The 238689-nt window shown below is 38.0% G+C and overlaps 2 protein-coding genes across 2 annotated transcripts; one reads left to right on the forward strand and one right to left on the reverse strand.

Moving 5' to 3' along the window:
* Positions 1-396: 396 nt before the first annotated feature.
* On the reverse strand, positions 397-125731 carry dachb (dachshund b). Its single transcript, XM_038299031.1, has 12 exons — positions 124915-125731; positions 49086-49201; positions 31927-32037; positions 22107-22325; positions 19109-19278; positions 18508-18613; positions 16022-16096; positions 12376-12476; positions 10996-11143; positions 10720-10890; positions 8118-8183; positions 397-1028 (listed from the first exon to the last, which is right to left on the reverse strand). The coding sequence occupies exons 1-12, from the start codon at positions 125517-125519 to the stop codon at positions 991-993; spliced, it is 1926 nt and encodes a 641-aa protein (XP_038154959.1). The 5' UTR covers positions 125520-125731; the 3' UTR covers positions 397-990.
* Positions 125732-199762: 74031 nt separating this feature from the next.
* Positions 199763-238364, forward strand: LOC119792414 (FERM domain-containing protein 7). The gene is made up of 12 exons (XM_038299032.1): positions 199763-200068; positions 228772-228876; positions 228950-228992; positions 231384-231462; positions 231709-231806; positions 231981-232095; positions 232296-232443; positions 233194-233289; positions 234668-234831; positions 235180-235248; positions 236500-236575; positions 236824-238364. The coding sequence occupies exons 1-12, from the start codon at positions 199940-199942 to the stop codon at positions 238039-238041; spliced, it is 2340 nt and encodes a 779-aa protein (XP_038154960.1). The 5' UTR covers positions 199763-199939; the 3' UTR covers positions 238042-238364.
* The last annotated feature ends 325 nt before the right edge of the window (positions 238365-238689 follow it).

The raw sequence follows: 238689 nt of genomic DNA on the forward strand, positions 1-238689 counted from the left end.
TTTCTGAAAGTTTTGCATCATGTCAGAAACTGATTCAACATTTTTTATGGCGAATAGAAAATAGTTTTTACATTGAAAAGGTGCACCCAACATTTTCAGAGTATTTCCTCCTTTGGAGAGGAATTTAGAAAATGATTGGATAAAAAAAAAAAAGAGATATTTCATAGAAGGAGAAAACAAATGAGGAGAGGAGTCATGCAGAAAAACAAATACGGTGTTGAAAGAGTAGTTTAATGTGAAGACAAAAGAAAAGGGTCGCAAGTATTTCTATTAGAGGATGAAGAGTTCAAAGTTTAAAATTAGCCAAAGGGCATCAGAAGTTGCCCCATGAGTTCTTCAATGAAATCAAACGATGGAGACACAGATGGTCACAGGATTGTTTTCCTTCACTTCTTCTTCAGTGTTTTTTAGTCATGGTTTTATATACTTTAATCCTTTTTCATTTCCCATTTGGACCTCCTCTGATTGGCCGATCCAACATTCAGCGAATGAGGTTGTGTCTTTTTTTCCTTAGTATAAAACCGCATCCATGTGGTCAGGACCAATCAGAAAGAGTCTAGTCCTGAAGATCAAAGCACATAATTGGACTGTTTCTCTCAGTCTGTCCAATTAAAGGTATGTCTCATCTTTTCCTTTCCAAAAATGGTAGGAGAGGCTGTGGTTGGTCCATTTTCTTCATGGATCTGTGTTCTCAGGAATGATGATGGATCAATCAGTTTTCCAAACAAATGGGAGACAAAAGTTTGGGGATAAGTTCAGAAAACCTGGAATGAAGGGAGTAAGGTTTGTCTAAAAAGAGGAATTAAGAGAACCCCCAAAATAAGTCCAGTGTGTCTCATATAGTAGTCTCATCATTTTGTAGCCAAGTGAAAAAAAGTCCCATCCGGGGGGATGCTGTCGCAGTGATATAATCCAGTGGATGCTGTATTTCTGTTGGAGTTTGTACAGGAAGGGGAGGTGAGTAGGTTCACGAGACGTGCCGTTATGGTTCTAGAACATCATGGGGGTTTTCAGGAACGGCCGCGACTCTGCAGAAAAACACAAAGAGACGTCAACCCAAGGAGATTTAATAATGTTTATTTTAGCTTAAACAATAATCCTCTTTAAGGCAAACTGAGTCTGAAGGTGCTTTATTAACTTTTATCACAAAACTAAATCCTGACATTCACACATTCAGCTTGACAGAAACCTGATGCTAAGAGGTTTGATAAAGTAAATGCTGCACAAGAAATGTTGCTGCAGATTTTCAGGAACTTTCTTAAGTAAAAAAAAAAAAGTTTGTACAATGGTCAAAAAGTCACCTAATGTTCTTATTTCATTTGTTTTCAGAAAAAAAAATAAAATAAAATAAAACTTCTAGTAGCATTGATTTTTTTCCCTAATGATTCTGATTTTTAAAGCAGTAGAAAAATGATCTACAGATAGATTTGTGCTCATCTTGAGGGTATGCTCTTAAAACAGAGAATTATTTTCGATGAATTTCCCTGTCTTTATCTCTTTCCCTGTATCCCCCTCTTTCTTTCTCATCTCCCTTTCAATCTCTGTTGTATTTGATTTTATTCCCTAAATCGTTTTCAATAAAATTTCACATGTAAGTATCAAGCGGAACCTTATGGCAACAACCATCATGGTCTCCATGTAAAAGCAAAGCTGTTGGGCTATACCATCTCTAGGACCTCTATTCCCAGAGCTATGTTAGCAAAACAGGACACAAAAAAGAAAAAAAAGAACAAAAAATTATTAATATTTATATTTATACTATTATATGCTGATCTGACATTAAAATACAGTAAGGCAATATTTAAAAAAATCCCTTGCCTTTTTTTAATCAGGGGGTTAACCTTTTAGATTTTATAAAAGCCATTGGGACTAAAAGGGGACCAGAAACAGAATCAATAGACATTAAGTGGATGATAAAACCTACAGAATATAATGTATTAGGGGTGTAACAATACATCAATCCACATCAATCCATCACTTAAGTCATTAATGATTGAATTACATTGATGCAAAATGAAAACATCAATTTATATCATCATCTTCAATGGACAACTTTATTTTGAAATTCATAAGGCACAACGCTATAGCAAATAGGTGATTTCTTATAATTTTCTTTTTATTACTAAAAGAAAGCTGGTGCTTGTAGGAGCTTTGAAAAAAAAAATAAAATCATATCTATGTTTTTTAAATATGAGTTGATATTAAATTTAAGTTATATGGTTAGATGGGCAGATGACATATCGATCGCAGACTGAATTCATATACAGTATTGACCCTTTGTGATATGAGGAATCATTTTAGGCTACCATCAACCAAACTAATTTCTAACATTATATGCTACAACATTGGTAATATATATCACCCTTATTTTGTACGAGTCCACAAAGTAATTGGGATTTTTGCATTTTTATCTCCTCATTAAATCGAAAACGACAAATAAACTGACGTATATGGGTTTTAGTGCGCTGGTATAAATTTCCTGGTAGAGAATCAAATGAGACAAGGTTGACAAAGCCTTGTCTGGGGATTAAATGTCAAATACGTATCATGAAGCAAAACATTTAGATTGAGATACAGTATAAAGCTAGAAACACTTCTTACTGCTGCTGAAAATCTCTGCTATGAAGAGTTAGCACAAAAAGCTAGCTAATGCTAGCTCTCAGCTTTTCTCTTTGATAATTTGGTTTGTGTAATTCTGCGTAATATCACATGAGTAGCCTATTTAAGTGCTCTTTCCGAGTGAACAAAACCTCCATTCCTCTGGTTAGACTCATTGATTCAATTTTACATTTTTCTGTAATGAGGAAACGAAACAGATCTATTACGCAAGTATTCTGAAGCTTGGTAAAAAAAATATATATCATGTTATGCTGCTAACAGCATTTAATGACTGCTTTTATGTTTTCCCGCTGTAATTAAATCGGGTTTCTCTTCTTCAGCAGCTATAGGTTTCCTCCATGAACCTGTTTAGCACCTCTATCATGAGTTGAAGGCAAATTAAACTGAGAGCGAAAGGACTTGTTTAAAGATATAGTGGAGGATGTTCTTTTTCCAGGTGGATCATCTAAATAAGTGGTCCTCTTAATTGTCAATCATTCTGGTGATATGTTTACGTAAGGCCATCTTATGTGTTTGCCCCGTTAGATATATTTTCTGCTTATGCGCACTTTCAGACAGTCATTGAAGCTCACCTTTCTCACTGCGGTTCTTTTAAAAAGTGTCTAAGAAGTGCATGAGAAGAAACGAAAGAATACTTTGCATGGGAAGCTGTCCTCGTAAAGTATTATGCGATGTGCTGTCACAGCCGGCTGCTGTCGCCATAGGCTGCCGCTACCCAACAGCGGCGACTAATGTCAAAGATTGCGCAGGCACCGTGTGGTGGACGAGTTATGTGACCAATGGGAAGCAAAAAGTAGTGATCATCTGTCCAAACAGTCAGTTAACTGAGTTCACTAGAAATTCCACTACATAGTGCCCACTCATAGTCCGCCCTAACCCCTCAATCCCTCAATGGGATTAAGGGGTTAGGGCGGACACCCGGACACAGTAAGCTTGTATGAGCTATGAGAACAGCAACTTTTAAAGTGAGCGTGCATGAGGAGAAATGGGCTCCTGGTTTAATAAGTGTTCCCTCTCGAGAGCAGGTAGAGGGTTTATGCATGTGCATTTTTTTTTTTAAAGTAGAGAGGGCGGGTCTGTTAAAAAAATTGAGAAAATACCTTTAAGTGCCTTACTTTTATCATTTTAGTGAGTGAAACCCTCCTTACAGCTGCTGTTACAGGAGGTTTAACCATGAATGAATTGTTCATTGTAAACTAAATGAGCTTCCATCTGCATAGGAACACTCATCATAATTATTTAAAAAGGAAGTAGTGTTTTTGTTCCCCTTTATGCAGTATCCGTTTATGATAAGAATCTCATATCTCTAGTTTTGCCATGGTGGACTCCTCCCCTCCCTCCTCTCTTTCTCTCATTTCACCTCCGTCGCGCTCCTTCCGCTCCCTGTAGTGCTGTTGCTGCACCCACCCACACATTAAACACACTTGTACATACAGCAGAGACGCTCGCACACCTTCCTCTCCCCGCGGTGTCATTGTTTTCTGCGAACGTTGCAAACTGTTTACATTTCTGCATAACAGCAACCATAAACCTGCCCTCCCTCCTCTTTCCATCTTTTTTTCCTGCCCTCTGCTACTTTAACACTCATCTTCCCATGCTCTTTGTCATCTTTTTACCTCCTTACTTTGCTTTTTTTCATCCTAAAGACATGAATGAGACTGTACACATTGGAATATAAAACTTTCTTAAATTTTTCTCTTTCATCTTACGCTCACTTCCTCCTTCATATTCCCTGCCTACCCTCCTTTTCATCCTCACATCTCCTGCCCTTCCCTATTTTTATCACTCCACAATCCTCTCAAACCCCCTCCTCTCCTCTTTCATCCCTCACTTCTACATGCATCCTATCCTCTTCTTCACCTCCTCTTTGCTCCCTCCTGTCCTCCTCCTCTTATTTTTAACCCACCCCATTCTTCTCTCCGTCCTCTCCTGCCCTCTTTTACATTTTCCTCCCCTTCAGGCTTCTTCTTTTTTTTTTTTTTTTTACTGTTCTGAAAACGTAAAGAGGTGCGTGTGTCGATCCCCTCAGTATTGACCTTAAAATTCAATCTATAACTTTCCTCTAGTTAAAAATACCAGAACATCAGCCCGGCTTCATCACGACTTTACAGCAGGACACTTAGGGATTCGGCTAATGATGCTTTTTATTTTTGGAAACCAGCGAAAGCTAGGTCCATAAAACCCCAGCAAACACCAACATGACATCCAACATGTGTTACAGTAGTTCAACACTAGCCTAAAACTAACAGACAAAATTATTTCTGTATCTTTTTAACCTGAAGAGATGCTAATTTTGAGGAAGATGAATTTCAACAAATTCCTACAAGAGACTGAAGTTTAAATATTACCTCTTAAGGCTGCTTTAACTGTGCAAGTATCTCTATCTTTATGGAAAACCTTAGGTATGAAGAGGAAAGCTGCCAGAGAGTCTTCTAGTTACAACAGCTGTCCTCTGGGACATTATCAATTGATTTATGTGAGTAAGGATTGCTTTTTTTGTTTTTGTTTTTCAAATAAATGCTGAAGTGGATTTTTCAGTTGGAAATGTGCAGCAATGTCCCAAACAGCCAGTTATTAAAATAAATAAATAAATAATCCTGCATTTTATTTGCTAATCATATACTAAGAAATCCAATTCTTCTCCTTCACATTGGATAGATGGCTACTAACTCTTTATGATTTCTGTAAATAAAACAGTTGTTTTTCAGTTAATTTAACAGGACAAGCTTCCAAGCTTTGATATATAATCTCATAATCCGTAGATTAAACTCCAAACTCTAAGACAATCTGGAGCAAAGTGTCAAACTCCCGTCCTCAGTGAGATGTTTCCTCAGTTAGGTCATGAACAGGACTTTGAGAAATGGGACCAAATGATGAGGACACAAATTAGACAATTGATTCAGGTGTGTTGGACTAGGAATAAATCTCAACGTAGCAGTAAGGACTAGAATATGACACATTAGAGCATGGATCAGAGGGTGTTCCCATATTACATAGGCGTTACCTTTACCTATAAACCCAGAACATATAAAATTAGGTGTTTTTATTTTGCAAAATGATGTCTTTTATATGATCATTTTCCAGCGTGTTTGTGTAAATAACTTTGTTGATGAAGATTCTCAGTCATCCAGGTCATAGTCATTCCGTAAAAGTTTAAAAACAATCCACTGGACTTGGTTTCCAAGATTTTAAGACGTTTTGCCACCTCTCCAGGAAGCTTTCTCAATTCAAATGTCTGGATCCGCAGTGAGTTTGAGTCATTATATAATAAATACAAGGCCTTGTCTATATAAAGACTCAAACTCACTGCGGATCCAGACATTTGAATTGAGAAAGCTTCCTGGAGGGGAAGTGAAACGTCTTCAAATCTTGAAAACCAAATCCAGTGGATTGTTTTTTAAACTTTTACGGAATGTAAATAACTTTATTCACATCTAATCAGATAGTTGATTCGAGGCCAGTCTACCTATAATCTGTTATCAGAAATATAAAATGATGAAGATGTAATATAATAAAATCACAGCTAGAAAAAATAAATCAAATATTTATAAATTTTTCTGTCAGTTTTTTCCTCCCCCTCCTCACCTTCTCTCTGTGTTGCTTTTAAACATGTTGTTTTGTCTGTAGGATTCACCTGCTATTGGTTCTGTGTGCGCAGGTTCCTGTATGTGTTTCTTTCTCCTCCTCTCTTTTTGATTGTAATGCGATGTCTTTCTTTGTATTCAGCAGTTTTCTCTTCACTCGTTAATTAAGAGTGTAGAAGGTGAGAGGCAGGGGAGGTGTGTATGTGTGCGAAGCTAAACCACCGTAGGTGCAAAATGCTTTTACGGCAGGAGGGATGAGTGTGTGTTTCGCTGTGTGTGTGTTACGGAGAGAGAGAGTAAGAGGGGTCCTACCGGGCCAATCAACATTAATGAAATCAGGTGTGTGTGTGTGTGTCGGTGTGCTTGGCTTGCAGAAGAGAGGGGGATCTAAAAGGGGTCTAAAGAGGAGTGAGAGCTAATTAGAGCTCCCTGTCTCACAAGTATGTGGATCAAACACACACCTACAGCGTGTGAGCGTGTGTATAGATGTTATACGCTCGCAGAGTTTCAGGTGAAGGTTTTCAATGTCAGGGAGGACTGAGCACAGCTGGTGGAAAGACAACGACACATGCATACTAACACACGCATCAGTACTGTACCTGTGAGGACTCTTGATGGCATAATATGTTTTTCTAACGCTAAGCTGAAGAAACCTACGAAATTATTCTTCCTTCTGATAAAGACTGGTAAAAAACTTCAAAATAAACTAAAGCATCATTTTTTTTTTTATTCAAGCTAATTTTCAATTAACTCTGGTTTAAAATCAGTGATTTTTCTTTTTGTGCTAAGATGGCCCATTAGGCTGTACATTAAGGCACAGAAATAAGTCTATGAGTGTATCTGAAACCAGTTGGACACTTTTTTTTTAGATGTTACTAAGTCTGCAAGGGTATCCTTAAAAAGAACCAAGTGGATCTAGGGTAAAATAAATAAATACATAAGAAAGTGCTTCATCCTAAGCATGGTGGAGGATCTGTGATGTTGTGGGTTTGACAACCTTGCATGTAACATCAAGAAATTCTGTAATGCGAGGGCACTCTACTGAAAATCTGCCATCTCCTGATAGTAAACTATAAATAAATGACCTTTCAAAAAGATAATGACCTAAAAGAGTTGGGGAAATGATCAGACACAAAATCAATTTTGGTCCATGTCCATCTAAGTTCTCTGATCTAAATAATGAAAATAACCTGTAAGACGAGCTGAAGGGAGAAGATCATAAACAAAAACTCAGGATGATCTTGAAAGATTTTGCCAAAAGAAGTGATCAAAGCTATGTTTCTTTCTATTTGCTTCAGGCCTGTTTGATGTAATAAATGGGGACTAAGTGCTCTCCTCTAGACAAAAGGTGGTCAGATGAATCATAAAACGATCAACTGCCAATCAGCTTCAGTGATCCAGTTGAAAAAAAATATTTTATACCTCATTCAACTAAAGTTTTCAATTTTCTCATAAGAGATAAAGCTACTGTTGTAGAAAATTACTTTATATTTTCATCTTTTTAAACATCTTTACATGAGTTGCTGTTAAAAACTTTATTTAAACACTCCCTTTTTTTGTTTTTTGTTTTTTTTTACAACCTCTAGATAACTTGAAAGCACTAACTGGACCATGCCTTCTTGTTTCTGGCCCTAAAGGTTTGAAAACTGCATAATCACTCCTATAAATACACTCGTACGCTAAAAAAAATATTTTAAGACACGTCACATGTGTGTCTCCTTAGGTACACATCAAAGAGAAGCCATGATGTCTGCCTAATGTCTCCACTAATCTAAATGGGGCCCCGACACAGACATGTGCCCACCATGTGTTTGTGTGTCTTTAAAACACTGCCTTTGAACGTGCTTGTGTACAGTATGGTGTTAATACAGGAAGTGTGTGTGTGTGTGTGTGTGTGTGTTGTGTTATTTGTACCTTGTACAGCACCGTTGTCTTGCTGGTTTCCATTAAGTTCAGGTTTGTCCTCGGCTACAGCAGCGTCTGGTATGAAACACAGAGACAAGACAGAGTCTCAGTGGGTCGGCCAATAAAAAACAAAAAGCACCTTGTTACGGTGAGCTGGGTCTGCAGGGAAACCGGAGCCACAAAGGAACTAATCATTTCAAACAAACACCAAAAAAAGAGCCAGTTAGCAGGTTTGTATTGGAATATTTACATGGTCTTACACTACGATTAATAAGAACAAATTAAACACAATCATTAAAGATGTAAATTATGCTTTTTAATGATCATTTTTTATAGGAAGAAATAACTGGAATAATTCAAGAGTATCAGTTATTTTCTTGATATTATTCGATGTCTAAATTAACAAGCAAAAAAATGGGAAAAAAGAAAAGTCACTTGCTTTTAATTTGAAAATTGCATTATCTATAAACATCATCTCCTTAGAAATGTATATGAGCATTTATGTAAATATAATTTTAGGAAGTTAGCTTCCTAAAAATGATAAGATCAAGGAGACTAAAGGCATTTTTAAAAATGACATTGTTGGGTTTTATTTAAAACGCTGGGATTTATTTTGATTGGAGGAACGGGCAGAGTCTTTTTTGAAGACATATTTGAGACCTGTTTCCAACTATTCAGTGCCATGGATACGATGGATACTCCTTACCAAACCATAATTCATCCAATCCATCATTCATTAGACAGTCACAGTGCGTTGACCGAGGTGCTTCCAAAAATCAGTTTACACAGCAGAATACCAAACACAAGATAGAAGGACACAACTTAAGTTCATAAACATAATATTTAAATAGAAGTGTCACCAAATATTGAAGCGGTAGAAGTCTGTTGAACTAAAAAGACTTAAGCTTTAAATTAATTGTTTTTCTAATGGAAGCTGATTTCAGAGTTGAGGTACAACCGTAGAAAAGGCACCAGAATTATACTTCGGAAAAGTTGGAAGGAGCTAATTATCTTACTTCAGAGACATAGAACAGGTACTGCAGAGGAATTCAACAGCTCTGATAAATAAGGGAAAGCAAGGCTATTCAGCGTTCTTAAGACCAATAATAAAACATTAAAATTTATTCTAAAATGGATAGGAAACCAGTGTAAATGGGATCAAATGGGGAAATATGAACCCATCTCGCAGCATTACATGGTTAAAAGGTCCAGCAAGTTGGAGGTGGCTCAGTGAAGAATTGGTAAACATGTACAAAGAGCATTACAATAGTAAATTCTGGATCAGATAACAGCAAGAACAGCCTTCTTCATGGATCCAGTTGTGTGTCTGCCTTGAAATCTGCAACCCAGGGGGGCATCACTCCAAGGTGGAGACCACTAAATGCCCAGGGACCCATGCTGGTGCAAAGAGGCACCCGGCCCAACACAGAATGAACCATTGACGCACCAGCAGACAGAGATACTGGTTACCTGCAAGGAGCATCAGGAGGGGAAGGACCCCCCTTATACTAATGTTTGGGGTTCAGGATGGCCCAGTGGATAGGGGCAGCCAAACATTCAGGCAGACAAGAAGGCAAAAAGGTTTTCACAGACATCAAGTCGCATTCAAACAATCCCGCCCTTATAACCTCACACACCCCTCACATTCCTGTAAGAATGGGTGTTGGGTTCTAGGGGGTTTTGCCACCCCGCTGTGGACCCAATATCCAACGTGGCTAGACGTCCCAAACCACCACATCCACAAAAATATTTTGTACCCATGGCTGCAATGCACCCACAACCCAACGCCCAAGGCCAATCACAGCATCCCAGCAATCCGAACACAGGTGCCAGAAAGACCCCTGTGTCCCACCCACTTGAGTGAAGTTCCACATGCTGGACCAAAACATTGAAGGTCAGGCACCTAGATAGAAGCCAACACAAACTGAGAGGCATCTGACCATGCTGGTAAGCCAACCCCCCACAAACAACGGGCAAAAGCATAAAGCCATATCTCCCATCGCCAACGAACACCTTCCAGCCAAACCCCTCATATCAGAAACCGATGACCCCCCCACAGCATGTGAAGAAGATACCAAAGCTAAGATCCTAATGCTAGAAAGCACCAGCAGAACAAAAACACCAGCCGAGCCACGATCAACCATTGAGATAAATCAATTTCCTATATCTGATGGGTAAATCCCTTCAGAAAGCACATGAGAACCAACAGTCACTGTCCCTCCATTGCAGCCAAAGTCATAACATGTGGAGGAAGGAAGACTCTAGCATTAGTACTGTAAACTGTCCTTTCTGAAGCACAGCAGAGATAGATGAACAGCCGCTTTACTACTAAATGTGATTACTCTGTTTTTTATGGAAGTAAGAAATACAAACAGCAGCATCTTGTAGCTCTGCTTTAAGAGCTGCTTCAGTCAGCAGCAGCAACCAATGTCGGTCTAGGCAGATAAAAAAAAAAGAGATAACTAGCAGGCACAAACAATAGCCAATGATGACAAAAGAATAAAACAATACCATGTGTATATAGTAAAAAAACAGACTAGAAGTATCAGAGACATAAAGAATTCAAATAATATAAAGGATCAGTAAAATAACGTAAAGGGGGAGGTCCTACCGTTCTTGGAGTTGTTGTTGGTGGCATGAAGAGGCTCAGGAGATGGAGAGGAAGAGGACGAGTGTTTGAGAGCATCCTCGACTCTCTCCCTCCTCTTGGATTCAAACTCCAGCGCTTCCTGTAGCTTTCTCTTTGCTTTCTTCTCCTTCTTCAGTCGTTTTTGGATCGAAGCTGGAGAAAGACATAGATTTAATTTGACATTTCTGGTAAAGAAGAAACATCTGCAGTAATTTCTTATGACTGTAATCCTTTTTTTTATGACAGATCATAAACAACCTCTGCTTTGTAGCTCGGAGTTGAGCTGTCGTTCCAGACTCTCACGCATCTCTCGTTCTCTGTAGAGCTCCATCTTCAGCTCCCTCTTCTCAGCCTGGATCTGTTTGTCCTGCGCTCGGGCGTTCTCCACGGCCACCTTCAGCAGGCCCTGAACAAAGATGTTTGGTTAGTAAATGACAAGCATATTCTGGTTGGAAAATCATTCTTATTTTAGTAAAACATTTCCACAATTTAACATCAAAGACACGAGTCAATGAGTCAATGCAATCAACTGGTTCTCCTTAGATAGAAAACTTTGAATCATTTTGACTGGATGATCTGGTGAACTTTAAAGTGCCTTGAGATGACATGTGTTGTAAAATGGCGCTATATTAATAAACTGAATTAAATTGAATTAAACTCCTTCTGGGTGATTATGAATCACCATGGGAGAGAGCCACATCCAAAAATGTGAGCTTTCATCCATGAAGCTGACGATGCGGAAACATACCAGGTAAAAGCAATAAACTCTCTACACAGTGGCGGCTTTCAGTTTGTTCTGTGGGAATCTGAATCCTTCAAAGATCAGTACCAAAGAGGCATCCTAATTAGATGCCTGATATTCCAATAGAAACAAATCTCCAGTCTATCCAGCCATCATCTTTGAACACCCCCAGGAACTGGAATCCTTCCTCTTAAGGCAGAAACCAGTTCAAGACCAGGAACAATCCCTATTACGCCATAACTTTGCTTGCTCTTTGGTATGTGCACCTTTCTTGTAACCTGACTCCGCCAGATGGATTTGCTCCGCATATCCACCTGGAAACCTTCCGTTGCAGTAATTTTGGGAAGGGGCGAAAGTACTGGTTAGCTGATTGGCCTATGTTGGTGATAGACGGGCCAAATAAACCATTCAGATCAACGAAGCATATGACGTACTAACAGACCGACGACGGAAACACAACCACAAGCAAGGCTACTCTTGCCGAAACCAGTTGTGAGAAGAGCAAAAACATCTTTTCCTCTGAGAAAAGCCTCCAGAGCAGTGATTTGCTCTTCTTTCAGTGAAGAAATACTCTGTAATTCCGATAAAACTTGCTCGATAGCCACGCTAACGCTAGTATCATCGGCTGAAGCCGCCATGTTCTTCAGAGTGAACTGTGGCACTTCTCGTTGCGTCACACCTCAACCCGCCTCAAAGCCAACGCTGATTGGACTTTCGTTTGGTGAACGGCTCCAAATTTTCTTCAACGGAGAGTCTCCAGACTGATTAGGGAGTGAAATCTTGAAAGCTTGCGAGATCAGGATGGTCTCACGAGGCTACCTTTCTTGGTGATTGAAAAAAGATGGCCAGAAGACATTTCCGACCTTGACTATGTAATGGCATTAAAATGATTTTACCTGTATGTTGGTGAGCAGAGTCTCCACTGACGACAGGCCGTCAGCAAACAGGAACGGAGCAGGAAAACCAGGAGGCAGGGTCTGACCCAGCGGAGACTCTTCTGTTTGTAGAATTGAAAGGAATATATGTTAACCCAAAAGTTTGGTAGTTATTCTCACTTGAATGAAGTAAAACACAAAAGATTCTGTATTAATGTGGACATTATGTTTGAAATGAGAATGATTTGACAAAATTCCAGCTATAGGAGCAGTGAAGTTCTTCCAATTTGATTCATGTTAAAAATATCTTCTGAATTTAGAAACTCAAACTAACAGGATTTCTGGCATTTTTTGTCACAAATGCCTGATCTTATAACGTCCAACAAGTAAAAAATGTTATTTCCAGCAAATTCCAGCTTTTAAATGTCAGAATAATGCACCCATATAGAAATTGATCCCTTTTTGTTTGCAAATACACAACTTTTAAACATCAGAGAGTAAAAAAATTTACAGTTTCGACTTTTTTATTTTTGCCTTTACTGTACGAAGGCCTCAAAACTCTGTAATAGAGAAGCATTTCTACTTTTTTTTTAAAATAAGCTGAGAGACTTTCAGAAACTGGATTATTTTTCATGAAGTGTAGTAGTCATCAGTAAACTTTATGAAATGTTTGTGTTTTCTAACGTTACAAGACAGCGAAGCGGCAACACAGAAATCAATTACACACACACTCAGAGGTTGTTAGTATTCTGACAATCATGTGGGGTGCTAATTGGCAAGGATTAAAGACATCCTTCATGTGTATGCGTGTGTTCATCGTGAGTGCGTCACAGTGTCTGCTCAGCCCTTAATGCCTAACACTCCGACAACTGGGTTAACTCTGCTGTGAAATTAACGCTGATTAAGATGCACTCTAACACACACACTCCCTATCTGCCACTTCATCCATACATCCCTCGACTCCACCATTACACACTCACTCATTTTCTAAATCACTTTTTTCCCCTGCAAGTCTTCTCTGCATCTTCATCTGTCTTCTCCCATGTTTCCCCATGCTCTCAAGTTAGCTTTAATGCTTTTTTTCCAAATAGTTTCTAACTTTCCCAACAGTTGCCCTAAAATTCCTTCATTGACATCAAGCTTTATTTTTTTTTTGCCATTTTAACCTTTTACTTAAAATTATTTGGATATCTGAAAGATCAAATTAGTTTTATTTCCCCTGAAGACCTCTCCCTTCTCTTTTATGTCTTCTTTCAACTTTTCCTCCCATTGATTGGCTTCAAAAAGGCGCCTAAATAAATACCACATGGGAAAAAAAGAACAACTTCAATGAAGAAAAACAAAGGACGTATTTTTTTTAGCCGCTTTTGTCAGCTTTTACTTTGAAGAGTCGCTAAGTAGAGTATTAAAACTTTGACAGCTATACAATGCTAAATTAAAAACTTAGGAAGCTTGTTCTAAAACAGACTACAAGCTAACTTTCATTTGCATTAAATTTTACCTTTTGTTGTTTTTCATGATCTCTTAACAGTTACTGTAGATGAAAAAAGGTGATGGGCTTTTCTCTGTTTCTCTACTTAATTGATTGGTAAAGTAGTAGCCACTCAAAACTTCCCCACTTTCCTTGATGGGCCCTTGGCTGGTCCTCTGCAATTCCTTTTCAAACATACATTTTTGTACTAAAATACTCTCTTTCTTCCTTTCTTTCATGATTTGTGGACATTAAGATCTAAAAAGAAGCACCTTCTACTGGCCAGACCCTGTAATTCAATGAAAGGGTGGAGTCAGTAAAAAAAAAAAAAATAGGCAAGAGGGGATCGGCTGGAAGTTGGAGGGGATTCTGCTGGGAGTTGCCGGCCAATTGGCTGCAGCTTGACTGTGAAGGGCCATTTGAATGGCCGCAATGGTAATTTCTAGGTATTTAATAGTATTTGAAAGCCTTGACAATATAGTTTGTAAACCAGGGAGCAAAGCTGGAGTCTAGGCACACCACCCTGCAGTTTCTTTACTGCTTTTGGCTCCCATTAGTCTTAGATTCAATGAATTTGACTGCACTGCATTTTAACTAGACCAGAATCTGACTATAAAGGTCCCTGACCTTCATATTGTAGTTGGACTAAGTTGGATTCTGTGATTGGATACATTTGTCTTGTAAAAAGCCTGGAGAAGACATTTGTTTATATTCGTTGTCTTTGGCTTATCCTGGATGGGTCGCCAGGACTTCCCTCTCCCCTGATACCTCCTCCAGCTCCTCTGGGGGAAGCCTGATTCCTTCCCAGGCCATCCGAGAGACACTGTCCCACCAGCGTGTCCTGAGAACACTCCTGATGGGACATGCATGGAACACCTCCCTCAGGAGTAATGGCATTGTAATATTGTTAAACTGAAATTTATGATCCCGAACCAATTTAATAAATTTAAAAAAAAGCCTTACTCCATTTACCATAAAGATGTAGCTACAAAGAAATAAATACTGGAATAATGTTATCTGATACATTTTCATAAAGTGTTCCAAGTCAACATTTTCGAAAGATTTTCTTCATTCATAGACTAAACCATCTATTTCTGGATGTGGAGTACAATTTATTAAGATACAAAAGCAACAAAAACAGTTTGAGGGTTTAAAATCAGGGGATCATGGCTTTTAAATATAACAAAGACAGAAAAAGAAAAGTAAAGCTGATAATTTTCTCTATGGTGGTTAAAAAGCTTTCAGATACTAATGAGATTTGCTGTTTAAAAATATAAATAATTGATGTTTTATTGAAATAAAGGGTTCTAATTTATATATTTTTTCCATTGCAGTTTTTCTAATATTTCTCCTTTAATTTAGGCTTAAATATAACTTTACTGCAAGTTAGGACAAGTCAACATTTTAGCCATTTTTTAAATGTAGATTTTCGATAAACTGTTTGAAAAAAAAAGTTAAAAAAAAAAAGTTCAAAATATTTTTTGAACTGGGCTTGAAGCACAGGTTATGAATTTAAGTTGGAAAAAGAAGAAAATGTTGCAGATTAAAACAAAACAAAACTTTTCTCAATTCCACTCTACAGGAATTGATCCAGTTTCAGAAAAAAAAAATGTTTCTTAAGTTTTAAACACATATTTAAAAATCTGGCAAGACAAAAAAGAAAAAAAAATATAACAAAGAAGTCTCGGTTGAGCACAGATGGCTCTTTTATACTATTTTGCCTGTATTGATCTTAAGGGACATATTCCCTCCCCTGATGTCTGTAGAGACACATCCAGACCATGAATGATCAAATGTGGAGCGCGAGTGAAAAATTAGATGAACAGAACGTGTTAGAAGAATGGAAAAGTCAGAGGGGTTTAAAGGGGAGGGGGCCGCATGCTTTTAGTGCATGACCTTGCGACCCCTTTTAGCCATGCCTTCTATGCTCCATCTCCCCACCTCCATATCTCCCCTCCTATCTATCCATCTCTCCTGTGATTGATGGCTCAGAGACAGCTGATCAATGCCTGATGCTTCTGTTTCTCTGTTTGTGTTGATCTGTTTGTTTGTTGGGCTACAGTGGATGAGAAAAGGGCCTCCTAAGTGAGAACAATTTGTCAAATGTCCAAAGAAAATGCTTGATGGTTTAGATTAGTGCGGATAATGGAATATCCTCTATTCTGTAAGTGTGTGGGGGTGTATGTGTGGTCCAACCTTTGTCCTTTGTTATTTTCTTGATGGGTGCAGCAGAGTTGGTCAGTGCAACATCAGCATCACCTGACACCAATCCTGTTTGAGAGAAGACATTGGCAGTCATCATCTGAGAGTGAGTGTGTGTGTAAATATGAGCGTAAACACTGTGTTTGCAAATATGCACCATATGTGTGAGGAAAAGGCTGCAGGTCGAGTTCCCTCCTTCACTCGTTTCTATCTATCCAGCACTCACATATCACCACCTCACTTCAACCATATACCTCAGCCTTTGTGGGTTTAATTTGAAAATATATGGAGCAAAACTGAACAGAAAATGAACAATTTCTTTTAATGAAGACTGTCAGTTTGCTAAAATGGACGCCTGTGTTAAATGGGTGGGTTTTACAAACCAGATCAAAAAGGCGACTGGCTCAATTTCCTTGTTCTGATTGACGCCCTGTTTCTGATGCTTACTAACCTGACTCCGCCAGATGGATTTGCTCCGCATATCCATCTGGAAACCTTCCGTTGAAGTAATTTTGGGAAGGGGCGAAAATACTGGTTAGCTGATTGGCCTATGTTGGTGATAGACGGGCCAAATAAACCAATCAGATCAACGAAGCATATGACGTACTAACAGAGCGACGACGAAAACACAACCACAAGCCAGGCTACTCTTGCCGGAACCAGTTGTGAGAAGAGCAAAAAAATATTTTCCTCTGAAAAAAGCCTCCAGAACAGTGTTTTGCTCTTCTTTCAGTGAAGAAATACTCTGTAATTCCGATAAAACTTGCTCGATAGCCACGCTAACGCTAGTATCATCGGCTGAAGCCGCCATGTTATTTAGACTGAACTGTCGCGCTTCTTGTTGCGTCACACCTCAACCCGCCTCAAAGCCAACGCTGATTAGACGTTCGTTTGGTGAACGGCTCCAAATTTTCTTTAACAGAGAGTCTCCAGACTGATTTGCGAGTGAAACCTTGAAAGCTTGCGACATCAGGATGGTCTCACGAGGCTAGATGCTTACTAAACTTCGTGCAAAAGAGTAACAGAGAACCTACTGAAGCATCAAGACAAGGACCACCAGACTAAGATGCAGCCTGTAGGTGCGATGGTGCGTCACATCAAGCGTGTTTTGGGCGTCAAAAATGCTTAAATGCCAAAATTTTGATGCTGGATCAAACTCTGGTCAAGTTTTTTTTGATGCTTTAATGTTCTGGTTCCTTGGAGCTCTGGTTGTTTATCTGCTCTGTTCTGTAGCTTGAAGCTACAGAACAAAGCAACTTGATAAGTTGGAAAAAGTTTTAACACGATATTAAGCGAGAAAGTCCACCTCCACACATCATATGTGGAGTAAATTCATCAGGATTATAATTCCACTATAATATGCAGTTCTTGTTCGGAGAACCAGACTTCCAACATACTGTTGGGAGGCAGAGCTGGAAATCCCCACTGGGAGCTCTCTGCTGCGGCCAGCCCGTGGGGGATTTCTGCTGCTGTTTAAAGCGGCTGGAAGGGAATATCAAGAGTTTTTAAGGTTTGTGGTAAAAACTTCCATTACCAGAATATACAATTGAATATTTTTCATCCGCAGACATTTTTAGTTAATTTGGGTATTTATAAACTGATTCGCCATAGTTCATAAAAAAATTTTTTAGTGAGGCAATAGCGATCAGAGCATGCTCTCTCTTCCTTCTAGCCTACATAACAAATCCATTCTCCCGACTTTTTTTTATTTTACTTTTGGAGTTTAACCCTTAGATGTTTATTTATTCTTCATATCCAGACAGCTCTGCAGAAACGAGGGCAGCATGCATGTAGTGTCTGTCCCCCCCAAAAACTCCTGGATCAGCTTTTCTGATTTGTTGATGCTCCAACGTCCAGCAGGAAAAGTTCAATTCTCTGAACTCCAGCATCAAAGAGTCTGATGCTCGCACCCCAAAACACTCGGATGCACCACTCCTGAAGCTCGAACGTGCTGCTGGACCTCACAACATCATCCCTCATAGACTTTCAGCCAAACTATAGTAAAAAAACAGTATTCAACCTGCTGCCCTTGAAATATAATTACTCTGGATTCTTTTTGATGCCACTATTATTCATGTCATTGTGCAGCAATTAAGTTATCTTATCTTATCTTTAAATATTCTATTTTCATCCTCTTTTCTTTAATCAGATTTAATTCATCTTCTTTATCTTGTTCCAAACTGGGACCCAAGTAACCCAATTTATGTAAATGTGATAGGATGATGATAAAGCACTCTTGAATGTTTAATGTCGACAAGCAGAAACAGGAGGAGCTTTTCTGTAATGTGATTGGTGCATCACTCACATTTAAATCTAAGAATTGTCTAAAAATCTTAAGAAAGCTGGATTTAACCCCTAAGCCATCTGAGTGACAGATTATAATTTTTCTGTCTGACCCAACAGTTCAGTAAAAAAGCTTAAAACAAAAATAAAGGCATGCTGTGGATGATGTCATGTTCAGTGTGGGTTTCTGTGGGTACCGAGTCTTTCAGGCGAGCTGGAGGCTGAGCTGCTGGGCTGCGACTGCAGAGGAGTGTTGGTTTCATCCACAGATGGAGATAGAGAGGGGCTGTCACACACTCTTTCCTAAGAACAGAGGGAGGGGAGCGTCACACACAGACGAGGTGCAGCTTTATTAAAAAAAAAAAGAAATACTCAATAATTAGGTTGATTTGGCCAAATTATGTCAAGAAATCATATCTATTTTTAATGACTTAATTTAGACTTCAGGGTAGCATCAATAACAAGGACAGCATGCTTTAAAGTTGGATGCTGCCGTAGCTCCTGGACATAATGTTCTGACTAATTGGTGTAATATTCACAAAATATAAATATGTAAATAAATCCACTCATTGATCAATCAAATAAATAAGATCCCTTCCTTATCAGTTTAACTTGGTTTTATCTTAACACTCCTAAAGTTTTGTAGAAATGAATTAAATTAGTATCTTTTAGTGCTCTATCAACTGTTACTTAACTTACGTTTAATTTGACATAATAAAAGCCTCAGATATGTGCTTAACAAGCCATATGTTGATGGATATTAATGGTATCTTCCGCAACCGGTTCTCTTGCTTTTACCTTGATGACAGGTGCCCGGTGAACATGGGTGTGTATCTGCTGGGCGGCTGCGGCCATATTTGCGATGGTGTTGAGATGGTTCATCTGAGACATGGCCATGGCCACAGAGGCAGGAGGCAAACCCATGGGCAGCAGAGGGTGGGGCATCATCATGAAAGGCAGGTCCAACCCTGAGTCACGGAGAGAGGGGGAGAAATTTAGGAGAAAGGGGAACTTCTTGTGAGTTACAAGAAATAACCTGTAAAACCATTGCGATTGTAACTACATGCAAAATAAAAGACAAAACAGAACTTCTCTTAAACAGTTAACCTTTAAACTCACTTGATGGAAAACCGCCTGTGTTTGCAAGTGTTCTTTAGAGTCTAATGGGATTCATACAACTCTGTTTTATGTTTATTTACCTGCATTCTCATTCACAGATATGTGATCTTGATAATAAATCAATAAATATTTTTTTAATAAAGCATCTCATTAAAGGTATAGTGGAGGATGTTCAATTCAATTCAGTTTATTTATATAGCGCCAATTCACAACACATGTCATCTCAAGGCATTTTACAGTTCACTGATCTTTTCCCTGGGTGGATCATCAAAATAAGTGGTCCTCCAATTGTCAATCATTCTGGTGATATGTTTATGTAACAGTAGTCCTACGTGCTGGACCCTATTTTAACTTACCGGTGGTGAGCCTGACATAATTGAAAAAATGCAAATCTTTTTTTTTGAAAGTAAGCTTGTATGAGGGATGTGAACAGCAACTTTTAAACAGAGCGTGCACAAGGAGAAATAGCCCTGTGCACGCTTTTACATGCATTTAATTGGCGTTCCCTCTCGGGAGCAGGTACAGGGTTGTGCATGTGCATTTTTTTTCAAAGTGGAGAGGGCGAGTCTTATCAAAAATTTGGGAAAATCCTTCAAAACAATTTTTTTTCCCAATACCTTGATATAAAAAATGAAACAGACTGTAAATCCCCATTGTTTATTTCTATTATTCAATTATGCCCTATAAAATACCAGAAAGACTGATGGCTGGACAGCTGTACAGCATAGTACATAGTCACTTATGACCTTCTAGGAGAGGGTAGGCCACAAATATTTTCTAAAGAAAGTTTAGTATACAAGAAATTTAAGGAAAATAGAATGGAAGGAAAAGTTGCAAAAATAGGAAATGAGAAGATTGTCAATAATGTTTTAAGACAATTTGAAGGAGGTTTGGAGGGGGATTGTAAGCAAAGGTGTAGCTCATTAAATAATTGTTAACATCAGACACAGATAATCTGAGAGAATACAACATTTTTAAAAGCAAATTTTACTTCTTAAAAAGACATGGTCCCTTTTAGAAAGATTTCCTCCCCAATTGTCACCAATTTACTTATTAACAGTAATGATTCATATTTGCTTGTCAAAATCCAAGCAGATTTCTGCCTGACCCTTAGAATAAAAAAAAGAAATAATAAAAAAAAAAAAAAAATACTTTAAAAGGACCAGTTTGACGACATAAAGAAGGAGGATAAATCTCAAAAACATAACATCTAAAGATAAGAAAAGTCCTTGGTATTTATCTGTCTGGAAACTATTACATTTCTGAGTTTTTTCATTACAATGAATAAGAAAAAGAACCATTATCTAAAAATGGACAAAGTAGAGATAAAAAGGTAAGCTATCTAGGAATGGCCAACTGACCCAAATCCTTCCTAGTACTAGTTATCGTTTTATCCAGAGAGTAAAAAAGGATCAACAAACACAAACCCTATGGGCCCTATGCTCATCTGCACATGTCAATGTTTATAATAAAATAAATGAAATAAAGAGGAAAAAAATTGACATGCATCAACGAGCTTTAAGAAGAAACCACTGGTCATCAAAATGAAAGCAAAAAGCCAGTCTTATATTTGCTTAAAGTATCTGAAGATCATTGAAAACATGTGCTGTGGGCTAATGAGGTGGATCTACTGTTAAAAAAAACCAACAACAACAACAAAACAAAACCAGCATTTTAAAACAAAATATACTAATAAAATCATGACAGTGTAGTTTCATAGAATGGAACTAACAAGTCTGCTCTTTTGTACAAACGCCTGAAGGAGAAGGCCTGATCACCAATTTCTTCTGATTTTTAATCAAACATTCATTTAACTAATAAGGTCACCATTGAGATCAACTCAAGAACTGGCAAGAAATCAAAAATTACAATAACAAAATAAACAAAAATAACAAATAAAAAAAATGTTACAAAACAAAGATTAATTAAAAAATAAAAATAAAACAATTTTTAGAAAAACTGACAATTTAAAGAAATAATCTCTAGGACCATAAAGTCCCTTCAAAGTTAAACAGGACTGGGTTTCTCTTCAGGACCGTGATCCAAAAAGACTCCCCTACATTGATCACCAGTCATCAATAAATGATGGAAGTTGGTTTCAAAATGTATCAAGAGTTCAGCTATTCGTCCTTCAGTGAATGAAATCAACGGTTGAGAATTCCCTTTTGGTATTAAAAATGTTTGCTTTAAGTGTGTCCAAATAAGTTACCTTTGACCTCCATGACCCCGCTGCCCTAAAAACTGCAGAGCTCCCACTCCACGGACACATTAGAGACGAGACACACACTTACAGGGCTGCTTTCATTGCAATGAAACAATAACACTGATTGCTGTGGTCGTGATGACTGAAGTGATAGAATAATCAATGTGAGTGTTTGTCGCTTCCTGCTGCCCGGTGTGAGAGTACAAATACATTACTTCTGCAGAAAGAAAGGGCCGAGTGTCAGTCTGTTTGCCTGCCTACATATGTGTGTGACCTGTGTGTGCGTATGTGTGGTGTTGATGAATTTAGTCATTTAGTAGAGTGTGTGCTGATTAATCCAGGCAGAGTGGTAATACAGGAGATGGGGACAGATTAAATGCCGTACATTAACAAATATTGCCATCCTTTAAACTCACAGTGTGAAATTGTGTGTGTGTGTGTTTTCCATGTAGTGTTGTCGATGTGAATACCCACTGTTGGCCAGTAGCTGCTGCTGTTGCTGCTGCTGGAGCTGCTGCTGACTGACGGCTCCTAAGGTGGACCCCCTCCCAGGACCTCCCGCTGCACCACCTCCTCCTCCTCCAGCTCCTCCTCCCACAGCCGGGGCTCCACCACCACCTCCTCCTCCTCCGCTGTGGGCTCCAGCAGGGGGGCTGGTCAGACGCTCTTTATCCCAGGAACACTCACTCCCTCCTGGGTAGAGGTGCACACATTGATATTCAATCAGCAATGAACCTTTTTAGAGCCAGAATGTCACAGAGGATCTTCAGGACCGGGATCTACCTTCTTAGTATATAATTTCAGTTAAGTGTTAGCAGAGCACACAGTCTACAATCATGTTGGAAATTAACCAGTCACCACACTTGTATACACCTCGATCAGAGGTGGGCAACCGTTCCTTTCCAGGTGCCATTTAATCCAAGTTATAGCATCCAAAGAACTGGAAAAATATTCCTCCAGGCTGCTTTGTTTGGAAAGACTTTAAGGACTCCCTTGTCTGTTTTTAAACTCATTGACAAAAGTACATCAATCAGAATGTTATATTGGTACCGATATAAAAAATGTCTATTTTGGGAAAATTCAATCGTTCAATCAAATATATTCTTTTGAAAGATTAAAGCTGATATTTAAACATACTTTTCCACATTTATGCTCAACAATTTTGTTGGTTTCATGTAATATTTTAATCTTAAATTTTCATTAACTTCAAGCAGAAAATAATCATACAGTAAGTACCAGAACTAAAACCTTAAAAGCATCAGCCTGCTTGTAATTAATCTATATAATGTGTTTCACTTAGTGAATTGAGTTACTGAAATAAGTGAACCTTTCACTAATGTTTTGATTAATTGAATAGGACTGTACAACACAGCCTGTAGGTTCTGGGGAGATGGAGGTTACTTTCTACAACTACATGGTCCTTTCTATGACTTGCATGACTAATGTTCTGAAAGGTCATTTTTTGAATAAACAGAAAACTCTAAGAGTTGATGGTTTTGTAAAGGGACCCTTTCAATTGCTTCTTTCTAGAACTTGGAGGAAATGTATTGGAACTAGACTAATGCAACCTTTACTGTAGATGGTTTCTATCCTAGAACTTAAAGGAACTTACTTTTGAAGACTTGTACGGGTTACTTCATTGTTATTTCAGAACTTGCAAAGTAATGTTAATGATCAGATTATAAAGAATTTACTAGAACATTTTGAAGACCTTCATTGTTGCTGGGAGTTTTCTGGAACCTACAGGGATTTATGTTGGTTACTTTCTGGAAGGCTGTACTCATCATGTGGAGGAGTTCAAGTATCTTTAGGTTCTGTTCACTACTGAGGGGAGAATGGAGTGAGAGACTGATAGAGGGATTAATGAGGTTGTTTTGATGAAGATGTTATTATGGGGTAGCGAAACCAGAAGGCAAACATTTTGATTTACCCATTGGTCTATGAAATCTGGATCAGTACCGAAAGAACAAGATCTTGGATGCATTCGGCTGAAATGAACTTTCACCACAGGGTGCCTGGGCTCGCCCTTAGAGATAGGGAGAGGAGCCTGGTCATCAGGGAGAGGTTCGGAGTAGAGCCGCTTCTCCTCCACATCGAGAGAAGACAGCTGAGGTGGCTCAGATATCTGTTGCCCCCTGGACGCCTCCTTCAGGAGGTGTTTAAACATGTTCCACCAGGAGAAGGACCAAGGGATGGCTTACAGGATATCCAAGGACATACTGAAAGGACTATGGTGGAATTCCGACCTGCTCCCTAAACCCTAACACTTAACCATCAAGTCTAACTCGCAATAGTGTCACACTCATAGCCTTGAAAGGCAACTTTTTTAAAGGCGGGGGGGTATAAATGAGAATAGGACGTCTTCTTCCCTCCAACAGGAAAAGAAAGCTGTCGTTGCTAAGGCAACACAGTGATGCCCCTTGTGCGTGGCTGTAGCTCTTTGGCACAGATGGCATAAAAATATAACATTTGCCCCTTTCTTATAACAAATGTATATGGTCAAATAAAACTATTTCAAAGAGGACCTTTTTTTGTAACTAACTTGTATTTTTTGTCAGTGTGATGAAGATGCAGCAAGCTGGTGGAACTTAGATTTAAATTAATGCTTTTCCTCCACAACCAGGCCGCTGTTACACCTGCTGCCAAATTCCAGCGAGCCTGCACTTATACAGACTTGCTATTTAAGGGCTGAGTGATCCACTAGCCCTACTCACTAAGGGCTTTAGAATGACACGTAATCTGGCGGACCCACCGCACAAACATGCAAACATAGGGTTAGTGCTCAGGGTTTGTAGGGGCCGGTTTGGGATTGGGCCTCTGTCGCTGCTGGCCTGGGAGCACCTTGGGCTTTTCCCAGCGGAGTTGGAGGATGTGTCCAAGGAGAGGGAAGTCTGGGAGTCTTTGCTGAGACTGCTGCCTCTGCGCCCCAGTCCTGGATATGTACAAGATGATGAGTATGATGATGTTCTGCACATGCCTCGGTGCTATGACTATAACTTTCTGGAACTTGCAGTGCACCTTCTATATCTGAGGGTTTTACAACTCTGCTTGTTACTGCTTTTGAGAGTATAAAGAGTACTTTTATACATTTATTGGTTTATTATTTACTTTCTGGAAAGTAAAAAAAAAATGTTTTGTCATATGATAAAGATATTTATTACCAGTTATCTTGCTGAATTTAGGGTGTATTTTCTGTTTATAAGTTTTGCAAAGGAGGACTTAGAGGGCAATATACTGACAATACTGGTAACAGCAACGGTTTATATATTTAAAGAATTCTGTTTTAATCCTCTTCGATAGTCCTATGAAAAGTATCCGTAAACCTTTTCTAAAACAACCTTAAATGAAGTCTGACGTCTGAGATCTTAGGTAAAAATGTTTTAACAAGGATGTGAAGAAGTAAGTTATGAAGTGCACTATTTTAGTCCGATATGTAGCATCTATCTTAAAATATCAATACTTTCAGAAGTGTGGGATGGGCAGCAAACAGACTGAGGGTAAATCTGTCAGTAACATTAAGCTTGCTCCCACTTTTTCCTCTACTTTAACGTTGGTCTCTGCACTTTTCGATTTTATTACTCATAATTGTGTTAGTCTCTTCCTGGACCATTTTTCAGATGTTCTCTCCAGAGAGAAAGAAGATGGTATTTCCTGTTATCCATCACATGGGCTGAACAAGACAAGGTATCAGCAACCCTAAAGCTCCTGTTCTGTATGTCGAGTCGCTTCTGTAACAGGTTGAAGTTTCAGAGGTTCCTGGATTTCAATCTTGACTTGATTGATGACTGATTTTTAAATTATTTTCATATATATATATATATATATATATATATATATATATATATATACATATACACACACACCACCACATTGTGTATTGTGTATATTGCACCACAGCTTGGAACTCTGCGGTGGAAAATGACATATTTTAACAAAGAGACCAATAATTCCCACTTTTATGCTTCCACGGAGGACAAAAAGTTAGAAAACTTAATTTTGATAGCTAAAAGTTTAACTCCTCCTAGCCAGTAAGGTGCAACCTCATAGTCTCCTACTATTTAGTTGCCAGCCAGTTGCCAGGTCCACTCATGCTATTGGTAGCCAGATAAAACATCTCCCTTACCAGTTCTAAAGACAAGCGGCAACCCCTGACTGTCTTGTTAGCCCCTTTGCTTCCTTAAGTTAGCATTAACACTAAAAATCTTTACCAATGCTCACCCTCATTTTGCTTCTGACTGAGGAAACATTTCAGTTCTATCAGGGAGCGACTTGGATCTGGCTACGCCTGCACTCTGTCTCATATGACTTCAACTGTTGATGCTAAATCCTTTTGAATTGCTGTTGACATCACAACCAGAAGTAAATATTCATATGTTGGACTTTCAAAATGTTCTGTGGATGTATCATTTTTGAAAAATGCACCTTTTCCATAAAATAAGTTCTAAATAAAACCTTAAAGTCATAGGGAAACGGCTGTTTCAACAGCTGCAAATTCTCCCGAGTGATGCCCGACTTTACACGAGTTAATTAAAGAGAATGTGATTGGTCGATTATCAAGGGGGCAGGATTGTTGTGGCGGAAGGATTGCAAGCATGTTTGGTTGTGGCCGGTTTGTTGAAAGCATCTTGCTAACCAGTTAGCAACTTGGTGCTAGTAGGTTCCCAATGGGAAATTACATTGGGACCAAGCAGCACTTAGCAATGACACTGTCAAGGAATGCGTGACAGTGTCAAGCTTTCCTTGCATGTACAGCGGCAACATGCAAGAGGAGGAGAGTTTTGTGTCAGAGGTCGTGGATGAGTCTCCTCTGTCATACATTTTTTTTATTTAGAGGAGGAAAGTGGGGACGAAGATGTTCTGGAAGAGGACACCAGGGCGGCAGAAGCTTGGTTTGGTGTAGAAGGCTTACAGCCGGACATGTTTGAGCCCTTGCCTCGCAACGCTGCCAGTTCTGTTAGCTCTATGCCTGCCAAAGACACAGACGTCCTTCCCTGTGAACACTGGGACGGAACTCAGTGGTAAAGTAAATGATTCTTATTTCTTATTTCAACTGTTGCTTTTATTAGCTGCAACATATGAATCAAGATGCTATGACCCAAAAAAATTGATTGACAGATGACCAGTGATATATGATTGGCCGAATTTAGCTGTACAAGCTGACGTATAACTAACTGGCCTGCATAAGATAACCAAAAAAACCCAACAGATTTTATGACAGGATTTTAAAAAAAATTGAAATTCTAACTTTTAAAGATTACATTTATATACATGTTTAAGCCAGAATGATTTGACATTTAAATATGACTTCCCTACATCTTTAATTCCATATATTTACCCTTGGGTTTTGATTTGGTTGTAGTTTTTAGTTTAAGCCACTAGATGTCTCTATACACTGGAGTTAGATGCAAAGATGGAAAATTCTGCCATTGTGTTGCTAAACATCTGTAAATTAGTGTTTTTTTAAAGGTTGGTCCGAGTTTTAAATGTGATCATCATTAACCTGCAGAGACAACAGATGTTTTAAACTGAGTCCGATACATTTCTGGCAGCGCTGAATTATTAAAAGCCCCCCCACTGTGACACTAACCCAGCCTGATTATTAACAATGACAATGTTCTGTTTGACTGGAAAATGTATTTAATGGCTGTCTCTCTTCACGCCGCCACTCGTTCTCTCTCTTTCTCTTTGTAATCCTGCGTCTCTCGCCCTCCACACCTCTGCTTCTGCTTCACCGTTTTCCCTCTCATCCATCTTCATCTCCCTCCATTAGTTTGAATTAGCGACCGTCTCTCTCTATTATTGCCTACTGAATTCCCTGTGCTCAGTGTGTGTGGACGACAGCTGGGCCTCATCTCTGCTGCCATTTACACCGGGGAAGAGAAGAAGAATAAACAGATGGGCAGATGTTCTCTCTCTTTCTCTGCCTCTCCTCTCATTTTCTTCTTTTGGCCTTTGACACTTTCGTCTTTTCCAGATTTTTTTTCACACCTTTTTTTTTTTCTTTAAGTCAGGTACAAGTTAATCTACTTGGAATTTGTTGCTCAGACCTTTATCTTTTCAATTCTAATGTGAGAATAATCTGCTTAAGTTCTACTGTGACTTCAGGTTTACATGTTTAAGAAATTAATGGGGCCTCTACATTTTGCAAAGTCAAACTCTAAATAAACCACAGAGAAAGCTTCCAGCTGGCAGAAAGGAGCAGCATTCACCTGGTTTAGAGCTCCTAACTTTGTTTCCACAACACTCTGTCAACTCTTTTAAATATACTTTCTTAGACATTAACTCAAAAAGCATCTTTCATACCAAAGCATTCAAGCACCATTTGCTAAAAATGAAAGAAATATGTAAAAATTCAACTTTAAAGCTAAGACTTCAAACTTCTAAAACAAAATAGTTTCCATGTCAGATCACCTTTCTTAGGTGGAGAAGTTGCAGAATCCTTAAGATATTAGCCTATTATGTTAATATTTATGGTCAGCTTAGTGAAAAATGTTGTCTTTAAGAAAAGCCTTTATTAATATTCCTGCAATATTGAAGAGATTTCAAGCCAATTACACTGCTTTAGTGCAGTAATGATGTAGTTTCAAGCTGGTTCTCTGGCTGCAGAAAACCAAACTATTTCTTAGGTGGGATTCTTCACTTTAGATGAACAGTTGAAAACTGTATTTGTTAAAAAAGCATAAACCCTTTAGTGGCCACTGTAGCTTTTCTAAGACATGGATGTCTTAATAGTTTTGTTTTAAAAGACGTAGCAGCAGTTTCTGTGGTGTGACACAGATACTTTTTAAAACAATATTTCAACTTACAGAATATCTTCAATAACTGATATTCAGACTTTCTGTAAAGTCTGTTTTTTTTCTTATACAAGCAGTATTTTTCCCATCCTTCCCCTTATATTCACCCCATTTATCTTTTCTTTATCACAGTTATTTGGCTTTTATTTCCCAGCTCCGCCTCGTCTCACTCTCTTCCTCTTATAACAGAGATATGGTGTCTATTGACACATAAAACCTCTTTTTCTCCATCTCTGCTGTCATTCTTTCTCCCCTCCAATCTGTATTTTTCTCATTTTTATTCTGTCACCGCGATCCGAACAGGCCTGAGCGATCGACTTCCACCCACCCAACACCAGAGCATCTCTTTTTTTTTTCTCCCCCTTTTTTTCTCTCGCCCTAAATATCCCTTTCTCTAAACTCGCCCCCCCCTCCCTCGTTTTATTTTCTTTTTTCATTTCATACGCTGGTTCCTCTGTTCTATTGTCCGCCACAGTTTCCCAGGCCGGTGTGAGTGTCTCTCACAAAGAAAACAAGGTCAGACAAAGAAAAGAAGGCTCTCTGCGAGCGCACAAAAATCACTCCAATCCAAAGAAAAGAAGACAGAAGGAGGCGAGGGAAAAGAGAGCAGGAGGGGATAAATAAAAAACGACTTGGGGAAAGAATGAAATGACAGTAGAGAGGAAGAGTAACTCTATCAACCCATTTGCCAGGTCAGCTGAAGAAAGGGAGAAAACAGAGAAGAATCAGGGTGGAAACAAATGAAAGGTTTGCTCCTTCCTTTATTTTTCTGCTGCTTTTTGTCTTTTACATCTTTAATAATTCAGAGAAACAAACAGCAGAGTTTGAGTGCCTGAGTTTTATAGGTAATATATATAAAAAAAGAAAACAATATTCAAACTAAACAAAACATTCAGACCTGAACAGAGTTTCTTTTTAAAGTTATCTAACTGTTTTGGCTCCAGGTTATTTCACAGGGATCAGGTAAAGGCCCCACCTTCTTAAAAAAAAAGCTTTACCATTATGAGGGATTGTATGAAAGCATCAGTGACTCATTTAATAAACAGAAAAAAAAGTTTTGAAGGGATTATGAAAATGCACTGCTAAAAAAAACAAAACTCTATCCTAAATGTCAAAGGGTGCAGTATGGTTCTAAAATTACAGTAATGGTAAAGAGACTAAAAAAAGAGACAAAAAAAGTAAAAAAAGTAATCCAAACTATGGTGAATCTTCAAGAAAAAGTGACTCTACAAACACAGCAGATGGTTATCTTTAAAAAAAAGTGCGGAAAAAAGAATAAATTACTAAAAACCTTTGAAAATGAACTCAAAACCAGGATGAGGAAAGTTCAACATTTCTATTTTACAACATAATTGTGAAAAATAGATTTAAAAGGTGTAATCCACAGGCAGTGCTAAAGGACCAACACCCTGCATGGATTTAATGTTTCCCTGGTTGAGCACATCAAAATCAAATGAATCCTAAATGACAAGTTGAGGAGATTATGCTGCCATTTCATTCAGCTGTGTTGGACCTAAAGCACCGAGGATACCACAGGGATTGGCGATGGCCATGCCTAAACCATCCTGACTGTCCTATAAGCGAGTGCCATTATTACAAATGTCATTTTTCTGTGTTATAAATTAAAAATGAGAGGTGGACCCTCATGCCTCATGATAAAAATTACACGTATACCTTTTGAGGTGGAGACAAAATATTAACCAAACAGACAAAACTACATCCACTAAAGTTCACGATTTCATTGAAAAGACAAGAAGATTTACTTCCAAATGACATCTACATTCGGTTAAAAAGTGAAATGTGAAAAGCTGTTATTTTCAGATCATTGATAAGACATTGATAATCCAGTGATATTTTCAGCATCTATTTTTGGACCAAAGTGGGACCAAATCAGACCGACCACACACAGCCCAATTTTCATCAACTATTTCTCTACTAAATCAAGAGTGTGATGGATCGACCACATTATCCTGAAAACCAAGCCTGGTGTTTTGGGGGCTGGTGCTTAACCTTCCTGCTGGAATTGGGCTTTCTCAGGCTGAATATGTGTAAATGTGGCTCAGAGAACGGCCAATTGATCCATTACAAATTGCTTTGATATTAGTTTTGGCATCAAAGAGCTGCCCGAGGTCCGGGACCAAACTCCATCCCTGTGAAGCTCCATATACAGAGTTGTCATTGAACTCCTAAACAATTGAAAGAAAGTCTAGGAGAAGAGTTGACTAAGACCAAGCAGTAGCATGCAGAGGTTCAATTTTCATATTTTCTAAGCCATAACAAGGCTCTGTTGTGTTACTCTATAAAGCTTGGTACTCAACGCTAATCCAGACATTTTGAATTGAAAAAGCTTCCTGGATGGGAAGTAAAACGCATTTAAACTTGGAAAACAAAGTTTGTTTTTCAACTTTTTGGAATGACTATGACCTGGATGACTGAGAATCTTCACCAGCATTTTCTGAATCACTCAGGTTTATGTTTTATTTGATATAAGCTAAAATAATCAAAATAACAAAACATGCTTGAAATATTTTAGCTTACCCTGTTAAAAAATAAAAAAAAACATAAAATTTACCCTTTTACTTAATATTCAAATATTGCTCCATTAATCCACAGAGCTCTATTTTTTGTTCACTTTTTGTTTTGTTTTTTTGGTTATTTTTTATTTTCTCAAGGTTTAATAGTTTATTAAAAAACAAGTAACAATGACATGGCAGAAATGTCCATAAAAAGCAATATAGGATGGAAAAAAAAGTAAATGATGAGTTTCCATAATGTGTTGGACATGTTGGGAATGTTTTTGGTGTTGAACCTAAAAAGCCCAGTGGGTTGGGAATCCTTGCTCTCAAGCGTTTTATGAGTTAGTTTGAACTGATGGAACAAGCAAAAAAAGAAGAAAATATTGGATTAAACAAATTAGGTAAAAAAATGACTTAACTTATGAGCATAGAGAAGAAGGACTTAAGAATATAGCCGAATACTTTAAAGATTCAAACTCCCTTCTGTATCCCTTTAGATATTTTTCCAAGAATGTACAATGAATCATCTTTAGAAAGATATCTATTTATAAAAGGAAAAGCTGACCAGGTTTAAAGAAATCCTGTAACTTTTGCTAATAATTTCATTGTTATCCTGAGAAGAACACATTTCTCTGACTGGTTTGGGGGTTATTAGAAGCTCCTTTCTTCTACTATTCCTTTAGTTTCTCAAGTTGCTGATACCGTTAGTTTTGTTCATTTTGCTGATGCAAACAACAAAATAACAGTCTAAAGGCCTGATAGCAGATAAGGTGGGTGTAGGGTTCATTACAGCGCACAGAAAGAACAAACGGCCTTAAAAAGTTTAACTCATCTCCAGGGGTTTCTGTAGATTATTGCTAATGTTCACACAAAACTTCCACACAGTGTCCCCGTATCTGGACTCTTCCTGTGCCTTAATGTGCGAGAAGCAACTCTCTCCCCTGTTAGTCGGCATGTTTTATTCTTTGTGCAAGGGTCGTGCACCTGTGTTGGAGTGCAGGTCATCGTTGTCGGACTCATTGCCATTCTGGAGACTCATCATCATCTTCATCTTCTGCAGCTTCTGCAGCTCGGCCATGGCTGCTGCGGTCAGGCCTAAAACACACACACACACAACTCTGTTAGTCATTTCCTTGTCCTTACAGCCAGTCAGCTGATCTGAAACCCATCAATTCTAATGTTTCTCGCAGAGAACCAATCACAAACAGGCAGTATAGGCGCAGCCTGCTGTTACCCAGGGTGCATTTCTGCACACATTGTGACAGTTAAGACAGGTCGATGTCAAGCTCTCTTTTCAGCACCAGTGTTTAGAGCAGTTTTAGACACCTCGGGCCTAGTGTATATTAACTGATACACACACGCACAGTGTTTTGTAAGGACTAAGATCCCTAGCTCTGTGCACTGACCTGGAACTGACTTCTATACAGAGCAACCAGCAGAGTGAGAGAGATGACCCCCCTGTGTTTGTGTGTGTGTGTATGTGTGTGTCGGTACAACTACCCTTATGTGAGTAAGCGTGCATGTTAGTTTTCCAATTGTGCTGCATGCTTTTATGTTTAAGAGTATGTGTGTCTGAGTGAGGGAGAGAGTATGCATTCATGCTTATCTCCGCATACTTTGGTGTGCGTGTGTGTTTAGGTCAGTTGGTTTTGCCCCGGTCACGCTTGACGGCCCTGCAGGAATGTCCATTACACACTGTACAGTTGTCTGTAAGCTATAAAGAAAACAAGGTAGAGGGATGTGGCTGGGGGTGGCGGGATGGTTGGAGGGGAGGAGGAGTTTGAAATTTAATTTAAAGCAGAATGGATGGATTGATGGAAGGTCGGCTGGATGGATGGCTGAGCAAGGTATGAAGGACAGAGCTGCATGCAGGTTATTCTAACCTAGACAAATTAATACATATAGTCACATTATCCACTGACTGATGCAGAGTAGAAGTTAGTCATTTCTAAATTGTCATATTTACTCTGAAATGTTAAAGAATGTGTCTTCTAAAATATCTTTACATTTTTGAGTTGTAAAAGTAGCTCTTTTGAGCAGTGATTGGTTAACACGACATGCAGTAGACTTTTTCTGAAATTATTCAGCCTAAGAACTTCCAAATGCAGGAAAACTTCTCCAAATAGGACAATATGAAACGATCAAACAATGCTGCCAAAATGCAATACTGTTTTAACTCCAGGCAGGATTACCACCAGCACATCTCTGCATTCATACACAAACTATAGTGCAAGCAGATAGTAAGAAAAAAACTTTCTTATTCTAAAGAGACATAACCGTCTGCTGATCACATCCAGGTAGTAAGTAAGTAAGTAAGTAAGTAAGTAAACTTTATTTCTATAGCACTTTTCACAGACCAGGGTCACAAAGTGCTGCACAAATTTATAAAAAGGTTTCTATAAATTAAAACAACATCCAAAAACAGTAAACGCAGTATTAAACTAAAAAACGAGTTTAAAAAAGTGGGTCTTTAGTTGTTTCTTAAAAGTGTCTATACAAACAAGAGAACGAATGGTAAATGGTAGCTCATTCCAGAGGCGAGTGCCACAGCTTTAAAAGATCTGTCTCCTCGGGTCTTAAAATGGGACAGAGGAACCGTCAGCAAGTTCAAATTGGACGACCGAAGGTCCCTAATGGAAACATAAGGCTGGATGAGGTTTTTAATGTAGTCTGGTGCCTGTCCATGAAGAGCTCTAAAAGTCAGTAGTAAGCTGGACCTGGAGGCGAACGAACATGCTGACCAAGAAAACCATATCTGGTCTTGATGGGAATGTCTGGCTGAGAACTACCAAATCAAACCTAAAGGTTCGAATGCTATCATCTTCAAGGGGAGATAGGAGACTTAGGGTCCAAATGGACAAGGGCCTTCATTGCAAATGCCATTTCTGGTAGCTCTGGCCTGATGATCATCAGTTTCTGCCAAGACAGGAACCACTAGCTCCATGAGTGGGCATCAGCAGGGATTATCATTGTCAAGCTTAAGAGGGAGGCCTTGCATGGCTATAGCAGACATGTAATGGAAGGACAGTGGCCTCTATGGCTGTGAACACCTATCATACTTGGATGGAATTTGACATTTTTTGGACCTTTAGTTGGCACAAAGAAACCTCTGGACAACTGTCTCAAGACAACATCTGAGCAGTGGCACACCAGGCTGGTGGTCCCACTATTTAAAGGGTAAAGGAGATTATTTAAAGTGGCAATGTTCACCTTCCTCAACTGTCCTGGGCAAGTTTAATTCAAGTATTCACAAGGAGCAGCATCGGATGTATTCCCAGTTTTTAAACAGCGGACCAGATCTTCAACCGGACATTTTTATCCCAATTCTTTGCAAGATATTAACTTTCAGATAAAATATTAACAAGAACTTGTACTACTTATAAGTGATAAGTTGTTACAGATCAAATGACACAAGATAAAAAAAAACATTTCACCAGGTTTTCAAGATCAAGCGTAGATCTTCAGCTACGTTTAGGAGAGTGCACAAAGGAACAGAAAAAATAAAGGTGAATAAAATGAAGTCCCTGTGTGGGGTCAACACTGTATTTGCTGATTGATTACTCCTCTCAAGAACACCTTGATCGTCTAACACACTTTATGTTGCATGTCTAGAAACATAGGAAAGCACACACACACACATGCTCAATCAAGTACACACAGATTCGGACACAGAGTCAGAATGCCCGCTTCGCCTCAGTGCAACCAGGAGTCGATCAATATTGAGGGCAGAGCCACAATGCTGTTCTCCATCATGACTATCAAACACACACACACACACACGGCTCTGCTTCTCTTTCTGTCTCAGATCGATGGCTGTCCGCTGTGTCCACGGTTACCGAGCATCGACCCCTGTCGTAAATGGCGACCACGGAACCTCGGGAATTAGTGTGTGATTGATTGACAGACTGCTTCAAAGACACCAGTACCATATAGACATGTGTGTGTGGGTCTGTGCGTGTGTTTGAGAGAGAGAATATATATTTTCCTGAATACCTGGGAGTGTGTTTGTGCATGCATGTGTGTCAGTGTTCCCCTGTGGCCTGTCTGCACCTCATTTACCCATCTGTTTTTCTGTTCCTGTGCATCATAATGCTTTTCGAAGGGCAAATCGAGGAAAGTAAAAGTTGCGAAATGGAGTTGATAAGAAGATGTATTACACAAACAAACAAACAAAAAAAAAAACAGGGAGTCATCATTATTAAATGAGAATGTATTAGTCAAAAATAAAGAAAATATTAGTGATAAGATGATTGTAAACTTTACTGTGACTGCCAAAAGATATAATTTACCCCTTTTGTTTGAAAGCACAGTTTCCCAAATGTTTTATGGCTTTCAGTTGAAGTTGTTTTGTTTGTTTTATTTTTTGTAGTGTAGCTACTGTGAGTGTGATCTACAGATTTTTGGCATTGACCTGTTTTAAAGTTCTATTAATTCCTATGGCTGTCCTTATTTAGAGATCATATACTACAAACTTTTAAAACCAAAATGTTTATTGTCTAAAATAAAATACAATGGGTTATTGCAGTTGTTTATAGGCCATAGCTAATAAATTGGCAAGTTAGACTGATTAGGTAAGCAATTAGATTAGTGTAGATACCTCTACACAATATTGATCTGGGACTGCTCCCAATTAATATGTTTAGGGAGTGGGAGACCTTCTGAAGAACATTACCACCTGATTGGGCAAAGCAACAACTAGTACAAACCTACCAAATTTTGGCTTTAGCCAATTACGGTAAAAAATGAAATAGCAGCAGACACCATGAGAAGTCACAACAACTTATGGCATTGCTGTTCCTCTTTCTGACAATGTCTATTCTGGTTTGACTATGCGTTCAGCAGCTGTTTTTATCACAGCTTTAGTCCCACCTTTAACCATAATACCTCAATATGATTGGTGAACAATTTAATGTGGGGTGGTTAAAATATTATGATGATGGTGTGGAATGTTTGAGAACTCATGATTAGCATCAGAATTCAGCTTAAAGCCAAGGATTGATAGCTACAAAATTTTAATCAAAAAGTATATAAAGATTGTTCTTCAAAAAAGTAAAAAAAAAAAAAAAAGAAAAACATGAAGACGTTTCGCTTCCCATCCAGGAAGCTTTTTCAATTCAAAATTAATTTAATTCACCTTCTAGATGGGAAGCCAAACGCTTTTAAACTTGGAAAACAAAGTCCAGTGGATTGTTTTTTTTACCTGGATGACTGAGAATCTTCACCAGCGTAATGATTGTACTATAAATGGTATGATAGGTCCAAAATATATGAATATTTTATTCTGGTTATGACATAAATGTCATCATAATTGGATTCTCCACCAATAGGAATAGTAAATTGAAGTAACTTTGAAACCCAACAAATCCTTGTAGTACTGTGTCCCAGCTAAGAAATGGCTTCTTCTCAGCAAAATAAAAATTAACAGGTTCTCAAAATGATGGTAAACATTGGTGAATCTTGAGCGTTGGTGAAGACTTTAGGAAGCAAGGGGGCTCAGAAAGCCCAAGGGAGGTTGCTGGTTTTGTTTTGAAGAGGTAAGTTAAATATTTGCTTATAATTACCAAAGGTTAGCATTATAGGACCTGGCAACCATCTGGAAAACAGTACAGAACAAGACTGAGCAAGTGTGAGTGGTCCACTAACTAGGTGGGAGAAGTTAATCATGTAGCTATCAACTTTAAAATGTATAATGTTGGTCCACAAAAAGGTGCATGAAAGCATATTTTGTCACTATAACGATTTTTAAGTTAGTTAATACCTGAATATATAAAGATGATAAAGGTCATGGAACCTATAATTAAGAAACTCTGTTTTATATATTATCAATTAATACACACTACAGGCTATTTTCTTGCTCCAAAGCTTACAAGCTAAACCAGATGGTAAGATAAAAACTAAATAAGGTTTCCTTTGTCTACAGTAGCTTTGGATGCTCTTTCATTGCTAAATATTTGCTGCTGTAGGCTTGAGGGAGATCTTTCAGACATATGAACCCCCTTCTGAGCTCCTGTGAAACCCACCCCATTTGCCAGGAGTTGTAAATATTTAATTGACTGCACCTACGTCTCTAAAGAAGTGCTCTAAAAGACGGAGTGACACTTTGAATAAAACAAAACAGGAAAACAGAGAAATTGCTCTTTGTGTTCTGAATTTAGAAACACACTTCTGGATTTTCTTGTTTTGCTGCCTTTTTATTCCTGTGTGCACTCAGGAGTGCCAATTTACAAATGCAGTAGATTGCTCTTGTGCTGAGTCAAAGAGATTTCAACTCAGCACTCTGCCACTTAGATCGCCCATCTTCAGCTTTCACCGACTGTCCAAGACACCCATTTGCAGCCATTTTGCACCAGCCATTTGGGGTATTTCTAATAAACTCTGTGGGTTACTTAAAAGACTTGCAGATGTTTTTGCGTAAGTAAACTATTTTACTGGAAGTCCTGAGGCATTAGAACTAGTCATTAAAGATCAATCACAAAAGCTCAGTAAAAGGTTTAAGTATAGCTTTGTTACAAGAAACCATAACAAAATCATATTAGATGGGCAAATGTTAATGAATAACATCTTTAGAACCACACTTGCTTTCAGAAAATACCAGGTTGCACCTTTAGTGCCTTTCTAATAACACAAGCCACATTTCTACAGTATGGGTCAAAATGGACCCAAAATGGTTAATTGCCAAAATCTTCTGTAGCCTTGAGGTACAATTATGGGCTCCACTACTTGTCAGGTATAAATAGTTGTTTTAATTTTAGGGCCTGATTTGGTGAAGCCTCTTTTATAAACCCTATATTTTGCATTAAGCTGCTTACATGCATTTTTAAAAAGCAATACAACACCAAGTTAAGCACCTAGAAGGAATAAGTACTCGGTGCACTTGCAGACAAGCCCTGAGTATGAGAACATTGCAATTAGGAAACAATTGACAAATCTGAAGGCACCATCAGGCATGCGTGGTGGCAGTGAACAAAGCATCCTACAGTGTGTAAAAACAGTCAGAAAAATCTAATAGACGCAGCAGACAGACCTTTATAAAGCCCCTGTTGTGGGTTTGTACTGTATATGGCATGCTGTGTCCAATTGTTTCAATGTTTTTAAGAAGTGGGTACCTGAACAAATACCAACAAATCCAGAGCAATTTGGATAAAAGAATTTGACTCTTTAAAACTCTCCCAACAATGACTAGATGGATTGTTTAAGGTATTTGATCGTGACCTACTATCACAGATGTTGCTCCTGAAGTAGATCCCCCAGAATCCTTTCTTATTAATTGGAACCACAATGTTATTAAACAGTTTATCAAAACTTTCAAAGGTCCATCCAAATAAAAGTTTTCTCTAAAGCCTTTTCTGAATTTCTAGCCATCCTGATTTTCTTTTTTCTTCTGAAACCTCAAACATCCGGTCTTTTCCTTGGGTTCCACTGAAAGAGTAAGTGCCGCAGAGCGTCCGTGCTGCAGATTCTGCAGACACCCTATTCAACCGGGAGCATTTTAGAGTAGAGCACCTCGGAGCAATCGCACTCAAATCACACGAAGACTTTATCATCACGCAGTAGGAGTATACATGTCACCTTAAATAGAACAAAGTGGTTGTTTGGCCCGTACAAGCCATGTCTCAAATGCCCGCTCTTTATCTGGTCACCTTAGCTTTCAGCCTGGGCCTTTCCCTTTCTGATGTTATCTTTATAAAACGGATGAGTCTTGTCCTATGAAATGGTCTGTTTTTCCACCTCCAAAGGTGGATCTGTCAGTGAGCCCCAGGCCAGCTATGGCTACAATATAGCTTTCCACAATCAGTGTGTGCATGAAAGGGTGAAAGACTGAGTGCAGAGTAAAGCACTTTCTTTAAGTCTCCTTACTTGAAATTAACTCTATATTAGCACAGGCCAATTGCCATTTAATGGCAATAAGCATATAAAACAATTGTAAAATTGATTGATTATCATTGGAACATGGTGACCAAGTACCTTATTCTCATACTATACATGAACTTCATTTTGAGCATCTTATTTCTGACAATGACACAGCTCTCCTTAGATCCAGGATGTAGCCATTTTTCTCCCAATCACTCCATGAAGACCCTAAGGGGCAAAAAAAAAAAAAAAAAAAAAACTGATGGCACCCAATCCTGGATAGTACTCAGAGTCCCATCCAGTTCATATAACCTGTTCTTTGATTTAAAACCATTATTGCCATTTTCTAAAGAGAGGTTTACTCACATGTATGGCCCATTGTTGAAGAGACTGATCTTGGGTCATGGAAAGTCAAAATGTTTTGAAATTTCCCAGGGTGTGGGTCTAGGGAACTTCATTAACATAGAACTGCAGTTTGAAACTGAAACTTATGGAATTTGAATATTAGACTAAAATCCTTCTCCATCATCTCCCTCTAACCCAAACGAATAGGCCGTGGCTTAAAGATACTGTATTTCAGATTGTAAGCAGGTAGACATTCATTTATTCATATTTCTCTCCAATAAAATTTCTAAACTATTTTTGTATGTGTTTGGAAATTCCAAAAATATATATAATATATCTTTATGGTTTAGTTTTAAAGACAAGCCTATACTAACTGGAAGCATTTACAGGTTATTAAGCCCACCGACAAACAGGTGACATGCTTAAGTCCTGTTTTCTCTGCCTGTCAATTTTCTGATTATAATTTGCTATTCTGTTTATTAAAAAAGTGGAAATTACTAGTTCAATACATTTCAAAGAAAATATTTGCAGACTAGACCAGTGGGGGGCGCCTAGTGCTAAATGTCACCAGTTCAGTGTTTGTTCAGAAAGGCAGTTCAAAGTGTTGCAGAAGTAGGAGGAGGAGGAAGATGAAGAAGACTTGATGCGACTTCAGAGCTTCGGCCATCCTCTCCTCCCTCGTCTTCATCTCTCGTTCTCTGCAGGTGCACATGAGAGCGCTCACACAAGTGTTTTCTTTTCAGGATGTGGCAGAAAGCTCTTCATCTGTAGGGATGGTGTGTGTTTCTGTGTGTGCAGGCTCACCCCAGATGTGCAAGTCTTCAAAATGTGTGTCTGTGCGAGTTAGAGCCCATGAATGGAAAATAAATATATGTTTATTTTGCAGGGGTGTAGAGACTCTGTGTGTGTGTGTTGGTGTAAGTGCGTGTGTTAGAGGACAAGGCAAAGCATTGAGTTGTTTCTGAAGTGAATTAACAAGTCAAATGAGTGCCGCAGCACCCTGCATAGGTTACCACACACACACGCGCAGTAACACACTCCCACGCTTATCATCACAGCGTCTTTGTTGAAGAAGATGAGGCCAATTAAACTGATATCACTCTCCTGTTGTCGTTTAAAGCCTCTCTCTCCGTTTTTTCTCATCGTTGTTGCTTTATCCTCCTTTTCCTTCACTTGTCTACTTGTTTCTCTACTTTTCAGCCTTCTTCCATGTTGTTTTGTTCTTTTAAATGTCTGCTCCACCTTTTTTTTATTTGTTAAATATTTTTACCATTTCAAACTTATACCACGTCTTCTTCATCCTCATCTTCCTCTGATCCAGTTTTCTTGTCCCTCCAGTTTGAAGTTCGCCTCCCTGTTTTTCTAATGGTGTGATAAATGTCCATCTGCGATCAGCCGATGCCCCCCATCGGTGTGGCGCCCGCGAGGTCGTAAACAACAGCCCGTCTCCCCCGGCAACGTGGTGTCTCCATGGACGCGGGGCCGCTAAGACGGCCGACTCTGCGTGTGTGCGGCCGAGGCGGAATGCGACATCCGACGACTGCCAAGTGTGTGTTTGCCATATATGTAGTGTGTGTGTGTGCGGGAGCTAATGACCGATCATAAGTGAGCAAATGTTTTCTCTGGGTTCCACTAATGCTCAACAAACACACATACACACACTTATAGATCAGGTAGGGGCGTGTGTGTGTGTGTGTGTGATTAGTATGCCACAGTGAGCTGTGTCCATATGTCACCAAACACAAGCATGTTTTATTTATCCCGGAGAGGAAGAGGGGGAGAAGGAGGCCAACAGTCACTGTCAAGGGGATGGAAGGAAGGAGGGAGGGATGGAGAGGGAAAAAAAACTGGCAAGACGGCAGGAAAAAAAGATTATAGAGGTGAGAAGATGGAGATGGAATATGGAGGAAGGAAGGACGGCTGCAGGTCTGGATGACGGGAAGTTTGGAGAGGGCCACATTTAAAGGGGAAGGCAAGAATCAAAAGAATTAACACAGAAGAAGAGATCTGGGTGTACGGTATGGCCAAAGATGGACAGAAGAGGAAAAGATTTTTAAAAATGTACTGGTAAAATAAGACAAGAAAGAAAGGGATGACGAAAAAAGGAGGCATGCTGTTACTGTGGAAATGATTTAACAACAAAAATTTTACTCAAGGAAGCGAAATGTAAAAATATTTTTACTCAAGTTAAAGTAGAAAAGATGTCATCCAAGAATTAATTCAACATCAAAAAAGTACTTATTAAAAAACACACAACAAGGACAGAGTTACTGATCATAACACCTGTTTTAATGCTACTTCTTCTAATGTTATCAGATAAAAACATATTGTTGCATTTCAAAGCAAATATAAATATATAACCTTAGTGCAAAATAAACTTTTTTGGGGAAATGCCATTTTTCTTTCTTAAAGAAATGTTTTTTTACCTAAACCTTATGAACGAAGTACTTGCAGTAGTTATTGTATCCAAGCTAGAGCAGAGTAACTTCTAACTGTGTGGAAAGAGGTTCAACCTCTTCCTGATTTCTTTTTGTTTCCTGCATGTTGGTCACCTTCAGTGTTTCAGAACATTAAAACCAGAAATATTGGTTTAAGACAACATACATAAACATAAAATGCAGATTTATGATAGAATATGTTATTATTAAGAGAGGAATCAAATAAAACCTACATGGCCCTGAGTGAACAAATGATTGCCTTCTGAACCTAATGCCATGGCCCTTTAGCTGAAACAACTGTAATCAAGCATTAGAAAGTTTTGGTCCAATTATCTTTGCAGAATTGCTGTAAATCTGTGGGAGGTTTAGAGTAAAAATAAAAAAATAAAATCAGAATATTGTGCTGTAAAACCAATCCTTCAGTTACATTTTTCCCCCCCAATTTAATCAATTGGTAACTGGTTAAGAGTAAATTAATACTACCCACCTCTGGTCAATAACACAAGTAGAGAACGACAGTGAAATGAGGAAAAAGATGCTGAGATAAAAGATCAGAGAAGGAACACAAGGGAAGGACTGGAATATTTGGATGTGAGTTTTAAAGAATAAATAACAAACAGACCAGATTTCATGTTAGACACAGAAAACATTGAGAATAAAAAAGAAGGGTAAAGGTTAGGGACAAAGCATCAGTACCAAAGAGCTTAGAGTTCCTAAACAAATAGAAACAGTAGAATGAATTAAAACAAGACAAACGATAAAGTAAAAATAGAGAGAAGCAAAAGATTTGGCAGCACGTGAAGGGAATACACTAAAAACTAAGGCAAGAAATTTGTCATAGAGGTGAGAAGATAAAGAACAGATTTAAAATACAAGGAAAAGAAGGTTAAAAAAGGAAGATAAGCGGTCTAAAGACTGTGATGCTACAATATGCTGTCATAAGCAATCAATGACATCAATGTTAATGTCCATTAATACACCTATTTTCATTTTTAAATTGATCAATCTATTAATTTCTTTAACCTGCTGTGAATAAACAGCAGCTTTTCAGTTGCCACCCTGTATGTCAAAATGAGTTCAGTTGACATCAGTTTCACCCAAACATCACATTTAGCATCTGAATCTCTGTCATGTGAGTTTAAAACTTCATGTTTTACAACAAGGAGTTTTGGTGACAATAAACAGGAGTTTGAATCCTCTAAAGTTTTCTATCCACAGCAGTAAAAGCACAAGCAGTCAGACAGACAACAAAAAATGAGCTAATAGTAAGCTGCTGGGAAAAGCAACGCCAGGCTATATTGCTTTAAAAAGCTGCTGAATCAAGAAGTTCAACACATTTTCTCTCTGCTATATTTTTCTGAATAAATGTTTAGACTGAAGTTTTCTGACTAAAGCTGCCTGTGGGTCAAAATGTGCAGAATTTGTCTCTTTTAATCTAAAAAAAACTCATATTTTTTATCTTTATGGCTAATTATTTTATCAATTAGATCAATCATGGCCCAATCGATCCCGACTTTTTAGATTTTAAATTTATTCAAATAATTTTTGCTTATTCTGAATAATCAGTCATTTTCACTCCTAATCATACAGATGATTTGAATTTTTCAACAAATTAAGTAAAAGGGTGAAAGGAAAATGATCTAAATTGGAGGAGAGATGAGTAAAATGAGACAAAAAGAGCATAATAAAAATGATCCAGTGTAAAAATAGGAAAAAAAGAAATGTATGCGATTAATAAATTAAGTCAAGATCAATAAAAGGTTTAAGCTGGATAAAGGCAAGATGATGGAAATAGGCATACATGGCTGCAGGAAACACACACATAAAATAAAGAACTGAGAAAATGAGAAGGATATGTAAAATTATTTAGTTTCATACTCTAAAGAAGTGACGAGAGGATATTAGGGAAAACATTTAAAAAGGAAAATGAAAAGAGATGGAGGGAAGATGTGTCGGGCTGCAGTGGGGACGTCCGAGGAGTCAGGAGGACCAGAAATGGAATAAGTTAAAAGGAAAAAAAGATGGATAACAGGTGCGACAGATGGAGAGGAAAAACCTGGCAAGAAAAAGTAAAGATTAGACAGGTGACAAGATGGGGACAACATGGAGAACATGAGGGAAATCTGAGAGGAGATTTAGAGATGATCTTGGTTAGAGCGAGGAAGTGGGCGGGGGAGAGGGGGATTAAAATGAAAGGATAAAGGATTGAAGGAGGGGAGGAGGAATATTAACATCCATGTACCAATAAATGTGTTCTGAGTTTGTCACAACAGAAATATCTGGTTTTAATCACTCAGCCAGATTTGAATGATTTCAAACAGCATAAAAAAATTAGGATAGAGTAACGTTTCCACCTCTGTGTTCTATAACGTTTCTTCCTCTAGAACCTGGAAAATACCTCGATAGTACACGGCTAATTAGGGTTGACAAAATCAATCAGATTAATTATGGTTAATCAGTTACTGATTCAACTATTTCAGTAATCGGTTATCTATTCGAGTAAAGTGACTCTAAAATATACCATATAAGAGTAACTCACATAGAGCAGTTATTATACTAAATAAATAAAATGTATAAATAGAAACATTTTGCACTCTTGATAAAAACATTTTTTCCTGTCAATAAGATTTATCCATAACTCCTGCCTTCATTTTATCATCACATAGTTTGAATTCTCTTTGAAATGTTCTCTAAGAAACCTTTTTCTATCCAATTATTAATAGAGAAAAATAATCGACAGATTAACGGATTAGAGAAATAATCGTTAATTTCAGACCTATTCATAATACCTGCTTGCTGCCAACACTGGAAAAAATCCAAATCTAGATTTTTCTAAAAATAAGATTGAGGAAGTAAAAGGGACATTTTGCCAATGGAACAAGCCGATCGACATTTAAAAGAAGAAAACACAACTGCATTGCCTTATTTCAAGTGCATATTATCTATTTATCTTATTTTAAGAATAAAAATACTAATTCTATTCCAGTGTAATTACCCTACTCAATTTAAGGATAAATACACTTGATTTAAGAAGTTTGGACTTATTTCTAGATTGTTTTTCCAGTGAAAGGACTACATGGTCCCTTTTTCTCCAGAAGAACCTCCTCCTTCTCTCTCCACATCACCTCCTGTTCTCTGTTCTGGGTTGTTCCTAAACTTTGAGTGTTTGTGGTTCTACCCACTTGTAAAATTACACATGGCTGCTGTTTGAGGAGCTGAGAAATTTCCACACTCGACAACAACGCCACAGATTTACGGAGCAAACGTGCAGCAACACTACTCTGTTCTATATTTCAAACATGAAGGCAGCAGGTGGAAGAAGCAGCAGCTCCTGCTTATCATGAAACTTTCCGTGTTCATGTTTATGATATTTATTTCTGTGAGGATTGGATTCAGTGTGAACATCAGATCTAGATTCTGATGCGGGTTCTTTTACTGCTGGAGAAATGGGGGCGGGGCTACACTGAAAGGCAGCAGGGTGAACATCCTTTCATACATACCCACAAAGTCCTAAAACACAGAAATCAATCTGAATCCTAAATCAACAAATACATTTTAAACATTTGGGAGGTTTTTTGCATACTTAATACAATGTATTTATGTCATTTTTTTTTTTTTTGTGTGTTTAGGAGAAAATAGCAGAATTCCCTTCTCATGATCTTTACAATCGGATTTATCAAATAAAAAAATAAGATAATAAAAGCTGAGATTGAAGAGGAGGAAAAAAAGAACTCCAAGACTTGGAAATGAAGGAAGGAAAAAGAAGAAGCAAAGAAACATTGATAGTAAAGACAAATGAGGCAGGAAAGAGGCAGGTGAAGTGTACGGTAGGAAAGATTGGATTATTGAAAGAATGGAGAGAAAAAGAAACGTTGACTGGTTGTAAAAACAGGCGGAAAGAGCGCAAAAAGAAAAGAGGGCGGGGAGGATAAACAGCGAGAAGGAAGAAAGGGAATAAAAAAGGTGGAGCAGGACGAAATCTGACGAGGGAGGATAAAAAAAAAAAAATCAGAGCCAGAAGAAATGAGCAGACTACGGAGGAATGAAAGGAGGATAAAAAGGAGAAGATTGAGTACAAGATTAAGACGATATGAAATAAGAGGAAAGGAGAACATTAAAAAGGAGCACAAAACAAAAAGATGGAGGATGAGAAAATGTTTGGACAATAAACCAGGATAAAGTAGAAGAACAAAAACAGAAAGAAGGTGAAGTTTAAGAGGAAGAACAGAAAAGCAGAGTAGAAGGAGAATATCTATGGGATTAAGAACTCAGGAAATGAGGAACAAAAATTAAAATATAGGAAGAGCGAGATGAACGAAGCATGAAAAGATGACAAATAAAGACGGCAAGAGGGGGTAACCAACATCAGGCAGGAGAGAGAAAGGTGAGTAAAAACCTGAGGAAGGGAGCAGAGGAGGGGCGTGCAGAGTAAAGAAGGTGGGAGGGATGGACAGATGGAGGAGTGGGACCCCAGAGACGTGTCATTCATCACACCAGCCTGCAATCTGCACTCCTTCACCCTCCTTCTCTTCCCCTGCTTCCTCTCATCCATCCATCCGTTTGTTTCTTCATTCCTTCTGTTACTGTCACAGTTCTGCTGTCTTCTTTCCTTTCCTCCATCTTTGGCTCTGGACTTTGGCAGTCATTTTTAGGTTTCATTATCTCCTCCGGCGACATCCCTCCATCCTTCTCTCCATTCACCCCACCAGTCTCTCCCCGATCTTGGCTCCCACTTATTTCCCTTTCTGCGTCACTGAGACTCAAACGACAGAAAGGGGATCTTTCTTGATAGAGATGAGAAACATGTGACTAAAGGAACGAACACAAGAAAAATGAACAAATACTGAAAGTAGGAATGAAGATGGAAAAAAAAGAGAAAAAAAAAGAGAAAACCATGAAGAACAGATGAGCTAGAGAGGTGACAGAAACAGAAGGGAAGTAAAATATGAATGAAGACAAAACAGGGAAATAAACGACAGCAGGTGAGACTATGTGGGAAATAAGCGGAGTGAAAAAAAGACGCGTTTTTGAAAGTTAGAATAACTTGCAGCTGTAAATCAAACTTATTAGATTCACAAAGAACAGCTTCTGACTTTTTCCGCCTCCTGCACCTTTACCTTCTATATGTGGGCTGAGTCATAAACCTTCAGGGGAAAATAACTGATAAACTAATAAATAAATGAAACATAGTATTTACAACTTTCTGAATTTAAAATAATTTATTATATTTATATCTCCAAGCTGCACACTGGAGCAGTTTGTAGGAAGGTTCTGGGTTTGATTCTGGGATGGAGTTTGCATGTTCTCCCCATGCATCTGTAAGTTCTCTCTGGGTAATCATTCACAAAACATGACTATGAGGTTAATTTGCTTCTCTAAATTGTCCTATGAGTGTACGAGTGCATGACTGTGTGTCTCTGTGTTGCCCTGCAACGGACTGGCGACCTGTCCAGAGTGTACCCTGTCTGTAACCTGTGAACTGCCAGAGACAGGCACCGCCCCTATGTGACCATGATAAAATAAGCATGGATGGACGGACGGTCGGTCGGTCGGATGGATGGACGGACAGACGGACGAACGGACGGTTGATCGGATGGTTGGATGGATGAACGGACGGACAGTCAGATGGTTGGTTGGATGGATGGATGGATCTTATTATGTCTTATGCTCCCCTCCACAAACACACACACTATGTTGAAAAATAACTCACATCAGCACCAAACTGGTCCAAGGCAGCTGGCAGAAACTGAGGACATCTCGATTCTTAAGTATTACTGATTTCATTCAAAGAAGAGGAAACACTCTTGTTTGTTTAGATGATAAACAACAACTCACATGAAGTGTGTTCTTCATATGACAAGGCCATTTTCAAGCAAGTCTTTACTATAGATTGGTTGTAGCTGCAGGTGCACTGGCTTGCTGCCATTGTATAGCAAGCTCTGCACTGGTGGCCACAATATTTTGTAACCGAAGCCACAGGAAAAGGTCCCAACTCTTGATGAATTATCTCAGCTTCCCCAAAGCTCTTTTGCTGAAATGTATCCTTAGCCACGAAGTTGTAAAAATTTCTGTGCAGGATTGAGGTGTGTTACCACAGACGCATTTTGTTGTTTATGCTGCATATCCAAAAGGTTTTAGGAGAGCTTTAACAATCATTTTTCAAATCTGTTCCCAGCTTGGAAAAATCTGATAACCACGGTTACATGTTTAACAAACAATGAGGCTCTTTACCGCCATGTTGCTGTGTTTACCTTGGAGAAGCTGTCTGCCCATTGCTCCATGTTTTTTGTTAGCAGGTTGGGTTGATTCTGAGGCGGGTACATATAAGTACTACAGCGTCTTTACTAGCTGTGGAAGCAACTTTTTTTAAACCACCAATGAGAATTTACCATGTTTGTCTTCTTGTTGATCAGTCTTGAGTGTAAATTAGCATAAAAAACATATATCAATGCTTCTTAACATTTATCCATGATATAATGCTTAACGGGTAAAGATCATGTCTGCTCACTGCTTTTATATAACCACATTTCAATTTCAGACACACAGTATAAGATGCCAAAAAACATGATCAAAATGAGATATGGGGGAATGTTTTACATTAACCTCAACATAGGGCTGAGCAACATGGCTAAATAACAAAATCTCCAAATCCTTTTTACAGTTAAATGCTATTTTTTTTCTCCCTTTCTTCCTGTTAAAAGGGAGTTTTTCCTCTCAACTGTCGCTACAAGCATGTTTGGTGTGAGGGATTGACTTCGAGTCAATGATTCGATGCAATCAACTGGTTTACATTAGATAGAAAACTTTGAATGTGTTGTTAATTGGCACTTTATAAATAAACAGAATTAAACTGACTTAAGTTTAATAAAAAGCAATTTCTATTTTTCTTTTAAATGTAAATCTTAAATAAAAATATGCTTTTCTGTTAATCAGCCTTTCCCAGAATGGAAATGAATCCAAAGTAAAACTAAATACAAGCTGTTAAAACATGCTTGTAAAACAAGATGGCAGCCCCTGCCACTTTATACTATAAAAATATATACTAAAGAACACACTAAATGTTCGCAGCTCGCTGTATTATAACGCTGAGCTTATTCATTAGTTATGAGAGGTCATATAAAAATAAAAAAAGATGCAGGGTGATCTCACTCTGAACTACAGGAAACCAAAGGAGGTCATTGATAAAAAATAAAATCCTTATAAAGAACAGATTTGATCAATCCATAAAACTAATTTATTTCCCAGCCCTGCTTCAACCTTTGTTACCAAAGGAATATGTTTGCATGTTAACTTAAGCTGTACTGTTAAACACTGAAGTTTGCTTAGGGAAAAATGGTAGTTTGGATTTAAAATTAAAGACTTATATCATTAATGTAAAATATGAGCTTAACTAACGGGTAAGGACAACTTAAATTGACTCTCTTTATCAATTGTCAACAAGCTCACTAGCTTTAAGAGGGGCTAAGAAAGATGGCGAGCAGGAAATGAGAACATTGACTCATCTCTCACCAGTGTGGGACAGCAGGTTGGGGGACAACAAGCCGGGGAGCCCCGGGTGCAACAGCCGGGGGCTTTCCTGCATCCCTGCACCAGAGCATCGTTTGGGAGGACGGCCGGGACGGGAGCTGAAGGGAGAGAGAGACGGATTAATTACCATGACAGCAAATAAGAGCAAAGAATTACAGATAGGATTCGGTTGGATACTGATCTAAACCCATTAAAGAAATCACAGCTGAAAGGATGAAGGTTAGTGTAGGTTTTTGAATTAGGAATGAGTTATAATTATAAATTTGCTCCGTTTAAATGATCAAACTTTCATAAGACTTATATTATTGTAATGGATGTCCTCATCCAAACCACAGTGTTTTTGGGAAACCAGCACAGAAAGTTACTAGGATGTTTCTTATTTGATAAACATTAAATAAAATTTGGATTCACTGCTTTAATCATGCCACAAAGTTCTTAAATAGTTCCTTTAAAATGATAATTTCTAGTTTTTCTTCTATTTTACAGATTGTTTCCAAATGTGTGGACATCTTGTCTCCGAGACAAAAGGCTCTGATCTGAATGTCACCAGTAAATGATAACAGCTGGATTCTCCAGCAGACACCGCAGGCCACACGGACATAATCAAATCACAGACTGTTGGTGAACAGCAGCTTCTAGGTAGTTTTTGCTGAAGCTTGCATGATTTGTCACATAAAAGCCCACCAGAAGACATTTAGGGAGTTAGTTGACAAAATTGCTGTCCTAAGTTTAACAGAGAGCACATTCCCTAAAGGTGCTAATGGCACTAGAGGGAGACCATGGGCTACAATGTTTGTCATCTAAATTCTCAACTATTCAACATGGAGGAAATAAAAAACATGATGTGAGAGGTTTTCATTTTCTAAGCTAAAATAGCAAAGTCTCCATTTAACAAAGTTTGAAAAATGAACTCAATTAAGATTTTTTTTCTATTTCATTTGTAAATTGCATGCAACATAAATAACAGCTCAGCTATCTGACCATTCATTTTATGATATTAATACTGTTATCTGCTATTAAGTTTTATGACAAACTGAAGAGCTGATCTGCAAAATGGATAACATCCATTGAAGACAGTTTAATGGCTGCAAAGCTGGTGCAAAACAGGAAACTATGACATAAAAAATGTTAAATACCTTAATTATTTGCTAAATATATTTAGATCCCAACTTTAAAAGAGTACATAAGAATTAAATATGTAAGCGTGCTCACAGATTCAGCAATTCATGTTCTACATGTACAAATGAGGCTGAATAAACATTAACACCATCTTTCATCCAACATCCCAGCCTCTCTCACACACACACAATAGCCCACTCTATTATGCATGTGCACGTAGGCATAAATAACCACAGTCAAACACTGTATTACAGTAACTGCACACATACAATTTAACATAAAGGGAGGTGCGCGCATACACACACAGGAGGTGCGCATGCAGGCCAACTCTCGGCAGGGTGGCTAAGTAACAGATGGCCATCCAAAGTCATTTACACCTAGAGAGAGAGAGAAAAAAATAAAACCTGTATATGGCAAAAACCCACAGTGTCACTGCATGAGAAAAGAAATAAGGAGAGGAAGTAATGGACGTGCTGCAAGTTAGATTGGGGCATAAAATAATAATGGCACTTAAACCTTGAGAGGACTTCTGTTGAACTGATTTCCAGCTCTTTTTGAACCATTACCTCTGCTAGTGGTTGTCTCTGGTTACATATCCAAAATGATCAAAATCACTTTACTTTTACCTTATAATTATATATTATATACGTGGCAGACAGTCATATTATGCATTTGATACTCCATATTTCAGCAGCTGGATGGAGTGCTCCTCTCACTTCAAGTGAGGTGTAAAAACTAAGAGACTTATGGAGACAACGTGGAATGTAAAAAAAATTGAATTGGGGGTGATTGCTATTCTTAGAAAAAAATATCAAAACGAAATGTTATCCTGATGATGTGCTTCCCTACTCTGAAATAGATCCTTTTTGCCTGTTTCTGTAAATCCCATAGATTTTACTTCCAACTCAGACCTTATCAGTAGAGATAGACCAATATATTGGCAGGCCAATATTTTTTGCTGATTTTATTCTGTTTCTTTCTTGTGTTGGTATTAGCCTATTCAATACGGTATACTGTATGTGTCAAAGTCAACGCCCATGGGCTTGATCCGGTCCCCAGAGACAATTTAAATGGTAAATGGCCTGTACTTATATAGCGCTTATTCACATCAGGAGACTTGGCCAAAGCGCTTTACACTACATTCAGTCATTCACCCATTCACTCACACACTCATGATGGCAAACTACATTGTAGCCACAGCTGCCCTGGGGCTCACTGACGGAAGCGAGGCTGCCGTGCACTGGCACCACCGGGCCCTCTGACCACCATCAGTAGACAATGCAGGTGAAGTGTCTTGCACAAGAACACAACGGCACTGAAAGCCGGAGCTGGGGCTGGAACCATCAACCCTTCTATTTTAGGGCAAATTCCTACATCCGACACCACTGTCGCCCCAATTTATCTGGCCCTCAAGAGCCAAAATAGACATGTAATTGCATAAAATAGAAGTATATATTATTTCAGTTAGCACAACCTGGCTGCAACTGCTAAATAAATGAAAGTAAAACTGCAATACCACAGCAGTGACATAAAATTATAAGTTGAGATGCCTCGAGACCAATTAAAGCCCATCATTGCCGCTTCCACCATCTGATAGTCTCTGTTAATATTTGTTAATATTTGGTTTAATTTGTTACTCTTTTTTTTATTAACTTGTGTAACATTTGTTACCATTGTGTCATTTTTGTCATGTAAATGGAGGAAGGAAAAGTAATACTGGCTCCAAGTACCTGCCCAAACATATCAACATCACGTTTTTTTATGTCAAAATAACCGATATCTGCACTTGCCTTAAAAAACCTGTACAGGCTGATTGATACTTATTAGTTTAGTGGTGTTTCTCTCCAAAATCAAGCCACTAAAGGAACATCTGGTACAATAAACTCAAATTTTCCTTCTAGTTAGGACCCTTACTTCACCGGTCCATCAGTTGCAGCAGATGGCCGCACACAACGAGTAATTTTCTGCTGAAAGATTGTTCCTGTTAAAACAGTCTTTCTACTCCACTGTCACCACATGCTTGCATAGTATGAGGGATTGCTGCAAACTCAGAAACATGGATTTACTTGCTTTTATTGGTTTTCTGTACAGCTCTTTGACATTGTTGTATATTTTGTTGTGAAAGATGCTTAAGAAATATACTTTACTTACCTCATAAGAAAAATGTAATTAATTGTTGATCTTTCTGAATGATTTGACTGAATTAACTGTATATTCCTGTAGAATAAAAGGTTGAGTTTGTTTTGTAAGACGCCTCAAAAGGTATTAATTTTTTTAGCAGTGTAACATCTATAAACTTCACAGTAATAAAATTAGATGGTAAATCTACGGATGTCGGACTTGGTTTAGCAGCAATACCTCAGGAGGTTGAGGCTAGATAGTAAGGCACCAGTACAGAGCAGAGAGGATGTTAGTCTTTTGAGGAACATGTTGAGTAGATCGGTCAGATCCCACTGGGAGTCGCAGAGTGTGTGTGTGTGTGTGTGTCTGCGCTAAAAGTTGTGAAGAGAAAACGACTGCAAATGTTTTTGGGTGTGATCTGTATGTGTCAAAAAAAGAAAGGAAGGATCCAGATGAGCATGAAGAAATGAAGGCATGAACCTTCACTTTTACGATGAACTCTACTTCACCTCCCTCTCCCTCCATCACACACACAAACACGCACAAAATCGCTTTACAATAAACAGGCTGTTCACAGAGGGTCGTGGACACTAACACACACACTCACAGGTGTTTGCGTTCAAACTTACAGCCCCTCTGTCAGCAGTCCGCTGCTACCTTCATGCTGCCGACGACAAACAACAGATACATGTTACAGTAGCTGTACAGGTGTGTTCAACTGCATCCATCCATGTGTAAGCAACTCTAAGGTGTGTATCCACGTGAATCCAAGCCTTGTGCGTCTGCAAGGGACACATGATATCGGCTTCTCATTAGCCTTACAGTTCTTTGTTCAGAGTAATGACTGCAGTGTCTGTGTGTGCGTGTGTCCCGTAGGGTTGCCATATGTTGGGCATTAATCCTCGTCAACGGTCCACTCTCCTTACAGCACCGAGCTCAGGAACAAAGAACAGGTCATTCATACACACACATGCTACACACAGAGAATGTAAAAAGTGTGTCCACACACTACACATACGGTCAATCGACCTACATTCATTTAGTAACCCTTTACCTTGATCAGGATCAGACTTTTCAAGAGGAACAAATCCATTTCTCCTACGCCGGATCCCCTTTCGTTCTAGAAATTCTCCATGAGATTAAAAAACGGAAAAGGTACACCACTGACTGAACTCTGACCTTTCCACTTTCTAACATTCCCACAGTAAGTTTCAGGAGCATATATTTGTGTTTTTAAATGTTCTTGCTGGCAAAGGATAAGCAAGAACATGCCAGAGGAAGGTACCAAGGTCAATACAGAAATTAGGACAGATAAGAGATTCAACTATTTATTGTGATTGTAAGAACTGACTACAGCTGCTTCCTTCTTAGTATCAACTCTCTGCTGAATCAGAGAAAACAAACCCAACAACTAGTTCAAATCTAGCAAACACAATGCAAAGAATATCAAAACTAGTTTCATTTTACATGGCTGGAAGCATTGGTGACACAGTGTAGAATCAGAGATCGAAGTATAGGGGCCTCAGTCCTCAACATGGCCATCCGATAATAGAATTATGGCTGATTGACCCTTTATCTTCCCTCCATCTCCCCCTAAAACCTATTTTCTGCCACTATACTATTAAATAAAGGCCACTAATGCCAAACAAATCTTAAAAAGACGAGCCAGAATCAATAGATACTCCAAGGTGCTGAACTGATTTCAGAAGAACACAGCAAAAGTCTGGTTGTTGTTGATTAAAGCCTGTTTTGTGGTTGCCATGACATAGATGACTGAGAATCTGCAGTGGCAAATCATAAAGGTGAGTATTTGTTAAAAAAAAAGTCATATATAAGGCTTTCAAAAATCTTTACCTATACTACTTCTTGTCAATAAATCTATCTAAACTAAACGCATCCAGTCTGGAAAAGCAATCGGCATATTTGATCAATAATGAAGTGACATATTTTCAGTTTTACTGGCCACAACGAGCCCCTACCAGGTTGACATCATGAAGGCGGCCATAAGACCCAAAAACCAACACAACATTCCTCAATCTAATTAAAATGCACGTCAGATGAGAAACAAAGTCAATATAACATCTGGAAAGGTGTAACAGTGTCACTTCAAAGTAACGCTGCAACTAATGATTATTTTGCTAATTGATAAATCTGTTAATTATTTTTTAGATCAATAATCAGCCAGCCAAAGTTTCCTTAAAGAAATATTGTTGCAAAACCAGGTTAACTTAAGCCTTCCTCTTTATGAGTTCTGGATAGAGAATAGTGACAGGTAAAAACCTTTATTTTTTATCTTAAATGCAAAATGTTTATATATTTTTTGGTATAAGTACTACGCTAAGTGGGTCACTCTGTCAGCTTAATGCAATGTTTTATAGACTCTATAATGTAGTTAACAATTAATTGATTAGTAAATTAGTTGACGATTATTTCAATTATCAATAAATCATGATTAATACAATTAATTATTTCAGCCCTACTTCTAAGGCTTTAAGACTTCTGAGGACCACAGTGAGAGCCATCAGTCACAATGAGGAAAAGATGAATCAAGTTTTCAACCAAATAAATAAAAGCTATGTAGGCCTCAACTTTAAGAAAGAGACAATGCAAAATCTATATCCAGGCTGAGGGTGAAGACTGATGATTTCCAAAACTTTAATGAAAATATGCAGTGAACAAATGAGACAAAGTGTGTAACTTTCTAGGAATATGACTTACTGTATGAAGACTTATGAAGAGTGTAATAACTTCCCACACTAGTTTCCGGTTTTCTTTAAGGTCTAAACTGCTCAAAAACTGCCTAAAAATATTCTGAATTAGATAAAATAACTTGTTCTAATACATTTATTCCTTTTATATTGGATATCTTATATGATGTTCTTAAAAGAAGACATGTTCCGTAGTGGGGTAAAGTTTCAGGAATGTGAAGCAGTAAGGAGAGGGAGGCTTCTAAGTTGTGTAGCTGCATTCCCAAATATCATTGGTCATGTTCAGTGACATTAAAATTGATCAAACTGATCAGGACATAGAGAAAAAAAATTGGACTTGAAGGAAATTAGTCGTTAAGTTTTCCCCCCTTTTATTAAACATGACTGAAGTTTGAAAAGGAATAAACAAGAAAGACAAGCTGCTGGTTTGTTTACAGTAATTATGCTTCAATCACTGAATAGGTAATAAATTAGTGACGGTAATTAAAAACCAGACACATTGTTACTTTGAAATGTTTTTCTGCTGATGTATTTATGTGTTTTAATGACCTTTTTTAATTGGACAAGAAAAGCAGAGCATGGCACCGAATGGAAAACACAAAGCTGACATTTCACACACCACACACACACGCTGACGATGTGATGAGCCACCTTGAAGTAAGTCTTCCCACTTTGACACTTGCACCCCCTCGCCTGTCCTCCCAAATGGCCGTCTCTATGGTGACGGAGCCTTGATCAATACTCCGTCATTGGCTCTGATGGCCGGTCAGGGTCGCTCATACACACACACGCACACACACAGACTCGTATGTACAAACAGGCATGGCGGTGAATAAGCACGGACTCACTAACGCGTTTGACAGATTGATTTAGCTCAGAACGTCCAGAGGTCACACACTCCAAACACACACACTCGCACACCGAGCGTAGTTTATCAAAGCACAGTGCGGTCAATAAGATGGGCAGAGCGTCGGGTCAGCCCTCTTTAGCTAAAATCTTTCATCTTCTTTCCTTTCTTTCATCTCTCCATCAGCGTGCTCAACTGTTTATCCGCTTTTGTTTTCTTTCTTTTCTTGTTTCACTTCTTTGTTTTTCGGTTTCAGATCTCCCTCCGTGTTTGTTTTTGTCTGAAATCTGGTTTCTTGTTTCTCTTTTTCCGTCATTAGTTTCATATTAACTAAATCCTGCTCGTTTTTTTTTTATGGGACAATCGGGTGCATAATAATTTTAGTCAAATTAAATTAGTCTAAAATAACTTATAACTTTTAATGCCTAACTTTGGTTAAACAGAGTTTGTGCTGTAAATGGTAATTATATTTTTATTAGTTTTCCTTAATAATGAAACACTTTTCTTCCCTTTAAGGAAGAAAATTATCTTTTTTAATTAAAGATTTTTGTTATTTCAATATTATTGTTGAAAAGTGAAACATTTTCTAATTAAATTAAGTTTGTAATTGAAGCCTTCAGTTGTCAGTCATGCTTACTGTTAACCAACTTTTCCAAAACAAAAATAGTCTTTCAAAACTTTTCATTACTTAAATTACTGTGTCTCCTAGCAATGGTTCAACTACTTCTTGACATTTGCCTCAATCTGAAGTCAGAATTTGATTCAGAGAAGAAAAAGCAGTCCTATAAGTCGGCTGGTGCTTTTAATGGTTAATCAAGGTCTGCGTTTTGTCTTGAAGAAGTTAATCATCATTTAATTGCAGCTTCAAGGACTTTAAAAGCAAACCCATATCTCAAGTTAATATTTTACAGATGCTGCAAGTTGTTGACAACTTTTCCCCCCTCATAAGCTGATCCTGTTTTTAATCTTAGATATCTGCAGGCTGACTAATGGTTTTACATGTGTACAGGATATATGTTCCTATAATTAATACTTTACTTCAGTTTTTACCCAAATTAGCTTAATAACCAAACAGTATGTTTAGTAATTAGGCTGATTTGGGTAAGGCACCATGTTTACACTGTCCTTTCAGTGTCAAACATTGGTAGCAATATTATGGCTCCACTCAGTATTTATTGATAAAGAAACAGGTGGGTTAGGGATAAAGAAGAAGTAAAGGTAACCAGGGGAAACAGTTTAAACTGTGATCGGGTGCCATTAATCTTCAGCAGACATCTAATCTATCTTAGCAAGCTCCTGACAGCCATCTTCCTTCTTCATGAGAGTGCCCAAAACACATCATCCTTTCTTTCAAAAATACTTAATAAATCAGTCAGAAGCATGTGACTGTAGGCCTGCAGGTGTCAAAAGCATATAAACCCAACAACAGTTGATAATATTGTTTGTTCATGACAAACCGTCACCAGCAAAAACTCCATGCCAAAAACATCTTTTGTCCTTATTGGGCAGACAGTTCCTTCAAGTCCCATTATACAATTACTGCCCCAACAACACTGTAAAAACTTGTATAGATAGTTTAACAGGGAGGCTAAAGTTCCAGCATTCTGCCTGAAAAGTAAAAACTTAGTAACTTTCACTCCGAGACTGGGGGAGGAGTCCCTCCCTTCCCTCCAGGTTCCAGTATGGTTTCAAAGTGATGCAGCAGGCTAATTGGATACAACTTCAACTAAATTCCTAACTTCATATCACATCAGCCTATGCTGAAATCTCTTACAAGTAATGACTTTAAAACATTGAAAATGTATCATTAAAGCATTTCTTCATTTTAGCTACTATAAAAAAAAAAAAACTGCCAGGGTTTTCTATAGACAAACTATGAAAGAGAACTTTCCTCCACTGAGTGTCCTAAATAGGCAGTCAAAGTTAAGATGGGAAAATGTATCTCTTGACACACACACTGAACTACTGTAAATTGATGACAATTATAAAGTTGTTTGTCATCAATGTAAACCATCTTAGAGATCAAGTAGTACTCCACCGCAAAACAGCTAATTATTTTAATGTTGATATCAACCAAAAGTGACTCGAGATTATAGCCTTGAGGAACCCCTGATGTGTTTAAAATGAGCTCAGCTTATAATACCCTTAAACATTCGAGGTCCATCTATAATATCCAATCTATAATACTTTGTTTGTGTGTAAAGATACTTTAAATATTTTGAAAATTCTTTGTTTTATTTTAAAATTTAGTCTAATTTTTGGCTATATTTTATATCTACAGCTCTAATTATTTTAACTTTCAATGGTATTTGTCTTGTCTTGGAAGCTCTTACATTTAATGCAGGGACCTTTGCACATTTATTTTCATCTTTGTCTCTTTTAGAAGTGCTGGTTGGTGGACATTACTACATTTCCTTTTTTCCATCCATCCTTTCTACTTCCCCCACCTCTCTGTTTTCTGTCTCCCCTCATCTCACAGACGTCATAAATCGTGTCAGCGACTTGCATCCTCTCTCTCTGTGTCTTTACTCTTTGTTTGCCGCAGAAGAACAATCTATTCTTTTTAAAGAGACACCAGAGAAATGGGATATATGTCAGTCCACACACACAATCACGGAGAGAGGCATCATAATCATGGATGCTCACGGACTCATGAGAAAGAAGGAAAGAAGAGAGGGAGAGAGAGATGGATGTTTACTTTCCTCTGAGCTTCCGCCTCTTTGATTGGACAGATGAATGACTTCATTGTGTCTGTGTTTCCTTCTCCCTCTCTCTCTCTGTTCCTCTTTTCAACACGGAGAGAGGAGAGGTGGAAAATAAAGAAGGACAGAGAGACAGAGGAAGGGTGAGGTAAGCAATAATAAGTATTGATTGATAAGGGAAGTAGAGCGGGAATAATAAAGGAGAGGGAAAAATCACCTTAAAACACAGAATGGAGGGAAACAGAGAAACTATTGATTACCTGGTGACACCTTCTTTTTATCCCTCACTTCTTTTCCCCCCATTATCTTCAACAATTCATCTTCTGTTTCCAGCTCTTGTTTCCCCACTTTGACTAAACTATAACTAGATTTTATTTTTCCCTCTTTAATCAACTAATATTTAAGATCGAGCAGCTTTTAATAAATCTGTTTCATCTGTGTCAATAAAATCTTAATCTTAATACAACTGTCTTGGCAATTTTTTTTTTTTTTTAATTGGTGTCTCTAACCCTTTGATTCATTCATTCTTCCTTTGATCAGTTTCCCAGTTTGTGCTGACATCAAATGTCTTTGTCTCTCTGTATCAATCCTCTAATCAACACAGTCATTTACACCATTATCACCATTTACTCCAAGTCCAGGGTTGCCAGAATGTTATTTATCTATATATCAAATGTGTTTTCATAACCTGTATATATTGCTAGATAAAGATTTCTGGTCACGATAGCCTTATTAATATCGAATATTAACATTGGCCCAAGCATAATTACACTTTATTTTTTTTTATTAAGCACCAATTCACAAAACATGTCTTCTTTTAACGGATTTTACATTTTCCCATCGGTACATCATCAAATACCTCTGAACAACAACTAGCTTCAGACATAAACTCTTGGAAACAAGGGCAGTGAAGTATTCACACCCTTTGCTTTCACACTCATTACTGTGTTTACGTTGATCTGATTCCCACAAACCGTTCTTTAGATTCTTCTACAACCTGATGGGAATAAATTCACTTAATGGGACAAGTTTTGGAATAGAAAACATTTTTTTTACAGCTGACACTGCATTTTACTCTTTAAACTGCCAAGTGAAGTTAAAGAAGTGCCTGCTAAACTCTAAGAGCAGTGTGACAAAGCGTCAATCTAGAGCCTGACACAAAAAAGGGCTTTCACTGAATGTCCAACAAAGCACTGAGGTCTCTATTATTCAGAGATAGAAAAATGCAATCATCATATGTCCCAGGATCTGTTCGCTCTCCCAAATTGAATAATTAGATAAGGCAGGCCTTAGTAACTTCCAGGATAGTAACTAAAGTGAAGTGGAGAACCATCGAAGACATCGACCACTGCTAATGCATTCCACCAATCAGAAACAAGCCTCTCAAAACTTTGCTGTGCGGATGCTTTTCTGCCACAGGAATTGGGTGACCAGTTGGGTTGGCAAGACCGCAGCAAGATATTAATGAACCAAAGCACACAGCCAAGATCACAAAGGAAGGTTACCAAACTGACTAAAATTTAGAACTACTAAAATGGTCTGCGTAATGTTAGATTGTAGACAGACTGACTTTATGGAGGTTGACTATGAAGGGAAAGTGAAAAAAATTAATCCAAGGTTCTTATGTCCAGATTATGTTGAGCACACAGCATCACCCATTTTCAACTTTATAAATCTGGTTGTAAGTTGTTGTCACCTATATTATTTGCAAGTTTCATTAACAATCTTGCTTGCAAGTTAAGATCTGGTGGTGAAAAAGGCATTTTTTGGCTGCGTTTTAACTTATGTTGACGCTTGAAATAACTTTTCTCATCGTTTTTGTTCCATAGATCCATTATCCATCCATCCATTATCTGACACGCTTGTCGCAAGTGGGGTCGCTAGGGGTGCTGGTGCCTATCTCCAGCAGTCAATGGGCGAGAGGCGGGGTACACCCTGGACAGGTCGCCAGTCCATTGCAGGGCAACACAGAGACACACAGGACAAACAACCATTCATACACACACTCACACCTAAGGACAATTTAGAGAAGCCAATTAACCTTCATGTTTTTGGACTGTGGGAGGAAGCCGGAGTACCCGGAGAGAACCCACGCATGCTCAGGAAGAACATGCAAACTCCATGTAGAAAGACTCCGGGCCGGGAATTGAACCCAAAACCTTCTTGCTGCCCTGTTCCATAGATGTGCATGAATATGTATTTTCAAATAAAATAATCAAAATTGTGCTCAGAAACACACCACCTGTTGCCACCAACAGTCTTGTCTTGAAGTACCCTTGTGTTTAGGATTAGCAGGACCATGACACAACCAGGCTTTATGAAGATAATCTCACCAAACAAAAACTGGTTGAAAAGATACCGAGTTACATACAAACAATGTCCACATTTGGTTGGAAAGGAGTAATTTTCAGAGTTTATTATTGGACTAAAGCGGGATTAAATAAGACCGACCAAACCGAGGCGTAATTTTCAACAACTATTTCTGGACTAAATCAAGACTATGACGGATTTACCCTAAAATCCTTCTAAATGGCATCTCCAACAAACCTCTTGAAACTGGCTTTCAAATAAGGACGTGGAGGAAGGATATCATCGAGCCCGTGTCAATTATGGCATTTTTTTTATTATTTATAGAAAAGGAAAGCCTTTGAAGAAAAAAAAAATCGGACTTATAAGAATCTCATCTCAGGTTGAGAAGTAAGACTGAAATTATTCTTCATTAAAAATGGCACTTTTAAACATGAAAACTGGTTGACCTAAAGCAGACTGACTACAGTCAATAATATCTAATTCCAAATGTCATTTATTCCCAAGAATACTTGGGGCTGGAAAAGACCTTTAAAATTTCTGCTAGATGAAAGGTCCTAGAACTCAAGTACATTTCATAATTTCCAGTAGGCAGGAAATAGCTGCACTCAATTTTAGCGGCATTGTGATGTACAATTCTTGGAAAAACTCAAACGGGTTTAAACATTTTCTAGATGTAAATAAACCACTCTGAATTGAGAAGCCCCTAAATGTTCCCCATTGTCTGTCTTTCCCCATCCATCCGTCCATCAGATCCCCGCCTCTCTAAGCTGAGGAACAGGTGTGCTACGGGACGAGAGACAAAAACACTCCTGCATTTTTAACCAGCGGCCATTAAATATTAAACACTGCACACACGCACACACACACGAGGCGGCACACATTCGCTGATGAGACAAGTTATACAGGTCGATGGGCTAACGTGTGTCTACATGTCTGTGTGTGTGTGCGCGAGTGTGTTATCGCTTGAAGCGTCATTACCTTACTTCCTTGGCATGTGGGCGACACGCACGCACACATATACACACAGAGAAACAGGGATAATTCATACAAGCATTCACAGTGCTCTCACATGTTAGCATTTAAGAGGTAAAACTATAACAGACTGCATGTTTTCTCCCCCTTTCTCTCTGTCCGCCTCCTCCCTCCCTCCCTCCTCCCTCTTGGCTCTTTGAAGTGCTCCATAACAAACCATAACAACAGGAAGTTTTCAATGCGCCACATTGAGAAGGAATGTCACATATGGTAGGAGCAAGGGAGGGAGGAACTGAGGAAATCAGGGAGGATTAAAAAGGGAGATAAAGGGATTGTATTGACAGCGTCGAGTCAAACGTTTTCCATCGCTAAGATGAAAGTACAATTTGTAAGAAGAACTTGAAGAAAAGCATTTTGGCCATCGTGTCATTTTGAGTGACGTGATTAGCCTTCATTGTCCAAACAGCAAATAAACCCAAAACATGTCAATAAGTAAGCTCACAGTGTGTGCTTTTACTTTGTGTGATAAGTCAGTGTTTGCTCACTCTGGTAATGCAACACTGAAATATCCTGTTTTCCCTAAAGTGGTATTGAATAGGTCAGAAATGAGTGTGTGCTTACCTCCAACAGACAGCAGTTAGACTCACTATTGTTCTAAGAATCAGGATAATACTGTCATGGAGGGGTCACGCTAAAACAGGCCGCGTAAATATCATCAAATAAAACCAAGTCTCAACCATCTAAGATCTGAATGTCAATTTCCATCCCACAAGATAATGACCCTTTATTTTAAGATGAGAAATTAATATCTAATACTGTTTCCAAGAACTAGAAATTGAATAAGATGAGCATTTCTTCTCTCAGCCAGGCATAAACCAGGTTGATAGGTGTAGTGAATTCTACACAGCATCCATCTGGAAAGCCTCTTTTTGAAAGCTGTTGCAAAAGTGAGGGACATTCAGAACAATTCTTCAAGCTGATTGGGTAAATCACAAAGTCGCACCTCCCTCCCATATCAAGCTTAAGCCAATCACAGCAGCAGTAGCTGTCACGTACGACAATCTTGTATATGACGATTCGCGAAAATGTATCTTGCTTGAAAGGTAAATTCTATGTTGCCATTAACTGTGACAAACTGTTAGTCAATAAACTGTTTGTTTCATATCTGTGCCAAAGAAATAGCTCTCACTGATGGCTTTTCTTTAATGGTGAAGATGCTAAAGCCAATGGAAAATATTCGGAACATTGAGTAAATTTAAAAGAAGAAAAATGTCAGCAAAAATAAAATCAAATGTGATCAACAACAGCATCATAAATGAATGTTGATATTGTGCCCCAGTTGAAACACATTAAAAACAATCTTGAAACTATTTGCAAGTTCTGGTCTAATTCAGTGTAAAAGTTATATTTGTAATTCTAGTGCTAGCAGCAACAGGTTACCTTCCCATCTGCAAAAACTGTTTAATTAGAAAAATACATATATTCCCACTCTATTAACAGGCTGTAAGATAGTGGCTACTGGTAAAAGAATTGAAATTACAAAATATCACTTTACAAAAATAAAAAATAAATGCATCCTTTTGTGTCATTTCAAACAGAATAATCATGATTAATCGATTATTGAACTAATCGTTAACTAACTTAGTAATTGAATAATTGTTAAATAGAGTGTAGAGAGTGTAAAACATGCCTTTAGCTGACAGAGCAACCCAATTAATATTTGAGCAGCAATTATACCAAAATTGTAAAAAAAAAAAACACACATAAACATTTTGCATTTAAGATAAAAAAAAAAAAAAACTTTTTCGTCTGTCAATATGCTCTATCCAGAACTCCCCTAGTGGAAAAGTTTAACTTTCACCTGTATTAATTTTATGAAAATCTTCTTTAAGGAACCTTTGGCTATCTGATTATTATTCAATAATAAAAAAAATAATAATTGACAGATTAATTGATTTGCAAAATAATTGTTAGTTTCAGCCCTAATTTCTACAGAACATAAATTAAGTCTTAAACACACAGGATTAAAGCTTAAGTGACTTTTTAAGTAAAAGGCTGGCTGTCTTTTTTAACACGAAGCGTGACCAAATCCCACAACACATTAAACGGGACAGAAAGTGCAGAAATCACAAAGAGGGGGAACATTTAAACATGAAGGGATGGATGCTGGTGATAAAAGAAGTGAAAGGACAGGGGACAAACAGACTTGCTCAAACTATCAGATCAACAGATTCTTTGTTCCCACCATTCCTTCATCTTTCCTCAACTGGAGTTAATTTTCTCCTCCTCCTCCTGACTCCTGAGCCCTCAACCAATCCATCCCTCACTCTCAACTTCTTTTATCTGTCCTCTCATTCCTCCTCCTCCCCCTCTATCAATCTCTTTCTTCTGCTTCCCTCCATCTCCATCCCTCCATCCCTCTCTGCAGTTAAGTCAGTGTAATGTAAATGATGTGCCATCGATCGCCTCTGACAGTGCAAGGACGCTCACCTCTCCTCCTCCTCCTCTTCATCGTCTTGTCATCTCTCTCTTTTTCACACCCCTCCTTCACTCCCTCTCTCCTCTGCTGCTCTTTCCTCCACCTCTCATCTTTTCTCCCTCTCTCTCGCTGTCTTCCCATGCCTGTCATCTTTCATCTGTCCCTCTCCCTTCATTTTCCTCCGCCTTTCACCAACCATCATTTATATCCCTCTATTCCTCCATTGTTCTTTCAGAGCATCTGCTCTCTCTTCCTGCCTCGGCCATCTTTTATCGGGGCCTCTCTTCATTTCTACTCCTGTCGTTCTCTCTGCTGTCTCCACAGTCCATCTTTAACCTGCTAGCCTCGCTTAAAGGAACATGGAGCGACACCTATAGGTTCACGTCACCTTTAGATTTAGCCTTACACCCATTAAAGACCCTAAAACCGTGTCAAAAATGACAACACTAAAGGGTATGTTAAATGTAGTGTGGGTTAAATATCAGTCCAAGTTTTTTATTTAGTTCTGACTATGCGGTTTGGGAATTTGAGAGTTTATCCAAAATTTTTTCCTTTAAGTAGGCCTATTAAAAATAGAAAAAAATCTTGTTTAAAGTTAAGGCTATAGTTCTAATCAAAAATTTGAAGAAATTGCAGATGCACATTGGCTTTCTCAAAACAGGAATAAAAAAAAAATTCAACAGAAACACTGACACACATGTTTTGATGCAGCTTTTCATAAACAGTTCTTCTAGCCTACAAACTCAGTTGGTTTTCAAAACACTACCAAGAAGTCAGTTTGCATGTGGATGATGGGTAAATCTGCAAAGGAAGAACTGTATTCTTCAGGTAAATATACGTCTCCTGTCACTGCAGAAAACGGATTGGTTTGATGTTGACCAGAAGTTGAAAACTCATCCATCCATGCTCTATACCTGCTTCTCCATGCCTGGTTGGCAAAGGGGGGGCTGTCTATCTGCCCTTGGTGGAGAGGGTGGGTAAACCTTTAACAGGTTACCGATCCATCACAGGGTAACAGAAATAAACAGCCAAGAACATACTCATGCCTTAGGGGTAAGACCTTGGGTATGAGTATGTGCATGGCAATTAAGCTGTCAACTAACAAACATATTACAGTATTTGCACTCTAAATGTCAATAGTATTTAAAGATCTTGATAAATGATTCACGTTTATTGCTCTCACTATCAAAGATGTGTAAGAGGTCCCTTAATAAATTTATTCAGAGGTAAATTTTAAGGAAAATGTAATTCCTTAAATTTTCAAAAGATTTATTTAGTGAAGAGATAGAAATTCCCAGCATAACACGTTTTATACAGAGTGGAAATGTTTGTTGGACAAAATCTTTGATAAGAGATCTCCATCCTGAGGGTTAAAGAGCTGCCAACGGGAAACAGCAAGTTCGGGGAGGTTTTTTTTTTTTGTGTGTGTGTCTTAACAAAAAATTGAACCAGGCAAAGCTTAAAATTTGCCACTTGAGTAGTCCTGCATAGATAACCTACATAGACCAAAAAGGATCAAAATGGCCCCTTCCAGTCAGACACCAGCCGAATGGCAGCCCACTTCCCTCCAACTTTCAGCCAGTGTTGCCAACTCCTCAGTAAGGAAAGTAGCTATTGGCTGTGCTACAAGTCGCTAGAAGTCGCTTAATGACGTCATTGCCTAATTTGCATATATATTTTTTTCCAACTGTTTTTTAACTTTTCCTTTTTTCCCTTGTGGTCCACAAAGGAGCTTAAAAAGCATGGTAAAACATGAACATTTTCAACCATACATTTTTTTTTTTACATTACATTAACGTTAAAAATCTAAATGGAACAAAAAAAGACTACAAAGAATCAATGAAAATTTGAGCAAATAATGGTAATTATAGTTTTTTTTTTTTTTTTACTAACAAGATTTCCCTGCACACACACAGTCTGTGCTTGCCTGCTCACAGAAAGATATGGCAGGTTCAGCAACTGAGGGAGCCAACTCAAGCCTGATCAACCTGCGCCGTCAACCCGGCGCATACGCGCGTGTCATCTGCAGTCAGGTAGCTGAGGGAAAACATGCTGTGGCTCTGAATCCAGCGTTGAGAGGTACCCCTGTGGAAGCGGGAGAACAGGGTTGGGAAGGGAGAGGCGCTCCACGGCAGACACCAGAAAAGTCGCTAGATTAGTCGCTAGTCGCTTTTTTGAAAAAGAATCGCTGGAGGGGTCTGAAAAGTGGCTAATTATAGCGAAAAGTCGCGGTGTTAGCAACACTGCTTCCACTGGAGTGACCCCCTCTTGCATATTTTTTTTACTCTGACTCCACCCTTTCACTGATTTACAGGGTCTGACCATGAGATGAAGCTTCCCTTTAGATCTTAATGTCCAAAAATCATGACAGAAAGAATATTCCAGTATGAATATTTATATTTAAAAAGGAAATTAAGGGGACCAGCCAAGGGCAGATCAAGGAAAGTGGGGAAATTTTGAAAGGCTACTACTGTAGATTTTCCTGTTTTTGCTTTAAATACAGCTCTGTATGATTCTTTCTTTAAGTAGAGTCCATGAACTGTAGCGTTAACTCATTTTATAAATCAGGTAATGTGAGTGCAACAAACTCCGAAAGTGGATTAACGACAACTATTCAAAGAATCTGTGTCAACCCTGTAAACCCGACACTGGGGATGAGGAGCTCTTTCACATAAATATCCTAACGTTACAGATCTACAACATTGTTTTTGTTTTTCACTGTTTTCAAGTTAAGCCTTATAGTTTGTGATGGTAGGATAGAAAAAGTTTTACTTCCCGATATCCTTGTCCAACTATCGCGTTAAAACATGTAGCTACCATCAGATGCTTGTTCAAGACACTCCAAGTTTTTAGGATTTTCTTGTACTTGAAAGTATTTAAAGCTCCTTCATCCAGCATAGTGGCCAATGGCTGAAAGCAGTGGCCCACTGTGTAACACCAAATTCTTCCCCGAAGTAAACAGGAAAAAAAATAATTAACTGGAACTTTTACCCGTTTAAAAGTTCCTTGTTCAAACCCTGACCTGATTGGAGAATGACCAATTCAACAAGATACAAGCTGCAATTAAAGTCAGAGGTTTTTTTACATTTGATATGTTGACTTCATGGTGGTTTTATCTATGGCCTATATATCTGTTGCTAATAAATAGTTTAATAACAGCATTATTTGCTTTAAAGCTAATGGCTACAGTCCTATTAACCCCGTCTCATGAAGTAAAGAATGATACCTATGCGCTTTTTTTACATCTATGGGGATAGATGGCTGTGATAAATTGTCACTCATATTCCTCTGAGCCATGAAATGAATCTTAATATTCAGCGGCAGTTTGTAGCTACTCCAGGGAGCCGTAGATGTGATTGTGAATAATGGAAGGAAAATAAAATTAAAGGTTTTTCATGTTTTACTGTGGCAGGCAGCAGCAAACTCACATTCCTTGTCTTTTCTACAGCTTCTACTGGGAATTAAACCGCTTGAACGCAACATTGACAGCATGGATTGTTTTGTGCAAATGCAGTTCAAGTCCTCACTCCCTGCTTGTTGTCAGACTGTAAAACACTTAGAACTGATAACTCCCTTTTACAGCCATCGACATTAATTTTTATTTCCGCTTTGAATATTCTGAACACCAGAAATTGAAAGACTCCATGGGTCAAACCGTTCTTTCCATTTAATTACAAAGATGTTAAGTGCTTGAAAAGAAGCTAAATTAACTTCTTCCTTTGTTTTTTTTAATCTCTCTGCACTCATCCAAAAGGTTTCTTTACCTTTCAATCTAAGTGTTCTTAGTGATTTTATTTTAGGCCTAAAGGATGTCATTAGAAGTATTTTCAGTCAAAATAAAAATGTTTTATTCGTACTGTAATATAACTACTGTTACGTAATCAACACTGCTAATCCAGTGTGGGTGTTTTATTTCATCCTAGGGGTGTCATGACACAAATGTATCATTTCCAATAAAATACAAATACTGGAGCTTTAAATATTGATCGTTACCGATATTGACCAGATATACTCATCAATAGTTATAAGAACAACTGACCCATTTCTTATTAACCAATGGGTTACATTGACTTTAACCGATGCAGAGTGTTTCTAACAATTTGATAAAATCAGTGATTGTGGATACAGGCAGATATATTCAGATATAAGTACTTTGGTTAATATTGGACCAGATATCACATTGGAAACCCCCTTGTTCAGTCTGCCGTTCAAGGTTCTGGATTCATACAAAAAAGTGTGATCATTTTTAGACAGCAAACTCTTGCCAGGTTTAAAGTTTTCAGAAACTTCCCTCATTCAAATCAATTAAGTTTATCTATATAGTGTCAAATGACCACACATCATACAGACCGATTGGTTAAAGGTGTTCCATTCAACTAGGTCCATCATGATAAAGACAGATGATAAATTGTCTCAGAAATGATTGAGATAAACTATAGTATTGTCACTGGGTTTAGCGGCTGTTCCATTCAGCCTCCAAAGCATTTCTATCCCTGTTTGCTGCTCCTCAGTCATGAGGCTCTTATGCTACTATTGCTCCATAAGGAAATGATGGCAGAGGGGTGAGCAAAAACTGAACGACAAAAAACGGCTCTATGTGCATTGTTGCTTAGAGTAGGGGTCTTCAAAATTTTTTGGTGAAGTACCCCCAAACTGATGGCGAGATGGAGCAGGGACCCCCTAATTATATATATTGCATGAAATTGTGTTATATCAAACTGGTCCTATAGTCACTCTATTACAGATGGAGTAATGTAACTTAAGTAATTTCTCCCTGGGATTATTAAAGTATTTCTGATTCTGATTCCTGGTTGATGGGACAGGTGTTGTGAATGAAACGGGGCCCAGCTTGAAAGAGCTCCTGTATGTTGCTGAATGTGTGCATAGATGATTGAAAGTCATCTTCTGCCTCCATTTATCTGTTTACTACAGTGTGTTGAATTCATGTTAATGTGGATTTAAAGACATTTCAAATAGGTGAAAAAAAAATTGCAGGCGGAATATTAAAAAAAAGTCGAATCAACCTAAACTTTCGCAACCCCCATGCAGTACCTCCTTGGACCCTGTAGGGGTCGCGGGCCCCCTGTTGAAGACCTCTTGTTTAGAGTATTCATGGAGAATGTGAAACCCTTCTCATCACAGTATTTTTCAGACAATAAAGTGCACCTCGCTATAAGCAGCACCCACAAGTAAAAAAATTGTTATGTACACATAAGCCACACCTGGCTATTAGCTGCTCATATCTACTGAAGCATCCACCACCAAAGCTGTAGGGGGACCTCTACATATCATTCCTTGTGCAGCGACAAAGAAGGACGCTAGCTCCCATTAGCTTGATGGCTTGCGGCAGGAAGGGTTTTTAATGAAAGGCAGAGTTTCGTCAGCTCTTTATTTCAGCTCTGCAGTAGTTGTGCCCAGTCTTTTCATTGATTCAACAGCTTTAATATGGCAAATAATTGTCAAAATGTGTCAATTCGGAACATTTGTTTTGCGTCGTATCTGCCACTAGCATGTGCTTGTGCTACATGAAAGTTAATACCTTCTTCTTTGATTTCAAACATTGATTTCCACCCCCTGGAGGTTAGGAAATATCCAAAGAAATACCTCACCTTCGTATAAGCCACATGGTTCTAAGTGTGGGAAAAAGTAGTTAATTAACATAACAATTGACTTGCTGTCTGAGGGATGTGAGCAGAGTGGAACAATGTAACGAACCCAGCTGATCGTTCGTCAGCCAAAGACTTCACAGATTCTGCTCCTCCTGGATGAGGACGTGGCAAAATACGTTCACCTGCATTTTGTTGCGGAATCTATAGCAATCCCTCACACCAAGAATGCATGCAGCGACAATGGAGAGGAAAACTCCATTTTAACAGGAAGAAACCCCAACCAGAACCAGGCTCAGTGTGAGCAACCATCTGCTGAGGCCGACCTGGGTTTAAGGAAACCGAAGCAGACATGGAAAAAGAACATGAAACTTTGGATTCATGAATATTTTCTATGTTAGAAAAGGTAACATTACACTAGCTCCACAGGTGGTTCTGTCTAGGAAAGAAACAGTTCAGCAGTGGAGCTCTGAGCCAGTTTTCATATTATAAGGGATGAAAGAAAGCACATACAGTTAGAGTAAATGCTGATGAGAGAAACAGAAAACACAGGTCCAACTCTATAATGGTCATTTCATATTGCAGCTAAAGCCACAAACATATATGATATTTTCTTCATGAAAAAGGCCACACCACTGACATTGCTTGGCCTCTTCAGTTGAAAGCCTCCAGGTTATAATACCGTATTTTCACGACCATAAGGCGCACCGGACTAAAAGGCGCACTCTCAGTTATGTGTCCCATTTCTGTATTTAACACACACATAAGGCGCACCGGACTATAGGGCGCGTTTTTTATATACAGGTACAAGTCCTCTACTACCTTTAAATACCTCTACTGCGTATTTAAAAATACAGCGGGGGCAAAACTGAGTATGACTGTGCTTTATTCATGTATTTATTACAAAGTATTAATCAAACCTGGCAGCTGGCCGTGAGACAGAGACATCGCAGATGACACAGCGCTGTGGTCACTCCTAAATTAACTTAAAATCCTGAAACCTGCTGACGGAATATGTTCGCTTTTATTGCCGGTATCCTGGTGCCTGCAGCTAAAATTATTTAGATGAAAAACACCTGCCAGCAGCCGCGGTGAACCCCAGGCTGCCCAGCCTACAGGCTGCTGATGAAGAGATTTCTGCTGTCAGCGCACCGCTGGTATGTGGGGGTCTGAGCGGCTCCGACAGAAATAGATAATCTGGATGAACTGACTGCAATTATTAAGTTTTCAGGTGGACTTTCTCACTTAAAAACATATTAAAACTACTTTATTCCCACTGATCACAGCAAATATAGCTGCAAGATTTAGATTATTTAGATGAAAAACACCTGCAAGCAGCCGCGGTGAACGAAAGGATTTCTACTGTCGGTGCACCGCTGGTATGTGGGGGTCTGAGCGCCTCCGACAGAAATAGATAATCTGGATGAACTGACTGCAATTATGAAGTTTTCAGGTGGACTTTCTCACTTAAAAACATATTAAAACTACTTTATTCCCACTGATCACAGCAAATATAGCTGCAAGATTTAGATTATTTAGATGAAAAAACACCTGCCAGCCACCGCGATGAAGAGGAGGAGACGCGCCGGGGATGCTGTTGAATTAAGTTTTCAGGGAGAAAAATACAGCGGGAGCAAAACTGAGTATGATTGTGCTTTATTCATGTATTTATTACAAAGTATTAATCAAACCCATCAAAGTCATCATCCTCTGTTTCTGAATAAAACAGCTGCGCTAAATCAGACATGCCAATTTCCCCTTCTTCGCTGTCAGTCACTTTCCGTGCAGCGCGGCTCCTCAGAAATAATGCCGGCTTTTGCGAAAGCTTTAACAACAGAGCCAGCAGACACTTTAGTCCAAGCATCTACAATCCATCCGCAAACTGTGGCGTAATCTGCCCGGCGCTGCCTTCTTATCCTGAAACTGTGGTCTCCGTCGGTCATCCATCGCTCCCACGCCGCTCGCAGCCTTACTGTGAACGGCCGCTTCACACCGATGTCGAGCGGTTGAAGTTCCTTTGTCAGACCCCCGGGATAACGGCGAGCACAGCGTTCATTTGATTCACCTTTTTTTCACATCGGCTGTGAGATGGGCACGCAGCGATGGTGATGCGTGGAAAAAACCACCTAGTCTTCTCACATACACCTGCCTCAGCCACGCATCCATCCAGCCTTTTCCATTTGCGTTAATATCATATGTCATCAGAGCGCTGTCTGTCTCGCTGGCAGCTCCCAGATCAGCTTCTCTGATTGGTTGATGCGGCGCGTCCAGCAGCAAAACTTCAATTTTTCCATCTCGAGCAGCAGAAGCGCGGCGCTTCAGATGCTTAAACGCTCCCGACGTGCTGCACCAAAATGCGCTGCGGGACCTTTTGCTGCACCTATATGCGCGTCAACCATTGACTTTGCATGTAAACTCGCTGCTTCTGCTGCACCTGCTGGGTCCGGTTCACACCGATGTCGAGCGGCGTTAATTTGTTTCCCCATGTTTTTCACATCAGCTGTGAGATGGGCACGCATGGAGTTACATATTAACAGCGATGGTGAGGGGTGGAAAAAAAACACCTGGTCTCCTTACATTCAGCCACTCTTTCATCATCTCCTCAATGAGGTGGTCTCAAAAGTCGCAGTTACAACACACATAAGGCGCACCGCACCATAGGGCGCACCGCACATTTTGAGGGAAAAAAAAGACGTTTAAGTGCGCCTTATAGTCGTGAAAATACGGTAACTTATTTCTTTACTAAACATCTACCTTTATTAGTCTTATTGAACATTTTAATCCTTCAAAAAACAAACTTTTAAATGATCAATACAAAAATAACTTGTGTCAAGCTTGGGTCTAAAGCTGCATATTTAATTCCCTTTAGTCTTCAACCACATTTTTTTTTTAATCCTTGCATCGTCCCCCTGTGTCCTCCTTTCATGCTTTCCTTCATCACTCTGCTTCCTGCTTTTATTCTCCTTATTTAAATAGAGGACACAGACAATCCAATAAACACCCACCGTCCCAACAGCTGGAGTGTGTGTGTGTGTGCATGGATCAGAAAAGCATGGAGTCAGCAGAAAACAGGGATGACACTGAGCGCTGGACAAGAATGTGACCGGGGCAAAAAACAAGAGAGATGAAGAAATAAAGAAGGAGAAGGAGACGGGAGAGAAAAGACAGATGGGACAGAGAGAGGAGAGGAAGAAGAAAACTCTGGGGACACGGAATGACACATGCGGTATTACTCACCGTCCCCATACATCACACACACTGTGGAACAAACAAAGACGCAAGGACACCAAAAGACAAACACTCTCAATTTCTCTTTCTGTCCCTCAGACAGTAGCAGCGTTTAACGGCTCCAGATACGTTTCAGAGATAAACAACGATCTGTGTAATATCCTTCGTCCTGCTTCATCGTCACCTGGGGTGAAGATGGAGGTTTGGCTCAGCTGGGATCTGATTGGTCACAGTTGGAGCTCCCGTCCTGGTCAGAGTGAGAAGGTGATGCACTATGGCGTCATTCGCTCTGGCTCTCGTTATGTCAGGATTCTTCATGGTTTCTGTGATTAGGCTTAGTGTTTCCATCTGTAAAGAGTCTTGATGATTTTTTCCTTTTTGAGGATTCATCTCTGTTTTGAAATCAATTCAGTTGTAACATACTCATCACTAACATCCTCTTTATAAAGATTCCTAAAGTTTCACACATGCTTTAACATATCTTTAAAATCGTTCTGTCTTTGAAACACCTTCTTTGACTTTGGGCTCGTTCAATATTTGGAGTAAATTTCTATCCAAGCATCCAATCTATTGTCTTCTGCTTGTATGTTATAAGGGGCAACAGGTGAAGGATGAAACCCCAGATAGCCTTTCAACTAACAGCCCTGAGATCATTCTGGGGAATCCAAAAGGCTTTCCAGGTCAGACAGAATATTGACAATTCTGGGTCTTTCCCAGGGGGTTTTTATCATGGGAGGCATCACCATCAGATGACCAACTACCTTTTCTCCTTTTCTATGTGGAGAAATAGTGGCTCTATTTTCAATTCAATTATGTTATCTTAAGGAACTTTACAGAGACAAATCAACCAGATCATACCGTCAGATTGGCTCAAAGTTTTCTATCTAAAGAAGACCAACTGATTACATTGAATCATTGACTGGAATGCAATCCCTCACAACTGTTAGGTAGATTAAAGCCACACTAAGGAGAAAGCTTGTAAATGCTTCCATGCAGACACGTTATACAATATCATCTTTATTCATTCTAGGGTTGTCAAAAGTATCGATACTCAAAAAAGTATCGATATTGAAATGTTGTATCCGGTTAAATGGCCGCTCACACTGAGCCTGGTTCTGCTGGAGGTTTCTTCCTGTTAAAAGGGAGTTTTTCCTCTCCACTGTCGCTACAAGCATGCTTAGTGTGGGGGATTGTATTTGAGTCAATGAGTCAATGCAATCAACTGGTTTTCCTTAGATAGAAAACTTTGTATTAATTTGACTGTATGATCTGGTTGAACTGTAAAGTGCCTTGAGATGACATGTGTTGTGAATTTGGCGCTATATAAATAAACTGAATTGAATTGAAATTGAATTGTATCCGGATACAATACTCATTTTCAAAAGTATCGAGGACCAGTCGCATCTAAACAGTCATTCATCTAAAGTGCAGAATAGAGGAAAATGCACTTTCTGAACACTGTGATTGAATAATTCTGTGCACTTTTCAGTTTCAGACTTTTTTTGTAACAGTTGTAGCTGCTGAGAATTATTTTTGTTTCTTAACCGGTTTGACTAGTGTCACTAGCTACGTTTACATGGACACAACTAATCGGATTGAAGGCCTGATCAGATCAAAAATGTTTCATGTAAACATGTCAGACTTAAGATTCTAATCCGATTCGGTCCGATCGGATCTAAATTTAATTCCGAAAGAGAGAGGTGGTTTTTGCCGATCGCCATTCCCATTGGCGTCCATGTAAACACCCATTCGGATCTTAAGAGTAAAATAATCTTCACTGCGCATGTGTGCGACGTCAGCGTGACGTTTTTCCGCCTTGTCAACAACAGGAAACCACCGGTCGCTCTCGCTCTTGTTGTGAACAACATGGCGGGAGGAGTCTAGGAACGCCGACTTATACACTCAAGTTCATTTAAAGCTGCAGGAAGCAGGAATTTATCCTCCTCCTCTTCCTCTTTTCTCTCTCCACAGCCCACTTGCTCTCCCACGCCGGTTCAATCGCTCATTCTCTACATTTTCTCTCGTACATTTCGCTGCCAAGCGCTTTTTTCCTCCTCTCTCCGTTTTTCTTTCCGAGCGCATCGTTTGTCAGGCCTCCCAAAAACCAGACGCAGACAGAACTGCCAAGTGTCTGGCAGGAAGTTCTGCGCATGCTTAAAAGATTTAATCTGATCCAACGCTTGGTACATGTATACACACGTCATGATCGGATCATTTCATTTAGTTTCCATGTAAACGGAGATTTTGAATTTCCGATCAACCAAGGTTTGGATCGGATCGGGGAAATTTTGCGCATGTAAACGTAGCTATTGTTGTGTGTGCAAAGCATAGCCAAGTAAGGAAAACTTAATTTTAATTTTGTAACTTTTTTATCAAGCCTGCTAAATACTGTGCACAGCAAACAACCTCAAAATGTTGTTCTTATTGTTTATTGTATTTATTTATTTATTGTATTTTAATTATTAATCAAAATATTTCTTTTGAAATTTTATCCTTGTGGTATCGAAAATGGTATCGAGTATCGAATATTTTCCTTAGTATCGGTATCGAGTTGAAAAGTTTATTATCGTGACAACCCTAATTCATTCCCTTAAACTTTTTAGTTATTTTATCACCTTATACCGTTAACATATATTTATTGACACATTTTCTGACATGTACCAAAACTACGCCTGTCAAGATAACTAATTATTCTGGACAATAAAATTTCTCACAAAATATTGTGCTAAACAAAACAATGTTCTCTGGGGACCCTTTCAAAGTGATAGAATACATTTTAAAGACCCTTTTTAACACTGCAGCTTGAAGACATTTCAAATATCCAAAAATAAATTAGCAAAACGATTAAAATAGATAAATAACCAGAACTCAGTCTTACAACCAAAAAAAAAAAAAACAACACTTGAATGAAAACTTTATGTTGGACTGTTGTGGGGATAGAGACATCCCAATTAGTTTTTGTTTATTTTTCTTCCCCAAAATAAGATGGTTATGATTTAGGTGCAGATCAATATTTCTAGTAATACTGATTTAATTTGGTTTTGTTCAAAGACAATGAAACAAACTGACCAGCTCACAGAAGTTAAGTTGTTCCCAAAGGTAATTTGGTTTGAATCCAAAGTGTTCCCACCATGCAGTTGTTGCATGATGCTTTGAAACCCATTGCATCTCAGTTTTTGTCAAATCTCAACAAGCTTAATATGACACACAGGGTGCTAATGCTACACTCTGAGATGTGAGACCTTTGGCTTGGAGAGTATCTGATGCAAGAGTTTGCTCCTTTTTAAAGAAATGAGAAGAGGATCAGAGTAAAACCTTTAGTTCTCTTTTCTCTTTGGGGGAGAATGAGTTAAACACACACACACACAAAAAGCATCCACATGGGAATTATTAAGTTACTTAAAATGTATCAAGTGAAACAATTTTTGACAAACATTTCATTGATTTATTACTTATTGCAACAGACCTTCATAGATCAGAATAAAAATGATACAGAGATGTATTCTACTTAAAACAAATGTTATCTCACAAATCCCTCTGAGTATTGTTCATTGTTATTCGCAGGACATTCACATTAATGTATCTCATGGAACAGTATATTTCTGCTCTGTATATACCTCAGGGATCACTTCACAATAATTATGAAAACCATCTCACAACACCCCACTTGGTGTCTCATGACCACCTCATTGGAATCCCCTGAGCCAGGTCCTGAGGATAATAATATGGAAGCATTTCTTATTTTTTACTGTAATATTTCTTATTAAAAAAGGGGTTTTGTTTATATTTACCATAACAGAGCACATAACCACAGAGACTCTTTATTGTTGAATGAATACATGGTCTTATTAATACTAATAAGACCATGCTAGTGATAGCAATGCTAATTTTAGGCTCTAAGTGATAACAATGGAAAAGTTTATATAGTATGTAATGCGTACGATATCAGTCACTGTTTCTATTTCAGTATGATATCTTCAGATGATGCATAAGAAAGCTTATGACTGCTGGTCATGGTGCAAAAATTATTTTCAGGCCTTAAAAACGACTAAGTAGACACTATCAGGATGAATATTAAGCATATATATATGCTTTTTATTTCTTTTTTTTATAGTCATAATACATAAAAAGGTGATATTAAGTCAGCCTAGAGAAGTAAAGTAATGCAATACTGTTTCTAAGGCCACAATAAAAGTTATTGATTTTATATTAGGTTAAAACTATATATTTTATGTATCTATTTTTGTCCTCCAGAGGGTGCTACTTTTTCTCCATTAAACGCAAAGAGAGAAATCTGATTGTTCATGAACTGTAAATTAAACAGAAAACCTCTGTAAATAGATTGACTTTTAAAGGTTGAGGGTGGTAATGCGTCAGTTGGTGATTTGGTCACAGCCAGAGAACGATTTACCATCTTTTCTCTTTATTTCAAGCAGGACCCTTTTAAATATTAACAACAACAAAAAAACAGTCTGACACCTGAACTGGGTTTAAAACCAGCACCAGGACAAACTGAAAATCCAACCCAGTCCACCCACGCTCACACGCAGACACACTACAACTGCAAACACATGAGAAAACAGTCAGGGAGTCAGAAGGTAAGCCTAGATCCTACAATAAGTCCAGTTTTATGACTAGTACATAACACCAACAGCTGAATCAATATTAGTTTACACTGGTCAGGGTGGACACACACACACTAAGCTCAGTTCTTCTATAAACACACACATTGAATCTTCCAGAATATAGTATTATTGCAGACTTACACTCGCGCACACACAGATTAGCTTTCATTCTATTACACCCTCGCGGTGGGTCGGCGCGGTCACGTGGAGAAACACACAGAGAGCCATTGTGGAGCTGATAACAGAACTGTAATAAATAACACACATGGAGCTGGTTATTATAAAATGATAACCACTGAAAGAGTTGTAAAGTTTTTACAATGATGAACTAACATCAACTTTATTAACAACTGACTGTCATCGTTCTCAGGCTGCAGTTTTATATTAACAGTTAAACCATTTTATTCTCTTTTTTCTGCTTTATAACAACTAATTGGAAGTTGGAAACATTAAACTCATTTATGGTAACAAAGTCACTTTTAGGGCAGGACATGGGAGCTAAAAGCCTCTCAGCAGCAGCTACTACCTATCCAGATGAAATAAAAGATTTGAACTGATGATCACTCAAAAACTGATGGTTTATCTTTTAAACTACAGTAAAACATTTGGGTTTTATAAAAAAAAAAAATTCTTTCACCCCATTAGTTGCCGGTCAGGCTAAAAAAAACTATGACTCTGAAAAACCAAGAAACTGCTGACCATCTACAGCCATTTTATTGTTTTTTATTTTTATTTTTTTTTTTCAAAAAATGTTAAAACCTTTTCTAAATATCTTATATTAAATGTAAAAATACAAGATTAAGAGGCTTCCACATGCTAATGTAAGCTATGAGAAGAACTTTTGAAATCTAAAAGCTTAAGAAGTTTATTTGTGGCACTGGTGACCTTTATTCACAGCAATCACACAGGAACTGGGCAGGTTGAAGGTCACGCATAGTTTATAGTTCATTAAGGCAACCTGTCCACTTCAATTGTAACGGCAACACTGATTCTTTGAAAATCAGTCACGCAACATGACACCATGTCAAGATATCTTTTTTGTAGACTAAAGCTCATGACGCCAAACAGGGTCTTTATATGGTATGCCTGAAATGCCAAGAATAGACAGGAAACGGGTAAAGAGAATTCAACTATGTATGGTTTGGTTAAAGATTAGTTGCCTCCATGAATGTCTTCTAAACTCCACACCCAGGATCTAAAGTTTTTGAATCAATTCTTCCTCCTGCTTTAATGCAATATTTTTTGTACAACACATGTGCTCGGCATAAAAGTTCTCTCCAACCACCTAAGAAAGAAAACAACTATGTTAAGAAAGCACAAACACAGGCTACTAGGGCATATTTTGATGAGATAAAGATGGTATTTTGTGTTTTTCTTTCTCTAACTGTGTTATCATCAAAAATGTTAAAAAAATTATGTTGGCAATCTGTTCATTTTGAAAATGCTAATTGTTGCAGTTGCAGTCTTTCCATGAAATAAGAAATACAATAAGAAATTGCATATGAATACGTTTGTTTACTTGATAACTCTAAAAAAAACAACATGACTTATTCATGTCAGCCACGGCTCTAATGGTCGCCATCATGCTCCAACTACATCCTGTCTTCTTCTTTGTCTTTCTTATAAGGCAGTAAGGTCCAGTTACAGATCACGTGACTCATGTGCTGCGAAAAAAGTGTTTCCATTACACTGCTGCAAAATATAATAAATATATAAATATAATAATACCTCAAATAAATAAGTAAATACTTTTTATATAAAAACTTGATTTTTTTTTTATTTTGTTTGCGGTGTTTCAAGCTAGTTTTTTTTCCGAATTACAATTTGTGCAATTTAAGGGTTCATAGAAACACACAAATTGTTGTTTAATAACACAGTCTATCTGAAAACTTTTAATACCTCAGGAAAAAACAAGTTAAAGCTATGTTTTTATTTTTACCAAAAGATTATTACCGATGATTAGGGTGATGGGAAAGAGGAATTCCAAGGTTTTTTTTTTTTAGTTTTTTTTCCTAACCAAAGATCAATAATAATCTATGCTTTGAAAACCAAAACCTTCCATAATACTTTTCCTGCTAAAAAAGGTGGGGAAGAGATGAGAGTTTTCCCAGCATTCCCCCCTTTGCACTTGGTACTGTGCACTGCCACAGCAGCTGGCTTAAACAAAAAGTACCCGCACATTTGCATTGCAATTGTCCAACACTAAAAATATGACATGTAGCATCAATTCAGATTAATGTAGAGACAACTGTATATCAAACACAAATGATAAGGAAGAAAATCTTTAGAAGTATCAGAACTAGAAAAAACAAAATCTTAAATATGGGCACTACATGAGCTATAAGAGCTACATTTTCTTTTATACTTTCGATTTAAACTAATATCTTCACCAGGAAATATCAAATCTACAGCAATAAAAAACAATTTCACCCAAATAAATTAAATCTGACATGAACCTCTTTAATAAAAGGTTATGGAGTGTCATTGGTAGCATTGTGTGTTCTCCAAGTGAGCCGACAGTTCTTGACAGTAACAAGCACCGTAATATTTCCTCGAGCTACGGTGGCCTGGAGATGACACAAACAATAACACTTTCCCAGCAGAGAAGAGTAATCTGGTTAATTAGAGCAAGGATCGAGGAGAAACGTCCAGAGAGAAAGCAATATATCACCACACTAACAACCGGGACAATAAAACTGCTTTATCATTTGCTTTTTTTGGCCTTCTTCCATCCCTCGCAGGTTAAATATTCTGCTTTGTTTTGCTGCAGGTTATGTGCCGCTGGAGGGCAAATTCAGCTTTAAAAAAGAAAGAAAAGCCTCAAAACAGCAGCTGGTGAAGCAATTACCAACCTGCTCACATTGATCAGCTCTCTCCAGAGAGGAAAACAGGAGCATATTTTTCAGATGGTCAACGTTCAGGGGGAAATATAGCTTTCCGCAGTGTTTACTGGTGATAACGGTGTGATTTTCCTCTGATCTGATCAACTCCGTCAGAGGAAGCCTCAGTCTACAGCTGTAACTGTGTCCTAATTTACAGAGCTGCCAATAGCATCTGATTACACACAAACTGCAGCACTTTATAAGGCCGTTAACTCTGTTATCAGTTAGTCAATGGAAACAAGAGAGCACTGCTTCATTATTACAGATATGCTGGGGTAGGTCATGCTAATGTTTCAAAGTGCAACTTTCCTTTCAGCTGCGCTTTTGGACTTTAGGCCTGTTTTAAACATAAACCGCTAAAACCAATAATTTCTTGGAGAAGCTTTTTTTGTAGAAAATAGATTTATATATATATATATAAATGATATCAAAGGCCTGATCAGATGAAAAATGTTTTCACGTTAACATGTCAGAATAAAGATTCTAATCCGATTCGGGCCGATTGGAAAGAAATTTAATTCCCATTGAGAGAGGCTTTTTTTTCTCTAAATGTAATGTGCGGATGAATCTCACATCCATCCCTTTACCTTTGTAGCAAAGGAGCGTCAGCATAAGGTACACCTGAGCCTTTAACTTAACTAAAATCACCACCACCACCACCAAAAAATAAAAAAAGTATGATGCAAAGAAGTCCACAGTGGAAAAAAAATACATCAACAAACACGACTGAAGAACCGAAGAACAAGTAAAGTCGGGCTTACACTGTGCGATTTTTTGCCCTTTTCGGGCCGACTTTCCAGTCGTGTGAAAATGTTTTGATCGGCCCGACTTTCAGCATGATCGTGCGTCGTGAATCATGTAGTGTACAGGAAGTAACGAGGGGCGATCAGCCTCTCATGACCGCCTCCGGATCAGGAATCGTGAGATCGGGAGAAAATCAAACGTATGATTTTCAGTCGACCGTCGTGGGCACATCGCTCAGTGTGCATGCGCAAACAAGGACTCTTCTTCTTCTTCCTCTCAGATGTAAACACAAAATCCTGGCAGGAGTGCGAGGGAAATGGTGTTCTTTCTGTAAAATTGAGAGACCGCAGTAGCCACATTTGCTCAGGCATGTCTTTGTCTAAATACGCCGTCGCCTTTTCTTTTTAGGGCTTTCAGCACAAAATTGCGCAATTTGACAAGGCAGCGCGTTTCATTCTAGTAAGCATCATATTACTGTTCTACTCGTTTGGCTTCCGGATAGATGAGTCTGAGTAGCACCGTCTCACTGCGGAGCTGAGTCCGACGTGGTTTTTAGACGTACAGTGTGAGTAAGACGAAACCCTGTGGTTCTGTCGTATAGTGTAGCTGTAGCTGTGTGCAACAATTTAAAAAAATCGCACAGTTTATGCCCACTAGAGACTGACACGGGAGTGGATTTTCACTCCTGTCCCGTCCCACTCCCACAGGAAAAAATTGTGTCCCGTCCCGATCCCGGGCCAGAGTAGAAATCTAAATCCTGTCCCGTCCCACTCCTGGTGAAATTACTCCCACTCCCATTCAGAATGACTCCCGCTCCTGCTCCACTCCCATTCTTGTTTTTTTTTTTTTGAGCGTGGGTGAAAAACTCAGAGCGGAAGCACTGTTGGTTTTTGGGTCGTGTAGTTTTTTTTGACTCGCATTATAGTGTAGCTGTGGCTTCAAGGAAAAAAACTACAAAATGGCGGCGCCGCACCAGTACTGGATTTATTTTCTTTCTATTTTATTTTATTTTTTGGCATCGATCCTAGTTTTTTTTTAGTTACTATTGGTTTGCTCCCGCTCCCGTCTGCTCCCGTTAATGTTTAATCCTGTACCGTCCCAATAACGTGATCGTTACTAATACTGACTCCCATCCCACGGGAATCCCACGGGAATCACGCGACCCGTGGGATTCCTGAAAAAATGTCAGTCTCTAATGCCCACCTTAATTTGCAAGACAGGACCAAAGAGTAGCTAAAGGTGAGGATGAGCGGGCAAGTACATGTTGGTTTACAAAAAAGGCAGCTGCTTCTTCTACTACTAAAGTGTTTCTGGAAAACTAGACAGTTCCATGCATGCTTATATGACTTACTCTGAGCAAAAGCTTGGTACATGCATACAGATCATCATGATGGGATCATTTGATTTATTGTACATGTAAACAGAGATTTTGAATTTCCAATCAACAAAGATTTACATCGGATCGGGTGGAAATTTTACACATGTAGATTACCTACTGTGCTAGTCTACATTGCAGAGAGGAATGTTTATCCTGACAGAAAATATTAACAATTCAAATTTGAAACTTGTGAAGTGAGGAAAATTTACTTGAACTTTTATTTCTCTTTCTTATTTTACAAAGAGTTTAACAGAAAAGGACTGTGATTCATATGACTGCGATACTTATTTAATATAATAAGGCTCCACTTGAGGCAGAAAACACATTTTTTAACAGTTACTGGATACAAAGCAAGTTTAACACAAAATCATATGCAAAGATACACATCTTAGTGTTTTTTCAAGGTAGGTTAAGTTTTGTCTTTCTCATTTCTGCACTATTGGTGAAACTGTCAGTAAAAATCAAAATATTCAAGATAATATGTAGAAAAATATGTCCAATACACCTTAATTAAGTGTGTAAATACACATTTACTCAAATACATGTGCTCTACAACAGTAGAAACACCTGAACACACAAAAAAAGGTTTATTACTGATCTGGATCAAAAACCCATTGTGTTAATCTCTATGATAATCAGTCAAATTTGACTCCTCTTCAGGCTCTTGTTACAGTGCCTCCATCGGCTCAGTGACGCAATGCTTCATTTCTGCAGCCACCCAGGAACATTATGCTCCAAAACACAATCTATTTAATGCAAAATGACACCGTTTGAACCATCAGGGGATACAAGCAGGTCTCCTAACCAGCAGACGTGTCAGCCCGAATTAAAGGACTGAAGGTGAGCTGGAGCACTTTGGCGAGAGGAAACGAACATGTGCTGATGGTGAGCTGGCCACAGTTGGAAAAATCCCAGTAAACTCATTTCATCCTGCTGTTTAATTATATCTCTTTGAATCTGTTCATGTCCAGATTTAAAAGCAGGGCAGAAGCTGAGTCTAAACATGGATGCTACATTTTAAAACTGAATAGAAACTGTTAATGTCTGAATGACCTTTAAGTTCTATCAGTGATTAATCATTAATGATGTATAAAAAATATATTGAATGTGATTATGTGACATTTATAATGTAGATCTTGAAAATCACATTCAGCTGAAAATGGATCAGTTATACAATAAGCAGGGATTCCTAGGTGCTGTTTATGTCATCAGAGGATGGATTGATGTCTTAGAGCTGACAGACACATAACAGAGGATGTAAGAGTTCTACTAACATCCCCAACAGACATGCTAGGTTCCTCGATAGGTTGCACCAGCTATGCTTCAAAAATATAATGTTTCATTCGCATAAAATTAGCAACAGTTAATGCATTTCAAATATGTAAAGCACAGCCCTCTTTCCCATTACTGTGCACTGCTGGACAGCTGGCTGAGACCACTGAGAACATTATCACTCTTTTCCTGTTCTTTAAAGACGGACTAATCGGATTGTTTACATACATCTTTGTCCACGAATCTCTATGACGATTATGTTGTTCAGCAAAAATAGCTCCACATTTTACTCTTATTAGTTATATTGCTGTAAAACTATACAGTTGATAAGACATTAGCAATTGTTTAGCAGCTGATTGAAGGCTGGCTAGTAATGTAAGTAGCCTGACTTACTATAACTTGTTTAGCCTACAGTACTCTAAAGAAGAGAATGGATAATGTTTCCTACAACGACTACCTACAACTTTGCCTTGACACTACTCCTAGCTTGTTTCCTCTGATAAATTATAACTTCCACCTTAAGTCAAAACATTCTTGTATTCAGATGGTGATCTGGATCAAAAAGTTTATGGATTATTCCTTGGAAGGTGCACCTTTGGCCAAAATGTCATTATAACCTGCCCAAAGCCTTTCAAGTTCTCCTGTACACAGACAGATACAAACATTCCTAAAAACATAATCTTCTTAGTAGAGGTAATAAGAAATTAGGACCAATGAATGGTAAACACTGAATTATTTTGTTCCAATTAAATATAAAATATCCCAAAATATTATAATTTGTAACAATTCAAATAGGTTTTTGAACCAATATGTCTATAATTTTTTAATAGAAATTTACTTTAATGTCCCTTTAATGTGGGTAAATGGAAAATTTAAACCTAAGTCAAGTTGTTTTATTGCTGTTGTAGTGTAACTGTAATACTTTCAGTAAACAATGTTATGTTTCTAAAAAAGAAAATACATTTTGTACAGCTTAACAAAATGGGTGGTGGAGGGCAAAAACAATGGTTTTAAGGCCCAATTTGACTCATTTATGATCGATTATTTGTTATAATAAATATTCAGCTATAATGCTTTTTGTTAGCTTGGGTTTATGAAGTTATACTGTATAGAACAGGAGGGCAATTCCAGTTCCTTCCAACTTTTAGTTGTGTCCTTTGTCCACCATGCCTGAATCCAGTAATTAGATGATTAACAGCATATTGGAGAAATTGATTGTTTGCTAAGGAGGAGGACATTCAGGTGTGTTGGACCAAGGATGAACGAAAGGTTGCAGGATACCGGCCTTCGACGAGTGGAGCTGCCCAAATATAGCAGATAAATTCCTTCAGTGATTTAGGCAGAGGGCAGGAAGTAGACAGTTTGTCACGTGTTAAACATTTAGTGGCTGAAAAGCTACATTCAACAACGGTGGAATGTTGGCAACAGACAATAAATTGGCCATTTTTTAAATCATTTGCTACAAGGTGCAAGAAAGAATTCTCTTTTGTCCATTTTAAATAAATGCAGTTGGATCCGAAATAGGACCTCCAAGTCTTGCATACTGCCCAGTATCAGATGTATATCCCATTCTGCTGGAAACAATAAATCAAGTTTGAAAGGACGAAATATTTATATCAATTAAGTTTGTTTTCAATAAAAAAAAAAATCAGGTATTACTACTCAAACTCAAACCTGATCCTAAATGACGGGATTCTATCATTCTTTAAACCTTGTGTTAAATGTTTTGAATTATTTCTGCAGTTGATTAAACTCTCTTCTCATCCGTCTGTGACTCAGCCAGAGAAACTTTCCCGTTATATCCAGACCCGCTGTGACACACCGGCTCGCTCTCTGATTCCTTTTCCTGTAAAACACCGTGACTCTCCTTCCGCCTACTTAGATTTCACAGACAGCAGCAACAGAACTCCAAATTATTTTTTAACGCTCCTTTTCTTCTTTTTCAATAAACTGGCTTGTTATTGCCCTCATTATGCTGCTGTAGTCTAGTTAATCTGTTTTCAGGGAGTCCACTGCACTCGCTGAACACTGCTGACTCAGCCCTCGCCACCACTTTAATGGAGTCAGCATTAGTTGTCTATTAATTACAGCTGACTGATATTTTTCCTGTTCTTTTTCTTTTCGTGAGTAAACGCCTGCTGCACAAACACTAAACAATGTTGTTTGTCCTGTTACTATTATTCATATCAGGAAATGTGGCAACAGAGGCTTTACTGAGAAAAAAATTAAATGATCACTTCACAGGAAAGGCTTATAATCTGGGGGGAAGGGGAGATATGGAAGTGGTTTTACAATCATTTAAAGGCATAAGAATAAAAAGAACAGTTTAGTATTTAGAATGAATGTGAAACATTCTATCTCAATGTGTTCAAGTGAGAAGAATGAGCTCACCATGAGGTCAAGGTTATGACTTAATCCTGGTGTATCAAAAGGCTTTTTGCCAATTATTTAAAAGCTCTGAACAGTGTGAGTCATATTTACAGGACTAAACTGGAATAAAACTGATGTTACAAAGATTGGACTTATTTTGACCTGCACCATCAAAACCAGTTACATGCATACATGAAGGTTAATGTTGCATCATTTTAAAGCAAAAAGAACTGCACAAATAAAACAAAAACAATAAAAAACTCTCAGATTTGAATATTAGGTACATCCATTACTGGTTTTAAGGCATTGGTATTACTAATTGATCTCTGTGGGAACTATTGATGTAATGAGCAGTGAATTAATGAAGGTGTACAGAAGGAAAGCCTCATAAACTGCATATTCCTACCTAAAATAGTTGGATTCTTTCTTTAATATCAAAACATTAAGCAAACAGGGGAAGTTTTTATTCCGAGTATTGCTTGAATGAAGCACCTGTCCACCAGCTAGCAATGACTACTAACAACACTACCACTAGGTGGCAGTAAGAAAAACCTATTTCAACATGGGTTTTATATTATATTATCTACTTAAATATGAAAAGATTAGTCTATAAAACACATTTTTATAGCTCATTTTTGGAACTGCTAAAAACGATTTTTTATTTATTTTTTTCCTTAGCGCCTAAGTAACAAATTTTCATTGGTTATGATGCACTACTACGGCATGGCCCCTCCCCACCTGTTGCTGAGCACTTTTGACTGAATAAAGTGGAGTAAAAGGGGTGGAAATGAAAAGAGCATAACTAATTATTATTTTTCTGATAAACTCACATCCAGCATTCATTTCTAGTTAATGTTATCAAAAATCCATTTTTTTTAGCATGCTATTTGTTTACTGTACACTAGTAGAAATGACGAAAAAAACATTTAAAATCTTAATATTTTAGCATAGAATTAGTTAATTCTGTGAAACTTGATTGACATTAAGACAAAGATGCTTTTGAGCAAAGCTAAATTAAAAACATACTGGAATATAGGCTACAAAGCAGGTATTACAGATATTAAACATTAATAAGTTTTCAAATACCACTATTGTTTGTAGCGATAAACAAAACAGCTTATTTAAACCTCTCTGGAAGTTTTACAACATTCGTTTGATCTTTGTAACCTTGTGTGCAAAGTTTATTAAGCTTGGAAAACTTCTTCTGCACCTTTTTTCATTTTAATCACTTATTTTTATTTTCTATTGCTCTTAAATAAAAAGAAAATACGTAAAAGCAAGATGTCCGTATAAGATATAAAACACATCAACTCCCCGTTCCCATCAACTGTGCAGATTGAAAACAAAACAGAAAAACATGAAAGGCTCACATGCAAGTGGTTTATTCTTATGATCTCAGTATAATTTATATTCAGCTTTAAACTTTTGTCAGATTTTATGAAATAAGAGTATTTCATGAAGTCTAACATTTTTATATTACCCTTATAAAAAACACAGACTTTCTCAAAAGGTGATTTAAACTATAGATTTAACACTGCTGGATGATACAAACTTATTTACAACGTATGTTTTGGCTCAATTTAAAAGGGAATTCCACAAAAAAAAAAGGTCTAATGAAGGAGAAGCAGGTGTAGCAGGCAACAAAGACGCTGAGCTAAATCCAAACAACCTAATTTTGCTCAGTAAAATTCCACTCGTTGCCCGTCCTGTTTTTAATATGGTGGATTGCTGATTATGTTTATTTTACAGTGTCCTTGGTTGACTTGAAAGGTGCTTTAAATTAAATGTAAAAACATTATTATAAACCTTGTTTATTGATTGACTGACTTTATTGATCCCACAGTGGAGAAATGTACCATTACATCAGCTCAAATAGTCAAAGAAGAAGAATGTGCCAAAGAAAGAAAAGGGTGCATTGGATATATATACAGTGCATCCACATATGACAGCTTTTATTTTTATTGCACAGGGTATCAAATAGTAATTGCATAGTATACATTAAAGCATGCAGAACAAAAGTGTAGCATAAAAAATGCTTGTTAACCCTTTATAGGGCAAGTTACCGTTTTTTTATCAATGGCATACCCCTTAAAAATGGAATCACCCCCCATCCCTCAGTGAGGTCTAGAAGCACAAGATCTATATCCAGCCATTCAGCAAACATACTGTTACATGGCTGTACATCTTATTTTGGCATTTGACCAGTTAGATGAACCCTTGAATTATATATTATCTACTGTAAATTAAGCTAAAACAAAACAAGTAAAAAAAAAAAGGTAAAAAGCTAAATGAAAAGTTAATAAAAAAGTTAATAAGCCCAGTTAACAATTATATTTAAGTTTTTAAACTAAAAAAAATCTAAGTGCCAGTATCAGCATTAATGCCTCTAAGGTTATCTTATACCAAAAAATGTGTTTCTTTTACTCTCAGGGTGTTTTTTTGGAATTTCTTACAGAAGCACTTTTGTTATTTTTCTTCATATATTCGGGCAAGTTGGCGTTTCTTGTTATCACATTGACATTCATTTTTGCCATCAAAATATCCATATTATTTTAATGTTACAAAGGTAATAAGGTCTTGTCCTGGATTCCAATAACACTATTGGCTTTAAAAGTTGTTTTTTAAAGTATTTGACTGATTGCTATATAACTTAACAGTCTGAGAGAGTATGAGAGTAAATGCAAAAAGATGAAAAGGCAGGATGTTTGATGCAGTGATATATGTATTCATTTTTGGTTTTGGTCTGTTTCTGTGTGTATCATGCCCTTGATTAAAACTGTTTTTTTAAAACATAAAGAAACCTTTAAAGTCTATAATTGGTGTTGGGTTGATAGTGAGCGAGTGCAGTTAAAAATGTCGCTGGTATCATAAAGCAAAGGCCAAGAAGAAGAATGTCAGGGTTTTTTTAGGTCACCCTAAACAAAGCGTAAGAGAACAAGCCATGCACTCTTACACACGGGAGGCTGGCACTCTGAACCCTCCACAACTAATCTACAAGCTCTACATTAGGAAAAAACACACACACACACACATACACAGGTGCACTGACACACACCATGAAGAAAGCATTCACACGAACAGTGAAGCCTGTGGTATTTGTGGGCCTCAAGTGGGTCAGTCACACACAGGACAAATAATCATGGAGCTTTCATCCTCCGAGGCAGGAAATGCTGCTTTTAAGCTCTGTGTGTTTGAGTTAAAAAGACACACACTGACTCCGCTCACACAGCTGAAACTCATAATGAAAAGCCCGCTCTGCAAGTTAAACAAAAACTCACAAAGCTGCGTTAGGGATATGGATTTCTTCTTTCTTTACATTCCAATGTGGAGTATTAAAATCTACAAACGGGGCTGAGATTCAACACAGTCATGAAGAAATCTAAAGAATGGAGCAAAGATTTGTTAACTTAACAGGAGAGAATTAGTGTATAGGAAAAGTAGACAGAAAAAATATAATAAACGGGTAATAATTGTATTTCTTTCTGTCTGAGGAATTTAATTTCTCCACAGCGTCTTTTGAAGAATCCAGTCTGTTTCATGTATACTTTTCCACTGTGTGGTCTAAAACCAAACTGTTTTCCTAAATGATGTCTTCTTCCTCCTCACCAGGACTCCAACCGCAGTCTGGGGACAAAGATCTGGAGGAATCAGAAACAGCAGAGACCAAAATGGGAGGAAGAGCTCTAAAATCAGACCAACACAAAATTAGATTTAGAGTTTGATCTATTATTGTTTAAAAACAAGTACTTTTGCTCCAAACTGTAAGGAAGTTGGAAAGAAGAAATGAAAATGTCTGAAGGAGAGGAGGAATGGATTTATCTTTATCATAAAATTTGCAAGGCTGCAAATTTCAGCAAAAAAATCATAAAGCGTTATTTGGTTTTAGTGATTGTAGTCTAAAACACACACATTTAACAACCCTTGGAAAGGTGCAGCAGATCCTGAGGATTAATTACCTGAGGATTACCGGTACAGACTTTTCTGTCTGTACTGAGAAAAGCTGTCTTTAAAGCAAGATGAAAAGCGAGGAAAGCTATAATCAGAAATGTTATTATATTAAAGTTTTAACACCTTAGAAAAAGTGAACCATTTAAAATTAAAATGGTTTAAAATATACACTATATATTTTATATACTTCAAATAATTAAACTCTGTAAAATGTTTTTAGAAGGAAAAATAACCATATTAGCACCCAGTGAAGGCTTCTTTCCATGTAAGCTTAATTGCAGCTAATGATTAAAAAATTGACGTAACAGTGATTTTTTTTTTACATCATTAGTGAAGATATCTTTTTACATTACCAGTTATAAAATAAGAATAAAAAAGGATATAATGTTGGTCTTACTGCATCCATAGATTTTTAATAAAGAAATGTAATTTTCATCTTTCCAAGAAGGTGATTTTAATTTCTTTGAAACGTTGATATATAATATTAATTTGTTGCCAACTTTTTCTCGCAAACAACAAAACAGACTATTTATGTCACACTAGTTTCGATGGAGATGAACTGAAGAGGAATTTCGACAGTGAGATGACATAAAGACTATTTCCAATCCTAAAAACCCCAGAAAGTAATAAATCCCTGCCATGGCCATTACTTGGGTAGACCAGCTTTGTTTTTTTCTTAGGCCTGGTTCCTACAGTGGAATAGAAAGCAAAAAAGTTCTTAAAGTGGATAATCACCTAAAGACAATAAAAGTGGAAAGATAGTGAAAAATGATGGGATGAATAAAAGTCAACAGAAAAAGTAAGGTTAAGAATATAGTGAAATAAAATATAAATAAGAAAGAAAAGAAGAAGATAAAAAGGAGGAGGCACTAAAGCATAACCTGCTCTGTCCTGCAAAGTAGAGAAGAGATTTTATTATTAAACTTTCTCCACTTTCTTTTGGCTTTTTTCACCAAAGTCAAAAGCTACCAACATTAAAATAAAACAATCTCTGTCCAATGAAAACATCAAACAAATTAAACTGTATTCAATATTACATTCAGACTATCCCATCTTAAAAAATATATACCTCTTAAAAAAAGCACATGCTGCCATTAACATGTTGACTAAATGGAAGTTTCTTTTAGTCTTAAATACATTTTCCACAAGTGAGTTAATATTAGTGTCATTGTTTTTTTTTGGCTGCAAAGTCAAAAAAAGAGTACAAATATGAAAAGCAACTAAACAAATATGGATTTAAAGAAAAGCAGCAGACTTTATCTTGACTCTACCAGTTTTAGACTCCTGCCAGCTAAAGAAAGCACTTCTGTCTCCAAGTGACTCTCCAGAAGACGGATCGATCCATTTTAGGATTGTGAGTCACACACTGGGAATCACAACAAGCTACTTCTAGCTAAAGGAAAACAACAGACTATTTCTAATAAACCATCCAGTTCTTAGCTTTTTTAAGTACATCCTTCAGGTGGGTTAAAGCACTCTAAATGCAAAGTATTTAATAATCATGAACTCGTGCAAGAATTGTTTGATTGTGTTCAGATCATTCCTCAAAAATAGACTGAACTGCTTCAGTTAGCACTAAAACAATGTTTAAAATATTAGAGAGCAGCAATGATAAGTTCATCTTCAAAAGATGTTCAGAAACTACCGTCTGCAGCTCATTCATCAGTTCCTATATAACTTACCTTTCCAAACTTTTGCATATTAAACAGTTCCAGGGAAGAAGCGAGGATTTTACTGTAGAAAATATACATTTATAGAAAATTATTATAACACCTTTTCAAGTAAGGTGATGTGAAACGCTTTACTCTGCATTCATCCATTTATTCACACATTCACACATGGATGGTGGTAAGTTACATGGTAGCCACTGCTGTGCTGGGGCACACTGACAATAGCCAGGCTGCCATACACAAGCATTACTAGGCTTTCTGATAATCATCAGTAGAAAATGCAGGTAAAGGATCACTGTGGCACCCTAGATGATTAAAATAAAGAACAAATTACTCCAAACTAAATTTTATTGCTAATAAACTGCATACATAGATGTCATATAGTCCGGTCTAAAGGCTGATTTATATTGCAAAAGTAGGTTATCTGCATAGTTGTTGCAGGGAGCGCAAAAACGTCCCCCTCCGCTGCATCTCCCAAATTGTAAGCGTCCACAGACAGGAGGCGTCTGATTGGTCATATCTACATCCAATCTACACTATGTGTATTTCCTGTTTGGTGGAATTGGACCAGATAGAAGAGTGAGGTGCGCGAGAACGCTGGGACCCTTTTCCACCTGGATCCCCGCTTTTTTTTTGCCCTCATGTCCCTCCATTGTCGAACAAACTTGCCCCCCACTTCCTCACTGCCTCGGCCGTATCTAGACCCACATCTAGTTCCTGATTTTCCCCTTTTGTGTTGTGGCGTGGAATAACATTGTGCAGACCATGCTTCAATATTGAGATTAATTAAAAAATGTCTGCGTCATACCTGCAAAATGCTGACCTCCATACACGGCTGCAGCCTATAACCAGCCCTTAAAACTCCGGGAGATGGTTTTGACAATTTGCTGCATATTTATTTTAATCTTTTTTTTTTTTTAAGCAATTCTAAGGCATCTGATTTCTTGTTTATTTTTCTAATGATGGCTTCCCCATTTGCTATTGGCCATTGACTAGTCTCAACACATATTTCCACTATCACCCCACTCCTCTCTGTTGGGAAAACGGTGGAGAGAAATCCTCCGCCTCATAAGACAACTTGCAAAACTACCATCAATGTGATTTCTCTCCATGATAGTTTCAGTTTCCTTGCCGCTGTCAATCCATCTACCAATCACAGCTGAGATCACACCCATCCCTCGTGTCCCCCAACGTTCCTGGATCTTTTTGACATCGCCTCCATAAGGTGCATTTTTTTCAAATATAATATGTGGGTTGAAGTTCACAAGGTTTTTCTTTAAACTGTAATTATATATTTGGGCACACTTTGGTTTATTTGTAAATATCTAGGACCAAATTAACATTCCTTTAGTCGAATATGATTAAAAGATCAAACTGACCTGGATTTTCTTTATGTGTTTCACTAAAACAGATAAACAAAAGCACATTTACAAACAAAAAGTGAAAGTAATTACTCCTTTTTTATAGGGCTGGAGGATATTGCTTAAAAACAATATTAGGATTATTTTTAACCAATATTGTGATTTTATTAATTTTTTTCCTTTGCACTAATCAACATGTAGATGTTTGCATTCATGTTTTCAGTTTGTGCTTGGCTGTCCAGAGTCCATGGTTGCAGGACTTTGATGCAGGCAAGTAAAAGTAAGCACCTTTTCACACAAAGGCTGCAGTAATCTGTGTGCTTAACTCTTGTTTCCCTTCCCTCTGATGATAAACCCACTTTAAACATATCACCACATCCTAAAGGGATAGAGTGATAGATGTAGTGTCTTAATCTTCTTTTTTAAATGTAAAGTGACCAAAACTGAGTTCCTCTACCATTTAACAATTATGTTTTAATTATGATTATATTATAAATACAGTTATTGTCCAGCAGAACTTTACTCCCTTCATAACTTTGGCCAATATATATTTTTTCATAACCATAAAGTTTACAGCAGATAATGTTCCTCAGGGCTTTGAATTCGGATATTTTAATTAATATATTTCCACAAAATATATTTACATAAAGAAAATGATTTAATAATAGTAAAATCTGTTTAATTAGTGGTAAAACTACAGAAACTACTGTAAAACATATTTGAGTGAATCTATGAATGCATCTGAACATGTATGCTGATGATGATAGAGTATATAAAGCCAAACTTTCAGATTAGTGGAGTTAATGTGTCTATGTGTACAAGTGGCTTGTGTTCAACTCCTTTACAGCCTCACTTTATCTTAAGATGGAAATCTTCTGAAAAAAAAGATTTTATTAATCTGATGACGGTGAAACAACGTTTTTTTCTTTGCAAGTTTGTCTTCCAACATCTTAATGAACAGGTCAACAAAAAAAGAAAAAGCTAAATTTAGAGCCGATTTTCCAGCAAATAACTCTATCTTTCTGCCTGTCTGTCCACCAGCGTATGTGTAGCAGCATTGTTGTAGTTAACACAACCTCAGACAGGCCGATAATAGAGCAGCTGGAGCATGAAATCTCTCAGAAAAGAGGATGAGAGAGAGAAAGAGAAAAAGACAAGCGAGGCCAGATACACACAGATAAGGAAACAGAAGGATGAAACCAGAATCTGAGTACAGAGAGAGAAACCAAAACGCATAAGAACAGGAGTGGGGGGTTGCTGGTTTGGGCCGAAAGGGTATGACTCGGGGTCAGAGCAAGAGGGCACGCAGGATGGGGGGGGGAAGCAGCAACAGAGAAAGAAACAGACACCAAATTCATTGTTTTCATTGTCTAATTTGAAGCCCAGAGAGGGAGATGGTTATGGAAGGACGGGGGAGTGGAGGAAGGGAGGAGGCTGAGAGGAAGAGGAGAATGAGGAGGAACGTGAGACGGCCTAAAAGGGATTCAAACATTCCCACTTCAAACTTAGATTATGCATGCTGGAAATGGGAGTTTTCATTTCCAACATGAGACTGCTTCATCTTCAGAGCAGCTGTATTCCCACAGCTCCTAATGCGCTTTATTGCTGGATTTATTTACATTCCTACAAATTAGCTCTTAGGCTTTCTTTTTTATTGCAACTGTCATGTAAATCCATGAGCCATCATATCTTAAAGATGACCTCTGAGAGTCCGAAAAATGTAATTTCAATAAAGTGATGAAAAAGATAGAGGAGGCCAGCCTTTTATGATTAAAAACTCAACTTTTAACTCATATTTTTGCAAACATGACTCACTGGTATGGCGCCTAAAGAAGTCTCCTGGACTCCTAGGTTAAAAGACAGACATTTAAAGTGGTCACATTTTTTTTTTTAGAATGAATGATTTCTTATTTCTTTTGTTTGAAATCGGATTTCAACAGTCAGGGAAGATTTACTTTATTCTAAACCTGTAAACCAAAATATTAAAGGCCCAAAATTGAAACCAAATTAAGACTCCAGACCCGTAAATGGAAAAGGTGCTATAGTAAGACTACCAGCATTATTTGCAGGTGCTTATTATATTATTTGCTAGAAATAACCAATGGAAATTCCAAAAAAGTAAAAAAAAAGTAAAGAAAAACAATCCACTGGATTTTGTTTTCCAAGTTTGAAGATGTTTCGCTTCCCATCCAGGAAGCTTTTCAATTCAAAATGTCTTAAATTTCTAAGCCATAATAAGTAGTGTTGCGCCGATGCCATTTTTTGGCCCCGATACCGATACCTGGCTATGCAGTATCGGCCGATACCGATACCATAATAATGTAAAATTATTGCCATCATGGCTTTATGTCAAGCTGCTGCCTACCTTTGTGAAGCAGGAAAAAATCTAATACAAAGTGAATCCAGTAGAACTTTTTATTACCTACCAGGAGTGGGTGACAATAGTTGAATAAACTTATGGCTCTCAAAATGGTATCGGTGCCCTTTTGTTGGTAATCGCCGATACCGATACCACCATTTTAGGGCAGTATTGGGGCCCCATCCGATACTGGTATCGGTATCGGTGCAACACTAATAACAAGGCTTTGTTGGGCTAGTCTATAAAGCCTGGAGCTCAATGATATTTCTGACATTTTGAATTGAAAAAGCTTCCTGGATGAGAGGCGAAACATCTTCAAACCTGGAAAACAAAGTCCAGTGGTTTGTTTTTCAACTTGAATTTTTTTGGAATGACCATGACCTGGATGACTGAGAATCTTCACCAGCATAACCAGGGAAAGTCTCCTGCGAAGATTTTGTTATTTAACAGTATGGATTCAAACCTAACTTTGCACATTGGCAATCAGATCGGGTCATAAAGGAGGTTCAATTCAATTCAATTCAGTTTATTTATATAGCGCCAAATTCACAACACATGTCATCTCAAGGCACTTTACAGTTCAACCAGTTTCATTCAAACCTTAGAGACAATTTGAAGAAATACCCTATAACATAATAATATACTCTATTAAGGATGGTTATCTGTCCCTCAGCATTATTTCAGTTTTACTCAGCTTGGGGTCATAATCTCCTGTTTAATAAGAGACAGCTGACCCAATCAGGGAACAGCCTTGCCATCAATGAAAAAGTGGTGCAATATAATATATTTAACATATAATTTAATAGTTAATTTAAACAACAGAAGTGTTTTTCATAATTTCCTTCATTTAAAAAAAAATAAAAATACCAAAGTCGCAACATCTGATAAAAATAAAATAAGTCAAATTGCTCTTGGCCTAAAATTTTTTCCTTTTTTTTCTCTTGTTTCAACTCATCTAGTCAGTGGAGGCCAGATGGTCGCTCATATTGGTTCTGGTTCAGCTTACAAAGTGAAATGTTCCTCTCCCCTGTTGCCACAGGCTTGCTCAGGGAGGGGGACCATGATAAAAGGAAGATCTGAACTCACTTACTGCTCAACATTCGGCGTTTTAACCGTTTCTTTTGGACTTCATTTGTTTGTTGTGTTTAATGCCTTGATATGTAAATATAGAGCTTCAGATAGAAACGCAGTTGGGTTTTAAAATCTAAAAAAAAAATTTTTTTTGTTACCCTGCTGCCTCATCAGAATAACAAAAAAATTGCAGGTTCTTCTGCGACCTTCATCAGCAAATTAGTTGGAGTTTTTAACCAATGATGAGCCAAAAAGGCCAAAAAGGAACATGAAGACAGAATAAACAAAGCCTCAGAAAATTAAAAGTTCTGACAAACTGTAACTTACTGTAAAATTTAATGGAGCCAACTTTGATTTCCTAACGAATGATGGGGGGATCAGATCCCTAAAAATAGGACACTACACCAGTAACTTGTTAAAGGACTGCATTTACCAGCATTCCAGGTCACCTCATCAAAGAATTCAATTTTTCTGTTCCAAAAAACAGGCAATAACATTTAAACAAACTTGTTGTAAAGACTGATTAAAATTATTAACAAAATACAAAGAATGGTGTCCATAAAAAATGTATAATCTGATTTTAGAGGTTTTAAAACCGTTTCCAGATTACCACAGTGGACTCCATCTCCATGTTCCAGACTGAGGCTAAATTTACTTGGAGTGGGTTACATTTTAATGGTGGTGGTGGGGGGCTGGGGGGTAAAATGCCCTTATATAGCCCACATAAACACACACGGCCTTTATTTTTGCTTCAAGTGCACTGACTCTTTAAGAATGGCGCTGTATATATATCTAACAAAATGTTTCATGAACATGTTTACAACTGCTTTTTTTAATGACTTCCTGTTTCATGTTCTCACACTCCCACACGCTCACAGGCTCTGCTGGACAGGGATGTCGGTGCCTTGCCCATTGGCATGGCGGTGAACCTTACTCAACAAGAAAAGGAAGTCTTTAATATCTACCCTCATTAAGGGAATTAGCTTTGGACTCCCAACACACCATGGACCTGGGTCAACTTTTTTTATTTATTTTTTTTTCAGTGTCAACAATTAAAGCAGAAATCTAACTTCTAGCAGGAAGGGGAGAAAAACAAACTTTAAGACCTGAAATCCAGCAAAAAAAGTGTAGTTGTTAGAAGTAAAGAACGACAGACCTTCAAACACAAGCTAATAGTCAATTTTCAGCTACTTCAAGCTATGAATAATATTTGATGATAAGCAGTTACAGAGTTCTTTAGATAAATAAACACTTAAACCATGAATACATGACCACATGCATGCCTTAAAAATGCTTATCATCATAACGTCTGTAAATGATTGCTCACTTTTCCCAAAGACGGATAAATAGTAGAAGCAGAATATGTGCATCTGATATGCAAACCAGTCAGCCTTTACCACCATTTATACCTGGGAAATAAATAAATCTTTTATGGAATATCTCTGGGAAAGCACTATATTCATCCAGTTTATGGCCGCACACTCGCCTCTGCAAACAGGCAGACAGGACTTTATTTATGCTACAAGGTCATTAATTACAAAAGACAAGCAGGCGGGTAGACTGGGAAAATGAAATTCATTGAAAACCTCTTTTTATACACACATACATACATATATATGTGTGTATGTATGTATATATATATATATATATATATATATATATATATATATATATATATATACACACACACACACAAATTATATATATATATATACATACATACATATATATATGTGAAACACATATACACATATATAAATTTTATTTATCTGTTTAGTTAAAATGTATTTATCTCTATAGTTCAAATTCACAACAAATGTAATCACAAGGTATGTTACAATAAAAAAATGTCAGTTAAATTCATTTATAAACACCAATTTTATGTCAAGGTCCTAAATGATTAGATAATAGTCTCTTGTGCTTCCGCTTGCAAAAACAAATCCTAAACTCAGTCTCTCATATTAAAGGTCAGTGTTTTGTAGCGTTAAAATCCAAATACATTAAAAGAAACAGTTAACTATAGATATAGAAAATAAAGTACTCTAGAAAGTTCTTTTTAAGGGATTTAAAAATAAATCATTTTCAGCATTTGTCCTCTTAGACAAAAGTTAAATTTACCACAATTGAAAAACAGATTTGAAGTTAAACAAATCAGGATTTTTTTTTACAGCTTCTAAAATCTATATTATTTTTATTACATTTTACAGTAAAAACCCCTAAAATAATTTCAGAATCTCTTTAGATCACAGGTTTTCCCCTCCTCTCCAATATTTTCGCTACAAGGAAGAGTAAACACACGTCTGTTTTAAAGAAACTAATTAAAAGTTAATAGCAGCCACAGCTTTCTATAAAGTTCATCTTTCTTTATGCACAAATTAAAATCTTGTCTCTCCAGGACACACAAATGCCTTTCTATTTACTCAATTACACTTACTTCTAACCCATTTCTACAGCCTAACTGTGATCGTTACCCTAAACTAACCATTACGGCTTCATACCTAACCTTCACCCCAACCTTAACTCGATTCACATCTTAGTCCTAAACATGACCCCTGACCCTAAAACATTAATAGCCCTTGTGGAGTCCCTGCATCAGTCCCCACAATGTGCTATTTTTTCCAGGAAATCCCCACAATCCCCATCAAATACAAGAACACCCACACACATATGTGTTGCACCGTCCTGATGGGGACTTTCTATTGACTTCCATTCATATTGCATTCATTTCCATTTCCTTACCCCTCACCTAAAAGCACATGCATAACCCTAAACCTAACCTTTGCCGCAAGATGATAACTTTTCATGGGAACCAGTCAGTGGTCCCTAAAATGTAGCATATTTCTGAGAAATTGTCCCCACATTCTAACAAAAACAAGGCCACAAGTCCCTGTAGTTAATCTCACTTCTAGTTACACATTTCCACACTGTTTAGGGAGTCTTCGTTTAACTTTTAAAATATAAACGCAATAAAACTATTTAAAGTATTTGCTGCATTAGGCTGATTTTTTCTTCCTGCTTCGACTCTGCTGTTGCCAGGCAGTGATCTGTTTCTCCTGATTACAGCAACAGTCCTGCAGGAGGAAGACCCACTTAGCATGAAACATAATTTAGATAAAGAGGCCAGCTTTTGACCCCACAGGAAACAGGCAAGGTGGGTTAAAAAGGTTTCAAGAAATAAGTTCCAGCATAAAAAAAAAAATGTTTATAGTCCCAAAAAAAATGCTTTTTGAAGCAAACATTTCGTACCATCTCGCTAAAGATAAATTGGTCTGGAGCGTTTTGGACAGATGCATCCTTTGAGAAGGTTTAAATATCCTTCTAAAGTGAGCGAAAGCAAGCTGAACAAACACTGAATACAATGAACAGCTGGGACACAACTGAGAGCTGCAAACACAAAGTAACAGACAAAAAATTAAAGAGAAAGTCAGAGCGGAGCACACACACACACACAGCTCTCTGTCTTACACACAGATAGTAGTTGTTGCTTACATAGACGCTCTTACCATCCTGTAAACTGCAATAAAGCCAAACACACACACAGACACACCGTAAATCTCACCGTAATACGCCCTCCGAGTGTACGGCTGTGTGTGTGTGTGTGTTTGGATGTGTGTTTTATAGGTGTTGTAAATTTGGCTGCCGGCGTTGTTTTTATCAGCATATTCGCAAGCTGTTTAGCCAACGGTGCAGATGTCACTGTTACGACCACACACACACACAAATAAAGACGTCCACACACACGCTCACACACAGGGGGCGCTTGATGCTGTTTATACAGTGCAGTATGTGTGTTTAATCCTATCTAAATTCACCTGGCAGTGTGTGTATAATCAACCCGGCCCACCATTTGCATCTGCCTGCGTAAGCCTGACTCGTTCTTAAAAGTATGCATGTTCGTTGAGTGAAGGTCAGCGCAGGAGTGTGAGGAGAGCGAGTGCGCGCGCTTCAATGTGTGTGTGAGTGTTATTTGATTAATGCTGAGAACCGTGGAGTGTTTAGAAAGAGGTCATGACCTTTCAGCTTCCATTCAATCAGGCAGTGAGGGAGAGAATACCTCTATCCTCCTTTTTTTTCCCCCACTTGCCCCGCTCTTTCTTCTGCCTTCTTTTTTGCCCCTTGAGAATCTGATAAGCCTTAGTCAGCACACACACAAACACACTTCACGGACATGCCCCACACCAAATGCTAATAAAACGAAGCTTCTCGTTTACCTGAAGAGCAGGGACACCACCTAAACAATGTGTCTCAAAGGATCTGTGTTCAATGAATAAATTGGCGCTGATTTAGGAGTTTGGTTGAGAAAAGAAGTTAACCTAACTAGACTAAACAGACACCTACTATAGACACATTTTTTATATGCAGTCAGGCTGCTACTGTTAATGACTAAAGCCAGATAATGACACAATTACTTGATAAAACAATTATGGTCCAATCCTGAACAAAGTTAAATGCCATAAATGTCAGTTATTGCCTATGTTGGACCGTCTACAATACTTTTAGTCCAATTAAAATAAAATTCCAAATTGACACCTCTCTACAATATATTTTCTATTGGATACAGAGTGGATTTAGCTAACTCTAAATAATTTGTAGACATACAGTAAGAAGAAAGATCATAAAAACATTTAATCCCTTTTTTTCACTTTATATCCAGTTCCTGTCCGTTACTTTGGCGTTTAGCATTTGAGGAAATTGATGAATACTGGCACTTTCCTATAGAGATGAAATGATCCGATACCTGAATCGGATATCGGCTAATATATTGACCAATTAGCTGGATCGAATGTCTGAAATCTCATCCATTACACTTTACATGTTACTGTTCTTTCTTTCTTTTTGCTGCTTATTTGTTAATAAATAGCATAAAATACATCTATTTCTGTAAAAGGTGTTACATTTTTTACTAATTTTTATGTCAAGGCTAAAGCCTCAACTCACATGGTATGATATATAGTTCATTTATTCAACAGTTGAATCGGATCTGAATTGGATATCGGCCAATATGCTAAGCCAAGGTATCGGTAGATTGCATTGGTTAAAAAACTACTTTGGTGCATCTCTACTTTCTTAGAGTCTGGTATTATTGTTATACTAGCTAGAAAACACTGTATTAGACTTTATTTTAAAATATTTGAATGAACCACTCCCCAGCCTCACGACAACTGATGTCTTTATAAAAGATTTCCTTCACTATTAGAGGGAAAAAAAAATAGATCTCGGAAATTCCAGTCCAAATTGCAGCCCCACTAGGGGGCGATAGAAGTGAGATCGATCATGGCTCAAGCAGTTCTGGGATTAAAGACAGATCATTTAAATACACATCGACCAGCAATCCTTTGCAAACCTGTTCTACTCAGTAGCGGCATCACTTCTTATAAAACTGTAGCCATCTGATGTCCAGTAAATTGTTCTGACTTCATGCACTTAACGCAAGATGAGACGATTGTGGGTTTTAAGCATGGATCAGTATGCTGCTCTGTGGTGCTCCCAGGGTGCTCCCCTTCCAAAACCAGTGAATCTTTTTTCCAAACATTGTTCAGACTTTATTCTCAGCTATTAGCCTTTTTATCTTAGGTGTAAAATTTTAAAGGAAAATGAGTAAAGAAAAAAAAATGTCTATACTACTGTTTTTGTCACAGTAGAAGGCTATATTGAAAGAGCAGAGAGCTCGTTTAAGATTTTTCCTTTACAGCCAACATCCCTATGATACAAGCCAATGGTATATAATAGTTCATTTTGCTAGTAGAATAGATATGTAATTCTGAATTGCTTTAGTTTGAATAAGGACCTCCGCTGTCTCTCAGCCTGAATGAACCTCAGACATGTCTCAAGACCTCATGTGAATTTCTTTTTTTTCTTTTTCATTTGCGCCTTGAACCTGTGCTTTCACTCTCATTGTGTTAAACTCTTCGCTTATAATGAAAACTGTTCCATAACTTAATGGCAGCGTCGACACTTTAGAGTTTTATTTTTCTGCAAACTTTTAAGGAATGTATATGGAGCATTCACTGATGAAAATATAGTATTCCGGGGTTTCCAAAAGGAAAGAAAGAGGGCAATCAAGATGAAACTCCCAATTGATTGGAGGCTTTTAATAAGTTATTTAGGTTTAAAGTACGTAGTGATTGTTTGAATTAATGAAACGTAGTTGTAAATAAACTATTACAGAACTGGTGACCTGTCCATGCTGTTATTCATCCCTTAAACTGAATGAGCAGCAGCTTAGCATTGACTAGTAGATGGCGGTACCTGATGGAAAAGATGGTGTTTTATTATTGTTATTAAGTCAGTTATTTTTCTTTTATTTTCCATTGCCATAAGAGTGGCTGGAAATTCCCTGAAGGTTCCCAAGATTCTCAGTCAGGACTAAACTGTGAAATATTCATGGCCTTTTGAGATTTAAAAAAGTATAATATATACGCGCGATCAGATTTTGGGCTATGTTTAATTGGTTTTTATATGGGGGGTAAAGGTGAAAAGAGGCGATACTGTATGGACAAATTTAAAAGGTGATTTAAAAGATTTAGCATTGTCAGATCCACCCAGTAGTTCCACTTTAACATCCCTCCAGTCATTCCATGAGGGGCTAAGGTAAATAATCTCTTCTCTGTCCAGAAAAAGCCAATGCAACCTCAAGAAAGAATGACAGATTGTGACGACCAAGAAAACATCCACCATTCTGTATTGACCAGGGGGGGGGAATCCTGCTCCATTTTGGATTTCTTCTTCATCATACCTGAATCCATTAAGTTCTCATTACCAGGACTCTATGACTGGAGTAACTAGAGCAACGATTCTTCTTTTTCAGATCCTCCCAGAGTTATTAATTTGGGTGTAGAGTATGCAAGAGTATTTCAATGCAACACTTCTTCCAATTCATACTTTTTTTTTCATTTCTTTTTTTCTATTAAGAATACGCTTACTTTTGTGGCCAGTTGTGAAGACATAAATATTTCTATGTGGAGGCATTTCTAATGGACAGCAGCTGAAGAGGAACTTTGGATGTGTTGAGGAAGGGATGCAGGACGGTAGGTCTGAATGACTTGCTGAGGGAAGCCCTGGTCTATTGTGTCGAAGTTAAGTCAGTGTAGATCTACAGTACATCTTGAAATGAAGATAGTCACAAAAGTGGTAGAAAATCTTTGGATAAGCTGGTTGTTACAGGACCAAACATTCATAGATTATGATATGTTGGAAACTTTAAAATGACGATGTTCTCAGGTGTGCTTTTACCCTCAACCATGTAGCGTACCTCTTATCCAACCATCTAGTCTGAGTCAACACTTTCTTTTTCCTCACGTTTTCCCAAGTCATCTCTTTCCCTTCCTCCTCCACTATCTGTTAATTTGCTCTCCATCGTTTTCTCTTTGAACCTCTCCTTTAGCCCCTGCAGCCCCAGCCAATTACCCACTGTTTGTCCACCCGTTTTCAATAAAACACTGCTTCCCTCCCTGTATTCCTTCCCCTGCTTTACTCCTTTTTATTTTCTTCCCCCTCTTTTCCTCCCTCAGTCTACCCCTTTCTTCCGTCCACCCCTCCCTACGTTCTCTTTTTTCATTTTTAATTAACTTCTTTTGTAACTTAGAGGCGACCCCCCTCCTTCAACATGCCTCTTGCACTCCCACACTCGCCTCATCGTTCTCACAAACACACACTCGTTTGTGTGAGACTCCACATGTAAATGGAGGTTAAACATGCTATTTACATATCAATTACGGGCAGACACCGAATCAATGATTAATGCGAGCTCAGATTAACGCAGAGCCCTCTGAGCTTAACCGGTATCTGCGGGTGTTTGACTGCTGTAGATTTCATAAATTTGATTAAGATTTGAGAGGTTTATATTTAAAGCTAATGGGTTTTTATTACTTCAGGTGCTTGAATCACTGACTTGTGTCAGTTGGTATTTAGGGCTAAACTCCAACTTTCACTTTTATCTGACTAGAAGCTGGTGTGTCAAATGTGAAGATTTAATACACTGGATTAAGATTAAGTGAGATCATGGGGGGAGGTTCAGCATTTTTAAACCATTTCTGAAAATTATTAATAAAAAAAATGATAGAATGTCATGCTTGTCACACAAAGAGCAGAAAGAGGGGGTCTAAATAATTTGGATTGCAAGGAGCTAAATGACCTACAATATCGGTAGTGGCAGCCAGAGCGGACTGATTGGGGTTCTGTTGCCAAATAGTTGGTCAGAATGATGAGCCCAGGTCCCCAGACCCAGAGGAGGCCTTGCAGACAGCGTTAACCAGGCCTGAAGTAGTTTGATAGGGATCCCACTTTGAGTATAAATGAGGACGGGGCTTTGTAATGTGCACACTGTGACCACCTGGACCCTGGCAGACCAAATGTGTCCCTCCTCAAAGTGACTTTCAGTTATTTTCAGACACTTCAGGAATCATCAAAACCACTACAGCCGCGGTTCTCAAAGTGTGTGGCGCGACCCACTGGTGGGGAATTGAGACGTGACAGGTGGGGCGCGCCAAGTTCCGATGTGTGTGTGTGTGTATGTATGTGTGTGTGTCGTGTGACTATAAATGTAGAACGTGTGAGAGCAAACTGTCCTTATAGCTGTATGTTGCCGCTTTTTAGACCAATCAAACCCACAAAGTAATCCTTACTAGCCTACATGCAGAACATTAGATATGAGAAAAGTTTCACCTGGAACTGAAGTGCCAAAATAATGATTGACGTGACGTCGGCATATTATTTGTAACGGAATAAACTTTCGCGCCCCAGTGTTGCCAACTCCGCGACTTTGTCGCTATATTTCAGACCCCTCCAGCGACTCTTTTTCAAAAAAGCGACAAATCTAGCGCCTTTTGGAGACTCTTACGTGAAAGCACGTATCGTTCCTTTTCTTGTCCTCCAGCGGCAGGTGCTGCCGTGGGGCGCCTCCCCCATCCCAACCCCGTTCTCCCCCGCTATTGCAGGAGTCCTCTCAGAGACACAGCATGTGCATCCAGACTGCAAATAAAGCGCACATGCGCCGGGATTGACGGCGCAGGTTGATCATAAATAACTGAATTTGAAATATTTTATCTTAAATAAATAGGACCAGTTTATTGACATGACGTCTGACTCCACCCTAAGGCTCAGGTTTAATGCTCAGACTCTTAGTGAATTCTGGTTTGGAGTGGAGAGGGAGTATCCACTCATCGGGCAGAGAGCTGTGTGCATTCTTCTTCCCTTTGCCACATCATGTCTCTGTGAGATGGGCTTTTCAGCTGCTGCTTCAATGAAAACAAAATACAGATCTCAGCAGAACATTGAGCATGACTTGAGAGTGGCAGTATCAAGCCTGCAACCCCGTTTTGAGAAACTGTGCAATGCAAAACAGGCTCATTGCAGCCACTAATGCAGGGATAAATAGACCTGTCTTGCCAGATGGATTTCACTTCTTTTCTTTTATTAACAGATTGCAGAGTGGAACTTTAATTTTTTCTATCTTTGAGCTTGATACAAATTTTGACACAGCTGCATTTTTATTTTCTTTATTTTTGAGCTTGCTGTCTTTTGATGTAGATAGTTTGTATTTAGATACTACTTGTTCAATAAAATTGGAACATTTTAAGATTGTTGCGTATTTCATTAGCATTGTGTTGGGGCGATGGGGACAGGTGGGGCTTGAAAATTCCCCCTTGTCCAAAGTGGGGAATGACAGAAAAAGTTTGAGAACCACTGCACTACAGATCCAATTGTAAAGCTACCAGTTTTTCCCACCTTGGGGGCCAGCTGTTTGAAAATTTCTCAAACTGCATCCAAACAAGAACCTTTTTTTTTTTCTGGCTGCCTTAATTGCTGCTCTACTATTGTCTGCAGTCAACCATTAATTCAAAAAATCTTTAAAAACAGATTTCTATTGAATTGTTTATTGATAATTATTATAAAACATCATAAAACATCACATTTTTGTAATTGTGCAGTCTAATTAAAGTTAGTTTTACTCTATTAATTAGTGAAAAAGGTAATTGGACATGTGTTTACTAAGGATGAATGTATTAAATAAAATGTTGAAAACTTGTCTGTATATATATATATATATATATATATATATACACACAAGTTTTCAACATTTTATTCAATACATTCATCCTTAGTAAACACATGTCCAATAAATATATATATATATATATATATATATATATATATATATATATATATATATATATATATATATATATATATATATATATATATATATATATATATATATATATATATATATAGGAGTAATCTGTATCCAAGGAACCAAAGTTTTATATACAAGAACTCTGATAATCTCGGGATGTATCCACGTGTGACGCGTTCAAAGCCAACATTTTATTTCCCTTATTTTTCTATTCAGAATTGCATTTTTATCTGCTTATTCTGCACAATTTTCTCTCTCATTAAGACACAAAGTTCTGAGTTAAACTGTTACCTAAAAAGTCAAATAAAAAAAAAAATAATAATAACTAAAAAAAACAATAAGAAAAGCTTAAAACATGCAGCCAATTAGGAGAAAGAAATGGTCAGATGAAACTATTTAGACTTAACACAAAAAGAACCAGACATTTCCTATATAAAACCAGCTTCAGCCATAATTAAAACACAGTTAATGAATGAACAGTATGGGTCTTTATGAGTGACTACTCTGTGTTTTTTACTGTGCTTTCATGTTACAGTATGTGCTTTTATTGGTTTCCGTGTTCTTTTATGTCCGTTTGCAGTATGTGACTTTATTGGCTTTACCTGTGGTTTAATTTCTCTTTATTATGCTCCTGCAGGGTATTTTTATATTATCCTTTCACTTTGATTCTTTACAACTCATACTTAAAAAAAGGCCATATTATGAAAATAATAAGTACAATAAATAATGCTTGATAGTTTAACATAAAATTATTTACAAAAAAACAACCCAATTTTTGGAGTTTTTTTAACCACATAAATACTTTAAACGCATCTCATCTATAGTGCTTTGTCTTTGTAAAGGAAAAAGTGTAGAGATTTAAGTGACACTAATATGTCAAACATTCAAGTAGTAGCTGGAAAGGCAGGAAGAAAAAGACGAATGCAAATAGCAGAAACAGAAATAAGAAAGAGATATAAAAGACTCGGGGATGTTGCACAAACCGAGGCCAGTTGTATTGAACAAGCAGGGACACCCACCAAACAAACACACACTCACACACAGCGTGGAGGGCTTTTTTTGACAGTGAAGCATGTATTGTTGCATTGTTTCCTTTGAGTAGAAAATTACAGTGGGCCGTATCGCTTCAATGACAAGCTATCAAAACGACAGCATGTCTGCCTGCGCACACACCAACAGGAGCACAGAAAAGGCGTTCAGTAGGCAATCACATATATGGACAAGTTAAGATGCAAATACACTTACACGCAGATGTACCATGCTGCTACTGAATGACAAGCTCATAGCCGGAAAAAGCAACATTTTCACATATTCACAAGAGGAACTCTTCCTGCTGTTGATGACTGACAAAACAACAGAGGACTTTACTGGGTTAAAAAAATGTCAATATAAGGAAAGGACAAGGTATTTGTATGCTAATGCGCAGGTTTTGGTAAAGTTTAGTAAGTCAGAATGACATTTTAGAATACTATTTCTAACTTTGTCATGGCAACGTTGTTTAAAACTAAATGTGAACTTTAAAAGAGGAGTGTTTTAAGGCGTTTTTGGGTTTCATAATTGACCCAGAGAGAGATTTGCTTTTTAATGCATAAAGATCGTAAAATAGGTTTAACCAGCTAAACAGTCTAGACACATCTACTCTAAAGACAACAAAGGGTTCGTTTTTTTTAAAAATGCACAAGAATAGATGGAAACAAACCAGGACAAACTCTTTATATTTGGTGCTTCCATACATCCGTAGGTTTTCTCTAAGAACAACATTTGGGGTGGTGGGAGGAAACCTCCACCAAGTCGCTCAGGCAATGAGTGGGAGGTTACGACCTGGAGAGGTCACCACTCTATCAGAGAGCCCCCACACAGAAAAACAGGATTACTTTAGCATCATGTTAACCCAACATTGACTGTTGGAGAGACACAGCTGCCAGTTATCCGTATAAACCCTCCAAGAAACTTTAGAGGGTACACACAAAGATGAAGTCATTGGGTCATTGGGAGAACCTGTGTGTAGGTTGAATTGGACTTGAGACCAACTGAAGGGTTGCAGAATAACAGCCCTTATAGACTAAAATTTCACACAACTGGTTATAAAGGTTCAACAAGTGTTTAAAAATTTAAAGTTTTAAAACTGCTACACTACCGTCATACAGAATGGAAGTCCCTTGAAAGGCATTCCAGATCAAGATTAGCGAGATGCAGCTTTAGAGGCAGAGACTCACCATATAACCTATTGGGTTGTTACAGCAACAACACTTTATTACTATTAACTCAATGTTAACAGGTACATGTAGCAAAGGGATGTCAGAGACACACACTTCCAAAGTGTAAGAGGATCCAGCCGTCTCCGTACTGGTGATACATTAGTGATTATTTAAGAGTAATTACACTACGAATCAGAAATAAAACTTTGTGGGGGGAGTTTGTACTATTTGCATATATTTACTAAATGAAGCTTTGAGACATGTCTCACAGAGGACAACCAGAGCAGCAGAGGTGGAGCATTTCTAGAAAAATCTGCGAAGGGTAGAAGGGGCTTGAGGTTGCTCGTATTTTAGCAGCATGTTTTTGCTCCCAAACTGTTTTAATTTCATCACTGCTGCACTTTAAGAAATGGAAATGTCACACTGCAAAAAAAAATCGAAATCTAGATAAGTCATTTTTTGCTTAAAATAAGTGCATTTGTTCTTGAATTGAGGAAGTAAAAGAGACATTTTGCCAATGGAACAAGACAATTTACACTTAAAATAAGAAAACACAATTGCATTGTCTTATTTCAAGTGCATATTAACTAATTATCTTATTTTATGAGTAAAATTACCCATTCCATTGGTTAACTATCTCATTTACCTACTCAAATTTAGGGTGAATACACTTAATTTAAGAAATGTTTACTTATTTCTAGATCGTTTTTGCAGTGCATGAAAGCTGTACAAAACGAAATTTAATTTTGTATACGCTCTGTGTATACAAAATTACAATATAAAAGTCTTTTATTATTCTATACTAAGAGAAAGTGTAGATAAAATGAACTGAATTCAATTCAGTGTATTTATATAGCGCCACTTCACAACACATGTCATCTCAAGGCACTTTACAGAGATAACTCAACCAGATCATCCAGTCAGATTGGTTCAAAGTTTTCTAAGGCAAACCAGTTGATTGACTCAACTCATTGACTCAAAGGCAATCCCTCACACCAAGCATGCTTGTAGCGACAGTGGAGAGGAAATACTCCCCTGTAACAGGAAAAAAACTCCAGCAGAAGCAGGTCATTATAAAGTTGATAGCAGTTGCTGTAAGAGATTAATAGTTTATCACTTAAATAGTAAAGATGTTGAAAATTTAATACAAGTTAAACTGCTCAGTGGTCTCTGACCATAACGCCCCAACTGAAAGTTCTTGACTAGTGAAAAAGTGATGCTTCCAGTCCAGACAGGATTGTTTTTTTTGGCTAAACTCTACTCTGGTACTGTAGTGGAAAACATGCTGTGATCAAGTTTTTAAAACTAATTTTGGAATAGCACTTTTATAGAGAAATGAGGAACTGCATCAGTGTATGAGAATGTGATATAAAGTATGGGTTGGTGGCACTGTAGCTTCCTGGCTTTCACACACACATACTGCCAGCATTTCATTAGCGAGAAACTTTGCTGATTTGTAAAATAATAACTTGACCTTAGAGTCTACTTACTTAGATTTTACAAATTCACGTTAAGACTTCATCTCATGATGAGAGGCATCTGTAATTTTCATGACTAGCTTGTCAAACCCTGATCTGTATTTGGCTGTAAGTGTTTGTTATAACTTCATTTTCTTGTCCTGAATCTTATTATATGTAAACAAAAGAAGAAACAACAGAAGTTTGGAAAGTTGGCACTCGAATGAAGCGCTAACATGTTTGTTTGCTCACACACACACACATTAGCCCAACTGATGAGAACTCCTTCCTCCATAAACGTCTCAGTCTGTTTAACCACTGTTATTATTCTAATCATGATGACATGTTTTTAAATGGATTATTATACGTTTGCATTAATAACAAGCTGTCTGGGAAGGATTTTTGACGCGCGGGGTGGTGATGAGTACTCGCATACACACACAGAAAAAGCCTGCGCCTTCTTCAAAAACTGAAAACCGGAGTAATGTTCGGCTAAACCTGCTACAAGAAAGCCCACTTGTAGGCCCCTGTCATGTTCCTACCCTGCTAATTACAAATTACAAAGTTTTAACTAATAACAGCATTTGGCGAAGTTCTTGGTGGGCGACACACATGTGGATGTGCGTGCTTGTCATGTTTTTAATTGATTTCTGCTATAATTATGTTTGTAATAACACACTGACAAACAGACACTCTCTCAGAGTGGATGATAATTACATTTTCTTCCTGTTTTTATTAATAACATGTTGTCTGTTGGGGAGAGACACACACACTTCACCCGTCATCCCCTCGCTGCCCTCTCTTTACCCCCTCTCAACTCCTCTTCTCCGCTCCCCTTTCATCTCCTCCTTCGCCTTTGACCTCCTCCTTCTCCTCCTCCTCTCTGCCTCTCTCTTTGATATCGCGGCTCGCGGATGCCGCTCGCTACAAACTGTAAATCTGCCGCCTGCTTTTTTTCTTTTTCTCTTAAAACGAGCACACACACACACCTCTGACAAGCTGTCACAATAAATAGAGATAAGACCAGGTGGAGGGAGGGAGGAGTAAATGACAAGAAGATTGAATAAAAAACAGAACGGAGAGGAGGAAGAGATAAAACGAAGTGAATGGTGGAAGAAAGGGATGCGAAATAGGATTAAACCCGGCGAGGAGAAACAAGAGAACAGGAGGTGAGAGGAGGAGTTGAGATATGACGAAGGGAGGAGGTGGAATAGAGAGATTACCAGGTGAACGAGAGGAAAAGCTGTTGCGACACTCCCTAATGCAATTTCTAAACCAATCTGCTAAGTGCACCTAAGAGACTGTGTGTGTTTGTGTGTTGAAGTGTGTGCTCACAGGAATCTAATAATCTTGTTGCAGACAACAACCTATCCTCCTTCATCTTTCACCTACTCCAACCCTTCATCTCTCTGATGCTTGGACTGTTTCCTCTATAAACCAGACACATCTGGGGAGGAAGAAAAAGTCATTTTTAACAGCTGTTCACACCGAACTGGAGTATTTTACCACAGAAAATGGAGTTTTGCAAAAACCAAAGCAAAAATTATTGGCTTGTTTTTTTAAACTGTGTTACTTTGAAAGATCCAGGAGAGAAATAATATGCTTTTTGATAAGTATGTATACCAAACAATTTCTCTTGGTAAAGGGTTGGTTTACTTTAGGTCTAAAACTAAGTTAAGATAGTTTTGAGGAAATTGGAAATGTCCAAGCATAGTTTGCCTTTACACTGATGATTATTACTTTTTAATTTCAGTTCCCCAATCACCATAATTCACTATCATTTTTATAGTTATCTTTAACTCAGCTTGGATATTTTTCTGGTTATAAATCTGAACATTAGGGAGTTTTCTTCTTGTAAATGAATAATTTACCGTTGACTTGTTAAATCTAGAACATTCAAAGAGAACTTCCCTTATAAATTAACTAATGCCCCATTTACACTAGCCCTCTGAAACCGATCCCTGCCGATTTCGGACCGAGTTTGGATCAGTTAACCGTGCCGCGCTTGGTTCTTACGACCATTTACACATCACCCTTAAACGGTTCCATGCCTCCTACCGGTGGTCCACAATACTACAGCTCTCAAGGCAGGAAATACGCAAACAAAAATGGCGGCGCCCATAACTTTCAGGAACTTACGTTTGTTTATATTACTGATATTTCGTTGTTTGCGGAAAGTCAGGTGAAGAAAGCATCCCTTACCCAACAGAGTCTGATTATGGGAAGTGGATGAGATGAACAAGAGTCTAATCAGTGCTAAGTTTTTTTTTTTTTGGAAGACTTTGTGGTTGTGCTTCTTTCCCTCTAACATTGCCTAGATAGCGTCCTCCGCCAAAATTTCAAAACTGTGCTGAGACATTCTTTTGAACTAGTACTCAATTTAGCATGGTTCGGTTGTGTCTGACACGGTCCACAAGTTACATTCTATTATCCCTCCATTTACTCGGTTATCTCTGTCTGCAAGGTTTAAAAAAGGCACTTCAAACACCTTCTCAACAATTCTTTTATTTTTTTTTTTTTGCACATGATTTTATATTTTAGATGAATCTCATAAATAACAATTCAGATTTAATAGCTTCATATAACATCAAAGAGACTAAAGTGTATCAGAACCTAACCAATCAGAACCAGAAGAGTTTGAAACAACAAAAGGCCCAAGAACCTTGAAGAAAACTGATTTCAAAAATATCAAAAATAGCATAACTTTGTTTGTGTGCCTGATAAATTAAGCTACTTATAATAATCATTTAATGTTACCATAAAGCTCAGACTGTACCCTGCAGCTGAACAGATGTTGACTGTTTAAATAATTTAGAAGTTGGCTCAAAAAAAAGAATTAAAGAAAACAAAATGAAAAAAAGCAAAATGGAGCTGAAAATATTTGTATAAGTTCTGTTTTTTCACACAAACAAAGAGTCTCAGTTGCTGAAAACTTGGAGACTGAAACAGCCTTTGTGAAACATTATCTATTTCCAACACACATACACACACTGACCTGCCTCTCCCCTCTCAATGTTTTGTTCAGCCCTCACACACACACACACACACACACACAGGCGAAGAGGATCGTTTCTTTTCCATTGTGACAGAGGGTCATATTTCTTGCTTTGATCTTCACCTCTCCCTCTGTGATCCTTCATTCTCCTCTGTTTTCATACAGAAGACAGAGACAAGAGGAGAGAGAGAGCATCTTTCCTGTGCCTCTCGCCCTGGCTGGTTGGTAGGATGGTAAGTGAAGCATGAAACCACTTTTTTGGCCCCTGAGACACGCAAGCACACACTCAGCCACCAGGTTGCTGGATGGAAAACTGTGAAAAACATTCAACTGAACACAAGATGTGAAAAATGTGCTGCTCACTTTGCACCAGACGTGTTCGTGATAAACCAGGATGAGCTGTGAATGTTTTAAAGACACAGATTCCAATATTGGGCTGGAAATGTCCCTTTAAGCTTTAAAAAGAACACCTGGAGTGAAGTAAGACATGCAGGCAGGATCGAATCTGGAGTAAAGATCGCCAAGTTCTAATGTTTGCTAAAGAAGAATAAAGTCCATAATTTAACAGAAGTACATGTTTAAATTATACAGTTTTCTTTAAGAATGTCCAGCTCTAAGGGCAAGTCAAATAACAATGAGAAAACAATTCTAATTTTAAATCAGCAAGGGTTTGAAAAATTTAAATTACAAACAGAATGATAAAATTTTATACTCCTGTTCTAAATATTACCTTAGAAATATTTTACAAGAAAGCTTTAATATTGTTTTCCCTCAAAAGATTCTGGCATAAAAGTGTAACATAGTTTTTAAAAATCAGACAAGTCTGGAGTATTTTCTAGTCTTAGAAATGTTCAGATATTTATGAAAATAATAGAATAATAGAGTAGTTATATTTTCAGGCACAGAGTTAAAATATAAAAAAAAACTTTATGCTTCTAAATGTTAAACCATTTTTTTTCCTGGTACCTGTAGCTGGTGCTCGTCATTGTTTTCACTCGCCAGAAATATGAAAATCAAAAGTTAAAAAATTGTTTTTTGGATTTATTTCATGTATTTCATTCCAATAAGGGGTTGTTCTTTGCAGAATAATTTTATGTCAGTCAAGCAAGAATTACCTATTTAAGGTCACAACAAAACATCTGGATCAGATTTACATCAGGACTGACTAGGCCACTGAAAGCATGTGCTTGTGGCGTTAAAAGGTAGACTTGTCTTGGTGCTTTTAAACATTCTTACAGCGCTAGACCTGTAACTTCAAGGTTGCTTTCAGGAGCGCTAAACCTTGAAGTTAAAGGTCTGGCGCTCCTGAAAGCATCTGGTGAAAAGGTCAGTAAATTAAACCGTCTCTCTCTGCGTTTTGGAATCTGATAGCAGACCAGTTGGACTTTTTACAATTTGGATTAAGAGGCTATAGAGGTTTTTGTAAAGAAAAAAAAACACATTTACTCCTCTAGATCAGAAAACCAGAACTATCTGTTTAGATAAGTATCAAATTTGTTTTGTTGTGTAACGTTTAACTTATTTGGCTCTTGAGTTTAAGGGGAGCTTAAAGTGCTATAAAGCAGCACTCTGGGTCACATGACTCATTCAGCGATGCATCAAACTCTTTCAAGTTACATAGGCGGGGTTTTTAAAAGAGCAGTCTACAAAAAGCATCTATATACACCAAGTGCTCTATATTTACCTGAAAAATTATTCAATATATCTAAAATTTTGCCAATACTTGGGTCAAAGGTTATGCAGTGTTGCTTTAAGGTCATAAACTGATAGACTCACATTTTCCCTATCAAATTGTTATATAGAGACAAAATTATGGTTCTATTAGTTATGGCAACTGGCAGAGACTGTGAAGCCGCGTAGATCATCACACTGAGTGTTGGTGCGATTTTCTTTTTTTTAAATGCTGTTTTCCACCTAGATCTTGTTGTCGGCTAAATATTTTCCTAAAAGACTTAAGGATCAAGAAGATGCTTTTGGAAAATTCATCAGCAGCAATTCCTGCTTAGAAACCATCCAACATATATCATTTTTACACAGACACCAATTCCATAATCTCCAGGATTAATCTAGTCTTTAGGTAACTAGGCTGGCCATTCCTAGAAAGACGTTTCATTGTTTTATCTTTTTTTTCCTTTTGCAAGCCAATTATCTGTGCTGTTGCATCTTTTTGTTTTATCAAACTTTTTTATTAATAAGATTTGGTTGATAAAACAGTTTTCATTATACAGATAATTTTAATAGCTACAGTAACAGTGATTGTTGCGTTTAAAATAAGTCTTTCAATCAATCAGTTTCTTCTATAAAGGTGTAATCTGTAACTTTTGTAAAAATTCTGAATATTTAGAAGCCTCTAAACCAAATACCAACCAGGGCCTATTTGCAAAATTTGAAATAAAAAGTATGTTATTATATGAAGAGAGCTTTTAGATTTATTTATCTATTTATTTATTTGACAGGGACAGTGTACATTAATAAGCATTCCTGCAAATGCACCAGAATTAGCCAAAAGGCTTCTATTTTAGCAATCCAACTCTGACTACTGTAAAAACCGGCTAACCTCATGTTCAGTAAAGGCCCAAAGTGATGTGCTGATTGGTCAGCTGCTGGCTGTTAGCACTCCCGGTAACACTGCAGCAGGATGACCTCAGCTCCCCGCCAGCCAGCGCTTTAACCTTTATCAATTAACCAACAGCACAAAGCGGAGCTGAAACCAGACACAGATGCACACAAACCCCAGCAAGACACACCAGGCTCACGCGGTTCAGCGCCAATGTGCACAAATGTAACCAGAGTCAGAGTGACAACTGATAGCTCTGTTTGTGCTTACTAGATTGTCTCTCTCACACACCTCAAAGAGCAAGCAAAACAACTGACCACATTTCAGCATGAGTGTTTTCACAAACCACTGTGTTCCATTAAAAAAAAAAACTTAATGCTCCATGCAAAAGAATGAAGAAGAGCAGAACGATGAAGGGAGTTCCTGCTGAGTGAAAACTGAACTTCCTCTGCCTGTGTGTGTGCGACGGCGCAACGCTTCAACAAACCAAAACGACTTCTCTCCCCCCTGAGTTACAGACAACACAACCTCCATCATCGGTGTGGGTGTGTGTGTGCACCGCTGTGACGACTATGTATGTGTGTGTGTGGGGGGGGACTCTAACAGCCTGTCGTGATAAGGAGAGCCCAGAATAACACTCCGACATCAGCAGCCCTCCCTCCTGTCACTCACTATCGATTCTTCCTCTCACACACACCCAAACACACACAGAAAACCAAAGAGGTGACAAGAAAGCAGAAAACACTCCGTCGCTCCCGCTCAGATCAAAACCAGCCCTTCCTTCAATTAAAATTAACATAAATATCCACCAAAAATAAAATCTCACTTCAACTTTAGACTGTTTAAAATCAGACTTCCAGGATTCTGGCATCTTTTATCCTTCTGCACAAACTTCAGAGTACAAAAAAAAACCCAAAGCATCAAGAAAAACAATCAAAATCACACCTGCATACGTATTATATAATTTAAATTGAAAAGTTTGTCCCAAAAAATAGAAAAGGGTATGCATTTCTTTAAACATCTGCTTAAATGTCAGGTGGTATCCTCTTGGTTGCATTCTGGCCAGGGTTGCCATGTTATTGCGATGGGAGTCTCCCGCCCTGCCCACCTCTACTCTGCAGCTTCCAGCCATCATGTTCCCTCTGAGCCTTAGGAAGGTTTACTGTTTTATTCAGAATCAAATAGATCTGCAACTAATGATCGTTTTTCCAATCAATTAATCTGCTGATACTTTTCCCTATTAATCAATTAATAATTGGATAGCAAAAGATGACTTTAATAAGACTTTTTACTAAATTAAACCAAGTAAAACTAGAACTTTTCCACTTGAGGAGTTCTGGATAGCGCATATTAACAGAAGAAAACGTTTTTTTTATCTTAAATGCAAAATCTTTACATATTTTTTATAATTTTGGTATAATTACCGCTCAAGTGGGTTGTTCTCTCAGCTAAAGGCACGTTTTAGAGTCTCTATACTCCAGTTAACAACGACTTAATTACAAAATTAGTTGACATTTATTTTAATAATCAATTAATCATGTTTAATCCGATTAATTGCTTTAGCTCTCGAATCAAACAAAGAATTAGCAAGCTTTAGGATTTTATGCTGAATAGGGCTGCAACTAACGATTATTTTGCAAAGCCATTATTTTTTCAACTGATCGATTAATAATCGAATAGTCAAAGGTCCCTTAAAAAGCTTTTTTTTTTTATCAAAGTAAACCAGGTGAAACAATAGCTTTTCTATAGTTCTAGATAGAGAATGTTGACAGATGAAAGTGTTTTTTTTTATCTTATATGCAAAAAGTTTTTTTTTTACAATTTTGATATAATTACTGCTCTAAGCGGGTCGCTCAGTCAGCTAAAGGCATATTTTAGAGTCTCTATACTCCATTTAACGATTAATCGATTACTAAATTAGTTGATGATTATTTCAATAATCAATAAATCTTAATTGTTTTAGTCCTAATCCTGACATAAATAAATCTCCCTGTAGCTCCATGTGTGATTAAAAATAAGCAAATAATCCTAACATCAGACTCAGCGGCATTTGGCAGCATTTGCGAGAAGAGATTAAACTTTTCCTAACTGCAAAATTGGAAAATGCAGTTGATACTTTATGTTACTAGTCTGTACATTAATCTTTTAAGGTCATCTAACATGAGGTTATTAGCCTAGTGCATTAAATTCTTTAGAGTTTGACTTTTAATAACTTTGATAGAAGCTCAGTTTTAAAATGAAGCTCAACAAATAACTTTGCTCTGTAAGGGATTTATTTTTAGATATTATGAGTTGAATCTTTCAGACAGAGCAAACTGAAAAACAGTGTGGATCAATACATGTATTCCCATCCTGTTTTTTTCCCTTGTTTGATAGTTTTCCCCAATTCTACAGATTAAAAAAAGAACTCTGTATCTAATCAGTAAGGCCTCATTAAAATATAAAATAATTTAGAAAGCATCCATCGTGCTCCTGCTGATGGACACAAACTGTGAATGCTGATTTTGATAGGAGCCAGCAGTACCTTAAAGGCCTTTCAGTTTGACATGGTTCTGTGTTTGCACCTCGACAGGAGGCCATCACAAAATCAGAGCAAGTCACCCACTGTCTACATCCACCGTCCGCATCACATTTATTAAGCTTGTCATTCTTAAAGACTATAAGAACAAAAATGAATCAAATGATTTTGCAGCTCATTGAGACCAGTTGCGTTCTCTTTCACCTGCACTAAATGGTGGAAAAATACAACATACATTTGAAACAACTACTATCATAAACATCTTAAAAGAGAACCACCTTAATGCCAATTAGATGCCACAGGTAGTTTCCTACAAAACTATTAATACCAAGTAAAATATTTAATACTTGATGCCATTATTGATACCACAGAGGGGAAAATGACAAAAAAATGAAAGGCATAAAATGTTTTTATCAGCATGAAAAACTCCCCTCCTATAGCCTGCTCTCTCATTAGAATCACAAATAATATTAAATAAGTGTACAAGCTATTCATTTCCATTCAGTTTGTTTATATAGCAACAATTCACAACATAAATTATCTAAAAGCACTTTACAGAAATAATTTAACCAGATCATCCAGTCAAAGTGATTCAAAGTTTTCAATCTAAGGAAAACCAGTTGATTGCATCGACTCATTGAATTGAAGGCGATCCCTCACACTAAGCATGCTTGAAGCGACAGTGGAGAGGAAAACTCCAGTAGAACCAGGCTTGGTGTGAATGTCCATCTCCAGAGGCTGACGGAGACTGATCACTAATGAATTAACTAATGCTAATTAACTAAATAAAAACCCAAATATAACACAATTTCACAACATTTGAAAGAATTCTGATTATGTTAATGTGAAAATAATCCAGAAAGCTAAAATTAAAACTAGCAAAAATATTCCAACAACACTCTTTAACATCAATGATGTCAAACTAGTACTGTATCCTGATATTGACACTTTTCTGAATATCAGAATTACTGATAAGACTGTTTGCTGCTGCTCAGGTCATCATTTCTGCAGCACACTTTAAGCAGCTATATTGTTAATTTTGCATCATCTCGGTTACCCTGCAGAAAATAAAGATATTGATCATTTAGAGCCACTGGAAGAGAATATGACCAATACTGTACCAGAGGCTCATTTATTTAATTTGGTTAAAAGCTTTAACTTCTATAAATCTAAATTAATCTAACTCAGAGGTCATTGTTTGGTCAGAGTCCTGCTGCTTTTAGATGCATCTCTAGTCAAGAGACCTGAATAAAATAAACTTGTCATTTTTTGGACTTTGTAGAGCTTTATAACATTCGGAGAAGTCAGCCCAGCCATTAAATCAAATGTGCAGCACGAGGGGAACAGTTTAAAGTAGCAAGATTTTCACCCTCAGGTCAAATTTTTTAAAACCATTATTCAAATTAGATCCGGAGGGATTTTGGTTAAGAGAAAGTCAAATTTGTTGACAAATTTTCCAACATATGGGGTTTCTCAAATGCCTAGACACATACGGACACATGAAATGTTGGAAAGTGCATCAAATGAGCCAGAGGACTTAGTAAAGTCACTAAGGTGATATCATCTGCTTTGAATTGCTCTCCTCGTGTTTTGACTCCAAACAAGACGTGTGGGAATGTTGTTTTTACCACACAAATTTCTCAGTTCTTCTGTTTTCCCACCTCGGTGACGCAGTGGATCCTTAATAATCCCGCATCAAAACCACTTCAAATTAAAAGGAAACAAAACACAAGTCAACTAAACCGGCGTCGGCGGCACAAGTGGATTTAGGAGGTAATCGTGTTTACGCACACAGAAACACAAACACTGGCGTGGATTACAGAGAAGATGAAGTATGTCGGAGAACAGCGGGAGTTTTCTTTCTCTCCGTTTGTGTGTGTTATTATTTAATTTTTCCCTTTCTTTTCCCAGAGCATTAAAGAGGGCGAGACGGAGGAGGGGGGAGAGGCATTAGAAGAATGTCAATATGATTGGAGGGAGAGGAGTGTGTGTTCGCTGCGCGTTCAGCAACAATGGCGCTCCAGCCGTGTTATTCCATGTGCATTCACATGAGCTGTTATTACCTCTGACATGTACCGCTGAGAGAGAGTGTGTGAGTGAAGGACAGGAGAAAATGACTTGAGAGAAAAATGGGAATAAAGGCAGAGATGCACCTGGGATTCTGTAAGTCATAAGTCAAAGAATAAGAACATTCAGCCTTTATAAGGTGTGGGACAGTGTGTGTGTTTGTCTGCTAGAAGCTCAGGGCACACCGAGGATCCAGCAGCTCCACAGCAACATAACTCTGTTAATTATTATCCGATCCTGAACGGCTGCCAGTGCAGGCCGTCCATCCATCATCCACAGCAAAAATAACTCATCTGGGACTGAAAGCTGCGACTAAAACAAGGGGCCAGAGGAGAGATTCCAGGAGGTTTCAAGGAGTTACCGGGAATACAATAATGTGTGAGTGTTTTACAGGTGAGGGGTTCGATTATGATCAGGGAGGAGGCCAAAGTGTCTTCAGTTCATTCTGCAGCGGGACGATGATCCACGGACATCCTCTACTGCAGGAAAAACAGGAAGGCTCCAGGAAGTGGCTTTAAAATGTACAACGACATCTCCAGATTTGCACTAATTAGAACAGGTTTTATGTTGAAAAAAAAAGAAATAGAAATATCAAAATTGTTCAATTTTCTAGACTCAAATTAGCAGATTTTCTGAATTTCTGTCTGCTTTTTTTTTTACAAAAATGGAAGGAAGGAAGGAAGGAAGGAAGGAAGGAAGGAAGGAAGGAAGGAAGGAAGGAAGGAAGGAAGGAAGGAAGGAAGGAAGGAAGGAAGGAAGGAAGGAAGGAAGGAAGGAAAGACACAATGAAGGATGAAGGAAAGAAGGAAGAAAACAACAAAGGATGAAGGGAAGAAGGAAGGAAACAACGAAGGATGAAGGGAAGAAGGAAAGAAACAATGAAGGATAAAGGGAAGAAGGAAGGAAACAATGAAGGATGAAGGAAATATGGAAGGAAACGACGAAGGATGAAGGGAAGAAGGAAGGAAACAACGAAGAATGAAGGGAAGAAGGAAGGAAACAACGAAGAATGAAGGGAAGAAGGAAGGAAACAACAAAGGATGAAGGGAAGAAGGAAGGAAACAACGAAGGACGAAGGGAAGAAGGAAAGAAACAATGAAGGATAAAGGGAAGAAGGAAGGAAACAATGAAGGATGAAGGAAATATGGAAGGAAACGACGAAGGATGAAGGGAAGAAGGAAAGAAACAATGAAGGATAAAGGGAAGAAGGAAGGAAACAACGAAGGATGAAGGAAAGAAGGAAGGAAACAACGAATGATGAAGGGAAGAAGGAAGAAAACAACGAAGGATGAAGGAAAGAAGGAAGGAAACAACGAATGATGAAGGGAAGAAGGAAGGAAACAACGAAGGATGAAGGGAAGAAAACAACGAAGGACGAAGGGAAGAAGGAAGGAATCAACAAATGATGAGGGAAAGAAGGAACGAAACAACGAAGGATGAAGGGAAGAAGGAAGAAAACAACGAAGGACGAAGGGAAGAAGGAAAGAAACAATGAAGGATAAAGGGAAGAAGGAAGGAAACAACGAAGGATGAAGGAAAGAAGGAAGGAAACAACGAATGATGAAGGGAAGAAGGAAGGAAACAACGAAGGATGAAGGGAAGAAGGAAGGAAACAACGAAGGATGAAGGGAAGAAGGAAGGAAACAACGAAGGATGAAGGGAAGAAGGAAGGAAACAACGAAGGATGAAGGGAAGAAGGAAGGAAACAATGAAGGAAAAGGGGGATTAAATAAGGATGAATATAAAGTCTGTTAGTTTTTTCTTTACTTAAATGTAATTGCTTACTCCTCTATTCCCTATCAAACTGTTGAAAGCCAGAAGTATGTCCACCAATCTGGATCACAATGACGTTTCCTGCAAGTTTCCTTCCTGCAACACACCTGATACGAATGGTCAAAGTAGCTCTTCACCATGTCACCAAGGAGCACCACGAGGCTGCTGATGACCCGTTTATTTAAATCATGTGCATTCAAGCAGAGAAACATCTAAAACTTGCAGAAATCTGCCCCTCAGGGACCAGGACTAACCACCCACTCCTTGTTCAGACTGCTTAGAGAAGAAATGCTGACCTGCAGCAATTCACGAGCTGCACATCAACTACTCTGATCTGACATTTAATATAATTTGCTTTGAAAATTTGATTCCAACTTATGTCAAATTTAAGCCAATATATATTAACATAAATATGCATGAAAAAAGAAAAAGAAAATAACACCAATTACAAATCAGAAGAGAGAGCCAAAATATTCCTCTCAGAACTCCACCCGCACAATGCTTTAAATGTTTCCTTTGCAAAGCAGACCGACTGACCAAAATATCCCGTACCCATGTAAAAATAACGCCTGTTATCAGCTCTGCTAACACAAGCACACTAACAGTCCTCTGCACACTCCAAAAGCCAGTCCTGTGCATCCTGCTGCCAGAAACAGTTCACTAATTAGTTCTGGTTTTCACAGCCGACACATAAAACATCTAAATGAGGAAAATTTAACAAATTAAACACTTTAAGGAGTTATTACAGTAAACATGTTCTTCTTTCCTCTGATATAATCGACTAATTAAATCCATATTAAAGAGCTGGAAGAAGATCTTGGTCTAAAGTTGCTGTTTTTCAGACGCTTGGAATTGAACAAAGTTTAGCAAATTAACACAAAATATGAGAAATTTGATAAAAAGTAGTGAAAACAAGCAGGTCAGGAGACAAGTCGGCAAAAACACAGTGATTATCCACAGAGGCTGTAATGTGTGTTTACACGCCGTCCGACACACACTATAATGCTGCACTTCTAGGAAAACAACAAGCATTTATTCATGTTTAAACATGCAAACTGTTTCTGACACGTTATGTTACACAAACACACTCAGGCAGTGAGAGATAAAGTAATAGATTGTGTTTAAAGCGCAGTTTGTTTGGGTTTTGAGTTTGTTTTTTTTAGCATGATCTTAATTGTACTAAAAGAAACCAACTGGATGCTGATGTTGTGTTCTTTTCACATCACACACAACAGTCTGCAAAATGAAAACAGACAATTAAAGAGGCACACATCAGTTTTTTCCTTTTTCAAAACCAAAACTCCTGTCATCTAAATAATAAATAAAACCAGAATCGTTTTAATCTGAGGAGGTACACCTCCTCAGATTAAAACGATTCTGTTTTTATTTAGTCTAAGGTCCTTAATAAAGGTGGAAGATTTTAATCCAACAGAAAAATTTATTGATTTTAAGACAACCTCTGTTTATGCATCAAAGAAAACATCCAGAACCTTGATCTGATCTCAGAAAACATGTTTATAAAGAGGTTAATATGTTTAAAGATAAGGGAAAAAAAGTGAAATTTCCCTGGACTTGATGACAGATACATAAAGGACTAAAAGGAATATTAGGAAGTTCTGAACACGACATTACATGTTTAATCAGGGCTCCTAGATCCAGAGTTTACATTTTTATTATTATAGTCAAATTAACAGCTTGGCTTCCAATTAGGTCTTATTTCACAGCTTCATTTCAAAGTAAACAACAGCCCAAATTACTGTTTGTTTTATTGCTTTTAAAAGCATAAATAAAGAAATGAAGCAAAAAAAAGGGAGGGACCATGCACCCTAAAGGTTCTGCTTTTCTATTGTTTATTTCTCTATTTGCAAAGTTAAACATAAAGGAAATCACCTGCATTTGATTTCAATAAATATATGTAGGCCAATGAAAAAATAAAAAATAAAAAATTAATCTTAAAGATATTGGAGGAAAAACTGAGAAAGCCAAACTTTTCCACACTCAGTCGATTGGAAAGTGATCCCATCCGATTGCATACTTATCCAGGCGCAGTAGGAACCCTGTGTGCTTGAAGGCAGATCTGATCGCTGTAGATAAACATGCGCGGAGCGACTGTCTTTGCAAAAAAAAAAAAAAAAAAGAGGCATAAATGTTAAACTTCATTTCTAAGTTGAGTATATTAGAAGCATAACTGCTTTATTCCGTCCTGGAACTGAAGCTGCGTCCCTAAAAGTTGGACTTTTCTAAAACACGCGGCTGAAAGTGTCCTGAAACCTAAAGGAAAGAGGCTTGGATCTTTGAAACTGTATGGAAATGACTCAGAGGAGGTTCTGCAGACTGACCTGGCGCTGGTGCAGTCCTGGTACAGCGTCTCGAAGTCCTTTCTAGAGATGAGCTTACAGCGGTTCACCCCGGGCTGGATGGCGCCGAGCCCCCGCAGGACGCGCACCTGCTCCACGGTGCAGACCACCGGCGTGATGTCCAGCCTCTTCAGCTTGGTGTAGACCGTATGCAGCCCGCCCACCAGGTGCTTCAGGAAGAGGTCGAACACCTGCGGCAGGCAGATCAGCTCCTGGCCATCCACGTTGAAGCTGGCCACCTTCACGCCGTGCACCTCCACCAGTTTGCACTCGCTACACAGAGCCGGTCCGGAGGAGGTCTGCACCAAGCTCGGGGAGCCGGGGGTCAGACCGGCCGCGCTCAGCGAACCGTGTCCGCTGAGGGAGCCCAGGGTGCCGCCTGGTCCGGGCAGGAAGGCGCTGAGCATGCTGCTGGTGAGCCGCGGGGACGGGGACAGAGAGTGGGAGTTGATGTGCGCCGGGCTGGAGGTGCTGGTGGAGACGGCCGAGGAGGTGTGCAGACCCTCTGGGGCTGAGCGGTAGAGCCCGACGGGAGTTTGTGCTCCCGAACCCGGAGAGAGGAGCGGAGGAGAACCGGGGAGCGACATGGAGGAGGTGGGAGTGGGTTTAGTGGATAATTTCCAGTTGGAAACCACTTGTTCCTCTTCCTTTTCTTTATAGTTTTCCTGTCACTTTTCCTTCTTCTTTTATGCTTTTTTTTTTTCTAATTTTCCTCTTCTTCTGCGAAACTCTTCCCTCTTCCCATCCGGTGTAAAGTCTCACTGTGGAAATCCGTGCGTGGACTGTCCGGTCTGTGCGTAAAGCAGCCTGGATCAGACTCCAGGTCAGCCTTAGCCTAGCCCCGCCTTCTCTTTAATTGACGGACAGGTGCATGGACCAATCAGGGCAGAGCTGAGGAGGAGCGACCGAGGGGCGCATCTCGCCGGTGTGTGTGTGTGTGGGTGTGTGTGTGTGTGTGTGTGTGTGTGTGCTCTTTTTTTTTTATCGCTCTCATCTCTCTCTTTCATAAACTTTCTCACGGGCCGATCCACTCTCTCCAAAACGGGAAGTTTGTGTTTTTCTTCCGCATCATTTTGGTCCCAAATCTCAAACAGAACGTGTGTGTGAGCGCGCGCATGGAAGCTTGTGTCTTGGGTCAATTGCTGCTCGCGTGCGAGCTCTGGTGGCGGGATGGACACACCTTTAAATAACAGTAATGACCCCTTAAAGAAAGAAAAACAGGGGAAGGAGTCTCAAAATGAGGAGAAAGTGAGGAAAAGAAACATGATTAAAGGGAAAAGAGAGAAAGAGTAAATGACACCCTGAACTACTCTGTTTAGGAACATTTCAGATTACATATTTCATTAACAAAAACTTTCTGTGCATTTCAGGAATTCAGCTCAACCTCTATTAGATTTCTGGAGCAAAAAAAAAAAAAGAAGGGAATAAATACAGGGAGAACTGAATTTTTTTTTAAATGTAAGAAGAAAGTGAAGAATAAGAAGTATTAGAAATGAGTGAACGGCAGTGATCACAGGATGGATAGAAGGAAGAACTCAAAGACCAAATTAAAAAAGGTAAGAAATTAATAGAATGGAAAAAAAAGGGATAAAGGGTGTTATGAAAAAGGATGGCTGGATGGGCAAAGTGAAAGCAAAAGGGGGACAAAAAAAATGTGCTGGAAAACAATGAAACTGGAGAAATTCCTGAATTTGATATTTTTGTAAATAAAATCCTTAAACCCCTTTCTAGCAACTATGTCGGATGTGATCTATCATTTTCTTAACACTAATTAAAAAGCATATATTAAGTTCAGAATATTACATCAGACTAATAAAAAAAAGGAAAAAATAAAGGTTGGTCATTCCTCTGGCTAATCAAACGCAGTGATGTATTGATCATTAAAGCAGCGACTTCTAACTTTAGAAGTGTGGAAATATGCAGGTCCTGCAGAGAGAATTCATTCAAGTTCCTTTTAAAATTCTAGAATATAACAGTTTATGAGCAGACATCTTTGTTAGCATCTTTTTTTTGAGTCTCCCTTACTGTGGAGCAAGTTTATAGCTGTCTGTTTCAGATAGAGGTGTGGAATAAATTGACTTAATGTGGATTTTAAAGATTAGATTTTTAAAATCTGGATTTCTTGTTCATAAATGCACTACTTGGGCTTCCATGTTTCTGGATAATGTCAACTCATCACTTTTGGCTCTTAGATGTAAACTTAAAACATATAAACCAGCTCAGTCAGTATAGCTGCAAACATTCAATGTCTTATATTTTTGTTATTTACAATGAAAGGTTCTTCCAACCAGTTTTAAGCATGTTTCTTCATTTGTTTTTAGTTGCTTTCTAAATTCAGGTCAAACTCTAAAAGAGATGACTGAAACAAAAGCAAACTTTTGAAAATAATTTCTACTATACGTAAATTGTTTTTTATGCATATTATGGAGGGAAAATGTATTTAATCAGATTTAGTGTGAAAAAAATCAGGGATTACATTTTTTAGATAGTTGTCGTTCCATAATTGTGTTAGGATTCACCCTGGCATGTTAGGCAGGGCTCCTCTCTGACCGCATTTGTTAAAAATGGTTTTACTGATGTAAGTTAAAATAAAGGATAAAAAGAAAAGTTTGAGTTTATAACCAGAGAGAATAAAGTTGAACAGGACAGAGAATTTTGGATAAAAACGAGGAAACCTTAAACAGCCTGAGATGGTTATAGCATAGAAGATAAAGAGGAAGATGAGGATTAGCAGAGAGAAGTCTACAGAATAATAAAACCAGAGATTGGGACATCAAAGGGAATTAGTGGTGTGTGTTTAAACAGGGAAATGGAATTGAGGGGTGTGGATTACAAGCAGACTGGGTTTAATAATCCCATGTAATCTCATTACTCTGAGAAACCCTGACCGAGTAGAGAAAAGGAACACAGACAGACAGATTATGAGACTAAAAGGAAAAGTTAAAAAGAGTTAAACAGGAAGTTGTCTAAAATGAAAACACCAAAACAATAATTATTTTCATTAAGTCTATAAAAATATCTAATCTCAGATAAGATTACTTTTTCATTTGTTGATTTTTAGGATTTCCAGCCAAACAGATTATATAATGTAAACAATAACTATAACATCTCGTTTGAGTATTTTTACTCAGTAGAGATGGTGAACTGTGGGAAATATGCAAATGTGTCCTTACTCAGATTTCAGGGAAGCTGGATGTGAATTTAATCTTGTGCCTGAGTGGGGAAGAGGAAATTAACAGTAAAATTCAACTTGAGGATTTATGTAAAAAAAAAAAAAAAACACTGCAGCTTGAAAACATGACATTTCAATAAGCTAGATTTAAAAAAAATCACTGGATCTGCAAGGAAAAGGGAAAACAGGTGAAGAGCAGCTCTCCGCTCAGAGAGAGAAAGAGTAAAACAAAAAAATGGAACGGGGGAAAAGGAGAGTCAGAGGGTAATCATTCGTCTCTCAGGACTAATAATGATCAAACTGAAGCTGGACTCAGAGAAAGACAGAGAGAGATGAGCTCTTAGTGGAGGTGAATATCTCTCAGTGGGGATATAATGACCAGTATGAACTTGAAGTTGGACTTCTCGGCGTGGAATAAGAAACAGAAGAAGAAGAGCAGATTTTGTCAGAGAGGAAGAGGAGGCTGGATGAGGTACAGGAAGGCGGATCAAGAACATCTGTAGGACAGAAGGAAGATGCTTTTAAATCAAGTAAGTTGGAATCTTAGAGGAAGACAAATTGAGGAATGATACATTTCCTCATTTTAAAGCATTCCATCCTGAAAGACAAGGAGAAAGGAAACAATTAGAAAGATTTTATTGACTGATTTCATGGGATTATCCAGTGTTAAACTAGACTATTATCAGGGAGCTAGCAGCAGAGCGTTTGGACCTTAGCGGGAGTAATCTGAAAGATGTATTTTATTTTAAGTTCTGATATTTTTTTCTTGTATTATTTTTTAAAATAAATTACTTTTAGATATGAATAATTTGTTGCATGTAGTTTTCTACGCCTAATTTTTTTCCTTTGGTTTCTGTAAGCTTGAAAAAGCAGCCAGATGACACAGATGTGTGTTAAAGATACCTGCTTTGATCATTGCAAAGATCATCCAGGACAACCAACATGAATAGATCCACACTGCATATCACAAGACAGCTACCTAGAAGGAGACGACAATGTGCTGCTCTTCTGCCTCCATCCGTTACCATGACAGCTGTTGCGCAACATGCTACCTGGATTTTACCCTAAAGCTTCCAGACTGTGTGAAATAATGAAGCACAGTTGTGCTTGAAAGTTTACATAGCCTCCCAGTAAAGGAAATGACTGAAGTGAAATAAATTCATACTAGTAATTCAAATAACACTAAACTGATTAAACTGTTGTTCAAAAAAATTTATTCTAAAACACAAGAAATCCCTGACAAATGAAAGTACCTTGAACTACGGTAACATATCAGTCAACGGGTGCAGACATCTGATTGAACATTTTCTGAACTATACTGAAAACAACTGGTTCAGGAGCTCCATCAGGCTTGTTTACTATTATTATTTTTGTCGTTTTCAATTTATTTTACTGTAATTTACTCTTTTACTCTTCTTTTAGTCTTTAAAGGAGGGGTACATAAACTTTCAAGCACAACTGTATATCCTGACCTGGTTAACGTATCATAACGTGCTGATCAAACATAAACAATGCAAAAAATTTAAATCTAATTAAGTAATTTTTGCTTAAAAAAGGGAATTTTTTTTCTTGATTTGAGCAGGTAAGTGAGACACTTTGCCAATAAAACAAGACCATTTATATGTAAAATAAGTAAAAAATATTTCATTTTCTTATTTTAAGTGCATAATATTGTCATGAACCGTGGACAGAGGGACCCAGTATTCAAGGAGAGACAGTCTGTAGGAAAGTTCAAAACGTTTATCAAATAAACAAATAAAACAAAAGTGGAGCTGTGGCTCGCGGACACTGCAGGATGGGGAGCGGGGCACCGCCCAATCACAGAACTCTGCAGGAGAAACACAGGTAAGTGACCACGATCATCTGACAGAAGATGATTATCTGAGTTGGCCACTTACCTGGTTTAACAGTCCAGTCCTAGAATGTCCCCAAGTGCTGCAGTCCCAGAGGACATGCTGGAAGCTGATCCTGGTCAGGGATCCAGAACAGACAGGGACAGGATCCAGATCAAGCAGGAACAGGCTCCCAGGAGGGTTCAGAGTCTGACAGGGTCTGAATGCGTGACCAGGAGGTCACGCACAGGAGCAGACAGGATCAGATGCAGATGAGCATGCTCAGTTGAAGAGGGTAGTCGAGACAGGACGTGGAACTAGAACTTGATGCAGGACTTTAAACTGGTCCAGGCTTACTGAGAAAAAAACCTCCCCACATATAGAGCCAAAAACCCAGAGGACTCCGCGGGGGAGGAACAGTGGACGATCAGGAGACGAGGCAAACACAAAAACCTCTTTCCACTGGCTGCTAGGATCCAGGACATGAACCATGAAATACAACTGAAGAGACTGACAGAAAAACAAAAAATTGATCTGGCCCTGAATGCTCAGGCTGAACTGAATATAACCAAGAGGAAACAGGTGAGAGGAATAAATTATAATTTAGGCAGGGAGGGAAAACGAAAGGAATTACTTGTTAAGGAGGAGCAAACAGGCCAGATCATGACAAATATCTAATTATCTTAATTTAGGAGTAAATATACTCATTCCATGAAATTAAGGTTAAATACACTCAATTTGAGAAATATTTACTATTTTCTGGATTGTTTTTGCAGTGTAGACTTTTCTGTCCATTCATAAATCACTGCATTTTCTACAGTAGCATACAAAACGAATAATCTAATGTGAGAACAAAGCTCTCGACTTTAGCCTGAAGTCAACATGACCTTTCTTTTGCATGAATAGCGCAGAGAGCCTCAATGTGCTGCTGTTGCAGTTTCCCTCCTGGTTTATACCTCCATTAACCACAACCTATCTCTAAAATACACTTGGTTTTGTTTTGGAGGGATCATCTGTAAAATAAATTCCCAGAACCCTCTGTTGGGTCCGACCACCAAGCCTGTCTTTAACATGAAGCAGCTGCTCTCAAGTGGTGGGGGTCAGGGTAAATAAGAAGGATGGGGTGCAGCACTGTTGATCCTTCATTATTTAACTCACAGATTAACAGTATAATGGGCAGAAATATCATTGATTTAGAAAGAGATTTTGTTGGTCTGACGAATCATCCTCAAAATTTTCGTCTTGTCTTTGTCTACAAAATGAAAACTTACACGTCTTTTCATTTTTTTTGTCATCTAATAGCAATTTTTATTTTTCAGCATCGATTAAATATTTTCGGCCTTGTCATCGCTGCCCTGATGTGAACCAGGGTTCACAAAATGCTTTGAAGAATGGTTTCCAGCCAAGCCTGAGATGCCTTCATGCTGTCTAGGTATGAGTTCTGTAAGGGTGAAGATGGTGAAGGTCGGAGAATAGAAACCAACCTGGCGCAGGCACAGTACTGCTTGGAAAGCATGACTGAATTGTTTCTCTGATATCTGCATTATTTTTCTAAGAGTTCGTTGTGAATGTGCGTACTCACACTGAATGCTTGACTTCGTAAAAACCAAGGCACTTTTATTTCAACCAGAATTCCAACCAGAAATATCTAATAATATTTGATCTGAACCAAAAGAAGACTTTCATTTTTCCCTTTTAGATTTGACTTTTTCCAAGCCATGATGTGACGATCGTTACTCCCATTGGTCAGACTAGGCACAGATCCAGAAATGGAGGAAAACTAAAGCTGGGCATACACTGTGAGATATTTTCAATTGTTGCACGCAGCTACAACTCAAACTGTACAACGAAACTGCAGAGTTTTTAAGTTCACAGCTCACGATGGATGTACTCACACTGTGCAGCCCAACACTCTGATGCGATCTACCTGCTCACACTGCATGTCCAAAAACCACACGTCAGACTCAGCACCAAGAGATGGCGCTGGTTAGACTTGTCAATCTGGAAGAAGACGAAGAAGAACTCCCTTCTTCCCACATGTGCAGTGCTCAAGGCTCTGGTAAATCAGCTCGTAGCTCCGCTACAGTGGGATTTGTCCATGAACACCTCATGATGGCCCAATGAATTTAAAACATGTTTGATTTTCTCCCAACCTTTTGATTTCTGGTCGGGAGGTTGTCGTGAGAGGCTGATCGCCCCTTGTTAGCCCCTGTACACTACACAACGCATGCTCAGGCTGAAACTCGGCCTGATCGAAAGAATTCTTGCACGACTGGAGAATCGGCATGAGAAGGGCAAAAAATCGTACAGTGTATGCCCAGCTTAACTTGCTGGTCTTCCAAACTGTACCTCTTTTTTGAAAACTGGTCTGTTATTCTAGCTGCAGAATCACTATGTGTCAGGAGTAACTAACTCAATGTAGATTTCAGTATTTATTTTATTTTTTTATATTGGAACAAAATCTGATAAACTAGTTGAAAGAAACCTGCACATTCTGGACACCGCTGAGCAGCAGACAACAGGTTTGGTAAGGTTTTTATACTATGTTCAAAAAATAATTTCTCTATAGGTGGCACACTTCTCTATAGGTGGCCTGCTAACCCATAGAGAAGTGTGCTTTTCATAGTGGGGTTGGATCAAGGCCCATTTGTATTCAGACTAAAGGCGAACTGCACCAGAGTCCATTTGGTAGCGGATTCAGACCACTTCAGAAAGTAGGTCTCAATCTAGTGTTTTTGTCCAAACCAATGTTGGTTTGAGTCTATTCACACTGTCACTGTATTCCGTTTAAAGTGGACCAAATGTGTCGGGTATATAAAAAATTATATATATTATTGTGACACACTATGCAACACCTAGATATAGTTACAAAACTTTTTGACAGCACTGAAATATTTAAGGGATGAGTTACTTAAAATGGATATGAAGAGAAGGGGATTTCCACAAGACGCATGTCCAAATGGGATAAGAAGTTTGCAACCAGATGCAAGAGTTTAGCAGAGAAGGGTGGTAGAATACAGTTATATTCAGTGAATTAGAGGAAGCCTTTCAATAAGGCTCATTTTAGCTGTAACATTTTGTATTAAACATTTTTCATGAACTTCATTTTTCTATACTCTTTTAATTTTTTAATTAGTCTGACATTTTCTGATCTTAAATGTCCCCTTTTTTGTCAGCTGTAAGGGGAAGTCTTCGTTATTAACCTAAAGCTTTAAAGATAGGTTATCAAGCCTTGGGCGCTCCAACAGTCCAAGGCTGCAAAAACCTTAGACTGTGTGTAATTAATCCATATAATATGTTTCACTCATTTTGTTACTGATATAAGAAAACTTTTCAACAATCTACTGGTAGTGTCATCATCATAGCGTAGAAGTCATGGAAATGAAAACAAAATTTAAAAAGCTATAGTTAAAGGAGACCTTTAAAAAGACTTTGAGAAAGTCCAAAGAAAATATATGTAGACTATAACAACTGTAACAACAGAAGTTTGATCCGTTAGAGCAAAAGATAAGCAAGTTAGGAGTAGATGAAAAGTTGTTTTTATGATACATAATGTCAAACAAAAGTAAAAATAAATCTGGAAACTTTTTAAGAATAGAAAATCTTTCTATTGGAGAATTTAAAAAAGTTGGATTGCATTTTCTAAGAATTACGGCATAGATATAGTGAATGATAAGAAAGTAACAATAGGAAAACCATAGCTTTGGTGGTTGAGCTACACTCTTTATTGGCTATGTTCACACAGGAGGTCCAGACTTTTTGTCATTTTGTCATTTCTTTTTTGTGTGTGGATGTTCAAACTGTGTCCCTGAAGTGCACAGAAAAAGTATAACAAGAAGTGTTAGAAGTCAGTGGCCGTATCCAAACATCCGCCCTAAACCCTACATAGGGCACTTTAAAGGGATTACGCCATTTTACATTCGAGCACACATGCCCTAACATCTAGTGAGTGAAAAAGTAGTGGACTCAAAATTTCCCACATTGCACGTTATGAATAAGTGTGCGAGCATGGTCGCTAGACGAGCAGATATATCCAGGAATGCTTTGCAAGAGCTCTCCTCGCAAAGCATCATGGGATTTGTTTTGGGGGTGAAAGAGACCAATGATGGGGCAGGAAGTTGAAGTTACCTGACCAACGGGGAGCAAAAAGTAGTGATCAATTTGTATCAATTTGACTGTATGATCTGGTTGAACTGTAAAGTGCCTTGAGATGACATGTGTTGTGAATTTGGCGCTATATAAATAAACTGAATTGAATTGATCATATGTCTGAACGGCCAGTTAACTGAGTTCACTATAAAGTCCAATACTGTATATAGTGTAGTTCCCACTCTATATAGTAACGGAGGGATTAGGGCGGACATTTGGACACAGCCTGTGTCTATGGATGGATTTAAAGCTCTTAAGCGTTGGAAGTAGCCTGATGATACAGCAAACAATGCGGAAAAGGAGAAACGGGAAAGTTGCAGTGGCAGCGACATGTCAGAGGAGAAATGTGGGGGTGCAGCGTCATAGTCAACTGACCTGTTACAATATGACCCCTCAAGTTTCCTTTGGATTGTTCTATCTACCCAAATACCTACTTTCTGAATTTTTTCTCTACTGTACACCTCCGTCTAGGCTGTTCTCCATGTTGTTTTTCTTTTATAATTGTTTTTTGTTCAGCACCGTCAGTAAAGAGTGAGCTCATAGTCATACTAATTCAGATATGGATCACTTGGCTGTTCAGACTGCAGTCACATTCCAAAAGATCCAAGTGTGGCCCAGATCGGATTTGAAAAAGTCAAATTCCATCTGAGTTGGCCTGTTCACACAGTCATGCAAGAATCTCACCTGAGTCACTTCAGGGCAAAAAAAAATAGAGTATGGCCACATTTATCTGCAGCGTAAACCTAGCCATTGTCAGTTATGATACAAATACAGGATGCATGTTATAATCCAGTGCTTTCTCCCCAAACTGAAATCAGAATTTTGGTTTAACTTTGCTTAAATATTAAAAAAGTAATTAGCTGATTTTTTTTTTTTTTTATGAAAAACACTAAGGCACATTTAATCTGATAACATAAACACATATGATTTGGCTCAATAGCAAAGGATTTTAATTGATTTATTATTTGACATTATTCCAAAAAAGTTTAAAAAACAATCCCCTGGACTTTCCAAGTTCCAAGTTCTAAGACGTTTCAATTCATTTTAGTTCTATGAAGGACAGAAACTACATGCTGATCTATTTATCACAGATCCTGGGTTTTGCAAACCAACAAGGTGGAAAACACGAGAGATTGGATCTTATAAAAATATTTTATGTCAGCTATGTCCAAATTAACAGGCATATAACTACCAGTCATTCAAAATTAATGTTTCTGAAAGACAATAGTTTTAGTCTTTGTCACCCTTCCCTCTTATTAAAATAAGAGACCCAAGTTTGTAGAAAGTCTGATGTGAAAATCTTATGTTCATTTAGATTTTTTCAGTATAGAAGATCATTTTCCTTGAATGGTTTCTTTGTTTATCACGCTGTCCCTTTAAGAACATAAGCAGCAGCATGAAGGGGTAATAATGTCATTTATCAGGGAAGAAACTCTAAGGGCAGCTGCAGGATGTACAGGGCCACCTGACAATGATTTATGTTCAAGGAAAGTTACTTGGATTGAAAATGAACCAAAGTAGAAGAAGACAAAGTTATAAACAACAAATCTCCTTCAGATGGTATGAACGGAGAAAACTTATATTTTTGCTAATACAATAAGACCTTCGGGCAGTTATGCATTTGTTTTCTGTTTTTTTTTTTCCTCAGTCATTAACTGTGCTCTCACTAGATTTCTTTCTTTTCCTGTCGTTTATATATGTTGAAGTGATGAGTTGGCTTTGAGAATGTAAGGATTATAGAAAGTTATTTGTGTTTGACTGTAAGTAAAGGTAAAAAGATATTTGAAAAAAAAACAACTTTAATACAGAAACCAGAAAAGCTACCTGAGTGCAATAATAAGGTATATGCACTTTGCGACTTCCCACCTCTAGCCATCTGTAAACCTTTCAAAACGTAATCTGCGGCATACAAAAGAGATGAAAAAGAAGAATTTCAAACCATAGACATAAGTTTAAATGGACTAAATAATGTTTGGTGTTTTTCCGCCATTTCAGAAAATGCAGTGAACTGTTAGAACCTGTTAGGTCAGGATTAGATCCCTCCACACGCATGGAATTGAAGGTGACGAGGTGGATAGATGGGTCAAAATAGGGGGTGAGTCAGATGAAATACAGAAGAGTGAATATTTTCAACTGGGTGACATTGGTCTGTTGGCTTTTTGAAATGTTTTTCACTTCACTTTAGGACAGAAACATGAAGGAAGCGGAGCCTCGGGCTTAGTGTGTGTGTTTAGCTCTTGAAACTTTTTGTCTAAAATTCCTCTATACCATCATCTACCTCCACACACACACACACACACACACACACACACACACACACACACACACACGCACACACACACTGCTTGTGTTTGTGAGTCATGCCTCGAGGCCATCAGGATTTATTTAGCTTTTATTTATACAAGCTTAAAGTCAAACCATCCATCTCAAACACAACAGCCTGAGGCTTTCATCATAGCGTGTGTGTGTGTGTGCGTGTGTGTGTGTGTGTATGAGCTGTATATGACACCATGTGCATGTTAGCAAGTTTGTGTTGATTTACAGTAAGTCTTTGATGACACTTTGGGTTTGTGTGAGTGGTTTTTCCCATCATCCTCGGCTGCACCTCCAGCACCGATGTTGACGACGGTCGGCTAAAGTTGTGTTCTTTAATGATCTAATTCAACAACACAATTACCAAGTGTCAAACTGCAGAGCGAGCGTCTCAGGGCCGAGCGGTGTGACAGCGACGCTTTGTTTCCACGCAGGCTGTTTTATCTTTGATAACAATCATCAGCTAAATTAAAACCCACTGGACATCTCAAACGTTCGATAAAAATCTCCTGCTTCACGCTCACTTGGGGTGGAAAATAGGTTTGTAGATGTTGAAACCGTTCAAGAGCAGTTGATTCTTGTGTTGATTAAATAATTGCGTCCTTCATTGCAATATGTAAAGAGCGTTTATGTTAAAGGATCAGATAATAACAGCTCCAGTATGCAACACTTAGGGATTCTACAAAACCTTTTTCATATTTTTTCCACTGATTTTCTACAGATTACTGTGGATTTTATTGGAATTTGAAGTGATATAAAAACGCATCATTAGCTATGATTTTATACTTCAGGTGAACTTTTTATTGAGAAAAAATGAAGATAAATCCATACATTTTCTGACGTCCTCACTTCTTCATAAAACTACTTTATGCTGCATTCTCAGCTTCAGATCTTCTTATACTTTTACCTAAACCATATGTTTCTCCAGTTGTTGGTTTTCTAAGGTTTAAATCTCTGCTAAGACTGACCTGCAACCCAGTCTGGAATCTTTTGCATCCCTAGATTTGCTTTAAAGATTTTCCTGTATTTAGCTCCCACCATCTTCCCATTAACGTCCTTGACATTGTTGAAGAGAAGCCGAATTTAATAAAGAGCAACTTGGAACCCAAGATGGAGGCTGTGGATGAGTTTTAGGTGTTTTTGTTCAGGGGGGGTAACACAAATACACAAATAAACAATATAAAGTAACAGATGCAAAATGAAACATATTGAGAAACACATTGAATGAGATGAAGAAAATCCAGCAAATAAGCTACAGCAGAAGGGTAGTATATATATATATATATATATATATATATATATATATATATATATATATATATATATATATATATATATATATATATATATATATATATATATATAAAAGGAATAAAGGGAAGGGAATCACTAGGGGGTGATGGAGAGTAACTAGGAAATACAACATGGCTACGTTCACACTGCAGCCTGAAGTGACCCAAATCCTTTTTTCTTTTTTCTTTTTTTTTTTATGAATATGCAACCTATATCTGTTAACGAGGGATGGAGGTTGGTTGAGGACCCAAATGCAGAGAGGAGGGGGCAGACATGAGTTTTGCAGATTTAATGAAAAAAGGGTAACAGAAACAAAATCCGAGAACAAAATACCAAAAAACAGGAGACGTCAGGGGAGAACAAACATGGAGAGCCAAGCAACAACAAAACAATAAGAAACCACCAATGGGGAACTGCAGAGTTGGTGTACATATGGGGGACATAACAAAGAATAGACTAATAAACTGATATGGAGCAGATGTGAATGGAACTAACTAGAAGGGAGCCAAGGAGAAAGAAAACAGGCACAAGGGTGCAACAGAGAGTAATGTAAATGTCCTTATAACTAGAACCGATTCTGTCTCTTAAATTAATCCGCAGTGTTTATTTTGCTCCAGCAGTAATGCAGCCGATGCTTTTATTCTGAAAGGCTCAGAGCAGGAAAGTGACGTGAATGGAATGTCACGGGGTGTATAGCAGTGGCGCGAACGCTGGCAGGCAGAGAGACGCCATGTTTTAAAGTAAAAGAGAAAAGGCGTGTTGTCACGGAATACTCTTGATTGGCAAAGAGTCTTTAGCACCTGGTTGATGAGGGAACAAGGTTCGTATCAGTGTTTGTTTTTACAATGCATATTTAGCGATATTTCACAGAGCTTACAGGTCTGCTAAGTTATATTCATTGTAGTTACTTTTTTTGTCCACCAAACGGTGCTAATTGTCTCTGTTAAGATTGTCATTCTTATTCAGCAATACAAATGTTTGTGAATAGCAAATTTATATACCAAGTGAAGTCACAGATGGCTACATTATAATGCATTTTCTTTTATTTTATGGTACAAGGCATTGTAAAATACTATATTAAAGGGTTTAATAAATATACATTGAAAAATATGGTGATGACATTAAAATTTAAGGATTATCCAGATTAAAAAGGATTGTAATAATTTAAGGTTAAAATGATTCATGGTAAATTGATTATGTAAAAAGGGTAAAAGTCAACATACTGTCTGAGTTACTAATGTGGATTTTTATTTGTGTATTTTGTAGCTCTTACGGTGTGTTCACAAGCAAGGCAAATAAATAAAAAGGAATTGTGAACCAGCAGTTGGAGAGACCATCTTTTCAACCGGACGCTACAGTAAGAGCTTGACCCCAAGCTGAGAAGAGCTTCTTTATAAGGTGAGACGAAGTTCATCCCACGCTCAGCACTGAGGTCCCAGTTAAAGACTTTTCAAGGTCATCAGCATGGAAGCATCTGAAAAGGAAACAAAGTACACAGAGAACCTCCAAGTTGACAGGGAAGAGGAACCTCCCTGCTCTGTTCGTCCAAGGAAACCAACAAAAAAAATGCAAGCATATTTGGAGGAAGAGGCCCATAAAAAGGAGAAACGTCTCCTTAAAGTTTATGATCAATGGAAAAAACAAATACGCTCAACAAGAGAACAACTAAAGGGAGATCTTCCAAATAGTCAAATCGCTTCACTCATGGACATCTTAGAGAAAGAAAGAGATGGTGTCATAAAGTTATATACAGAAATTAGGGAAAGCATTACTCCCTCTAGTGACACAAGGCGACTCATAGATGCATGTGAAGCAGTCACCAAAGACATTATCAAGGTCGCACATGAAAGACTCTCAGGGATAGATGACTATGACAGTGATAAAGTGAAGAGACGTCTACGTGAGCTTTTTGATCTAGACTATGCTAAATCCATTTACAGTTATTCTGTCACAAATTCAAGTAAGCAATCATCTACTTGTAAGTCAATGTCTGCAAAATCAGAAGTAGCTGTAAGGAGAGCGGAGGCTGCAGCAGAATTAGCTGCCAAGGAGGCAGAGTTTGAAGTATTCATAGAAGAAGAAAAACAAAAGGAAAGGATTCAACTTTTAGAAGAAAGACAGAGAAGGGAGCTTGAATCTCAAAAACGTGAGTTAGAGAGACTGAAGGCTGAAAGAGAGTTGAAGGCTGCACGAGCGAGGCTAGTGACTTATGATCAGGAGTTAAAAGGTGAGAGTGGTGTTCATGTCGACTGCAGCCGAGCAGATCAGAAGGCTCCCATGGTTTCTGCTTCTGTTCAAGACACCAACAGTAATGGTGTTTCCTCCTCACATCCACAAGCAGATATTCTTTATTTAGCCCAAGCATTACAGGACAATGTAGCTGTGAGTAGACTACCAATGCCAGAGCCCTTCATATTCACAGGTGACCCAATACAGTTTATTGAGTGGAAAGCTTCATTCACTGCACTAATCGACAAAAGGAACATCTCATCTGCAGACAAGTTGTATTACTTAAAGAAATATGTATCTGGTTCTGCTCAACAAACACTTGATGGCATCTTCTACAGAACTGACAGCAACGCATACAAAGATGCTTGGGAACGCCTCAACCAAAGGTATGGACATCCGTTTGTCGTTCAGAGAGCATTTAGAGAAAAGCTAGCAAAATGGCCGAAGATTCAAACAAATGATTCCGCAGGATTTAGAGCATTCGCTGATTTCATTCAAACCTGTAATGAAGCTATGCCCCACATAGAAGGGTTAGACATTCTCAATGATTGTGAGGAGAACCAAAAACTTGTTCAGAAGTTACCAAACTGGGCAGCTGCACGGTGGAATCGTCAAGCTACACAGCACATGAAGGAAAGTGGAAAGTTTCCAAGTTTAAAACACTTTGCTGAGTTCATGTCTTCTGAAGCTGAAATAGTGTGCAATCCAATAACATCATTTCAGGCTCTTCACTCTACAGACTTCACAAGAATCACCAGTAAAAGTTATCAAAAGGAAAAAAGACCCACCTCCAGTGTTCTCCATCCACAGGTGGTAACAGAAAGGGAAAACACAAAACAAAGATCAAATGTTACATCACTGTGCATGCTATGTCAAGACAATGGACACAAACTTCAAAATTGCCCCCAGTTCAAAGGCAAATCACTGTTGGAACGAAGGAAATACATAAAGGATAATAGGCTCTGTTATGGCTGTCTGAAAGCTGGACACAGTGCAAAGGACTGTCGTTATAGACTTGTATGTGAAGTGTGTAAGAAAAAACACCCTACCTGTCTGCATGACTTCAACTATGAAAATGATAAATCAGCCACAACATCGATTCAGAACAACAGTGAACAGGCTGCAACTACTCTATCTCTCAATGCAGAAACCAACGGAACATGTGTAAACACTTCCATGATTGTACCCGTATGGGTTTCGTCAGAGCAACATCAAGGTAATGAGAAGCTTATTTACGCACTCTTAGACACCCAAAGTGACACAGTATTCATTGATCAAGATGTGTCTAATAATATCAAAGCTAAGTCTACTCCAATAAGGTTAAAGCTCACAACAATGCTTGGTAAAGATGCTGTTGTACCAAGTGAACGTGTCTCAGGTTTGAAAGTCAGAGGCTATAACTCCACAGAAATTATTGAACTCCCGCCTGCTTACACTAAAGACTGTATACCAGTTAACCGCTCTCACATTCCTTCCTGTGAAACGGCAAGGCAATGGAATCACCTCAAGGTAATAAAGGATAAGATTCCTCCACAGCTAGAATGTGAAGTTGGGCTTTTGATTGGTTACAATTGTTCCAAGGCATTAGCTCCAAGGCAGGTAATCTTAGGAGGAGAGAACGAACCCTACGCTGTTCGCACAGCTTTGGGCTGGAGTATTGTAGGCCCCACATCATCTCACAGTGACACTCTTAGCATGTCTGTGTGTCACAGAGTCACAGTCAAAGAGCTCCCCTTAATGACTCCAGCTGATGCAATCAAGGTTCTCGAGTCAGACTTTAAGGATGATGACAAGGACAATAGATCAGTGTCTCAAGATGACATCCTCTTTCTGAACACATTGAGGGAAGGAATTCACAAAAACAATGAAGGACATTATGAAATGCCACTTCCATTTAAGGAAAGACCTTTCTTACCAGATAATAAACAAATGGCCGCTGTGCGACTTCAAAGCCTCAAAAACAAATTATTAAAGGACCCAAGGTACAAGGAGCAATATGTAAAGTTTATGAATGAAGTCATTGAAAAGGGAGATGCCGAGGAAGTGCACAGTGAAGCAAAGGAAGGAGAAAAATGGTATATTCCCCACCATGGGATATATCATCCCCAAAAACCAGACAAACTCAGAGTGGTCTTCGATGCCTCAGCAAAATACAAAGGAAATTGTCTCAATGATCATTTGCTTCCAGGTCCAGATTTATTGAACAATTTAAATGGTGTTTTGATCAGATTCAGACAGCATCAGGTTGCACTGCTATGTGACATTGAAAAAATGTTCCATCAGTTTCATGTGCATGAAGCAAATAGAAACTATTTCAGATTTTTATGGTGGAAAAATGGCAATTTGGACACTGTGCCCCAAGAATTTAGAATGAAGGTTCACATTTTCGGTGCCACATCCTCACCAGGGTGTGCCAATTATGGATTAAAGCATCTGGCTAAGGAACATGAGAAAACATTTCCCCTTGCATCGCAGTTCATAATGAAGGATTTCTACGTAGACGATGGCGTAACAAGTACTGCAAGTATCATGGAAGCTATTCAGCTCGCTCAGGAGGCTCAGACACTCTGTGCATCAGGTGGTCTTAGACTACACAAGTTTATAAGTAATGACAAAACAGTGCTAGAAAGCATTCCAGCATCTGAACGTGCCTCTTCACAGCAAACATGTGACCTTTCATTAAACGTCTCTAAACTTGAAAGAGCTCTAGGCATTCACTGGCACATTGACTCAGACACGCTCAGGTTCCGCTTCCACTCCAATGACCAACCTGCTACAAGACGTGGCATCCTTTCCATGGTTGCATCTCTTTATGATCCATTGGGATTCATTTCCCCCTTTGTACTCACAGGCAAAAGAGTGCTTCAAGAGGCATGCAAACAAGGCAGCAGCTGGGATGATCCCCTTCCCAGTGAACTAAGACCAGTGTGGGATAAATGGAAAGATGACCTAAAGAACTTGGAGAAAATCACAATACCCCGGTGTTATGTTCCTAAAGACTTTGGCCAAATAGTACAAACAGAGTTGCATCATTTTTCTGACGCAAGCTCATATGGTTATGGTCAGTGTTCGTACTTGAGGTATGTTAACAAAGATGGCAAGGTACATTGTGCTTTAATTACAGCAAAGACCAGAGTTGCTCCTATGAAAGTAACAACAATACCAAGACTTGAACTTACAGCTGCTGTTGTCTCCATTACTGTAAGCAACATGTTAAAGGATGAGCTAGGATCGACACAGATTGACGAATATTTCTGGACAGACTCTAATGTAGTTTTAGGCTACATCAATAATGAGGCACGGCGTTTTCATACATTTGTCTCTAACAGAGTTCAAAAAATCAGGCTCAACAGCGCCCCCCAGCAGTGGAGATATGTTTCATCTTAGCAAAATCCGGCGGATATTGCATCCAGAGGTTCAAGTGTAAGCGAGCTTATTTCATCAGACTGGTTCAAAGGGCCGCAGTTTCTGTGGAAAAAAGAAATCCCTCCAGCTGCAGAGGTTGACATTAATGTACAACTTGGAGATCCAGAGTTGAAAAGTGTACAGGCACTGAACACCCTCCAAACAGGGAAGAAAAGTTTATCAGACAGGTTAACAAAGTTTTCCTCATGGTACAAAGCCACACAAGCCATAGCTTGTCTCATTCGTCGTGCCAAGAGAGATAAAACAACAGGCCACAGTACAGTGCAAGAAAGACTAAATGCCCAATGTCTTATTCTAAAGGACTTACAAGAAAGTGAATATACGGAGGAGATGAAGATGCTCAAGCATGAAAAAACACTTCCTCACAGAAGCAAACTGTTTGAAATGGACACTTTTCTTGATAGTGATGGATTTCTTAAGGTGGGAGGAAGGCTCAGAGATGCTTCATTTTCCTCCATGATAAAACACCCAGTCATCGTTCCAAAGGGTCATCATATTACTCAGCTAATAATAGCTCATTTCCACAACAAGGTGGCACACCAAGGAAAAGGACTGACAATTAATGAGATCAGATCAAATGGATTTTGGATTCAAGGGATGAACAAAGCTGTTGCAAGCTTCATACATCGATGTGTAAAGTGTCGCAAACTCAGAAGAGGCACAGAGGAACAAAAAATGTCTGATCTTCCAACACAGCGCTTGGATCCATCTCCACCATTTACATTTTGTGGAATGGACTGTTTTGGACCCTTTCTAACTAAGCAAGCTCGCAAAGTGCACAAGCGCTATGGACTTCTTTTTACATGCCTTTGTTGCAGAGCAGTGCACATTGAAATGTTGGATGACCTGACTACAGATTCCTTCATTAATGGATTACGCTGTTTTATAGCTATAAGAGGAGCAGTCAGTGAGATAAGGTGCGACCAAGGAAGTAACTTTGTTGGAGCTAAAAACGAACTGCAAGAAGCTTTAAAACAAGTAGACTCTAAACGGATTACCACCTTTCTTGCTGAGAAACAGTGTGACTTCAAAATGCACACTCCTCATTCAAGCCATACAGGAGGTGTATGGGAAAGACAGATCAGGACAGTTCGAAACATTCTTCGCTCAACGGCATCACTTTCGTCAGGCAGAATGGATGATGCATCATTAAGGACATTTTTCTATGAGGCAATGGCCCTTGTGAACAGCAGACCTCTTACAGTGGACAGCTTAAGTGACCCAAACAGCCCACAGCCATTGACCCCAAATCACCTGCTTACTATGAAGTCCAAGGCAGCCCTGCCACCTCCAGGTAAATTCATCAAAGAGGACATTTATGCACGTAAAAGATGGCGGCAGGTGCAGTACCTATCAGAACAGTTTTGGTCACGTTGGAAAAAGGAGTATCTATCCAACATTGCAACAAGGCAGAAATGGCATACTCCAATAAAAATCCCGAAAGTTGGAGATATTGTCATGGAAAAGATGGACGATTTACCTCTTAATGAATGGAGACTGGCACGTGTGATGGACACAGTGACAGACAAAGATGGACTGGTAAGAAGAGTTAAGATTCAGTTTGCAGAAAAGAAGATGGAGAAAGGACAATGTTCCAGCAAGCCTTCTATAGTGGAACGCCCTGTGCAAAAACTTGTTCTGTTGTTAGAGACTGTTTAAAAACATTCTAAAGTTTAAGGTTCTTTCTTATGGACTATGTGTTTAAAAGTCTTGACAGTTACAGGCCATTTCTTCATTAGGAAATCATTATTGCATTTTGTTACCAGTTATGCTCTAATGATTTGATGGGAGTGTAAATGTCCTTATAACTAGAACCGATTCTGTCTCTTAAATTAATCCGCAGTGTTTATTTTGCTCCAGCAGTAATGCAGCCGATGCTTTTATTCTGAAAGGCTCAGAGCAGGAAAGTGACGTGAATGGAATGTCACGGGGTGTATAGCAGTGGCGCGAACGCTGGCAGGCAGAGAGAAGCCATGTTTTAAAGTAAACGAGAAAAGGCGTGTTGTCACGGAATACTCTTGATTGGCAAAGAGTCCTTAGCACCTGGTTGATGAGGGAACAATGTTCGTATCAGTGTTTGTTTTTACAATGCATATTTAGCCATATTTCACAGAGCTTACAGGTCTGCTAAGTTATATTCATTGTAGTTACTTTTTTTGTCCACCAAACGGTGCTAATTGTCTCTGTTAAGATTGTCATTCTTATTCAGCAATACAAATGTTTGTGAATAGCAAATTTATATACCAAGTGAAGTCACAGATGGCTACATTATAATGCATTTTCTTTTATTTTATGGTACAAGGCATTGTAAAATACTATATTAAAGGGTTTAATAAATATACATTGAAAAATATGGTGATGGCATTAAAATTTAAGGATTATCCAGATTAAAAAGGATTGTAATAATTTAAGGTTAAAATGATTCATGGTAAATTGATTATGTAAAAAGGGTAAAAGTCAACATACTGTCTGAGTTACTAATGTGGATTTTTATTTGTGTATTTTGTAGCTCTTACGGTGTGTTCACAAGCAAGGCAAATAAATAAAAAGGAATTGTGAACCATCAGTTTGAGAGACCATCTTTTCAACCGGACGCTACAAGTAACTCAAGAAACACAAAACTGTATTAAAAAGACAAAATGAAAAAGAAGCTAATGAACAAGAAAACAAAGAAAAACATAAATCAGAGTGGAACTGAGAACTTTAAAAAGAAACTCAAACACAAGTCCACAAGGGTAAACCATAACAGTATCTGATTTTTTTCATTAACGTCTGAACAAAGCAGATCCATTTTTTTTTTCAAATGCGATCCAGGCCACTTGGTATGGAGTCGTTTTTTGTTTTTTTCATTAATTCAAGTAAAAAAGTGATCTAAAAGGGGGAAAAAAAATTTCATAATAAATATATTGGATAGAAACAAAAATCACACTGATAGCAAAAACTGATGTTATTTGAGACTGAAGATAAAAAATTGAAGAGAAAATAATTAAATTAATTAAAACATCAACTGACATTTGTAAAATGATTTCCAAGGGGAATAAGTTCTTTCAAACGCATTTTTTTACTCTCAAATACTGTTTTTTCTGCAGTCATAGTGAAATCATTTTCTGTCAAATTTTTTCTTCGCCCATGATACATTTTTACCTTTTAGACTGAATTACACAGAGCGTAATTTAGTCTGGTAAACTGCCATTGACTCCAGCCAGATCTGGGCGGACCAATCATAGCATGGGATGACTGCTTTGATGACTGCCCCCTAGTGGCCGTAGGATTTTCTCTTATGTTTATTGCAAAGTGCTTAGCAATATAATGATGGTTACTCTGGATTTAGACTGCTCACTTCAGTGCTCCACTGTTCATTATTCATTTCTATTCCGACTGGAAACGCTTAAATCTTCTCCACCCTGATGCAAAGCTCAAAGGTGCTCCAAGAAGCATGCATCGATTGCGTGTTAAAAGTCAGTGAGACATGCTAAAGTCAGTCCTAAATAATTAATTTTGTATTGTATTATATTTTACTAATAACTATGCACATATTTTTTTTATTATCAAAAGGCTCAAAGCAAATTTACACTTTGCTAAACTATTTAAAAAATATCCATGTTTTACTTGTTTGGTGTGCTGTTGATGCTGTGTGATCTATGTAGCCTGACATCAACCTGGCTCAAGCATCCAGCAAAAATAAACTGGGCTCACATTTTTGCGGATGACAATACTGTCATGATCTTGGCACTGAGGACTAAATTATTAGTTCATTTCTTCTACCTGCTTAGCTCCGTCCAGTTTTTTATTTTCTCTCTTCAGATCCACCTGTTCCAGTTCCTATTTAAGCTGCTTGTTTCCAGCCATCAGTGCCAGATTATTCGAGCCATGTGTGAGGGTTCTCCAGCTTACCTAGTTGTGTTTTGATTAACTGATCCTGACTTGTTTCTGCCTCTGAACTCCTAAGTTTTGCCCGCTTCTGTTCCGGTCTGTTTCTACCTGTCCTGTTTTTGGACTGCTATTTGGATTCTGCCTGTTTATGACCTTGGATCTTTCCCCTGACCCTGGTGGTTGGATTCCCTTTCGGTACCTCTTCGTCTCTCTGATCTTCTGGCCTGGACATCTGCTCCTGCATCGATGCCTACTCTGGACTCTTCCTCTAGATTCTTCTACTCTGGCTTCCGCTCGTCAGTGTGCTCTGCCTCACTCCTTGAACTCTCTGGGCGGCTCCCACTGCATGCTGTGAAAAAAAACATCCGGCTGGATTTCACTCCTTACTCTGGGCACAGACAAAACTAAGAACCAGGTTAGTGACTCACATGTTCGCTATTGTTCCCCGTCTGAGTTTCATGGTCACTAAAAGGCAGAGATGGCAAAAGTACTCACTTTCCGTACTTGAGTAAAAGTACAGATACTTGTGTTAAAAAATACTCTGGTAAAAGTGGAAGTACTGATTAAACTTCTTTACTCAAGTAAAAGTAACAAAGTACAGGCTTGTAAATTTACTTAAAGTATAAAAGTAAAAGTAGAAACCACTTTTTTCATGCCGTTGCCTACATTTTAAATGGATGTCTGCCAATAGGACTAGATCTCCGTTGTGTTCATTTTTAATCATCTCGTCGTCCATGCTACTATGCTAACGCCACCGCCACCAAGCTGCAATGATTTGCCACGAATGAATACCGCCGAATCTGTCGATTCATCTTGTAGTGGTGCGTCAAATGCAACGTAGATTCCCATCCAATTAGATTGAATTTGGTATTGATGATGTGTAAAATAATAACGGTAACTCCATTGAAATGATTCAAAACTAAAGTAATGAGCCAATTTTTTAAATTGTAAGGAGTAGAAAGTACAGATATTTGTGTAAAAATGTAAGGAGTAGAAGTAAAAAGTCGCCATAAAAATAAGTAGTAAAGTAAAGTAAAAATATCAGAAAAATCTACTTGAGTACAGTAACGAAGTATTTGTACTTCGTTACTTCCCATCTCTGCTAAAAGTCATACACTGTATGATTTTTTTAAACCATTGCACACAGCTACAACTCACACTGTATGAGGAAACCGCAGGGTTTCCTCATACAGTGTTAGTTCACAGCTCATAATGTATATTCTCACACTGTGCAGCCTGATGCTCTTATATGATCTACCTGCTAACACTGTTTGTCTAAAAGCCACGGCGGACTCAGTTTCACAGTGAGACGGTGCTACTCGGACTAGTCCATCCAGAAGCCACACGAGTAGAAGAGGGATATAAAGCTATCTAGAGAGAAACATGCTGCCTTGGCAATTTGTGCAATTTTGTGTGCTCAGCCCAAAAAGAAAAGGCGAGGTATTTGGATAAAGACATGGCTGAGCAAACATGTCTACTATGGTCTGTAAATTTTACAGAAAGAACGCTATTTTACTTGCACCTCCGCCATGCTTCTGTGTTTCTGTATGAGAGGAAGAAGGAGAAGAATCCTTGTTTGCGCATGCCCATTGAGCGATTTACCCAAAACGGGCAACTGAATTTCAAACATGTTTGATTTTTCTCCCGACCTCACGACTCCTCATTGGAGGTGGTCGTGAGAGGCTGATCGCCCCTCGTTCCACCTGTACACTACACGATGCACGACACACGATCAGAATCAACGTTGGCCTGATCGAAAAATTCTCGCACGACTGGAGCATTGGCCCCAAAATGGCAAGAAATCTTAGTGTATGCCCGCCTTAACCTATTCACCTATCTCTACAAAGATTCCAGTAAGTCATCTTACAAGCTGCATTGTACTGAGCAGTCAATAAAAGGTTTAATTTTTATGCACATCTGTTCTGTTTGCCTGAATTCTGGCTCCTACTATCTGATCCTTGACAGATGCACCAACCGCCACCCAACAGAGGCAGTGTAAACATTGTCAATGACTAGAACTGGTACATATTTTACTGTATAACAGGTTGTACCCCAGCGGTGCAGAGATGGAACCAGGGTAGAGGATAGATGGAGGTAAAATAATGTACTTAAAGTTATCAAACTTCAGTCCAATCAACATTTCTCATATTAAACAAGAATATAGTTTAGATGTTTCAACAGTGACTTTACAAGTGGCCAACTTTTATTGGAAATGATGGCTTAGTATTGGCTCATAAATGAGAAAGCAGTAAAAAAGAATGCTTAATGCAAAGGCTGGTGTAAAGACTTCTGTGACCTGTGCATTGAAATGAGAGAAAGGTATAAATAGTCTGTAAAGGTTTAATTTAGTATGAAAAAGATTAAGCTTTTATTCAGTGATATAGCAGACGCTGTCTTGATTACTCCCTGTGGTCTAGTGTTTTTTTCCTCTTTCACAAATGAGCTTCAAAGTTTCAAGTCAGACATGAGCCTTGAGACGGAGACATTTTATAGCATAAAAACGTTCGGTAATTTCCAGTCTGGTGTCATAAAGTCAGAACTCAACACTGTTTTGAGTTCTGTCTGTGCCTCATCTCCCTCTTTAACTTATTTTTCTTTTTATCTCCATCCCTGTCTGTCCTCCACCTCTCCTTCTCTCTCTGCCCTTCATTCCCCTTCGCTTTATCACTCAGCTCATAAAACCTGCTCATCCAGAAAGAACAGAGTTTAGGAGGAGGATGAAGAAGTGAGAGACAGAGAGAAATGAATGAGGGGGGAAAAGACAGATAATTGATGTAAGGAGGAAGAAAATCAGGGTTCCAGTCAGATAGTGGGGGAATTTTCATCTTCTATTTACTCATTTGTTTACATTTTAGCAAAATAAGTAGATTTATTCACAAAATATCATACGTCAGTTCTCAGCTGTTTTATTCTCTAAATTTGATGAGCTTTACCTTGAAAAAGATGTATCAACGCCGTCCAGGCTGACCTCTGAAGGAACTGAGGGGGCATCATTTTGGGTGTGTCGCATCATTTAACTTCACATAAACTGCTTCTATTCACAATAAAATGCTCCAGAAAACAGCTGCAGAACAGGCTGCTGCTTCTTTAGCAAAATGTATTCAAACCTAATAGATATTTTATCATTTAACTGTAAATTCATACCCAATAAACTGGGATATGGGTTTCGATGAGGCTCATTTTTTTAGATTGAAACCTCTGAAACAACTTAGGAATTATACATACTTCTTTGAACCCATCATTTCTATATTAACATATTTTTAATTTGATGTAAAATTGTAACCTTAGAGGTTGTGATTTTATTAAACTTTCATTTATTGACATTTTCTGATACTTGAAAGAAAACACAGACATTTAATCACTCAATGAGTTACAGTATTATTAAGTAAAGGGGAAAAATTATTGTAAATGATACAAATATATATATATATATATACAGAAGTTGCACAGAGATCATTTTTAAAGAATGCAAGTAAGAACTAAAGTAAGTAGGGAATTTTTTATATGTATATTTTATATAAAAATGTAAAATATATCAATATGTAATATTTTTAAATATGTTTGAATAAATACAGCATTTAGTACATCATATTCAATTACTAGCTGAATTAAAAATGTACAAAATAAAACAAGTAAAATAAAGGTAATGTTGAGAATTGCTTGATTCTCTTTAGACTCTATTAAAGCAAATAAATAAATACAATTTAACTTCAAACTTAAATCTGTTGGTGCAATTGGTTTCCTCAAAACATTTTAGATTTAATTGTTACCGTATATTTCTCAGGTTTACTGGTTTTACAACATAAAACACCTGATTGGCTGTTTTAGGCGACTTTCCTCCATATTTGCCTTAAACCTGAAAACTAAAATCTGCTGCAAATTTGTTGCATATTAACTTCTGAGGTGTTTTCTTAGGTACGATTTATCTGGTTTTGAGATGGAATAATTCTTAGGGATTTGGTTTGAAACCATTTGTTTCCACCAGTGTCTCCAGTACTGGATGTCCTTTGACTGAGCTACTTTTTGGTTTACAGAAAAAGGGATGAGAAATGGAGTAAAAAGAGAGAATCAGAGTCGCAGTGCAGGTTCTCAAGGTGACCAGTCATCGTCCTAATTCCTTTTTTGACACAGTAAAAGAGGCCAAAACCACAACTTTGTTTCCCTCTCTCTTTCCGCTTGTGTCTCCCTTTAACCCAGCTATCTGTATGGAAATAGCTAAAAAAATAAAATAAAATCCCTAGTCTGCTACTTCTTTTTATTTATATTCAGCTCATATTCTTTCAGCATTCCCATCCCTTCATCCCAGTGCTCCCTGCTCTCTCTGTTCCTGTCGTCTTTGCCAGCAGCGATGTCTTCAAACTCTGATTGATGATGGTTGCCGTCGGTTACTGTTCTGTCCTGCTTTCTGTTTATACTAAAATACTTCTTTTACCTTTTCTTCCTTTTTTCTCCTCCATAAACCTTTTTTTATGTACTTTTATCTTTTTCTTCTTAAGCAGACACCTGGAAGTTGGGTCCATTCTGCTGGGTTACACTTCTGCAGAAGTGTGCATCAAAGTTGAACAAAAACTAGAAACATTGCAGTGGGTCTGTTGATGAAATGGAGCAGAGAAGAGGAGAAAACACATGACAACAAGTATCTGGGCAAGTAAATCTGAAATATAAGAGACTAAATAAAAAAACAAAACAAAGTGAAGTACTACATTGCCATGCAGATTAGTGCAGAGTAAAGACTGCAGATCGAGGAGATGTGCTTAGTATATTATTAGAATAGAGATGCTTTTAGAGCAAACCTTACTGACAGATAATGGCTCTTTATACTGTTTTAGTATGCTTACTAAAATAACAATGCCTACTTAGACTAAGCATTTACTTAGTGTTTTCAGGCATAAACCAGAAACAGTTTCAGCACGGATAAACCAGTGATAAAGAAGATCTCACTTCCTGTCAGAAAAAAAGGAAAATAACCTATTTTTTAAGACATAAAGTATATACACTAAAACAGGAACAGCATGAGAGAATTGTATTTCCTATATGTTTTCTGTTGTTATATTTTATATCATGACTGAGCAGGTGCTTGGGATGAGTTGGCCTTTTTGCAAGAAAAAGCAAGTGTTAAGTCCCATTACACTTTAAGTCAAATCAACATAGATTATTAGAACACAGATTCATCCTCTTTTTTTTTTGTAAATGAATTTTTTAGTAATTTTACTTGACATTATGCATGTTTTTTTTTTAAACCCAGTAGATGATACGACGTACAGCGCGCTCTAACCAAAGAAGGAATGAAAAATAAAAAGATGCTGGCAGCAATAGCGGGACTTCTAAACTATATGTCATGGTTTCTTTAACACCCGAAATAATCTACAGTGTCTGACGTGGTATATTTCTATTTTAGAACATATCCATTCATTTTCCGTCATGCTTATCCCTGCTGGAGTCGCGAGGGGTGCTGGTGCCTAACTGAAGCTGTCTACGGCCGAAAGGCAGGGTCCACCCTGTACAGGTCGGCAGTCTATCACAGGGCAACACAGAGACACACAGGACATACAACCATTCACGCACACACTCACACCTGAGGAGAATTTAGAGAAGCCGAATAACCTAACAGTCATGCTTTTGGACTGTAGGAAGAAGCCGGAGTACCCGGAGAGAACTCAGGCTTGCACAGGGAGAACATGCAAACTCCATGCAGAAATACCTGGGATGGGAAACGAACCAGGAACCTTCTTGCTGCAAGGCAGCAATGCTACCCACTGCTCCACTAAATTCAATAGCCACTTGACTGACATGGTCTTAAAACCATGTGTCTTTAATAACACATCACTAGCTTGTGGGCAGTGATGTTAGGTATGGGAAGATCTATTAATGTGCAGAAAAGTGAGCATTTTTAGCCTTTAGCATATATTTGATATGTGTAGTTGAAACTTTTAATGTAGGGGGGACAGGTGAAATATAAGTCATATTATATTCTTCATAATGAACTGCCATGGCTAAAATGTTTGTATGTGTTATGTAGTCAAGGGAAACTAATGTATTTAACAATTACAGAGCAAGAAAATATATGTATTTTTCCAAACTGTCTGTTACAGCTGGTTAATCCTCTGTTTTGTAGTAGTATCACCCCAACTGCTTAAAATCCCATCAGGCCCCTCAGGATTGTTATCAGTTAAGCTTAAACATATGTTGGTTTTGAACTCTTGCTGGAACAACGGCTGACGTTCTCTCTCCAGGGATTTTAGACTGTTCCAAAGAAAACCCAGTTGTTACATTAGTCATCCAAATTATTTTAGAATGGGATTTTAAATGTCACAACGCCTGAAATCGTCATTTCTGGGAGCGATCCATGAACTCCAAAAACATGTCGTCAGGTTGGTTTCTATTTTTTTTTTTTTTTGACCCACATGCAGAATCACACAGAGAAGCTGTGAATTTTAACATGCGATTACCAGAAGCAACAAGATTAAGGATGCAGAGAATTGCAGGAAGTTAAATTAACTTTTCTGTTTAGTCTGAGGAGAAAAAGCAGACTGATCACGAAGGAATTGGATGGTGACAACCGATTACTGATTGATTTGCTTACCGGAGAGATGAAGGAGAGGTAGCATGGCACTGTAGGGGTTTGATTCAGTTGGTTTTGCCGACTGTACCCGGAGGTCCAAGAGAATGTGAATGAGTTGATGTTGGTACTTGCAAGAGATGTGTTGGAGAGCAGGGATGCAGGGGATGAAGACTGAGAACTGCTGAACACAGGTAACATATTTTTCATGGAGATTGGAGATGAACTGAGGTTCACTGGTTGTCTGGAACAATAACAGAGTCCACATTAAAGAGGTTCACAAGAAGAAAAACCTCAAAAAGAAAGATATTCCTGATTTAGTTCTTTGGAATACCACAGGGAGTAATCATCTGGAGAAAGGAGAGATGATCCTTCTCCTTATATACATGCTCGTCATCTTGATTGAGAAATGTTTTCAGGTGTGCAGCAACACGGACCGGCCCGAACAACCAGCAAAGATCCTCTCTGTAACAGGAGGTTCACTCGCTCCAGAAAAACGGTGAAACCCCAGATATCCTAACAGTTATGACGCCAGAATCATAGCAACTGTATCAGCTAAAATACATATAAACTTTTTTCTACATAATCATATTTAATATTCACAGTTTTGCAATAAACTGTAGATATTTACCACATATATGCGGCTAGTCTATTAATACAGAAGGTACTTGAGTGCATTTTTCTTTACTGTTTATTTAATTATTAACACATAATCAGTGCCATCAATCACTGTGACAGCCACCTATTGTCAGCCTGGCTGTCATGCTGCACCGCTGCCAGAGTGTACGTATGTGTGCATTTGCAAGGGAGGCGTAAACAAAAAGAAGGATTATTTCATTAGAAATTTGGAATAAAAGCAGTAGAGTGAAGACAGAAGGCGCTGTTGAAGGTCTTGTGACGAGATAAGGAAAATAAAATGAGCAAAATGTTGCATGTTTTAAGGTTTTGTGAGGCTCTTCATCATGTTTATTTAATTGAGGTGTTTATAGGGTGTCTGTGCTACGTGTAAGCTGCAATCTCTAGGCCTGCAAGCAGGTTTTTACATTTCCTTGGACATTTGCACAGTTTTTATTAATAAACTGGAAAGTTTTATAAGCATGGTTATGCTCACAGTTCTTTATAATGGTTCCTTTCACAAAAATGATAATTGATTATCTATACATTAATACTTGGAAGAAAAAAATGTTCAGAAATGTTCCCAGATAAGCAGAAACATATTCCTATTTTGGTGCACATCTGCAGCTTTTTATGCTGTTAAACTCTTATTAACTCCATATTACCCAGGTATTACATGTTTATTAGAACATAAATGAAATAGAGAATAGGAATCTTTAATGTGTATGTCACACTTCACATTTTTCAACATTAACAGCATTGTTATATACTCAAATAATGTGGTGCAGTTTTCAGGCAGTGATCTATGATCTTAGTCCCTGCGCATGGTGGCAAATTCTCTTTATTTTCAGTTTCAGCTGTTTTGGTTTTAGCTTGAATTTAGGTAAGTAACATGCTATTTGATATGATACCTTATAAAACTGTATAAATATGTTTGCATCTTGGATGTTTTGTTTTGAAAAAATTGGTAAAGAAATAAGTAATTTTGTCATTTATTTACTGTCAGGGAAAGAAAAAGTATTGATTTTTAACTGTTATTCCTAACTAAATTTCTTAATTTTTTTTTTTTTTTTTTTTAAACTAGTAGGAATCATTACTGGTGCCAAGAGGGTAGTCCAAACAATAACAGTGTGGAATATTTTCTTAAAAGCAATTTTAAGGAGAAAATTTTACATTTAATACATCTGGGATGATATCATCCCCTTTCAAATGCAAAGATTAGTTTTACGAAGAATTCAGTAAATTTTACCAGTTAAGGAGAAAAAAATTTACTTATTTTTAAATATATGTTTTTATTAAAAATTCCAGCCTAAACTTTGACAAGCTCAAAAAATCAAATTTTTTTTTTTTTAGAGTGAGTTTCTCACAAAGTGTAACATCATGCAACATAAGTCAAGGGTGTTTGAACTTGAGATCATGTGATGACAACCAGATAGTTTGCAGATGGATCAATTAAAGCAGTTGGTCCAGGTCTTAAGCAGCCAGCTTTTATTTTTTTACTGTTGCTTTTTCTGTTACATTTGATTTTAGCTTTAGACCAATTTTAGCTGGACCCCAACTTTCCATTAAAGTCCAGTTTTTTTTTTTTGTCCATTCCAAAAGGTGTGACTTTCATGAACCATTGATGCCCTCTTGGAATGCATTTGGTAGCAGCCCAGAGAAAGTGTTCCAGGTTTTCTTCTTCTGTGATCATTATTTATCTCTGCTAATCAAATACGTCATGTCATCAGAGAAGTTAAAGTGATTTCAAGTTGTTATCGTTCTGGCAAGTTAAACTGAATAAAAGCTCAACTGTAATGATTTTGGATTAGAGTTTAGTCACGTGATATGAAATGTATTCAAAGTGTCAAAATCTGTTTACATTTTTTTTTATAATGATAATTTTAAAAAATCTGTTTTTCAACACTTAAAGCCAGTACTTTCTTTAGAAGTATGAAACAAAAACCTTTAAAAAAAATTGTATGTTTGAAAAAAATTGCCCTTGAGCACAGCATTCAACCTTGGCATATAAGTTCTTAAGAGGTGCGGTTAAACAGTTGATACCAACTGAGAATGCTGGAAAAAAAAGAAAAAAAACCAACAACAAGGAAAACTACCTTCTGTGGAATAAATCAAAACCAAAGCTTGTTTACTGGGATCAGGTGGGGGTCACTCCGGGGCCCCCAGGAGTGGGCTGCTGTTTTCATTTCCTCAAAACTACAATAATTGAATTAATAAAAACTCAATGGGGGACAGGGAAATGGCAAAGGAAGAAGGAAAGCATCTGGACGGAGGCTCGGATTTCAGATTCGCCTCGGAAAACGATATTGATCCGGGTGCCAAACGGAATTATGGAAACGAACGGGGAGCTTTGAAGAGAAGTTTCACTGTCGTTATCGTAAGCTGCTATAATCCATCATATCTGGGAATCAAATTAACATATATTTAAATGAACACACATACGCACACACGCACACTTTCTAATGCTCACAAGTAATTTCTCCATCTCTTTCTAAGACACACGCACTGACACACACACAAACACGGGGCCAAATCATTACTGTAGGTTAATTAGTGTTATAATTAATAACCTAGCTGATGTGCACGGGTGTGTGGGTGTGTAGGGAGAGGTCGGGAGTTAAATCATATTAATTTCAACATTGATTAAGCAATAAAAAAAGACTTTTAACTAGGGGGGGTGTATATCACTTCGCCACGCAGGCATCGCTGTTTAAATCTATGTATTAATTAAAATGTGTGTGTGAGTGTGTGTTTTGCAAAGCTTAAAGCTGTGGTTTCTGGAGTGAAAAGGGATCAACACTCTTTAACTGAGATAAAGCAGATTTGAAGGAGCAGTGATAGCAAATCGAGGATCTGATTCAGAGAGAGAGAGGCAGACACAGGACAGAAGAAGGGAAAAGGAGGAGGAGGGGAGTGGGATTGAGGGAAAGTGTGAAAGGTAGAGATAAAATGACGGGAATAGGAACAAAAAAAAAGAGGGAGAGGGAGTCTGACTGCTGTGTGATTGGATAAGCAACAGTAACTCTTTGAAACTGTGATCGCCTCAGATATGCATTTCAACATATAGCTTAACTTTTTCTCATATAGATAACAGCTTCGTTAGCTGTAAAACTTTGTTAGCCGGTTGCCAACTTAAAAGTGTTTCGGCATTAATTTCCAAGACAAGAAGTGGGGATTGATCAGCACTGAAGGTTTTTAAGCTGTTAAAAGTTGGACTCCTGTGGCAGCAACTCTGAGTTTTCCTCCAACACTGCTGGGGACTTACCAAGGCAGAAAATAATTAAGTCTTAACAGCGCTGGAGAGCTGTGGTGAGTTATTGGCTGTGTTGGGCTGCCAAGGCTTTCCCAAGGCCCTGTAAGGCCTGGCTGAAGGTGAGTTCGATAAAACACGACAGCCTGGAAAGTCATACCTGCAGCACGTGAGATTTCTAAGTTGGGAAACGTCCCGTTTTAATCAGCCTCGATCACAAAGAGCTTTTAATCCTGATTTACAAAGCCCTCTAACTTCAAATAGGCATCAGTTAGACTGATTCAAATAACAATAAATTAAAAGTGAACTCGGAAAATCATCAATGACTTTTGAAACAACTGGAAACCAAAGTGAAAGTGAAAAAAAAAGAGATGAACACTTTAAGCAACAGCCAATAGACGTTTTTGGTTCCTAGTCTTTACTGTCCACATCCACCTACACTGCATCACAAGTGTTTTAATTAAACAAGCAATCTTTTGCTTTTTGCTTGCAAACAGACGCTCCTAAAGGTACCAGACAAACTTCAAATACAGTGTACAGACATTTTTGGGGGAATATGCTCAGGTTGGAAAAATGACTCCTTACACGTTGCATGGAGCCGCCAACAGCCAAACAGTGCCTGCTGCTGACTTATTAACAATCTTCCGCAGTCCATAGGTAGCAATGCCACATTGGTGTTACATAAATAAATAACTATTTCAAATCTACTAATATAAAGCCCAGGATTCCAGAATATCTTTAAGTTTATGGGGTATTTTTGATCATTTGCTGATTCACTAAGATTTACATTTAAAATATGCAAAACAACTCTGTTATCTTATTTCAAGTGCATAATATGCAATATTATTATTTTAAGTTTATTAAATACAGTTATCACAAAATTGTACATACTTTCAGGTCATTTTTTGATGTCTGTCAATAAACACAGAAATTGAAAATACAGTTTAATCTTCATGCCCCACTTAGCAGAATAGAACTTAAAGGTGCAGTAGGAGATCTTTTCTGACGCATTTTTTACCATGTGGCTTAAAGATCTCCCCACAGCCGCTTAGCAAGCAGTGAAATAGGTCTAGAAGTGAAACTAAAATAAATGGTGCCCGCTACAGTGGGAAATCAATGAATGACTTCAACCAATCACAAAAGATGGTCCGTTGTACAAGATTTGTTCCATGACACGTCAGTCATGGTCGTCTGCTTGTCCCTCCCCCCTCTGGGCGTATCCTGAAACATGAAGGAATCGACCCCCTCAGCTCTTGCTGTATATTTGCTAGCAGTTTTTCTGATGAACAGTCAGCCTTTCCCCTGGTCTGAAATCCCTGTTCTCTATTATTTTCGACAATGTGACATTGGAACCACCCTGTTCAACTGGTGGTTTGCCAATTTGATCCATCTCAGTCGTCATGTCTTTGGGTAACACTCAAAGATCATAACACATTTTATTAAAAGTGAAAGTTTCTGGACACTCAAGGTCACCTTACATTTCAAACATAAAAAATACAAGACAGGCACATAGAACGGTAGAATAAATACAAACATTATTAAGGGGAAACAGTTAAGACAATGCAAAAATATTTAAAGTGAGAAAGTTTGAAAAAGAGAGTTTTGAGCTTAGATTTAAAGAGAATTGGTGTTATGGAGATCCAGTGGGAGGGAGTTCCAGAGCAGAGGGGCAGAGTGGTATCATGGTAACAAGATGGGCAGAGGGAACACTGAGATGAATGGAAGAAGAGCATCTGAGGGTGCGGGTGGATGTGGCTACATGGACGAGGTCAGAAAGATATGGGGGAGCGAGGTTGTGAATTGCCTTGAAGGTGAGAAGAAGTATTTTGTTGTTTAAATGATAGGAGATGGGAATCCAATGCTACTTCCCATCACCTTCCCTTTTCTTGTCTGCTATTGGTGGTCAGAGGACACATTGCTTAACAGCCTAACTTCTGTCAGCGAGCCCCAGGGCAGCTGTGGCTACTGTAGTTTGCTACAATCAGTCTGTGAATGTATGGGTGAATAAGTGAAAGTAATTTAAATATTTCTGAGGTCCCCAGACCTGATGAAGGGCCTTTATAAGTTGAGATCATTTACTGTGCCTTTCTTTGCATTTAGTTCCATTCAGGCTGACACCATTCTTTATTTCCAGTGATTGTAGCAGGTTTGCCATACTCTTTCCTTTTCTGGACAAATGTCTAAACAGAGCTCTGGTGTTTCAGGCTCAATCATTTCTTCACAAAGCTTCAAAATTCTCATTTTCATCTTTTAATCACCTTCTATGCTCCTTGGTCTTCCTGATGCTTTTTGTTCTTTAATTTTCCGTTTGGGACCTAAGTTTTTATTGCCATCAGCTACGAGTTCTCCCTTCCTAAAAAGCTTATTCCTTAACTTTCATGCTCTTTCTTTTGTAGACGTAGCTTTTTGTGAAGACTGAATGTGTTCTTGTTCATCCTATGGACCTCACAAGTCAGTGTCTCAATGCAAATCTGCTGGGTTTCTTTTAATAGAAAACATTAAAAACTGAACTTGCATTTTTTGACAGTGAGGGTCAAATGGATTGGATGCGGCTTTGGATCTCTCTGTATGACTTCTGAATTTATTTATTTTTTTCTATTGTTCCCATTGTTTTGAAAAGAATGCTGTTATAAACACCTTAAAATAAAACAAAACTGAATTATTGGATTATAATGCCCATCTGATAACAACAGTATTAAGTAGGAAGAAGCCTTCTAGTAACTTTATTTCCCATACTGAAGCAGGGACACCACTTAAAAGTTAAGGAATACACTTTTGTTCTCTGTTCTGATTCTTGAAGGAGGCAGTTACAATTCCCTGCTGCTCTGCATCTCCCTGCTCAGTCCCTGCTTTGCTGCGTCTTGTCTTTTCTAAGCCCTCCCTTCATATCACCCGAATTCAAACAATGGATCTGGTCAGCTGGTCTCTCAATGGAATTGATCAAATTTTCTCAAGTGGAAGACAGCAAAAGGGGGACCCTTCCTGTCCTGTTGGGACATACTTCGTGGGATATGGACTCATGGAAGGCTTGGAGAATGGTGTGTTTTACAATGTTGCCAGTGGAGGATATCGAAGATGTTTGGAATTTCAGATTTATCATACTTGGATTTCTCCTGTTTCGATTTGGAGGATACCTGGTGTATCTACAATTAGAGAGGATGTCGGCGGTCAATTAGCGCAGTGATCAGGCTGGGGTTCACGCGCTCACAGAGGCTATGAATGAGCAGGACCATGCGCTGAGCCGTATGCCGTTGGAACACAGGTTGGCTGTGGTAGTTGAACTCAAAGGTTAGATAGGATACTATCTTGGATGTGCACGCTTGCTTCAAGGGGGAAAAGCTCAACAAAATCATAATGTTGGATTTGCCATGTGGAGCCAGCAAGAAAAACTGACGGAAAATTCCTGTGCAGCCAGTCCTCAAAACAATAAGTGTAATTTTCGATTCGGCCTGCCCTTTATCAAACCTACCCTGGATGTACCGGCGGAAGGGCCAATAACTGCCCTCCCTACCCGCAAAAAATTGTGGATGTGTCCAGAACTCTATTGCCGGTTGATAAACTTCCATCTTATCAAGGACAGTGGCCTGTGGACTGCATTCATGGAAGAACTGATTGACTTTCACATGGCTCCAGCCTCCGATGTAACCCTCTACTGAAATGTTTTGTCTTGTGTTTATATGGGCTTCTCTTTTGCTGCAGTTTTTGAATATCTCAAACTGTTTCCTATAAAGGATAAAGTGTGAAATAAGCTTTTTTCCCCCTCTCCCTGCCCAATATGGCTCCTATCTTTCCACAGAGATAAAGGCAGCGCTATAGGAAGCCTCCTCACGGTGGGGCCCTTGGCAGCCATACAGTAAGTACGCACCAACGGCACCGTTCTGCTGCATCCATGGCTTCAGTAAATAATTTTATTTGAATCTGTGGGTTTGCTTTTCCTAAAAACCAGTTACTACCAGTTGCTCGTTTGTCTGCTTATCTGATCAGTCCTTCTTCCTGAAGACCCTTCTAAAAGAGCTCTATTTTCACCAGATAAAAAAATGTCACAACCTGCAAAAATCCCAAAAATGTATAGAACAGAGCCTTCCTTTATGTATTTAAACAGTGTATTTTCATGAAAGAGCTCCTTTTACAGCAATAATGCTAACATTTTTGGATGGAATACAAACTGAAGTGGGGTTTAAGGACACACAAACGCTTGCAGATCTTTCAATTTCAATCAGGCATACACAAACAATCACTGCAGGCTGTTGAAGGGAAAACTGATGAGAAGATCAATCATCAGCTGTCAACAGCAGCTAATAGCGTATGAGAACAATGTATTAATAATATTGGTGGGATTAACAGTCACACAGACACACACATACACACACTTAATATATATAAAAACACTGATTGAAGAGCTGATAATTGATCAGTTCAATGGCAAATTAGGTTAAATAGAGTTAAATCCATGCATTCATGAGTTCATGCATTGCCACACAGTTACAAACATTTACCTAAACAAACACTAAAATCTGCAAATTGACTTCCTTTTACTGCTGTTTTTTTTTTTTCTGTTCTGTCGAGTTGAGGATTAAACTACCGGTAAAAAATCTCCATGGAAAGAGACTGGCATAAATACAGTTTTTTTTTTTCAAACTTACCACCATCCAGGCTAGGAACATTAGATTTTCCCTGGATGTTTTTCCTTTTTACTCATACTCATTTTTAAACCTGAAATAAAAAATAATAATTAAAAAAAAAATCATTAAAGGCCATAATTGAGAATATAGCAAAGATTCAGAGAAAAAGAAAGTATATTACAAACGTAGTTGTATAACTTCAAACTGTCATGGTTTTGGTTCTGTTTAAGTTTTCTTTTTGAGTTTTCATATGTTTTATTACTATTTTGTGTTGTTTTCTGGTTGTATTTGAGTTCTTAATTATTTCTTTTTTACCCTCTGTTGCCCTGTTGTGTCAGTCTCCTTCTCCTAGCTCTCTTCTAGGTTCTTCCATCCACACCTCTTCCTCGTCTGCTGATTAGCCCAGTCTTTGTTCAGTCTCCCATTTATACCCCTCTTGTGCAGCTCTTCATTGCTGGTTCGTCGTAGTTTCTTTGCTTCTTATGTCTGTGTTTTCTCTGAGGTCTCCTGAATTTTGATTTTCTGTTGCCCTTTGGAACTGCATTAAATCTGCAGGAAACTACCTCAGTTTCCGTTTCTGTGTCTCTGCTAAACACAACCATGAAACCTCACACAAACTACAAATATGTCATAAAAATAACTGATAATACAAATAAATGTCTTAAAGCTCTGAGAGTCCAGATAACATCTGGTTGGTAGCCATGACAAATTACTTTCTTTCCTCTGATTTTGGTGTAACCATCATGGTCCGAAGGGAAATGGAAAAGGGTGTGGGGACGGTGCAAGAGAGCAACCAATGCTGTGATTTAAGTCTGACATTTATTTTTATTCATTTATCTCATGAAATCAACGTTAAGGTTTCTACATAAAAATGTAGCATAGTAAGACTCAAATGCAACCTATTTTAATCAAGTTTCTTTATAATGCTTTAAAACTAGCTTCCCTGCTAGCCGTCAGCTTACCAGGTTGGCAAGACTCCTCATATACTAAGAGAACACCTGATTTCAGCTAAATTGTTTTCAGCTGACTGTTAGCCAAAGATCATTCTTGCAAGTTATATTTGTATTATTCATCTTTGGTTTATTTCTCACTGTCTAGCTGAGTCAATGTTAAGCTTCATAATATGATAATTCTCATTAAATCAAATGTCTTACTGCGACACAGAAAAGGAGGGATTCAGTAATGTTTTACACATGCACGTGCTCTCAGTGCAACTGCTGAAGATCCTAAAGGATTAAATAATCAAAAAAGTGGAGAAAGATTCCGAACTCCTGGCATACAACAAAACTGAATTTAACTATAAATTTGATTTTATGGTCAAAAACATAAACATTTTGGCACAAATGCTTATTTTTTTATTTAAATCTTTGCAAAAGAGGGTGGAGATATACATGTTTTTTAAATGAATTTAATTTGTTTTGCATATAGATTCATCCCATATACTAATATTAAAGGCATTGAAGTTGCAGGCTGAAATGTGACAAAACAGGTGAAAAGGAAAGGGGGAGAATACATTCCCAAGGCACTGTGTGTCGATATTAACTTGTAGAGGAAGGAGCAGATGGTTGTTATTTGACATATTTACAAGTGCTGTGTTATTGTTCAGTAATAAGCATTGTCCTTGTTTAACATCAATAATCTGAAAACAAGGATCAATTTTACTGTGTTTCTCCTATAACATAGCAAAACATATGTGTGAGATATTGACCAAGCGAGCATTGGTGCATTGTGAAACATCACTGCTGAATTAAAATGACTTTCAGGTAAGACACTTTTCTACAGATATTTAGTACTGAAATCGAACTAAACTCATTTTTTTAGAACATTAATAAACATTAGTTTCCATTTTTTCAATTTTCTCTCCTGGGCTTCAGTTTTCTATAACCTAAAGTTAATAATAAATGTGTCCAAAGGACGTCTGAGTTTGTCGCGAGTGAAACTAGTTTCAATGAACTGACTAAAAATACGACTGGGTCTTTAACAGGAAACTAAGGCAGATCTCCTTTCTTTGACCTCCTTAATGATCCATTTTGGGTGTGTGTGTGTAGGTGTGTGTGTGCTGACCTTTCCCCAGTGTTAGCCAGTCTGAGCCATCACAGGAGGTATTAATGGACTAATCACATTAAACAGAGAATCATTAATCATCTCCCCTCAGCGCTGTCACTTCCACGCAACGCCTAATCAACTCTATTGTTTACATGCACACGCACACACACACACACACAGGCTGGCATGTGCCTGGCACACACACTTATGCACATACAAAAATACAGAAAAAACATGTATGTGCAGCTGTGCATGCAGGCCAGGCAGAAAAAAACACAGCTGCAATGAGTAACTGCACTAAAATACACAAAATTGTGTTTTTTACTCATTCTCTTGAGTGTTTATTCTATTTTTTTGTCACTTATATGTCTGTTTTCATTTAATTTCTCTTTTATTTCTCTTAATCTTCTCTTTACCTAAAAGAATATCCTTACATCTTGTCCATCTCTAAGTACCAAGCTTCTGTCTGACTCTCTGTCTGTCGTCATCCTCGCTCTCTTTTTGCTTATTCAGCGGGAGCATCATTAAGATGCCGGCTAAAAGGCAAAGATGCACACACTTTGCATCTTTAATGATCACGCACAAGGCTGGAAGTGACACAGTGCTGAACCAAGCTAAAAACTTTAATCGTAACCCTTCCTCAAAAGCACATTCCTTAACTTGATTTTAATCAAATATCCAGCAGTGTTACTTACCAGCTGTCAAAACTCTGAAGGGTTCATGTTGTTTTTTAAGCACATTAACAAAGATGTTGGATGAATGCATGCTGAGCTTATTATGTTGAAGCAGTTGACCTGCTGTAATTTATTAGCACCCAAAATGACACTTAGACATTTTCTGTCTGACAAGAATTTATAAGGCTGCAGATTATTATTTACAATCATGCTAAAAACGACTGTACAATCTTGTAAATTCAGTTTTACAATGTATCTCAAGAAGAAATTTATAGAAGAAGTTATAGTCTTTGGACCAGAGTCTCTGAAAAAGAAACTGATTAGCCAGTCACTTCATTTGGATGGGATTAAACTGATTTCAGATAATAAAGTAAAAAATCTTGGTGTTGTTTTTGATCAGGACCTGTCATTTAAATCCCACATCAAAGAGGTTTCTAGAATTTCCTTCTTTCATCTGAGGAACATTGCAAAAATTAGAAATATCCTGTCCAGGGGTGATGCTGAGAAACTAGTCCATGCATTTGTTACTTCAAGGCTGGACTATTGTAATTCTTTACTATCAGGAAGTCCACAAACTGTAGTTAAAAGCCTTCAGCTGATCCAAAATGCTGCAGCCAGAGTTCTAATGAAAATTAAAAAGAGAGATCATATCTCGCCTGTCCTGGCTTCTCTTCATTGGCTTCCTGTTAAATCAAGAATAGAATTTAAAATCCTCCTTCTCACATATAAAGCCTTAAATGGCCAAGCTCCATCTTATATCAGAGATCTGATTGTTCCTTATGTTCCTAACAGAGCACTTCGCTCTCAATCTGCAGGTTTACTAGTGGTTCCTAGAATTTCTAAAAGTAGAATGGGAGGCAGATCTTTTAGTTATCAGGCTCCTCTCCTGTGGAACCAACTACCAGTTTTAGTCCGTGAGGCAGACACCCTGTCTACTTTTAAGGCTAGGCTTAAAACTTTCCTTTTTGATAAAGCTTATAGTTAGAGTGGCTCAGGTTATCCTGAGCTATCTCTATAGTTATGCTGCTATAGGCTTAGACTTTTGGAGGACATAGGGACCCCCATTTCATCATTCTGCTTCATTCTCTCTCTGTTCTCCTATTCTGCAGAATCTGTTAGTTCAATCTCTAACCTTCTGCTCTCTCTGCTTTTCCTCAGAGTAGCTTTGCCTCGTCTGTTCCTGTTTGGCTGTGACGTCATCCTGGAGAGGAACATCAGCTGTGCTGCTTCTATCAACACCCTTGTTTATAGATGTTGGAGATCGGCCTGTTTTCCAGTGTGGTCCTGTTTCTCTGACCGTGACTGAGTGGATGTGCTTTCTTCGTCCTCTGGCATGGGAGCTGCCTTGGAGCTCGTCTGCCTGGCTGTGTGTTTCCTGGACGGGGCCGCCTTTTACAGCTGCTTTTTGTATCTCTGCTTCTGTCTCCTTGAACCCCAGTCGGCCTCGGCAGATGGCCGCTCACACTGAGCCTGGTTCTGCTGGAGGTTTCTTCCTGTTAAAAGGGAGTTTTTCCTCTCCACTGTCGCTACAAGCATGCTTAGTGTGGGGGATTGTATTTGAGTCAATGAGTCAATGCAATCAACTGGTTTTCCTTAGATAGAAAACTTTGTATCAATTTGATCTGGTTGAACTGTAAAGTGCCTTGAGATGACATGTGTTGTGAATTTGGCGCTATATAAATAAACTGAATTGAAATTGAATTGAATTGAAATGGATTTAGATGTATCCTCAGTTCCTCAGTGTGAATTTAACTTCATGAAACAGCCCCATTGGCAACTTTAAAGGAAATATTAGCTTGGAGTCAGATACATCTGTGTGCAGATTTTCAGTGTCTTAGCGAGAATATATTTTTCTTTTGTACTGCAGGATGACAATGAAAAAGGCCGACAAACCAATTCAGGGTCAATTTATCCTAATCATGCTGATCCAAAGTGAAAATGAATAAAAACAAATATCCGTATTTTCATGATAAATTAAGGTTATGAAGTACTTGCTAATAAATCTACACACGTTAAATGGGTTGAGCTGTCGTTCTTTATTTTTCACATGACAACAAAGACAGAAACTAGTTCTTAAAAGAACAGGAATTTTGTATTTGATATTTTATTATTGGTGTACTAATGTGATTAATAACTGTTAATATCTAGTTGTCAGTTTATGATTAATTTGCTGAAAAATAAAATATTGAATTAATAAGACATTGCACCTTGGCGTATTGCTGCTGCTCTGTTACTGCGCGTTTAGTGAGGAATTGCTTGTTCTGAAGGTGGTAAATTATGTCCATGGAAACAACAAATCACCTGATAGGAGTGACCACAGGAGAGGCCGATGATTGGCTAAGGCCGGCCATGGCCACCCCCTAGCTCCGCCCCTGCAGATTTTTCTCCTAAATTTCAAAGCTGAATGTTATGGTTTTCATTTTTTTCTTTTTTTGTTCAGGAAATCTGTAATTCTATGTCCTGGGTTTGGTCAGGATACCTGAAAGGGATATTTTAAATCACAATTAGGCCTTTCTAACTTAAAAAATATAAAAAAAAATAAAAAGAAGAGAGGAAAGAGAGGAAAAAGTTTGTCTAAAGAACATGTTTTAACTGATGAGATTAGAAGATGAGGAGAGTAGAGAGGATTCCCAGAGTTTTCTTCTGATTGGTTGACAACCTCCCATTGAAGCTCAGGCTGCTGTGACTTACGAAGGGTTTTGTTTGGCTCTCTCAAGAGACATGCCAAAAAAATCCAAACCAGTGCCCAATTTGACCAGGTCTGATTATGCTGTAGAATTCAGTTGCAGTATTATATGTTTTTCATTGAGTTGTATGTGTTCATAAATTTTAGTGTGTTCTGTTTAAACATGTTGATTTTTATTAAAATTTTTCTTCATATGACTCAATTCTTAATCCTAAAGTAGGCAGGCAAGATCAACCAAAACCATGAGGGTTCCAGTTTCCAACTTATCTTGCAATTAAAGGCACACTATGCAACATTTTTCAGTTAATTAATGTGTTCCATAACGTTATGGATGACTAAATGAGTCATTTCAGGTTGAACAAAGGTATTCTCGGCCGCCCTGGTGATCTGTGGGGGAAATACTGCACTTGCAACTGCAGGAGCACCGACCCGCACCCACAGGCTCAGAAGTCTCGTGAGAGTCAGTCTTGCTTTACGGCGAGAACTGCTACACCCCCCAGTTAAAAGCATTCTCGTTGCAAGCACAGTGGCAATCTTTGTGCAGTTATGCTACGTTCACGCAGCAAAAGCAGCAAAATCGCATCTGCTGCTTCATTTTTGCTGCTTGTACCAGTTAGTTCTGACGCGCGGCTGAAGTAGCTTTGCTGCTCTGGCTGCAAAAGTGTGTCTGAGGCGCGTTGGGCGGAGCTTCACTATCCTTTCTCTGCCTTGCAGCTATATTTGCTGTGATCAGTGGGAATAAAGTAGTTTTAATATGTTTTTAAGTGAGAAAATACACCTGAAAACGTAATCAGTGCAGTCAGTTCATCCAGATTATTATCCTGCCTTCAATATTTTTTCTGTCGGAGCCGCTCAGACCCCCACATACCAGGGATGCGCCGACAGTATGGATCCCTTCATCAGCAGCGGTTCACCGAGGCAGCTGGTAGGTGTTTTTCATCTAAATAATCCAAACTGCATATTCTGCCGGCAGATTTCTGCCTTTTAAGTTAATTTAGGCGTCAATAAACTGTTTAAGAGCAGTGATCATCAGCGCTGTGTCTCTCTCCCTGCGTTAAACGCACCTGACACGCTGCTGCAGCCGCTCAGACGTGCAGCGCCTGCAGCTCAAAACGCGCTGCGGGACCTTTGCATGTAAACTCGCTGCTTCTGTCGCGCCAGCTACGTCCAGTGTGAACGCAGCATTAGTCGTTCGCTGCTAAGCTCAAAACAACCGCGCCTGGCTTGACGGAGAAACCAGGAGAACAGCTGAGCATATTTACGACAGTGCACTTTTACTTTCGCCCTCTGGAGGGAGCCTCACTGGAAAATCAACACCGGTTGCATAGTGTACCTTTAAAACTACAGATGCTGTCCTGAGATTCTCCATCAGCCACTCTGACTAACAAAGCTATTAAAGCTTTATGAACAGAGGTTCAGGTTGTTCCATGAGTTAGAAATCATGTTGATTCCAAACCAGAGTAAGTTGCTCAATTCTGTCCTTAATTCTGGCGGGAGAAATTGATAAAGTCAAAAGGGGGTTGAAGACTTTGACTTCCTCAATGTGTTCCACCCACACATGCTCCAAATTTTGTTGAAAACTCAAATGCACATTTCTGTCATTAAAAAGTTTCCTAAACCCCTGAAAAACCAATAAAATAGAATTAAACAAAGACTTTACCTTTAACCTAAATGTATGAGTTTCTTGTGTATAAAACCACATCCCTGGCTATAGAAAAAAATAATAGATTAAAATTAAAAAGAGAAACGATGGATTATTTGATCAATACTGATAACACTGGATCTATGGCAGCCAATCGATCTGTTGATCACCAATGCTGCAAAGAGGAGCAACAGAGGGAAAGAAAATAAAGCATCAACTGTAATTTAAATATTTAAATGTGTTGACACATCTTTTACGCTATATTTTCAAAAAACAGATTAGTCTTGCGTCAAAAGTGATAAATCATCCATATGATCATACTCTTTCATGATAAACTAAAAAAACATCAATTAAGTTTTCTAAATCTCTAAAGTTTTCTATATGATTTGTCACTTTTAGGTGCAAGAATAAGAACTGAATTTCTATGTATTTGTAGTTGCATTTGTAGCTGCTCAAAATGATTTAAAATATTTGGATATAGCATGTTTTGACAGCAGACAATAGATCTCCTTTTCAAAGAGAAACATAAATGAACATTTGTCGTTGTGGAGGAGTTTCAAAAGCCTGACGGAGTCTTAAAATGTGACTGTAGCCCCTGAGATGGCTGAACAGCACCCTCTTCCTGTTTATCACCATCATCATCATTGCATCACAACCAAAACTGGTCAGGAAAATGTCACTGGAGGAACATAATAAAGGTTAACTGGCCGTAAAACATTATATGGGGATGTATCACAATGAATTCATATGTGATCAGTGTAAATTATATTAAAACCCTTTTTTCCTAATTGTCAGAGATTATCTCTTTTCATCTCAGTCTCTCTGTCTCTCTCTCAAGAGGTGCGAGTTCGTAGAGCTCAGATATTCCACAACCTGTCTTCCCCCACATCATCCAATTGACCATCAAAGTCCAGGAAAGTTAGTGTGAAAAATTAGACATGCATACATGGAGTAGGAACAGATCAGGGGAAATTCCTTTGCTGCAGATGTTAAGTAGCTGGCACTTCTGACAGAGAGAATAATATCCAAACATGGAGAGATGTAATGAAATGGGTGGGAGGAGAAAAACTAAGTCTGAGGTTCTGAGGAGCAGAAGGGCAGTGGAAATGAAATAAAAGCAAAGCAACTCAAATAAACAGTAACACATTAGATAAAAAATGAATCAATTATCTATTCTTATTAGGATCATACATGATTTAAAGTATTTAGTTTTTAAAAGAAGTGGTGGACTATTGAGAGAGCGATAAATTCCCCCTCTCCATCGGCTCCACTTGGTCTGGCTCTACTCTACTCCACCAGTTTTCCATTCCTTCCATTACTGCTTCTTTACCTGTCGGTACTTACTTTTTAAAATCTTCTTATCTCAGATCAAACCTACTTCTCGGCAGAGGGACAATACTGAAAGTAAAAAAAAAAAAATCCCCCCAAAATATATTCAGAAGGCATAAGCTGTCAATAATTACTTGACTATTTATTTGTCTTTTTCTATGTCTTTCCTCCCTTTGTGCAAAACGTCATCCTTCCACACACAGACATCAAGTTTAGGGTTTGGTTATCTGATAATCTCAAGCACGGGATTAACTCATGACGTCCAGATCCACAAAGTTTGGCTAAAGTCAAGAAACACACTTCATATTGTTTAAATCTAATGATGTGTTGACACTGAAAGCGTTTTGGGCATCAGAAAACCTAAGTTTGGACGCTGGTTAAGTTGCTTCGATGCTTCGATGCTCTGGCTCCTCGACACTCTGGTTATTAAGCTGTTCTGTTCTGGAGCTTGCAGCTCCAGAACAGAACAGCTTGGCTTTATTTATTTTATGAGTTTGAAAAATAGTTTTAACAAGTTTTTAAGCAAGAAAATCTACCTCCAAACATCATCTGTGCAGTCAGTTCATCAGGAGTATGATCCTACTAAAATATGCAGTTCTTGTTCTGAGCACTAGACCTCCGGCATACCAGCAGAGACCAGCCTGTGGGGGATGTCCCACTGCCATCTGAGCAGCTGGAAGTGAATATAAAAAGTTTTTAAAGATTGTGGTAAAACTGCAAGTACCAGAATAAACAAATATTTTTTTTCTAGCACCTTTATTTCAAAATAGGGACTAGTGCCAAAGCTAGCAACTTTTTTTTCTGCTACTGAAGACCTTGGCAATAACATATAAAAGCAGCGAACTCTGCTCTCCAGAGCAAGTATATCCGTAACCCCGCCTCCTGCTCTCCTCCATCTTGTCTGTTGTTGTGATTCATGCAGCTATTATTTAATCCACTTGAAAAAAGGAAAGCAGAAAAGCAGATCATGGCTTGTCTACAGTGAAAAGAAGGACTGTGTTATTTACTTTTGAAATTACAGGAAGGAGCAATCAGCTAAGTGAGCTTAGTGCATAAAAATTTTTTTTATTTCTTTTGAGAGAGCATGAAAAGCCAGCTGAGTACAAAACATAGAGAGGAAAACAACAAGAAAAGGGACAAGAAGAGAGGGACATAACATTGAACAAATAATGTATGTCTATTCAAATTTCCTAAATCCACCCCTGACTCTGAGGCTCAGAGGCTCAGATACTGGGACGCTCCTGCGTCGGAACACTCAGATGCACGGCTCACGATGCTCGGACGCACCGCTGGACCTCTTGACGTCGTCCCCCATAGATTTTACAAGTAAATCAGACACTTTCACGCTCAATAGTGTGAACGCAGCATTAGCGAGAAATGAGATTGATCCAAGTCATAACAATAGTATGTCTGGCAAAAACTGCTATTCTGTCTTTCTGCTGCGATTTAACTTTTATGATGGGTGAGATGGGAATTTGTTGCTGAATACGTACAAGAAAATGTGATTCACCAACTAGCAGAAGATAAACTGTAAATATACTGTAATAAAAATGTTGCTTTCAAACATTCATATCTGAAAATGGCCTAATCAAAGTTCATACCTAAATGTACCTATGAGTATGTGGTATTGATTTTTTCCTTCCAGTCTGAGCTTGGGCTGAATTGTAATTAAGAATGAATAAAAACTTCTAGCGATGAGCAAAACTAGTACAAACAATATATTTCTAAATAAGGATTATGGTCGTTATAACTGAAAATGACATGAGTAGTGTTTCCACACAGGTACAGGGTTCATGTTTTTGTTATATCCCAGTGTCTAAAGCAATGCTGCATTGTTTAGAGATTTACTCAATACATTAGTTTAATCTTTCCTGAAATTCTGAGGTAAAAAAAAAAAGCAGCCTAAAGAAAAACAAACCCAAAGGCAAAATGATGACAGAAGAGAAAGAATGAAGAAACAGCTGGGAATGAGCAGATCAGAGTGTATTAATAGCAGCCGTGTCCTTTTAGCTAACGTCTAATTTGTAAGATGAGAGACAGAGAGCTAACCAAGTGGAAAACACCATCTAGAAAACTATGATTAAACCCATCCATGGTAATAATGAGACGTGCTCCAATCCTTTTAACACATCCTTCACACACACGCTTCAATCCAACGATTTTTGGAAACCATGAACATTTAAGGTCAGATGAATAATTTGTGTCAGTTTCTTGTTTTTTAATTACTTCATAGATTTTTTTAGAAAGTGTGTAAGAGCATTATTCATCATGTGGAGAAAGGACGGTTTAAGGTGTAATATTAAATCATGGTGAGTATGAGAGAACTTAGTCAAAAAGGGTCTTAGTGTAGGTTTCTATACAGGAACTGAATGAAATGACAGCTGAGAGAGTGAATTAAGATGAGAATCAGCACATTCCATAGGTAAATATTCTCCAAAAAACATGGAAAATACTGAAAAAACCAAAAGAGTTTAAATAAAACCAAACAAAAATACTTTTTGACCATCATGATCCTTTAATCCTTTAAAAGTTTCATAAAGGGATCTACTACACTTTACCCTCGATGATGATCTAGATACTCGGTACTACTAAACCAGCTGTTAACAATTATTATCTTAATATGTGATAGATGACGTCATACATGTGCTGCTTTGTTTTAAAAAAATATAAATAAATAAAATATAACCGTGGATGTCTGGGGGACAGTGATTCGCCTACATGTTATGAATGCTGGCGTACCATAAATGATGAATTATGAACAGTTAAGTTAGTTTCTGGCATGGGAGCTGGCTCGGAGCTCGTCTGCCTGGCTGTGTGTTTCCTGGACGGGGCACTGTAAAGTGCCTTGAGATGACGTGTTGTGAATTAAGCGCTATATAAATAAACTGAATTGAATTAGTTTGTGCCTTCAAGACGTTTGCCCATAGGAAGACGTTACCTGGATATAACCTAACAGAATATCTTCAGAACGGCTCCAAAAGACACAAAACTCATACGGGTGAGTAGAACATGGTGTAATAACGTATAATCAAGGGCCCAATGTTTCCCTTTAAGCTACCGATGGAAGAAATGGTAGCTGTTCTGGAGTCTCTAGAGTAATAAGGAGGCCTCATTAAATGAAAAGCATAAAAAATAATTTTAAGCGTTTGTTTCACACAACTGTAACTCAACAGTGTGTTCAGTCGCCTGACCACCAAGAATGGTTCCTAGTTTAGGTAGCAACATTAATTTCTTTTTTTTCTTTAAGTTTGCAAAGCAGATATAAAAAAGTAAATGAAAATTCATGAACTTACGTCTAAGAGAGAGAGGGATCCTGAAAAACATGGAGAAACATTTGTAATACATTGTTGGATGTTGCTTAGAAGTTGTTACATCACCTGCAATGTAGAGCACAAACATGGGTCCATCTTTAGTTTACCCTTGAACATTAATTTTCCTAATAAACAAAAAGCACTGTGGAAAGATAAGCTAAAACTCGAGCTATTGTCATAGCAATAAAGTTTGTGTAACTCTAAGTTTAGTCATCTACAGCTAGAGGTAGAGAATAACTTCTACCCGTTGAGGGTGTGATGGACTGACCAGTGTTCTATAAAATCTAAGACAAGAACCTTCTTTTAGCAGAAAGAACATTGGGGATGGTTCTTCATGGTGACAGCCAACTTCTGTAAAACACAGCAAAGTCAATAAAAAAGCCAACAAAAAAAAGAAAAACATAATATGGTTTTGAGGGATCTCAAGAACTGAAGCATGGGGTTACCATGTGGCTTTCAAGAAACCCTACTGTAGAGAGGAAACACTACTGTAGAGAGTTTCTGAACAGAAAGTGGTCCCTCTTGAGACTCACACTAACTACAGAAAATCTTTTACCAATGTGCAAGTCAATAAAAGATTAAGACCATTTTGATTAGATCAAAAAGCTCACATGAAAAGAACCTTGTGTAACTTTGCCATAAGCATAGCTACGCGTCAATCAGACAGCACTAGGCATTATTGTTTTGCTGTCTACATGGAAATATATTTATACTGTTTCCACTCCTAATATATAACAAGTAAAGGACTTTGGTTGGACCTTGAATACTGAGATCCGCTTCTTAGAACTGAATAAGCTACCTTCAATCATTGCTCAAAAGAGCCAAAAGGAGAATAAGAACAGCTTGTGTGAAATCTGACTTTATTCCTCACATCAAAGCTAAATGTGTTGAAGAAGTCTAATTTTCTCAGTGTGAAATCGTCCGTTTGATTCCTCTAACTGGCTTAAAGATTAGTCTTTGGTGTCTGTTCTCATCTGCCTCGGAAGAAAAGGAGAATAATCTCTGTGGCAATGAGTAAATTAAATCAAGTGTTGTACAGACATAATTAGGGGTTTTCTGTCTAATCTTTACATTCTATTGTGATTGTAGCTCTATTTTCTCAGTGTGAAATAGGCTGTTTTAAACTCCTAACTGGCTTATGACTGCTCTCCTCTGACTCAAAGGCAAATCCTGTTTTCTGCCCTTAAAATGAAAGAAAAGGATTCCACCTCCTAAATGAATGTCAGTTTTTGTCCTTTCTGCCATGCTGCCAAATGATTTATGAGCTGTTAAAACCGTCTGCGGTGCTTTACCATTCTGGTTAATTTCATGGCCATATAACACCCTAGTTTGTTGGTCTAAAAATGTCTACGGGCCCTAATGAGCCAAAAGACATCTGCCCATAGTTTTATTTAATTTTTGCTTTTGTTTGTACAGCCCCTATAATTTTGCTTAAGTTGATATAGCTTTTTTCCTGTGTGTTTGCATGTGCATGTGTCTAGGGGGGTATCTAAATTTCAGCTGCGCTTGGTTTGGTGATTTCACTGTAAATCACCAGTGATTAGGCCAATTCCATATAAAGCCTTCTCTAAATTGCCCTTGGTTACCTTACAGGAATGAAAAACACTAGTTGCTGCCAACTCAACAGACCTGACGTTGGCAGAGAAAATCTATTCATCCATCTTATACTACTTGTCCTCCAGGGTCACAGTGGGCTGGTGTCTATCTCCACCAGTCTATGGAGGAAAGGTAGCCTACACCCAGGATAGGTTACCACAGCCATGTAGACACACAATATACAGAGAAGACACACCAATTTTACGTAACCCTTATCTGACTGGGAATGCATTTCAATTCAACATTCAATTTTTGAGACAATATGGCAAAATTCTCTAGGCTTTTTGAGCATTTAAATCTTTGTCATATCAACATGAAATATTTGGTACATGCAACATATAAATCAGAAGGCTTAACCAACACACACTGAATGTGTATGATCGTCTGACTGAGATTTCTGTCAGCTCAAGACATTTTATTTTTCATTCAAATGATAAAATAGTTTTATGTTTTAAAACATTGAATTCTATGCCATTTAGGTTGAAATTTTGTAGACATTACACAAACTTTATCTGACATAATTTTTTAAGCTTGGTTCAACATATTTACTCCCAGGGAAGAAAGCACACCCCCACTGTGTCATGTGTCATCTTGGCACTGATGTCTGGTTGCCCAGTTTCTTATTACTGTTCATCTGATCTACCTGCTTCAGCCTCTATTTAACCAGCCTTCAAACCATTCATCAGTGCAAGATCATTTGAGCTTGTGTTGAGAGTTTCCCTAGTGTACCTGAGTGTTTCTGATTGCCTGACCCTGAAACGTTCTGCCTCTGGACCTCTTAGCCTGTGTAATTCCCCCAGGTACGACAGGCACAAGTGGCTTTCTCTACAGATGGATTTATTGAATCTTGCTTGTTCAGACTCATAAACCACACCGTGAAAACTAAAAGGCACAAACAATACAATAATTAGCTTACAAAAAATAAAGACAATTAACAAATATGACGACTGCCACAAATAAACAGACTTAATACCTCGTTGGCTGAGTACCAGAATAGAGTGGAATTATTCTTGGTTTTCTTCTTTCTTGCTTTACTTAAACTTTGTGACCGACCTGTGACTGACACATGCATCAGCTCTCTCTGGAAATCGCTTCTTCTTAGAAAACTAATCTCTAATCTGCATACAAAGCCCTGAAGCGTAGTCTGCAGGGTTTTGCTCTGATGGGATGTACGCCCATTGTTCTGGCCTTGTGCTTGACTTGATCCTTTGAATGCGATTAGCTACGAACACTTGAAACCTTTTGGCATCATTATTTATGTATCCGAGAACAACAGTGGAATCTGTCCAGAAAAACTCTGTAATGTCTGGGATTTCCAGCTCTGCCCTGAGTAGATCACTGACTCTAACTGCAACAACTGCAGCTGAGAGTTCGAGTCGAGGGATGGTCATGACAGCAGTGGGTGTGACTCTTGATTTTGCCATCACTAAGCAACAATGGACTTCATCTGATTTGTTAATGATTCGCAGGTAAGTACATGCACCATATCCATTGACACTGGCATCTGCGAAGTGATGAAGTTCGAAGCTTTTAACCTGGCCAAACTCTGCAGGGATGAAACATCTTGGAATCTCCATGTTGGCTAAACTTGGAAGATCTTTAATCCAGGATTCCCACTGAGGTTTTAAGTAATCTGGAAGCTCTTGGTCCCACTCGACTTTATCCTTGCACATTTGCTGGAGGATTTGCTTGCCTAAGAGTACAAATGGGGCAATAAAACCCAGCGGATCGTAAATAGAGGCAACGGTAGACAGTACACCTCTTCTGGTAAGCGGGTTGGACTTGGCTTGGACTCTGAACTTGAAAGCGTCTGAAGTGATGCTCCATTCAACTCCGAGTACTCTTTCAACGTGTGGTAAACCGAGAGACATATCAAGGTCCCTAACTGTAGCACACTCTTCCTTTGGAATAGTGGACATAACTCTCTCACTATTGGACACAAATTTGTGGAGTCTTAACTTCCCTTTGGAGCATAACTCTCTTGAGTCTTTGATGAGCTGAATGGCTTCATTTTCAGTTGGAACGCTTGCCAAGCCGTCGTCAACGTAAAAATTTCTTTGTATGAAATGTATGGTGTTTTCTTTAAATTGGCCATGTCCTTGGGCTGCTAGGTGTTTTAGGCCAAAATTGGCACAGCCTGGAGAAGACGCTGCTCCAAAGAGATGGACCTTCATACGGTAAACGGATGGTGTTGCTTCCAAATTTCCTTTCTCCCACCAAAGGAACCTTAAATAGTCCTGATCCTCTTTTGAGACATGAAATTGATGGAACATTCGCTCTATATCGCACATGAATGCAATAGAGCTTCTGCGAAAACGACAAAGAACGCCCACCAATGTGTTCGTCAAGTCAGGGCCAGTTAGGAGATGGTCGTTGAGAGAAGTGTCTTGGTACTTTGCAGAGGCATCAAACACTACTCTGATCTTTCCAGGTTTGTGTGGGTGATAGACCCCATGATGTGGGATATACCATGCAGGATGGTTATTCAACTCCTGGTCTGGAACCCTTTCCGCATCTCCTCTTGAGATTATGTCATCCATAAAGTTAGCATAGTCATTGTAGTATGATTTGTCCTTCTTTAATCTTTTTTCCAGACACTTTAGGCGATGCATTGCACATATTTTATTGTCTGGTAATTTGGGTCTTTGGTTACGAAATGGTAATGGCATCTCGTAGTGGCCGCTTTCGTTTTGTTTGATGTTCTCACTAAGCTTTTTGATAAACTGTAAATCTTCTTGCGACACAGGGTTGTTATCAATAGCCCGTTCAGAAAAATCTCCTTCGAGTGCTTTGATAATGTCTGAAGGAGTGACGTCTTTCACCTTTGTTCTGTTGACATAATAGACTTTGTTTTGAAGCTTTTGAGAGGACTCAAGCTCTGGGATGACCTTCTTAACAATGATGCGATGACTGATTCCAATTGCGTCTCCATAGTTTAAGCAGGGATTGGTTTGTCCAACTATACTCCAACCAAGATCAGTGCGCTGAGCATACGGCTCATCATCTTTACCTGACACAATCTCTCTTGGGAGGAGAGCTTGTGAACAATTGTATCCAATCAACAATCCTACCTCACAGTCTTGCAAAGGTGCGATTTCTAGTTGAAGATGTTGAAGATGTGGCCAAGCATTGGCTGTCTCATTAGTTGGGATGTGAGCTTTGTTGGCTGGAATAAACTCTCTTGTATATGTAGGGGGTAAAGTGATTATTTTGCTTGAGTTAAAGCCACGAATTTGGAGATTCTGAAGTCTGTGAGATCGAACAACTGTAGTCTGGGAAGACATAGTAGACAGCTCTAGTTTAACAGGTTCTTGGTTTGTCTCTAGCAAATCTGCAACTTCACTGAGAACAAAAGTTGTATCACTCTGTGAGTCTAGCATCGCATATACGAGGACTTCTTGGGGTTTAGTAGCAGATGAAAGCCAAACGGGAATGATTGCGGCTGTCTGTGTGTTATTTTCTTGACCCGTTACTTGGTTAGTCATAGCTGTGGCTGTAACTTGCTCTTGAGCTTGGTCGCTTTGTCTTGATCTTTCATTATTTGACTCTGGCTTATTTGGTGCTTGTCTTTGTTCTTCTTTGTCTTTAACTCTGTCTTCATGAAGACAGGTAGGATGTCTTTTACTGCACTTTTCACAAACATTGCGGTTGGTACAGTTCTTTGAATGGTGACCTGGTTTGAGACAACCAAAACAAAGCTTTTCTGATTTAATGAAGTTGACTCTGTCTGGCACAGCTTTGTCCAGAAAACTTCTGCATTTGTGCAAACTGTGCTTGGGTTTCTTACAGAATACACATGTTAGCTGTATCTTTTCTTGTGAAGTTGTTGTCAGTGTCTTAGCTCCTAGTTGTCGCTGGTTTGTGAGTTTCGGTTTGTCTGATATGTTAGGCTCACACTGTTTTAGTGACTGCAATGATGTAACAGGATTGCAAGCAATCTTGGCTTCTCTGGTTAAAAAGTCAACAAACTGGCTGAAAGTGGGAAACTGATGTGTTTGTTCCTCGATTTCAATAACCTTTCGGTTCCAACTAGCAGCAAGCCAGTCTGGAAGCTTAGACAGAATCTTCCTGTTCTCATTGCAGTCATTCAGGATTTCTAATGACTTGATGTGAGCTGTTGCAGTCTCACAACTGCGCAAGAAATCTGCAAAATCTCTTAGTGCAAAACTGTCCCTTGAAGTAATCTTGGGCCACGCATGCAGTTTGTCTCTATAAGCTGTTGCAATTGTGAACGGATTTCCGTATCTTTCATCCAGAACTTTCCATGCAGCAGCGTATGCAGATTCTGTTCCAAGCAGGAAGTATCCTTCAACTGCTCTTTTAGCTTTTCCAGTCACATATCTCCGAAGGTAGAATATTTTCTCAGTGTCTGGGATGTTCTTTTGATCTATCAGTGTTTGAAATGACAGTTTCCAGTCACTGTAGCTTAAGGGATCCCCAGAAAACACAGCCGGTTCAGGAACAGGGATACGACTAGCACTTAGTGCACTTGCCAGCGCTTTAACAAGGTCTGATGTACCATCACTTACTGAGGTGGCTGCAGCTTGGGGTAAGACTTGTTTAAGCTGAGATGGGAACCTTACATGTTCAACATCTTCACCTTTCCTATTAAAATTTGTAGCATCAACTTTGCATTCATCTGTTATACTTATTTGGTCATAAACCTGCATCCTTGCTTCTGCTGCCTTAAGATCCATTACCCTTTCCAGGAGCTGTACCTTTCTTTTCTTTTCATCAAGCGTTCTCTGCAGAGCTGCATATTCTTCTTCTTGTTGAGCCTTGAACTTAGCTTCATCTGCTTCTCTCTGCATTCTTAACCTGATTTCTTCTGCCTCTCTTTCCAAGCATCTTTGTCTAAACAATGCTTCTTGCTCTACTGCCTTTTTCCTGACTTCAACTTCAAGCCTTTCAATCTCTTGCTGTTCAATTTCTTGTTCTCGTAACACTTTGAGAACAGCCTGACTTGCTGCTGCTTCTGCTGCAGCTTCTTGATGCTTTGTAGAGGATCTGTTTGAGTGTTCAGAAGATTTCTTATTTGTGTTAAAAGAGCCTGACTTACTACTTATGGTTTGAAAGAGGGAACCTGATTCTGGCCAATCTTCTTCTTCTTCCTCTTTTCCATCCAGTCTGTTGGTTGCTCTTTTCACAAGGAAACCTGAGATCTCCACACATAGATCTACTCTACGACGTGTCTCTTGATCTGGTGGGGTGAGCTTGCGTAACTCTTCATAAACCTTTGTGACGTCTGCACAAAGACCCCTAACATCACCTATAATATCTTCAAGTATGTCATTACTTAAAGGATCTGATTGAGAGAGAGGTAGTTTAGATGATTTGGCACGTGCTCTCCATTTTTCATAATTATAGTTAAACCTTTGCTGGAGTCCTTTGATCCTTTCTTTTTGCATTTCTTTTCCCTTTTCTGTGAGTGTTTTAACTCTCCCACTTCTTCTTAGTTTTTGATCAGTACATTCGTTTTCTTCAGAATGATGTTGAGAGTTTGTACTTACTGGCAGCTTATTTGGGTCAGTCATGTCAACATCTTGTTACTAATCAGTGAAAAATGTCTAATGTTAACTAAAGTCACCCTCTTTCTGAAGGCGGTTAAATATATATGTAGAAGAAAATCAAAATGTAACACTTAACCTCAATACAGTAATAAGAATATAACTTATTATTTCCTTTACTTAGATATAACCCAAAATTGTTCTAATAAAAGTTCTTGACCTTACAAATGAAATACAAAATTCACCTTGATGTTACAAATGTCCCAATATGAAACAATATAAAATAAACTGATTCTTAAATCAAATGTGTGAAATTTTTTTTTCCTTTTAATTTTTAATTTTTTTTTTTTACTATTATTATTATTTCTTTAAATTATTATTATATATATATTTAAATTTTTTTATCAAATGTCTTTAAACTTATACTATGGCTTAACAGAAACCCAGTGATAACAAAAAACTTTACTAATGATCACCGCTTGATTAGTAAACCATAAGCTTGCTTTATATTTTTCAAACAGTCCCTCAACTTGTGAATGTCCAAACTTCTTATGGCCTTATCTTAAGTGTTGCTCTTCAAACCGCATGCTTCGGTCCTGTGCGCGCTCCCGGCTTAGTGCACGCGCTGATCACGCTGTGGCCAGACTGCTGCTCCTTTGATCATGCCGCCGCCTCGCCTTCACTCGTGCAGATCAGTCCGAGTTTTCACTGTAATTCCCCCAGGTACGACAGGCACAAGTGGCTTTCTCTACAGATGGATTTATTGAATCTTGCTTGTTCAGACTCATAAACCACACCGTGAAAACTAAAAGGCACAAACAATACAATAATTAGCTTACAAAAAATAAAGACAATTAACAAATATGACGACTGCCACAAATAAACAGACTTAATACCTCGTTGGCTGAGTACCAGAATAGAGTGGAATTATTCTTGGTTTTCTTCTTTCTTGCTTTACTTAAACTTTGTGACCGACCTGTGACCGACACATGCATCAGCTCTCTCTGGAAATCGCTTCTTCTTAGAAAACTAATCTCTAATCTGCATACAAAGCCCCTCCATGCACCCCCTGGTGGCGCATATTAACAACAGCAATGAAATACACACAAAACAGGCATAAATGAAAAAGTGGCAGCAACAGCCTGCCTGTTCCTGTTCTGATCTGTTTGCCTGACCTGTCTTCTCCTGCCAGATCTCTGCCTGTCAGTGAACTGAACCTGGAACTGTATCCGGACTCCATTCTGGATTTCCCTTAAGCACCTCTTCAGACCTGTGATCCCCTGACTCGTTTATAAATTAGAACAACTAAAATAATTTATATATGGTACAAAAATACAATGGTTTCCTTTTAACATAACAGAATTATCAATTTTAACATGACATTTTTAAATTATATTGATGTTGATATCATGTCACACAGATTTCGATCTTGCAAAAAAAGAATTAGAAATTGCACTGTAATTGTAATTACAGTGTAATTTTGTGTCTGACATGTTTAAGACATTACGTGTACTAAAAAATAAGTTGGGGGAAAACACACACATTAAACTGTCAGTTTTACATTAAGACAGTAAATATTTTAATGTTCAGCATAGCACTCAAACCTTTGTTATAATCATGTTTCATTAGTATATCCAGTGATAAATATTTTTCCTTTCTCTTAATAAATTGCCTAATTGTCACATGAACATAAAACACTCAGTTCTTATAACTACATCATTTTTATATTTGAAATCAAGTATAACATAATATTTCAAATTCAAAATCAGTAGTTTTTGGCCTTAAATTAATTGTGGTATCTCAGCTTTATAACTTATAGTAAAACTGACACTAAAAAATTGTGAATTTGACCATTCTTTAGTGTGTGTCCAGTGAACTTAAAATATTTATGTCATTTTGACAGTCTTGATTACTTATGTTGACAATAAAATAACATTTTATGTCGTGGAAGGATTGGGGCTTACAGTGTAGGTCAGCGATGAACACAGGAGTTTTTTGCTGCAAGGCAACAGAGCTAAAACCTATAGGCCACCATGTAGCCAATTGTAGCAGAGAAAACCCTTATACCAAAGTCTAGAGATGTTTAAACTTTTGGAAGGCAATTCAAAAGGCTGGCTTGCTTTGTTTTTTGTCTTGTTAAGACACAAACTTATGTCTACAATTCAGGCTTTGGAGCCAAACTGTTAAAAGCCAGGCTTTTGACACAATTTTTATTTTTCCACTTATGTTGGCCTGTGTGGAAAAAATAAAAGCTAAAAACAAAAACTCATTGGTTCTGGACTTTTGAGGATGAAGTGCAAACAGTGTTTAGGTGTCATCTGGGTCAAAAGTTAGTTACGTTGATCAGAAAACTGGTCACACTTTCCGGCTGTTGGAATCACCTTTACCATAACGCTAGTCAAAGTAAGAATCATTATCCAGCATATTTGTATTGTAGCAGGTCAGTGCTGCACTGGATTATTTCTGTGGACTGGGGTTCATATGGCACCTCCAGTTGCAACAATTGGCTAATGGATATCACCTGATCGTATTATGTACGTTACAGTGTCAGATGCAGAGAGAGGTGAGACTGGAGAGTTACTTATTTGTATGCATCTCCGCATCTGACTGAAATCTAAGCAGACATGTAATAGCGTGATGGGGTATGTCTCCAATATAAGATGAACTATATACTGCTCTCACTCTGATAAGAGGTTTATATTTTACATTGCTATGGAAAAATAAAATGTCTTTTAAAAATAATGTTTTATGGCCAGACAAAAACTGAAAAAGTTACTGTGTGAAGGAGAAAGACTGAGCCTTTTAAAGGTAAAAACATTGAATAAATGTGAAGCATATTAGTGCTATGGGACAACTTTGTTGCAAATGGTACCAATGCATTTCAAAAAAATTATTAAATGCAATGTACATAGACTGTTAACAACATGGTTAGAGTCTGACTTTGCTGGCTCCAAATTTATACATGATGGCACCTTTATTTTTTCCCCCCAAACCAGAATATGTAAAAAATTAAATAAAAAAACAAAATATGTTTTTTGAAATTTTTAGTTTTTTTTTTACAAGCCAAATAACTTATGGTAACTCCGTAATGCACAGGGGTAGCTAATTAAATTCTTCATATCCCACTGAAGGTTTCTCTTCTTTCAATGGGTGATTATGTGACTCCATACTGGGGTCAAGTTCAGTCATGTTATAGCCTGAAAGCAAAGAAATGTCCATGTCTAGCATGGTTTACTTTAACTCTGACCTACGCTGAAACTTGAACATTTTATGTATTTTTTTAAAGTGATTGCAAAATCTTTGACAAAAATATCATGGATTAATTTACAGGAATTCACAGTAGTTTACTATAGGTCACTAAGCATACATTATTTACTAAATATTTCCAGGATTTCACACAGAAAGACTTTTAGGTCTGATAAATAATAAAAATAACTGAAAGTGTCTATCATCAAGGTTTTACATGCAGTGTTTTTAGAGGTAAGACATTTTTCTCTTAAAATAACAAACAAAATTGATTTTGTATTTTCATTTAAGGAGTTAGAGGGAAACTAGGCCAATTGTGGAAAAAAAAAAAGCTGTCCAATCTGGCAACATGGCCTGTATTTTTGAGCATTCCCAAAACACGGACAACAAAGAGTTGGTCTGTTTCTATGTAAATCCACTCAGATCCCTTAAGGGTTGACAATCACAATAATCAGGAGGCTCTGCTTCTTTTTAAACCTCAACAGCAGACTAACATTTTTCAAAACAAGTTATGTTGCTACCTTGTTAAAATCAGTCGCTTTTAATCTCTGCTCTCAAAGTGAAGCCTTTTAACTAATTTCTAACACCAACCTGAATTTCCTGTGTATGAATTGGGTTCTGCAGTGATATTAACTGGCATACAGGCGTGCCCTTCAGTTTCAGCATAAGTCCCATTTCCAGCTTTCAATCATCTCTCTCTCTCTTTTGCAGAAAGTCATTTAGAAAATCAACAACTCCATAACATGTTTTATCATTAAATATGGGAACACACTTATCGAGCAATGTCTAAGTGTCTGTACTGTTTTATAACGTATAACGGATTTGTTTAGTCAGGGGCTTTTAGAATTATGTGAGTTTCACAGAAAAAAACAATAAAAGATGTTGTGCTCTGTAAATAAAAAAAAAGTTAATTATGACGTCTTCTTATGCTATAACAAATATATAACTAACATTGGAGGTGATGAAAGATGAGAGATAAAAAATAGGAATGGACCCTAAGAAAATTATGGAGCTTAATTTCCACATTTAAGAGCTGCTTTTCTAGATCTTTTATCCTGACACTAATCACTGTCCCCTTCGATGTAAGTATAGCACAAGCGTCAGGTAGGAGCAGCTCAAAACGTCCCATCAGTGAGCCTGTCCCGCTGAACTCAACCAACCACCAATTTAAGCTCATAACTTAAGATTTTAAACCAATATTTCATGTTAAAGTCAATTTTATAATGATTAAAAAGTAAATTTGATGATCTTGTTCTTAGTTAATCCATTCCTAAGTAACATTGGCCCTGGTAATCATGAACAAAAACAGCATTTGTTTGAACAACAAAAAGTAAAAAAGATATAAAAAAAAAAACATTTCATACTCTTACCTTTGCATTCTATAATTTTTTACATTATAGTTATTTTAAATGTATAGAATTCTGCGTTGCAAGTCCATAAAATATATTACTGATTCAGAAAGAGTCAAAAAAAAAAAAAAAAAACCTGAACGAACAATGGTCAAGCAGGCTGTTTTCCCAGCAGATATAATCTTGTTCAGCAGCTTCCTCCCAGTTTTCCCACATCAGAACCATTCTGCAGCACATTATAATCAGACCTCTATTATTTCCCATTAACCAGCCTGGAAACTCTGACTTTCTCTTCACCTTTTCCAGCCATTAACGACTCAGTCTGACTGCTGATATAAGCATGTGACATAATCACAAAAATGTTTTTAAAAAGCAACTTGGCTTCATTTATTCCCATTCAGAGCAGGGAATGATTCAGACGCTGGGGCTTATCCATCACTGCCACAGAAAACCATCCAATCACAGCGAGATCAGTTCTGTGACGGCAGTCACATCACGTCTATTAACTGCAAGTCGTTCTCCTTTAGCCACTTAATGCTGCTTAAAACATTCAACAGTTGTCAGAGCTGCCTTTGTCCAACTAATGTTTATAAAAAAAAAATGTCCAGACAGGGAATTTTGTGTTTGGATTTTCTTTCAGGTTCCTTTACTTTCCATTTGTTAATGATAATACCGGTACATGTTTCCACTGCAGGGTTTCACATACATTTGTCTTTGTAAAGCATGTGAAAAACTTCCATTTAGGCTATTTATCTTATTTCCTACCGCTCACAAGAAGAGTATGAAAAAAATAGTTTGAGGATCCTACTACTAATAGTAATGATCATTATTATTATTATTATCAACTGTAAAAATTTAAGAAGAGGAGTTTCTGCCTTAGAAAAGCCTTTTTTTGTTTAAAATGACACAGCAAAATGCCCAGTGTTGATTTAACTCCCACATAGTTAATTTCAACACTCTTTAATGGCTTATATAGGTCCTTATTGTTTAGAGTTCAATTAACTCAATAGAAGTAGTTACATTTTTAACACTGTAACAGAGTTACCTGTTTAACTCACAAGTCATGGATGCTTTGCAGATGCAACAATTGACACTGGGAAATTATAATAAAGAGAAACTAAAAACAAGCATTTTAGAGAATCGTATTGTTGTATTTCCAATTATTTAAACTGTGATACTATAATAAGGATATATTAGGAACTGGACACTTTTATAATGCCACACAGTGAATTGATTACAGGACTGTCTCAGAAAATTAGAATTTTGTGATAAAGTTCTTTATTTTCTGTAACACAATTAAAAATCATGAAATGTCATACATGCTGGATTCATTACAAATCAACTGAAATATGGCAAGCCTTTTATTGTTTTAATATAGCTGATTATGGCGTACAGCTGAAGAAAAATCAAAAATCCCATCTCAAAATATTAGAATATTTCCTCAGACCAAGTAAAAAAAAAAAAAATTATAACAGCAAAACAAAATCAAACGTTTGAAAATGTCCATTAATGCACTCAGTACTTGGTTGGGAATCCTTTTGCACAGATTACTGCGTCAATGCAGCGTGGCATGGAGGCAATCAGCCTGTGGCATTGCTGAGGTATTATGGATGCTCAGGATGCTTCAATAGCGGCCTTTAGCTCATTTGCATTGTTGGGTCTGGTGTCTTTCAGCTTCTTCTTCACAATACCCAACAAATTTTCTATGGGGTTCAGGTCAGGGGAACTGGCAGGCCAATCAAGACAGGAATGCCATGGTCAGTACACCAGTTACTGGTGGTTTTGGCACTGTGGGCAGGTGCCAGATCATGCTGGAAAATGAAATCATCATCTCCATAGAGCTTTTCAGCAGATGGAAGCATGTAGTACTCTAAAATCTCTTGGTACACAGCTGCATTTACTCTGAACTTGATGAAACCCAGTGGACCAACACCAGAAGCTGACATGGCTCCCCAAACCATCGCTGACTGTGGGAATTTCACACTGGATTTCAAGCAACTTGCATTTTGCGCCTCTCCAGCCTTTCTCCAGACTCTGGCGCCTTGACTACCAAATGACAAACAAAACTTGCTTTCATCTAAAAAGAGGACTTTGGACCACTCTGCAACTGTCCAGTGCTTCTTTTCTATAGCCCAAGTCAGACGCTTCCTCCGTTGTCTTGAGTTCAGAAATGGCTTGGCCATGAAAATACGACTATTGTAGCCCATTTCCCGGACACGTCTGTGAACAGTGGCTTTTGATACCTGGACTCCAGCTTCAGTCCACTGTCTTTGAAGCTCCCCCACATTCTGGAAGCGGCTCCTCTTCACAATCAAGTCAAGTCAAGTCAGCTTTTATTGTCATTTTCTACATATGTACAAGATATACAAGGGAAATGAAATTACGTTTACTCTCTGCAATATACAAATATACACTCACCGGCCACTTTATTAGGTACACCTGTCCAACTGCTCGTTAACACTTAATTTCTAAGCAGCCAATCACATGGCGGCGACTCAGTGCATTTAGGCATGTAGACATGGTCAAGACGATCTCCTGCAGTTCAAACCGAGCATCAGTATGGGGAAGAAAGGTGATTTGAGTGACTTTGAACGTGGCATGATTGTTGGTGCCAGAAGGGCTGGTCTGAGTATTTCAGAAACTGCTGATCTACTGGGATTTTCAAGCACAACCATCTCTAGGGTTTACGGAGAATGGTCCAAAAAAGAAAAAACATCCAGTGAGCGGCAGTTCTGTGGGCGGAAAGGCCTTGTTGATGCCAGAGGTCAGAGGAGAATGGCCAGACTGGTTCGAGCTGATAGAAGGGCAACAGTGACTCAAATAACCACCCGTTACAACCAAGGTGGGCAGAAGAGCATCTCTGAACGCACAGTATGTCGAACTTTGAGGCAGATGGGCTACAGCAGCAGAAGACCACACCGGGTGCCACTCCTTTCAGCTAAGAACAGGAAACTGAGGCTACAATTTGCACAAGCTCATCGAAATTGGACAATAGAAGATTGGAAAAACGTTGCCTGGTCTGATGAGTCTCAATTTCTGCTGCGACATTCGGATGGTAGGGTCAGAATTTGGTGTCTACAACATGAAAGCATGGATCCATCCTGCCTTGTATCAACGGTTCAGGCTGGTGGTGGTGGTGTCATGGTGTGGGGAATATTTTCTTGGCTCTCTTTGGGCCCCTTGGTACCAATTGAGCATCGTTCCAATGCCACAGCCTACCTGAGTATTGTTGCTGACCATGTCCATCCCTTTATGACCACAATGTACCCAACTTCTGATGGCTACTTTCAGCAGGATAATGCGCCATGTCATAAAGCTGGAATCATCTCAGACTGGTTTCTTGAACATGACAATGAGTTCACTGTACTCAAATGGCCTCCACAGTCACCAGATCTCAATCCAATAGAGCATCTTTGGGATGTGGTGGAACGGGAGATTCGCATCATGGATGTGCAGCCGACAAATCTGCGGCAACTGTGTGATGCCATCATGTCAATATGGACCAAACTCCCTGAGGAATGCTTCCAGCACCTTGTTGAATCTATGCCACGAAGAATTGAGGCAGTTCTGAAGGCAAAAGGGGGTCCAACCCGTTACTAGCATGGGGTACCTAATAAAGTGGCCGGTGAGTGTACAAGAAATATACAAGACTGACATTTAAAAACTGACATAAAGTGCGGGACATGACAGGTAACAGTGGTAAGATAAATATAAATATGAAGTATAAACATTACAATAAAAGCAATAAAAACAGCAGCTGTTAAAGGAATAGTAGACCCAAAACATGATTAGCCTTCATTTTCTACTCACCTCAGCTCGGCAAAGAACTCATGCTCTTCCTCAACACTGAAGTCCTCAGACATTTTTCTTTCGTTGTTTCTTTATTTGCACAGGTAAACAGCACATTTCTTCTTCTACGCTTGCATTATCGGCAGAGCAGACGCTGAATGCGCACTTTCATCTGGTTTGGTCTGCCGCGGTTTCCGTAGAGTCGTGAACTCGCAGGCGCGCGCTTTTAGGAAATCCTATACACTACTGTTTATGCTCTAAAAACATTCTAAATGACTTCGTTTCGAGTAAATTCTGGATGCTACCCACTCAGGACACTTGGAATACATTGGACGAGCAGTATGGAGGAATATTGACACGTTTTTTGTGGACTTTTATGGACCTTTCTGCCTCGGGCGTCATAGACCTCCATTATTTGAATGTCAGCAGACAGCAAGAAGCCTCCCAGATCTCCAGATGCATTTGAGATATCAAAAAAGTACTCCAGAGTGTTGTTCAGCATGGGGGTGAGTAGAAAATGAAGGCTAATCATGTTTTGGGTGTACTATTCCTTTAAAGTATAAAAGTATAAAGTAACCTTAAAAAAAAACAGCCAGATGCCACTATATGAATTGAAAGCTCAATTTTTCGACTATTTCGAAAAATTCTTTGAGATAGGGCCAAGGATGAGGGAGGTCTTGTTGGTCTCCATCTCCCGATTCGCTCTCGCCTGTGTCCGACCTTTCAGACATTTCAACATCTTTTTTCTGAATTCACCATTGTAGCATGGCAGAGAAAATTCACATTTAGTTTGAAGAACACCTGCTTGCTTCTGATAATTTCCTTTAGCTAACCAATGAGTGTTTGCGTTATATGACTCATCCAATTACACTAGTTTTCACTAGATATGGATGGAGCCAATGATCTGCATTGGATGGCGCACACAACGTGAAATAAATATTTATAAACATTAAACTGAGGCCAAAAGTAACAAGTAACATTAGTTTTAAAAATGTAAGGAATAGAAAGTACAGATACTTGTGTGAAAATGTAATGAGTAAAAGTCAGAAGTAGGAAGAAAAATAAGTAATGGAGTAAAGTATAGATACCTAAAAAGTGTACTTAAGTACAGTAACGAAGTATTAGTACTTCGTTACTTGACACCTCTGCAGCCGGAAGATGTTTGGAGTAATATGTTACTATATTTGGGCAAAAATGGCCGTTCACTGAATCAGTGGTCGCAATGAAAAATATTGTTTTTATTTCTTTTTACTGATTAAAGCTAAATTGAGGTACAGTGAACCTATTAGTTTTAGGTATAAATAATGACCCATTGATTATTCCTTGCTGACCGGACTTTTCCTTTTCTTCTAAGGCGGGCATGAAGAAAATGAAAATTGGAAAAGCATTAAAGTGCACAGTCATCATAAAATCAAAGGGGATTTCATATCTTTACAAGTCTCTTCGTAATTTGAGTAACGTTTCTCCCAGCTGTTTCAGTTAACATAAACAGGGACATTTAGCTTCCTGATCTACTGCATCACTCTCATTGGACAGTGGATAAAATATGAACCTGCCAGCAAGCTGCTGCTGCAGTTGAAGAGCTTGTGGGTTGTTGTCTCAGGAGGGAGGCAGCAGCGTGAAGATGCCAGATGCTTCAGTGCCAGGCAGGTTAGAGCCGTGTGTGAAGGAGAGAAAGTGAGATGGTTGAAGAGGGATATTGAGATGAGGGATGGAAAAATGAAAGGTGTGTGTGTGTGTGTCTGGGTGAGGCAGATGGTGAGTGGAGATTGAGGGAAGCTAGTTCAAGTTTCAGTATCAGAAGAACCACTCAAGTTAACTTTCTGTGGGTATTCTGACTAGGACACTTTTCACTGTCACAGTAGTTTTCAAAGTTTACTGCTTTGGGCTTTTCACATCTGCCCAAAACTACTAAAACTGTCATTTAGTTCATTTCTTTATGTCTTGTCTCAATGAAATCAACAATAAACCATCCTCAACTGTAATAAACCATCCTCTACTGCAAGACAGAAAAATAACTTTGCAAATTTAACTGAAGCACGGCTATAATAGACAGAGGATAATTGAACATAATTAATAAGTCCTTCTGTATTCAACAAGCAAATTATACAGCAACTTTAGCTTTGTAGCTCCTTGATATAGTGACAATAATGATGTAACATTACTGAGGATATGTGAACCCATGTGATGTAATAAAAATAAGATGGCAGAAATAGGAACCTTTGGAACCTTTAGCAAGGACAAACGAAGTGTAATATTGTCCTCAAACACTTTGTTTTATATAATTCAAAAACTCTAACAAAGTTTTATTATGAATATAATTACTTTATGTCTCCAGTTTCTTCCAAAGGAGCAGTCAGCAGAAGAGTACTCCAGTTTTGTGTTTTGGTTACAAGTGGCAGTATCATTAGAAAATTCCATAATGCATTTTTAATGGATAGCTGTGGAAGCTTCTAGTAAAGTTAGCTTATTAATGAATATGGTGCAATTTGATTCTACCTAAAGAATACCCTCCTGTGCACACTATTATAACAAAAAAGTTATCTTACTAGAATAAATGCTTTTAAATTATCTTAAATTAATATGTTTCTATTTTCCCTTAGAACATTTTAAACAACCTTATATTTGCCTAAACTACAAAACCCTCAAAATTACCCACCTTAATCATAGTTGATCAGTTATTTTCAGATATTTGTATCCAGGATTTTTGATAAATCAGCTTTTTTTCCGTAATAGTAAAATGGATCTACCTAGATTTCATGAGGTTCAGGTAAATCAAGAGCTTCACTTTTACCCATTTCCCGTTGGCCGAAAAATCAGTTTATACCCGGGAACATTCGGCTTTTAGTGGCAGTGAGAACAGCTGTGTGTACCTGGGTTACCCAACTGGTGGTGTGATACCATTGAACACAACGTATGGACGTCAAACCACTGTGCCAGTCGCTTCTGATCTAACAAGCCGAAACAACTCTGTTCACATTCAATAAACATGGTGCAGCACTGGTAAATAGAATTCGGACAGATAAAAGAGCGAAACAATAAAACGCATTTATTACACCCTGGCTTCCTTACATGTTGCTCTCCGTTGTTCACTTTCCTGATTTCTGTCGCACTGGTGACATCATCAGCTCTAACCCAGCTTTATGGTGTTACCGGACATGCAGCAACAGGGGGACAGAGGCCATGCAGCTTGCCAGCGAGGGGTTAGACCCATCTTTTGCTAGTGAGAAAGCCAAGTGCAGATTGTTATCAGGTTGACCCATGTTGGAAAAGAGGCCTTTTTCAGTTGCGCCTTCTGTTAACCACACCAGGCCTGTCAGCCACACCATTTTTCTTCTCTGTTATACCCCCCTCGAGAACAAGACACTGGAATACTTGAACACTTAAGGCAGGAACTTTCTTCAAACTTGGAAAGAGAGAGATCATTATCCCTCTCAGAACATGCTGTAGGTCTTGGCCAGAGGGAAGCAGGAATTACGTCATCCAAGATCCCCCTTGGCTGCGCCTAGAAATCCTGTTGTGAACCTGACACACAACAGAGAGGACAGGATCTAACATGCATTGGGAAAGGATTCAACTTCATACCACCAATTCAAACCAAACTCTTGCTTCACTTATAGAAAGACTAGATGGCTAGTAAAGGCCCTCTGACTCCATACTCCTAAAACGTCCCTACAGAACATTGTTAGGAAAAAGTTGAATGCCTTCTCCAGGTCAACATGTGGACTGGTTAGGACAAAATCCTGCAAACCTTAGGACATCTTGCGGAGGTTGTAGAGGTGGTTCCCTTGTTTCATGACAGGTATCATAACCCCTCCAGTCTGAAGCTTAACCAGGTCAAGACAGTGAAGATGATAGACTTTTAGATAATATCTCCTCCCACAGCCTTCCCTCACCATCCTGAACAACACTGTGTTGTGTCCAAATGTGTGCCCTAACCCCTATACAGAGCAATATATAGGGGTTACACCTTTTTATGAGAGTGTTCGAATGTCTATAGAGAATAAAAAAGTAGTGGACTCAAAATATTCAACAATGGACATTTAACAGAACCTTCTGAGCTTATTGAATGGAGCAGCACCTATTGCCTGCCTTCCAAAGTTTAGTTTTAGTCTATCACAATAACTTCTGCAAGAGCAGTTTAAGATGTTATGGTTTCTCATGGCATGAGAAACCATAACATCTTAGACTTTTTGCACTTGCTGTTCTCCCCGTATAGATGCAATTGTGGATTCTGACAAAGCAGACGTCATAGCATCAGCTGCACCTACGTCCCTCTATGCTGACATGTTTATTTTTGGTTCAGCTCTGGGCTCTCGGCTCTTGCTTTTGTCTCAGCTACGTCCCTCCTTAAAGGAGAAAAGCAAAGAGTAGTAAAAAATGGATGCTTATGTGTTTATGATTGCACAAGTACCCCAGGCAACAATGAGTTCAACAGTTTCTTTCTCCAAACTGTGTCCCTGATGAGAAGCTAGTATAGTGCCTTACCATTACCTGAATTTCTCTTTATATGAATAGAAAAAACAAATGAGATAGTGAACATACATATTTTGCTAATGTCTGATTACCTGTTTATGCACCAAACGTGGCCAAATAAGTGAATCTTGCTTCCAAGTCTGAACATGCAGCCATTATGTAATCCATAGGTTTGGTGATGATATGAATATTATGTGAATGGTCAGCAACAAAATTAATTTGACTATCTTTGTATTTTGAGTAGGGTTAGAATTCTCCTCTGGAAACAAAACAATGGAAAAAATTCGTAAAACACAATGAAAGAAAATCATTCTGCACTGCAACACTCAGCAGGAACACTTACTGTAAATTAAAAAGGGGTTTTATCCAGAAAAGTGTCCAGAGGTTTTAAAATTAATCAAATAATGCAGAAATTTCAACATAACTTATTGTCAGGCTAGAGTAAAAATTTTTTGCAATGAGATACCCTAAAATAAAAAACAAAAAAATTCTTCCTCATCCATCCCGGGCGGTCTTCCCCCTTTTTGCTCCAAGCACTGGTCCTCTACCAGAGGCCGAGGAGATAGAGGGTTCTGTGCAGTATCTTTGCTGTTCCCAGAACTGCACTTTTCTGGACCGAGATGTCTGATGCATTTGCAGGTGTCTGCTGTAATCACTCCTCAAGTTTGGGGGTCACTACCCCGAGTGCCCCAATGACCACGGACAACACTGATGCCTTGACCTTCCAGGTTTCCTCCAGCTCTTCTGTGAGCTCCTGGTATTTCTCTCATGTTCCTTTTTCTTAATGTTGCAGTCACTTGGTATTACTATGTGAACCACAACGGCTTTCCTCTGCTACTTGTCCACCACCACAATGTCCGGATGGTTTGCCATCACCATTCGGTCTGTCTGTATCTGGAACTCCCACAGGATCTTGGCTCAGTCTTTCTCGACCATCTTTGACCTTGGGGTTTCCAGCCCATACTCTGCACAGATGTCCCTGTTTACACTTGGTTATGGTGGGAATAGTTAAAAAAGAAAGTAAATAAAAATCTTTTGAATATATATATATATATATATATATATATATATATATATATATATATATATATATATATATATATATATATATATATATATACATTTAAGGCCTCTGTTATGCATTTTGACTTTACAAGAACATTTGGAACAGTACATATAAACATATAAACATATAAACAGTGTAAACTGTACTCAAATATACTCAAACATACCAGTTTATGTTTATAGAGGTTTGGAGGTCCGAAGTATTCCGTTTGTAGATCATTTTTAGGTCATCATCTCCATCTAGTGGTCAAATTGTGACATCGACATAAAGAGGAAAACTGAGGTGAATCTAATGGCCTCAGTGCATACCTCCACTACTTCCTACAATTCAGGCAGCTCTTTTTGTTCCTGTCTTTTTTTCCTAGATGAACTGATTAATCCAGGCGTACCTGGCCTCTGTAACGATGACCAGACACACCTGGATTAAGCAGTTCATCTAGTAGTTAAAGACAGGAAACAAACGAGCAAGCCTTAAGCTGAGGAAATACTGGAGTAGAGCATAGAGGCCATTTAGAGATGTTCCTTCTATCATTTATAAGCCCATTTAAGAGATTTATCTGTCTTTTAAAGAACTGTGCATATTTAGATTTAAAAAAAGATAAAAACTAACAAGATTAATGTTCAGTTGCTTCAACTTGATGTTCCTCATAACATTTTAAATAAATAACACGTTTTTAAAAAGGAAAATATAAATAAATACACTTTAAACATACTATACTGTATGTTCAGATGTATTCTGTCAATATATAAATTGCATAATATTGGCTTTTTGATTGAGAAATAAGTAAAATATACGAGGAAATATAGTATGGTTCTTTTTACATAATCGCATGTAATCATCTCCTTGAGAAAATGAACACAGAGTTCAATAAACTCATGTTTACATTTTATGGATGAACCTTCAGGATTAATCTGATATAGTACATAAATATAATGACATTATTGAAAGGAAAACATTTTTCAACTTCAGTTTACTGGACAGATTTAGGATGGGAAAAACTTTGATTTTACTAAGATAATCAATAGAAAAATTATTATTTTTTTTTTTTGTGAAGCTTTTTTTTTTTAAGTGCTTTGTTATTCATCCATTGTAATCTGAAAAACTCACACGAAGAGAACAGACCATTAAGGAGAAATTTGTTGATACAATTACTTTGTCTTTGGCGCTCAGACCTCAGCAGGAAACATAACGCTCAATTTTGATAGATATGCATGAACAGGAGCAAAGAATAGGGCTGTTTCCCCCCCAGGCCTGAGCTGATACTAGAGCTTCACTCAGGGTCCTGGAAGATGGAAGTCCAGTTTAGATACCACAGGTTGAAAGAACCTGTCCATGCTGAGCAAGCATGGAGCGGCAGTGGAAAGGAAAAACTCCTCGTTGGGAAGAAACCTCTGGCAGAACCAGGCTGAACATGGAGTGGACAGTGCGGATCGGAGGCCTTTTAAGATGAACTTTGATGCCGATTGGCTTTCGTGGAGGTGTAGTTCAAAGCTGATTGGCTGTGACGCAGGTGGATGTAAGAGAGCAATCAGTTCCTTCAGTTGAACTTCCGCCTAGGCTCCATTTAACAGCATTTTCTGACACACTTGAATGTATAGATGCTACTTAGTGCATAATCATGGATGTGACAATAATAGCAGAGCAAGGAATCGTCTTTAGCCTTTCTTCTTTCAGGACCACTAGGATTTCCACAATAAAAAAAAACAGATTTGCAACATGCCAGAATAATAATTTAATTGTTTGTTTTACATTCCCCAGAATGTTGCCAAATTAGCCAAAAGATATTTTGGCTAATTTGTCCTGACACAGTTCATGTAACTTAGTTGATCTGTGCTGATCTGTCCTCACAAATCTTTCTCGCACTGCTCACAATATTAGAGTGAGATCAGAGGTTTAAGATGGCCATCCCAAAACACTGACTTTGTCACTAATTAAATCTGTATACATACAATCATTGTTCCAATAGGCGGGGGCGGAGCTAGATGGGAGGCCATGTGGCCACCCCTACCATTTTTCCCTTCTAATACAGATGGTGGCAACAGCAATACTCTCAAGTGGAATATTCAAAACATTTTAATTTTTCACACATTAGCAATTACTTGACAATAAAAAAACACTGTTGTTAATTATACACATCAATATACTAATATTAAAGATCATAAGTACAGAATTCATGCTCTTTTCAGAACTAGATTTTGTGTTATATGGGGTAAAGAGAAAAGGATGTGTCTCTGAAAGTCATTTAGGAATCTTCAGGGTAATATAGATAAATAACTATTTTAGTAAAAATTTGTTAAATAATCAATTTATGGAGATATTAGTACCTTGTAAATATCAATTTTATGCCAAAGGATTATTGATAAAAGTAGGTAAGTGGTGACAATGGAAAATATGTTTGACCCAGAACTCAAACCTGAAAAGAATGTATCCACCATACCTATAATTTAGAGAATGGATGTTGAAATATGTGCGTCTATTTGTTAGGAGAGGCTGCAGGAATGTATAGTTACTCTTTATTTAGCGAATATAGATGTTGCAATCGTTAATTTTCCTGTTGGAACGGTATAGATTGACCCTGAGGTTCTGGCGCCTATCCACTTTCAGCCACCCCTCAGTCTACATAGGTTATCGTCTGGCCACCCTTATAAAAACTTTGTGGCTATGCCTCTGCCAATAGGGCTACAGTTGAGCCCAAGCTTTGATGTCTTGTGAGGTTGCTCGGATATTTCAACATGATTTTTCCTAACAATGCTGCATATTCTTTAAAGTTCCCTATATAATACTGCCACCTCCATGCTTTATAGCTAATCATCAAAGCCTCCCCATTACCCTCTGAATGTATGGAGGCAGTTATAGATACAATTCAATATCAGTTTCATCAAACCATTGGAAATGTCTATCATCATTAAGATCATGGTACCACAAGTTCATTAGTGTGAACTGCAAGCTGACTTCCTTATTTCTGAGACTGACACTGGTCTCGTTTCTCTGTGTAATGACACTCTAACCAGCATCAGCCTACATCTTTACAAAGTCTCCTGCTTTTGTTCAGAAGGTGATTTTAACATCTGAAATAAAGAGTCTGTCTCTCTCCTGTAAGGTATAACCAAAACGTTCGCATGCTGTTTATAGCTGCATGAAAAATATTTGACCTTTCATAAAATTTACATTTTTTTCTTTTGAATTGTTGGCTTACTACCTTTCATTTACCCATGATTTCACACTAGGACACTGTGCTTGTGAGGCATTGAAATAATCACACCTGTCTTCATTTAACTCAGAGGCTAGAAATGTAAAGCTGCAGATCAATAAGCTTTTCCACGTTTTATGAAATTTTAGGAGGTCCGAAATTATTCATTTTTCTGGCTTTTCATAAATGGATATGATTTTACTCGTCATATAAGACCTAAATGAGGCAATATTTTGTCTTAGGCAGAAAAAAACAAGATAGGTACAACATGTTGGGGATGGAAAAGCATGAATTGTTTAATTAATTTAATGAAAGTGAGGTCTGCTGCTATTAGGGATCTATTTTTTGCAGTACTCCTCAGCTCTAAATTCATCTTCCTAGAAACACCATATCTGTAAAAGACCGGGCTTTGTACTGAGTAAATACTTCTGGTCTCTTCAAGGCCAGTAATCCCATAAGGAAATGTCCCTGTGAGGCAACAAAAACATGTGTGCTTACACACTTTGGAGCCAAACATTAAGTGCTCAGTGGTGGACTGCTGCAGGCGGGTGTAGGATCTGCACTACTGGCCTACTTTTGGACAGGTCAGCTTTCTGAAAGCATCCAACCACCGTGAAATTCCAATTATTCTGTGGAGGATCCCCACATTCACATCATGGCCTCATATAGATCTTTTCAGATTCATGGATTTTTAGACTCTGCTGAATGAAAAATGTTTAATATGAAGGAAGATTTTAAAAAGGTGATTAGTGAAATTATTCCTTTTTGTTTATGTTTTCTGTGAGATATACAAGGAAATACACATAATGATCGGCATGCTCAAATCTTTTGGTTACCCTGTCTTCATCTCTTGTGAGCTAATTGATAAACAAAATAATGGTAAACTGAATAAATTTAATATTACAATTAAGGGAGAACGTACACATTTTATTATACGATGTGAATCAATGTTCTCTATTAGATTTTAACACATCACAAATTAAATTTGATTTTTTTTAATATTATAATTATTCAAGCAAAAACATTTTTCCATAGAGAACAATCAGAATAATTTCACTCTATTAAATTAAATTACTGTATACCAAAACTAATTACTGAATTATATGCTTAAAATATTAACTAGATCATAAAAACAAAACCATAAAGTTTAAGTAAAAGAAAATGCGTATTAATAATGCTATGTGTTGTCCATAAATTTATAAAGACAAAAAAAACATCCAATGGTTCATATTTCTAATGTTACTTTATTAAGCAAAATACTGAACAGGTGGCGAACGATAAGATTGCGATTAAATAATCAGTTTCCTTTTAATGTCTATTTTTTTCCTAGAAGCGAAGAACAATCATGTCAGAGCTGGTGTGCCTGGAGCCCAGACTGTTTATTGACTGCATTGTGTTTAAGAGGCAGAAACTAATTATTCAATATTCATGTTTGTTTAAACTAAAAGGTTCCAAAGTTCTAATTTCTAAAAGCTTAAAGTTAGAGCTGCTGTAGAGCACCACAGGCGCAATACAGCTTCACGCGCTCCTCTTCCAGCAGCTGCAGCTCCTCTGACTGATCAGGACATTAGAAGCATCTGCCTCGTGGCATGACGCATCCGGGGCGCGCGCTCACACAGCAGTTTCAGCACCGCGGAGCAGCGCAGAGAGGATGAGGATGAAGAGGAGCGCGTGAAGCCTTAGAGCACCTTCACTCTCAGGGAGGTGGATTTAATGGCTTATTACTGTTTTTGATTTTCTCTTTCCTGAGTAAAATAAAAAAGGAGGATGGGAGACCGAAATCTGCGGACGCAAACTCTAGGAGGTCTCGCGACCAAGTCGCGGGTCTCCAAAGAGACCAAGCTCCGGCTGCGCGTGATCTTTCTGGATGACAGCGAGCGCACCTTCGAGGTGGAGGTAAACCCGAAATATATACATGTAGGCTATCCCTTTTCTATGGAAGAAGGCCACTGAAACAATAAAACAAGTCAACAGATTTTTAGATTTTATTTCAGTATAATATAAGAAAAAAGTCAAAATTCTGACCTTAATCTCAGAATTCTGACTTTTCCTAAAATTCTGACCTTAATCTCAGAATTCTGATTTCCCAGAATTCTGACTGTTTTCTTAGAATTCTAACTTAAATCTCAGAATTCTGACCTTAATATCAGAATTTTGACTTTAATCTCAGAGCTCTGACTTTAATCTCAGAATTCTGACTTTAATCTCAGATTCGTTTTTCTCAGAATTCTTACTTTAATCTCAAAATGTTCTCTTTCAAAAAACTGTATAATGGGTAAATAATGAACACCTGCTGTTTCCAGGCCTTAAATAATCTGGAGCTGCCCATTAATTTATGAATTAAAATGGAAAATATTTATTATTATCATGTTGAAGCTATCATTGATCAAGTTAAAGGCGAAACTGTGGCCTACTTGTATTACATTTCCACACACAACATTAGTTTTTACTATGTCTTCTTTAGCTTTTTTTTAAAAACCGGGGAAATGGATTTGGATGCCAGCAAAGTAAAGACCAGATTATTTTTAAAAGTCTAACCAAAATGTTTTCCTAATCCTAAAACCTCAGGGCAGAGCTTAGTGAATACTTCATAATGGAAAACCAGAGAAATCAGCATGTCATAAATCTGTGCTGGAGAAGATGATACCATAAGGGTTCTCTACAAACCCTGTACAGTTTATTTTTGGAGCAAGAATCTGTTTAAACTCAGTATGAGCCAATGTAGAAACTATTTATTGAACAACTAGATAAAGTATGTGTAACAAAAGCTCAACTAATTTGCTGGTTGTTGAATCAAATCGTACAGAGTGTGATTGTCTATTAGATAAACAAAAACTGCACTGATACTTTGTTAATGTAAATCGGAAAACCAGAGTTTCTACAGTAGCCTAATTGAGGCAAATAACAATGACTCTAACCCAGAGCAAAAGCATCTCTGTAGTTGTGGGCTTTTAGCATCCTTGATCAAGCCTGATTGTTGTAGAGCTGCATTTGATTAATTCTTACACTGCTAATAAATAAGGATGCTGTTTTGTTAACCTCTTACACCCTAAGGGGATATAAATAAATTTCTGCCTGACAAAAACACACAAAAGTAAATAACTTATAGCTTCACAGCTATTAGATTTAAGAAGAAACTTTTGGTACCTCTGTAAAGGTAAGATGTCATAGAATGGTTTTCTGGTGTCAGCACCATTGTAGCTTTGACCCTGCCTGAAATATTAGGGACAAAATACAAAATATTTTGCATTTTTTGAACCTCGCCAAAATTTTCTTTGAAATAAACATTGCAAAACACTACCAAAATATTATTTATAGCACAAAAAAGTAGTACAGACTTTTAAATCTAAACGTTGTGTAAAAATATACCAATGTCATGATGGGTTCTCAAATGGAGACCCAAGTATGCAGAACACCACTGACGGACACGAGGATGAAAAGTTTAACAAGTTTATTTGCACAACACACAGAATGTACAGATGACTGGTTCGGGCCTGGGTTCTGGTTTCACCGGAGTCTGCGTGAGAGACAGAGCAGTTATGGACTGAAGACAGGATTTGATTTCCAAAGGAGCTCTGATTGTACCTTGAGGGTTCTTGAGGTTCTCCTTGGGAGAGTCACTGTTGGTTCTGGAGAAGGGTTTATCAGCAGAGTCCGTTTGCTGCTTCAGCGTCTCACGTCTAGCTTGAACAGACCTTGGTTTTGGTTTCCCAGCTCTAGTCCTGAGCTGTTTGGTGGTTCTCAGAGAATCTTCAGGGTTTGGCTCAGAGGGTCGGCTCGGCTGGTTAGCTCTTCTTGAGCTTTCACGGAGGAGACACGAGTTTCCTGGAAACACAGAGACAGTGGTTAAAATCCAACCAGGATTCAGAGTCATAGAGATTTACACAAAGATCTAGGCTTTAGCGCTGACCAACTGGAACAACACTGCGGCGTTGAGGCAAGGTCTGAAGAAAGCTTATATAGTGGATCCTCTGATGATCTAGATGAGCTGCAGCTGTGCAGGAGGCTCCCTCAGAGGATCCACGGCGGACTCTGCTGGAGAAAGATGGGATTTTCTCCAGCTCCCAACAACCAAATTTGGACTCAATCAGATGAATCATATTTATTTTAGAATGGTATTAGTGAGAAATTTCTTAGGCGGAGAGGCCATTTTGGCACATTTATCCATAAATGTCACCAAACTGTGCCAAATGTGTTTTTTACATCAATACTTGGGGTTTGTTAAAATTACGAGGTGATGTAGCAGCTGGACCCACCGGTGGGTCCGTAGGGTTCTAGGGGTTAAAGCCATAGCTGTTCAGCATTACTAATAAAAAATATAATTACATCATAAAAATACTAATTAACACAGTAGAATAATTTTACAAAAAAAAATGTACAGAACCTTCAGTCAACTCATACATGGTGTTGATTATAAATGATGCATCAATAATGGAAAACAGCTAAGAGAGTCAGAATAGTGTACTTTTATTATGTTGTGTAGAGACTGGGAAATTGTAGAGAAGTTAAGAAATATTTGGCTCATGATCTCAAGTGGTTTAAAAGAGAAACCAAAAAAAAGGTCAAACAGACAGAAAGAAAAAATGACAGTGTCAGTCAAAAATCAGCTTCAGGGTAAACTAGGGATGTCTCAATTGGATACTGACATCTGGCAAAATAAGCTAATATTGGATTTTATTGATCAGGACCTAAAATCTCAGATAATGGCATGCAGATAAAAACGCTGTGCTTCTGTCTAAAGTTTATTTAACCAGTTAGTAACCAGGGTTCCTACAGCATAAGGCAAGTTAAATTCAAGACTTTTTAAGACTTTTTAATGCCTCTTGAAATAAAAATTTAAGACCAAATTCACAAGAAACACAAGAAAAACCTGCTTGCGACAACTTAACCCAAAGGTTTATTTTAACATAAACCACTGCACTAATGTTTAAAATTTTGAAAAGCTTCCCATACAGGAAGAAAGCTAAAAACACTCAAATGACAGATATGTTTTAACAATTATTTAACTGAATTCACAAACTTTGTTTTAGCAGGGAACAAAACAAATCAGTTTTAAAGCCCCAACATAACCAGTGCTAAGTCTTTTTTGCAGCTATTTTTCTTTGTATCGTTTTCTTAGTATGTTTGATTTGGTGATAAGCGGAGGCGTTGCAGAGACAAGGGTGGAACTAAACTGTTTCGCATGTGTGACTCCACTGCCTTAATTCCCATCGTTCTGAGCTTGAATGACTTCTTGCATAAAATCCACTGTGCCTCATGTATGTTCCCTGGTTTCAGCCATGGAGAAAACTCTTGGCTGGAGACAATTTTCGTTACATTTACACTGGCTCATATTTTCCTGACAAAAAGTTAATGGCGCATCTCTCAAATGTCCCGGCCGCAACAACGCTTTTATTGGTTCCGATATTGGGAAGGAACCAATAATTTTTTTAACAAAAAAAAAAAAAAAACAGTCAATTTTAAGGTTTTATTAAGATTACAAAAATAAATCGTAATAAAAATAATCCTATTTATGATGTTTTAAAAATTAAGACCTACAAAAGACTGATTTAAGACATTTTAATACCAATTAAGGCCTTAATTTTATTTTGAAGAATTCAATGCCTTTTAAGACTTTTTAAGGACCCACGGGAACCCTGGTAACAATAAAAGGGTTAGTGGCTCTCATATGTATTGTTAATGACTACTGTTCTGTTCCAAGTAACATCACTTGATCAAACTTATTTCTAACATTCCACTCTATAAGATCAGTGTTAAAAGAAGGAATGATTCATGCTGATATCCTCTTGGTTCAGTATCTGTATTGGTTAAATCTCAAAGGTCCAATATCGGTATGGTATCGTAAATGAAAAAGTTGTATCCCTAGAGTGAACCAAGAAAGTCTACAGATAATCAAAAGTAATTTAACTGATACTAGATGTTATTGTGAAGCTAAGCTACTGACATGAAACTCCTGAAGGTTTCCATTGATGAAAATACACAGTGCTCTCTTGGCATGTTTTAGATTGATGAAAGCGAGATTCTCATGTTTTTAGAGCCCACAGACTGTTTATGAGACAATACTGAATTCAAGACACAGAGCACTGTTAAGCATGGTAGCAAAGACATCATGGTATGGGAAAGTTTCTCCTTCGATGGTGTTGAATGTCTTCATCCCTTACCAGGTGGTCATGGATCAGCTTGAATGGATAAAATGCTGCAAGAGGTCATGTTGCCTTTTACGCAAATTAAAAGATTAGAAGGTAGCATGTCTTTAGCAAGACAGAATGATATGGCAGAGGTTTTGTCCCTATGTCTCTTCATTTTTTTGTCGTACGGTCGACTCTATGGACTGTTGCTGCTGTGCAGGCTTTCCCCTGGTTGTCTCTGGTGTAGAGTTAACCCTTGTTTCAGTCCGACATTGTGCGTGCTCTAGATGTTGGAACTGGTTCAGGTGGTAAAAAAAAAACTGGTGGTATTTTTAAACTCTGTTGGAATATGCCTTCTGCACAATTTATAGTGCACACTACTCTGTTTACATCTGATTTTAAATACCCGAAATACCTCCATGCTGCCAAAGTTTTTGGGCCCTTCCTTTCAACAATCTCCTCCTTTTCCGTAACATTATTCAAGTTCTTTGTTGGTTTCTCTCCAGAAGGAACTTCCTATTTTTCCCTCTTTGTTGAGTTGGCTGCTGCAGCCCAAACATATACACGCGTGCCGCTTTGCTACTATTATGCTGTAGGTAAACAAGTTAACCTAACCTGACCTGGCTCTGTTCCTATTGGTTCGACACAGCGCTGTTTAAATAAGATTGGCTACTATCCAAAAATGAAAAAAAAAAAAGTTCTATCCTGGTTGTCTCATATTTAAATTGAGAAAAAGTTATTTTACAATACATATTGTTATCGTTTTATCGCCCATATGGAGTTGAAATGTACTTTACTTATATTTAAAGCTCTAAATGTCCTTGGACAATAAATCTGCAGGAGGATTAACAGAGCATAGAGCTGTGTGAGGGTTTCCTTTGGAACTAAATCCATACTTTTTATGCAGGTGTTTAATATGAACTGTCAGACATCCCTCTTTGGATCTGCTGCACCGGGCTGGAAGATCTTATAGGCTTTTTGATCTAGGTGAACCGGCTGGTACAAAGCAAAGGGACAAACTGATCAATGATGTAGTTTTTGTGGCCTTTGATCTGAAAGGGACTACGAGTGTAAAACAGCCCGCCACACAAAATAATGATTTACAGGAAAGCTATATTTTCAATAATTTTTTTTGTGAAATTGTAAATATCGATAAAAATCTAGACTTTATTTTTGGCTAACATTCCTTTTTCCTAAAGCATTGAGAGGGACAACTAATTACGATCAATTTTTCTTTATGTTCTGTTTTGCCATAAAAATGTGCTACATTTCCTCTCCACTTGTGAGTTTGGATGTAAAAGGTATAACAAAATACTGCAAATTTTCAGCACAACTATACATAAATAACATTAAAAGAAACAACTAAAAGGGATCCTTTTCTATATGTTAGATCCAACAGGTGAGACGGAAGCAGCATCTGTCACAGGTCTTAAAGTTCGAACAAAAGAACAACTTGTAACCGTGTAACTTTCTATCAGCAATACCGCTCCTACAGCATATATTCTGCTGCACTTATAGATGGCTAACCCTACCAAACATATTTCTCTTCTTCTTTGCCCACATGTTAGGATGTTAGCTGCCACTACAGCTCGTTTAGTTTCAAAAGGGGTCACTCTTGCATAGGTTGCAAAAAAAAAACACTAGCAGGCTCTTATTTGCGATTCTGCATGCTTTGTGTGTAAAACAAGCACTAAGTAAACTTTTTTTTTTTTTCTTTGCAAAGGATAAATATTCGTAAGAAAATCCTTTGTGTGGGAGTAAACATACAAGTTCAAGGATGAAGGGGATCAAGTTTACCTCCCCTACTGTCGCTGCCACCTGGTGTTTATTCAGCTTCCATCCAGTCCATAAGATCCAGGTCAGGAGAGGAAGAATAACAGCTTCTGTTTTTTTTTTTTTTTTTAAACAGTGACATCGTCCACAAGGCAGCAAAGAAATGTTAAATCCAGATTCTCTGAGTGTGTATCTGAATGAGAGTTGTGTTTGTAAAGGAGCTCCATTATCCACAGCCAGGACTTCTGTCAGTCTTCCTGTTGCCTCTAGGACATCAGCAGCATTTCAACAATAGGAGGCGAGAGGGAGGAGGGAAGACGGAAAGACACAAGAAAGAGAAGAAGAATGAATGAAATAAAAATAAAATGTGATTAACATAATTTATCTGGTTAAAGAGGAGGGCGATGAGTGCTGTTCTATGCCGACGATGCATTTTTAAAAATTGAAGTGGCGGCAGCCTTTTCCCTTCTGCTTTTTCTAATTTATAATAATTTGAATTTTAAGATTTGTAGGAGTGCAGCTTTAAACCCAAAAAGAGATGCAAAATCATGTATTCATTAATTTTATTATTCCAACAACAGTTCTTACAGAGACTCAGTCATGTACACATTAGACGAGAGGAGAGAGGTTTACTCCTCTGACCCCGATCCTTTAACCTCCAGGGCAATAAGACAATCAATGATCAGACAGAAAAGGAAGCAAAAAGGCAGATTAATGTAAAGAATGAACAAGCTATATTGTATTATTGTGGATTCCTTTATAGATGTCAGTTTGTTATTACTTCAGATACATGTTCTAAACATTTTTAGATGATATGAAGATCGTTTTTTATGTATTCCCTCTTTAAATCATAAACCCTACAATTTATTTTATATGTCAGATCTGATAAAAAATACAAATAAAAAAAATTACCAAACATAAAATGTCAACATTCAAATGTATTAACTTTAATAAGGATTTACTCAGAACAACCAGATCTGTTGACAGAAGAGGTATTAGTTACATCTTATTTTGGCATTTGACCAATTAGATGTGCACTGGAATGATATGTTACCTACTGTAAATTAAGTTGGACAAAAATTAACAAGTCAAGAAAAAAAGGTTAAAAGCTAATTGAAAAGTTAATTTTGCTTTTTAACAGGTTAATAAGCCTAGTTAAGAATTATATTTAGGTTTATTAACTAAAAAATGTAAGTGGCAGTATCAACATTAATGCATCTAAGGTTACGTTGTACCGAAAAAATGTGTTTCTTTCACTCTCAGTGTGTTTTTCATGAACTTCTTATATAAGCACTTTTGTTATTTTTTTTAAATATATATTTCTTGTTATTATATTGAAATTAATTTATTCCATCAAAACATCCATATTTTCTGAATGTTATAAAGGTAACAAGGTCTTGTCCTGGATTTCAGTAACAATATTGGCTTGAAAATTTGATTTTCAAAGTATTTCACTGAGTGCCCTATAAAGGGTTAATGCAGCAGTCATTTTTTCTTAAAATAAGTGCTTTGTTCTTTGATTGACGACAAATGCATTTCATTGGATAATGCATTTCATTGTCCAATGACAATTGGACAATGAAAAAAATACATTTGAAATAAGAAAACGGAATTGCTTTGTCTTATTTCTAATTATCTTATTTTAAGAGTAAAAATACTCATTCTATTGTCAAACTACCTCATTTACCTACTCAAATTAAGGATAAATACACTTAATTTAAGACATTTTTTTTTATTTCTAGATCTTTTTTTCAGCGTAGATTAGTTAAAATGACCCAACCCCCCAAACACCAGACGTCATTTAGACGGTTGCTGGTTGCTCCATCATAGTCCTGATTTAGTCCAGAAATAGTTGTTGAACATTGGGCCGTGTTTGGTCGGTCTGATTTTGTCCCACTTTAGTCCACTAATAGACGTTGAATAATCTCAAAATTACAGCTTTTCACCTTTCACTTTTCAAGGAAATCTAGACGTCGTATGGACGTGTCCTGTTTTTAGCCAATGTTTGCCCTTTGGAAGAACTAGATTTGATTTAGAATCTAAGGCAAGAACTGAGATGATCACAGAAGCTTTCCATCCAATCTGACTGAACAGTACAGTGACTGATGGGAGAAAGACTGGATTTTAAAAGAGGGTTTGGAGAAGAAGCGTCTAAACTTGGGTGATTTAACACAATCTAGAGAAATTTAAAACCTTTAATACATAATTTATTGCATTATGATTTTTTGCAGTGATCTGAGCCACTGACTAAACTAACAGCAGCTATTTTTCCAATATTAACTTGTTTTCTGATATTATCAGAATACCTTACTTTTAACTTTGTTGACATATGGCTCTTTTCTTACTTTCATAAATGCAAAATCTAAACCAATAACGTCTGAACTTTTTAAATTGTACAGTAAACACTATCATAATGAAACAAGGTAGAATATAGAACAAATATTGTAAGAACAAAGAAGGGTTTTAGGGCCCTAATAAAAGAAAGGAAATCTTTAAAGGTTGAATGTTTTTGTAGATGTAAACAGCAAATGTTCTAGACATGATTTTCCAGATTACGCTTCCTCTGCTGTCACTAGCTGCTCTGAGGGTGGTCATTTGTTTCCACTAATCATCACTTTGTCTCCTGATCTCTCTATAATCGGCATCAACAGCTTTGTCCCTCCTCCTCCTTCTCTTCCTCCAAGACAAGTTAATGAGAGTCTTCAGTGACCCACGCTGCTAAGTTAAAAACCAGGGAGCAGCCAGTGAATGCTAAAATAAGCTACCATGTTGGTGAAGAAAGTGAACAATTCACAAACACTCCCTTTGTAATTAGAGAGATGACAGAGGAGAAGAGTCAGATGTGCAAATATAACTAGATAGAACTAGAAAGTTCAGCTTAGCTTTGAACTGTGCGTGTGTTTCTGCTTGGATGTATTTTTATTTTTTTTCCAACTTGGATTGTCATTACACCATCACAAGTACAGAACAGCGAAATTCACTCTCTGCATTTAACCTATCTCCTTGGGGAGCAGTGGGCGGCCATTGTGCGGGGCCGGGGAGCAGTCTGAGGTTAAGGGTCTTGCTCAGGGACCCAGAATGGCAGTCTGTGGGAGTATGTGGGACTTGAACTCAGAGTGTCCGAGACCCAAGCACTATGCTTTAACCAAGTCAATTTAAAAGCAGAGGCAATATTATTTAGAAGATTAAAATATTATTCTGCAAGTAAAAATATATTTTTTAGCTTTTTAATTCACATTTTAGGCTTTACTTATAGACCTGATAGGTTTCTTTGACTTAAACATATAAACAGACTGAGCGTTAATTGGTAATCAATACTGCTGCATTATGTTAATTAGGATAGCAGGTTCTCCTGAATTAGAGTTGCCCTAATATTCTAATTAATAAACATATCGCCAGCACTGAGTGTCCAAAAAGAGGCCATAATTTGAAACACTTCTTAACTCCTCCTCAGCTTTTCTACAAATGAATGATCATATGAAACCCAGATAACATTCTAATATTGAATTATAGGAGGTTAATAATAAATCATGCTGAAACATTTAGCACATTTATATGTCATACATTTATTTGGTATTACATACAATTGTTTTTGTTTTCTTTTAAACAAAATTGCCTAATTTTAAATGTAATTAAACTAGAAATTAATATACGTTATTGCGTCATATATACCTGAGTTACGTGCAGTAACGGGGTGTCGGCAATGGTAACTGCATTATAGTTACAGTAAGAGTAATGATTTTGATTACTCGTTACTAAAAAAAGGTAACTGCGTTACTAATGCCGTTACTTTCAACGCTGTTACTCCCATCACTGCTCTCACATTACTATTCTGGCTTAACTGCCTGTATGATCAGGGGTTGATGTTAAGGATTTTTACCACTTGCCCTTTGGGCAAGTGACTTTCACATTTCATTTGCCCAGAAACAATTTTTACTTGCCCAGTATAATGTTTGATAAACACAGTTCCTAATATTCCTTTTTGTATATATATCAATGAAACATGTTTGTTTTTTTAAAATGTTTTGGTAATTTAGTATTTTTTAAGTTTATAGGTTCCTGGTGTGTATATGCATGCCTCAGATAATGAACTCAAGCTTATATTACAGAGTTAACATGCTTTTCAATCCTTCCTGCACATTATTTTCAAACTAAACTTTGCTTTAAACTGTTGTGTGCTTCGAAAAATATAAATTGTAATGTTAAAAATCTAAAAAAAAAAAAAACAGGTTAAAAACTTCAGATAAATCACAAGACAGAAGTCACAGATGTCACAAATGAATAACTTTTATTTTAGAGCCACGGTATGTTTATACAAGATGATACTATTAATATATCGTGACTTTTCTAGAGAATCATTATACATAGTTATTTTATACAGGGTTTCCACAGTCTTACATCATTTCAGACGTTTTTAAAACTGACTAGGGACTATTTTTCCCCCTGACAAAAAAAATGAAAGAAAAACAAGAAAATAACATAACAGCTCCCCAAATTTTTAACTTTTTTTACTCTATAAAATTTAAAGCACCTCACCAATTTTTTAAGAAAAAAAAAAATTTATAAATATTTTTTTAAATGTATGACCTGAATCCTGTACAAAAAAACTGCCTTAAAAATAGCCATTTTAACTGTTCCCCATGGCTTAAAAAATTTTTGGAAATTTTTTTCCTAATCCCTGACAATAATTTTAAATTTCTGGGGTTTAAACGGGGGGTGGGGGGTTGGTTTTGATTTGCCCCAAATTTTCCCAATTTTTCACGCCCATCTAGGGAAAAAATGTGAAACTAAAACAAAAAAAATTGGCCCCCCCCCCGGAAAATTGATGGGGGTCCTTTTTTAAGCGGGGTTGTCTGTGTTTTAAAAAAAGTTTTTTTTTGAGTGAAAAAAAATTTTTCCTTTGTGATCTTTTGCACTTGGGGCGGGCAAATGGAATAAAATTTGGGTCCCTCTTGGGACAATAAAAAAATTTAATTGCCCCAGGGCGATCGGGCAATGGTTAACTTGGGGCCCGGGATGTTTGCAAACAAATTTTGCCTGTAACTTGGCATAAAATTTGTAGGGATGTCTTTCCCTTTGCGCCTTTTTAATTCGAAAACGAAAGGGGAAAAATGAAGATTTGGGGGTTTTTCTGTTAAAAAAATTTTTTTGAAAAAAATTTCCAAGCACTCGTGAAAAAAGGGGGGTTTAATGGAAAAAAAATGCATGAAAAATTTTAAAAAGTTTGTGTTGAACTTTTTTAAATTACACCCAAAAACCCAAAAAAAGATAAAGAAATAATTTTTTTGCCCGGAAAGATCAACGGGCTTTGAGTTAATTTATGCCAACTTTCATGTTTTTTTCCCAAAAACCATTTGGCCACGAGAAAAAATGTGTTTGGGTTTTGAAAAAATTTGAAAGATAAAAGAATTTGAAATAAAAATTCCCTTTTTTTCCACAGGGTTGAGGGGAAAGGGAAGGGTTTTTCCCTAAATTTTAAATTTGAAAATTTTTTTTTTCCCCCCGAAAAAACCGGTTTTTCCGTTTGGGGGTCAATTTTTTAAACCAAAAAAAAAGGGCCCCCCCCCCCACAAAAAAAAAGTATATATATTTATTTTTATTTTATATATATATATATATAAATTTATCTGCAAATCAGGGGCCCTGGTAAATGTTTTTTTTTTGAAAAAATAAAAAAATTTTCTCACCGATTACATCACAGCCCATTTAAAAAGGGTGGCCCAACTCCTTGGGAAAAACGCCCGTTTTTTTGGTTTTTTTTTTTTTTTTAAACAGGGTTTTTCTTTAAGACTATTGTAAAGAAAACACCCAAAAATTTTAATTATTTGGGGTTTTTATTTAAAAAACCTTTGTCTGTATGCGACCCAAAACCCCCTGGAAGGGCGGCTTATGGGCGTTATTTGTGCCTTGGGTTTGAGTGCGCGGGAAACCCCAATCCGAAACTCATTTGAGACAACAAGCCCCACCCCAAAAAACCGGTCGGGCCCCGCGTGTTTAAAATTTAAAAAAACTCTTCTTAACACTTTTTCGCGTCAGTTCCATCCCCTGCGAAATGCTTGGATCGTCTCTGCTCGGCGCCACCCTGTTTCTTTCCGCGCTAAAACACCCACCGTGGCCGCTCGACTCTGTCTTTGTGCCCCGCAATTAAAAATCTGAGAGTTTATAAAAATAAATTAAAAAAAAATAAAACTAAAAATTTTATGGTTTCAATTCTAAAATTTTCGAATGCATAATTATAAAGGTTTAAAAATGCAAAATTTAAAGGAGATCAGGAAGGACAGTCCATTGCGATCTCCACAAATGAAACGTGAAAAGGGGAGTGGGTTGTTGAATTTGAAAAACCCTTTTATTTCCTTTTAGGAAATGTGAAAAGGGTTTCGGGCCCCGGGACAGTTTTTTCCCCATCCCCCCTCCTGTAATAGTGTGTCCGGGTTTTCCCGCAAAGCAATTCCCCCCCAAATTCCCCGCCCTTTCGCTTATGCTTGTTGGATTAATTGTAAAAGTTATTCTACTTTTAATTTTAAAAATTATACTTATACATTCATTTTTCCAACTTTTGGGAAATTTTCCCTGTATACTTTGTAAAAACCCCAAAGTTTTTGAAATTTTTTCATTTGTGCCCTTTCTAATGCTTGTTAAAAGTGTTTTGCGGGAAAGCAAGGTCACCCCGGTTCAAAAAAAGGGAAAAACGGAAAAACTGAAACGTATTTAACCCCAGAAAAAGGGAAAGTGAAAGATTCTTATCTCATGTACTGTATGATGATAGGCAAAATTCTGGTACCGATTTGGGTTTCACCCCCTCCCCTTCGGTTCCGACTCCCTTCCCACCCTTCCCCCCCCCCCTTAGCAGTCGGAAACAATTGTAGCCGGGGGCGGTTTTCCTTAAAAAAAAGTTTGGGGTAGACCCCGGGGGACTTTTTAGAGTGTTTTGGAGAATTAAAAATAAACAGTCTCTGATCACTCCCTTTGCAAGAAAATTCATAAAAAAAATTAAAATTTCTCTGTGTCCTTCCTTTGAAACCTTTACTGCAAAAAATTTTTTGGGTGTTTAAAAACCAAACCCTTTAAAATTGGGGGCCCCCCCCTTCCCCCAAACCCCCCCGGAAAATTTTGCAAGTACCCACGCCCCCCAGCGGGAAAGTGAGCCCCCAGATAAAACCCCTGCGGCCGCAGCAAAGAACCCTTTACGGGACTGGTCTCCCCCTTTTAAAAGCTGGGGTCCAAAGGTTGAAGCTTTTCCCGAGGACGCAAAGAAATTGTGAGTAGTTTTTTTTTTTTTAAAAAGGGGGTGATTGAATTTTTGGAAAAAAAATATATAAAAAGGTAAAAAATTTTTATAAAAAATATAATTTTATAAAAAAAAAAAAAAAGATAAAAAAGGTGAAGGGCCGGGGGGGGTCACAAAATTCCCCCCTTTTTAAAAGGTCCTTTCGCGTGGGGTAAACCAAATTTTCCCTTCCCCTTTTTGTAATTTTAAAAAACCCTGACAATTCGGGACTCTTCGGGGAAAACCAGAAATTTTAAAAGGGTTTTTAAATTTCCGCGGGAGGGCAGGCTCCCCAATTTTGAAAGGGCAGGCTCCCCGATTTTTGTAAATATTTAAAATTTCCCTGCGTGGATGGGGAGTCCTCTGTGTTTAAAAAAAAGTAAAATTAACGGCAGGGGGGTGTGTGTGATGTGTGTGTGTAAAAAGGAAATATAGTTACCCACTAGAAATCTGTTAATTTAAATTCCCAAAAAGAAAAGGGGTTTAAATTTGGGGGAAAATTTTTGGGGATTTTTTGAAAGACAAAAAAAAATTCCACCTGAAAAGGGTTTGGGAAGTGAGTTTTTACCACAAAAAGTCGGGGTTTCACCTTTTTGTCTAAAACCCCCGTGTTTAAAAACACGACAGGTGTTGAAAAACCCACGGGGCCCCAAATTTAGTTCAAAAGGGGAAAAAAAGGGCAAAGTAAAAAAAACAAAAGTTATTAGAAAAAACCCCAGTGAAAAGTTTGGGAAAAGCAGTCAAAAATGGGGCCCCAAATTTGGCAGGAGCCTTTGTGTCACTGGAAAAAAAAAATAGGGTTTTTTAATAGGCAAATTGAGCACCCAAAACAAAAGATTTGCAACAAAAAAAAAAACAAAAGGCCAAAAAATAAAAAGACTTTTTTGATGGCAAAAAAAGGGTTTACATCCCCAACCATGGTCGGGAGGAAAAATTTGGGGAGGACAGGGAAAAAGAGGGAGAGCGCAGAGTTTAAGAAGAAAAGGGGGGGGAGGGGACAAAGGGAAAAGAGAAAGAAAAAGGAAAAGAAAGGGAAAGTGAAGAAAAAAAAAAAAGGAAAAAATTCAGTTATTTTTCCCATAGAAAGGAGGATGATGAGAAAACGCGGGGCCCCCTTTTCTAACGGGGATAATAAAATACTTAATCTCCCCCCCAAATGGGGGGTGCGGGCCGCTGAAATCCCGATCCCTCAGCTTTTTTTTCTCCCCACGGGGGATCCCCTCCCCCAATAAAACCTCCCCCCCCAACATTTTGAAGACCATTAAAAAATACCCCCCAAAAATGATACCCCCCAGGGATATATTACTAGGCCCAAAAGGTTCTTTTTAGGGGTTTGGTAAAAAAACTTTAGCGACAACATTTAAAAATTTAAACCTTTTCTGTCTCCACGGGCCCCCCCGAGTGTTTTCCTGTAAAACCCTTTGGAAGGTAAAGGGGGAGCAGCCCTCACGTTTCCCTTTTTAATAAAATTTTCCAAAAACCCCTTAGCAGGCCCAGGTTGAAGGGGAAATGCCCAACAACCACCACAGAAAAATGGAAATAAAAGAACCTGGACAAAAAGGAAGTGTTGGGAAAAGCAGTAGAAAAAATTTTCCCTCCCAAAGAAGGGGGTGGAAGAATGTGTAATTCAAAGGGGGTAAATGGGTCACCAAAGAAAAGAGGGGTTTTGCAACACTCCAAAAAGTATATTATCACCCCCCGGGGGAATGCAGATAAAGTCATAAAAAGTAAAAAAAAATCACAAAAAAAAGGTTTCCCAACTGTTTTTTTTTTCAGGAGGAAGAGGACACTGTGTTTTTTCTTCAGCAGTCCAAGGAAAGGGGGCCGGGCCCGTGAAAGGGGGGGAAAGGGGTTTTTGGATCCGCTCAACTGTTAATTTCCCAGAGCTTTGTTGGTCATGGGGAAAAAAAGGCCACATACTAACATGTCAAAAGAAAACCCAAACAAAAGCGGGAAAAGCTCAGCTTTGACTAGATAAACCCAAACCATTTTCTATTTAGGGGATGAGGGTGAAAATATGTATGTTTTTAAAAAACCTAAAAGATTTTTTTTAAAAAAATTTTTATGGGCCAGAAAATAGTTTTTAAGGGTCCAGGGCATTTTTTTTCCTTTTTAAATTTTGGGGTTGGAATAAGGACCCTGCAAAACCACAATAAAAAAACCCCAAAACCCCTTGCACTACCCATCGAAAAAGATGTTTTACCGGGTAGTCCAAAATTCGGGCATTTTTTACGCAAGCAAAAGCAGCTTTACAGCAAGACCCAAATAAAAACTTGGTCTACTGCTGCTTCTTTTCGGGCCCCAGCCCTTGCCAGCCCCCTAAATTTGAAAAACTCCGGCTTATTCCCCATGCCCTGCACCTCCACAAGGGTTACCCTTTTGGGGGGGCCCTGTGGGGGTTGGGTTTTAAAAGATATGGGGGGAGGCTTAATCTCCCCCAGCCACCCCCTAAACCCCCAAACCTAAAATTTGATTTGGTTTCCCTTTAAATTGAGCTCCCAAAAATCCTTTGGGGGGGTCGGGGGCCAGCTAAAAATTTCCATTTTTTTCCTGTCATGAGGGGTCTATGGGCAAGGGGCGGTTTTAAAGGAAATTTTGGGGCCCGGGGAAAGGAAAATGGGCGGGGGGCCCCCCCCCTGACAAGGAAACCCCCTTATAAAACATCCCATTCTCCCAGATGGGAAAATTTTTAAAAGGGAATAGACTTTCCCCATTATTTGTTTTTGGTTCTGTCCCTCTGTTCTTGCCCTTTTTTTCCTCTCTATTTTTTCAGCCTTTTTCTGTGGCATTTTAGCCAAAGCATTTTATAAAAAACATAATTAATATGAAACAAATAAAAATTTGTTGTTTAACTATACATGTAAATAGCACCCCCAACGATTTTCCTTGTGACAGTGGGGGGGCATGCAGAACAACTTTTTGAAAAACCCAAATTTCCCAAAGGTGCGGGCCCAAAGGGAACCTGAGACGGGTCAAGTCCGATTGCTCAAGGTCTTTTAAAAGGCTGGGGGCGGGGAGATCCAGTTTGGTTGGTTAGGAGCCCCCTTAAGGACCTCCTCCCGGGCTGTCTGTACTGATTTTAAACCTGAAATGTCCAGTTTAAACCCTTTCTTGGGGCAGGGATGCTCAAATGCTTTTGTTTAGATAGAGGTTTGGGCTTTCCCACATTACCATTAAACTCGGGGATTTTCCCCAACAAACCCCCTTTTAAACATCGGAAGCGTGCTTAAAAGGAGGGAAGACAGTCTGTTAAATTGTACAGCATTTCCATGGACCCCGAATGCCCTAAAATATTCCCTGTGGCAAAAAAGGGGACTCTCCGGGCCCTGATAAAGACAAATAAAAAACTTAAAAGGGAAAATAAATAATAAATAAATAAAAAAAAAAGGGGCGCTGCAATGAAGGATGGCCCCCGAGGGCGTGGGTTTGATTTGAATTTTGGGAGTGGGGAAACTATTGGTCGGGTTTGGTCTTTTGGTACTTGCATTATGTTTGCCTTTCTTTTTTTTTTTCCCTTTGATTTTGAGAAATCAGTATGATGAGGGGGAATTCATTGTTTAAAGAAAAAAGGGCCCTTTTTTTGGCTACATTTAAAAAACTTTTTTAAGCAAAACACTAAACTAGATGTGTTTATAAATTTTTGGGAGTATCCCCCCGGGCTTTGATAAAAGGGTAATTGGGAACTGTTTTCCATTTGTAAATAAATTTTTTATTTGAACAAACGGGAGACAGACGGTAAATACAGTACTTTCTTCTGAATATATAAAAATCGTGCAGAGTTAAACCCCCCACTCTTATATTTTTAAACCAAATATGCTTCATTAAAAATAAATAACTTCATTTATGAAAAGTTGAACTTCGGGCTGTAGTTACTCTGTGTTGCCCAATTCATGTATTTTATCTGTGGCGAAAAACTTGAAATAAATATTTCATTTTTAATTTGCATATTCGTAAAAAAAAATTTAGTGTTTCCCTTTCCCATTAAATGGAGTATAAAAGACTCTAACACTTAAAAATACATGTCAAATCTGGTTTTTCCCCCGACAGGTAACCCCCCTTGGGGACCCTTTTTTAATCATACCAAAACTGTAAAAAAAATTTTATAAACTTTTTGGGCAAATACGTTTAAAAAGGGTGTTTTTGTCGTAAATTTTTTCCCGTCCGGAGCTCTTAAGGGGGGAATTTTTTGGGGTTTAAACCCTGGTTTTTTTTGTAAAATTTTTTTTACAAAAAAATTTTGGTTTAACCAAATTAATTCGAAAGAATTAACGATAGAACCTGATCGATTTACAAAAATAATTGTTTAGTTGCTGTCCAAATTTCATCGTAACATTGTTTTAAAAACAAAACATTTTCTTATTAAAAACATGTGAAGTGGGGGGATGACATTCAACGAAACAAACATTTTTTAATCAGCCAAAAAATTTATTTTAAAAAATCCATGAGGACCCAAATATGTGCCCAGAAACAAAAAACCAAATTCCTTCCAAAAAAAAAAAAAAAAAAAAAAAACCCTTTGAATAAAGTTTTTAAAATTTTTTTAAATGATTTTACTCATGTTCAAAGGGGGGATTGTAGGATTGATTGACCCATTGAGCACATTATAAAAGGCATATGGATTTAAATTTTTTAAAATGCAAAAAACTTTTGTAAAGCAGGGTCTAATATGTGCAAAAACCAATAATCTTAAAGGGAAATTTTTAAGGGACCTAAAAAAGGGGGTTTTCCCAAAAACCCAAAATTTATATTTTCCCCTAAATTTTCTGTTTGGTTATAATGGGATTTGTTTTTTTTTAAATGGTTTGCAAAAAAGGTGATAGTTAGATCAGTTAAATTTAATAAGTAAAATCATTTTCTTAATTTTTTCTGGGGGAAAACCTTTACCATACGGGCTTAAAACTCTAGTAATTCTACTGTGGTACCTGTTTTTTAAAATTTTACACATTTGGTCCCCCTTAAACCAAACCTCCAGAGGAATTTCCTTCGTAAAAAGGGGGGGTTGTTTTTTTTTTAGCTTTCCCCCTTCCTTCTAAACGGTTTAAGGTTCAAAAAACCTCTGCCGAGAGGTCATAAAAAGTAGACCATTGTGTAAAAAGATTATCCATAGAACACTTTTGAAGTTTTAAAACCTAAAATGATGTTGCGATTATTCATATTAGTTTTGTTTTTTAGCTCTCGCTCCCGAGGGAAGGATTTTTGTTGGGCCCTCAAGAAACCAAGTTATTTGTAAAAAGGGGAAGTCAAACTCGCTATAAAACCCTAAATTGAGTAATTTAGTTTGGTGACTATTTCCCTTTTTTAAACAAATTTCGCAAAAATTTTAAAAAATGACCCGGAAATTGGAAAGGTTTTTGATTTTTTACCTTTTTTCCTCGCCCTTTGTTCAAAAAAATTAAAAATGGTTGGGGAGACGTTTTAGAAACCCCTGGCCCGTGGAAAAAGGGATCAAAGGGGAAAAGAAACAACCCCTTTTCTAATAAAAGGATGAGTAGAATATCAGGGTTTAACTGGTTTAAAAACCCCCAAAATGGCCCCCGGGGGAAAGGGGTTTTAACTATTTACAAATAAATACCTTTTTTTCCACCAGGGGGCCCCCCCCGGAATTCCCGTTGGGGGGAAAAGGAAAAGGGGTTTTGTTCCCCTTTAATTTTATGTGCCCCCAAAAAAGGTTTAGGGAACCCCCCATCCCCTTTTTTTTGGCCCCCCCTTCTTTTTTCCCCTTTTCCCCCTTTTTTCCCGGGGCCCCCTTTTGTGGCCCCCGGGGGGGGAATTTATTTTAAACCCCCCCCCCCCCCCCATTTCCCAAAAAAATAAAAAAAAAAGGAGATGAGGGTACAAGGGGTTCTTAAATTCTGCCCAGGTTTAACAGATAAAAATTCAAAATTAATGGTTCCCCCTTTTAAAACCCCGATGAATTGTTTCAAGGGCATCACTGGAAAACTCTGGGGAAACAAACAAAATGGCTTTTAAAAAGGGCAAACAAGACTAAAACCCGTGGGCTAATGAATTTTCTTGTGGTATTGGGAGTAGACCCTGTTTAAGTGTGGTTCCCGCTACCATAACCCTCAATTTTTCTAAATAAAAAAATGAATTATTCCCGGGCCCGTCCTTTAAATTAATTTTCAAAAAAATTGGGGGGGAAAAAAAATATCCCCCCCCCGCCTTCCACAAAACTGAAAGGAAAAAAAAAAAAAAAAAAAAAAAAAAAAACTTTTTGAAACAAAGGGCCCCCGGGGGTGAGGCCCACCCCCCAAATCCAAAGGACACTAAAATTAAAACCAAAAAATTGTGCAAAGTTTTTTTTACTGGGGAAAACCCAACCCTTTTTAGAAAAACCCTCACCAATCCCTGCCCAGGGGACTTCTGGGGGGTGGTGTGGGGGAATTTTACAAAATTTTTTTTGACAAAAACTTTCCCCTGTACCACCCCCTGGGTTTTGTGCCCGCTTTTCACTTTTTGGGTTGTAAAAAATGTTTTTTGGTTAAACAGCCCCCAACAACGGGGGGAAATTTCGAATTGAAACGGGAAAAAAAAAGAAAAAAAAGCCCAAATTTTTTTTTTGTTTTTTTTTAAAAAAACCTTAAACCCCCCAAGCCCTACTTTGAAAGGGGGGAAGGGTGGGGATCTGAAAATGCATGGAGTGGAATGACCCCCCACTTATAAATTTATAGCCCTTTTTTTGGTGTACCCAAAAGGGGTTTCCCCGTTTAGTATTAAAAATAAAATGAAAACAAGTTTCCCCGCCAAAGGGTTTGGAAAAAAATTTTTTATTTTTTGGGGGTTTTAACCCCTAAATAAAAAAGTGACAGGAAAAAAAAAAAATCAATACAATCCAAAAAATTTTAAAAATCCAAAAAAGGGGGGGCCCTGGGGGAAAAATAAACCCAGCACCCCGGCCTTTCTTCCGCTTTTCAAATTTTTTGGAACAAAATTGTCAGCTTCCCCCTTGATGGTTTTCCAAAAAAACCGTATTGGGTGTTTTACATGTTTGTTAGCTGAAAAAAAGGGGGTGTGTGCTCTAATTTTTGGAGATCAGGGGGTTTTCCCAAAACCCAATTTAATTTCCCAAAAAACAACCCCAGAAAAAAAAATGGGGTTGGAAAGGCAAAACCCCCACAAAAAAATTTAAAAAAGCCCTGGAAAAAGGGCCCTTCCTTTTTTCCCTTTTTAACCCCCTTCCCCGCAAAAAATGAAAAAAAACCATTGGGGGGTTAAAAGGTTGACAAAAAAAAATGTTTGGGGTGGGTTTTTGGGGACATTTTTTCCAAAAGGTTTTTTAAAAACAAGAAAAATTTGGTGGCCCTTTTTTTCCCTTTTATTTTTTTTTATTTTTTTTTTTTCCCTTTTTTTTTTTTTAGCCCTTTTTTTTTTATTTTTGGGCCCCCCCATCCCTTTCCTTATGGTGGGTGTTGTTTTTTTATTTAAAAAGTTTAAAACGCGTTTCTAAAAAAAAGGAATGATAAAAAACCCAGCAATACCAAACCCCCAAAAAAAAGCCAAAAACAGAAAAGTATGGGCCCCCAAAACCCCCCCTGACCCCTTTATCCAAAGCCCCCATTTTATTTGAAGACAAAACGCAAGGGGGAAATTTTTAAATTTTCTTTTTTTCATTTTTTTTTTCCTTTTGTTCTTTTTTATTTTTTTCCTTTTAAAATTTCCCAAAAAAATGTTCATTAACAGTAAAACCCAACCAATTTTAAAAAAAACCTCCCGAGTGTAAATCCCTTTTTAAAAAAAACTTTTAAACATGATTTTCAAGTTGAAAATTGAAAAGAAGTTAAACCCTTTTTACAAAGATAAAATTTAAATGCTTTTTAAAAATGAAAAAAACAGGGGGGAAAAAGGGTTTTGGATTTAATTGTACTTTTAAAATTTATTAAAACTTTAAATTTATATTTTAAATTAAAATTTATTTTCAAAAATTTAATTTTACCCCATTTTTTTCAAAAATTCCTGTATACTTGTTTTTACACCAAAATGTTTTTAAATGTTTCCCCTTGGGTTTTCTTTTTTAAAGCTTTTAAAAAAGGGGGGGGGAAGGGGTTGGGTGGGGGGGAGGAAAGCAAAGGCCAAAAACGGGCCAAAGGAAAAAGAACCCCCGGAAAAAAAAGAAATGGCCCGTACTAACACCAGAGAAAGGAGTGAAAAATTCTTATCCCCTGATACTTTTATGAAAGTTATGCGGAGGGGCCTTTATTTGGATGGGTTTTTTTATCCCAAATTTTTTCCACCCCCTTTCCCTTTTTCCCCCCCGGTTGGTTTTCCCAACCCTTTGGCCTTCCATCCTTTTCCCCTTTTTCCCCTTTAGGCCCCCCCCCAGGGGCGGAACCACATTGTAAGGACAAAAGGGCGTTTTGGGGGGTTCCTTTAAAAAAAAGCTTGGTAGACGGGGTAAGGGCTTTTCCCCAAAAGTGGTTTGTGGGGGAATTGTTTAAAGAAAAAAGTCTCTGAATTTAAATCTCCTTTCAAAAAAAATCTACAAAAATTTTTTCCTCTTTTGTCTTTTCCCCCTTGGGACAAAGGTTTTCTGCCCAAAAATGTTTTGGTGTTTCCAAACCTAAAACCCCTTTTCTCAAAAGGCAATTCGTGGCATTAGTTTGAGGAATTTAAAAAAGCTGTGCTTTAGCGTGTAAACACATTAATTTGGGGGCTTTAATTTCTTTCCCCTTTTTTTTTTTTTGATGCAGGGAAGCCCGTTTGGGGGACACGAGTGCAAATACCAAACACAAATGTGATGGATATATATGATAGACAAAAACGAATAAATTTTTTGACCTTTTTTTTACATTTTATTTTAAAAATTTAAAAAATCCCTTTTTTTGTTTGCGGGGGAAAAAATGGTCCCCCTTAACCCCCCCCGCCCCCCCCCCCCGCCCCCCCCCCCCATTTCCCCCCCCCCCCCCCCCCCCCCCCCACTGTGGGGTTTTTCCTCCTCCCCCCTACCCCACCCCCCCCAAAGACTTTCAATTTTTGTCCCTCGCTTTTCATGCTTTTTCATTTTCAGGCTTTCCCCGGGAGTGAAGGGCTCTAGTAAAGTGACACAGAGGGAAAAGGTGCTTTTTTTGGTTTTAAATGAATGTGTCTGAAAAGCATTTAAGACTGCTTGGTGGTGTTACAAAAGAAAAATGCTTCTTTCTTTTTTTTGGTTTTTTTTTCAAAAAAAAACCTAAATCCAAAGGAGAGCTGAGGCTTCTGTAATTTACCCTCAGAATGTTTGGGTTTCCCCCAATTGGAGGCAAAAAAAACAAAAACAGGGGGAAAGCGTTTTTTTAAACCAAACGTGGGAAAAAACAGTGCTCCCTCCTTAGCTGCCCGGGGCAGGTCTTTAAAATTTTCATTTTATACTTTAAAAATAAACCCTTCCCAGCATTTTTCAAAGTAAATTAAAAACCAACAATTTAAACTTTAAAATTAATAAAGTAATTTTTTTTTTTTTTGATTTTTTTTTTTTTTTTTTTTCGTGACGGCTTTTCCTTTAGGAATTTTTCTAGAGTTTTATTGTGGTAAAGAAAAGTTAGGAAAATGATTGGGGGCCCAAAACCCTCCCAAATAAAATTTTTTTTTTTGAATCTAGATTTAGATTTAAAATACAAAATTAAGATTTCAATTTAACCCAAATTTTTTCTAAAGCTAAAAATTTGGGGCAATTGTGTTTTTCCAAAAAAGGGAAAAACCCCCCGGGGGAAAAAAAAAAACCAAAATTTAAAAAAAAACCTAAAATTAAGTAAAATTTTTTTAAAAAAACCCCTAAAAGAAAGTAGGTTTTTTTAAATAAATTTTAAAAAATATCAAAAGATTGTTTAAAAGGGGTTTTTCTAAAGGAAAAAAAAAATAAAAACAAAAACCCCCAAAACAACCCCCCCCGGAAAAAAAAGGCCCCCCCCAAAATTAGACAAAATACTTTTGGTGTTATGTGGGGTATGGTTGGAACCCCGGGTGCCCCCCCCATGGGGTATTTGGAACAAAACCCCCCGGGTTTTTAAAAGGTTTTTTTAAAGGGAAAAAGTGAAATTGGCCCCGCGAACGGGGAAATTTCCCCTTTGGTTTTGGGAGGGGGGGGGTTTGGGGCGGCTTTCTAAATATTTTTTTGAACAACATCTGAATAAAGGAAAAAAAAAACCAAAAAAAAAATAAAGGGCCCTGTTTTTATGCCGTTACGTTTCCCCTTTCCGGTGAAAAAAACCATTTTCCCCCCAAAATTTTTTGCAAGAAAATTTCCCCCTTTAAAAAGATTTTTTTTTTTTTTTGTTTTTTTCCCTTTTTTTTCACCCCGAAAGTTAAAAAATCTTTTTTTAAAATTTTAAAAATATTTTCCTTTCCCCGATTAAAAATTTGAAAAAAAGATTTTTTTTTGCTTCTTTTCTTTTGGGAAAATAAAGGGGTTTTTAACCCTGGGTTTTCTTCAGGGGCCCCCGTTTTTTTAAAAAAGGCCCCGCAAAACAAAAATTTAAAACCCCCAAAAAAAAGCCAAATCTTTTGTCTAGTTCTTTTTTTATCTAGAATCAACATCAGAATGTCGAAAATTAACCCCAAAACCCCTTTTCTTAGGGGATAAAAAACCCTGATTTTGGGGGGATCTGAATTTTGGAAAAAGGGAAAAATGAAATTTTTTGGGAAAAAGGGGTTGATTCTGGAAACGGACCCGATTCTGGGAAAAAGGGTCTGATTCGGGAAAAAAGGAAACTTTGCTTAAATTTCCCCCCCTTTGGGAAAAAAAAAAAAAAAACATTTTTCCCCATTGTCAAACTCCACAGAAAAACCAAAGGGGGGGAAAAAAGTGAAAAAATGCCCTTTTTTTTTTTTTTTTTTTTTTTTTTTTTTTTTTTAATTTTTTAAAATTTTTTTTTTTTTTTTTTTTCAAAAACCTCCAAAAAATTTTTTTTTTTCCTAAAAACGGGATTTGGGAAAAAAAATGGTAAAAATCCCCCCCATTTTTTTCCTTTTGGGCCCGGGGAAATTTAAGGGGAATTTTGGTTTTTCCTTTTTTGGAATTTGCGGTTGGTCTGGTGTAATACGGGGCCTTTTTTTTACAAAACCCTATCCTCAAAGTTTCCCCGAAACCCCACCGCATAAAACCCCCCCTTTCCCCCCCCCATTTTAATTTAATTTTTTTTTAAACATTTTGAGGGTAAAAGTCTTGCTTTTTTAGCTCCCTGTGTTTTAGGGGGAATTTGGGTTTCTGAGCCTTTTTTTTTTTTTGGCTGGGGGTATCACTTTAAAAATTTCAAAAAAATTTCAAAAGATTTCTGGGGACCCAAAAAAACCCGGCCCCCAAAAACATTGGCCCCCCCGGGGGAAGGGGGAAAAATTTGCTGAAACTTTTTAGTTTTTCCCCTTCCCCGTTTTTCCCATAGAAAGGGCATTAAGGAGAAAAAAAATCCTCCCTCCCCTTCCCTTTTTGTTTGTTTTGGCAAACAAAAAAAACTTCAAAGGGGAAAATTTTGGATTTTTTGGGGGGGCCGGGAAATTTTTCTTTTTTTAAACCCTTTCTTTGGGGGTTTGGGGGGAGAGGGGGCAGGGGTCTGAAAAAGAAAATTTTGTTTTTGGACGAACAAAAAGGGGGTTTGGAAAAAAAAAAAAATGGGGCCCGCCCCCAAAGGGGGGAGGCCCCCCTTTTAAAGGTAGAAAAATTTATTTTGCCCCCTTTTCAAACTCCCGGGGTTTCCCCAAAATTTTTTTTTTTTGGGGTCCAAGGTTTTCAAATTTAGTAAGGGGGTTTTCCCTGGGTTTTTTCCGCCAAAACCCAAAGCATAATTTTTTAGGTTTTTATGGCAAATTTTAAATAAATCAGGAGAAAAGCCCCGTCCTTTCCGCGATTTTTTTTAGCGCTTGTGGCTTTCGGGCCCACCAGCGGAAAAAAACTCCCGAAAAAAGGGGTTATTCAAATTTAAAAATGATTTCCCAATTTTCCATCCGGTTAAAATGGGGGGAACAGGTTCGGTTTTTTTTTCCAGTTTTTTTTTTTTTTTTTTTTTTTTTTTTTTGAAAAAAAAGTTTTTTCCCTTTAATGCAAGGAAACGATTTTGTTCCCAATTCCGGGTAACCCTGATTTTGAATTGCCCCCGCATTTAAAATTGGAAAAATTTTTTGGGTGTTTTTGTTTCTGACTCTTTGTTACCTGGAGCAGTTCTTTTGGGATAGGAAAAAGCGGGGTCTATTCATAACTGTTAGGAAGTTTTAAAAATTTGGGGTGCCCCTGAACCTTTCCCAAAAAGAATCGGGCTGACATACAAGGGAATTTAAGGTCCCTTGTGAACAGTTTGGGGGGAATTTTTCCCCCTGACGATGCAATAATTCAAATGGAAAACAACTCGGAAAATCTTTTGTATGTTTGTTAATTAAATTTGAAAAATGGGTCTTTGTAGATTTCTTTTGGGTTAAAAATGACTTTTTTTGCTTAAAAGACTTCTTGTCTCCCGAAAAAAAGGGGTGGGGCTCTGCTTTTGGTGTTGCCCGGTTTTTTTCAAGAAAGTGTTTTTTAAAATTTGAAAAAAAACATCCGTTTTTGACTCTGTTTTTAAAAGTTTTTTAACCACAATTTCCAAAGTATTTTGGGTCATTTTGACGTTTTTTTCCATTGGGTTTAAAATGTTTCCCCTTAAGGGTTTTCCCGCAGGAAAATTTTAGGGTAATTGGGGGACTTTAACCCTTTCATTGGCCGTGAAGTAACTTTTTCAGAGAAACTCCTCTTGCAAAAATTTAAAAATTTTTTAACTCCCCCGCCCTTTAGGACGAATTCGGGGTTTAACTTTCAGGACATTTTCGATTTCCCCGTTTTAAAAAACATGTTGGTCCCAAAACCCCTTTGGTACTTTCCCCTTGGGGTTGCGGTCTTTCCCAGCCCCCAATTTTCTCCAATCTGTGGAATAAAGGGCCTCAAAGCCCTTTTCCCACACATTGCTGAAAAAAAGGGGGGTGAAAAATATTTCCCCGGATGTTGTTATTTGGGAAACCCCAAACGACCCTGCGAAAGCAAGGCCCACTGGGGTGGTGACAAACGTTCCCCAGGGATTTGGGCAATCTCCTCCCCAAATTTTTCCCGGGGGCGATGTAAATGTGGTTTTTATTTTTTGTCTTGACTCAGAAAAATTTCTTTTTTGTTTTTGTTTTCCCCGCAGGTAAATCAACAAACAACTGCAAATCCCGAGCAGAGGTCATTTTAAGAATGGGTTCAGTGGGAAAGAAATTTCCCGGGGCAACCTAAAGGGGGGTCACGAAAAAGTTTAAAGGGGGGGCGTGGGTATGTGACGTCATGAAATTTAACCCTTAATGTCTTTTGGTTTAAAACCCTTTCCCCTTTTTCCCCATTTCGAGGGAAAACTGTTGCCTAGTAACCCCGGGGGGGAACCAGCGATTCAACCCAAAAGTTAGATATAAAAGGGTTATTGTTTAATTTAGACCCCCGGGGGCCCCACCCCCCCCCCCCCCCCCCCGGTTTTCCCCCGGGGGACGTGGAAACCCCCCGGCCCTTCCCCCCGCCCCCCTTGACTGTGGAGATAAAAAAAAAAGGCACCCAAGCCCCCCCCCTCGCGACCCCCCCTTCGGGGACAAGCGTGAAAGAAAATGGGATGGAAAGGTTATTGTTTATTTTTCCTTCTAATTTTTATTTATTCTTAGTTTCTAGAAAATAACGACAGGGTTTTAAAAACCCAAAAAACTGCTAAAGTTTTTTCCATATAGCTGGGCATTATCCCCCCCAATCACTGGCTTCCTGCCTTTTGTTCGGACAGGGTTTAGAGAGGCGTTCCCGATTTCGCTATTTCTGCCCCCAACAGGTCCCCATCATTTCCCCCCACCAAAAATGCAGCATCCCCAAGCTTTTTAAATTTTAAACTGGGGGGGTTTTGTTTAGGGGCTCAAATTTGGGGCGGGGCTGCTGTGGGCCAGCTGTGTTTCTCCATCAGCAGCTGTTTAAACCCAAAGGCCCTTTTTAGCCTGCAGGTTCGCCTCCCGCGCCGGGTTTTACGCTGCCCCTGCCCGTTTCAGGGCTTTTCAGCCTCCTCACAATGTTGCCCAAAACTTTTTAAAAATTTTAATCAATTTTTTACTTGGCCCCACCCAAAAGCACCCCTTTTTTCCCCTTGTTCCACTTTAACTGGAGAACATCTTAACTGGTGACCAGGGGCGGATCTAGGACTCTAGGGGACGGGGGGCTTAGCCCTGAGGGGGGAGATGAGAGTGTAGATTTTCTGCTAAATCCTGCTCTACAGTGGCGGCCGGCCCATAGGGGGCGCTGGGGCACCGCCCTCCCTGATAAGAAGAGAGAAACGTAAAATATATTTTTAGAAATTAACTCATATTAAATTGCTTAAAAGGTTAACCAGATTTCTGTCATAGTTTATAAAATAAATGAAAACATTTTTTTTTTCCTTAACTGGTTTTAATTGCGGTGGGTGGGACTTCCACCTTGCAGCAAGAAGGTTCTGGGTTCGATTCCCGGCCTGGTCTCTTTCTGCATGGAGTTTGTATCTTCTCCCTGAGCATGCATAGTTTCTCTCCGGGTACTCCAGCTTCCTCCCACAGTCTAAAAACATGACTATTATGTTAAATGACTTCTCTAAATTCTCCTTAGATGTGCGTGAATGGTTGTTTGTCCTGTTTGTTTCTGTGTTGCCCTGCGATGGACTGGCGACCTGTTCAGGGTGATAATCGAAACGGAAAATGGATGGATGGTTTGAATTTTTAGTTTCACAGTGGAACAGCTCGTCACAGTGATGTCTAGCAGTAAGACGGTTCTGCTCTCAATTCAATTCAAAATTACTTTATTAATCCCAAAAGGAAATTAAAATTTGGAGTGACTTATAGGGTTTTCTTTTGTTTTGCTTTTTTTTTTGTTTTTTTTGTTCTCTACCCCCAACAGCCCAACCTATTGGTATCAACCAGCTCAGCCTTCTTCTCTGCAGGTATTACAGCTTCCTTTCCCAGTGTGAACCCTTTGCTGGTAGGACTCTATAAGTAGCTTCAGGTATCAGTGAGAGAGAGCATGGCTGCTTGTCTCGTGTCACTCAAAATGTCCCTGCTGGACTGGTTACCTGTCAGGGGTATCCCTTTGACACTGCAAGGATTAGCAGAGAGGGGTGGTACTTGCATTGCATTCGGTACACATGTGACAGGCAACGGATTGCTTCGTTTTTCTAACCTTTCCCTGTTGTTAAATGTTTTTAGCATATGTTAAACCCTCTTCCAGTAGAAAATGTGCACATTTATAGTTAAAAGTACAGCAACAAATCATATTAAGACTAGAGCATTAGGAAGCAGGATAATTATAGTTAAACTTTAAATAAGGCCTGGTAAGTAAAATAACTTAGCTGGGGCTATATCTCCAAAATCCCATGAGTATTTCCAGATTAAAAAAACATCTCACTTTCAAAGGCCCCAATTATCCCTAAATCCCTAACACCCAGTTTTAATTTCTGCTTTTCTTTGCGCAGCAAAACGTTTTAGGTGGGGACTTCTTCAACAAAGTTTGCGGCCATCTGAAACTGCTGGAGAAGGAGTACTTCGGCCTGGAGTTCAGACACCACAGCGGCCATTATGTAAGAAATGAACATTAAGACAGACATGAACCTTTTAGATGCTTCTGTGTTTCTAAACATGTTTCTGTTGCAGGTTTGGTTGGAACTGCTTAAGCCTCTAGTCAAACAGATTAAATGTAAGTTTTTTTCTCTAAAAGCAAAAATATACTTTTAGGAGTAGTTTTACATCATTCTACTTTTTACTTGAGTAAGAATATGATAAAGTATCACTAATCTTACTTGATTAAAATTTCTTGTCAGTTCATCCATTGTAAGTAACTTCAATTAATGAAAACAAAGTTATGTTTAACATATATGCAACATTCAGAGACACAATATTTTCTTGTTTGTACTTCAGACTTATTTGTTTTTGTGTCATTTGGAGGTCGAGTGAAAATCTAGTAAAGCCGGTTTACTTTACTAAAACCTATTAACCTATTCTTACCTACTTTAAAGATTGATTTTGTAAGTTTTATACCTTACCAAAATGTATTTTGAAGAGTGTTAGATACAATTAAGTTTTTTATTGTGTAATTTCTGTTTGTCATATGTTTACCTTTATCTTATTCTTTGAAATACCAGAATAGGGGGTTTTCAGGTGACGTCACGCTCACGTGACTACTCAGCGCGTCCGCCATATTGGGTGGCAGCTTTAGGCAGTATTGACAGTGAAAAATTGTGAAATCGTGTGTAATTGTTGGTTGCACGGCCCGTGGAGGTGGAGATCAACGCTCTTTCTATCGCATACCAGCCGTAATCGTGAATCAATGTGAAAAAACAAAACAGCTATCTGAACAACGCCGTCACCTATGGCTAACACGGATATCCAGGTCCGATTTGGACGGTGTGAAGCTGGAATACGCCAGAGTCTGCAGTGCTCACTTTGTCACAGGTAATTAACTGTCAAGCATTTAAAACATGTAAGAATATATTAATAATAGGGCTTGGGCGTCATGACGTATTACTTTCCATGGCCGCAATGTTGACTGCCTCCGCCGCCGCTACTCAGACTACTGCCTATGACTACCGCGCACTGGACTCCCTCTCTCAGCCGTGTTTTAATTTGATTAATTTCACCTTAACTTGATTTCAACCAGCGGGAAAAGGCTCAAATATGTGAGAAACCCGGAGGGTTTAGGGAGGTTTGGCAGTTAACGTTACTAACCAAACCTTTGAAACACACAGCAGCTAGTTAAAAGTACATTACATGCCTGAGTGGTTGTTAGCACTAACGGTTAGCACTGTTTGCTGGCTTTATGAGCTGCAGCTCCTGAACCCATCCATTCGTAAACTGCACATGAGACTCCAAGGACTTGTAGCTTTGGAACTGTTCGCGCACCGCCGGCGTTAGCCACCTAGCATAGCGAGCCCTGCGTCGGATTGTTTACATTTTTACCATCATATTAAAACTCACCCGTCCACGTATGATGGCGATTTCCTTCATGTACATCACTTCGACATCTCGTACCCAACCAGATGTGAACTGGTTGTGAGCCTCTAGACCCTTGCACGCTCTCATTTCCTCAAGAGTGTGCAGAGGGTTTTCACTGAACACCGGGTAATGAACTATGTCGCTGTGCTCTACATTTGGCCAATCATCTGGATTAGTGCTAAACACGGCACAGTGGAGGGCATAGGGGTCCATATGGTCGATCACGGAACATTTCCTCAGATATGTTCCATGATCTGGTGGCTCTAGCGTGCTGGCGTACTTATCCATTCGCGACATGATATATATGATATACGATAATATGCCACCCAAGATGGCGGACCGGACGCTGGCCAGTGACGTCACTGAAAACCCCCTATTATCATCAGTTAGTTTGTTCAATTTTACATATTTTTTTTATATTAAATCAGTTGTTATTATCATATGTAGTAAGACCAGCAACTTGATACTTAAGTAGCCTTTTACCAAAAATACTAATTTCTATAAAGGCCTCTTTTTTCTGTAACTTGATTAGAAATACGATGAAGCAGTGCCACTCTGTTGAGTTCTCTACTGACCTCTGACCTTTTGTGAACATTAGCAAAAGTAAAGAAGGTAATTTTTTTACTTTACTGGTTGTAGAAGGATATAATGCCCACTTTTTGGACGAAGCACAACCAGTTGTCAGTAACAATATTTAAACCATGAAAGTGAAAGCTTTCCCATCCTCATGAAATCTGATTCAGACATTCTTCACACCTCTTCATAACACAGATGTTGTAAGTTTCACAAAAAATAAAAGACGGAGTTGATATTTTGTCCGATTTATTTGAGTTGCTCTGACTTGTGAGATCGTATTCCTCATCTTCAATAGGGAAGTTTACCACCAGATGTTGGAAGGGAGGACCCAACAGATTTTTTTTAACCTTGGATGTAACAACAAGACGACTTTTACCAGAAATTAAAAATGTATAAAGGAATAAAATTTTCTAAATATCAGCACGGCTTTGTTTAGAATAATATTTTTTACTTGTGGCATCAAAACTAAATTGCATAAAAATCTAAATTATATTCCCACCCCCCTTCTTTTATGTTTCAGACACCAATGATTTATTCTTTAGATTTATAGTCAAGTTCTTCCCACCAGACCCTGGTCAACTAAAGAGGGGCCTCACAAGGTAAACCTTTATTTAATAAAGAATTAATATTATAAACATATATTTGTTTATATATCAGAGGGGATTTAGCTGCTTTGGTTTCTAAATCATCTTAATCAAACCTATTAATCATCAGATCGAACAGAAACTGAGCCCACCAATGAAACTCTGCATATTTTATGTTAGCAGACATTTATTTATTATCTTAGCACGTGGATAGGTTTAAAAACAAAGCTTCCATCCAGGTTAACTGCTCTGTATGTGCAGGTATCTTTTTGCCTTACAGATCAAGCAGGATTTATCTACGGGCAGTCTAACATGCAATGACAACAGCGCCGCCCTGCTGGTCTCACACATACTACAGTGTAAGTATGAATAACATTAATATACATTCTTAAGCTAAATTCTCTTGGTTTGTGCGTAAAATAATATTTATGGATATATGTAAGTATAATTCTGGATGTTTTGAATGTATTTAGTCAACAGAGGAAGTAAAATATGAGAACAAAAATAAATGTGCATGTGTCTTTATGTTATAGCAGAGATAGGGGACTATGATGAGGAGCTGGACTATCAGCACTTGGAGATGAAGCACTATGTCCCCAACCAGGAATATCTGGATCATAAAATAATCAGGCTTCATAAAAGACACAGGTATGAAGAGGAGGAATCTAGATGTTAGTTGTAGAGATGTTTTCTAATCCTACTTTAAAGTGCTACAAAAAAAAGTGAATAAGATAAACATTACATGAATTCCATGCCTTTAATATCATTGTAGGTCATTTTGATTCTGCTGTAAATATTGTTTAATTAAATGAATGTGTTTAGTTATTTTTGTTCATCTCTTTCCTTAGAGGAGTTTCTCCAGCAAATTCGGACATCCAGCTGCTGGAGGTGGCGAGGAAGCTGGACATGTACGGCATCAGGCCCCATCCGGCCAACGACGGGGAGGGCATGAGGATCAACCTGGCCGTCACTCACTCCGGAGTGCTGGTTTTTCAGGCGTGTGCTCAGTTGATTTGAACATAATCAGGAGCATTTTAATATATAGTTATCAGAGTTTATCAGAGGGGATTGTTTTATCCTAATATTAAGATGAATTTGTTGAAAATTTTAAGAAATATTAATTAGATTGTAAGCATAAAAACACATAACCAAGACTCCACTGATTGTTTTAGTTATTGAGTGCAACAAACAGAGCAACATTTGCACCAACATGAACTTCAAAATATTGATGAAAACTAAAAGGTTTTGAAAGGATTAACACTTCTAGAAGCTAATGGGCTTTTTTAAGATTTTGTGAGATAACATCAAACTATAATCTAATTCTATAGATTTTGTAAAAGGCAACGCTTTACTCAAGTGGACCTTTTATTATTTAGGGAGTGCAAACCCTAACCCAGCTGGTTGAAATGCATTTTATTAAATTTTTGTACAAGGAAAGGGGGCTTAATACAGTACAAAGGCATGTTACACATTTTATTATTTTTTAACATCTTTAAAGAGGTGTATTTCTTCTCCTTCCACTCCAATATTATTTACCACTTTTATGCTACTAAAACCCACGCACACAAAAAAATGATCAAATTTATTAAACTTCTGCAAAACAAAATGTGAAACAGCTTCAATGTCATGCATATTTTTTAAGCTACAAATACCAATGAAATGCCTTTTCTCATAAACCAATGTCATAAGGTTATGCTAATATTTATTACCTTTGGTTTTTTTTATTTTATTTTATTTTTTTTGCAGGGAAACACCAAAATCAACACGTTCAGCTGGGCAAAGATCCGCAAACTGAGCTTCAAACGCAAACATTTCCTCATTAAACTTCATGATAAAGTTGGGGTGAGATCTCTCAAGATTTTTTTTCTGAAAAGTAACAGAAAAAATTGTAGATGCAATCAATATTGTAAGATTTAAAAACAGGGGAGCACTAGAATGATCATATGTTCCTTTTTGAATGCAATAGGTGTAGGCTTTTTATTGAGGTGAAAACTAAACATTTTGTCTTTCCATCTACACCATGTTCCTTTTCTCTAAAAATAGGATAGTATGAAAACCGGTTCCTCAGTGTAACATTTTGATAATCATCCCAGTCTCTGTTGTTGTGTAGACAGGTAAAACAGAATCTGCCTGCATGGGTAAGCTTTGGCACGTGTTCTATGACTTAGTGATAGCTCCTGATGTAAAGTTTCAAATATCATACAGTTCAGTCATGGTGTGGCACAGAAGTTGCAGTTTTTCTAGAGTTTTTGCCACCATCTTGTGTTCAGAGATTGTAATTAAAATGACATACATGTTAAACATGTTACATAAATGGAAAAAAAAAAAAACATAATTTTCAAAGGGTTATGGTTCTATAAACAGGGCCTTGAACTAAAGATTAGAATATTAAGATGTCCACCTTGCAAGAAGGTGGAGTATCTGAAACTAGGACCAGAGAGAAAGGTTGACAAACACTGGTATGAAGCCAAATCTTGAAATCAATTGCAATTAGAAGCTTTATTTGTTTTAGTTTCATTATTCTAATGATTCATGTAACTAAGTGAAACATAATATAGATAAAATAACACACAGTTTGTTATTATTTTTTGTTAGATCGTTGTTTTTCATTATTATGTTTATAGTGAATCAAATAGACCTGATGTTACTCAGTGGTTAAAACAAGACATATGTACACCCCCACATATTTCCCTACTGTACACCACATGCTGGAGGTGCTGCTTAATTTGTCCACGTTGCATCCTGACTGTCAGATGCTCCAGTAACTGCCTAATACCTACAGGATGGTGTTTCACATGTTTCCACCATTCTTACCAGTGTTGCCCTTGTTCACACTTGCAACATTTCTTGAAAATATCTTCTATTTGAAATTCACCAACACATTTACAATCACTGATCCATGACTATTAGTGAGGGGTTTGATACCAATACACATGTAGGATGTTTTAGGTGTGAAGGAAGCAGTTTCCTCTAAGTTATATTGGAAAAAGCTCAAAAATAAATATTGTTGAAATTTTGATGATTTTGAAAGGGAAAAAGAACATTTATTGTGTTTCAGTCAAAGAAAGACATTTTAGCTCCAAGAACCGCGGTTCAACTGATAAAAACAATTAATTATGATAACGATGAAATCATCAAACACCTTAGTGTCAGAAACCACTGGTTAGTTCCTGGATAAGTTCAGAGTCAGAATATTTGGTCATGCTCTCTGTCCCTCTAGGCATCCTGTAAGGACACTCTGGAGTTCGCCATGGCGAGCCGTGATGTTTGCAAATCCTTCTGGAAGATGTGTGTGGAGTATCACGCCTTCTTCAAGCTGGCGGAGGAACCGAAGCCCATTCATAGAACTCTGCTGTCATGTAAAGGCTCCAAATTCAGATACAGGTATGAGATGACGAGGTTGGGAAAATGTTGTCAGTTAATCCAAAAAGCTCGAAAAGAACTCGACTGGACTTCCCTACTTTAAGACCATCTTATAATGGATTGAGTGAAGTAGGGTTTATACATTTTAGTGCTGAAAAATAAAAAGCGTTTTGAAGTCATACAAGTCTTGAATTGCTGTCCTCCCTGCAAGCTATTAATTATATTATTATTATAATAAAGGGGACGATTATTTTTGCACGCCTTCCTCAGTTTTTATTTGTTGAAAAACTTTAAAATATAAAATTTTATTCCAATTCATGGTTGCGTCCCACTTGTTGATATATTTGTTGTTTTTTTTGACTGTGTCAGTGGGAGAACTCAGAAACAGCTGCTGGAATGTATGGGATCAGGAGAAAAGAAGCCTTCACGCTATGAAAGGTAAGGATCAGTTTTAGAAACCAGATGTGTGAAATAACACAAAGCTTGAGTTTATTCATATTTTTACATAGCTTTCTTCAAAAAAAGGAAATTTGAGCATTTATTGTTTTACTCATTTTTAATTATATTAACCCATTGACAGATTAAGGATATTATGAATATGTACGTAAATATATATATATATATATATATATATATATATATATATATATATATATATATATATATATATATATATATATACATATATATATATATATATATATACATATATATATATATATATATATACATATATATATATATATTAGTGCTGTCAATCGATTAAATTTTATTAATCGTGATTAATCGCATCAATGCCTAAGTTAACTCGCGATTAATCGCATTTTAATCGCTAATTTTTTTTCTGATTGAAAATCATTTAAATACTCTCGATGACATACAAAAAATACATACAGGCTAGGTTTGTGCCAATGTTCTTTTTTTTTTAAATGAAAACAGGTCACAGACACTGATTTATGCCATAGAAACATATGGCAAGAAGATGGGGAGGCATGTAGCAAAAAATAACAAATATGTAGGCAAAAAAAAAGGCCTTGAAATCAGGCTGATGTAAAAGACAGTCTTTACAGTTAATACAGTCTTTTGAACAAAGACAAGCATTTTACCCTACTGCTATAAAATTTAGTAGAATTGCGAGTTAACTTAGGCATTGATGCGATTAATCGCGATTAAAAAAATTTAATCGATTGACAGCACTAATATATATATATAAAGCTTTTTGCCTTTAAGTAGTTACCAAATGTTTTAAATTTTTCATTTATTTAAAAAAAAAATTAAATGTAGGTATATAGCAGTCCATACAGTGTTAGGAACCAGTTGTGACGGAAACAAGAGCTTGCCAAAGGTTCCTATGTCCACACTACATGTGTAATAACTGCCATTAAGTAACTATGCTATGTTGGCAGTGAAACTAATACAAACGCCTTATTGCATGTTTTCAACAATAGTTATTGACTTTTCTCATTTTAAAAAATGTTAATCATTTTCAGAATTTATAAACAAAAATATTGGTTGTATGATAAAAGCTGATTTATAAAAGGTTTGTATTTCTTTTTAAATTATTGTGCACAAGTGTTCCAATCACGTTGTTGTGGTATCCCAATATATACAGCAATAACAGTGAATATTAGGGGCTTTTTTTGGGAATGCTGAAATAAAAGTCTTATTTTTTTCCCGTTGTGTGTTGAGAACCTACGGTCAGTCCGACCATGACCCCAGACAGTGTCGATCTTCTCCGGATCTCCTCACTGATGTTTCCAAGGAGGTAAACTGATCCTCTTTATTACAAAAATGCTTTGAGTTGACAAGCACTATCCTAAGAGTTAAGATGACAAAAAGGGTTTCAGAAATTAAAAGAAACTTGCTACGTCCTTGGATCCAATAGCTTCTTTTAGGGTTTTGGTAATTTTAAGATCTGTAATCTAAATGACTCTTGTGTGTAAACAGCAACCAAATTGTCAGTATTATTATAATAAGAGTATTAACAGTTAAGCTTAAATTTTACCTCCACAGATATATGAACAGACTCGCCCTTTTCCTCGGACCAGACGCACTTTGGCGGTTCACAGTCAGGATGAAACGGACGGACGCCGACGAGGGCTAAATAACGCTGATCTCTGTGAAGGAGGGGCTAAACGTAGCCAATCATCTGGCGAGGTCAATCAGAGGCCACATTCCCTCGCTCAAGTCACCCCCCTCTCTCCATGGCACCACCGGTCAATCCCCTCACCCAAGTTAAGATCCTCCTCAGTATCACTGATGGAGGACATGAGGGGGGAAAGGAACGTGGCGCAGCGACAAGCCCAAAGGCTGGCGGGGGTCTATGCTAACCGCTCCAGACGCCGGCCCAACCCGCAGCCACATCCGGATGCGGCTCAGCAGTTGGTTCTTCTCTACCCCAACAGCCCCGCCTACCAGTATCACCCCGTTCTCCCATCATTTCCATTCGCCGCTCCCTCGCCTCTAAACCGACAACCCTACTTGTCAGATTATGTCGCCATTTCCTCACTTGAGCGTTTCCCCCATGTAAGGAGGCAGGACTATGTGCCAATTGATTGTATCTCGCGGCCTGCTTTCTACCCCTTAGCCCATGACTCGCCATCCGTCTCACCAATTAGGAGGAACTTTCGTCCATACGGTTCGGGAGGCCTGGGACTGGCTAGGGTTTATCAAGCCGGAAGCAATGGAGGAAGGTTACTTGGTGTTGGTCGCACAGAGGTAGGGCATTACAGTGATGACTCCAGCTTCTTACCCGGGTTACCTCGTCGCGTGGCCAGCCAACCAGATGTTAAGTTTCATCTATCTAGGAGTACAAACCCAACCTTTAACCCCGCCTCTGAGTTCAGACCCCTTGGTTACTACCCCCACCTGACGCGGCCCTCCAGACCCACGTATCTTCCACTCAACTCCTCCCCTCTGCCAGATCGGCCCACCTCCATGTGCGTGATCGGCGGCGCTGCTGGAAGCTACAGCGACTCAGATCCAGAGGTTTTCTACCCGTATTATTGCCAACCTCATCAGCTGGGGAAAGTGGTGGGGTCTGCCGGGTTGGCCAGGATGAGGTTTTCCTCTGGAAGTCTACAGCTGGATGAAGAAGATGAGGGGGAGGAGGAAGAGAAAGAAAGGACAGGTGTCTCTAAGACAGAGACCAAGGTTGAACCGGACAAGAAAGAAACCAGCGAGGGCGAGAAGACAAAAGGAGCGGCAAAGATCACTCAAGTCACCCTATGAAGGCTTTTTACTCACTCAAGATTTATGGTTCATTAGTCAAAGCCTTCAGGTTGCTTCTCCAGATAAATCAATTGTGCATTGTAAAGAGGACAATAAATGTGATGTCAAGATGGAGACAAAACACATTGTTGCCTTGTGTTAGTGACTGTTAGAAACGACTGGTGTTTAGTAAATGTAAGATCATCCAGTAAAGATTTACAAAAGGGTTTTCTTTGTTTACATCAACGTGAATTACATTTTCTGATGGACACAACTTCTAAGTGTGGTCTTTGATTTCCATCTATGTTATAATAATTGCTGCAGTTACAGCTGCAGGTCTTTTGGGGCAGCTTTGCACATCTAGAGTCTGGAATTTGTCCATTCCTGTTGACGTAATGGAAAAGGCTGAGTCAGACTGCCACAGATTCTTGCCTGGATACAAGTTGGACTTTGACTGGGCTTTCCTCACATGAATAAGGTTTATCTAAATACTTATATGGTAGCCCCTGCTGCTTGTTTTTGGGTTATTGTCCTGCTGGAAGGTGAACTTTAGCCCGGTCTCAAGTCTTGTGCAACTCCTAACAGGTTTGTTTTCCCCAGAATGCCCAATATTTATGTCTACCCAGTGTGATAAGAAAATCATCCTCACAGCATAATTTAAAACAGCTA

The sequence above is a fragment of the Cyprinodon tularosa genome, unplaced genomic scaffold (genome assembly GCF_016077235.1).
Source record: "Cyprinodon tularosa strain WSP-4 unplaced genomic scaffold, ASM1607723v1 ctg419, whole genome shotgun sequence".
Lineage (NCBI taxonomy): Eukaryota > Metazoa > Chordata > Actinopteri > Cyprinodontiformes > Cyprinodontidae > Cyprinodon > Cyprinodon tularosa.

Coding starts and splice junctions, on each gene's coding strand:
- dachb (XM_038299031.1), bottom strand. CDS start 125,519: ATGTCGCTCCCCGGTTCTCCTCCGCTCCTCTCTCCGGGTTCGGGAGCA. Junction 16,097..18,507: donor CAGCTCGCCTGAAAGACTCG/GTACCCACAGAA, acceptor TCTCTCAAACAG/GATTGGTGTCAGGTGATGCT. Junction 1,029..8,117: donor AGACAACGGTGCTGTACAAG/GTACAAATAACA, acceptor GTTTTTCTGCAG/AGTCGCGGCCGTTCCTGAAA.
- LOC119792414 (XM_038299032.1), top strand. CDS start 199,940: ATGGGAGACCGAAATCTGCGGACGCAAACTCTAGGAGGTCTCGCGACC. Junction 232,096..232,295: donor AGGCTTCATAAAAGACACAG/GTATGAAGAGGA, acceptor CTCTTTCCTTAG/AGGAGTTTCTCCAGCAAATT. Junction 232,444..233,193: donor CCGGAGTGCTGGTTTTTCAG/GCGTGTGCTCAG, acceptor TTTTTTTTGCAG/GGAAACACCAAAATCAACAC.